This window comes from Liolophura sinensis, chromosome 8, assembly GCF_032854445.1.
Source record: "Liolophura sinensis isolate JHLJ2023 chromosome 8, CUHK_Ljap_v2, whole genome shotgun sequence".
Taxonomy (NCBI): Eukaryota; Metazoa; Mollusca; class Polyplacophora; order Chitonida; family Chitonidae; genus Liolophura; species Liolophura sinensis.
Genome location: NC_088302.1, coordinates 46,803,518 through 47,014,746, shown reverse-complemented (window position 1 = coordinate 47,014,746; position 211,229 = coordinate 46,803,518). Strand labels below are relative to the sequence as shown.

Sequence of the window (211,229 nt, the reverse complement as noted above, 5' to 3'; positions counted from 1 at the left end):
CAAATGTGATACCATCGCCTTTGTATTAAACTTCCATACATCACCTGGGAGTTCTCATTCTCTGCATTTCTGTACATGTCATAAAGGATTTTTACTATGATAGAAAAGCTGGTAGATAAAAAAATCATAAAACATTGTGATTTGCATTTCACATTGGGGACCATATTTATGCACACTTTATTTGATTAGAAGGGGAGACAACAGAGTCCACGCCTGTAAGAGTTAAGTGCCCTTGTAATACTAACTGCAGTCAGCTTTTGCATATTGAAATGAGTGCTAGACTTGCTGGACCTTAGATAAAAGGGCTGAAGTACATCATATGTGTATATCACACTGAAATATAACAACATGTAGAATACTTGTAGCCATCAGTCTATACAATGAATATTGTATACATGTACATGTATAATTGCTTTGTAACATGAATATTGTATATGTATACATGTATAATTGCTTTGTAACATGAATATTGTATACGTATACATGTATAATTACATAAACTACAGATGGACCATAATAAGCAATCTGTGTGCTTGCTAAATAGGAAGTAGGGCAAGGGGGGTTTTGTACGCAAAGGTGGCATAATGGCCCTGTAGCCTCTCACCAGTGCAGTCCAGCTCTTCAGTGATACGTGGCAAGGTCTGGCAGCAGCCTGCATATGGTTGTGGATTTTGCCTGGTTTGTGCCCACTATAATGCTGGCCGCTGTCGTATAAGTGAAATATTCTTGAGTACAGTGTAAAACACCAATCAAACAAATAAATAAACAAAATGGAAACTTCTGATTATGCCATGTAAAATAGCAAAATTTGTATAAGCCTACTTTGCTGCAGGACCACAGTTAAAATTAGCAGACTCTTGTTTCCAGGGATAAATGTATGAACTAGCATATCAAAACTTCATTGCAGTCAGTCATTATTTGAATGTGGCATTTTTTTTTACTCATACCGTGGCTATGGATTGAAAACAAAACAGTATTAGAGAGTAGAGGTTATTGGAGCCTCCTGAAGTTTGTGCGAGGGTACAAGTCCTGTGTACAGTATCAGTACTTGAGGATAGTTCAGGCTTATCAATCTCACACTGCAATCATTATTATAAGCCAGTTTGTCTTGAACAAGCAGTGCTGGTGCGTGCAGAATTATCAGTCTTCTCCTATTTTAAGAAAAGAAGTTCTTTTTATGAAAATCTACCTGCACAAACTATCTACCTACATAGCATTTAGTTTTGGGGCTTTACAAGTAGATTTAGTGTACACCACAGTCTTGATAGAATAGGTATTTACAGCTGTTGAGAACACTATTTTGAGCAAGATAACGTTCTCATGAACAGACTTTTTACTCTTCCCTTTGCTTCACAAGGGAAGCAAGGTAATTTTTTTCACCAAGTTAATTGTGAAATGTTTTGTGTGGGGCGTGTTTCATAGATCTATTTGGTTATGACATAGCATCACAACAACCCTGTCCTGCCTGAGTTTAACGTCAGATTTTCAGGCACACATTAGATGAGTATAGTTCACAAGAATTTCATTCAGAACTGAACATAAGGGTGTATATAAATGCGATGTCAGAGACAATATGGTCCATAAGTCCACCCATAAAATCAAAACATTTAACAGTGTTTAACTCGGTGAAAGAAGATTTCAGTTGCCTTTCTACTGATGTTTACTTCATTTTTCAGTTATCTTTGCCTTTGAATTTATAGCTGACCAGTTTCTTCTAGCGATTCTATCTATGTGTGATATTGAGTGCTCTCTTGAAATGACTGAATTGCCTCACTCACATGGCTTCTCCAACACATGTGAGTGAAAATGTAAGCTATGCGAATGTTGGAGCTTGACATGAGAAATGATATCAAGGGCTGAGTGATCTAAAGTTATCCAAAAACTTCTCCAGGGACACGCAGATTTAACTGAACATTGTAATTTACTGTTTACTGATCTCTATTGCCAAAATGACATGACACTGCTGACTACAAAAGAATTTTATACGTCGTTTTGTATGCAAATACATTATTCTAAATGTGTTCTTAAGTTCATAGACTGATAATGGTTCAATCCCACATGTTGTGTGCTTTTTTCTGTGTAAGCCTGTTACCATAACTTGCATTTCTGTGCAAACATTTGTGTTGTCCAAGAGTGTTGAGAGGAAATCTATGTGATGTGTAATTCTTTCGTTTATATGCCGATTGGACGTGAATTTGCTAAAATACTTGGATTTGCACATATACTGAATGGCTGACAATTTTTAGGATAGATAGCCAGCGAAAACATTATTAGCCTAAGTTTGCATGTACATGTATTGTTCATGGTGTAGCTTCTGTCTTCTGAGCGTGTATAGGACATATACTGTGTGTAGAACACTGTAAGTTTTTATGTAAATTTTAATTATCATAAATAGAATGGGGCCAGTGGGAATCTGTGGGCCATGTTATCACAAAGCCCTCAGCACCTTAATTCTTATTAAAAGTTAAACAAAAGTTTTGTCATTTCTTTTCATCATGATTTGGTGCAAAGATCTCGGACAGACATTTGAATTAACTCTCAAATGTGGGACAAGCCTTTAGAAAAGCATTTTAGGACAGGTATATACCACAAGAGCTAAGATCATTTTTTCCACTTTGTAAACTTTGGAATCTCTGGATGTGGTTGTAATCATTAGCACAAAGCTCTTAAGGTCATCCCATGGGCAAGTTGTGCAGGTGATCCAGGAACTAGCACTCAGAAGGGAGACGTGCTTGTGACTGCCAACTTATCTGTCATTAAGAATATGGTATTCCACCATCCCCCAACCCCCAAGCTGCTGTGTACCAAGCATATACACTGTAGGTAGCAAGCTGGTGTAAATATATCAAAGTGTGGGATTGAAATCCTTGTTAAGATACCATAGGTGCTTTCAGACAGGCTTGTTGATGTGGGGCCAATGCAGAAGTAATCTGTATGAAAACAACCAACCATTGATGAGCGTAAAATACTCCTTGAGCAAATAAATGTTTCCCAAAGTTAATTGTATGAAAATTACCGGCCTGGTGATGGGAAAATAATGTGTACACCAAATGAAAATCTTGCACTTTTGTGATGAAATTGCATCTTTCCGATGGACTGTCTCATGAACAGTAAGATGTCCATAAACAGTACTTAAGCTCCCTTTGTACAGTCATGTGCATTGTTTCTGTTACAATTGTAAGGACATTGTCTTACATTTCAGTACTCTTTGGGGGATATTTTAGTGTACGACCGGCTACATCTTTTATATCCCAATGGGGCTAATTTGGGGGATATTTGTCACATATTTATTGTATGGGAAAATAGTTGCATTTTTTAGTGAAGAAAGGAAAATGTAAAGTGATGTACGCACGACTGTTTTTGCACTACTTAGACAAGATGTATATGTATATATTACTTAGTACCAGAGAAACTGGTTCATGATATCACTGGGACCATGTATATTCCAGAGTCTATTGTCCACATAGAAACCAGTGGTTGTACAGCGTTGCTTATTCTACAACTCAAGTTTGTACAATTTCTGCTTATATTTTCCCTATTTCAGTAAATACATACCACTATACTACATTGATATCCTGCTTTTGTTGTCTGTCCTGTGATTTACGTTTTCTAGATGGTGTATCTTAGAACTGAAATTATCCTTTTTCTGAAGACGGCATGGCAAGAAACTGTCTTAGTAGGCCTACAGATACAAATCTAACTGACATTTCTCATTATTCTTACTTGGATAGCAATCTACTGATAGGTTCTGTGTATGACGTATACATCTTGTCTAGTAACATTTGATAGATGACGTGGATTGTGTTGAAAAGGATTCATTGTTACTACCAAACGTAGTGTGTGAAAGATATTCCATCAATGGGCGCTTCACTCCAAGGTTCTTAAACAATGAGTATAATTCTCGCGAATGAAATCGAATACGGATAAAGTGTCCAGAATCTGTGTGTTTCGCACGTGTGTCTATTTCCGCGTAACTTCGTGTCTAGGAAGTTGTACATATTAAATATTCATTTATTTATTTAATTGGCTGCATGAACAGTTGCAATCCATGCGCAACGACTTTGCATAATTTTGACTAACGACAACTTATTAACTAGCCTTGGACACTGATTAAAGTAAAGGGCCAGGTAAATTTCTTATGTCTTTCGGGCATCATTGAAATTCTGACTGCTTCTGTTTTATGATCGCGCCCTAATGTTTTTTTACATAATCTTTCTTGATAACAGTTCGTTAATGGTTTGTGTTGCACGTTGTTTTGGAAATTGGTTCCACCTCAGTGATTGACATGTAACGTCATGGACGGTAAGGATTGGTGTCTTGTGATGATGCCTAAACGTCCGGCATGCATCCAATAGGGGCACGGTAGCCTAATGTTTAGAGCACCTGCCTCGAAGTCAGAAGACCCGCGATCAAACCCAGGTCGGCTCATACCAAAGACTTTTAAAATGGTACTTGTTGCTGCCTCGCTTGGTGCTAAACACTGAGAGGTTAGAGCAAGGAAGCAGGTTGGAAATTTCAATAAACCCCTGGCTTGAGATCTTTATAACAATCAACCCAGTTTGTCTAAGGATTCAAGACCGCAAGGTTTACAGGACATTCTTAAGCTGCTGTTTGTTCAGACCTACCCATAAACAAGATCCCTGTAATAAAAGTCAGTAATCACAACTTCAAATTAGCACTGGTAGCCATTGCGAGTGTAGTCTCGCTGAGGTAAATTGACATGGGGCCGTATTACACCCGTTACGTGTGACCATTTGCCAAACATCACACTGTCGTCGCTGCTCTGGTTTTACTCTCTATGCTGTAAGTCTTATTAATTAGTGTTTCTTTGAATCTGTATTCTATAATGAGGGTTGTGGAAAATTGCAAAATGGTGCAACATTGATTGTCATTGTTTCTTTGTCTCACTCTGACAGTCCCTGCCTGTATCACTTCTAAGCAACTGACGAAGCCTATATAATAGTTCTCTCTTTATCTTACATTACAAAAGGACTAAACAGTCATTTCGCCGCGTTACTGAAGGTAAACATACGGTGAATTAATTGACGCATTGAGATTTTCACAATAGCTGTCTGTAGCGTGGAATTTCAGCGTATGACAGCTAAACGTGTACTTTAGTCAACCACTAATGGCGTTCCGCAAGTCGATAAAATCCATACCCATTTACAAAACCACCACTGACACTCACATGTTTACATGAATAAAGAAATATATACGTATAAAATTAAGTTCCTTGCTAAAATGAAGAGCCATCATCTGTCTTTAGTAACGAAGCCCATGTTTCCGACCCATACGTTTAAATCAGGCACATGCTCACTGTCTTTCTAAAATGCAAAATGGATATAACTTAGTTGCGCTTTCACAGAAACTTCTCACTTTTTCGGTGTGTCGTTGTTAACATAACGCTAAACTGTGAATTAAGCAGAGTAAGCCTGTGAAACTGCTTCCGAAACACCATCCGTATCTCGCCTACACCATTAAAGTTTCTTGAACGTCGAAAGTGTTTCGCCGGAAGCTACGAATGATAATTCGTAGCAGTCTTTTGTCAGTTCCTGATGGCCTTGAACTAGCTTTATTATTATGTTTTTAATAAAACATAATTATTATTATGCGATTATTTGTTTTTGGATTAATTTTCACGAATAGTGAAGAAATGGATAAGATGTGCAAGGATATATCTGGACATGACAACATGTGCGCACATATGTACGTGTAGGTTAGTGCATTTTACTCATGCGCAATAATGACCAAGCTTTCCAGGAATTTATCAGGAATAATTGTATTGACAACAAGGCAGTAAGACATAGATATTAAGTGAGCACGATTTGTTTATTTATTTGTTCGAATTTCACGTCGGACTCAAGGATATTTCACCTGTACGAAGGTGATCAGCATTATGGAAGGAAGAAACAGGGTAGGTCCCGGGGAATCCCGCGACAATCCGCAGGTTGCTGGGGGACCTTCCCACGTACGAGAGAAAACCAGCAAGAACTGGACTTGAACTCACAGCGATTGCATGAAGGATGACCAGCAACCCTTCACAGTGATTACAGGCAGGTCGTTGGTCGTTGACCTTGACAGACTGTACACCTCTTATGGCGCTGCAACATTGTAGCACGTTTACCTCCTTCGCTTTTCCTAAAGCAGTTTATTTTTAGCCACGCCCATCATGTATGAAAAGAAGAATTCATACTTAGATTTCACCCCATGAAAAACAGGTTTATGTCAGTATGGTATCTCGTAAATACATCGTCATAAACATTGGCGGTCAAACCGATCAAGTAAACAAATAAATCATAAATCTTACTTCATCGTAGTAATTCTTGATAAAATCCTAGTCCATGGCATTAATGTCTTGACACATTGCACGGTTGTCTTGGCTATTGTTAGTGGACACAGACCCCCATTACAACTTCCGTTTTTCGGTAGGGACGATTGTAGTTCTGTGAATTTTAGGGTATAAAGTCTTTTTTTGCTCCCAGGCGTCCATTTTTGGTGCACAGGTGCATGCTTGGTATTAAAATGCTGGAAACTGTCTAAACTTTGAGGAGGTATGAGCTTTATTGATGAAAGTTTGAAATTCTGGGCGAGAGGACACAAGGTGTGAGGTAGTGGTGAGGCTGCGAGTGACGTCCCCTTGGCGTTGCTAGGCACGCCTCCCAGCTACCGGCATGGAAAGGTCCAGATTTTGACGGTCAACCTATGTCAAGATTTTTATGGCTTCTTTCTCACAGGCTGGGCCAGGTATGCACCAAAGCTTATTGGCCACGGAATGTTTGGGACTGAGCTACAACGCTAGACGTTAACATTGTCGCTTATGGAAAATTAATGGGGGTCCGAGGCCAAGTATATCCTTCGAATGTCATGGCATATTCTTGGTGACATGACAACATTTCGGGCTTCTGCGGGGAGGTCAAGGATTTTCCTTCAAATGCCCTAAATCAGTGAGGATAATTCCGTCGTGAGTAAATATGGACAGAGTGTCTAGAATCTCTGGAGGAGAAAAGGGGAGATGAATTTATATAAAAGTGCAATGTTAACATCTTGGCTTAGTTAAAGCAAACGTTGCTTTATTTTCACTAACAAAACTTAACAAATAGTTGTAGGTGTACTTAGAGGCATTATTTAAAACATTGACACACTTAACTGAAAAGCAATTTACACTAGAACAAAACACAATAAAAAAGTGTTTGAACTGCCAGCTCTGAAATATGGACAGAGGCGTTATTGTTGAAGCAAAACATTACTGTGTCTATAAACTCTGGTTAACGAGACAAGAGGCTGTTCATGCATCTTGCTTTATATACTTTTGTAATGAACGTGTGTTGGAAATTGCTTTTGCGATTATTGACGTGGAACACCCATTACTGTTGAAGGTACTACATCTATAGAATATGTAATTACACCTGACATTCTGGCACGTTGAACCTTTCCGAGAAAGAATCTTCCTTAGGACTGGATTTTATTTACAGATGTGATGGTGTGGTAAGCCTACATGTACTTCTGAACGTGACAAACTTTATATGTGACTATTGTATGCAGATTGCCCAAGTTCACCCCCAGTCAGAATTGTCTGAATAGCGAGATGCCTTGTTTAGTTTTGAGCTTTACGCTTCTAATAAAGTGAGACATATTGTGCCTTGCTGGGCGCCACGTATGCATAGTCACTAGTAGTCTGAATAAGATTACAACTCATTATGTCAAGTTGCTGTTGTGCACTATAGTGCTCACTCCATCCTGGTGAAGGTTCTGAGTGGAACTCGCAATAAACTCCCCTTATTCACATATTAACAATGTGTTCAGCCTGGGAAAGGTTTTACCACATTTTTCTTCAGGTGTTCGCTCCAGCCTGTCCATTATCATTACTACGAATCATTAATGAACACTAATAAGGCCTTGTAATAAAAAGTACTGGTAAGTAACGTTGCTATGGGGTTTCCTTTGGTTCTGTATTCCATAACGAAAGCTTTTACATGACATGTACATAAGACACACACTGCATGTACAAACCACAAAGGGTGCAACATTTTGCCATTGCCTCTTTTCGATATATAGCTCTGTCTGTATCACTTAAAACAGAATTACTCGAAACATTTAACGTATATAAGGCGTCTTTCTTAATCTTGCATTGTAAATGGACTAGACAACCAATTCGCCACATTACTGAAAGTAAGCATAAGGTCAATTAAAGCGTCTCATATTTGTCAAAAAAAATATTTGTTGCAGAAGATTTCAGGGACAACTAAGTACATATGTACTATAATGGCCAACAACAATGGACGTTCCAAAAAATCGTTAAATCCAATACTCGTTTAAAAACCCACCACTGAATAAAGTGACATAACATATAGCAGAATAAGGATGTCTTACATGTTGAAGACAACAGCATTGATCTGCTTTCAGTGACATGTTTTTGACCCATAAATTCAAATCAAATCCTTGCTTAATATATTTTGGCTATAAGTGCAAAATTGATGATATCTTATAGTTCCGCTTCAATAATATTACAACGTGTTTAGATTTAAGCAGAATACGACTGTCTAACATCTTATCAATAAACACAATTCTGTGTGTCTTCTGTGTGGGTGGGTGTGACAACATCTCAACGTGTTAAAAAAAAACCTCCACGAAATATAGAATGTCGTACAACGTCATAATTACGTGGTAGCCATTGTGGTTATTCGTCACATCATTCATTGTCACGAACAGATAAGCAATGGACAAAGTTTGAACATTATGACATGTGTGCAGATATATGTAGCATAGTACATTTCTACAAGATGTCCCCAGAATTAACATAATTTAACGGATGTGCCAACGACACCTTGGATAATCTTGTGAGCGAATATGGTATAAAAACCTACATCTTGTCAATTTAACTTAAGGTTTTATTATAACTGCTTATCTAAATTCATAAACTGTAGCAAGTTACACCCTACCCCACCCTCAGGACTATGGTTTAAGCAGAATTCGATAAAAAGTATGCCTTGGTGTTAATTCCGATATTTTAGACGTCACTGCATGGTGCAGAATTACTAAAAATGCAGCGTTGTCATCACATTAAATAACATTTTCTAGCACTCAGCGTTCCCATGACGATCTGTTGTTAAAGATTGTCTTGTTTTGTCTGCAGTCGGGGATTGCGGGTTGGGGTAGTGGGCTGGGGTGATTTTTATGGTTCCATTGCCAAAGAACAATTGTAAATGGTATTTCGCAGTCATCATTTGGAAGTGTTTGTGGATCAACGAGGCGAGAAGTGCCTGCTTCTAAAGCTTTCTAAGTCTGTATGGTGTAACTGTCATTGGCACCAACATACGTAGCCCCCATTAAAGCCAGCGGTAGACCTACAAAATAATGAAACCCTTTATGGTTGTTATATAATGATCTACCCGTATAGGACAAGTCAAGGTCCCCCAGAGTGCTATGGAAGCTCCACTGAGTTGTAAAGGTTTCAGCCACTGCTTCCCAATTCTCTGGGATGATTGAGCTGGAAAGTTTCTCATCGCAGTATTCTGCAATGGTTTTCCCACACGTCTTCATGACCTAAAATTTGAGCATAAATGGGTGACATTTTCTTTTAGGCACCACCTAATAGCCTTTGCCAATCATATATGATGCGAAGATAAGCGATCAATTCAGATCCAGCCTGTATTTATTCCCATGTTTCAGATCATGAAAAGCAGGCTCATGTTGTCATAGCAATTCTTAATGAAATCGGAGTAGATTGTTTTCATTCATGTCACATCGTGCAAATATCTGGTCACTTCATAGCCTCATTTCAGGTGGAATCTTCGTGCGTCGATATACTGATAGGGCATCAATTCGTAGCTCTGTGGTTTCATGGCATCATAGTCAGTATTGCCATTTCATGCTATACGATGCACAGACCTACGAGAACCTTGACGTCGCAACACTTCTACATTTAAAAGGTCTCGTTCACGTGGACAGAGGATTTCCAGAATTTATGTGCACACGGCTAGTACATTCGGTATGACATTTTCTGCTTTTCGTTCCTAGCTGTGTGATTTATGTGTTAAAGGCAGCAAAGCCTTCTTCAGTTCCACTACATACAAGGGTTACCAGTCATGGGATATTTTGTTGTTCATCGAGTTGCTTGAATTTCCCATTAATAACATTTATGTGCAATTCGAGTCCACCAACATTTTATTATCAACAACTTACAACTTTTCAACATCAGCGAAAACTGTTGACTGCTTCTCTTTGCATGATTCCGGTATAATTTCGCACTTAACTTGGTGGTTTAACGTCGTTTTGGAAATTGGCTGTGCCATTATTGATCTGGAACGTCTATACTGGTTGACAGCTGGTGTACGAATGTCTGTTTCGACGCATAGATTTATACCTCTCGGCATTTGTGTATCAGATTAAACCTCCGCGATTAATAAGGCTGATAATATGATGACTTAATTTCATATCATGAGCCAGTCATGTACATAAAATAAACATATATAATTCTCAATACTTTCTGGTATGCCACTGTGGCAAAAGATTATTTTCTGAGATTCACAATTCATCTGTTAGACCTACATTAGATTACTTAGAGCTAATAGACTAGCCCTCTTGAAACACATTTTTAATTCGCAATTCAACACTGTGGGGCGAGAACTTGAGTGGAAGAGCAGCTATATTGCTCTAAAATCAGATAGACTTTGGAAAAGAGAGGGAAAATGTAAATTACGCATGAAACGCTTTCATTCAATATCATATCTTCGTTATAAATGCATACTGTTATAAGAACGTTGTAGGGAAAATAACGGTCCTCGTTGGTTTGCTGCGCTTGTTGACCAATGGGCTCGCATGTTCGAATCGAGCTCTTGTCGCTTCGACTACGGCTTTATGTCGGGGACCTCACGCAGCGCGGTAATTTCTGTCCAGCAAAGTCAGCTTTCCCTTAACGCCCTTGTTGACAGCTATGGATAAAACGTGCAGGACCTATGGCGATCTACACCATAGTTGTATCTAAATTCCGCTTAACCCTTGACAAGGGGTTAGATAAGCATCCATGTTTATTACATCAACACGGTGCTTTTCTTAACAGTTGCGATCAGAAGGCGTCAAGTACACCTATATTTGTGTCCAACCTGAAAATTAGGAATCGTTATTAAAATAACGGTTGTTTTCTATGCATTATTGAAAGCTGATGCATCTCTCTTACAGGTTACAAGCTTTATTTACTGTTATATTATATATTGTTGTTACATATTCCTTTGAGAACTGTTTTGGAAATGGGTCTTGCGATTACCAGCTTTGAAGGTTCCTTCATGGCTTACCAATGGTATATGAATGTCGGACTTGGCACCTAGATTCACACCGCACTAACGTTTTTCGACGTTTAGGCGTACAAGTTGCCGTCACATCTCAACTTTTATGTGAGATTTAGCGCTTCACCAAAAACAAATGAGAAATTGTACATGTTTATAAATTTACTGCCGTTTATCCTTGTTTTGTAACTACGCAATTTCCCCTGGTTTTACTTTCTTTGCCTCTGTTTAGTCTGAACTTAAAATTGGACAGCACGCCATTTGCAGCATTTTTGCAGTCAAAATAATTGTTTGTTCTTTGAACAAAGAGATGTTCTGAATGCAGATGAACTATCCGTGATAGTGAATGGGTCTTAATGTTGTGGCTTGATCTATACTTAAAGTATTCATAATTGGAAGATATGACAATATTTGAACGTGGTGAAGGGTGGTCCTACCTTAACGCTTATCTGTCAGAAATGACAGATTTTCAAACGATTTTGTTTATTTAACTTTAGATTACTTTGTTATAGTTTTCCACGCATTAAAAATATTCAGTCACCCTCATGAATCAAACAATACCAGTGTGTTCGTACAATACATAACCAACAAGATACATTCACAACCGACAACAATACAGCCTGTTTTATTCTCGAACAATCTATAATTCTGATCCAATTTGCTGATGTTATACTTAATGATCGCATGGTATACAACCGCTTTATCTTCATCTTATTTCATATCCACATGTTATTTATCACCCTTTCAAATGATGCCCATAGTAAATCACACACAATTGATCTTGTTATTTGCCTGTATTTGTAAGGAAACTGCGATTTGATAAACATCACGGAATAAACATAAGGCATTATTCAAGCCGAAATAATGTTCTTTTCCCCACGACTGACCTTTTCCCCCACGACTAACCTTTTTCCCCACGACTGACCTCGTCGTCCATGAATCTTCATTCGATTCGCAATACACTCGTTCGCACCCAGCAAATATCGTTGGACAGAATATCCGCTTGAGACTTTTAATATTAAAAGTTCTATTTAATGGCGTCATTGATATCTTACAGAAATCACAGTAACATGACAAATGGCGTAATATAATCGACGTACAGCCGACAGAGTAAAACGACAGTTGTGACGACAGCATGATGGTTATGGTCGCACGTTCCCGGGGAAATATGATCTCTTTGCAATTTCCCCCAGTTAGGGTTTCACTCCAGCTGCTCATGTATATGCTCGAAGGTTCACTAACTTCAGTTCAATCAATGATACATAGTATCAGATCTTTCAGCACATAATTTGATAGCAGCAGCACTATAAAGTATATACAAATTGCCTGTGAGTTTAGCCAAAAAATGCGTCTACTCGAAAGGAGGGTAAACTGTACCAATCAGTTTTTGGTCTCTCTCGTCCTTGAGCTGAGCTAAGTGTTTAGAAGTTACAGTTGTAACAATATTATCTATTTATTTACTCGGTTGATGTTTACGCCGTTATCAAAAACATTTCACTTATCCATGGCCACGTGGTCAGGCTTGCAGATGATCCAATGGTAAGAATATTCATTAGCACGTGACGGCGCTGGAAAAAGCACCCCATTTGAACCTGATCCTGTATGGGCGATATAGGGATATAAAAAACTACAATACAGAGAGTAAAACAAGATCAGCGACGACAACGTGATAGCTGGCAAAGGGTCACACGTAATCGGTATAAATGCCGAAATAGTAGCAGATTACGCGCCCCAAGACTTAAGCAGAATTAGGTAAAAAAATATAAAGTACAGTGAAGTTAATTTCTATATTTTAGACGTCACTGGTCCAGAATTGCTAAAAATCCTGTGTTCTCATCTCATTTAACATATAAAAACATTAAAACAATGCAAAGGGACCAGGTCTCATGGATGCCTGTTCAATGGATCAGTGTGACACTGGAAACTGGTGCATCGTCAGTTGTATTCCTCGATGACCTTGTATATGAGACTTGTATATGAGACTCATTCGGATTTCATGTCGATAGAGAATATGAACGCCCACTTCAATTGTCTTTCAAAACTAATGTGTTTGGTCATATTTGTCATGGTAGAGTTATTATTTATTATTCTTTTACATTTTGTTTCATTATTTTCCCAGTGTGTATGTTGTGTTAAATCTGATGTTTTGGAAATAATTCCTGGACTTTTTGTATCTCGAGCATGGTTTCACTCTAAATCGCAACTTCTCATATCATTGTACTGAGGTAAAAGATTTTCACCAATACTGCTTAAAGTTTTTGTAACGGGAAATTACCAAATGTGGCCCCAGATGCAACTTGTGATAGTCAATCCAGATTCATGTTTTCTTCACTTCTCAGTGTAACCCTGATAACCCAGCCCTCAGCTTACAGAGTTTGTTCAGAATGCGACGTCAGATGTGACCATGCATATTTCATTATATTATCATTGAACTTTATTAAGCATACTCGTTTTACTAAATGTTGTTCCTGCCAGTGTGTACGATGAGAGGCTTCCGGGAAGCTGTATGAATGACACAACCAAACCAGCCATTTTTTGAAGGTTGTTTGCGTGATGAAAGGCTTCCAAATGCAGCAGGCGAAGGGCACGGCCAGGCCATTCCAGGATCAGCTTGAATTTGTACAAAATCTGCATCATGCGGACCACGTGACTAGGGCACGGGATTCATACAGATCCTATAGGCCTACATAAAAGGTGTCATCACTCACGATGACAAACGTACATGTTAAAAACATATTCGATATCGAAAAGCATTATAGTGCTATCACATATTCAAAATTACACTGTCTGATTCAGTCCGGTAGAGAGTCCGATTTCATTTCTTTGGGGGCAACCCTCTTGCTGGAAAAGCAAAGTTTCTTCAAACCAAGTAGACGGATAAAGTTTATTTGGAACTGATTGCTGGTGAAGGCGTACAGAAATGGGTTCAGGGTAGAGTTACCCCATAGCAGCCAGTTGAAGGCCTCGTAGAGGTCAGCCGGGACACAGCCGTCACAGAAAGCTACGATAACTGTGCAGACGGTGTATGGCATCCAGCACACAGTAAACACACTGACCAGGATAGCCAAAGAACGAGCCGCCTTCCTCTCCCGTTTTATCATGTTACGTTTGTCTTTGTCCCCATCAAGTTTACCTAGTTTGTCCGCCATTTTGTTCCCAGGGGCTTCCCGAGCACGCTTCAGTATGAGAGTATAAAGGAAAATGTTCAGAGACGTGATAGTGGCAAGCGGTATGAGAAACTCAACGACCGAAGTGGCCATGATAAATATAAAGTCGTCGTAGAATTCCACGTCACAATCCTCTTCTTCCACGACACTGTATCCTCGGACCACATCCCAAAACACAATGGCCGGTACGTACATGAGGAAGGCGATGAACCAGGAAATCATAATCCGGATTTTCGCAGCTCTTGATGTCTGTTTGATTGAATAGGATGCTCCTTGTAAGAGCAGCATACAACGATCATAGCTCACCAACATTATGGTGAACACGGAATCCAGACAAGCCAGAAAATCTATACACATGAAAATCTTGCAAAATTCAACTCCAAACGGCCAAGTGTCGTCCATTAGAGTGTAGACGGCGTAAAACGGCATGCTTATACAGCCAATCAAGAGATCCGATACGGCCAAGCTCATCAGATATGTGTTGTGGACTGTCTGTAGTTTTCGATCTTGGACAAAGGACAATATCGTAAGAATGTTTCCAATGATACAGACCACAGCCATCGCAGGGATAACTACTCCGTAGACCACTTTGCTGGTCAATGGGAGCTCTTCACTCTCTTCTTCCATGTCCTCTTCCGTTTCAGTGGGCGAGACATTGTAAACTCTTTCCCCATTGGTTGATGCATTCAGCCGGGTCTTTGCGTCGACCAACATGGAGGTGCTACAAATCTCCTTCGCTAGAAAGGCAAGAAGAAGTTCACCGAAAAATCTGTGGATCATCTCGATAGGCAGCCTTTTACTGCAGTCTGAAAATGTATTAAAAAGACACAATCATGCAGGGAACACTTAGTCTAACTGCTGAAAGAAGAACCATACCGTGTTCTCTTGGGACAAGCACAAAAACTCTCAGTTTGCCGATGGAATTCACATGAAAGTCGACTATAACACTATAACAACTATAAAGCATGCACTGGGTTACAAAATTTTCGTATTGGAACACAAAGTTTTGATCCTGGCTGAGAAAGTGAAAAATAAAGATATTAAGTATATACTACATGCACGTATTCTGTGGAAATGGTACTTTTAATAGTAATTAACGTTGAACCAAATGTTGGGATGGATCTTACTGATTTCCTTTCAAATGATACGTAGCGACAGGCACGCGTAAATGCCATGCATGGTAGCCAGTACTGTAGATAATGTGACGCCATAGTAGATAAACTAGCATTATGTAGAAGTAAATATGTAAGACAGCTACATGTAGCATTGCAGGTAACGCGATGGTAGTTACTTTTACACGTAACATCTTGTATACGGTTGGTAGAGCTGGCGCTGGGAACAAACACTATAGAAGACTACAGCATGGAGAGTTAAACCAGAGCAGCGACGACAGTGTAAAATAGTTGTCAAATGATCACAGTTAAGCCATGAAATCCGGTCTCTTGTTAATTTTCCTCAGATAGTGATTCATTCTCACGCACTTTGCACCAACCAATGATATATAGATTACCACTCGTATAAAATATTTAATAACGAATTCAGCCAGACGATAACACTTTATTTATTTATTTGATTGGTGTTTTACGCCGTTCTCAAGAATATTTCACTTATACAATGGTGGTCAGCATTATGGTGGGAGGAATTATGGTGGTAGAGCCCGGGGAAAGCCCACGACCATCCACAGGTTGCTATCAGACCTTCCTACGTACGGCCCGAGAGGAAGCCAGCATGAGTTGGACTTGAACTCACAACAACCGCATTGATGAGAGGCTTCTCGGTCATTGCGCCACGCTGACGTTCTACAGACCACAAGGAATCCTTAACAGTGTGAAGTTAAGCGCGGCCTCTTGTCAGTTATTCCAGTTGTTCATGTAAATGCGTAAATAGTCACGACTTCCACGCTTCTCAGTCACGTTGCGATGAAGGCTTTTCATGTTAATGTCAGTATGATATAAATGAGCGAGGCGACAGTGAATTATGAGCCGACTCCAGGATGAGAAAGTAAGAGTTATCATCTGTCACATAGCAGTAATTTATGGATGTCTTTAGGCCACGGGTTTCCATGAACATCAAAGAAGCTTATAAATTATGCTGAAAATATCAATGTGGAGCAATTGTGTATAGGTTAGAGCGAGGTCACAGCATTGTAGTGAGGCACAATACAGAACTTATCTCAAAGATGGGTTGTGCGAATCCATCATGGGCTAACCGCACATTTCGTCGTTTTCGAGGCACAAGGTATCAAAATTATTACAAAGAAGAGAACGTTTATACACTATGGTTACGACAGTAATTTGCTGCGGATTGATCGACTAGATAAATGAGAAAACCCCCGGCGTGATAAAGCAAAATCGTACTTGACCCCTACAGATAATCCAACCATATAGTATACATTTAACTTAGATGTGATTCTTTTTGTTCTTGCTCAACCCTTACTCAAGGAATGTAGACTTGAACTTAAAAATTACTAGTATCGCTTTATTTTTGTCATGGAAGTATAAAGACAGTGTTATTTAAATAAAAATTCTAAAGGTAAATCACAAGTTTGGAACAGTAAACTATTGTGGGACAAGTTCGTTACCCTGCGGCTAATATTGCTAACCCGCAGTAAAACTGGCGACATAAAATACTGGCGACATATAAACTGCCTTGTGTCTACATGCACGGCACACAAGGGCAAGTTATGGAATGCTCGCCTTGGACTTCCACTGTATTTTCCATGTCACAGAACAGTAGGCCTTCAGCTTTTCCCTGATTTCATACATGCCTTCACATCTCCTTGCATCACTGCACTACAAATATACTGACCTGCTTTAAAAACGCACCATCATAAATCTATGACAATATCATAATAGTCTGAGAATAACAACGGAAGTATTCATGGTAAAGGAAGCTCCAAAGATGTTGTCAGGTTTGATTGCCTTTGTGTGGGTTGTCACCAACGCAAAAGGGAACAGGACTGAAAAACACGTTTTTACCTCTGAAAAGTACGAAAAGTTCAAAGTGTCAAGTGTACTTCAAGAAATGGGGGTATAAAGGGAAAGCATTCAAAGGCTGTCTGCATAATCGCTGTAGCAGCGGAACTGCACTGAGGACGCAGTACCGCGACTGACACCTGAGGAACGGGTGCGCGCCATTGCCCTGATTGAAGTTGGCCTGACTACAAGGGCCATAACAGCAAGGTTTGGATGTCACCACAGTACCATCACAACACTGAACCGGTGATTTCAGCAGATGGGACGTACCATAGACCGGCAACGACCAGGGTAACCACGTGTGACAACAGCAAGGGAAGACCGACAGATTGCGAGAGCTCATCTGCGTGATGGAACACTTCCGGCGTCCAGGACAGCACCTACCATCGTAGTTCGACCAGGAGATTTCAGCCCAGATACTGTAATCCGGCAACTTAGCGCAATTGGTTTACGTGCCCGTCGTGTAAACAGGGATGGTCCTATCCGGTTTTGACTGTGTCTTTGGGCCTCTTGTGTGTTCCACTTCCTCTAGATTCAAAATTTGTACTTTCCCATGACACTTGTGATTACTAAAGCGTAACTGACTTATCTGAGTATGAACGTAATACACAACCAACACCAAATACAATTTGGTTTAGCGTCAATTCACTTTTTACCTTTGGTGCGTTTTCAGTGTGTTTCAGTATATAATTGGCAACTCGTGGGCCCAAGGTTAATTGTCTTTGGGTTTTTTTTTTCAATGAATGAGCAATGTGTTGCCAGTTTGCTTACAAAACGCCCTCGCAGAGGCAACTACACAGTGAATTTCTTTAGGCGGGAAAGTTTTCCCCATTTGTATATTGATAATCGTTGACATTTCCATGGAAAGGTCTGCCAGCAACCCTGCGGATGGTCGAGGATTTTCCCGGGCTCTGCATGCCGGTGCCCACCCACCGTAATGCTGGCCGCCGTCGTATAAGATAAATATTTTTGAATGCAGCGTAAAACCCCAATCAAATAAATCTAATATAGTGTCGGTACTGTCTAAAAAGCCAGTTCATGTCAGTGATTAATTTTCGTCAGAGTAGGATAATCTAACCAAGAAACTATATTTAGATCAGCCTCTGTCCAGGCAAACAGTTTCAAACCTTATGTTTCCAATATCACCGTACTTCTAAATAATGTAGTATAAAGTAAAACTACATGTATTACTAGCGTCTGTTACTTAATACTTTATCAAGGATAAAAACCAGACCTCCTCTAGAGTTTTACCACAAACTACGTTGCACATGAGGACAAAAAAAAAAAAATAAATAGCAGGTGTTTCGTTTTGGGTGAATCTAATTAGATTTGTATCATGTAATTTCATTTGTACCTGCATGCCTTGTTGAAATTGTAATATATTTTTGCTGACGACAAGAATACCTTCTTAACAATAGTTCACGAAGAAAAGTGCAACAGGAGTCTTTAAGTTGCCATTTTGCCCAAAGGGAATTCACGTAGGTTATACTGGTTGGATTGTTTGTCTGTCCTGCTCCGTTTCATTTGTTCGCTCGTCCGTCGCGCAAGTAGTAATATATTGCGCGGATAATTTTATTTTTATTTTTAAGTTTAACATAATGACTCATAAGGCCTATCGCCTACTCGGTCGCTGTGAGTTCAAGTCCAGTTGATACTGGCTTCCTTTCAGCAATCTGTGGATGGTCGTAGGTTTCCCCGGGCTCTGCCTGGTTTCCTCTCGCCATAATGCTGGCACCGTCGCATAAGTGAAATATTCTTGAGTAGTGCTTAAAACACGAATCAAATAAACAAATCCAAGTTAATCACAGTCAAAGGTTTCTATGACTGATGCCTATCACCTATGCGGTCGCTGTGAGTTCAAGTCCAGCTGATGCTGGCTTCCTTTCAGCAATCTGTGGATAATCGCAGGTTTCCCCCTGGATCTGCCTGGTTTCGCCATAACGCTGGCCACCGTCGCATAAGTGAAATATTCTTGATATTCTTAAAACACCAATCAAATAAACAAATCCAAGTTTATCATAGTCATTGGTTTCTTTGACTGAGAAAAGGTATTTGGTATATAACGTTATGGAGGGACTTAAAAGCACATAAAATATTTAAGTTAGAAGGCAAAGTAGCAGATCACCTTGGTCTTCATTGCGCAGGAACATTTACAGCTATTACAATTCACTCATGTTGCTTATTAGGCTTGCATTCACTTAACCCTATAATCACCGCCTTTTTTGCCTTGTTATTTTCATAACATTTTAGTGAATTACCTTTTTAAGAGCCTGTATAAATTGACTACAATTTCTTTAGTGCATGAGGCTATCTTGCACAGCTTTGGATTTTACCAAAGGCCTTTCCAAGAGAAACATATGTCAATATGAAAATAAAAGTCGTCATTGTTCGCTACAGTACTCTAATCAGTGTCAAGGTTTTACGACCTGTTTTATGATTTGTTAACTATTTGAAGATATCCCTAAATGTCATCTTATGAAAGCTCCTGTTAAACAGGTAGTGAGGTTTATTGGCACAGGTGAAACAAGAGTAGGAGCAGTAAAATGTGCGTGTATGTTCAAGTCTGATGCCTAATAGTTACGGCGGTTTTGTCTGTGCAGAGAGATGAGAAGATCTCGAAGGGTGGAAACACTCGTTTAACACTAAGCAAGTCCATACCTCGGTGGTATAGCCTTCATGGACAGATTTCAAGCCAATACATAACTGCTCTTTTAATATGCAAAGTTTAAAATATGACATTTATAACGCGAGGCACAACACCTAAAAATGTTAATTTAGCACAAAATAGGATTACATTATAACCTTTTCTAAGCATTTTGTAAAGTGCCAAATTTCTAACAATATGCGTTAAGCTGGCATTATGAATGCTTTCCCTTCTTTCACCACTACCAAAATGTTGGGTTTACCATTATTAAAATTATACATAAGCGTCGATGGAGTTGTGCTGTACAATAGCAGGCATTGGTGTACAACGAGTATTGCTATAGTGGGGTACAATTTTTTACTGAAAACCCTTTGCACCTTAAACATTTTGACAGTTGTAACATAGTACAACTTTATATGCATTTATCTGACAATGGATATAAAAGCTCAGCGTACACGCAGACACAAGCCACTTACCTCATTCACTGTTGTATACGTTGGCCTTTGAACTCCACTACACAATCCCTTGAATTCCCGCAAGTTCGCCAGTGAGTTACGTCTTATGAACATGCGTGATGCGGAATGGTCCTCATTGCTTAGCGTTGGCTTATATTGATGGTATTTGAAGAAACAGCACATGTCTTAACCAAACACAGTTTGTTTTAGTGCAGCAGCAGTCATAATCCCTTTTGTTTCTGACTCCTGAAAAGTAACCAACGCAACCCACAATCATTTGTTGATACACAATACTTGGCCTTCCTTCCTTTATCAATAATTCTAACTAACTAAAGCAACTTGCCATCATCAGTCTACACTCACGCCAGGAATGCTGTGGTATAATCCCGTGTGTACTGACGGCTATCTTTATGCTGTCAGTTAAGGGGGGGGGGGGGGGGCTTTCATAGGCACAGGGCCTACAATGTTCCATAGAGTACCGTTAAAGGAAATTAATCATTTCTAAAGACCATACTCAAAAAACCATAGCTCAAAATGACAGGCCCAAAATTAATTTATTCATAAAAAATTAAAACGTACATTTCTCATATAATAAAGTAAAATCCCACAAAACGTATTGTGTATTGTATAAATATATAGTTTGGAACCGGTTCCCGAGTTTCGGAAACCAGAGAATGGAGGAAATAAAAAGGCCACTCCGTGTGTCAGAGACATTTAAATCTCACCAAAGTATTGTATTTATGTTTTAAACTACGTGTAATGAAATTCTAGTCTTCCTCCGACTCTCTTGATGATCTTACTGAAATTTGAAATTAGGCCTACAGGATCATGCTTTGTTGTTTATGTGCAGAATATTAAACTTCCCTGAGTTTATATCGTATTTTATCATTCATACTTTGATTTTGCATTTTTTTAGTGAAGTAATTTATCTGACAGGAATTATTAAGCCGTAGTCAATAATGAATGTTTCACTTACAGGACTGCCCTGTGGTCATACCAATAGTTTACTGGACAGAGTTGGACAGAGCCGGGCAGAGCCTGGCTGGAAAAAATCACAAAACCTCGTCAAGCAGGCCGTAAATTTCAAGCCTCCTAAGTTAAAAGCACATACTCGTGCAACTGGCTATAGCTGGGTTCTGATCTGCAGCCTTAATGGTCAGCCGGCGAATGCCAATGATCCTCGCGGCCAGCAAGGGTCCTAGGTGATCGATCAAAGCGTTTGTGTCGTATTGCCGAAGTGGCGTTAATTAATATTGATTCATAAGGTGAATTACTCTCCCAGTGTGGTTATTTTCTATACAACATATTATGAAAATGGCGAAGATGGCTCCCAATCTCTGCTTGTTGTACATGTATTTGTAGTTTCTCTTTAACTGGAGACATCCTCTCAGCATATATGGATCTAATCGTCAAACCCGGCAATCATATACAACTGATAAACTATAAAGTGCCGCTCCAAGCTCAAAATCGTAAGATCAATTAACAAAACACCCTAACACTAGTTCTCAATGGAATATATTAAAAATAGCCTATGAATAAAGATGGTAGCCTGTCATGGAGAAACAGTCAAAAGTTTTCAATACTACAGGGAAGATATATATTCGATATTCTAGAAATGACATCCAACACAAATGTTAACTTTTATTCCCCACATCAGATGAACAATATCATAACCTTACCTTCTCGCATACACGTCCATCGCTTTCGTGGACGTTGTTGTGGAGCAGGTCCCTTAGTTACATTAATTAGTCTTGCAACCAGCCACACTGATATAATCCATACACCAGAGCAATAACGCAAGAACCATTGCTCTGTAAACATTTCACTACGATGTCAGTAAAGCATAATTTGGCTGTGTTGAGCCTAGTTGTCACGGTCTGGACATCAATAATTTTTTTAATTTTGTAATCAAGAGCCGGGGGGGAGGAGGGGTCAAAGTCACGGACTTCGCCCAGAGACGGAGGAGAACCTAACAACGATTAGCCGAGTTAATCATCACAGTAACGAACGTCGCCCAAAGACGGGGGGCAACCTAACAACGATTGGCCGAGTTAATCATCACAGTAACGAACGTCGCCCAAAGACGGGAGACAACCTGATAAATATAAGCGTCATGTCCGACATTCATATACCATTCGCAGTCCGTAAAGAGCGTTCCAAGTCGATAATCGCAAGATCCATTTCAAAAACAACGTTTAACACCAGCTCCCAAAGGCAAAGGTATGTAAGAAATTATACAAATAGGAAATAAAGCCGGTAACACACAAGAGAGAAGCGGTTATCAGTTTCCAGTGATGCCGAGCAGACAGTGGATATTCAAGGCATGAATTCCATATCAAAGTTCAAATTCGTAGTCCATGAATGAGTTCCAGGTCAAATAACAATTAAAACAAGGTATCTCAGTCGAGCTTTGATTGCAACTGTTCATAAAGGCATCATGCAGATGTAATGAGCATGGCTGCCTTTACGGCCGGTTAAGCCGTATTAGATACAGTTCGAAAATGACGAGCGTTACAACAGACCTTAACCGAACAGATTGTGATTCAAAAGTAACGGAGGCTTACGTCTTTCCCGTTAATATGATCTCATACTACAAGAGGCGCCATCTGTGATGTTACACATTTCATGCTGTTCTGTATAAAAGCTGTCTACAAGATAGACGGTTACACTTGGCAACCAGCGCCATCTGTAGTAACACCGATTGGCTGAGTTAATCATCCAAGTCACGGACTTCGTCAAAAGGCGAGAGAGAACCCAGCAGCGATTGGTTGAGTTAATAACCTAAGACACAGACTTTAGCCAAGGACAGGAGACAAGCGACTGGCTGAGCTCACATCTAAGTCACGGACTGACAGATCCTGACAGCGACTGACTGAATTACTTTCTATTCTCATACAGAAACGCATTTTCATTCGTCCAAATTTTATTGCAAAGTTGCTTGTTTTTGAAACGTTTGTAACACTCATGGCCACAACTAATGTTTTGAATGGACACGGAAGACATATCGCAACATTGGGAACGTGGTGTCCATGCAGCCTTTGCTCACTATCTTATTGTCATTGTCAATTTCATCCATCTTCTAACTGGTTGTCATGGAAAACTCCACGCGTTCAAAAATTTACATGTTGACATTTTCACATTTGGGATCAAATATATAGACGATATTGCAATGTAAAGGTTGAATATCATAATTATTTTTCAAGTGGGAGACGAAAATTATAACCCACAAGACGGAAAGCATCACTTGGTTTATCATTTCCACCTTTCACAAGAAAAATATTTGATATTCAATCTTCACTGGGAAATATTGTATTTATTATTTATATTTTGACAGTATCGTGGTTTTATGTATTTGAACAAGTTTCAGCAATGTTTTTGGCTGTAGTCCTTCACAGGCTTGTGACGTCGCAGATGACGTCTTGTATGACATCGTGTCTTGTTGCGTGACGTAAGAGATGTTAAAATTGACTGTACTGGTATAATGTCGTCATTCTGCTGAGCACGGATTGGAACGTCATAAAGCAAAATGTTTCTTTGTGACGTCATGGAATCAGGGTGTGTAATAACAAAAGTGACATCTAACTCTAGCCAGTGAGATATCACTTTTATCAGTGAAGGAAATCCTGATATTTCATCTTTATATAAATAATAAATAGAGGATATTGCACAGTGAAGGTTGAATACCATAAATATTGTTCGAGTGAGAGGTGGAAATAATAACCCACGCGAATATTTATATCCTAACATTTTCTCTACATGTATGTAAATGTGTATCAGTTTATCTGTTGCATCCGTGAAAAAATATGCAATGTGCCATCTTCGTCGTATATCTGATTCTGTTCATACGCGCGACAACACCTTTTTACAGTTTTAAACGCTGTCTGTAAGTAATTATACATTCTACAATAGTGCTTAATGCTAATGCACATTAAGCACATGAAGAATTTCTACCTCTTTTTTTATTTGGCGAACTAAATATTGCTCGGACGTGCATTGCCATGTGATGCGGTCCACGAAGATTTCACGTCGGACGTGAAATCCAGATGTGAATGTAGCAGACGGCATGTACAAAAGTAGTTCCGGCAAGGTCAATTGTCTAACTAGTGAAGATATCATTTTTTATCAGTGAAGGAAATACTGGGATTTCACTGATGTATAAATAATAAATACCGTATACTCAGGCTCAAGATTATAAATGTTCGTACCTTCACATTCAAGATAGGACATGTTCATATCTTCAGGCTGTATATTCAGTTCGTGTCTTCACATTCAAGATCGCACATGTTCACATCTTCATGCTATGTATTCAGTTCATGTCTTCGCATTCAAGATCGCATATATCCATATCTTCATGCTATGTTTTCAGTTAGTATCTTCACATTCAAGACCGCACATGTTCATATCTTCACACTGTGTATTCAGTTCGTATCTTCACATTCAAGATCCCCATGTTCATATCTTCACACTGTGTATTTAATTCGTATCTTCACCCCAAAGATCACGCATGTTCATAAGTTCGTATCTTCACAGTCAGTGTCACACACGATCGTATTTTTACGGTGGGTATTCGTTCCGTATCTTCACATTCAAGATCACAAATGTTCCTGTCTTTAGGCTTGTGTGTTTCTTCCATATGTTCCAGTCACAAAATCATAGTACGATATTTCTTTGCATTCTAACAAACAAGTTCACCCGACTTTTGGGTTCTTGCATCAGATGACGATTCTATGTATCTGTATTATATGCACTCTGTTGTTTATATTCCCCAGGCATATCACTTCCACTTGCTTTTGCAAAATTGCGTATTTTGTACAAATAACTGCGTTGTAAAGGAACAGAATCCCATTTTATTGTATTTGTTAGTTGTATTTAACCAGTAATACCCTGTCTTACAGTGGTAATTGCTGCTGTAGTATGAACTATTGTGTGTTCATCAATTAACGGAACCCAGCGTTATCGATTTGGAAAACAAATTTATGGGCATTGACATCATTAGTGTAGGTATAGAAATTATGGATCTTACACAAGGGAAAATTTTAAAAAAGGGGTTAAAGCGAGGATTTCCGCTTCGCCGATACCACCAGCCTTCACCATTTTCCTACTTCAATAAAAATTGCTCATGGATAATTATTAAGCTTTCCGTTAGTAGCAAAATACATGATGCATGTAACTCCATTTTGCGCCGGTTGGTGTACTCTGTCTGTTAGCAGGCGTTAACGAATGTGTTTGCTTTCCAACACAAAAATACTATATTAGGAAAAATATTTATGATTCATAATGGAGTACCTATTAAACGAACAGTTACAAAAAATTATTTATTTGTTCAATTACGAATAGCTGGCTGCAATCATCATGAATTGTAGTCATTCAATGCTGAAATTTTTGTTTGGTAAACGCCCATTTACTATAGTCATATTCTTAATTCCTATATATATTAATGAATGTTATATCAATTCCACGTTTTCGTTCACAGCAAGATAAGGCTTTATCCTTTAACCATTTCCTGAGCATGCATATGTAAATGTGTAAATATGGAATTTTTTTTTTTACTGTCTCTGAAAAGTAATTCGCTTTATTCGACATCACGTAAGATCCTTTGCATTAGTATAAGCACACACCCCTTCTTTCCATCTTTATACCTTATGTCACATTAATAATTTATCGTAATGTCTAGAAGTGTCTAGTGGCGAGTTGAGCAGTACAGGCCTGTGTAATCGCCCCAACAATTCCAGTTAGCATAATAGCGGAAGTATTAACAATTAATACTGATTCCTAGCAGGATGTTTACTTGTTTAATGCCAGCACTTTTCCCATGATCACGTCCATATCATCTAATTTTCAACACTTTTGTCCTTGCATCCTCAGTTGTGATATTGATTCAGTTTATAGTCTATTACAATGAACTATTTATAACAAATGAACGGGATGAAGTACGGGCTATGCAAACGTCTCGGATCGTATAAAGTACACGATGTGAACCGGGTAATAGGCCTATAGTTGAATCGGATCGGATAAAGCACACGATGTTGAATCGGATCGTAAAAAGTACACGATGAGAACTGGATGACGTAGTTGAATCATACCGAATAAAATACACGATGAGAATCGGATGATCTAGACGAATCGGATAGGATGATGTATGTGAAATGGATCGAGTAAAGTAAGCGAAGTAAATCGGACGAGGCACGCAATGTGATCCGGATGGTATGGATGAATCAGATAATGCACGCGTTGTTAACCGGGTGATGTGTGGACGAAATGGGTCGAGATGTGAACCGGCTGATGTAGACGAATCGTCTTGGATGAAGAACGCAATGTTATCTGGATGATGATATGAACGAATCGGACTTACGAAGTATACGTAGTACATGTAGACTAATCGGTTGAGATGATGTATGTGAAATGGATCGGGTGAAGCAGGCAAAATAGATCGGATTATACAGACAAAACGGATAGGGTAAAGTAAGCGAATTGGGTTGGATGATGTAGGCGAATGGTTCGGGTAGGCGGAATGGGTTCAGTGATGTGGGCGAAGAAGACTGAGTGCTGTGAACGAGATGGTTTGGATGAACCAGACGATGCTGAATCGGATGAGTCATACGATTTTATCGATGCTGACATCATGACGTATATTCGATTAAAATCAGGCCATGTACAGGGTACCATGTATGCCTTCATCAAGAATATGCATGCATTCGTCTTTGAGAATTACGCATAACGCGTCATCTATTTCTTGCTTATAAGTTATACTCTGTTCTTTTAATCGCATCACAGTTTTTGTAACTATATATAGGCAGGGTGCTTGTCCTGTGGGGAAGCGTACTGTGTCCTGTGTCGGCAACCCAGATCCCAATCGCCATGAGGTGGAAAAAGACGTTTGTGCCGGAAGAAATGTTACAACAACAACACGGTTCAAAAACTTACCTGATACAGTCACAGGATATAATGTATTCAACAAAATTAAAGATTTAATCACCCCAGTGATCGCCAGGCCATTAGAATGACAACTTCGAAACCAAAGCTACACGCACGTCATTAAGTAGGGGGTTTACTATATGTGTTACCTTAAAGGAGAAGAAAATTTAAATATCTTTCAAATGCCATTGAAAAGAGTGTGCATTTCCTCGTAGGTGCATGCCATAAAAAACTTCTAATATGTTCCTCAAGTTGATAAATTATAAATAATGTCAGCGCCAAAATCCGCTGTGGGCGACTCCATTTTGCCTAAGAACTAGTCCTGAAGTCTTTTGTGTTAGGCGGAGAATTGCTGTCGGAAACCGCCGAAGTGCAGTTCGTACATTTCCGGTAGAACTCTTCTTCCTAGAAGTTAGCGAACAGTACAGTTCGTTTTCCGCTTGACGATCGGGAAACCGGAATGTTTGATGTTGGTTCCGAGTTAACACGAACAAGCCGGCAGTTTTAACCACTATCACTGGCTGAGAGGCAACACACCCCTAGCATAAATTACAGGGTGTTAAAGATGGAGGACGCGATGGACTCAGCGATTTATGCCATCTTTGCCGTTTTCAGGCTTTACGTGTATGGCGAGGAAAAATCGCAAAATTATGCAACAGGCACCAACAGATATAAAAAAAAATGTGCTCTTTTCAGCCTATGGTGTCATGTTTTAAAGTTTTCTTCTCCTTTAAAAAGATTCCACCCTTGGAACACCAGGAGATAAGGGGAATTGCGACAAGGTACAGGTTATTGATCCAGAACATCTTAACAGTCTGCTGATCAGCTTTGAGATTACAAAAGGGCATTTTACGCACATATCTCGTTGTACAATCATCATTGTGTAGGCCTACTTTTTTCGTCGAAAGGCGCCCAACAGTTTCCAAATACATCAACCGAGTATTTACCCTGTGACGGCAAACTGTATGCTGCACTGAACTGGATTCTGCGATAGGTTGGGCTGCAACTTTTAGTCAGGGGGTTTTAACCATTTGTGCTGTTCATATCCAGAACTGTACATCCATTAACCCGAAAAGATACTGGTCTTTTCAATGCCGTTATGAAAAGAGTGTAGCACAGATGTATACTCAGGACACATATTAATTGCACGGCCAGTTAAGAAAGACTTCTCATGCAATTAAATGTGTATTGTTATTACTTTTATTTGAAAATATTCGCGATATTTAATGAACTATTCACAATTACAGGCTTACAAAAATAACAGGAAACATGTGTTATTGATTTTAGGTACAGCAATTACAGAAAAATAGGTTACATATTGGATGTTCTACGATTAATCTGAGCAGCGCATTGTAATTTAAAAGACTTCCAATAATTTTATACCATTGGCAAAATGTGCATGTAAATGAACCATAGGCAGCTTTTCACTGGCTGTCACATTCTGAAGGCTCTGCATAACTGCTGACTCAAGTCGGTTGGCTCAGATACTTTTATTAGTGGGTATCTGGGGTCAATCCTGGGTCGAGTCACGCTTAAGACCTTAAAAGAGGAAGTGTAACTTCCTCGCTTGGCGTTCAGCATGAAGGGGATAGTGCAGGGACTGGTTGACCCGTATCAGTATAATGGCACGGCCGGGGCAGCTTACTTGCTTTCGGTAGGGCGTCTCAGTGAAGCAGCACTAGATAAAAGAGCGGTGGAAATCCGCTTGCATCAAGGAGGCACATTACATGCACTCTGAGGATTCCTTCGTCGTCATATGACTGAAAAATTGTTAAGTACGACGTTAAACCTCACTCACTCACTCACTCACTCAGTGGGTATCTGTTCACAACAAGACGATTCCACAAGGACATCTAATAGCACACGTCATCTAACAATGACGAATCCAGTATAAAGTTCATGTTGATAGCCAACAGCGTTGCCGCGGTCTATGCTATTACCGTGTTAATATTTTTGATATAATACTGCTAATAGCTTAGTTGCTGATAGAAAGGATAAATGTTCTGAATCAGATGCGTGTACACCTGCTCCACTACAGTGAAGACTCCAAGTTAAATAAACGGGAGCGATAATATGTGTTTAACCCTCCCTACAGATCCCTCTTCATTAAAAAGTCTTTAAACAGCTGTTGATCGGAGCTCAAACCTGTTCACATTCGTGTTCATATATATGAAAGGCAATATCATCATTGCAATTTGGCTCAGATTCCATTATTCCAGCATTTAAGGCTTTCATATTAAAGGATAAATTTGTGATTTCTTTAAAATGGCGAATATCTTGAAATAGACTAAAGGCGATGCATTTTACTTCATTGGGACATGCACCACTGAACTAAGCCTTTCAAGGTATATGAAAAGTATCTTCTGTCTAAGAGTTTACGTATTTTTTTGTTTCATTTGGGGTAAAATGTTGAAACTTCAGGTAAAAAGTGTTGCAAAATTTGGATTCAGCGCACAAAGTTCAGAAAAAGAGGTCAAACTTGCATCATTGTATAATAAAATTAGCGAGAATATTGAGGAAAACTGAAAAGTGAGTATCGTGACCAAGTGACTACAGGCTCCAAATTTGCGAATGGAAATAAACCTTTTTTACGATTTATGTAGGCTGCTCACTGTGTAACAGCATATCAATCTTCAACGCAATTTTTGAGAAGAAGATTTTTAAAGATTTTCCGAAAAATTCAAAATGTCCGCCGCTTATCAAAAACTGGTTGTGCCGACAACACTTGATTTGTGTAATCTATGCATCGAGACAGACATTCGTATTTTCGTATATAAATCCGAAACAACACTCATGATGATCCTGTGTGACAATACTGTAAAATAAACCTTATATATACCTATATTTCCTTTATATAATTTCAATCAGGCAAATTTCTTTATGTGTTCATGTGTTTATGGAGGGTGGGAGTGGGGGGTGTGACGGTGTTCAGCAATGTATGATGCCTGTCGCCAAAACACAAGTCTCTTAAACGCTAACAATCATATTGTCATTGCCACAATATGGCTAAAATATTGCCGATGTTGCGTTAAGCCATAATCATTCATTCATTCATTTGTCAATATATTAGCAACTTTCTTGAACTAATCCCAAATCACCTATTTAGTTATTCTTAGCCAAAGGCGCATGCGTGTTCCAATCAAACACTTTCGTGAACTCTATTGTCGATTAGGTCCGAACGATTGCCAGTTACCGGGCGCAGAAATAAATATGATTAAGGAGCAGAGACTACATTGAACGATCTGCTCAAAAAGTTCTAGAACCTTCAGTTTTCTCGCGAGTTTTTTTACCTCACAATGTAGTTATGACCGGACTGATGTTTAGAACACAGATGTTTTAGATAGTAAATCTCCTGACGTCTTCAGTCCAAAGATTATTTGCCGAATACAGCTAAAATATATACATATCTACAGAAAAGAAATTTATTAAGTGAGTAGTGAACAAGGGTAAGATGAAAGAAGTGCTCCAGGAGAGCAATGAATCGAGAAAGCCTTGCTGAAGACAACAAAATATTGAACAAATGTCAACGCTATTATGCTGTTGTCTGTCGTTCCTGACTGAAACTGACATCTTTCTTCCATGAACCGGTTCGGAGCGGATAACTGACACTATCTTATATCTTACACAAACTAACAATAAACCGAATTTATATCAGGTGAATTGTTCTGCTAATAACATTGAATAGGTATTAGTGGTAAGAATAAAACGTTAGCTTGTGGGAATAACAAGCTAGGCTAAAAGCATGATTACACAGTTATGAAGTGTATACTATCTTTCCTGAAAGTATAGTTTTAGTTTTTATGAGAAAAAGGAACCTAATCTATCTGATTAAACAAGAAGCCTTCTCTAAATAATGAAAAAAGTACACTCCAAATGTTCTACTTGGAACTGTAGATTATAATGTCTCGGCCACTGGTATATCTGAAATTTGGTTGGACTCTTCTGCGTCTAATGTGTTTAATATTCATGGCTAAGTCTTCTTTTTCACCTATTTGAAGGGGCGGACAGTTGGGTGTCTCGGTAAATGTATTTTACGGGCTGGCTTGTCTCCTTTTGGTGAAAATAGTGACACTGAATCATTATTTTTGGAATGCTCTACAGATGGCTAAGAGTCACACATTTAGTATTTTTATACACCACCGGCAAATTAAGGCAGCGTATGTTTTTACGTAGGAGACACTAAATGAAAGACTAAAGCATGAATAGAGATAATCATTGACAATTGGTTGCACTTACCGATGAATTTCGGACTCTTGTTACTTTATCTCAGCCAAGATGTTGCTCTAAGTGACCATATAAATGCTTTAAAAGTAGCAACATTTTCACCCCCAAGCACCATGACTGAAGCAGGATAAGGAAGCAGGATCCTGCGTAGGCGATGTGAAGATCTACGTAGGATAGAGTTACGTCCTACATAGAACATAGTCATGCCCTGGTGATAAGTATTCCAGTTTTGTTATTTACCTCGTGCCACCAATAGGCTTCCGTAGAAAATTGGACCTGATATTTATTTAATGATACTTTGGAAGCCTCCGTGGCTCAGTTGGTTAGCGCGCTAGCGCAGCGTAATGACCCAGGAGTCTCTCACCGATGCGGTCGCTGTGAGTTCAAGTTCAGCTCATGCTGGCTTCCTCTCCGGCCGTACGTGGGAAGGTCTTTCAGCAACCTGCGGATGGGCGTGAGTTTCCCCCGGGATGTGCCCGGTTTCCACCCACCATAATGCTGTCCGCCGTCGTATAAATGAAATATTCTTGAGTACGGCGTAAAACACCAATCAAATAAATAAATAAATAAATTTAATGATACTTTGTGTCATGAGAGCACTTTCTCATGGCACAACTATGAACACGACAGGTCTTTGTCATGGTACAACTGTGTACATGAGAGGTTTTTGTCATGGTACAACTGTGAACATGAGGGGCTTTTGTCATGGTACAACTGTGAACATGAGGGGTTTTTGTCATGGTATAGCTGTAAACTTGAGAGGGATCATGTAATCGTAACATAATCGTTTTATTCGTGCAATAACTTTTGTCATGTTCAAGATACACGGTTTTGCTCATTGTACAAGTGTTGTTGTGTGCTTATAACCCTACCTCATTTTTGTTCCCTAAAGCAAAGCGTTCTCGCCAGGAGTGACGTCATTAGTCTTGTGGTACCTGATCCCCTTTATCTAAATTGTGCCAGGTGCTACCAGACTACATATCACGTGATATGCTCAATAATTCATTTGGTAGATCAGATTCGGACGCCACACAACATGACCAATGAAATGGACATAGTGTATTTTTTATTATCGTCGATTTACCTGGTTCTGCATCATGTTTAAACAAAATCTTCATCAGAACGCTGTTTTGTGTATACCTGTATGAATAACTTTAAAGGCCTCAAAGTTCCTATCACCAAAAGAAGTGTGGAAAATTTGATGAGAACCAAAATAGCACAAGCCTGGATGTATGTTGTTTGTTCGATTGAGGGTTAAAGTCGCTTTAAACATTATTTCGGTCACATCACGAAGTCTGATTCGGTCTTCTTGTAGCAAATCTGACCCAGTCCTGACATATTTATAGTGCTGCCCCACTGGAACGCCATGCCAAAGACACCAGACAAGGCGCTTTATAGTGCTGTCTCATTGGAACGCCATGCCGAAGACACCAGACAAGGCGCTTAACCCAGTCACATTATACTGACACTGAGCCGACTAGAGGCTGTTCCTCTTAAGCTGCGTGCCATCCGAGGTAGTGCCAAGACTACAGATTATAAAGTATGACTCGATTTGGGATTGAACCCCTGATGTAACGTTTTGGATCTATGCGTGGAAACAGCCTTATACCAGCCGTCAACCAAGATGGGCGTTTCAAGGCCAATTCCCAAAACTACGTTTAACACAAATTATATCTAAGAACTACATGTCTGATATTAGGATGGAATCCTAAGCGGAGCAGTCAGCAGTCTTCAAAGATACTGGACAGACGCAAGGTATGAGAGAAATCAGCATTTAAACCACGTACCCTGCTTATATATAAGTTGTCGATGATTAAAGATATATCCAGTATTGCAATCTAATTCAACACGTAGAATCTACGGCTCTTAGCGTCGGGTTTAGCACACTTTTACACTATCATGGAAGAGATCGCCAGGGATTCTAGATGATCTGTCCATATTTACATACAAGAGAATTACTGTCATTGAAATAGTTAAGAAACTTGGAACGAAGGCGTTTCATCAAATAACCTTGACACACGAGGTTTTGCAGTAACAACTTGTGACGTTGATTGAAATCGTCACATAAAACACAAGATCTAACAAATGCTACAAGGCGAGATAGGACCTTTCGGTATATTACTGTCCAAGGAAGGATAATTTATAATGCCAGAAGTGAAACTAATACTCTTGTCATAAAGTCTGCAACACACTGGATCTAACAAATGCTACAAGGCGAGATATGTCCGTGTCATATACGTATTATTAATTAATTAATTTTTTAAAAAATTAATAATCTGCATAACAAAACTTAGAATAAAAAATTAATTCCCTCACAAAGGATTCATTGTGATGAAATAGCTTTCATTTGTGTTAGGTCCTTAAGCTATCTTAAGAAAATATCTTTCTCCTGAAGGAAGGACCGTCTTTTATCATATCTTTAACCTTGACACAGAAAACTATACGCAAAAAACTGAACATCAGTGTACATGCAAGGCTAATGCAATGCGCACATTTAAACATAAGTGTATCTGCATGGACATCAAACTCACACTGCAGCCTAAACATGCTCATACTGTTGAATTCCAGTGAATCTGAACATTGCATGCTAGAACTACAAAAACAGTTAAATCTCAATGAGGCACGACACTGCAGAGTAAAATTACGCAGAAAATTGAAACTTATTGAAGCGTATCTGCTCATTCAAAACTAAAGTAACACAAACAACAGAATCTCAGTACATCTGACATAGCAACCTACATCTATGCGTGGAAACAGACATTCAACCGCCACCAAAGATGGACATTCCAGGCCAAAAATCGTAAGGCCATTTCCCAAAATAACCTTAACACAAACTATCAAAGAACTAAGAAAGTATATAAAGCACGAAAATAGGATGGAATCGTGGAAAGAGAAGCAGTCAACAGTTTTCAATGATGTTGGAAAAGCGCACGATGTATGCTAGGCGAATGAGTAAATTCAATATTGAAACTGTTTACCATGCTAGTATAATGTTGTCGATAATAAATATGTATCTTAGTTGCCCTTTGATTGCAACTGTTTATGTATCCAACGTGGCGATCTAATACTGTTAAGGTTACGCAGACGAATCTCATTGTAACTGGACAACTGTTTTATTTATTTATTTATTTATTTATTTACTATCTACTATGACGGTCAGTTTTACTGGTGGAGGAGCCCGGTGTACTTCCGGTAAAGCCATTGACCTCTGGACATTGAAGGCCAAAAGTATGCACACAAATGAATCTCAGTGTATCTGGACATTAAAAGCTCAATTTACGCACGAGACTGAAAGACCCAGCTTTACAATGTCCACAATGATTCAAACACAGCAATCATATATGTATTGATCGGTTATAGTTCCATACATATTTAACACAAACGTGATGGCATGTACATCGATTTGTTTGTCTTAGCCCCCTGTGTGCTTTATCTATATACATAAAACCGTTCATCTCCATCTGACCGTTTAATCCTTTGAAAGCAATGCACAAGAAACGTTGACTATAGCAAGTTAAGCGAAAGCTGTGATGACAGCGTGATTCCTGCCAGAAACAAGATTCTACAGAATGTGTAAATAAACTTATCGTACTCTAAATAAAATTCTACATGGGATCGACATGTTTCCACTATAGAACTAAACTAAATCAATAAAGAACAAAAGTTGTTCTATTGTGAACAAGATTTTTTTTTTAGGTCATGGTTGCGTGCTATCCAGAAGAGCATTGCTTTTCAGTCTATAGAATAAAGAATGCCACTGTACAGAAAAGATGATTTAGTTATTGGATTACAGAAAACACTTGACTTGGGACAATGAGGGAGAGGACGCTACATGGCAATGTCTTCGATATTGTTGACTCATATGTAGTTATAACCCTTGACCTGTTTTGTCCTGTCTCTTTCCTAACCCATTTGTAGTTATAACCCTTGGCTGATTGGCCCTGTCCGTCGTTAATCCATTTGTAGTTATAATATTTGACCTGATTTGTCCTATCCGTTGTTAACCCATTTGTAATTATAACCCTGACCTGATATGTCCGTTGTTGCCCCATTTGTAGTTATAATACTTGACCTGATTTACCCTATCCGCTGTCAACCCATCTATAGTTCTGACTCTTGACCTCATTTGTCCTGTCCGTTTTTGACCCATTTGTAGTTACAGTCCTTGACCTGATTTGTCATGTTAGTTGTTGTCATGTTAGGGGTATAATGATACATAATATTGATTATCCCAGATACTTTGCTGTCAGCTCCATGCACCATGCTTCAAACGTCGCTAAGAGTGTGAGGATTCTGTACATGACAATGACATTACCTGTTGATTTACCTTTTGCATTCTACTACGCGATCAACCATGATGATACTTAGAAATGATCCCATAGTTTTCAGGAAACACAGCCCAGCCTGTCGCTTCCGCCTGCTGCAAACTTTTGGCCTTTTTGTTCGATTTTATCCAGCAGAGTGCCTTTAATTATAGCATAAACATACAATATCTCGTTGTGCGATCAAAGTGTGTATTTTTATCCCTATCAGTTATGTTATGTGATAATTTCTATGCATACTAGTTTCTGGTTCCTTTTTATTCTGCACATTAAATTTAAGACCAACATCACAACTTATGTACACACAGTTGTGTATAATTCAATTTTATCCGCTCCATCGCCACATTCCATTACCCTTTCTGTGTGTATGTTCAATTCACCTCAAAAAGTTTTCGAAACACTGACAAACCTTTGGTCGCAACTGAGCCAGCGGGAGCTGTATTCGAACTTCAGGCCTCGTTGGTCAGAGGCCAGTCGCCAACATCTACCTGGACATCCCATTAGACGACCGGAGAGCACACTCCTACTGGAAATGGGAAATATACTGAACTGTGTTCAAAACGCACAAGGATATGATTTACATTTGAAAACGACATCTACTTCAAGATTATCAAACAATAAGCTCTCCACGACATGGATGAAATATTGTCGAGGTGGCGTTAAGCCATGCCCATTCAAAGAATAAGTATCTATGAAACAGCTTTTACATGATTTGATTTCTTCTATGGATTCGTCAGCTTTGACAAGTAGAATGGAAATAAGACAAACTTTTCATAAACTACTTTCAAACGATGTAATCTGACGAATGCTAAAATTGCATGAAATAGCGCATGCCATACTTTCAATCTACTGATGAAATGTATATAAAAACAATTCAGACAAAGTAACTGATCATTTTTCTTTTGTTTTGTTCACATAATATTTTAATAATCGGACATTTACGTGCATGCACTATAAGTTAATTCATTAGAGCTGATGTTCAGCTCTAATGTTTGTAACCAAGTCGCTCTTATTTAATGAGGTAGATTCAAGCGAGTTGTTTTTCCGGGGTGTAATTTTACCTTCACTTGATCTGCGCAGTCTGTCAAGTCTTAAAATACAGAAATAGTTTAGGCGGAACTGCTTGTTGGTGAAGGCGTAAAGGAAAGGGTTCAGGGAAGCGTTCGCCCACAGCAGCCAGTTGAAGGCCTCGTAAACGTCTTTGTGAACACACTGATCACAGAAGGCTATGATCACAGTACAAATAGTATACGGCATCCAACATGCCGTGAACGCGCCCACCAAAACTGCCAAAGAACGCGCAGCTTTTCTCTCGCGTTTGATAACATTGATGTACTTTGCATTGTCCTTGGATCCGTGACGAGATGGTATCTCATGTGCTACGACGTTGTCCGAGACCCACGCCTGTAACTGATCCTTCTTGTACCGCACGTTGAAGCTCTGTGGTAACTTTTGACCAGTTGTTCTCCGAGAGCGCTTCAGTATAAGGCTGTACAGGTAAATGTTAAGACAAGCAATGATGATGAGTGGCATAAAAAATTCTATTGCGGAAGTGACCATGATGAAACTAAAGTCTTCGTAAAATTCCACGTCACAATCTCCCTCTTCCACGACGCTAAAACCACGGACCACATCCCAGAAAGCAATAGCTGGTACATACGCCAGGAAAGATACGGTCCAAGACAGAAATATGCGAACTTTTGCAGCTCTCATTGTCTGCTTAGAAGTGTACGAGGCTCCTTGCACTAGCAGCATACAGCGATCGTAGCTCACTAGCATTATGACAAACACAGATTCCAAACACGCCAGAAAGTCTATGGACATGAAAACTTTGCAGAAAGTCACCCCAAACGGCCAGCTGTAGCTCATGAGTGTGTAGACAGCATAAAAGGGCATACTGACACAGCCAACGAGCAGGTCAGAGGCAGCCAGGCTTATAAGATAAGTGTTGTGCACTGTACGTAGTTTACGGTCTTGAGCATACGACAGCAAAGTCAAGATATTTCCTGTTATACAGACTATGATCATTATGGAGATAATTATTCCATAAAAAACCTTGCTGACCAATGATAACTCCTCTTTCATGTCTTCGTCCACTTCATTGACTGTTGTGTTGTTACAATCCATCTGATAGGTTGACAAGTTGTGAAACGGTCCTTTATCGGCCGAGTTAAAATTAGAAAATACATGTGCCATGCTTAGAGCAAACATCCACCTCAGGCGAACTCGAAACATCTTTGTTGGTTTGTTGTTATCTAGAGAACTTTTTGTCTGAAAAAAAAGAAGAGTTAAAAAACGTACTACAAACGTTCTGAACTGCAATGGTTTATTTCGTTTGTTTGCAAAACGACACAGAACTTATTGCAATCGACGTAAACACCCTTTTCGTCGACCAGGTTGCTCTACATTTGCCATGTTTACAGTACTATCCGTTTAGTGTTTGTAATCTGGGAATCCATTTAACTTTTGGCAACTTCCCACAATACTTAATGAATAAGGTGGAACAAAATGTCTCTAGATTTACGAGGAATATTGCCTCTCTTATAGCTTACTGTGAAACTATTCACTGTTACCATGGAAATGAAGCGCGGAGAGCTTAGATAGCCCATTAAGGTGAACGCTCTAGCTTCGTTCTAGGGTAAATTGGACGTTTCTAAGCCATTAATGAGAAACATGGGAGACATTCCCATGTAAAGTTATTTCAGGCACAGCTCTTAGAAAACTAGCGATTTATAGAAATAAAATAAATTTGAAGTATTCCAGACACATATTGATTCCATATAATAAAAGACTTGGATCATAGAAAGCAAAACCAGAACCGCGAAGACAGTGTGATAATTATAAAATGTTCACATATATATATATATATATATATATATATATATATATATATATATATATATATATATATATATATATATATATGTTCATATATATATGTTCACTGTTACCATGGAAATGAAGCGCGGAGAGCTTAGATAGCCCATTAAGGTGAACGCTCTAGCTTCGTTCTAGGGTAAATTGGACGTTTCTAAGCCATTAATGAGAAACATGGGAGACATTCCCATGTAAAGTTATTTCAGGCACAGCTCTTAGAAAACTAGCGATTTATAGAAATAAAATAAATTTGAAGTATTCCAGACACATATTGATTCCATATAATAAAAGACTTGGATCATAGAAAGCAAAACCAGAACCGCGAAGACAGTGTGATAATTATAAAATGTTCACATATATATATATATATATATATATATATATATATATATATATATATATATATATATATATATATATATATATATATATATATAAACGGTGAAATACGGCCTCTTGTCAAGCAAAGTCAATAGCAAAGTTTCTGTCCTAAGGTTTGTATATGCACAACAACTTCTGATTTATTGGTTTGCAAAGTACATGTTAACATCGTTGTCAAAATGATAGAATGTAAGGGTGCAATAAATCAGAAGTTGTTATATATGCACAAACCCTGTAATGTTACTCTGTCAATTTCTAAATTATCCTAGAAGATTTTTTCTCCACATCACTAGATATACAATCGTTCCTATATCACGATCTCAGCTTCACACTGTGTTATTACAGCACAGAAATTAATACACAGGCACAGATGTTCTTTTCCCCCATCTCTCTGATCCCGTAAGCGTAATGTCAAAATCAAGCTTTCCGATGCAGGACACGCCTGTTGCATTGTACTCCTTTCAATCAATTGTGATGATACTGAATTCAACCGACACGTACATATGCACTGCTATCACGTTCCATATGAATGAAATCTCTCATACCTGGTATACTGAATGACTTCTGTGTCCTGATTAATCAGCCTCTCATTATGGTAGCATCCTCCAAGGAAGTATATAGGACAACCTGTACCATACGGTGATCCTCCACGCCACTGCCTATAAACAAGCACTGGTAATCATAAAGCACTGGAGTTCATCTATACAGTTCTGTACGTGTTTAAATCATACGTAGACTATACACAACAGCAGCGAAATCATATCTATCGACTTAATGTCCTGGTTATATAATAAATATAGTCAGAGTTGTAAAATTGCTATTTTGATTACAGTTAAAAAAACTACATAAAACATAATCTTGTCAGCTAAAGCGATAATGCTAACCTGCACTATCCGGCTAGTGCACTTATAGACTCATTGTCGCCCACTGTTTCCGCTTTGATTTAGTACTTGATCGATATATTGTGTTTGTACTAAACAGACACGTATTTGCTACAGCTTTGGTTTTATGCATTTGTTTATCTAATAATTTGATCCATACTCAAAAGGTTGTCCAAAAGTGGTTCAGAGAAGCAAAGAGTATGGAAGGCGACTATGGCCTTCATCCGAGAGATGTTACTGGGAAAGGTGTGATATTGTGACGATGGAGTTGTCTGGCTTCCATAAGATTGTCAACACTGATGGAACAGGTTGGGTGAACTTCTGACCTCATCACTGGAAAACAATTTTTTTTCTTTCTCTTTTTTTTTGGGCCAAATTTGGATTTTATGTGACAAATTCTAAAACACTAATTAGACACGACAGGTACAGACAGTGTCTGGCATTTGTTATGTATACGTAAATATGATTCATTTCCCACGTGTGTTCCCCCGCGCTCTGTCCGTCTTTTCCCCACAATAATGCAGGCCGCTGCCGTATAAGCGAAATATTCTTGAGTACGGCGTAAAGCTCCAGTCAAATAAATAAATCTCATTCGCATACTGGAGAAGGCGGGAATGTACTTTGTTTTTGCAGCCATATCATGTGGATATAAACCATTGTCACGGTCCGCCAGTCTATCTGTTTGGCTGTTTTCTTAAAGCCTATGCGGTCGGATTTATAGGTGGAGTGCCCGGTGGCAAATTACTGATGGACTTTCCCATGTGTACCGTACATTTATGAACGACATATTCGTGGAAGACAAGCGAAAGGGTTGAAAATTCCAGGTTTCAAGTCCAATGTCGTTTTGTGGATACCGTATAAATATTCAGGAGGACTGAATATAACATTACCACGTGACATAACATTCAGGGGAATTGAGAGCATCTGGTGGTCTAAATCACCTTGCTATAAAATTGTCTTTACATATTACCAACTAGATAACGATGCTATTTGATTGATCTATTTATTTGATTCGTGTTTCACGTCGCACTCAGGAATATTTCATTTATACAACGACGGTCAGCATTATGTTGGGAGGAAAAGGTGAGGATAACGATGCTAGTATTGGCATCGAAACGCAGTGTGTAACAGATAAAAAATTGTTATCTACAAACAATTGTTCAGTTACCTACCTTAGAAAGTCAATTTCTAAGTGCCACCCCAAAATGTTTTCAGTTTATTGTTTTATCGCTAAGCGTATTGAATGTGTATGTCCAGATAGTTATATTTGCATTTCAATACAATTTTAAACTGAAACATCTGACGGTGTTGTAATGTTTTGATTGGTTATCTTAAAATCCACCTAATGTTGAATCGTTTGAAAACACAGCTTACCTTGAGGTCGAATGATGAGCTGTCTATTTTAGTGTAACGGTATCGTATCCGATTTCTTGGAATTTCACTGTATATATAACCTGATATCTATCAATGTCCACTCCATCTGACTGTACTTTGTTAGTCACAAACCAGGTAGGAGACTTCTAACAACGGGTCCCATCGGCCAAACACCTATGTGAAGCCTTCTGTGTAGTCCAACAAGATTAATCTAGCTAAACAGTCTACTGACAACATCTTGAAAATAGGCCCTTCGGCGAAAGTATAAAGCTTATGGATAGTTACTGCCTAAACCATTTCGCACACATAAGCCATTAATGCTATATCGTATTACAAGAAGAGGAAACTTTGACTAGCTCTACGTTGAGTGCGAAATTTTTGATGCGAAGTGAAAATACTATAAATAAGCTGTAGACTGTCGGACGTGTTGGAAATCAGGAACTGACAGTCTCTGATACAAAAGCCGCTGAGAACACCGCGACAAACTTATCCCGAAGGGGTAACACAAAACTATGGAGGAAGAATGTATGTATTGTGAACCTACCACTTTATCTTATTACGGTACGTACTTAGTCAACAGGTAATTTTCAGATACACTGCCCACCTCAGGTCCAACTGGTGCTGTAAATCGATTCTAGAGTACTGGGTAAATACGATCTGAGAGATATCTGTCAAACGTTCCACAGCAAACAACACAGATTTATTAGCGCCCCTATATTTAGTACCGTGGAGACACGTCCAGTCATGAAGCAAGATTGTGATGTTTGCTGACCAACAGCTGCAGTCAAACCACACATCACGTTTGTCAGTCAATATATGAAAATAACCCCCTTTTTGCATTATATTAAACTTGTTTTGTTTGCCAACGGCATGTGCATGTGCTATGATAATGTGATCTTTAGTTCGTCTTGTCTTATGAAACAAATGACAACCAGGATTTTCCTTGTGGAATTCACGTCTTTGGATATGTAATATTTGAACAGTGTCCGATGTTCTCTGAGAATCTGTGATAATGACTGTAGTGGCCATTATTTGGCGATTAGTACATGAGAGTGGTTAAGAAGAAATTCATGTGTACCGTTGTTGATGTACAGCCGATATATGTTGCTTTTACAAAACCCTTTTTAGTTCTCTTTCCCTAAGTCACAAGCCTATTATTATGAAAAATCTCTGCTAAAATAGTGGCATTGCATCTGAACATCAGTTTTAAACACATTCTGACACATGTGTCAGATTCTATTGACACATTTTACTTCAAAGCTCAAGCATAGCAACACCGCCCACTGTGAAGTACTGACAATCTTACAAGGTAAGGTCCTCTGAAGGACATGAGCAATTTCTACCGCAAAATATACCGGCTATTTTAATGCAAAGAACAGTAAATCTACTCAAGCGTTCAGCGTGAATTATTTGATCTGTACAGAGAAAACGGCTCTATAATTTTGTAATAGGCAAATGTCAAACATGTTTAATGAAAGGTAGATATCTGAAAGGGTGATTAGATGCCAAAGTAAAGAGATACACATCGTACCTGAAGATCCATGTTATTGTCCTTGTTCCATGACCTTGAGCGTGCGCTAACCTTGCAACATCCATGGTCTTGGCTGACTAACACTGCCCTCAAGTGTCTAACGGCTTGGGCCACAGTATCACCACAGTAAAGCATTTCTCCTGGTTGTCGAGGGAATATTTATGCTGTCACTTTTGCTCTGCATAAGTCACCGTTTTGGCATAACTACACTGACAAGCAAAAGCCTTCACTCTCAAAAGTACTACTTTGTCGGCTAGCGTAAAGCGGTTTACCGTCCTTGTCCGCTGATTTCTTGGCTTGATATTGATCAATTAATCACGATTAATGGGTTTCAAGCAGACTTGAAGTAGCAGTTCAGTTATAGTTTTGTTCCGTACGCCAGGATTGACCGAGTGTCTCGGTGGACCCCTTGTCGGACTAAGAGAACGTTATTGTAATAAGGAACGTTGTCTTCTGTTCTGCCGAGTAAACCCCTTAGACGATCTATTCTCCAATGTTAATCCCGTGACCGAATCAAATCAAGAATTGACCTATATAGAGAAGTGCTGCAGTGAACACAGCTAGAACAGGTGATTTCCGTATTTCTCATACAAAGCTGCTTATCATTTCTATTATGAGACATTTGTTGCTACAAATGCCGTCATCAGGCCTGACAGCAAAAATGTTTTATCAAGAATGTATTTACATGAACAGTTAGAATAAAACCTTGATTGAAGTAAATTGACAAAAGGCCGTATTTCACAGGTTACGCGTGCCCAACTGCCAGTTATCACACTATCCCCGCTGCTCTGAATTTGCTCCCTGTGTTGTGGTCTTTCAGTATTTAAATTCCCCCATGATGAGTAGTTAAGCTGTTCCCTCAAAGCCTGCACTCTGTCCGTGCGAAGAAATGCGGTCCCTGAGAGCGGAGATGAAGCCGAACAATTTAACACTGAAAAACGTTAGAAATAATAATCAGTTGTCTCGACGATCAGTAGCAGATATGAGGACGGAGAGGAAAATTACTGCCGATTGCTTTTCTCGTGGTATAACAATATGATCAGGTATATTCCATGACAAAAAATGTCATTTGCACCTGTCAGACTCCATTTGAGAGAGAAACGGGGCATGACTCACACAGTAGGCCTAAGATACGAGACTCTTCACCACGTCTGGGATCGTATATGGTCAGTAGATTGCTAATTAGGTATTTTACCCCGGCGATCACCTCTCTTCGAAAATTAAACAAAATCAAGGAATCCATCAACCATTATTTAGTAATAAATAACCACATAAAAAATAAAATAAAAAATAAAATAAAAATAGATGCAATATACTGATTCACACACGCATTGTGAGTAAGAAAGAACAGGGCATATTGCCTCGCGCAGTCCTGAACTCGGTGGCATCAGAATGGCTAATATTTAAGCTGCGTTCTCACGGTCCTGTCAACTCGTTCACTGACACCAATGGACAGGCTCTATTCCTTAAGAGTTGTATCTTTGTTTGGACATTAACATCGCATACAAACTCCTACAGCCTATTTCTTTTGGCGAGTCGGCCATATTTTTTTTTCTCCCAGATTAAAGTGTCTGTAAAATCAGTCATTCTCGCTACCAAAATGGCCTTTAGTCAGTGACACGTAACAACACAAGCTCAACACATGGATATGTTGGAAGTTCATATTCTTGCAAGGAAAATGAAATTAGAAGGCTTATTAAAATTCATAGTGTGAGTCCATAAGCTCGGTTTCGAAGGCAAGAACGCATTTACTCGGGTGACGTTAGAATTATTATTAGTACATTAAACACCTGTGGCATGCAGGATATTAAGCTGAGTTCAACATGCGACAGCAGTTGCCTAAACTGTAAACTCTGTTGCGGACACAGGTCATATTTGGAATTGCTTACACGTTTTAGTATAATATAACCGTCATAAATGAAGTTTATCTCTTGTAGCATGTGATCTCACGACAGTATAGAATTAGAGGTTGATGTTAGGAAATTAAAGCGATGTTGTCTATTAGCAGGCTGTGTTACTGTGTGGAGTTTGTTCTAACCCTGTGTTGGCGCAGCCATTGTAAAACAAATTACACTCCACGCCCATTGTCAGGCATGCAACTTGCTTTTGAATAATTATGACGACACCCGAGGAAATGCGTTCTTGGAGTCGAAAGTAAGCTTATGAAGTTTAAAATTATGAATTAGAGAAAGCCTTCCAAATGCGTTTTCTTTGTAATAATATGGACGTTCAACATATCAATGTGTACAGCTTTGGTTGTTGCGTGTCCCTGGCTAAATGCAATTTGGGTGGCGAGTATAACTGATTTTACAGACAGCTGAATAAAGGTGACTCGCCAAAAAAATAAAGAAAAAAAAAAAGAAAAAAAAGGGCTACAGTAGCTGTCCGCCGACGTAAACTTATAGCGCTACCTCACTGGAACACCTAGCCGAGGACACCAAACACAACACTCCGCCCAATCATATTATGCTGACACCAGATCGTACTTGATCGATTCCTGTGCAATATACTGAGCGTCAAGCGATGTAGTGCCATCATTGCCGATATTAGTCTTAAATATGACTCGATTTGGGATTGAAACCCGCATTAACCCAGTAAAGAGACAGACACTTTAGCCAATATATCACTGCAGCCGGCCATAAGAGTGGTACCGTAGCTTGCAACAACGTTTCCATTCTGATAGGCCAAGTAGGCCTATACTGAATCATTCACTGTTGGCAGTCTTCCTTAATTTAGGTTCACTGATATAATTCTTCAACATTCACGCCGACACAAATAGAGCTTTTACTGAAAGGTTTGCAGTTTAATAACTAGAACATCACAGTTAACATCTCAGCCAAAAGTGTTATTGATGATATCCGCCTGGTGAGGGTACGCGCTAAGAATCGATATTTACTATGCTAGCTGCAGCGGCTATTTTCTGAGGTTCAAGGAAGAGTCACTAGATTTTGCCATCATGTCAAATTTGAGAGGGTATTGCTACTCGTAAAATCAAGTAAATGTTCGTCATGAATATTAAGTATTAGCCTGAAGAACTATTTGAGATAGCGCGGATTTACAATAGGACACCATACGTCTTGTTATTGATTTTTTTCATGTTAAGCATGTAATTGCAACATGCAGCCGGTATGACATCCTTCAACAGTACATTTCTGTTGGGGAAAATAACCTTCAAAATAATTAAGACAAATAACACTTTAGGTTAAACCGGCGATTTCTAGCACAAATTCCACATTCCCAAATCAGATCGAATTTCCTGTATTTACCAAGAAACTAAACAGCTCAACTTGTTGCCTTTTAGTAAATATCAGACTCGTGCTATTTATAATGTCATAAAGATTCTGAAGTTAAACAGCAAGGGCCAGTCTCTTTCGGCCACGTAAATTGACAATATATTCAGCAGCTCTCGAAACGAACATCCTTATCCCTGGAATCTTACATTTGCGGATATAACGTAAATCATTTTCGCATCTTTCAAATCACCACAAAGAGATCGGGACATGGATAATCAAAACATAGGACTATAAAAATTCACCGACAATAACAAACAAAATTTTATTTTAAACTAAACATCAGCTGCCAATATTTCAGTGGATCTCCTTGTTGGAAAAAACTGATCTTTTTCTAGTTCTGTAGCCCCATCGTCCAATCGTCCAATCTTCGTATTTCCAAATTTTGGTAATATATATGATTAAATGATATGTAAGCGAATGCATAACTACATTCCCTTAGAATCAAATTGCCTTTTACAAAAACAAGTGATGATTTAGAGCAAATCACTCTGTTTCATTTGATACACATACTATTTACAATAAGTCAATAACCATTAAGGCTCAGTTGGTTAGTGCGCTAGCGCAGCGTAATGACCCAGGAGTCTCTCACCAATGCGGTCGCTTTGAGTTCAAGTCCAGCTCATGCTGGCTTCCTCTCCGGCCGTACGTGCGAAGGTCTGCCAGCAACCTGCGGATGGTCGTGGGTTTCCCCTCGGGCTATGCCCGGTTTCCACCCACCATAATGCTGACCGCCGTCGTATAAGTGAAATATTCTTGAGAACGGCGTAAAACACCAATCAAAAAAAAAAAAAAAAATAGCCATTAAGGAAAATAATAGGCTATGTATAGTGCTGTCGCTTTTTTGGATTTATGCGTGGTCTTTGAGACTGTAAACTAATGCATATGGTTATTTAAAACTTGAACATTTTGGATTACGTGAGCGTTAAAAAACAATTGTTAATTTCTTGGATTTATTCAAGACCGTTGAGGTTTCAAACCAATAGAGTATTGTTACCAAAACTAAAACATTATGGACTGTGAAAGGGTTAAAATCAGTAGTTAAAAATCTGACAATTAAACACAACTTAGCAACAACAGGTTTCCCTCATCTGGAATTTGTTTTGTTGTACGCCGCAAGGATATACCGAGGTTCTCTTTTCTTCCTTATATAAATGAATGAATGAATGCTTGGGCTTTAACGTCGAACTTGACAATTTTTCAGTCATATGGTGTGTGTGTATATGTACTGTGTCTCTTTTTTATATAGGTCTATACCTAACTAATATATCTTATGTTGCTAATCTTCTTCGCTTATTCATATTCACTAATCACACTGAAAATGTATTAGATAAATTCAATACACTGTCCGATGAATTAGAAAATATCTAAGCTTACTTAGTGATTTATTTATTTGACTGGTGTCAGGCATTCCCACGTACGAGCAGAGGGCAAAATATTTGTGCCTACACCATTGGCTGAAACTGTACTATTACAGCACAGAATCAGGGATTGAAATGTTATCGAATTCAGAAACTTTTGAGAAGCAGATGATATGCACTAGACGACCATGAGATGGCGTCTGTAAGTGATGAGTTTTTTAGGCACCTGGAGATGGTCGGTTGTTTACTCTCTGTACACACCTGACACGTGTAAAATTTTTCAGTACAGTGTTAAACCAAAATCAAATACGTAAATTAAAATTACAGACGTATCAAATGGATTCAAATTCTTTTACATCGCCTTTAATTTCACCAGCCAAAGTGGCCACTGACGAAACAAATGCGGTTTAGAAATGCTATTTTCCACGTCGTAGCCATACACAAGAGTACCACGTAATCCATGAGGAGGAATACAAAATGTAGATACGGTATAAATGTGAACAGAGAGCATAGCTTGAACCAGACTGACCTTACTTAGTTCATCTGCGTTACATGACTAAACAATATTTGGGATTTCTCGTAGCGGAATGGTCTAGCTGTTATGGCAGCATACACCTTGCCTAGTGAATTGATGTATATATACATGTAATATAACGAGACTTACGGCATAAAGGGTAAAACCAGAGCAGCGACGACAGTGAGATAGTTGGCAAATGGTCACCTGGTGAAATAAGACCTCAATTACAGTTTTATTCTGTTCATGTAAATCCTTAGCTATAGGGGCCTCCGTGGCTCAGTCGGTTAGCGCGCTAGCGCAGCGTAATGACCCAGGAGCCTCTCACCAATGCGGTCGCTGTGAGTTCAAGTCCAGCTCATGCTGGCTTCCTCTCCGGCCCTAAGTGGGAAGGTCTGCCAGCAACCTGCGGATGGTCGTGGGTTTCCCCTCGGGCTGTGCCCGGTTTCCACCCACCATAATGCTGGCCGCCGTCGTATAAGTGAAATATTCTTGATTACGGCGTAAAACACCAATCAAAAAAAAGAAAAGAGTCGGACAACAAACAATTTTACATGCTATACACACACTCAAAACTTTATTTGAGGCAAAACACTGATAACAAAACTAAGACAAAAACAAAAATATCACAAGGCACCTGGAGATGATATAAAACAACACTTGCACCAATGTAGTCACCAAAAAAGCATGATTCCATGTGTGAAGTATAACACTCCGGTGAGCCAAATCAGCCCTGTGAATAGTTACTGCTATTAGGTAAGAACGCCTTTCGTATGTAGGGTCTTATTGTGGAGATCTGTCTTTGACATGAGTGAAAGGGAAGAAGAGCTTCTTGCAACACTCCTCTATTGTATCATCAAAGACAAAAGAGTTTCTGGCGTCACTGCCCTATTTTAGTGTAGACTGTCTTCAGGTGGAATGGGTCACATGGACATGTTTCTAGAGTCACTTTCCTATTATTGTGTAGACGGTCTCCTCGGGGCACTGCGGAATGGGTGGTTGGGACAGAAGTATCTGGTGTCACTATCTTACTTTAGCGTAGAGTGCCTTCTTGGGTTACTGTTGGATGGATTACAGGGACAGAAGAGTTTCTGGCGTCGCAGTCATATTGTGGTGTAGATTGTGCGCATGGGGTGCTGTGGAATGGGGGGTGAGTTTCTGGTGTCACAGTCCTTTTAAGGTGTAGACTGTGTTCACGGGGTACTGTAGAATGGGTGGCTGCGACAGACGAGTGTTTGGTGTCAAAGTCCCATTAAGGTGTAGACTGTGTTCACGGGGTACTGTGGAATGGTGGGTAAGGACAGGCGAGTTTCTGGTGTCACAGTCCTTTTAAGGTGTAGACTATGTTCACGGGGTACTGTGGAATGTGTGGCAGGGACAAAAGAGCTTCTGGTGTCACTGTCCTATTGTGGTGCAGACTGCAGACTGTCTCCTCAGGGCTCTGTGGAATGGGTGGTTGGGACAGAGGTTTCTGGTGTCACTGTCTTACTGTAGTGTAGAGTGTTTTCTTCGGGTACTGTGGCAGGGACAGAAGTGTTTCTAGTGTCAATGTCCTATTGTGGTGCAGACTGTTTTCTCGGTGACCTGTGGAATGGGTGGCAGAGACAGAAGAGTTTCTCAATCTGGTGTCAGTGTCCTATTGTGGTGTTGACTGTCTTCTTGGGGGATGGAAGGCTTTCCTCACTGTCTTTGGTATGGGTGTGTTGAGTGGTGACAGAGGTGGGGCATCGCCATAACGGGCCAGTTTAGCACTTTTGGACTGGAGCATGGATTTCCTGGGGTCTGTGCTGGAGGACTCGAGTGTCTGAGGGGTGGAGAGGTAACTGGTTCTGTTCATCACATTGGTTCTTGGGGTAACAGGACTGGCAACCGTCAGAGACTCGTTCTACAAACCAGAAAACAGGGACACATCTGAAGTTAATTTTTTAGCATTTACAACAGTATAAAGCTGGTGAAAATTGATGTGACTTAATGCCATAATTACCTCACACAAGACATAATGATGCCAAGGAAAGGCCAGAATTTTGCAACTGTCTCAGAGGGATTGCTGCCTAATGGTTTGGCCATTTAGCAACTGTGTTTATGGTTCAATGGTCATAACCTGGTTGGCCACACATTACACAAGTCAAAGATATATGTCTTGGCAAGCTGTGAAAATGTTATTGTACTTGTCAAAACATGCGACTGAGTTACCTTTTCAGAACCATGTGGTTAAAAGTGACCTTCAGTTGTCTTAACTTCAGCTGACTTACACATATCTCAGTGCTTCTTGGTTGGAACATTCCTAAAATACTGTCCAGGGATTCACGGGCTTGTTTAATAAAGACTTCGTCCTAAAATGTAAAAGTGATAGCTCAACTTACAGATATGGAGACATAACAGTTATATGATAAAACACAGCAGTGTCCACCCCGGCCCAATGCTTTTAGCATATAAAGTTACCTCCCTTTGCTACCATACAATATGAAAAAAATACTTCTCTCCGGGATCCAATATCGCTCCAAGTACAAGACAGTCACATGGTACCATCTAACTGATTTCACTGGACCACAGTTATAACTATATAATAATGTACAATACTAACCTTGGCTTTAGTCTGAGCCAGACTAAGCCTGCTCTGAAAAAGTCTGTTGCTTGGACTCTGTGTAAAGAAGGTAATCTCTGTCGAGAGGTCAAAGGTGACTAGTTGTTTCAGTTTCTTCCCTCGATACAGCAGGTTACCGCCCACAAAACACTTCCCTGATACTAGCACATCCTCCAGATCAAGAGACTGTCAAACATATAACAGATATGCCATGACTAGTATAGGGCTATACTGTGAGTGAATATTAAAAATTACATCAAAGTTTTCTAAAATTGAACAAGATGTATAATTTACACTTGAATGGAAAACAAATTTCATTACTTTGATAGAACAGGTTACAAACTGTATAATGTATCACATTTATAACATAATTTGTTTTTGAACATTTTAATATACTGCTTCCCTAACATGTAATTTAAACAGAAACACTGATCACAGTTTGTACAGCAATATACTGTAGATTTTACAAATTCATTTTACCTGTAAACTTTTTAATTTTAAAAGCTAAAAGTCTGACATCAAGTGCAGAATGTAAGATATATACATATTTGTTTTCAAGCAGAAGGAAGTATTATTCTTATAATAATTTAGATTATAATTTATGTTACAGTGTACCTGTAAACCACCCCAGACCCTGATAACAGCCAGGCCACCCTGGGGATCCACCACATAAACATTCTGACAACCTCTGAAATGTTACAAAATATCAGAATAATTAATCTTATCAATAATGAGATTTTTTTTTTTTTTAAATTTATTTGATTGGTGTCTTATAAAAGAATATTTTATTTACAGGACAAAGGTCAACATCATGGTGGGAGGAAACACATGACAATCTGCAGGTTGCTGGAAGATTTTCCAACATAGGACCGCAGAGGAAACCAGCTTAGGTGCACTTGAATTCACAGTGACTGCATTGGTGGGAGGCTCCTGGGTCATTGACATGCTATAACCACTTCAGCCGTGACCCCCCCCCCCCCTCCACCCAATCCCCAGGACATCAAACACTTTATACATCTTGGTATCTTCACACAGCAGGACGTAGCCTAACATTCCTTGTTCCAGTACAAAGTAAAAATACTGTGCAATGGACTTAAAACCCCCCGGCCTTGAGCACATGTACATTGTAAAGAATAAGTATGGTGTAAGTCCGGTGAACTTGAGCTAAACTGCTCTAGTGACAACATGTTTACAAGCCTTTTATAAAATTTCACACAAAAAGGTCAAGGTAGGTGAAAATGAATAGGGTTCTTCCCCATGCCAAGGTGTAAGTTTGGTAAACCTCTGTTAAACCACTCTAGAGAGAGCGTTTACAAGGATATGCATAGACAGATGGACAGACATCGCCCGATACGACAACAGCCCTTGGCCAATATTGGCTGAGGGGTGAAAACTGATTACTCACCCACAAAACTCACATCCAAATACACATAGGGTTTAGAGAATTTTCAGAATACGATGCCTGGGGCAATATTCAGTGCTTAAAACATCTGCAATCTATAATTCCATCTACAAAGTAAGCCTTTAAGTGGTTTGCTAAATGTTGATCTTCTCATAATCTTATTTTTTAAGCCTCTGATTCCAAATGGCTTCATCAGTTACTGACAAATAAAGTACGACTGATTGCTGAGAAATACATATGTCGAAGGACAAGCTTGTTGCCGCATACATGTACCTGTCCGATGGCAGATCTGAAGTTTCAATTTTCAGTACCACACCCACAAAATCCAACTCTCCATAGGCTGGTGTCTGTGACAGGAGGTCTTGAACCAGCTGTACCTAAAACAGATAGACAGCTGATGTGCACATTTTCATTCATTTCACAATTCATTTAATTCAACACATATGTATGAATAGGCTGCACCTTATCCAGCCCTACATGTACCTTCATCTTCAGGATACATGCTCTATTGGAAATACACTGTTGACCTTAGGTACATTAAATAGGCTTTATAACAATAAAATCTTCTGTTAATAGAGTGATACGGTCTTTGGATTAATTGGCTTAATAAATTCTTTATCCAGATATGGTACTGAAAACAGGAGTTACCTCTCTTAGCTGATACATGTGCAACTGTCAATACTATTTCAGCTTTGAATGATGGTTTGAACTGTTTATTTTATTTATTTATTTGATTGGTGTTTTATGCCCGTACTCAAGAATATTTAACTTTTACGACGGCAGCCAGCATTATGGTGGGTGGAAACTGGGCATAGCCTGTGGGAAACCCACCACCATCCACAGTTGAACTGCTTACTGTGACACACTGTATGTACAGTGTTGCCTTTCTTGGCCTATTCAAGATATTAACAAAAATAGTTAACTGAAGGAAACATCAGTTTGAGCTGACAAACTATGGAAGGCAGTAGCTACATGTACCTCTCTTGGCTCATACACCTGGTCCAAGAAGTTCTCCTCTACCGTCATCTCCTGATAGCGAGTAGAGCGAGTGCCTGTCAGCTGTACAGTACTGCTCCTCAAGCGCGACCTGCAATTTACAGCTGTGCATCAATTGTGCATCTTGGCTTCCTATATCCTGTACTCTTTTTTGAGGAATCAGGGTATGTATGTATGTATGTATGCTTGGAGGTTTATGTTGTAGGTAGAAAACATTAAAGTCATATGACCAGGAGTCATTCAGTGTGTGTGTATATATATATATATATATATATATATATATATGTTTATATATACACACACACACGCACACACACAAGTAAACATATACTGTGCCTTTTTGTGGCAGGGCAAGTCCATGCCACCAAAGTGCTGCCACTAAATTTTCATGCCAAAGACATCAGACATGACATCCCAGCCCAGTCACATTATACTGACAGTGGGCCAACCAGTCCTGTTTATTTGCTCTAACCTCTCAGTGCTGAGTGCCAAGTAAGGCAGCAGACAAGTACCCTTTTGAATGTCTTTAGGATGGATAACTCAAACGCAGGTTTGATCCAAAACTTCTTCAATTTCGAGATTTGCTGAGGGTAAGTTGAGCAACAGTTTACCTGGCAGCACCGACTGTGAGGTTATAGATCCGAAGTCTCTTCCCTTCCATCAACAGATTCTGTACATCTTCAGACGGTCTCCATATTGTAAGCAAGCAGGCTGAAAAGTACCAGGGAAGATTACAGATTGTTCTTAAATAGTGTAGTTATTTATTTAGATAATGACTTGTTGAGTGACAGTGACTGCCAGAACAAAGATACTGTTCAGCTGCTTTAGGTACAAGTGAACTTATAACCTTACATACACAAAGCTGTGGTTTCTGCTCAAGTTTAACAGTACTAAAAAAAACAGCAAATCTGAAAATAGGGCTTGATATTTTTGAAAACATGCCTGGAGTATTTGGAGAAAGGGGATTATGACTCATACTGTACGTAATACATAGCAACAGTCCAAGGCTACTTAGGTCAAGTGGCTCTGATATGATATTATATTTACATGGACTTGAACAATACTGGTTTTTCCGTTTTCAAGAATGTCAGGCCCCTCTTAAAGACCTGCATAGTATTTTGTGTCAATAACTACAAATGGACAAGTATCGAAGATATCAAGTTGTACACAAGATGCTGTGAGAGCTCTGAGAAACTGCCCCCTCCCATCCCACTCAATTTAATCCAGGTACCATTAACCCCAGGAATCTTACTGAGCTTAGCATCCACATCCAGCAGATGACAGCCAGCAACTCTGACCTTGAGGAGAGGTACCACACTTCTCACAGGTTGACTCTGAGGGCAAAGAAATGATCCAATGATCGACTGATTAATTGAAGTTTGCTTTCACCATACATTGTTACAGAAATTAAAACAATAACTTGGAAGGTTCTGTTACACTCAAGGATATAAGAAGTTAAGTCTTATCACTTCGGTGATCGTCTCCAATGAGGTTGTATGTTTTAATCTATTAATGTGTCATTTATACAGGTTATAGGTTTTTGAGCCCTACATCAAACACTAATCAAATAAATAACTTTCACTCGTTTCACTTGGTGTACAAAATGTGATCAGGACTTGGATACCTACCTCCTGTTTTTCTTTCAGAGCCTTCTGGAAATCAGCCTGAAGCTGCTGTCGTTTTTGGTCCATCAGTTCCTGGCGGTGTTTCTGAAGCAGTGCCACCTGGTGTTTGCTCAGGGCCATCTGAAAAACCACAAATTTGTATTTACTCTCTGAAGTTCAGCCCTGTTCCACATAATCTAGGCAATCACAGCAGCCCACTATTCGCTTATGAACAAAAGGATACAATGATTATCAAACCATCATCAAAAGAGTCTCAAATGCCACGTTCACACTGGCAAATTTAAGACAGTTTTGATGAGAAAGTGGCTTTGAGCCAGTTTAAGCCAGCCGGTTTATTTGCCTCTGCTAGTGAGGTGGCTTTAAGCCAGTTTGAGCCAGCCGGTTTATTTGCCTCTGCTAGTGAGGTGGCTTTAAGCCAGTTTGAGCCAGCCGGTTTATTTGCCTCTGCTAGTGAGATGGCTTTAAGCCAGTTTAAGCCAGCCGGTTTATTTGCCTCTGCTAGTGAGGTGGCTTTAAGCCAGTTTAAGCCAGCCGGTTTATTTGCCTCTGCTAGTGAGGTGGCTTTAAGCCAGTTTGAGCCAGCCGGTTTATTTGCCTCTGCTAGTGAGGTGGCTTTAAGCCAGCTGGTTTATTTGCCTCTGCTAGTGAGGTGGCTTTAAGCCAGTTTGAGCCAGCCGGTTTATTTGCCTCTGCTAGTGAGGTGGCTTTAAGCCAGCTTAAGCCAGCCGGTTTATTTGCCTCTGCTAGTGAGGTGGCTTTAAGCCAGTTTCAGGTCTTGAGCTGGTTTATCTGTGTCCTGTGAATGGTAACTGGATTAAATTCTCCGGATACGTGGAGGTCAGGATGACATTGCAATTCCTAAATCGGTCTAAATGTGACCGTGTGCATGGCAAATTCCTGAACTGGCTAAAAACTGTCTTTGCCACATGGTTGTGTGAACACATGCATTTTTACAACTGGCTTCAATTTAAACCGGCTCAGATTTGACCCTTACTACAACAGTTCTTTATTTCTGATGTGTTAGGTTCCAAAGAACTATTCATAGTCTCATGCATCGTCTGGTCTGTACACAGTTTTTATCCTCACTACAGTAGTTCTTTACCTCACTGAATGGGGTTCCAGAGAACTACTGACAACCTCATATCTTGCGGCCTGTACACAGTTTTTACCCTCACTACAGTAGGGACCACTTTCACAAAACTTTACAAGTCTTGTATCTTTTTTCGTAACAGACGTTGTCTGGGTTATAAAGCCATAGGGCGAAGTCACTTCCGTTAGTAGAAAAGTTTTGAAAAATTGATTTACTAAGTTTTGTGAAAGACTGGCCAGGGCCCAGTTTCACAGAGCTGTGTACGACATTTTTTTATCGTCCATATCGTACGATATTTTGCATGTACTACCGTACTATTGTCCTATATGTGCGATTATCGTACATGTACACCATCTTTGTGAAACTAGGCCCAGTTCTTTACCTCTGATGTATGGTTTTCCACAGATCTACTGACTTGGTTCATACACAGTTTTCACACTCACTAAAGTAGCTCTTTACCTCACTGAATGGAGGTTGCAGAGAACTACTGACAACCTAATATATCTCTTGGCTTGAACACATTTTTATCCTCACTACAGTAATTCTTTACCTCTATAGTATGGGGTTCCAGAGAACTACTGATAACCTCATATATCTCTTGACCTGTACATAAGGACTCTATTTCAGACACCTTCAGTTGCTTCTTCTGTTTACCTCGCCTTGGCTTATCTGAAATCATCCCATATATTAAAATACAAAAAAAATTATTTTCATACATTTCAATATTTCACATACTACATGGCCAGCATTATGGTGTCCGGAAACCAGGGAGAGCCTGTTAGAAATCCAATGACCATTTGCAAGTTGTTGAAGACTTTCCCACATGCGACCAGAGAAGAAGTCAGCTTGAACTGGACTTGAACTCACTGTGACCTAATAGGGGAGTGGCTCCTGGATAATTATCCTGTGTATTGGGGTTTAAGAACAATTTGTATCCATGCCCTTTGAGCACAACAAATCAATGGAGTGACAAAATACCATGTGTAATGCAAATCTACCATTGTTCTCTTCCTGGAGCTCCAGTTCCTGCTGTAGCTTGTTGTACAGCTGTTCCATGACCATCTCAGCCTTCCTCCTGTAAGCTGTGTCAGCCTTCTGCTCCGCTCTGACATTTCGGAACACAGACCTTCCATCAGATAGCTTTTCAAAAAACTACAAAACAGGATAAAATGTTTTCCATTTCTTTTTTGCTCTCCCATAATACTCCCTATCCTTTGTTTTCTGTTTTCATTTCGTTATTTGCAAAAAGAAAATCACTGAACATTAAAAAAGATGCAGAGGTTCTTGTATGCCTTTACAAAACCCAATCACATGTGTACAATTCTGACCATAAGTGCCACATCAAAGACGCATTTAAGTGATTTTCCAGTCCTCTTCTGAACAACTACCATTACTATTATCAAACAAAGTTAATCCTTTTTCAAGTGAAACCTTTGGCTCAATCTTCTGATTTATTTATTCATCCACATTATAGGGCCAATTAAGAGATTTTTGGAGAAGTTTGATTTTCTTATCAGAAAACTTAAGCACTGGCATAAAAGCATCAATCTAAATCATTTATCTGAATCTTAAAGTTCTTCATTATCAAAATTTTCTAATTTTCACCATGCAACAAATACACTGAACAGATGATCACCAATGTAAAACCATTTCTGACTGGAGTCTAAATTTAACACCTTGTCACAATGCTAAGTTTTTGGCTCTGGAAGTTAAAATTTTTTAAAAATCTATCTTAAGACAAAATTTATGTAGGGGTCAAAATTTTAGTTTTCAAAGACAAAAAACAACAAATAAGTTAGGAAAGGCTTTGTGGAACTGGTCACAAACTATTACTAAAATATACATGTTTTACCATCTTTGGGTAGACCCTTGCAACCACCACATCTACTGCAGGGACAGTGCCCCCTTCCGCTAACAGACCGGACAGGGCCAGGGAGAAGGGGCGGGGATCTGGCTGGTACCCAAGCTTACTGTCCCAGCGGGCCTTCCTCGTGGAGTTAGCACACAGTTTCAGTCTGGCAGTAGATGGAGCCTGTAATCAAAACAAATACAATAACTGACACAAGATCATCATAACATTTGTTGTGCTGCATGACTGGAATGCCATGTTGAAGATACCAGGTTGAAGTTATTTATTTATCTATTTATTTATTTGATTGGTGTTTTATGCCACACAATATTTCACTTATACAACAGTGGCAAGCATTATGGTGGGAGGAAACCAGGCAGAGCTCAGGGAAAACCCACGACCATCCGCAGGTTGCTGGTAGACCTTCCCACGTACGGCCATGAGCTGGACTTGAACGCACAGCGACCACATTGGTGAGAGGCTCCTGGGTCATTCAGGATCAAGTATCTGACGACATCACAAATAGCCTTTGATACTGGCACACTTTCCTTGGTTGTCGACTGAATGCTATATAAAGTAGAGGCATGCCATCTACACCATGTGGCAGATATAATCATTTCAATTGCTACTGCACTAGTGTTAATTATCAATACTGGCCAGACATACAATTATATTGTGCATGTAAGTCCTCAGTGTGTCTTCATCTTATACCTTGTTTATCTAACACGATAATCTTACTTATTTAATCCTGATGAAAAAAAAATGTATATAAAAGAGTAAACGAGTATAAACCCTCCTTTTTATGTCCAGAATTGTTAGAAACAGCTAAATCAGATGGTACTTTAAAGTAACAAAAATCAGAGCAAACAAGGTGAAATCAAAATTAACCATTTGCAATGAAATGGTAGCCAATTTGCCCTCTTAATAACTAATGCAGTTCAATAATGCATATGTGAACAATCAAGTTTTACAGTACCCATGATAAAACATGGGAACTGCTAATGCTCATGTCTGTCTGATGTTGTCTGGTAAATAATAAATGCCCTTATCAGCTCACCTGAAGCGGGTTGGCTGGCTCCTCACTACCTGTCAGTTCTGTACCACACACACAGAGCTTATCCCCACGCTCCAGTCTACCTGTTTTAATTAGTTCTTGCAAAGGTGTGTCAACCACAGCTCGGATGCAGTACCAGCCATCTGTCAATTCTAACTCCACCTGAAGAACCATATAGATAACTACATTGTGGGATTCAGAAACCCTCCATGGTTTGTCTCACTATACAGGTGAGTGCTTTATTATACATGTAGGATAGTATACACGAGAAACTCACAAAAATGGTATATCTCCGTTTCAAAGGGAAACATATGAGATACATGTACATGCATATAATTATTCAAAGTGTGACACTCTTATATGATAATCAGTACCATTAAAAGCTAATAAAATTAATATAAATGACACTGTTTGTAACAGAATTGTCATGGAAGCAGCATGTACATGTATATGTCAATACTTTAACAGAGCATAAGGACAAGTAAGAAGCACATGGGTACAGTGTCCAGCTGACAACATATTTAAGGAAGTATAGTGACGACGACATATGAATGGACTTCCACACATAAAGGTAAGTAACAGTGATTATTCCCTTACCTGGGAGAGTTTACCAGGTTTACCAGGTGTATCAGTCCCCTGGGTGGCTGAGCTGTCCCTTCCCCCACAGAAAATGACATCACTAATACACAGCACCATGCGTTTACCAGGTGTATCATCATGCTCCAGGATTTTCCTTAATGCTGGCCTACAAAAAGTTTGTATACTGATAGAAAGCCAAATCTCATCCAAACAATGCTTTACAACTTTCGAGCCATTACATGTAAAACCTGTACAAACCTTGTTGTGTCTGTATAATATCTGTTTAAACTTCATCCAGAAAACTGATCACAGGTCTAATCAGACAGGAAGCGTAATCCCACAGGATTAGGAGCCTACGTTGTTGGATACATGGTAAAAGATCAATATGTTCATTTTCATGTTCAGAAGTTATGGAACTCTTTTTGAGTACACCTGCATGTAATGTTGCATGTACAGGTATTGTGTAAGATAGCTTCCATGGATTGGAGTGGAAATGTACTTATATTAAGGCTCCATTCTATGGGGCTGTAACATTAAACTAATACACCATAAATACTGCAGAATAAACATCACATTGTTTTTAACATCAAAGCATCTTGAAGTCATAGCATTTAATTAGCACACTTATTTGGATGGCATCATTCCATCCTCTGATGTCTGATCCACTACATACAGTTGTGTTTACACATGTTGATATTTTATAAAGTAAAAGCTTGTCTTTTTTCAGATGCACCTTAATTTGGTGTTGCTTTATACCACTATCATGGTAAATCAGGGTATCCAGGTACCTTGTCTAAGCATCTACATTAGACATCGGAAAGATATCTTATTTTTTTATCACGTCTTACAAGCGTTTAATGGAAAAGACAATAATTATGCACACGCTAGTAACGAACATTTTCCCCAGGAAATAAGGATGATGTTGCAATCATACTCGTTACAGGCGATAACTCAAGTCTTTGAAATTTGTGGAACCATCCACTGTGTGAGCGAGTTATTACTGACTGACTGACATAAACTTTCTAATGCTACAGATAAATCAAACTGGAAACATACCCCTGGCTGAGGTGCACATGACATCAGCAACCTGATTACATTGCAGTTCAGCCAATAATGGCTCCATACAAATATGTGCCCTCCTATACCTAAACTGGAAAGAGGGTGAGGTCTTGACGGTTAAAAAGACCCCAGACCACCCATCCAGCAACTACCTCTACACCATTAAAATAATATATTCAAAACTGTAGTATAGATCAGCTGTGATGTCCATGTAGATGTATATAGACTAGTAGACAGACAGACAGACAATCAAACAGGCAGAAAATCAAACAGGCAGACAGACATCAACCAAGGTGTAAAAAGTATTTGCAATAAACCTTCATTTATTTATAATGATTTTACTGGTGTTTAACCTCATGCTAATGGAATGTTTCACACCTAACAAGGCAGTCAGGTCTATGGATAAAGGAAACCAGACCCAATACTGGTGTTTAACCCCATGCTAATTGAATGTTTCACATCTAACAAGGCAGTCAGGTCTATGGATAGAGGAAACCAGACCCAATACTGGTGTTTAACCCCATGCTAATGGAATGCTTCACATCTAACAAGGCAGTCAGGTCTATAAATAGAGGAAACCAGACCCAATACTGGTGTTTAACCCCATGCTAATGGAATGCTTCACATCTAACACGGCAGTCAGGTCTATGGATAGAGGAAACCAGACACAATACTCGTGTTTAACCCCATGCTAATTGAATGTTTCACATCTAGCAAGGCAGTCAGGTCTATGGATAGAGGAAACCAGACCCAATATCTACTGCAATAACAAATCTTTATTCTGCCACTCTGGTGAACTTTCGTTGTAATGAACATGCAACTTAAGACTCCGGTGAAGCAGATCAAATGTAGCCATGTATTTCATCAGGAAATAACGTAATTTTGGAGAGTACGTATAAAGTTTCACTTGGCTGCTCGAGAAAAGCTTCAAGTGTTCACACCTGGCCTGTCAATCTCATCAAATGGGCGGGGACAATGGGCAATGATAGATGTATTGTAATGCTGAGAAAAGTTAAAGGTCTTCCCAGACTAAGACCTGAGTGGGGGGTGGTCTGTTGACCTAACAACCGTTGAGCCCACCTGACTATAAAGCTAGTCACCCACCTGTAAACAAACACACGCTGTCAACTGAACAAGGTAAGGATCCGTGAACAGTGGATCTATTGTGAGTGTGAACAGACACTGTTACTTACATGAATGAGTAAACTCCCTAAATATCTGGGAACAACTGTTATAAATCAGAAGAGGGTACAACCAAAATATGGTTTGGAGAATTTGGGATTACAGATTTTTAAGATTTGAAAAAAAAAAAAAAAAAAAAAAAATTGTAAACAATAACAGAGGCCTGTGAAAACATTAATTTTAATAATAATGAAAAGGGGATTTTTTGACCTATAATATCTAATATTATACTTAATATTCACTTAATAGTCACCTCAAAACTTTTTACTTACATGTAGTGAATATTTTTCCAGGTGTGGGTATGTCCATATAATGCTGCTTATCAATATGACCATGTACATTGAAACGTCTAAGCTGCCAGGAGAGGGCAGTTAATGATAAAAAATAAATAAATTAAAATAAAAAACAAAATAACAAAATAAAAAGAGAGAGAAAGAGACTAGAACATGGACCCCATCTACATTTGTTAAAAACATATAAATGTACACTTAGTGTTTCCCTTATAAGCTCTCCAGGCGTTTTGCTTATCTCTGATGTGTGTATAGATCATATTTTGGGTGCATTATTGTGCCCAAAGGTACATGTACATGTAGGGTTATTACAACACTATTAAAGTCTGTTTTCGCGGCATTTTCTATGCAAACTTCACACATAAAGACGCATAAATTGTACTGAAATATGCACAAATAAATAAGGAAAAGGGTGATAAAACCAGCTCTATGCTTTATAGTTATAAAAATTTCAAATCTATATGTCCAATCTACATTTATACCTTTAATAACCACAATCCAGTGTTTTCAGCACATTTCTTCATACACTCAATCACTAAGTACTTTTTCTTCTTCATTAATAATGAAAGATTTTCTTTCATCTTGTTTGATTGAACAGTAAGGAAAGCTTTCTGCTGCTAAATGACACATATTAGTGTGGTAGGAATGACCTTCAAAGAGAGACCACTGTCTCAGCTGGAAGCCAGCCAAAATCTGTTCATATCTGTCAAACATGATTTAATTTGGAGAGTCCACAAAGTTCACTCCTATACCTACACACACATAAGTATATGCTACATATGTCTACATGTATACGGGCAAACATTTGTTCACAGTGCCCTGTTGAGAATTCAGTCAAAAGTTGCTCTGCTCAGAGGTCACTAGTGTAAACCCTGATCCCTTTTGCATTCCAGTCCAATAAAACTTCAATCTCCCAGTATGATAGACGCACTTGTTTGGACAACAGAATGGTGGAGGACCTTTTACCAGCAGGTTTCCAAAGGCCAAATTTGAATAATTCATACTGGCTAGTGCCTCGTTCCAAATTTGTTTCATGTTTACAGGACTCTCCTTCGATACAGCCTTTCCACTGAAGGGTGCTCTTGCAATAACGGTAAGTTTTTCCACACTTTTATATCAATTAATGAACAACTTGTTTCCATTACAAACGTAAAGTGTCTTTTAACATATTAACTTGTCTTAATTGTCTTAAAACTATCCATAAATATCAAGCTAACTAGATCAGAACCCAGTGTTCTTCTGAACCTTTGTATGGGTCAGTGATGTCTCCAGAAATTTTTATTGGTTTATTGCCTGTATTTACTTCTTTGCCATTGCTTTCAAACACATCACCAAAAATGTTCTGTAAACTAGCTGTTCACGTATAATCTGTTGTTGGAAATCTCCACTGCAATTAAGACTTAATTTGGGATTATAATTTTAATTACAGTACGCTAAAGGACAAACAAGTCATATGATATGAAAAAAAATTGTTTAACTTGATGCAGGTAGTATTCACTCTTGCAGAAAACATGACGGCCACAGGTCGTGAGCGCTTGGCGCGGCTTTGCTGGCTCGTGGGGGATGCTGGAACCACTGCTCTGAGGGTTACATTTGACTGCTTTTATTCACCAATGAACCTAAAGAAAAACATCAACAGACTAGAAATGCGCAACACTGTGGGGAAACTTTTGAGTCAAGGGCGGATAACCAAGGCAGAGTGGGAACAGATGTACCCTTCGGAGCAGCGGAACATCTCGTCAAACAAATTCGACTTTGACATGCTGGTTGTACTGCTGCAGAATATCTGTCATATGAGCTCCCCTTACCCTGGAGGCTGGTGTAAAGAGCCTCTACCAGAAGATGAGAGCCTCAGTGCTGACATCACGCGATTAAAAGTAGCCAAGGATAACTTGTGCACTGCTGATTCTTTAAGCGAAGAGACATATAAAAAATTATGGGAGCTTACTACAGGTGCAATTTTTCGCCTCGGAGGTGCGGAAGGGAAGAGGAAAATCCATCGTGTGGAGAGCGAAATTTTGACAACAGAATTCATGCAGAACCAGTTCATTCAACAGCTTCAGAAGAAAAAAGAGCAACTGGTGGAAAGGACTGAGGTGGACAACAAAAGCAAGCTGCTGAAGCAGAGGAGCTCCATGTCGCCATTTAAAGACATCCCTCATGAAGAACATTCAGGTATAGATTTTAACTAATACCCCTGTTGAGTATGGATCAAAACCAACCTTTAATTAGATGTCACTTTTAATCATAATATATCTTAATCACAGTAATCTGTCTCAATTAAAGACAAATCTAGATATCCACTTTTTAACATGTTTGAACATTCTAGTAATTTCTGATTATTTGTGGTTTTAAATTCGGATGAGCATGAATCAATCAACATGTGAGTAACGGCTGGAAAAATTATGATATGAAATATCAACTTTCTAATAATGATAGGTGATCTAAAACAATTCATTTATTTATTTGATTGATGTTTTACGTTGCACTCAAGAATATTTTACTTAAGCGACAGAAGAGAGCATTAACTACGACCATCTGCATGTTGCTGACAAACCTTCCCATGTATGACAGGGGAGAGGGAGCCAGCATGAGCTGGACTTGAACTCATAGCAGCTACATTGATGAGAGGCTCCTGGGTCATCGCACTGCACTGGTACTTCAACCACATTGGCCACCTGAAGTGATACATTGGATTTAATATTTGCCGAAAGACCATGTTGTAAACAGATCTCTAGTAGGGTAAATCACAGCATCGCTTGCATTTTGGAATCTATCAATGTTGGACAGAGTTACAAGTGAAGGTAACCAGGTTGTGACAAACCATGCAATTACCTACTTTAACAAATACATTAAGCAACCACACACATATATGGAAACATGTAAGTCTGTAGAACAATCAAAAAAGTTCAGTACTCTCAAAACTGTACTCATTCAATGTCCTTGAAAATACTGTCTTATCTAATCTTTAAGACCAGAAACCAACCTTTTGATCAAAGCTATAGTCAATGATGCAGAATGGGACACTGCAGAATGGAAGTCTGGAATAAACCTGATTTTTTAGCCCTTTCCTTATTCCCGGCAGAAATAGCTGAATTCAAACAATATCTCATTGTCATGGCTACGGAGCTATAAAACAAAGGTTTGGTCTACTGAGTCATTGATTTCTTTCTTTCTTTGTTTGATTGGTGTTTTACACTGTACTCAATATTTCACTGACGTATATAAGGGCGGCCAGCATTGGGGTGGGAGCAATGAGCAGAGCCAGGGGAAAACCCATGAGAGCCATTTGATAATAAGCATTTAAGATAAAGTTCTCAGGTACATTTTATCATCAGTTCATTAGGCCTAGACTTGTGTAATTCTCACTTCCAGGAGAAGGTATCCCTCAGGAAGACATCATAGTGCTGAATAAGACCTTCAAGTTCCTGATAGAGTCTATCCAGGTCGAGGACACTCTGGACTTCCTCCAGAACAGCTCTGTGATAGATGAAGCTCAGAGAAAGAGAATCCTCTCCATCCATAAAAATGCTCCCAAAATGAGATTCCTGATTAACATTATTCAGAAGTCAACCAACAAGCAAGCCTTCAAGGTAACTCATGCGCAGTGTTAGAAGGCATAGTTTGAATACCGAAATATTCATTCTTTTAAAATTAAGAACATTAAGAACACTGGGAGACTGAATATTTATTGTTTTTGCTTTAAAGATGGGTAGAGAGTAAACCTAGAGCAAAGACAACAGTGTCAATGTTGGCAAATGGTCACACGTAACCAATGAAATAAGGCCTCGTCAATATACCTCAGTTAGGATTTTATTCTGTTTATATAAATGCTTAAATAGTAACAAACTACATGCTCAAAAGCACCATGACTACATAAAGCAGAACTAGATGCAAAAAATGTGATGTTAAGTGCAATTTATTAGACGTCACTGGTCTAGAATCATTCCAAATTGCTCAAATTACTTTAACACAGTCATCAACTGAGATTTGACTCCCACGAAAGATTGTTCAATTTGTCATCCTGTATTCAACAAAGAACACAAAAGTAGTCATGCTGATAGCTCTTCAAGCAACTTTCGATTGAATTTTCTCCAATCAAAGCACTAACTGTACGGACGTGAAGAAACAAACCATATTAACTTCTGTATGTGTCAGAAACAAACCATACTAACTTGTGTATGTGTCAGAAACAAACCATACTAACTTCTGTATGTGTCAGAAACAAACCATACTAACTTCTGTATGTGTTAAAAACAAACCATACTAACTTGTGTATGTGTCAGAAACAAACCATACTAACTTCTGTATGTGTTAAAAACAAACCATACTATCTTGTGTATGTGTCAGAAACAAACCATATTAATTTCTGTACGTGTCAGAAACAAACCATATTAACTTCTGTATGTGTCAGAAACAAAGCATATTAACTTCTGTATGTGTCAGAAACAAACCATACTAACTTCTGTATGTGTCAGAAACAAACCACACTAACTTCTGTATGTGTCAGAAACAAACCATACTAACTTCTGTATGTGTCAGAAACAAACCATACTAACTTCTGTATATGTCAGAAACAAACCATACCAACTTCTGTATGTGTCAGATACAAGCCATACTAACATCTGTATGTGTCAGAAACAAACCATACTAACTTGTGTATGTGTCAGAAACAAACCACACTAACTTCTGTATGTGTCAGAAACAAACCATACTAACTTCTGTATGTGTTAGAAACAAGCCATACTAACTTCTGTATGTGCCAGAAACAAACCATACTAACTTCTGTATGTGCCAGAAACAAACCATACTAACTTCTGTATGTGTCAGAAACAAACCATACTAACTTCTGTATGTGTCAGAAACAAACCATACTAACTCCTGTATGTGATTTCATGTTTGTTTGCAGTTGTTTTGTGAAAGCATCAAGGACAAATATACCACAGTGTACAGCATCATTGTCAAGGCTAGAGACCAAATATACCAGCAGGGGTTGGCCAACAAATCAGGTACAGGACTAATTCAGTTAGGCAACAATCCTCTTGTAATTTGCTGAATTGCTGATGTGCATTTAACTATCCCAAATTGACTTTTACTGGCCACATCTAAAGTGTAACATAAAGCCCACCTTAAACTTCTGGTTAATTTTATCATTATCTAGTAAAAAAAAAAAAATGAACATGAAGAAAAAAAAAACCATTGTTTTGGATGTATTTTTTTTTAATTCACTCAAATCATCCTGCTACCTCTTTTAATATACTAAAGTCCATCATATTTGCAGATATTCTTGGTTACTGCAAAAGGATCATCACCACAAGATACAAAACCTTGTACAGTCACATGACACCCCTACTCTGGGAGGAATGGACCAAACCAAGAGATAAATGTTATGTGCCACTCCAGATTGTCAACAGCCATGGGTACTGTAATATTTCCTTGCTTTTGTTAAGACTAACAAAATAGATGTACATTTAGACTATTTGCTGAGATAAGACGTTACAGCAATTGTTAAATGTTGATGCAGAACCCAACACATAGCTCATTTTACCACACAGATGTAACCTGGAAAGCTCTGTTTTTTCTTCTACTTTTTGTTTACCTGACTTGTCAAAGTGTTATAAGCCATGATGAGATTAATTTCACATATGTGATGGTGAAAGAAAACCAGTGGCAAACTGATTGTGACAAGCTCAGCACTTTACCCAAAGGCCAGGGATATGAACCTGGTGAAATAAGTGTGATATAATGCGCTATAAGCTGCTCCTGGTAGCCTGGAGTTAAAAAGCTTGATCATCTGTTCACTCATTGTTTCCCTCTGAATTCCTTTGAGTTGTGATCATTAGTTCAACATTCTTGACATTCTTGTATTACAAGGTTAACTCTGATTCATTTTATAGCTTGATGATCAATCTCATTACAGACAAGAGCTGTCACTGGATGAATGTTTCCCCAAACGCTCTACAATTAAGGTGATGTTTGGGAGCCCAGGCTATGGGAAGACAACACTGGGTGGAATGTTGGCCAAGAGCTGGGCACAATCTCCAGATGACTGTCCATCAACCTGTGACCTACTCCTCTATCTGGACATAGCAAACACGCAAGGAAAAAGTATTCTGGATTTAATCTACGGCCAAATTTTCCCTGATGGATTTCGCGTCAGTAAGACAAATTTTCAGTTGGCCATAGAGAATAATGCAGAAAAGATCCTATTTGTTCTTGATGGTTTCACAGATGGATTTACCAACAGCAGTGTGGAGGAGATCTTAAGAGGTTCACTGTACAAAGGTTGTTCAGTGCTGTTGATGGCTGATCCATCTTGCAAAAAGGTCAACGGATTCAGCCCACATAGCTATGTATACTGTCAAGGGTTGCATGAGGTAAGCATTGCTCGCTGCATCAGGACGTATACAAACTTGGTGGATATTGAAGACAAGCCGCTAAATAAATTCATATCGAGTCTGCGTGGCAATATGGCCACAATACAAACGCTAAGGAATCCTCTTCTGTGCATGTCAGTGGCAGCATACAATGAAGACACGCTTCCCTCCCTTGACACACTCTCCCGAACAACTTCTGCCCTAAAAAGCTTCTTCCAGATACTTCTTGCACACTTCTGCACTGACAACGGCCTTTTGACTACTACAGGTAAAATGCAAGAGGTCATGAAACAAACACTGAACAAACTACAAGAGAGGGCATACAGCAACATGCTGGCCAGCTGCTCATGCATAAGCTCAGAGGAAATGGAAGCATTTGAAGTAGAGTCACTTCATAAACTTGGCATCTTCGTCCAGGTCCATCATGTGTGGACATATCAGAGCTCTATGTGGAGAGATTTCCTGGCAGCCCTTCATCTGGCAGAAATGGAAGACGAAGAATTCACAAAAGATATTTTCTACCACAAGCTACTAAAGCTGTCCAAGTATGAACAATGTATACAGTTTCTCTGTGGGATATTATCTTTGGGTCAAAACTCAGAAAAACTCAGCCAAATATTTACTGAGTTTGTCTCACATAACAGAAGAAGCATTCGGGGGATTAACTTTGTTACAGAGAAGAATGACAAAGAGGAAAACCCTCAGAACAAACGTTCTGGTCAGTTCAGAGATTTTGCCCCAAGCCTCCGTGCTCTGTACGAAACCAGAAATGACAAGATGAGCCAGATGATGTCAGGGTCCATGCCACCATGCATGGTGATAAAGAGCAACCATCTCTTCTCGGAAAATGCCCTTTTAGGGCTGTCAAGCGTCCTTAGACTACAGACTACAATGTTATTTGAACTGGATATCAGTTTGGGTAAGCTGCATGAGTTCCAGACGTACAGTTTGTTGGAGATGGCACGAGCTCTGGGTCAAAACCAGCATGTGAGAATACTAAGAGTGACATGGTTGTCTATGAACATTGCAGCCTGTTTCCTTGGTGCGGTTCTCGAAAACAACACATCTCTTCGTCAAGTTCATGTTGACCGGGGAAAGGGTCGACACACTATGCCCTCCCGTGACAGCGCTGCTTTATGGGCAGGGCTGCAGACTGCCAGTTCTAACCTAGGACACTTGGAATCCTTCAGCTTCCTGAACTGCCCCTATCCAGGAGTAGTTGGCCATGTTCTTCGGCACCTTCCGTCAACCCTTCCTCATCTGAATATCAGTGGCTCAGCATTTGACATGGTTTGTGGGCATCGTCTTGCGTCTTTCCTTGGTCGTACAAAACGACTGACCTTCCTAGATATCAGTGGGGTCCAAATTGGAAACACAGAGTTCTTTACCCTTGTCCAAGGGCTTAAGGTCTGTCCATCTCTACAGGTTATGAAGGTTGCTCAAATCAAACTGGGAAGATTAGCGTTCCTAGGTCTATGTGATTCTTTGATCATGACAAGGAACATCGAGAAACTGGACCTGAGTGGCTGTCAGCTGACTGATGAGATGGGGACAAGATTAGCACAAATTACAGAGAAGGTAGCCTCTCTGAAGACACTGAATCTGCAAAACTCCGAAATTTCTCAGGAAGGGAGGTCACTCATACAGCTTTCCAGTCCTCGCTCTCTCAAAGTCCTTGGCATACACAAGGGGAATGGCCTGCCACCAATAATTGGTGGACGATAATAATCATGCATAACCCATTACAACAGCATCACCAGTGCATCGTTATGAACTTGTATGACAGGTGGGATATGTAAAAATGTGCTGCTATGCAGATAAAGCGAATCTATAAGAAATGACATCATCAACTGCCTGAAACTGAAAAGCAACCAGCATAGCGGAAACGAATAAGGTGATTAGCTAATGAAAGTATTTAATAACTTCCTTTAGTGTTGGTATATAACAACTAAAGTCTTACAACTTGATATTTCTATTTATTTACGCATACATAAAGACGTATACAAAATTTAAACTATGTAATTTACAAAGAATGCTGTGATATTATAATTTTGAGAACCAACGTGAACAAACACTGTGATAAAAAGAGTAATAATTTCTACATGTAATAAAGTTAACGTACCTCTGACAGTTGTCAATTTCCCTGTCATACCTGTACTTCAGCTGTAACATCACCATGTCTGGAGTCAAACATCTGTAAAACACATGGAAAACATACAGCCACCAATAACAGTTCTAACCAATGTCCTTGAAGGAAATAGAATTGTCAATGTATCAACTAAAAAAGTTTCCATATACAAAGTAAAGAAAAGTTTAAGAATTCCAAACATCATCACCCTAATTCCTCAACCTTTTCACATATGAAAGAAATTTAAGATCCATGTCAATGTACAAGATGAAAGCATGACACATGTACAACAATTCTGAGAGGCCAAAAACATGGTGAACCCACCTCCCTGCCCACAGATGAGGACAGTAGACTTCATAAGCTGCCAGTTTCCAGACAATCCAGCGATAATGATTGTACAGCCAGTCCTCTGAGATCAGCTTGGGGTCTACATTCTCATGGGTTATAAATGCCCTGCAAGATACGAAATATTGACAAATGTCTTTAATAGAAACCCCCTACCGACAATAACATTACCGTATTTCATCCAAATTTCTGTATTTTTCAAGTGACACACATTGCTTGATTCTGACTGATTCCTCCGCCTTCTTGGACAACTGAAGCTGTATTTGTGAAGTCTGATTAATTTCTAATCTGAAAAAGTTAAGAATACTAAAACCCCTCAAGGATAAAAATTGGCTGGGGGCTCACTGGCCTCAAAGGCTTAAAAATTCAGGGGCCAACGAAACAATCTAGAAGAAAATTTAATTTTATGAGATCATAGGCCAATGGTGGGGCAATTATTTTCATGATAACCATCGTAAGTGCCAGCATTTTGGTGGGAGGAAATTCTGCGGGAAACGGGGGAAACCCACTTCCATCCGCAGAGGAAGCCAACAAGAGCTGAACTTGAACACACAGCTAGTGAGATGTTCCTGGGTAGTAGATTAAATAAGATAAAGCCCAAACATGTTATTTACTGAGCTACAATCCTGACAGAAGAGTCTTTATTTATGTATTTTGTTAGTATATATTTGCAGTTCCCACAGACTATTCAACAAAATACAAGGCAAACACTGATTGGATATATATTCATGTTACAAGGACAACCTTCATGCGTAGACCTAGAGGTAAGCTTACAACACTGACATGTACGTGTTCCAGACAATAGTTTAAGAACCTCAAAATGGTGAGTCAATGCCTTCTGATTTGGTGACTGAAATACACAGGGTTATCTTATTACTAGCTCCCAAGGGAAACAGTTCTTCAAATATAGTGCTGACATGAAAAAACAAATAGATCACAAAAAGGGGCATATTTAAAGAGTGATGTGAATCGTTTTCAAAAGGCTTCTTTTCTGGTTGTAGGAACAGCTAACAAATTTTACAACCAAGTGAAGATGTTCACTGTGTAAATATAGTCACATTTTTATGATTTTTTTCCCTTATGAGGGCGACAAACAGACTCGTTCAAGACTCTGCTGGTGCAGAAGTACTGGCTTGTGCTCATGCTCACCTGCATCTTGCATATACATGAGTACCTTGTTATATATACATCTACTGTACACCCATCAGTTCAATCGAAATCTTAATAACTTCTGTTTAAGACTGAGCTTGAATCCAGCGACATTTGCTACAATCATTGCCACAGTATAATCCAATGTCAGCAATAACTTACCCAGAATTTACGCTGTCAAGCAATATTTTGACCTTGTTACAAAAGAAATAACAGTTTTGAAGTTTTGACTTCCACATAAGATTAAGTGTAATAGCTGACCATATCTGCTTGCAGAACAGGGATTTTCTCAATCGGCAAATCCCACTTTCAAGAATTTTTCTCAAGTTAAAATGTTTACCTGTAAAACTCTGCTTTGCCTGCCAAGCCATCATCCGTTGGGAGAAGCTTTATGCCATCACCCAGTATCATACCACTGCCCTGTTTCAATAGCTCTGAACCAAAGTGAGCAGCAAGGTCAAAACTAAAGTCTTCCGCTGTATTAGAGCTTACAGAGAACACTGATGAAGGGATAATCTGAAATAATGATAGGAAAAGGAATAATTATGAAATAAACTATTTGCTGTAGTAATCACAATGAATTACCACAAGTCATCTTATTTAAGAAATTATGGCCATCTTAAGGCTTTGAATGCCACAAATTTTACTGAAAAATAATGCACCTAGTTTTCTACCAAAGTTTGAATGCAAGCTGTGCAATTAAATAACCTAATTTAGTTCTTTGATAACACCACATTTAAAATTATACTACTATAATATTGGCGATCTGGTCTATTGCTTTTAATACCTAAACAGAACTTTACACAGTACCAAACCAAATGTCTGATCTCAAGTCACAGCTTATGAAACTGGAGAATTCAAAATGCAACCATGGTTCAGGCACTCAAAAGGACTAATTCAAATGAGATAAGTCAAGCACACAGGATGACTCGGGTACTCTCAGGTTGGCTCAGACACAAGGTGGTTCAGGCCCTCAACATTGCTTAGGCACTCCAAATGAGTCTAGCACTCAGGATGGCTCCAGCCCTTCAACTACGTCAAGTATGCGGGATGGTCCAGGCATTCAGGATGGCTCCAGCCCTTCAACTACGTCAAGTATGCGGGATGGTCCATTCATTCAGGATGGCTCCAGCCCTTCAACTACGTCAAGTATGCGGGATGGTCCAGGCATTCAGGATGGCTCAGATACTCAAGACTTACATGTAGGATGGCTCAGACACTCAAGATGACTCAAAACTTGCATTGTACATGTACGATGGCTCAGGCCTGGATTACCAGTAAAATTCATTACATACATCAAATACTCACAAAGCTGGATGCAACAATATTAATGCGTTCGCCAAAGAGCTTTATTTTTAAGCGCTTCAATTTTGATCACTCTGCCTGCAGGGCTCTAAACTGTGAAATTAAACGATTCAATGAAAGGATGTCCCTTACTTTAATTACTGAAACCTCTTTTGAGCAGAGAAAATGGAGGTGTTATACTCTATAAAAACCCATCATTGTTGCCAGCTTTTCTCCCTCACTGACATTATAACATTAGTTACAGATTATCTGTGTGTGCTTACAATGTGAAACCCTTTGTGATTGGTCATGTTTGGTTAGCAAAACTAGTACTTCTGCATAGTCATAAAGTAAAGTGTCTTAAGTATTCATGAAGTGGTTTAAACATTGAATCCTGGTAGGTGTTGCCCCCTTGATACTGAAGCTGTACACTGTGCATAACGGTGCCACCGTAAGTGAGAACAGCAGAAAATATTACCTGCACTTTCCTTGATCTAGCAGCCATCTGCACTGCTCTGCTTCCCATAACATCCGATAACTTCAGCCTCTGCTGTGAGGGTATGTTCTTCTTCAAGGTCATCAGTTTTCCAGCACATGGTCGAACAGTTGTTCGTTTCTTCCAAGAAATTATCCTGTCCTGTTGGAGTCTGGCCATTTGCAGACAGGCAATGGCATCTTCAGGTAGCTCACATCTTGAGACTGCAAGATCATGGCTGCCATCACCACTGTTCAGCTTTGCACTTACACAACTCTGCAACAATTCAGTTTTAACACTGTTATTTTCAGTCAAATTGTCTCCAGAACAACTTGGGAAATGTTTGGGTGAAGCTGCCATGAAATCTGCCCTTGTAGAGGTTAGCTGAGGAGACTCGCAGGTAACACAGGCCCTTTCAGCTCCACTGATGAAGGGACTGAATCCAGAGATTGTATCGCCGGTTTTCACAGAGTTCAGATCTGTACGGCAGTTCTCAGGTGTTTTGGCTGCTTTATAAGGGGTCTTGAAGGAAGATACAGTCTGTGTAGGGGACAAAGGTGTCCTGTCGGTACCACTTGTTATACCTGTGAAATTGTCTGCAGGCCTGAAGATGTAGCAATAGGATTATCATACATATATTATCCATACCTTTACATATCCATATCAACACTCAACAAGTTTTTATTCAATTTTCTGCAGTTACAGGTTTTGTTTATGTTATATGAGCTTAACTGTTTGAAAAATTACATTTACTACCAGTAATGGCAAAACAAAATAAACAAAAAAAAAACTCTCACTTTATACAAGTACACAACTTTGCATAGCTCAAATTATTCCTGTATTTGAATGTAAAATGCCAGGACTAAGACACACTTTGTATACAAATACAAGACAAAATCATCAGAATTAAGTGCAAGTTAGTTTGTAAGTGATGTTATGACAGATTCACACTACATATTCTTAATGCTGCAGTAAATAAAACCAGCACATACAAATGATAGCCATAGAAAAACTTTACCTTAAATCCTGTTCTGAACAGTGGCGAGGGTGAAACTCATGGCCCTTGCGGTAGGGGTTGTCTCTAAAAGAGGCTGTAGGAAAGACAAGATTTACCTTCAGTTATCTGACAAGTGATCATGGAGTTGGTTCAGTGTCTGAGGTGTTTCTGATATACAAACTGCATGACCAGTGAATCAGGAGATGGTTCAGTGTCTGAGGTGTTTCTGATATACAAACTGCATGACCAGTGAATCATGAGTTGGTTCAGTGTCTGAGGTGTTTCTGATATACAAACTGCATGACCAGTGAATCAGGAGATGGTTCAGTGTCTGAGGTGTTTCTGATATACAAACTGCATGACTAGTGAATCAGGAGATGGTTCAGTGTCTGAGGTGTTTCTGATATACAAACTGCATGACTAGTGAATCAGGAGGTGGTTCAGTGTCTGAGGTGTTTCTGATATACAAAATGCACGACTAGTGAATAAAATAAAAACCAAAAAAAAATCCCCACAAAAAAGTTTTGAGCCGTAGCACATGTATATTTTTCACATCAATGTAACATAATTCTTTTTGTACCATCAAGAAACAGACTGAAGACCTTCTATCTAGAATATACTTCATGACATACAACATTGAGAGTAAAACCAGAGCAGCGACGACAGTGTAATAGCTGGCAAACGGTCACACATAACCGGTGAAATATAGCCTCATCAAGTTACCTCAGTCAGGGCTTTATTCAAACTGTTTATGTAATGCAGACACAATAGCAATTTAACACTCTCGCTAGCATCATGGTTTAGGCAGAATTTGATAAAAAAAAAAAAAAAACTATGCTGTGATGTTAGTTGCAAGTTACTAGACATCACTGGTCTAGAATCACTCAAAATGTGTTGTTATCACATTTAAAAAAGATATACAGCATAGCGAGTAAAACCAGAGCAGCAGCACAGGTGCAATATTTTGCAAATGGCAATTAAAGCACAAAGTTTTAGAGACTGAACATCAGCCAAACCTGAGAATGCTAGATCAGATTCAAACATCTGAACTTTCAAGCAATACAGAAATGATGCTGACTGGCTGAAAGAAACATTTTACAATAACTTCTGCTGACAAATTCTACTGATGCCTTGCACAAGATCTGAAATGCACTGACCTTCTGGGGTAGAGAATTTGGGATTGCACCTGTATATGGAGTTCCCAGCTTTTCTGGTGACAATGTTGACATCTACAAAATCATTACAATGATAAGCATGGTCACCCAGTATTTTACAATCCTTGTTATCAGTGATGTGAGGGACAGAAAGCACTTGGCTGAGTAAGCTCCAAAATACTGTATTTCACCTGAAAATTAGCATTTTGATTGATTCTAACTGATTCATTCACCTTGAAGGCCACTTAATATTTTTTGTGCCGTTTGATTAATTTCTTATCAGAAAAAATGAATTGTTGGCATCAAAAGTATCATTTTAAGGTCTTTCATGAGCCTCTGAAAGTGTTCTTCTACCGACAAAACGAATATAGTAGGTACTCATTTCTTTGTCTAATTAGTGTTTTATGTCATACTTGAGAGTATTTCACTGATGCCTTCTGTATTGCACACAAAGTGTTGTGTAAAGAATTACTCAAAAGTTTTTGATTCGAATAATGACAGCCATATTATGTCAGGAGGAAAGCCGAGTACCCTGAGGAAACCGAAGTACGTGGCATTAACATTTGGCGAGTTACTGATGGACTCTCCTACATGTGACATGTCATACTGGTGGTAGGTATTAAATAAAGTCTTGTCCGGGTCTATGCAAGACAGGCTGCAACCAGAGAGAGCACCATACCACACCAGACCAGAGAACATGGAAACCAGGGGAATCTAGAAAATCTTCCCGTCCGAGAATGGGGCTGAACATGTTCATCAGTGGACAAAACAGCTGTGATAGAAATAGCTGAGCCAGTGGAAGCTCAATAGGGGGAGCCTTGAATTAGGACTGTTTTCATCACTATTCCTACTGTTTCATGTGACCTGTCAAAAATGTTAGGCAACTATTACTGATCGCATTTACCATAACATTGTCATCTGATAGCGAGTTTCACAAAGCATTATTTAGATGAACAATGAAGAAAACTGATGAGCTGATCATTTGTGAGATTGAGAAGTTTCTTAATTTGTACCTCTAGAACATAGTGAGATAAGTGATCGGTAAATTAATGTCACGAAAGGTTGCCTAACATTTTTCAAATGTCACATGGGACTGTCTTTACCTTTAACGACAAAAGAGTTCAAACTCGCAACTCCCTTATTCCAACTCCAATTTGGTTGATCAAAATGTTTTGTCTACAGCCTTTGATAACTAGTATGTTTAATGTCCTATTCAAGAATATTTCACACTGTTAATGGCTCCCAAACTATACAATGGCAGTCAGACAATTTTAGTATTCAAACAGAATAAATTATACTTTGATGGCCACATACCATTGCCGAATTGCCTCTGAATATCACAGTTCTCTGACAACCCTGCACTGGAAATGCTGGTGTTTATGCTTGTGGGAACTGATGCTTGAAACTCTGATGCTGACATGACTTTAGAGGATGGTGGCCTATATAGGACCCCAGCACGCTTTGCTTTGAAAACCACAGATGGTTTTGAGTGACGAGTACCATTTGAGTTCACGGCTCTATCTACTAACAAATCAGCAGGTAAGCTCTCGGTTGCAGCTGTAATTGCAGGTGTAGCTTTCTGCTCATGTTTGTCACTTTCTATCGACTTTCTGGCGTCAATTAAAGCCTGCTTTGATACACTGACAGGTTTGCCAGAACAGGTCTGAAAAATACAGCCTCCTGTTTGCTTTTTAATTTGCGCATTCTTCAATTGGTTGAAAAGCTTTACATTTTGAACATATGTCTCATTATGGTCAAGCTGATATTTCGCTTCCTTCAGAGCTTTCACAGACACTAACACAGAATTTCCAGAAGCAGTCTGAAACAAGCCACTGTTCTGTACTAGACCAAACTGATCCTTGTTGGTATTGGCAGTTGAGTGTGCCGCCATAGACTTAGCTGCTTGACCTTCAATGATGCTGTCACATTCAGACAGGTGACACTTTGTCTCTTGTAGAGCTTTTCCAGAAACACAGACGCATTTTTCTGAAGCTTTCTGGAAAAAACTGAAACTTTGTGCTTCAGTGGATTCCAAAGTGTCTGGTGTCTGGTTTTCCAGTGCTTTGTTAGTGTCATCTGCACTATCAGACAGATGTGCTTTGGCTTCCAATAAGACTTTCTCTGAAATGTTGACATCTTTTCCTGAAGCCGTCTGAAACAAACTACCACCTTGGTTCGGTGACTGAGCCTTCTCAAAGTTGGAAAACATTTTTTGTGATGTAGTTGACAATACTGTACATGTATTTATATCACCTTCACTCTCGGAGAGATGAGCTCTTGCTTCCAACCATGCTTTCTCTGAAATGCTGATCTTTTGGCCTGATGCTGTTTGAAACAAGCTACTACCTAGAACTTCCTTTGATGCAATTCTGTTTGTACAAAACCTTGAAGGTAATAATGATTTGGCTACTGTTATGTTTTCCATTCTATCTACCCCTTCAGACAGATGTGCTTTTACTTCAAACAATGCTTTCTCAGAAATACTAATATTCTTGCCTGATGCTGTTTGGAACAAGTCACTGCCCTGAAGTTCACTACATGCATCTCTGTTTGTACCATGTACTTTTTCTACGTGGTTATTTTCTATTCCACAAAGATGGGATTTTGCTTGCAAAAATGCCGTCTCAGAAATTGTAACATTTTGTCCAGATGCTGTTTGGAACAAGCTAGTGCCTTGGATTTCACCAGAATGATTTATACCTTTCAGACTCTTCAGCTGATCCCCTGATGCAATGTTGTCAAACTTTTCAGTTATACCCTTTTCAGTGTTAGACAGATGAGCCCTAGCGGCCTCCAATGATTTTTCAGATATTTCAACACCTTTCCCAGAAGCAGTTTGAAACATACTGCCACCTGGTAATTTGCACTCTAAAGCGTCTACATTTGTTCTGGCTTCTCGCAGAGCCTTTTCGGAGATACCAACAGTCTTCTGAGAAGCTGTATGGAATAGACTACTGAAATCATGATTTGCATGGAGTTTGGCAACATCTTTAGTCCTGTTACATCCCATGGTTTCATCATTTACCAAGCCCTCATTCCATGACATCCTTGCCAAATGTAGTGCCTTATCAGATACTGACACAGTCTTCCCTGAAGCAGTCTGGAACAAACTGTTTGGAATCGCGCCTGCGCCATGAATAAGTGGTACACTCTCCAACTCACAGACCTGATGCACACTTGATTCCTCAGGTGCTGTATTTAGATCATTACTTTCTATAATACCCTCCACCTGCTTCAATGCCTTCTCTGATATGGTAACTGTTTTTCCTGTACCAGTCTTAAATAAACATTCTCCAGCAGTCACTGTTTTACTGTTACTGGAACAAGTCCCCTTTGTCTCAGGTTTGGTACTTTCTGCATTAGCAGTCACAGAGGAACTGTTCTGATCAGACACATTTTCCAATCTTTCTGTACTAGTATTGTTATCCCTCTTGGTCGGTGATCCATGACCACCATCGAAAAGATTCCCTTCACCTTTACCGGCGCTTTGGGTACAATAACTTTTTGAAGATGAGATTGTCATCTTCATTTCCTTTGGCAGTCTTTCTAAATCCAACTGGAATGCTTCATCGTCACTAAACGACAAGGGTCTTGACCCTTTCAAAGATCTATCACCTACAGGACTCCAGGAGTTTCCAGGACTCGTCACCATGCTAACTGTGGTTGTCATGTCAACCATCATGGCTTCCAGAAGTGTATCATCCATTTCAGAATCAACAGTTTCAAACTCTTTACAAGGAGTGACCTGGTCCCCTGGAACTGGACAAGTCTTCTTGGACTGTCTCTGAGCTTTACTAGATATGGTGATCCCTTTATCGTTTTTTTGTAGTGGTGGAAATCCATCATGCATTTCTTCTACCATGTCTTCTGCAAAAACTGCATCTAAACAATCATGATTAGCAAAGTTGTTCATGCTTGTAAAATCTTTGTCTAGGAGTTGGACATTCCTACTATCAGAGATGACACGGATTTGCTTGGACTTCATTACATCAGTTCCATCATCAAATGTTGATAAATGAGCACACAAATCCTCATCGGCTATACTGTCATCGAAACTTCTGTTGTATGGGCCAGCTGTCTCATATTCATTTACTTTATCACATGATGATTCAGTTTTTAAACTTGAATTCACAGTTTCCCTCTTTGGTGTTGGTCGGGGTGGTTTAAAAGGTCGATAGCCCTTTGGAACTTTTGGCTTAATATTGGGTGATCCTGTAGCAATTGATTGCCTCTTGTGATTATTGACCACTGATAAATTTGGACTACCTACAGTCTGGGAATGCATAAAGCCTAAATTTCTATCATCATTCATACTTTCTAAACCTTTCAGACTAGGGAAACTTTGAGCTTCACTGCTTTCAAACACCTTCTTGCTTTGTTCTACTGTTTGGCCACCAGCATCACCACTGTCCTCAACAAGAGCTCTTGCTTTGTCTAAGCTCACTTTACTTATTTTGACACCTTTCCCTGCTGCAGTAGTGAATCCAAGAGGAGGAACTGCATCCGCTGCATTGAACGACTTAATAGTATTGCCTGCCTGTCCCGCACTATCACCTTGTAACAAATTTACCAAGGATTCGTGAGTATTCTGGTGATAATCCAACCTTATTTCACTTTTATAAGTCTCATTATTTCTGCTTACTTCGTTGTCCTCCAGAAGTGCCTTGGCTTTCGCAACGCTTTCTTCTGTAATCCTAACATCATTCCCTCCAGCTGTAGTGAACCCATTAGTTCTGTTCAAAACCAGTACATTTTCCTTTTCACAGTTCTCTTCTGCTATTCCAAACTTTGAATTTTTGGAAATTAAGTTTTTGTCAAGATATATTTCGTCTGTATTCTCAACAAGGGATTTTGCCATCTCCAGGCTTTCTTCGCTTATTTGAACATCTTTGCCACCTGCTGTTTGAAAACCTGAAAGAGCACCATTCTTAGCTCTAGTGTCACTCAAGATTTTACAGTCTTTCAAAGATTTTACAATACCAACACTTTTACCCAAATCTTCCTCAACTAGTGTCTTTGCCTTTTCAAGGCTTTCTTTGCTAATCTGAAGATCCTTACCACCTGCTGTTCTAAATCCACCACAAAGGATTTCCCTGTTGCTGTCTGACAAATAATCTGTGGTAATTTTTGAGCCCTCAGGTTTTGTCACCAAAGGCTGAGACACTTTTCTTTGATCAACGTGTCTGTGTTGTTCAGCAGATTGCCTCTTTCTCATTTCCTTCTTTGCATCTTCTGTTTCACATTCTTCACAAAAGGACTGAGCTTTGATCATGCTTTCTTCTGACACTTTCACATCTTTTCCGCCAGCTGTTGTAAAGCCATTAAAGGACTTACTCGTATAATCTTTGATGAAGGAATTCTTTCCATTCAGTACGCTACCTTCTCCTTCCGTTTTGATGGTTTCATCAGAACCGGCGCCTGCAGAAGAGGCCATTTCTTCGTCTATACATTCAGAAACTAAGAACTTGGCTTTCTCTAGACTAGTGCTGCTCAATCTGAATCCTTTCCCACTGGCTGTTTTAAACCCCATCGAAGCTCCATTTCTGTCTAGAACCAAGCCAAATGGAAGATCCTTGGTATCCTTGCCACTTTGATTTTCATTTGTGCTAGACACATGATCAACCTTTTCACTGGTTCCATTTGTTTGTGAGTTTGTTGTGAATTTAACATGGGAGGAGGTCGCTGTTTTGCCATCACTGGCTTGCTTTTCTGATTGTCTAAGAATGACAGATTCAGGATCTTGTAAATTGTCTTCCTTGGGTATATCGACTTTTTCTAGAGGCATTGGACTTTCTGTCATGTTTGAACAGGCCTCAGTTGGGAAATCTTTGGGGTCTTCAAAACAAGAATCTAAATCACAGTCTTTTAGCAGCTCTGAGAAGCTCTTGAAATCTGTCAAAAAAAACAAAACAAAAAACAAAACAGAAATGATAGGTGAAGTTACCATTTAAACGAGAGAGGAACCAAGCAAGGCAGAGGAAATCATGGCACATTTTTTCAGCAATGGTTGGTAGCTAAAATGAAGACTGAGTGTGTTATAAAACATGACTCTTTATGTATTAAATTGGGCCTGTAGGTTACCTGTATGTCATTATAAAATATAAATAACATGGAAAGAAAGCTTTTGTATTGGAATGCAAGACTACAGCGTGGAGAGCACTGACGGCTATGTGATACATTGTAGTTTGCAAATAGTCTCGCTTAACCAGGGAAATGCAACCTCAGTTAGGGCTTTACTCTAACCATTCATTTAAATGATCAAAAAGTAACAAGCCAATGTACACCCCTCTGCCCCATGACTTTGAAAAGAGAATTAGTAAGAAAAATAAGATGTGCATTAATGCTCAGTGCGATTTATTAGACATTGGTGGTCTAAAATGACTCAAAAAATGCATTGCCTTTAATAAGCTTATTAACATAAAAACAACGCAAATGGACCAAACCCTTCAGAATAATGTATAATATATAAAATAATGTACAATTAAACAAATTATGTAAAGAAGGGTTCTGGTCTTCAACCTATGGCTGGTCTTCAATGTATGGCTGGTCTTCAATGTATAGCTGGTTTTCAACCTATGGCTGGTCTTCAATGTATGCCTACTCTGGAGGTTCAACATGCTTAGAAACAGTAACAAAAAAAGTTTTTACATGGTTCCATTAAATACATGTAAAACATGTACTTTACCTGCAGAGCTGACTTGTTTCCTTCCCTTCCTGGTTGGAGCAGCTGTGTCTGTTGTAAACAGCTGGACTTTGGCAGTCTTTCCACGAAGAGCTTCAGAATGGGTAGCCCCAGACATTTTACCTGGTAAGTTTTTCTCGGTTACATCAGTTTGAGATGTTGGAGTGCATACTGTGAGAGGTACAACCGAGTCACTAGCCTGAGTCTTTGGTACAAAAACCACTGGAGATCCATCATGATTTCCAGTTTTGAAATTGAAGACGTTCTTTGGACAGGAGGAGTTGATCTGTTGAGCAGATGGATACAGGAAGTGTCTGGATTTATTTCTACGGACTCGGCAAGCCTTGGGCGTACTGGATTCTGAGGAGCTTTGGATGCTATCACAGGGAAACTGTTCTGACATACCTGAAGACACTTTGCAGTTTCCAGTGCTGAGGTTGTCAACATTTGGAAATGTCTTAAGTAGTGAATAACAATTCTGCTGTTTGGAAGAAGATGGAGTTGCTTTGTTACCACCTTGATCTGAATTTTCTTCCACCACCTTGGCGCTGTCGAGAATACTGTGCATGAAACCTGGGGAAATCTGTGTGAACAATTCCTCATCTTTACATCTCTCTGACTTACTGGGTGGAGATGAAAAACTTACTGTTTCCTGGCCACAGATCTGCTGTTTTGGGTCTCCAACATGTACAGAACTACTTGTAGGTAAATGAACATCTTTCCATTCAACTTGAATGTTAGCTTTCTTGACACTTTCCAAGACCTCAACTCCTGTGACCCTTGCCCTGATTTTGCCAGGGTCAAACTGTGTCTGTTCTTCTGGTTCATCCATAATGTGTTCACACATGTCTGCCAAGGTTTCAGCAGATATCTGAGATAACATGTCATCATCTGTCATATGTTTCTTAGCTGGATAACATGGGTTGCTTGTCACAATGAAGGTTTTGTTACTTACACCACATGTTTCCGCCAGACCAGTTTTCCCATGATGTGATGGCTCTTCAGTCAGGTGGTCAGGTCTCGTTGACAAAGTGGCTGAATCCTTCAGTGACTCTAATTCTACCTGATCTTTAGATGCAGAAATCAACGTCTCTACCGCTAGTGAAGTAACAACACAAACAGTCCTTGAAGGATGTTCATGATCTTCTGGGGTCGTTACAGCCTGGTCCACAGCACACAAAGTTGCTCTATCCTCCTCACCCGCTAACTTTACATTTCCTTTGGCTTCCTCTTCCACATTACTCACACCACAGTGGTCAGAAATACTTTGAATATCATTATCTGTAGATGTGACCAGTCCTTTACTTTCTTTACTGTTAACAAGCTTGCTTTCTGAATTGCTAGCACAGATATTTTCAGAAATTTTGGCAAGTTTCGATCTTGAAGAATTGCAAAATTCACCTACAAATCTTACTCGCTTCACACTTGCAGGTGTTCTAGGTTTCTTATCAGACAGGATGGAATGAAGAGGGCTTTCACATGGAGTATTTGGTCCTGTAATGGGGCTTGGAATTCCTACAGAGTTTCTCTTAGCTCTCTTTCCTGGAGCTTGTCTGCGTCTTGATCGCATGTTATTCACAGGTGTATCAAAGAAATCTGACAAAGTGCTCTCTATGACACAAGTTTTCCCTGGGCTGCAAGGGACGGGGGATTCCCAGGGGCTTAGACTGGCGACAGCAGCACCTAAAAAAGGGCTGGATGAGAAGGGGAGACAATTGGACACAGCTCCTTCATCTAAAATGGTTCTATCATCTTCTTCCTCATCAAAAGTGGTACATAATCCAACCCCAAGTACGTCAGAATCAGCTGTCTTATTGGGTGAGAACAATGCTCGGGGTAGGCGCTGAAAATTATTAAAGTATGCTTTCAAACTGAAACTCCATATAAATCTTTTGCATCACATTTTAAACATTTCTCTAGAAAATTCATATTAAAGTGAAAGCGAAAAATTGAAAAATCAAAATGGAATCACTGAAATACTCAGGTCTTTTTTTGCGAAGTGCAGTACATTTGGACGATTGCCCGTCTAGTCCTCTATGAGAACCATCTTAAAAGCAAACTTAGGGACTGTAATGTTTGAAGAGGGGTTTCGTTGGGGACTACACTACTGTTTAGATGTGTATTACATTCCAACATTTTAACACTTACCTTGGGATTGGAAAGTGAACTTACAGATGTAGCTAGCATTAGTAATGACTCCTCTCCTATAAAAAATGAAAAAACACACAAAATATACAAGTTTGAAGGTAGGTAAGATTGATTTTTGAAAAAAAAAGTATGAATTCACAAATTCCATATCTTCCAAGCAAAGCCCTGCAATATACTTAATGTAGTGATTATTTTTATAATCCTTTATCTTTCCTTAGAGTGAACATAAAGTCTGCCACTATATATACATAGAAACAATGATATAGGACACAGTTATCACAGAAAAATATTCTATAAAGTTTTGAAAGTCAAGAAGATGATGTTCAGTACTGGGGATATGGCAGTGATAGACAATTCACTCTGAATAGCCATGTTGCAGAAGCCTGTATGAACTTGGCCAATCACAAGCACTGAAAGCTTCACGTGATAATTAGTTGTCACGTCAAAAAACCTATGAACTGTCGATTGTCAATGTGGTTTCTTATAGTGGATTGACAGATATTGATGCAATAAACTGGATTTGCGGTTAAACTGATGCATTTTGAACCACCCATTTATGAGCAGGGAAGTGAGAACGGCTGCCCATGTCACAAGGCGTAAATGTAGGGCAGGATACTATAGTAACTTGTCAGGTTGAGCTAGCAAGAAAACTGCCTTACGAGAGTAATTGCTTGAAGAGTGAGTGGGTGAGTGCTTGGGGTTTAACATGGTACTTAACAATTTTTCAGTGTTTTGACGACGAAGGAATCCTTGGAGTGCATGTAATGTGCCTCCTTGTACATGTAGCAGGACAGATTCCAACACTCTTTTATCTAGTGCTGCTTCACTGAGATGCCTTACTGAAGGCAAGTAAGCTGTCCCGCCCGAGCCATTATACTGATACGGGTCAACCAGTCATTGCACTATCCCCTTCATGCTGAACGCCAAGTGAGTTACAACTTCCTCTGTTAAGGCCTTAGGTGTGACTCCACGACTGACCCTGGATCTACCGCTCCTGAAGAGGGCGCTCTACCAACTATGCTATTGGGGCTGGCCATTTCTTGAAGAAAAATATTGTGACTTTGCATTATTTTTCCTTAGCAAGTCAGATTTATAATGAAAATATCTTCTCAAAATCTGAATGAAAGCGTCTGTTATCAACTAGAAGGCCCTACTATGTTTGGTAAATTCGGTACAGCCAGCTAGGCCAAATGCTTGCACCCACGCAAGAGGAGGGTGAGCAGGGCCATAAAACATGATGTCTGTGTCCACGAACATCGCCTTGACTGAGCACCAAAGTAACAGAAACATCGGCCTTATGATCAGATGTCAGAGCGGATACACTGTCACATTGTTTAATACCGATGGTACGAGAAAGCTCCTAGGTTTTGACGTCACTAGATAGCTATAGCATGGCAAAACCAAATGCGTGGCTACCTACTGACGATAGTTTGCTATTTACCCTGCTGATAAGCGGTGTCAAATATTTTTAGAACATTTCTGGAACACAACTTTATTAACTAATTCAGCTTTAGTGGCTGACTTTATGTTCACTTTAAGCAGTTGATCACATACACAACTAACTCAGAATTTGGCTTTAGTGGCTGACTTTATGTTCACTTTAAGCAGTTGATCACATACACAACTAACTCAGAATTCAGCTTTAGTGGTTGACTTTATGTTCACTTTAAGCAGTTGATCACACACACACTAACTCAGAATTCAGCTTTAGTGGTTGACTTTATGTTCACTTTAAGCAGTTGATCACATACAAACTAACTCAGAGTTCAGTTTTAGAGACTGACTTTATGTTCACTTCAAGCAGTTGATCACATACACATTAACTCTGTTTATGTTCCAGAAATCAATCTGCTATCTCATGCTACTCTGCTGGAAATCATTTAATATTTCAATGATCAACCATCTAGGAAGATTTTTTTCTTCAGAATTGACCTGCCTTCAGTGTCTTTTTCAATATTCATGTTTAGGCTAGGGTGACACCAATTTTATTTTGTGTTTTATGGCCAAAACCGACACTAAAATAATCCAAAAATGAAATAAACATGGAATAGAAAAACCACCAATTTATTTTGTTTGTTCTTAATGTTTTGTGTGATTTTCTAGTTTTCAACGATACGTTAATAAGTCTTTAACAAAAAACAATTTCTGCGACATTTCCAACAAATTAGGTGATTTTTCAGTTTATTTTTTATTTTTTGCCCTCCTCAGAAATTGAGGAATGCACTCGTTCTGCATGTAAAACAAGAATTCAAACTGATGTGGCCTAAGCACTGCTCTACCAGACACATTCTAAATAAACATGAATTGAATATGAAATAAGCAAATACATAAATGTTAATACCTGGGGCATGGTTATCCCTGACAGGTGTCTGACAAGGTGGAGTTTCCAGAGAACTTGTCCAGGACAAAGCTGATCCCTCAAGATTAACCCCCAGGCTGGCAGCCAGGGCTGAGGGGCTGCTGGATTTGCTGTTACCTCGCGATGCCACATCTACAGCAGCCGGGCTGAAACCAGGACATTAATTAAGTCACCGCAGTGTACATGAATTTCAGCCTTCAAACCTTTTCATACGCACAAAAATACATCAGATGCAATTTGTGTAGAAAAATATGGTTTTCAGTATTTGACTATTTCTCTCGTCTGTTCTAATTTCAGATTTTATTAGTATCATGCCGAAAGCCATAACTGCTTCGTAATTTTGAACATGATAATAGTGGAAATAATGCCAAAGTTGAGTTCAACCCTAATGATAAATCATTCAATCATTTGTTCATTCCAAGACAGGCCATAGTAAATAATATGAGCTTTCCCCTCTTTCCTCAGCTCTAAATTCCCTGGCTACTTGTATTTATATCTCGGAGATGTCCAGGCCCAGCCCCTAGGTGTGATAAATGCAGAATTGTTAAAAAGGCTGAGAGGTTATGGTGGAACATCCAAATTCAATTACCCTATTTCCTCAACCTTTTCACATAGAAAAGAGCAATGGTCAGTGCCATTTATGCACATTTCAAGATTCTGGAGACAGTAGTTGGATTGGCCAATTTCAAGGCTTCACCAAAAGTATAATACTATCAACCTACAAAAATTAATGCTTTCAGAACATGCTTGAATAAACACCTTACAAACATGTGAAAAGCTTTAAGAATTAAAGTATATACCTTAATGCTTCACTAGATGTTGGAGTCCATGTGTACGGTAATCTAGGACTGTCCCATTCATCTGACAGGATCAGATGACTCTGTGAGGGAGTCTGGTGGACACAACCATTGTCTTCTTTAGTTTGGATGTCATCTTCATCCACACGTTCTGATAACACAGAAAATAGAATATAAATTTGAACTGTTTTTACCAAGATACATTGGTTTATTTACCTACCAATCAAATGTCATGGGGTGCAGAAACTCTGCCTCTTCTCTGATACTTCACAGCAGTATGGTCTTCAAATCTGACACATTGCACAACTGCTTGCTCATATATGCACAGTAGTAAAAATGAAATATGACAATCTATGATCAAATTCAGCTCACCTGAAGACTGGGTCTTGTTGGCAGATCTTACTCTATCCTCAGTAAGATCAGTAAACCAGTTGTCATTAACTTCACCCAAACAAGCCACTGGAAATTGTGGAAGAGTAAAGTGATAAGGATGATAATGACAGTGAGGTCTAAATTATACAAGGTCTACTATATGCATATATCTAATTGTAAATGACTTTGTGTCAATCTAAAATTTAAGTTTTGGTTTGGATATCTCAAAGGAAAGTACAAAATGAGTTGACTTATCTAAAACATTTGAGAAATCACGATCATCACAATACTGGTGCTGATATTTTTATACCCGTTTAAATAAAGAGGGATGTTTTATCTTACCATCTGAACTGTTTAGGCCATCAAAGCTTTTGAAATCCTTGGAACTAAAACTTCTCTTGAATGTGAAGTACTTCAGTGATTTAATAGATGGATGTGTTTCATGTTTCCTCATTTCCTAAACCTGAAAACAACAACACATAATATTAATGTAATTCATGTGAACCAAATCGATGATGAGCAATGTTGTGAGCAATAACAGAAGCAGAGAAATCTCAAGCCTGCTACAAGCCTGGTAAACTTTGTGTGAGTGAATCTATATTGGGGGTTATCCATGCTTTCACTTTCATTTAATGTATGCTTCCTTTCATAATTCAATCAAGCCAGACCAAATCAAACTGTGTTGATCATTTCTTAAAACAATACACATTACTGTACTACATGTATAAACTTCAACATGGCCCATTAGGCTTTGCCGAGTTTAGACCCTTAAAGTACACACTAAAACTACAGTAAATTAAACTTGTTATCATTCAAATATTTTAACTTTTTTGACATTTTTTTAAGTGCTTATGGAGAGGGAAACAAATATGGAAAGTTAATTGCACTTTATTACCAATAATAACCATGTCACTTTGGTCCAGACACTCTGATTCATTTGAAAATTATGAAAAATGAGTTCAACTGTTCAAAATCAATGACAATGTTCCACATTCCTCACAACTACTACATGAAGTTTGGTATGTTAAAACGCTTTTGATGAATTAATCCAACTTCACAAAATACCTCACCAAAAAAAAAAAAAAAAAAAAAAAAAAACTTAACATAAATAATTCTTTGGCACCGATTCAAAGGACCGATATAATTATATTTATAATGTAAAATAAATCAATCAGAATCAAGCAAACTGTATCACTTAAAAATGGGAAGGTTTAGGTGAAATACGATAATTCTGTTTCAGGAAATGTGTCCACATTACTATTTCTACTTGAATCAATGGTGCGACATTTGACAAGAAACAATGCCATGTGCTATTATGCCACAAAAATCCAATGAATACCGTACAGCTCAACTACATGTGCCGTGCGCTAAACGACAACAGCATCAACATTTCATTTCAGTACCTGTTTTCCCACGAATCCAGTGTGTGGCAATATTATCCACGGGACAGTTGAAAACACACTACCAAAGTCAAGGAAAGGCGAAATGTCTTATCTGAATATTTCAGATGTTATAAACATTCTAATGTAAAATAGATCTATCTTGACAGCCCCTAGTGCAAAATGTCGAAAATTGCGCCAGTTCGTGTTGGGGTTAGTGCTAACATCCAAAACTGGGGAAAATACGTCAGCAAACAAATCCAGATAGACTTTTGAAGTTAATGTATGCATTACATCTCGCTTTCTTCGTCCGTAAATTTTAAACAGTAGTGCATCATTATCTTCTAAGCATAAACGACAAAGGTCTATTACACATAACAACGAAATAGAGACTCGAACGTTTCACCGGTTAAGAATTTCGTGCGGACCAGGACAAAAACGTGTAAAATTTGCAGACGACATATATAGTTTAAACGTCGGGGTTAAACGGGTAGAAAGGCTTATTCATAATTAAGTCGATGGCGACTAAATGATTTATTTATTTCTACTGTCACACTAGTACTATTGCAGTGTCTCACCATAAACAGGATAGTGATAGGATGCCTCTGTAGTACCATGCTAGTACATGTAACTAGTAGGTACTGGTTTGAGCGACTTTGGCATTCACAACTGCAGTTCCGTCGTTCTGTCTACTGGGACGTGTACAGGCATATTTAAAACCAATAGAATACTTTTTATGACTTAAACACGCTGTTTTGAAGTATACGTGTATAGCTGTTTCATTATCGTGAAATTCTGATATTTTATCTGTCCATTGAAGTCATTATTTAATAATGATGTAGTACTGTAAACGCACCAAAAGTCATATATAGATGAAGATGGGCAATATGTTAAGTACACTGTAGCATGCCATTTACTAAAAGTAGTCATACCATATGTGAAACAATATGCAAAACTTCTGCTAGTAAATATCACATAATTTCTGAAGTAATCTGCATGAATGCACCTAAGGCTATCTTATTTATGTATTTATTAGTTATTTTAGATATATAGTTATATTTATTTGGTTTCTATTCTGGAGCTATTTCTAAATGTATCAATAATTTCAGTGGGAGGTTTTATAATTAATTTCTCACAAAACTTGACCAAAAAATCTACCCTGTGGAGGTACCTTGAGAGTTTGTTAATTCCAGCAGCTAGAAGGGGAGGAAGAGGGGAGGGTTGTTGCATGTATATCCATGTAAATCCTCTCTAATTGATCACATGTGGATTTACTCTATCACTTGACTTGCCTGGGGTCATTGTTCACCAAAGCAGAAAAGATTTCCTTTAAAACTGACATTTCATGAGGTAAATGTAACAAAAGCTATTTAAAGTGACAGCAATTGGGTGAGATGAAGATAAATCATGTGGCCTCCTAGCCTTTGTTCATATAAAAAGTCATGCAGCTTAAAAGTTAATACTAGCTGCTAGAAAGTAAAAATCACACTGGTCTTTTGTCCTATATCTCCACCTATGGCTAGTATAGCAATTGATTTTTAATAGATGTAGGGATCTGAAGACGTCATTGGAGCCACGAAGTGAGCCCAGATGTTCTTTATATGTACAGTTATTAACAGAAACCTTCAAAGGTTGCATTTACATGCGAGGGGAAAGTCTACTCTAAGGTAAGGAATTTTAAGTGTTTTAATAAGAATCAGTATGATATAAACACTGTGCACAGAATGTTTAATATAAAATTGCACATCAACTGAAAGAAAATTATAAACTTCTAAAAAATATTACCCTAATTCTTCAAATTTTTCAGCTGCCTTTGCAGCCAGTATTTTGAAACATTCTGTTAGAACTATGGGGTGTGGAGAAATAATTTGCACAGTTCTATAAAGCTTGCGTCTGTAGCAACACAAACAAATCAGTTTAACATAATTTTCAACAAGAATTCTATTTCAAAAACGTTGAAAATGTACAGTAATACGTTTTATTTTGGTTTCTTTCTATGAAATGATTGGCATTAATTTTTATTACCTTGCTTTCCTCTCATTCTTAATGCATACTTAAGCCTTGTGCAAAAAGAAATGAACTCAGTTAATTATGCTTATCTTTATGGAAAATTTTAAGATGCTTTCCTTCAGTATGTGATAAACGTAACTTACAGCATGCACTGATCACTAACTAATATGACTGAGGATCAGCTGCTTTTGGTAGATGTAAGGAGGAGTTCCTTAGACCTTTTCAAACTCAAATTTTTTTAACTCATTGAATGTTGAATAATAGAGAAAGTAATGTCAAACAAAATGTCAGGGGTGGCATCCTAAGAAGGACTGCAGGTATTGAGCTCAGGGTTTGCACACAGGTAGAGCACAATAGCACGAGGGGATATTCTATTGTTGATTGGATGTGTGCGTATTAAGTACCGTACATTACTTAATTCCTCACTTAGTGCATTTTCTCTAGGAATGTTAAACAAAGTGTTAGGGGTGGTTTCTCAAAAAGTACTGCATGTATTGAGCTCAGGGTTTGCGCACATGGAGAGTACAATTGCATGATGGGGTTATTCCATCATTGATTCTGTATGTACACGTTAAAGGAGAAGAAAATTTTACAAAAATGACTCTATAGGCTGAAAAGAGCACATTTCTTTCTATCTGATGGTGTCTGCTGCATAATTTTGCGATTTTTCCTCGCAATACACGTAAAGCCTGAAAACGGCACAGCAGGCATAAATTGCTGAGTCCATTGCGTCCTCCATCTTTAACACCCTGTAATTTATGCTGGGGGTGTGTTGCCTCTCAGCCAAAGAGAGTCGTTAAAACTGCCAGCTTGTGTAAACTTGGAAAATATGTCCAACATTCCAGTTTCCCGATCGTCAAGGAGAAAATGAACCGAACTATTTGCTACCTTCTGGGAAGAAGGGTTCTCCCAGAAATGTAGCAATTCTCCTCCTAACACAGACTTCAGGACTAGTTCTTAGGCAAAATGGATTTGCCCACAGCGGATGTTGGCGCTGACTTAATTCATAATTTATCGACTTGAGGAACATATTAGTATTTTTTTTATGGTGTGCACCTGCAAGGAAATGCATACTCTTTTCAATGGTATTTGATTGATCTTTAAATTTTCTTCTCCTTTAAATACCATAAATTACTGAATTCCTGACTTAGTGTGTCTTAAAAAGTATTGTATGTATTGACCTACTATATTAATTTGTTACATCAACAGTTAGAGTGCATGTAACTTGAAATTCATCCCTAACTAAAACTTTTTTCAAGTTAATTTCCAGTATAGGCTGTGACATTCCATTTTTTACACTGCTGTTGACATCAAACCAACTACGCTTAAATTTATTACTTTAATGAGAGATAACATGCCTTTGGGATATAACTGATGTCCTCTATTCTAATTATAAAAGAAGTCAGACAGACTGTTCTGTTCAAGGTAAAATGTGTGATATCTATGGCAGTGTGTCAGTGGTGAAGAACTACCTTAATTAGCCACAGTTAAACATGTCTGTATCATTCCCCGGTCATTCAATAGTTAATCTTCACATTTCATGTTTAATTGTGTTGATAAGTTAAAAAGCTATGAAAATTGATCAATAACAATGTTTGAACATAATTAGACTTTCTCATGTATTTTAGAGGAAACAGATACAAGGGAAATTCTTAGCAGTTTATTTACGTTGAAAAAGTTTTCTGTTCAGACCACACAGAATTGAAAATATATTTATTATTTTGTGATAGAGAAAGGTTATGTTTTGAAAACTTAAAAAAGAAACAGATGGAGACAGTTGAATTATTATGTAATTTAATGTAATCAAGCAACACTTACTTAATATACATGTACATGTCAGCACTGTATCAAGTTCAGGCTCAAGTTTTCTGCACAAACCCAGGATATTTGTTGGCAGTAGGGAGCTGGTGAAAAGGGTGACTTGACCTTGGCTAGATGAACTGAACCCATTAACCAGGTTAACTGTGTTAGACCTGTCAACTTCAAGGTTTTAAATCAGGTCAGGTGACACTGTTTCTTTAGTGACTTTTCTTCTCCATGTTGTGTTTGAAGAGACTTCTATGAAGAGAAGTGGCAGATCTGTCCTTGTTTGTTACTCATGAAAGGTAGAAGACTGAAGTAATGTAGCCAATTTGGGATGTCCTTTTCTCGCTTAATTAGAACTGTGCGCTTCATGGCATGTACTCTAATTCCTCAAGCCTTTCATACATGAAAGAGCAACTCTTGGTGCAGTTTGTGCACATTCTTAATTGGAGACAAAAGTAAATGTTCATTGGTTGGGTTGGTCAACTTTCAGGGCTTCACAAAAGTATAATTTTATCAGTCAACACAGAATGATGCCTTCAGACATTGAATGAACACATTGCAAAGATGTGAAAAGGTTGAAGAATTACATCTGGAAAACTTATATACATGCATATACCAGTCTATATAGATATGGTAAGACTGTGGGCAGGTAATTCTGTGAAAACGTTTGGTGTCATCCACTTCGACCTACATGTCGAAACTAATACTTTGTTAGCGTATCCAGTCCTGTGTATATTTGTACAGCAAGACTGGATCTTCTATGAACTTGAGGTGACCTCAGCGTCAGTCTGTATTATGTAACCAGCTGTTCACTTTTATCCCTGCAGATAATATCCGAAGGTTAACATGGAGGCAAAAGCTAAGAAGTGTCCGGTGGAAAACAAACCAAAGTCTTACAGTCAGTACTTACAGGTAAGGGCAAACTTTGTAATGTTTGTGTTAACATGATAGGGACAAAATTCATAAGTTAACTGTTTTCACAGTGGTGTAGTGGAAGGTATTTTGGCAATGTAACTTAATTCTTAATTTTCTTTAATATTTGTAACTCATGACACTTTTACATGCATGCACACTTGTACACTGTATATTTCAAATTTATATGACTGCTAATAATGTACATAAATAATTTGTAAGTTTAATGTAGACTTACTTTTATGGAGCATGTATTTTACCATTTTACCATTTTCAAAAGTGCAAGACTTAAAACAAATGGAAGTAAACAATTGAAAACAAATCTGGAAAATAAAAAATATTTCTTTTTAACCACGTAGGTTCCAGATTTGCTAGGTTGTATCCAGCCACTAAGTGATGTTCATGATGAGCATCTCTTCATTGTTACCCATCAAGGTATGTAGATAGATATAAGACAAAGTATGTAGATAGTTTCATTAAGACTGGAATACACAAATATCATATCAGAAATGTGAAGTTAAATTGTCACAGTTTATGTGGCAAGCCTGCTGACTCTCTGATTATTTGTGGGATAGCTTAAAGTAGAACCCCAGTGCTGGACCTTACAAGCTGCAAATAGATGCTTTCATGTTCCCTGAATAGATTCCGATCGTTTAAAACGGAAGAAAAATGGTAGAATTTGGTGGTCAAACATGAGAAAATCTACACCACTAATTGATCGAGCCACAGTTGACGTTGTGATGTCACGGCGGTACATTCACTGCATTCATGTGAGGCTTCTCTGTGTACAACACAAACCACAGGAGACAACCGCTATACTTATACAACTAATTTCAAGCCCATGTTTGGCTTTGCGACTGTAGTTACACAATGCAGGGTACTGTAATGTTACATACATGGCCTAAAAAGCCACAATCTGAGAAAATATGTGCCAGATCTCATCAAAACGACCCTTTGATTATGGAAGACTCAGTCATAGTCGAATGAGACTTGCTAATTCAGCCATGCATACGAAAATAAAAGGCCGATGGACCAGAGCAGCACCATGGTTATTACACCATAATTATAAGGATGTCGATTTTGTGTCAGACAAACCAGATGTTTGTGTAATTTATGGTGGCGGGTATGTGAGCAAAAATCGGCCATTGTATCACTCAGTTGCTATGCTGTATCCGGTATCTTTCTGAATGTTTGTCGTAAAACTGTTTTACCTATATGTATATGGTTTTCAGGGTGCTAATTAAGAGGTGTACACGTAGGGGTAATTACAGATTTAGTCATACGACAGCCTCAGGAAAAGCACACAATGGATAGGCCTAATGCATGGATTTGTCAATGATTTGCAGGGCTTCTCAATACATAATCCCATCAGGTCTTCACGGCATGATTTCACCTGACCAGCACTCTGCGGCCAACAAGATAGGCTGACAGTTCCACTTTAATGGGGTTTTTTTAGTCGAACTAGTTATTATAATATTTTTTAAAAATGCAGTTTACATACTAACATAGCAAAAATATTTTGTCTAGGGAACATCAGTATAAAAATAAAGGTGTTGGAGATCTTGGTTAATGTTGAGAAAACATGCCAGACATGCCAGACCAGGTAGGCAAGCTAGTGCATGTACATGAAGTTAAAAGAGAAGACTTCAGAAGACTAAATGAACGTATGCATCATCAAAGTATTTCACACAAAGTTTTGCTCACAGTGCAAAGTGAGCAATATTCCACACATTGAGACAAAATTGAAAAGATGGCCATGTTATCAGTTATAACTGATCAGATGCAAGTTATATCCAGAACCCAAGAACGTAGCTGTTTCCCCCGGAGCCCTACTTTTTAATGAACTATATGTCTGAGGCGTAGGAGTGATGCATTATTGTGTTTTCAGTTGCTCTAACACTGAACTTGCCATGGCCTCATAGGAATTCCAGATTAAAAGTTTATTTACCAAGCATGTCAGAAGAAAATGGCTGTGACTGGTTAGGTATACTTGTGTTTTCAGCCCTCTTCCTAAATAGCCTTGGTTGTATTATTTGTTGTCTTTTCTTTTAATGAAAGTATCATGAGAATATTGTAATGCAAGAAAAAAGTGTAATAAATCTGTTCATTTTTAAAAATATGTTTATTTCACATATCCCTTTCTTCCAACCCAAAAAGGCCCCACCCAAATGTTTTATTGAGTTTTTCTCTAGAAAAACTGTCCATTTTCATATTTCCAGTGTAATTTCTCTTGAAATGCAAAATGTTATTGAACTGTAAGTCAAAAATCAAAATCGAAAAGAAAAACTAATTTTTCACTGCAGACGTGGTCAGGTTATGCGGAGCGAACATTTTTTTAAGGGTGGCCTAAAAGTACAGAAAAACAGAAAAGTTGTGAAATATTCTTGACAACCAGTTCAAAACATGTCACTCACAGCATGAAGGACTCTTCGGGTTAACGGTTCAACCGTTTAAATGAACTTGTGGCATCGTAGCATTGTGCTCAAGATAGGTTAAGAACAGGTCAGCTCAGTGTCATGATGATGGGATTGGGTGTCATGCTGAGTGTCTGCTGCATGGTGCTTCACTGAAGCAGTGATGTAAATATGATAGTTTCTGCATTGGAACAATCTTGCCGTAAGGAGGGACTTCAGTTAAATGATGAAACAATGTATAAAGAAATGTTTAATCCCCAAAGACAATTAGCAAACAAACAAAGCATTAATTACCATTGTGATGGGTTTGTTAGGCAAGTGAAATATTCTTAAGTACAGCATAAGACACCAATCAGATAAATAAACATTCATGTATAAATAAATGAACCATAATGACGAATTAGCTAGAGTTGACAAGAACTTCAACGATTAATTGGCTCTTTAATAGATTGGATAAAACATGTACCAAAATACTTAAGGTTTATAAACGTCACTGTCTATCAGCAACTTACATATGGTTTTGGTTTTGCCCGGGCTCTGGTCATGTTTCCTTCCAACGTAATGTTGGCCACCAATCAAATAAATAAATAAATCTTTTTGTAATTATTTGTCATCATTTAATGAACAAACTTTTCATTCAGACTCTGTTTTGTTTCTGTTGTAAATTTGTCATGTATGAGTTACTTGGAAAAGCTCTTTGCAAAAGTATATCAGTGGTGATAGTACATATTTCAAGCTTGTATTGCTTGTACAAAATGCACCCAGTGATCATAATAAGTCTTTAGTCCATGTATTTTCACTTTTTTAGCCTATGAGCTTTGGTTCAAGCAAATTCTGTACGAGATTGACTCTGTAAGAGAGATCTTCATGACAGCTGTAAGTACAGTAACATGGAAAAAACATTCCATATTATCAGTTATTGAAAACTTTTCCTAAGGGATGGCCTGGTTGTACATCAACATGTACGTGTGTATTAATCCTGTAGAAAAATCTTCCCTTGTGATGTCATGTTAATTCTTTACTAAATTTTTCTCTACAGTAATGATATGATTTCGACTACAATTTGTGTTATAAATTAACTATATTTTTCACCGTGGTGAATATTATCCTAGTTTTGGAAATCACAAGAGTATTGGCAAATTGAATTTTTTGCATGTATTGAGCTATTGTGGATAGTGTTTCCCTTTTTTGCCTTAGATATTAAAAATTTATTATATGAGTGCTAATTTGAGAGTGGGAAAAGGAGCACTAAAAAGCACTCCTGATACAAATCCCACCTCCCATATCAAGAATTCTGAATGGTTAAAAAACAGAGTGGCATTTTGCTTCAACATTCTTCAAAGCTGTATTATTAATCATTTGGATATAAGGCAAAGAAACTTGACAGATTTACCTTTTTGTAATGAAATATTGCATTTAAATATTTTTGGATTCTTAACACACAGAGAAAGAGCATTGTGATTGCCATTCACAAAGGTTGTCATAGAATTTATGGGCGTTGTAATAACCTAACATGTTCTTTTGTTGTCTTGCAGAATTTAGATGAGTCCAAAACTTTGCTGATGATCAATAGATTGGGACGCGTGGTTTTAATCATGAAGGTAATTGCCTTAGAAATAAAATTCTTGTTAGCATGATTCATCGGAGGCCTCCTTGGTTTACACAATGCACACCATCTGTGTCACACACTGAATATTCAGTACATTGCTAAACACATCAGGTGCAAGTTCAAACCCAACTTTATACAGAGAGTTTGTAAATTCTTCTGCTCTCACTGCTTGTCCAGCCTAGGTGACAAAACTGTCGGTGACAAAAACGGCTTACAGTCTCTCTGTCTGTACCTGTATCTGTCCATCAGTAACTTGCCAAAGACTGGTGGTTTACCCAGGACATTCCAGTTTCCACCACCAATAAAGCTGATTGCCATCATATTGATGTGAAGAAGTCTGGTGTATGGTGTTAAGCAACACTCAAATAAATAAAGAAATAAATAAAAATAAAATAAAAGATGTTAGAAAATTCTGGGTACCAGCATATGTGTTTGTTGTTGGGAGACAATGAGTAGTACGATATTATGGTGTAGTTGTTTGATTGCCTTTTTATGCTATACGAAAAATATTATGGTGGTCAAGTGTTAGGGTGGAGGAAACTGGGAGGAGCTCAAGGAAAATCACCGGACCTCCATAGCTAACTGACACACCTCATCCATAACTGATAGCTACATCTGGCATGTCTAGTATGGTCAGGGGCTAGCAGGAATGCTTGAGCTGGCCACATTGTTTGCACGTACGCCACATTCTCATGTTTAAATTCTGTATATTTTCAGTTGCTGGTTGATCAGTTTCACATACTGGAAAGCATGACACCACTAGATTTTATTGACTTCAGGTAACAGTGGTTCCTTGCATATTAGTTATTGCTGGGTTATGGGTTTATGTTGAGATAGTTTTATATATCACACCTGCATGTAAGGGGAAATAATTATTCATATGTTTGGTATGCATCATCAGTGAACATCAAAGCATTCAATTTCATTGGGGAAGAAGACTACTGCACCCCCACCCTTGAGTGCCTAACCTTACAAACCTTTTTTTACCTGCAATATTACAGCTGTCTGATCCAGGTGGGTTGTAACATGTACATGAACCCAGAGACCGAAGGTTGAGCAGTTAAAATACACATGTATCCCATTATTGAAATCAATGTGTACACTGTGTTTAATATAATAGCTGTAAGACAGTGTCAAAATTGAAGTCACAATACCATCAGTAAACCTTTCATCCCCTTTGTAGGGCAAATCTCTCCAGTGCCTCTGGATTTCAGAGTCTACAGTTTAGATTGCTGGAGAATAAATTTGGAGTCATACCGGTGAGTGACTTTATGATCTGTCATTTATACCATGATTGCCCCTTTTTATGTATTACAACTTGTGTCCATGAAAACTTTTATGTGTATGTATCTGACTGTAAATCCATCTATCTTTCTCCTATGCGTTTGTATTTTTTGGTTGATGTGTTAAAAGCAGTGATTTAATTTATTTATTTATTTGATTGGTGTTTTACACCATGCTCAAGAATATTTCACGTATTCGACGGCAGCCAGCATTATGGGGGGAGGAAACCAGGCACAGCCCAGGGTGACCAGGGAGGCTCCTGGGTCATTACGCTGCGCTAACATGCTAACCAACCAAGCCCTAGCGATTTCAGAAATGATATAAAATCAACTTGCAAAGTTTGTCTGCTGAGTGTTTGTCTTCTCTTTCCCATGGAAACTGTGATTTAGAAAATGAAGACAACAACATGTTACACATGAAATGTGTTGTTTAGGATCTATTGACTTTTTAGTGTATGTCGATGTGTATCTTGATCTCCTCTTTCATCCTATGATTTAGGGTCTAGATGTTCACGGTAATCTGTCCTCTCTTTCCCTCCTTTCGTTTATAAGAGAACTAAATGATTTAGGATCTAATGACACTTCATTGTCTGTCATTGTTGATCTGTCTCCTCTTTCCCAAGGAGAATTATGTGCTTTAGGATCTAATGACACTTCATTGTCTGTCATTGTTGATCTGTCTCCTCTTTCCCAAGGAGAATTGTGTGCTTTAGGATCTAATGACACTTCATTGTCTGTCATTGTTGATCTGTCTCCTCTTTCCCAAGGAGAATTGTGTGCTTTAGGATCTAATGACACTTCATTGTCTGTCATTGTTGATCTGTCTCCTCTTTCCCAAGGAGAATTATGTGCTTTAGGATCTAATGACACTTCATTGTCTGTCATTGTTGATCTGTCTCCTCTTTCCCAAGGAGAATTATGTGCTTTAGGATCTAATGACACTTCATTGTCTGTCATTGTTGATCTGTCTCCTCTTTCCCAAGGAGAATTGTGTGCTTTAGGATCTAATGACACTTCATTGTCTGTCATTGTTGATCTGTCTCCTCTTTCCCAAGGAGAATTGTGTGCTTTAGGATCTAATGACACTTCATTGTCTGTCATTGTTGATCTGTCTCCTCTTTCCCAAGGAGAATTGTGTGCTTTAGGATCTAATGACACTTCCTTGTCTGTCATTGTTGATCTGTCTCCTCTTTCCCAAGGAGAATTGTGTGCTTTAGGATCTAATGACACTTCATTGTCTGTCATTGTTGATCTGTCTCCTCTTTCCCAAGGAGAATTGTGTGCTTTAGGATCTAATGACACTTCATTGTCTGTCATTGTTGATCTGTCTCCTCTTTCCCAAGGAGAATTGTGTGCTTTAGGATCTAATGACACTTCATTGTCTGTCATTGTTGATCTGTCTCCTCTTTCCCAAGGAGAATCGTGTGCTTTAGGATCTAATGACACTTCATTGTCTGTCATTGTTGATCTGTCTCCTCTTTCCCAAGGAGAATTGTGTGCTTTAGGATCTAATGACACTTCATTGTCTGTCATTGTTGATCTGTCTCCTCTTTCCCAAGGAGAATTGTGTGCTTTAGGATCTAATGCCACTTCATTGTCTGTCATTGTTGATCTGTCTCCTCTTTCCCAAGGAGAATCATGTGCTTTAGGATCTAATGACACTTCATTGTCTGTCATTGTTGATCTGTCTCCTCTTTCCCAAGGAGAATTATGTGCTTTAGGATCTAATGACACTTCATTGTCTGTCATTGTTGATCTGTCTCCTCTTTCCCAAGGAGAATTGTGTGCTTTAGGATCTAATGACACTTCATTGTCTGTCATTGTTGATCTGTCTCCTCTTTCCCAAGGAGAATTGTGTGCTTTAGGATCTAATGACACTTCATTGTCTGTCATTGTTGATCTGTCTCCTCTTTCCCAAGGAGAATTGTGTGCTTTAGGATCTAATGACACTTCATTGTCTGTCATTGTTGATCTGTCTCCTCTTTCCCAAGGAGAATTGTGTGCTTTAGGATCTAATGACACTTCATTATCTGTCATTGTTGATCTGTCTCCTCTTTCCCAAGGAGAATTGTGTGCTTTAGGATCTAATGACTCTTCAGAGTCTCTTTATCTTTCTCCTCTTTCCCCAGTAGAACTGTAGGATATGCTGACACTTGTTTCCTTTTGTTCCTCAGGAGAACTGTTGACATTTTGTTGATGTTTATCTTGATCTGTCATCTCTTTCCCCTTTTTCTCCCAGGAGAACCGTGTGAAGTACAATCAGGAGCACTACTGTCAGGTGTTCAGAGACTCAGACTCAATCTCCAAACTAGAAGACTCCATTAAGTCCCCATCTCTGCTAGACTTAGTACAGGTAAGTCTTGGTCATAGCCTGCAGCTAAAATGATTTTATAATCGACCCATTGCCATTGTCAATCAAAATAATCTGACTGACTGCAACTGCCAGTCAAAATACAACATCAGTCAATAAAAAAACTGGTTATTTGTTAACCTCAACATTTTGCCTGTGAATTGTAGAAAAGAGAACAAGTTTGAATTGGAATGTCTGTGGTGGGTGTGATTATTATTGGTGTCAGCTAAATTATAGAAGGAATAGTTTGTTTGTAAACTAAAGTCATTGAAAGGATTGTTGAAAGAATTTAGGTTTTAGTCAATTTTTATCATTTGGATGTTTTCTGTTTTGTGTGGTTTCTTTGTCGAATCAAAACATTGGCTTGGCTGTAAGATTTCAACTGAAGGAGATCCATGCTTATTTCTTGAAGGCATTTTTTTTGGAAGATTCACCTACATTGCTGTTCATTTTTACATTTGTAGCATACTGTCATTGTAATTTAAAATTCTGCTTCAGTTGCACAGTTGTCAAAGAGCAATTGTCTAGATACTCATTTATACTATTTATTACATATTTTTACATGATTTGGTATGAAATCCTTAACATTTGGAGGTGCACATTGCTTTTATAAATCATAATGGTATAGCTCACTTCATTAACGTCACCCTACCTTTCACCTTTAATTTATAATGGTATGCCTGACTTCATTAACGTCACCCTATGTTTAACCTATAATGATAATGGTATCCCAGACTTAATTAACATCACCCATTCTCGCACCTATAATGATAATGGTATACCTGACTTCATTAACATCACTCATTGTTGCACCTGTAATGATAATGGTATGCTTGACTTATTATCATCACCCATTGTTTCACCTATAATGATAATGGCATGCCTGACTTTATTATCATCACTCATTGTTTCACCTGTAATGATAATGGTATACCTGACTTATTATCGTCAGTCATTGTTTCACCTGTAATGATAATGGTATACCTGACTTACTAACATGGCCCTATGTTTCACCTGTATTAGCGTTGGTTGGAGAGAACACCCGGCCTGGAATCTGGAGGCTACAATTTCTGGGGAAAGTTTGCTGATGCTTCTGACAGGTGGTTAAGGGATACCTTACTGGAACCTGCTGAGGTAAGATATACTTGTGAGATATACTTCTGGACAAGGCATTCTTATGGATGTACAACTTCTTGGTTTATTTAACACAACGTTTCGATGCAGATACTAGCATCGTTATCAAGTGAATGACATCAAAATTACTACTGCGCTTATATATAGCAAGAGAAGCAAATGTCAACAGATAAAACAAAAAGAGGGTAAACAGTCTTCCTGGGGTGGGTGTTGGGGTACTGACTAGGCTCGGTGGGATTCCTGAGCGGTTTGGAGGATTAGCAGATCATAAGCTGAGGGGAGGTAGATGCCGTGATCTCTGTTCAAGCTGGGCTTTAATCTCTTAATCTGGATGGCTTCCTGTAGTTTTCGTTTCTTCCAATGGGGCTGATTCATGTTCAGTGTCCTGACTGTATTCCAGTTGATGTTGTGGGATGGGTTTTCATGTATGTGGTCAGATATGGCAGATTTGGAGTCAAGTTTCTGTACTGATGATTGGTGTTCTTTAATTCTGGTTTGAAGCGGTCTGCCTGTTTCACCTATGTAGGAGTTGTTGCAACTGCATTTTAATTGGTAGACAACTCCTTTGGGTGGTTGGGGTTTGGTTGGTGTCTTCTTTCCTGTGGCATGTAGGTGGGTCTTTAGTGTGGTCAGGCTTCTGAAGACTGTTTCTATTCCAGTTGACTGTTTTATTAGGCGGGCTATTTTGTGGCTGGTTGGACCAATGTAGGGGAGGTTGATTCGTATACCGGGGCCTTCCACGTGGACTCTAGGCTGTGGATTGAGTTCACGTTGCGAGTACTGAATGGATACCCAGCAGACCAAGTAAATAAAACCATCCAGAAGTACTCGCAACGTGAACTCAATCAACAGCCTAGAGTCCACGTGGAAGGCCCCGGTATACGAATCAACCTCCCCTACATTGGTCCAACCAGCCACAAAATAGCCCGCCTAATAAAACAGTCAACTGGAATAGAAACAGTCTTCAGAAGCCTGACCACACTAAAGACCCACCTACATGCCACAGGAAAGAAGACACCAACCAAACCCCAACCACCCAAAGGAGTTGTCTACCAATTAAAATGCAGTTGCAACAACTCCTACATAGGTGAAACAGGCAGACCGCTTCAAACCAGAATTAAAGAACACCAATCATCAGTACAGAAACTTGACTCCAAATCTGCCATATCTGACCACATACATGAAAACCCATCCCACAACATCAACTGGAATACAGTCAGGACACTGAACATGAATCAGCCCCATTGGAAGAAACGAAAACTACAGGAAGCCATCCAGATTAAGAGATTAAAGCCCAGCTTGAACAGAGATCACGGCATCTACCTCCCCTCAGCTTATGATCTGCTAATCCTCCAAACCGCTCAGGAATCCCACCGAGCCTAGTCAGTACCCCAACACCCACCCCAGGAGGACTGTTTACCCTCTTTTTGTTTTATCTGTTGACATTTGCTTCTCTTGCTATATATAAGCGCAGTAGTAATTTTGATGTCATTCACTTGATAACGATGCTAGTATCTGCATTGAAACGTTGTGTTAAATAAACCAAGAAGTTGTACATCCATAAGAATGCCTTGTCCAGTGTATCTCCTCACCGACTTCTAAATGCCACTTAAGCAAGAGATATACTTCTGTTGAGGAAGGAATGATCTGGGGCCCTTGTCATAAAGTGGCCATTTTGGACTCAAGTCCAAAAATTCAATCTGTTTTACAAAACAGAACATTTGTAGCTGAATTCTGTAATTTGTAGTACATGTACAACAGCTGTGAATCAATGATAGAAATGTTATCGATTTCATTTAGATGTATAAGACTTCGATTTGGAATACAATTTAAGGCTTAAAACTCCTGAAATTATTTAAAGTGAAAGAAAGCTAATAAGAATTAAGGTTCAGCATAGAGACTATTGAAAACTATGCGTAAAAAAACTTTAATGATTTTTTACATATTTGTAAGAGTATTGAAAGACATTCAAATATTTGAATAGTATGGAGGGCTTTATGAGCCATGCAAACCGTATCTAGGAACTCTGATGTTACATCACATTTTTTCCTGATGTTCACCAGAATGAAGGAATTTTTGGGAACATTTTTTCAATAATCCTTTACTCATAGGTGAAAAAAGTTATTCCAACAACTCATGATTAGAGTAGTATACACTTCCTGGGATGTCAGAGTTCCTAACCTCTGATGGTATGGTCCATAAATCCCACCTTACAATTCAAATGTTTGAGCGCCTTTAACTCTTTTCACAAAAATCTAAAAAAATAAATGAAAGTATATTTGTGCATAGTTTTAAGCAGTCTATTTAGTGATGCCTATTTCGATCTGTAGAGGTCTTTTCCTTTCATGAAATTGCTCCCTTGGGATGGAGAGTGGAAAATGAATATTATGGTTTGGAGTTTCTTAGCTTTGTATTTACATGTATTAGTGCAAAACTGTCAAGTGGTTCAGTTAATCTGTGATGTTTTCAGTTCACTCCCATTGAAATTTCATCATTCAGTTTTGACTTGGATATATTCAATTCATACACAACAGCTACATAAACTGCAACCTATAGCTGCTATGCTGATAACAGTAATGGCTTAACCACATACCTAAGATTACATAAAGTGGTTATATTTAGGGTGATAGTAAAGGTTTGCCCAGCAGTTGGAATTCTAGGGGCACAAATCCTCCAGAACCATTTATATTGAATTGTGAAAGGCCTGACATCATTAAAGTACTGACTCGCAGTCTGAACTAACCTGTATCATGCCGGTATAAGGCCAAAACAGATACTCAATTTTTTTTGTCTTTGTTGTTAAAAGGATCTTCCTGATGGAAAGGAGAAAGACACTTGTATGGCTGAGTACAAGAAACAGAGGGTATGTACATGTACATATACATGGTGTAAATACAGGCACAAATCTCAACTCAGGTTTGAACCATGAGGTGCTGAATTTAGACACATGAAATTCACGTTGGAAACCGACCTAGGACAGGGAATTTGTATATTCCTTCACTCTTATTGCGTGTGTGGCCTTGGTGACAGTAAGTGGTTGATGATGTGGTTGATGACGTCCTTGTGGCCGATGGCACAGTCTAGTCTTGGGTGAAGGCCAGATTTCTTCACCATGTATGGTGTGCCTACATGGATGTGTATGTCACATGTGAACTTTTGGTGGTTTTTGTTGGGCGCTCTGGCTTCTTCCACCCATAAGAATGACCGCCATCATGTAAGTGAAAAATTCTTCAGTCTGGCATTAACAACAATCTAACAAATAAATTCATAAATGTCTTTAAATAGAATGGTAGCTAAAATTGTAGAATTCAGTCATTCAAAGTAATAAATGAATATTGTCAGCGTTAAAATTTTTATAGGTACAGTTTGAATGTTATTGGTTTGCCATTCCGCTTTTCTTGTCCTTGTATTTTACAGGAGTCATTTGATTCAATCTTTGATGAGCAGATATACCAGGTGTATGTGGGCCGAGGTAAGAATGAAAATTATTTTGGTGTCACCTCAAAGTGGAGAGATGATGAATCTTCAGTTTGGGTCCTCTCATATCTGGTTAATCTACCTGGTACCCCCACTTCGGAGAGAAACTGGAGTGAATTATTAGACTTATTATTAGAATAAGATGCCTTATGAAACAGAATTGATGCAAAGGTGATGTAATGGGTTTAATTGAACTGTCCTCGAAAACAATTAATCTTTAGAAGGTTTCGTATAATTAGTCTGATGTGTAAATATTCCTGATGTGACAATTGAATAGGAAGATATGCTGTCCTGTAAGGCAATTCATATTAACTTTCTGCATGGCTAATAACAATATTTGAAAATGACTGATGTACGAATAGAAATCATTTTATCAGAAGTTATTGTACAGTTTCACCTTGCCAGTGGTACATGTGCATGGCAGGCTTGAAAATAGGTGCTTGACAATTCTGAAATTGTCCCAGTGGAAAACGTGGTCAGACCCATATTGCCTTTATTTTATAACATTAGAATAATTTTTCTTCTCTAAGGACCCAAGTAACTTTGATATTATATAAGCTGGATGATACAGGATCTGGACACATTCTGCAGAGGGTTCTTTTCAAAATTGTCAGGTGCTCTGTCACGTACCATTGTCATTGGCAGCAAAATGTTGGCATATATGTGAAGAGTACATGGTGATGGCTCACATATTTCAGGAGAGAGGCGGTTCACTTACCGAGCATTCCAGGGAGCAATGATGATCTCTCTGTATCGTCAGGAGCCTCGCTTCAATCAGCCATTCCAACTTCTTACTCTCCTCATGGATATAGACTCACTGCTCACCAAATGGAGATGTGAGTATAAACTTGTTAATCCCGTCTACCTGGATATGGGTGAACCAAGATTCTCAAGCAGTCTTCAAGTTCTTGTCCACTTAAAATAAACATCTGCCTGCTACAGTGTATCTTACCATATTAGCATACACAATTATTGTGGAATTTTAGATCGCTTCAGTGACCTAGTGGTTAGAGTGCCCATGTTGAAGTTGGGATAGCAGGGATCAAACCCCAGGTTGAGTTATACCAAAGGCTTTAAAAATGGTACTTGCTGCTGCCTTGCTTGGCTCTCAGTGTGGAGAGGTTAGAGCAAACAGGACTGGTTGGCCTGGAGTCTATGTAATGTGATGGGTGTCATGCCTGGTGTCTTGAGCAGAGTACATAAATGGCACCAGCACTATGGCGATATGGACTCCCCCTACTACAAGAAGATACAGTATATGTACACACAACTTATGACTTCATGACACATGAATAAAAAATTAAGTATGACGTTAAACCCCAAGCTTATGTCATAATCTTATATCACACTTGAGGGGCCAATGCTTAGGTTTTATTTCTTAATACGAAATGTGTGATGTTGCCCAACATACCAGAGTACAAAAAAAACTTCTCCGCTTTCTTGTTAGGGTGTACAAATGGCTTTAAGCTACAGTTTTCCAAAGGCTCTTTTCTGCAGTTCTTGTCACATAAAGATGTGTTCAGCGCTTTATGAGCTCTTTAATAAGAAGTTAACTGGAGGTCACTTGCTCTCCACCATTAAGACCTTCACATTGAACTCAGTAGGCATGTGAATGTCTGTTTGTCACATGTGGAAAATATTATTGGTTAAATGTGCAATACCTGTGATATACTCCAGTTTTTTTTTGCCACTATAAGTACTGAATGTTGTCATATATAAAAATCCAATATTATGAGTATAGCATTATAAACACCAGTCAACTAAATTAAATACTCAGATTATGTGTAATTGAACATGGAAATGACTTTTTTATCTACCTCACCAAGGTTTTCATTCACCTTTCAAACCAGCTGTGACCAATTTGAAAGTCTGTTCAGTTGGAAGCAGTTCTGAAAATCTGATCTAATTATTATTCTTATGAAGAAGCTGTTTTAAATCTGTGGACTTGAAACTGATCCTCCTTTGTTACCTAGACAACCACGTGCTGATGGTACAGAGGATGCTTGGAAGCAAGGTTGGGACAGGAGGCTCATCTGGTTATCAATATCTCAGGTCAACCATCAGGTAAGAAATAACAAAGGGGTGTGTATTTGAGATTTGTAATAGTTATACCTTGAGGCCAGAGAAAAAGGGGGTTACACTTGGGTTACAGCAAACAGCTAGAGACGACGTTTATTTATTTCTTTGATTGGTGTTTTACGCCGAATTCAAGAATATTTGACTTATATGACGACTACCAGGATTGTGGTGAGAGGAAACGAAGCAGAGTTCGGGGAAATCCACGACCATCCACAGGTTGCAGGCAGACCTTTTCACGTACGGTCGGAGAGAAAGCCAGCATGAGCTGGACTTGAACTCAAAGCGACCACATTGGTGGGGGGCTTCTGGGTTATTGTGCCGTGCTGGCATGCTAACCTCCTCAACCGCGGAGGCCCTGGATGAGGTTTATAGTTAGTTCTATAGTCTGTCAGCTGGATATCTTAGCGTGGTAGGCCTGGGCTACCGAAATGTACTGTTTTTCACCTGATTTAGTTTAACATGTAAAAATGCACTTTCAGAAGTGCATAAAGGCCTTAAAATGATACTTTTTAAGTTTTTTCTTCACTCAAACTTAACAAAAAAGTGGCTGTGTAAGGTGGATGCATTACGTAAGTAGTGGCTGGCATGGGTTAGTTTGTCAGTCCCTCCACAAGTCCATGGTTTTGTAAACACTACCAAACCTGGATCATTTCAGTCATTCTCTGACAAGCCTGTGAGCACAATAACGCTTCATTCAAAACCTTTGAGCAATTCTTGTAAAACTTACATGTATGTTGCATTACATGAGCACCATGTTATGTAAAAGAGCGTTACCCTATTGTTGAACATTGACCATGGCCAATTTTGTCAAGGTGGTTGGGCCTGTACCTGTTATAATCACTCCATCTCTTGCAGATGTGGCCACAGGATATTTGTATTTTTTAAAATTATTCTCACGAATATGATATGTAAACTTTATACCTTTCCCTTAGTGACCGCTACAAAGTGTTCCTAGACTTGTTCAATCTCTCCACCTTCCTCATTCCGCGGAGTTACATCCCTGATCTGTCCAGTGATATGAAACGTCGCCTCAGCATGTTCACCAAGGATGGGAAGATTAACTTCGGGCTGTTGCCACACCTAGATGGTATGAACATCTCCGAGTCAAGCACAGACAGCCACAGCGATGAGGTCGAGGAAGAGGATGGTGGACTTTCAGAGTTGGTGGAAAAAAACGTCAACTTTTATTAAATGGAATTCAGGTTGTTCAAGCTTGCTCATTATTATTGGTTTAACACATAAGGATTGATCTGAGATCTGTTTCATTCTTCTCAGCTTAGCCTTCAGAAATACAGATCTGTACTCTTCCATTCACTAACCTGGAACTCTTTTCGATTGTGCTGTCCTCAAGGTCAAAGCTGTACGCTACATGTTTTTTAAAATCCTGCAGTCTTCATATCACCTAGTTATTCCTCAATGGTACAGCTCATAATGTCACGATTATCACAAATGTACCTGGCACATCAGCAGTAAACCAGACTTTGCCACCATTTTTGGTTTGAGTTGGCCACACTTGTTCAATAGTCTTCGTCTGGAAAAATTCTTCTAAAATTTGGGACAGATTAGCAGTGTTGAAAGTAGAGTGATACATTTCTTTATCAGCCTTTTGGAAAAGTAAAGATAAGAGTATGTTGTTCATTCTAGCAGAAATATTGAGTTCCCTTTTTCTCGTATATATATATATATATATATATATATATATATATATATATATATATATATATATATATATATACACTAGTATGTATTGGCTAAAATGAGCAGAGCAGGTGTCTGAAAAATTAGAAGACATAGGGTAAATTTGTGGAAGTTTTGGATTGAGACCAAGAATATGTACACAATCATGACCATTAAAAGGGTGACTGATAACTTGTTTGGAACTTTAATCGGTGTGCTAATGAAGAACAGAAAGAACTGTAATCAACTATTGTGTAAAAAGGAGATGATCTACTTTTTTAAAAAGCAGCCAAGCCGCCATAGCCAATGAAGTAATTTGAAAAAGAGGTTTGGGAAGTTCTTGTGTTATTTGAGATATTATGGTCATTATTGTTCCCGCATGAGTGATATGTGTTCAGAATTACTTTAAGATCACGGGACACCTCTTTTTGTGGCGTACCGTGTTGGGACTTTGAAAGACAGCACAGGCGACAGGACCGAGTTCCTAGTTAGTTAATATAAGGATTCAGAGCAGTTAATGTGGAAGCTAAGCTGGGAACATGGCCTACTGATTTCAGAGCTGACATATGGAGAACATGTCATTGAGTAGTTGGATCTTTTTTGTCATCATAAGCAAGGCAAATTTTGATATGTATTTTCTGTATTTACATGTATGAATGGGAGAGTGTAACCATTTAGTGTCAACAAGGTGTTCATTTAGGTCTATTTTGAAGGCATTATTCTTTAATCACCTGCAGTTTTATGGACCCGGTGTCTTTAGTATGTGTACTGTATCATATGTTTGAAGTCATAAATGCAATGGTTTGAACTGGTTAGATCTGAAACACTGGCATTGTTACCATCCCATTTTTAATTTTATGTTTTCATCAAGTTTATACATTTTGTGCTTTTTTCAGTTTTTAATGCACAAGTGTTAAATATTAACACATAGTTTCCTTTTGTAATTAAGTTTGGCAACAATCTGACCTGTGGACATGACATTTCAATTTATTTTTTTTTTTTTGAAAATTAAGGTATTATTCAAAGTTTTGTTTACTTGTGTATAGTTTCCCCAAAAAGTTGTGAATGACATTTACATTTGGTCAAGTATCCTTCTATATAAACATAATTTTGTTTTAAGTATTGAACAGAATATGGCATAAGTTGTGTATCATTTGAGGTAAATTTGGGGTAGAATTTAAGAATGTTTCATATGCTGAAAGCTTGAGGGCATAATCATACATGTACTATTGGGCTATTCAGCCTAGGTGTGAAGTTCTTCTTTAATATATTTGTAAAAGATATAGAACCTTTAACTTTGTCAAACTGGTGCTCACATTTGTAGTATGGTCATGTTTAAAAAAAAGACTTCTTTTGCATTGAAACTCTTGTTGCATTTTATGCATAAATTGCATAGACAAAGTGTTTTGATTAAATCACGAGTACTTTGCGAGAAAGAGTTTTGATATGTGCAAAGCAAAAGTTTCAATCCAAGGATAGATAACTAACAAGCCTTAATCCAACTTGATCTTTTTCACCCAGAATCCCTTTGTATCAATCAAGGAGCCATTCTGTTTTAGCAGCTTCAGCAGGCAGGAGGCCTTCAATGTCCTTGGATCTTTTCAGATGCTCCAGACAAGAATAACCACATTATCAGTCATGTGGTATGACCATATGCATATAAGTGTATTAAAATGTAGAAAAAAAGTGGTTACATGTACTATTCTTGCACTTTTATTATGAACATATCCTCTCAGCTTTAAAGACTATAAGGGAAAAGGCAGCTTTGAACCAGTGCAACTTCAGCCAGTTCACTGTTGCATGTGTACAGAAGTTAAACTTGTTATTTGCGCAGCGTAATCATGTACACTTTATCATTTCAAAACATTTTTGAATTTTTTTTTTATAACTTGCTTTATCTGATATACAGTAAACTGTTTCATTAATATACTTAATCTCATGTAAAAATGTACGTTAAGGATAATCAAAAGTGTCTGTAACAATATGTGACAGCATCTGACATCCTGGTAACACCTGGTAACTCTATTGAAACATTATTTGGATAACGATTTTTAGTCCTTAGATACACACAAGTATATGTATGTAATCTCAGCAGTGCAAAATATTTTTTATATTTGATATAAACTGTTTCAATAATGTACTTAATTTCATTTATAAATGTAAAAAACAGCAAATAATTCCTGTAACAATGTTATGTGCGTGACTTCTGACTATTCGGTAACCCTATACTTTAGGAACAGATGTTTGTTTCCCAGTAACCCGATACTTTTGCAAAATTATTTTGATGACTATATTTTTACTGAATGCAAAGAGCAGATGTGGTTCACAGTGCTTAGTATTGACACAATAGATGTGTTCTTTCACATGCATTACATTGTATAATGTCTCTGGTAGAAAACTGAAGTTTTTGGTTTATTGCTCACCAAGTATTACCATAACATGACATATCAAGTGCTCATAATATCTTTTGCTGTCTACTGAGAATTGTAATAAACTTTAATGTGATTTGATTTGATTTTTTAGTACAATTCCTGTATAAGAGCAGAATCTCCACATTTTTTACCTCCAAAAGCAATGTTTTTTCTGAGACTGAAGAGAAAAAGGCAGAGAAAAAAACAAGGTATTGTTGAGTCTGGACTGTAGCCTGGGTACTAGAGAATAAACAAGTAACTGTCATCTATTTAGCAGGGCACGGAGCAGGTCGTAGTCAAATGGTTAACGGTGCTTGTCTGTCAATGGCTAAGACAGATAAGGTATGGGTTTAATTCTGGCCTTGGATAGTGAATTTGTTCATACCACTGCTCTCACCGTTTGTGGGGCCTTGGGGAAAATAATTGATTGTCTACACATGTATAATCAATTCAGATGTCCAATCTTTCTTGAAGGCCATTTGTCTTCTACCAGTATTGTGTGCATACATGTACATCACACAAGGGAAAGTTCATCTGTTAATTGTCAAAGGTCAGTGGTGTACTCTGGGTTTGCATTTGGTTTTCTCCAACTGTAAAACTGATGGTCATCATGTTTTTTTTTAATTCATGTTTTACACCGTACTCAAGAATTTTTCACTTATACAACAGTGGACTGCATTATTGTGGGGAAACCCACAACCACACCCAGGTTGCTGGCAGACCTTACCACTTATGGCTGGAGAGGAAGCCAGCATGAGCTGGACTTGAACTCACATCAACTGCATCGAAGGGAGGTTCTGTGGTCATTGTGCCCAGCTGGCGTGTGGTCATCCCTTAGGTGAGAAATTCTTAAATATTGGATTAAACAACAATCCAATACACAAATTAGCAGAGGGAATTAAGAAGCAGAGGGAAGATTAATTTATTTATTGAAGGTTTTCCTGTTTTACAACATACTCTGACAACACCATCCGTGTACAGGCAGAGCTATGTCAGTAGTGTTGACTGACACTGCTTTCGATGTTATTTCCAAGTAAGCCAAATCATGACAGTGTCTCCATTGCAATTCAGTGCTATTATACATGTATTTATAGCATTTTTAATAGAAGATACTGACAGAAACTGGGCCAAAGTGATTCTTGTAAAAGAAATAATGCTCAGGGAGTTCTCAAACATAAAACTATTTTTAATCAAAGACTATAGTAAATATATAAACTGTATAAATACTTACATGTAATTATACATACAACATTCTGCAATGCATACAACTGATTGAATTCATTCCATTAAATTTATTTAACGTATAACAATTAACCAATTTATAACAAAATATTTAATTTTAAATACATACACAAGGATTTCAACAACATCACTCACATCATATTGGTACACGTAATAATTTAACATTTGTCTTCAATTTTCCAGAAACATTTACAGAAATATTGTATTTTTTTGAAATGAAGTACACATCATCCAGAAGGTCATTTTATGTAGGTTCCAAATATAGTTACATATGCTACATTTGTTTTACAGTGAATAATAATGAAAAAAAAGATGGAGGACATAACTGGGCCATACTTAAGATGCTGAAGCACAGTAATGTCCAAAATTCTTTTTAGCTGCTCAATAGGCTCTCTCACATATCCATCTTAAATATGTATCAATATTACATACAATTCAATATTTATGCTAAATGTAGAAATATAGAAAGTAAAGCATGTTCACCTAATGTCTAAAATGATACAGTGACATTAGCTTGTTCAGTATGGTTCAAAAAGTTCACTGTAAATCTTCCTTTGCATTTTCTTCACTGAAATACATTTTAAAAAAAAAACATGAAAACCTAATCTGTAATCAATAAGAAAAGGTCTTTTAGGTGATCCATACTCTCTTTAAAGGTTGGTCTATTCTACTGGAACAACCAATGTTCTAAAACACACCTTCAAAAAAGCATAACCTAAAAGATAAAGAGTATTGTATGAAAAGGAGTTCAGTTGGAATGGTTCATTTGAATGAATGTTCTCTTACCCTGGCAGACATACTGTAAATCACATAAAAATGAAAACAACAAACAGCTTTGGTTCATTTGAGTGAATTTTCTGTTAACCTGCCAAACAAGCATATGTCAGATAAAAATGAAAACATAAATTTGTTTGATCCCAAAATTCTTCTCAAGACACATTAACATAACAATCTTTTGACACAAAAACAAGTTATCTCCCTTGTTCCGCTCACAAATGGGCATGAACAATGTAGATGAGAAAGTATATACAATGTATTTCATGTTTTTTCCGACCTACACATTCTACAGGTGCAAACTGTACATTCAGTTTATAGCATATTCATTGGCAGAAAACTGGAATTGGAGTTTATGGCCAGAATCTGGCTGTTGAAATTGTTGAGCACAAAAATAAACTCACCAAGCCAATAATTAAACTACTATGGCAACACAGCAGTTTCAATCACAAACAACATACTAAAGATGATATTTTTAGGATATAGTGGATAGATGGTTTAAGGGCACTCAAATTTATATCACTGAAAGATTGATTATTGCTATGGAGTGTTCACTGATGATCTTCATATTTATCATCTTGATAGCACCATGTAATGAATATATTAAAAAATTGTCCAAACAATACCAAAATTACAGAGGGACACATTTATTTTTATTTAAGATACCAACATGTTGTTTTCACAGTTTCAGTCTCCATTTGTATTCCTGACACCATAGCTAAGACAAGGCACTCCAATTTGCTGTCTACCTGTTCACCTGTTCAGGATGTCTGATGTCAAACTGTCACTGTTGACACTTCCCGGCTGATTCCTGCTCAAACAAAAACATCAACATGCAGTTTATGGATATTTCTATAAGGATGAATTATTTATATATTTAATTATGGATGGTATCAAACAGCCCTTACTAAGAAATTGCGCAAGTATTTATGAGCAAGAAGTTCACAAGACCTGGGGCCGAGTCCACAAAGCCGCTTCTGACTTAAATTACAATTTAAGACCTTGCCAGAATGCTTAATATTTGATACTGGAAGTTGAATTTTGGCAAGTTTGTCTTAAGATAAAATTCTTGTGGTGCTGAAACTTGAATTTCTGCAACCTAAAAATAAACTACAAAATCATACTTTAAATTCTGACTTAAGTCAAAAATGGCTTTGGGGGGCTTTCGGCCCCAGTACTTCAAACAATATTAACGGGTACATCAGATTTCAGTCTTTATAATACTAGGGTTAAATCAAAATCATACAGTTTTTAAGCAGTAAGGCCACTCCTCTTATAGCAACTCTATTAAGTGCAAAACTGGTGGCATCTTCTGACACAATATAAATACACTGAGTGGTGCCACATTAAACTTTGAAACGCTGATAACATGTGTCGCACTCCAAAATCTTACTCATTAAGGCCTGCTCTACTTGGTTCTCACTGATTAGTCTACAGAAAAAGATTGATCAGCACAAAGACTTTGACCTTTGGGTTACTAGACAGTCTGGGAGTGGGGTTTCTTGAGATCTGGGTCCGATTCAACAAAGCCCATTCTGACTTATGTCAAAATTTAAAAACTCTGTATGAAGCTTACTTTTGGGTTTTCTCATTTTCAAAATTTTGTAACCTTTATCAATGTTATCTTAAGACAAAACAGTGAGATTGGTCAAATTATACATGGTTACATTGTCTGCAATAGGAACAAATTCTGCGTGATTAACTTACCACAAACATTTCCTCCATATTTCACATATAAGTAGCCAGCATTGCCAAAATCTGTGCCCCATGAATTGCGAACAATATAGTACGGAATTTCACCTGGAATATAAAACAAACACACCTTAGTAGTTGACTATGGTTTGCTCAGTGGTCAAGAATATTTCACTCTCCACTCTCTGATAGGGGCCGTGCACCTGGACCTGAGAAAACTTACAGAATTTACTTATAGTGACTTCGGACATCTGAAAATAAAGGATCCCACAACCACAAAAGGGAACTTGGTAAAAATCGAGCAAGATTTTCAGCTGCTCATATTTTGTTGTTACTAGGCTGTTGGAGTTAGTGCTCAATCAATCTGATAAATTTTACTGGTTCTTTACTTTAACAAGCTAAGTGGTTGAATGAAAATACAAATTAAAGATTCCAGAATGTCTAAATTTCAGTTTGAGTTCATTTATTACCTGTCAAGTCGTAACCCACAATTTGGACGGCATGGTTATTGGTGGCACCTCGACAGTGGTACTGAATTATCCCCCCTTGGTAGTCATTCCACGTGGTGGCATCAACTGACACGGTGACTGGTCCGACATTAGCCAGCAACAATAGCACCTTCGTTTCATTACGATAAAGACTGAAAAATATGCAAAACACTCAGATTATGCAAACTTTCAAATGTTTTGTTGCAACAAAATGATTCACACCACCCAGCAAAACCACAAAATTTAGCTTAGCCCAGACTTCAACCCAATACTCATATGTTAACATACCTTTAAACAAATGGCCCATTTGGCTTATACAGATGAAAATACCTTTTATTCTATACCTTTCATGGAACACAGCTAACAGTTTTTTCCGAACTGTTGGAATCATACAAGAGACCGTATTATGATGCAATTACTCACATCATGTAGTAACACAATAACCTGTAGATGTTCTGTTGACAACCTGTAGATGTTCTGTTGATAGCCTGTGAACATTTTAATCCATACAAGAATCACTCACTCTCTTAAGCAGGTGTAATCCTTCACAAACACGCCGGATGTTCCATTCAAGATGATTTTACAAAACTGTGACTTGTCCGTCAGAGGATACTCTGTGTCTGGCACTAGAGGTGTAGCACTCTGCAAACAGTACCAAAACAAATGGTGGAGTGTGGGAGATGTGACAGAAGCAGTATTTGAGCAAGCCCTACATGTATTTCCACTGTCCATAATGGGGAAAAGAACACCGATAATCAATAGGTGAGTTTTATCGCTGAAAGTAAAAAAGGTCCTACAGTACCATGTGACCTATCAAAAATGTTAGGCAACTGTTTTTGACTATATTTTACTATAACATGGGTGCCTGGGTGTCATGGGTCTCATTTATTTAGATTAGATAAACGACGTAGAAGACTGAGACTTCCTGAAGGAAAGAGGTGCTATTTTTGCCTCCAGCTGCTAAATTTGCCTAACATTTTCACAAATCACATGACATGGCTATCATTACCTTTACTGTTGACTTCCAACATAAAACTCCCCAATTGCTGCGTAATTTTAACCTTTTCATTGGAAAGCAGAAGAATACAGCAAATACAGCGGAGCAGTGTCAGATGGCCCGGCACAATTCAGGACCAATGGGTGGGCCCATTAATGTGATACTATGACAATACGTTTGTATGCCCATGCCTAGCAGAATTAAGGTGCAACATCTAATTCCTGTACAGATAAAATCAGAAATAATCTTCTTAACCTCACACACATAGAGCTGACTGTCCTGTCCAAAACTTTTACGCGTGAGCATGGAAATCTTTCACAATGCATTTGCATCAAGTCATACTAACTTCAAAGCTGAAAACCACTTGGACTAAACCACTTCTTTTTCCAACATTTACCATGATTATCCAGTAAACAGTACCAGTTTACTCTCTATCAGATCCTAAGCTGACACATGACTGGTTCTAGTTTTACCTTGATCATCCAGTCCAGAGCACTACAGGTGTCTCCGCCATCACATCCTAAATTCCCTGCAGCACAGTCAATCACCTCCTGGACACTCAGCTGGGGCACCTTTTCACCTGTGCTCAAGGCATACATGCTCTCAACTGTCTCTACAGAACTGAAGGCCCTGGCAGACGAAAAGTTAATTCCATGTCATTTCAATGGGTGAAATGGGGAATGACCAACTTGCTGGTAAAATTTTCAGGTGGACAGGTTAAGAAAGCCACACATTAATTAAACATCGTGCTAAATAGGTATACTCTTAATATCTCTTAATGACAGCAACTACAATATGACATTTATACTTACTTACCAGCATGCTCCACAATGTAACTGGTTCTTGACAGGGGAGATAATATGCTTGTCTCGCCTGAAAGAGATAGTTTATTAATTCATGCCACATTCTGTAAAATACTCGGTCCATGGACTGTGTATAAATGAGCAAAAATTCTCTTCAATTTTGTCAAATCTTTAAAAACGTACCATGAGAAATTGTTTATTTATTTTGTCTGATTGACATTAACATGGCATATTTAGAGTGCTGCCACAATGGAACACCATGTTGATGAAACTAGACATGATGAACCACTTTATCCCATACATGTACATGTGTCAGGGTTCGCACAGTCCTGGAATGTCCTGGAAAGTCCTGGAAAATTAAAAATGTATTTTCCAGTACTTGAATGTCCTGGATAATCAGCCATTGTCCTGGAATGTCCTAGAATTTCGTTATTCTTGGTGCTAAAAAAATTTCTAATGCTTTGTCCACGAGCCAATGGAAGGAATAGGCTGTTGTTTGTGTCAACACTCGCAGTATATAGGTCACTTCATTCATAAAATCAGTGGAGTAAAAGCGTAGTAAAACACCCACCAATCAAATCTCTACACAAGCCGCATCCGTCAGGCGGAAATTGACGGAAACTATCGACCTAGAAGGAAGCTGACTTTTGTATGCGCACGCGCAGCCCTCATGTGGCATGTTTTGTGAATTTGGCGGGAGGCGAAAGAATGTCACGTCTTTGTTATTTTAATCTATCCTGGCTCAGCCAACCAGGTTATCAGGATTGGCTGGAGAAAGACTCCGCTCACAGAGCACGGTGTTCGCTTTGCAAGAAAAGCTTTGACATTGGAAATATGGGTGAAAGTGCGGTTAAGAGCCACTCAAAGGGAACCAAGCACATGCAGTTGCTCCAAGCGCTGAAGGAACGTCACCGTTCGAACACCAATATTACCGAGTATTTTGGAAGGTCTTCGTCATCGACGACAGGTAGGCTATTTCACTCCCTATGAACCCCACGTATGCGTGTATTAATGTGACTGTGTACTTTCTATTTAGTGATAGCACATGGGCAGTGTTACCGCAGTGTTTTTTAGAGAAACAAATTACAAATCAAATCAAATCAAATACATGTACTTTTATTGCATAACTATGCCAGTATTGGCTAAAGGTCCCTATGACTTATTAACCGTCCGATAGGGACCTGCGGTGTAGGCTTATTATTATTAATTTTTTTTTGGATTCACTGAAATCATGAAAAGGTGAATTTCAGAATATAGTAGTGTGTGAAAACGGACCATGGCCGTTTTGGAATGTCCTGGAATGTTTTAAGTGTAGACCCTACTGCCGTAATACCGGAGGCTGATTGTAAGGGGAGATAACTTTGACAATTCTGCTCTATAGGCCTAAGCATAGTGTGAAAATTATCTTGAAAAGACAGTAAGTTTTTGCGCACACTTAACATTTTGAAAGACTTCTATTATTCATAGGTCTACCTATAGCATATAAATATTAAGATATTTTTTTTTTTTGATTTAATTATTTATTTGATTTTGACGAGTATTGTTAATACCGGGATCTGTTTTTGATTTTAGAACTGGTGCTATTTTCCAGGGGAAAAAATAAGGGATTCAGTTCCAGGAGCCATTTGTCCTTAAAACATACAATATAGGCCTAGTATAAAAATCAAGGGGTAAAATGTGATTATTTTAGGCGCCAGTGGCAGAAATAGGGTAGCCATTGGCCCCTAATATACACTTATTTTTACCCCTGAATTCTCAATGTGAAAGCATTTATGATGAATTTACATGCATACATTGTGATCCATCATTCATGGTCAAGAAAAGAATCCATAGCCAACCACATTCTTTTGGGAGTTTGATTGTTATGGTAGAAATCTGAGCAGTTGATAAGTAATTTTTATTGTTGTTGTGTATTTCAGACACACTTGATCTTGGGCAAAGGGCTGCACCTACAGCGACTGTATCTAGACCATCAACCATTCCCGAGTTTGTCACAAAGGAGGAAGTTTTGAAAGCTGAGATACTGTGGGCGTTAAACATCATAGAATGTCACCATTCCTATAAGTCCTGTGAGGGAATTGGGGGACTTTTCTGTAAAATGTTTCCTGACAGCAGCATCGCAGCGCAATTCATGTGTGGAGAGAAAAAATCAGCATATCTTACTGTGTTTGGACTAGCTCCGCATTTCCGGACTCTCTTGAAGCAGAAGATTGATAGCAAGTTTGTTCTCCTCTTCGATGAATCCCTGAACAAAAAGAACCAAAAGAAACAAATGGATTTCTATGCGCGTGTGTGGGAAAACGATGAAGTGAAGTCCAGGTACCTTGATTCCAAATTTGTTGGGCACTGTACAGCTACAGACATGATGGCAGAATTTCAGTCAGTTTTTGGAGACTTGAACCCTCATAATCTGATACAAGTCAGTATGGATGGCCCCAGCGTAAACTGGAAGTTTTACCACAGCTTACAAGTAGATTTAGAAACTAAGTATGGGAGGACACTTTTAGATGTGGGCTGCACATCTGCCATGGTGCATTCCAAACTGGAGTGGAGAAGTCTGAAATGGGTGTAGCTAACATTTTACGTTCTCTTTACTCATTGTTCCGGGACTCTCCTGCTAGACGAGAAGATTACACAAAAGTAACTGATGGGGCTAAAATCCCTCTCAAATTCTGTAAGACTAGGTGGCTGGACAATGCCCCATGTGCCTCAAGGGCCATTGAAATATGGGACAGTATTTGTAAATATGTGTCAGCTGTGAAAAGGAAAACTGTCACTAAACCAGACAATCAGTCTTACTTGACAGTCCAAAAAGCTGTGGAGGATCCATTGACACTGGCACGACTTAAGTTTTTCTTGGCAGTTGCACAAGAAATTACACCATTCTTGACCAAGTATCAAAGTGACCAACCACTACTGCCCTATATCACTCATGATCTATTGGTCCTGATACAAGGTTTGCTGGAGAGATTTGTTGACCACAAGGTAACAGACTCATTAACGGCTGCAAAGATAGCTTTGTTTGATGTCAGAGACAAGAAAAACTTTGTTGAAATTTCAAAGATTGATGTTGGGTTAGCTACAGACAAGACATTGAAGGAGGCTTATCGATCAAAGAAGATATCGGATAGAGCCGTGTTACAGTTTAGAATGGAGTGCAGAACGCTTTTAATTGAACTTGTAGCTAAACTTATTGAAAAGTGCCCTGTTAAATACCCTCTAGCCAGAAGTGTTGCATGTCTGGATCCTAGGCATTTTAACCAGAAAGAGGTGGCCATAAAGTTCATGAGGAAGACTCTATTAATATTGACAGATGCTCATTGGATTACACCTGAATTTGGTGATGAGGCTCTTCGTCAGTTTTCTAGGTACTTGGATGATGCAGCAATAAAGCATATGCACTTTGATCCCAAAGTCACCCGATTAGACAGACTTTGGCACATGGATATTTCGAACAAAGTCGAATTCCGTGAGCTCTGGGGAGTGGTGAGCCTACTGCTGCTGATGTCCCATGGTCAGGCCACTGTAGAGCGTGGCTTTTCCATTAATAAAGAGGTCGAGGTTGAGAACTTGAGGGAGGATTCAATTATTGCCCAGAGGATTATATGTGATCATTTACACAACATTGGTGGTGTTCAGAATGTTGTATTGGACAAAAAACTTCTGATGTCTGCCAGTGCTGCTCGTCGAAGATATCAGGACTATTTAGATGAACAGAAACGGTTGAAGGAGAAGTTGCCAGCCATGGCCCGAAAGCGGAAAATGGAAGAGGAAGTGGCGGAGTTAAAAACACAACAGAAGAGATTGAGGGGTGACATTGATTCTCTAAGATTGTCTGCTGATGAATTTTCAGTCAGAGCAGAAAAGGAAAGAGACTTGTCTCACATAAGCAAATCGAACAGCTTGCGCGAATCAGCACAGCGCAAAGAAATGGACCTGAAACAGTTAGAAGAGACACTTGCTCAGAAATCACAACAGTTGAAGAACATGTGAAAATCTCATTTGAAAATCATGTCTGTGTATATCTCATGACATTTGAAAAAAAAAAAAACATGTGAATTAGTATCTCATTAAAGTTCATTATATGTATGAGAGAAAAGTTTTATATTGTGTTTAAATTTGTCCTGGAAAATAATGTATTTGTCCTGGAAAAGTCCTGGAAAAGTCCTGGAATTTTACAAGTCACAGACTGTACGAACCCTGTGTGTATGGTAAATGACCTAAAGTTTCGCACATGAGTAACTGTCATTTAATTTAGCACAATATGAGTTGGCGGCAAGATGACAGAAGAGAGCAATTAACAACCACAACCAAAGCAATGAATCCTGGGATATACTTTCCCAGTGTTAGGTCATTTGCTGTATTAACTACATGTAGCTAATACGAATCCTACTGGTGCTTGTCCTCTTCTGCTTAGGCTGAGTGCCAAGCAAAGTAGTCACCAATGGTAGATGAGTTTTAAGGTCTGGAATAGATTGAGCTCTGGTGTCAGTACTTAAAGAGGCAGATGCTCTAGCCACTGACCTAAGCCTTTTGCAGTTGATACCTTTTGAGAAACCAAACAAAAGAGAATGTCACTTCTTATTTGCCTGATGGGTGTTCAATATCATGTTCAAATATTTTTCCCTTGTATGGTCAGCGGTCAGCCTTATGGACAGAGAAAAAAAGAGAATGCAGTGATGAACAACACATACATATTTACTGAAATTTGTGTCTCATAACAATTAGATTGTGTCTCAGCCATTGTGGAATGGAATGAAACACCACAGGCCATTGTTCTTCATCTTTAAAAAAAAAATGTAACTCACCAATCCACTTTCTTGGGTAGATCCTTGAAATCTAATTTTGTTACATCTGGTTCATACCCATTTGCACTTTTGTAGCCACGCTTGTCATTTCCTCTGATTCCATTTAAATATGCAGCTGAAAGAGTACACATAAAACAAATGACTTTTCTGACATAGAAGCTGAGACCAGATGTAGAACATGTAGGTTAACACGGGTGGACAACTCTTCATGACAGCTGTGCACATCAAGGGAGATAACTGCTAACCCAAGTTTTGCAGATCAACATTAAAAACCGTATTTGACATTAACAAATGCTATTAGTAAATATGTGTATATTTATATAATTAAAACCAGTGTGTTAAAGATTAGGTATAATTATTTAGGTTGAACCAAGTTGATTATACTAATATTGAATGTAAACAACTGTCACTAGGTTATGACCCCTTGGCTGCTGGGTACCAACCTTTGAATTCTTCAGGAGTGAGATCTGAAAATTTTGTAATTCCATAAACAGCACCTGTTGATGAGGTATTTCTGTTCAGCTCTTTATGTCTGCGCAAACTTCCCTGAAAATTAAACAAGACCATGGGACAAGTTACAAATAAGAGAATAACTTTAGATGTATTGAAATTAGATACAAGTGAATAGATTATTTTTAATTTAGTTATAAATTTTTTTTTTTATGCAAGTATTTTTTTGTTCACAAACTGAAATGCCATATATTATTATATAAGACTTTCAGTATGTTGATTTATTAAAGAGCACTTATTATTCAAAAACAGTAAATATTAGAATCATATACACAATATTCTGAATAATGCCCTGAATACAGGTAAGTATTACTTACAGAGTATTTTCTATTAAACCAAGTTAACAGTTACACTTTGTTCCAACAATGCACCAGCATTCTGAAATTTATTTTCAGTACACAGAACAATCAGATTAAGATAGCAAAACAATTACACATTATATAAAATATATTTCGTTAAAAAAAAAATAACTACATAAAGGTACATGTACTGACCTTGAAAACCTCAAATCTGTGTTTGTATTCATCAGTGTCAAATTTGTATGGTTTGTCATATTTATCAACAAACTCCACAAACATCTGAATAGCCTTTTCTTCCTCTGAGCTTTGCTTGTTGACTAACTCTGCAACTGCAAGGCCTTCCCTTCCACAGTATGTGTACAGCAACAGAGAGGCACATAACCACATAAGCCTTCCCATCATTAATTTTATCCTGGAGTCAACCATATTAAAAAAAAGATGATTAGTAATAAATTATCACATTTTCTGGTATAGGTAAACTGTCTACCAAGTTTGAAAATGATCAAAACGAGTGTTGCTTTTTACTCACAGACATATTTACAAGATTAATAAGTCATAACATAACTTTTTGAACTATGTCAGAGCATAAAAATTACAGGATGCCTCACAAAAATCTTCATGCTCCTACATTTCAGGTACCGGACCTTTTATCACAGAAGAGTGACCCAATTACTGCCACAAGGTCAAAAACAATTAGCCATAACACATCTGATTTATTTATTTACTTGATTGGTGTTTTATGTCAAACTCAAGAATACTTCACTTATACGACGGTGGCCAGCCATAATACTTCAAATACATGTAGCATGAGAGAAGTTATGAAATTCAAACAAATTATTAAAAGTTACATATTCTGGTCAAGAAAAGCTTGACAACTTTCAAGATGGGCTGTTAAATGTTTCAGAATCTGAATACTTTTATCATAGACAATAATATGAGACCTATTCCCTAATTTAGGCATGTATATCAAATGATGCGCACTTCACACCTTACAAAAACTCTGTTAAAATAACATGTGCACCAACTAATATAAACCATTCCAAAGAAAATTTGCCCCACTCCTTTACATACATGTGCCTTAAATGGCGACTGGAGCCGGAATTTATCCATTTTCCTACTATACTTTCATGCTTGTGTGGATCTACTAGTGATGGCACGTCGGAGCTCCTACCTGGAATTGATAGCTCAGACGACTGTGACTACAGACAGCCAAATTATTTGATGCCCAGCAGTAGTATACTGAAGCCAGCAAGTGAACTACACAGGTGTTCAAGGTAAGCTTATGGAACAGAACAGGGCTGTGACAGTATACGTTATCACAGCCCTACAGAGCTAAGGAGGTCTATGTGCTGCAGTACAGGAAAAACTTCAAACCTGACTAGATGTTTGTACCATATGCACTCCCAAAATATAACATTGATTGTTAAATGACGACATACACCAGTGAGTATGTGGCCCTCACTTTGTGCTGTCACCAAATGTTAGAAATGTTTTCCCAACTTCTTCCTCCAAATCAAACGTTGGGTTTCTTTTGCGATATGTCTCAACTCCCCCATGTTGAACTTACCAAACTCCACACAGCGCACGTTTTATTCACTTTTCTGAAAGATTTCCCATAATGCCTCAGTATACCCAAATCACTTCCTTTCAATGCGACCATCAAAGATGGCGACACAAGTATCAAAGAAACGGAAGGTATACTGGCCCCATTTTTAACTTTTAGTCAAGAAAATGTAAATAAAACATAGCTGGGGGACAAGCTTTAAACAACAGTTACTTGAAAAGCACAAGAAAACGATTGTACGGGTATTGATGGATATGATGATGGTGGATGGAAATATGCATCCAGCATGTCTGAATGTCAGTAGTTTGGAATGCTGTTAAACAGTTGGCTGAACATTAAACCTTTGGCTTCTGGTCTGAGTGCTAATTTTATCATGTGTTCGGTCTGGACATATTTAAATACTGTAGGACGTTTCAAGTGCACTTGTAATAAATCCACATGTGAAACAAAACATTCAGGGTAACGAAATTTGGACCCTGTATACGGCTGTCGTTGTCAACTTGTCAGTTTATTGAATGCTAGGTTTTTCTCTGCTGTTTCGTCCGGCGATAATACGCTATTTTCTTTTAAGGCATGCCTTCATCCAGGCAGTCACCACTTCTGATTCTTGGTTAAAGAGGGAAAAGCCTAGTAAATTAGATGTTGGGGACAGCGCAATGACCCAGTAATCTCGTATCTACGTTAGTTCAAACTTCAAGCCCAGTTCATGTTGGCTTCCTCTCCGGCCATACGAGGGAAGGTCTGCCAGCAACCTGTAGATGGTTGTGGGTTTCTTCTGGGCGCTGTCACGATTCCTCCCACCATAATGCTGGCCCTAGTCTTTTCAACTGCCAACTATTCTTGAGAACAGGGTAAAACACCAATAAAATAAATATCAAGTCCAGCTCATACTGGCTTCCTCTCCGGCCTGTACGTGGGATGGTCTGGCGGAGGGCTCTGCCCGGTTTCCTCCCATCATAATGCTGGCTGCCGTCGCATAAATGAAATATTTTTGAGTACGGCGTAAACCATCAATCAAGTAAATAAATGAATAAATAAAATAAATACAAAAAAAATAGATGCTAGGATGGTTATGGAAGAGAGAAGTTGCCAATAGCCTAAATAATTGGTCCTTGTAACTGTAAGCAAGCAATGCAACATCTAACAGAAGTCAGAATGTTTGTATTATTGCTTAGTTTGTTGCCAATGTCTTCATAGCCAAACTGAGCGAGTTTTGACTCTCAAACAGAAGTGTCATTTTGAAGGCCTTTTTGTGCTTCTGAAAGTGTACTTTTACAGAGTAAACTTGTGGGCAAACTTGCCATGAAGTTATTTTTTTTTTGTACAAATTTTTCATGATGTTCATATTTTTCAGTTTGTTGCCGATGGTGTCTTCAAAGCTGAGCTGAACGAGTTTTTGACTCGTGAACTGGCTGAAGATGGCTACAGTGGTGTTGAGGTCCGGGTAACTCCCACCAGGACGGAGATCATCATCCTGGCCACCAAAACTCAGAATGTTTTGGGAGAGAAGGGTCGGCGAATTCGGGAACTCACTGCTGTGGTGCAGAAGAGATTCAGCTTCCCTGAGGGTTCAGTAGAGGTAAACACATAGCCAGTCACCGAGTCACAAAATTTCATAATTTTGGCACTGTTACTTAAAATGATAAGTTGCATATTGTATTAAAATTATTGAAACAAGAACATCAAATGTTTATTTATATTTTTACAATACACAAATAATACATCTGTTGAGAGCTTGTATTTTTTTTAAGTTCAGTGGTACATTAACATTCTAATTTTCAAGATTGAACCTTTATTTTGCTCTAAGTAAAGATCTCTGTTCATATGTAATGTGTCTTTATGATCTTCGGTTTTTGTCAGTATTGAAACAAACAAGAACTGATCTATGTTTTTTTTCTATGTGGGTGTGCAACTTTTGGCTTGTAGCTGTATGCTGAGAAGGTAGCCACTAGAGGTCTGTGTGCTATTGCCCAGTGTGAGTCTTTGAGATATAAGCTGATTGGAGGATTAGCTGTCAGAAGGTAGGCCTTCAGACTGATCACTTCTCTATCAAAGAGCACGCCTGTAGGAGACGCATGAATGCAAACTTCAGCTCAATGCATAAAGTACAAAGTACAGGCGTGCTAATAATGACAAAAAAAAAATGAGTTCTTAACAGATTTGCAATTCATTGAAATGATTTTTCTGCTGAAACAGTTATAGCTTTGGCCTCCTATCAAAATAGTGTCCAACCAGTGTTCAGAAAATTGAGGAATCTTGGATTTAACTTAATTTGGATTTTGATAAAAGTTTTTTGTATTTTTTTTTTCTCCTCACAGGGTTAAATTCTTTAAAATCCCTACCTTTTCCATTAACTAGAGTTTGAAAAATAAATGGAATTCCTGACCAACCAGCCCTATTTGTTCTGAAGAGATAGGGTTAAGGATGGCATTAGCTGTATAACTAAAATAATTTGTTCATCAGGAATGTATCAATATCATAACTCATCAAAATAATGAAGTAAGCTGAAACTGTAGTCATATAGCTTTTTTTAAACTGAAGTCTGATGACAATTTTCACATTTCGATTTTGCTGAGTATATTATATCGAACAATAAAATTAAGGCTTCAAAAAGGCAAAATGAATGACGTTGAAATCATTTAGAGATCAGAATGATTTATGTGCCAACTCGCCCTAACGATCAACATGTCTCCTTGTCCAGGGCTTGCTATGGTGTGCTGCGGTTCATCATGGAGTCTGGCGCTAAAGGCTGTGAAGTGGTAGTATCTGGGAAATTGAGAGGTCAGAGGGCAAAGTCAATGAAGTTCGTGGACGGACTGATGATCCATAGTGGTGACCCTATCAATGATTACGTGGACACAGCTGTCAGACACGTACTCCTCAGGCAGGGTAAGCTGTAATATTAAAACAACAATACTGTCCATCTTTTTATGATATTTCCTGGAAGTAATGAATAAAGGGAATGTGATAAAATTGTGATAGAATAAGACTGAGATTACCTGTCTCCCCAAAGGATTTTTTTCAATGGTCGAATTTCACATCCTTTTTGGTATGAGACCCAGATGCAAAAATTTCATGAAAAAGGAAAATGTTAAAACCGGCCACATTTGTCATCTTGACATTGTCTCTTAGGGCTACACATGTTCATATGTGTGTCTCGAACAGAGTTGTTAAATGGCACCCTTCTGTAAATGTGCTCTCCTGATCTACATTGATCATATGCAGCGTTGTTTATTTTCATTGATCATATGCTATGTTTGATCATATGCTGTGTTTGTTTATTTGAATGGTGTTTTACTCCATAAACAAAAATATTCCACTTGGACTGCTACCAGCGTTAAGGTGGGAGGACAGTGGGCTCTGCCCGGTGGGGACCCACAACCATCCGCAGGTTACTGACATATTTTCCCAAAGTCATTAACATTGAGTTAACTGTGGATAAGTTTTGTACATAGCGTTTGTTTCCATCTTCATCCCCCACCCCCACAAATGTTATTTTCACATAAATCGGAGGCCATGGTTTTTCATCCAAAGCTTTAAATTCATAAATTAGTGATAGTGGATTGCCAAATTAGAGATATTTGACTGATACGATATGTGCCTGAATTGCAACAGGTGTACTTGGCATCAAAGTAAAGATCATGTTGCCCTGGGACAGTTCAGGAAAAATTGGCCCCAAGAAGCCATTGCCTGACCACGTCAGCATCGTAGAACCCAAAGACGAGGCTTCTCCGGCACACCCATACAGTGAGCAGAAGGGACCCAAAGCCACGGACGCTCCCCCGGTCATGCCACCACAGTAAAGGTATTGCACTAATTTAACATACCATACAAATAAGTACGTATGAACCGTTAATCTAGATACAAAAAGCAGTGTTCACATAAGCTGTTAAATATTCTTCCATACAATTTGGAAAGTTCAGTGTCCTTGAAAAGTCTAGAATTTTTATTTTGGGGGTTCAGGAACAGTAGGGAATTTAATCAAAATGGCAGTTTGTTCTGGGAACTAGACAGCATATGCTTGTACATAATTTGTGTATGTATCAGTTTATGAGAAAATACTGCTCATATATCAAAATTTGGCATATCAAACATGAAATGAAATTGACTTGGGAGTCCGGACTTTATACATGTAATAGTTTAAAGGGTACTTAGGACTTGTACCATAGGGGTGCTGGAAATCAAATGTCATGTAAGCCATGCAGACCATGTAGTCCCATAACCAATCAGCAGTCTCCACTTCAAAAATTTTCTTTGTTGAAGCAGTTTTCAGTTTAAACATGAAACTAAACATGTTTAATTTACTTACAAGTGTTTTTTTGTTTTTTCAATTGCAGATTTTCCGATATGGTGGCTTGAGGTTGATTTCTTGTACAAGACAAAGCTCATTAAACGTGTCATCAAGGATCAGTGTGGTTTTGTTTTTTTTGTTTTTATTATTATTATTATTAGCTAATAATAATTTTTATTATCAGACTATGTCTTACCCTGAACATCAGCATAACAGGGAAAGCAATGTTAAACAAAATGTAAGGGGTGTTATCTTAAAAAGCATGGTATTGAGCTCAGGGTTTACACACATGTAGGGCACCATAGCATGAGGGGGATGTTCCATCATTCATTCCATGTGTGCATGTTAAATACTACAGGTATTGAGCTCATGTAGAGCACCATAGCATGAGGGGGATGTTCCATAGTTGATTCAATGTTTGTATATTAAATACCGTAAATTACAAAATTCCAGACTTAATGTATTGTGTATTGGAATCAGTGTTAAATAAAATGTTAGGGGTGGTATCTCAACAAGGACAGCATGTTTAGACCTGAAATTTTACGTGCACATTAGGCAGAATGACACAAGGGTGATGTCCCATTGCTGATGCTCGGGCTGCATGTTAATTATTGTAAATTATGAAATTCATGACTTCAGGAATTGAGCTGAAGTTTTGCATTTGTGTCTCTACAGGCAAGTTCTTTGGTAACCTTGCTACCAAATTTTTTGTTTCACGTCTGAGGTCAATTCCAATTCAGTTCATTGGAAGAATGCACTAGACTTTGTTGACAGTAGTTATTGCAGTTTTTTCAGTTCTAGTTATTAAATTTAGGAAATTCAAATCCTTGAATAATTATGGTAAATATTTTAAGAATGTCAAATACTGGCAAGATGTTCAGCTGCAGTACAGTTTAAAACTTGCCACGCTGTTATGAATCAACTGTCTGACCAATGAGGGAGAGCGATTGAACTCCCCTTTTGCAGCTTGGGCTGTGGGTTTTAAGTCAGGAAGTTTACTGCTTAGCAGAAGTCTGTGGTTTATTCAGGGAACTCCAGTTTTCTCCACCTATTAACCTGATGGCCGAGTTTAAATGAAAAATTCCTCAGCAGCATATCAACCACATAAACAAAGATTTTTAAACTTTAGTAGAAAGTATAAAGCAGAAAAGTGAAAATGAACCGACTCTTATGGTTAATTAAACCCCTTGTATTTCAAGTGGACAATCAGTGATCAATCTCTAAGTGGAGTAGATGATAGAACAAATAATGGTTGACTGGCATTAAAAGGGAATTTGGAATTGTCCTGTTCTCATTTTTGGTGGGGACTAGGCTGCAAGAAGTGGTTGACAGCACTTGAACTGTATGTGTTAATTGAAGACCACTGATCTGAAGTATGGAATGCCTCGGGGGTATAAGGGGTAATTTGCCAAAGGTTGCTTTACCTCAGACTGTGAAGTTTCCTCCACCCATAAAAATTGGTGGCGATCATATATACACTAGGAGCTTTAATTAAGCAACTCCCTGGTTTTCACCGTGCCAATTTTGTACACATGTACACTTGTTGTGTATCAAGAGTGTAAAATGTGATTGGTTGTGAACTGTGTGACCCTTTCAGGAATGAAAAATGGCAAAACGATTGGAATCCATGTGTTTTTGATGATAACACTTGCATTTCTATCATCACTGGTGTTGATGTGAAGCAATGTCTTTACAAGTATGGTTCTGGGGTGAGCAGTTTTGAAGCAATGGTTGAAATTACTCAATAAAAGCATCATTTTGGTATCTCTTAAAGCATCTTAAGTCAATATCTGGTGTATTTGCCACGGGCCTGGATGACAGCCTGAACCCTTCTCTTACCACCTGTCAGCTTCCTGGTACTGTGAAGGGGAAATAGATGCCATTTCTCATGCAAGGCATCTCCTAATTGGGCCAGATGGTTGTTGTGTGCAAGCAAGGGATCCACCATACTGCTACAAGCTAGCACTTCAAACCAGCACTTTGGAATTTGTGCCTTCCAGCATTGGCTGTAGATTCAGTAAGTTTGGTGCTTTTGTCAAATACCTGGCCAGCGGTGGTAGTTAAATCCATCCTCCACCTGACTACAGGTGAAAAATTCTTGAATACCTTTTAGTGAACACCAATTAATGGAGGAAATATTGCAATCTCATCGTCTGCAGAAGGAAGTGTTTACTCCAGTGCACCATTAGTGCTAAGCCTTAAGATTACATTTGAAAGGTTGATCTGGAGGGCTGGATAAACTGCTGGTAGAACCAAATCTTGCCATCTTTATGATGTTTCTGGAGGACAATGTGATGTCATTAAAACCACACTCACAAGGACACCCCAATTAAGACACTGATCCCGCGAACTCAATAATAACCATGGCATTAAGCCATCCTGCCACAAGGATAAACCAGTTCACGGGATATTAAGTCATACTGTCACAAGGACACCAATTAACACGGCACTAAGCCATACCGCCACAATGGCAAGCCAGTTAACATTTTAAATCCTCCATCAAAACCAAACTTAATTAGCGTGTTATTAAACCACCCTGTCACAAGGGCAAACCAATTAACACATCTGATTTACTTCTTTGATTGTTGTTTTAAGCCATACCCAATCAACACATTTGATTTACTTCTTTGTTGTTTTAAGCCATACACAAGAATATTTTCCTTCTTCTATGGCCACCACCAATATGGTGGAAGGAAACGGAAAATTAACCCAATTAACATGACATTAAGCCATCCTGCTACAAGGATACTCAATTAATAGGACAAAGCCTTCCTGCCAGAAGGACACATCAACTAACATGACATTAAGCCACTGTAACAAAGACACACCTGGACATTAAGCTTTCCTGCCAGAAGGACACTCCAATTCATGATGGCATTATGAACTCATCCTGCCACAAAGACAGACAAATTGACAGGACATTAAGCTATACTGTAACAAGGTGGTACCAAACATTGGGACAACCTTAAACTATCTTGGTACAACTACACAAGTAACAGGACAACATTAGGCAAATCCTAACTAAATCTGAATTCGTTAATAAAGTAGTATTTCAGAAATTTTATAAAAATATTTAAAAAATTCTACACTGCTTATCAAAAAACCTAAATAGCAAACAATCATCAGTACCTAGCCACTCATTTGGTCACTTAGAAGGATGCACCAATTAACAAGACATTAAGCCACTCTGAAACAAGCGCAGGCCTATAAACTGGACATTAAGCCTTCCTGTCAGAAGGACACACCAATTAACAGGACACTAAGCTATTCTGTAACAAAAGCGCCTGGTACCCAACAAAGTATCAGCTCTGTTCCACGTTCAAAGGGCTGATGTTACTTTCAGTTTGGGGCTCGGGCAGGGCAATGTTCGTGGACACAAATGTTGTGTTTTAGCAGTTGTGTAGTAGGCCTAGCTGGCTGGGCTGTCATCAGGGAATTTATTGAAATAGCAGGACCTTTTGATTTATAACAGACCCTTTCATTCAGACTTTGGGAAGATATTTTCATAATAAATCTGACTTTGCTGAGGAAATATAATGCAAAGCCAAAATATTTTTCTTCATACAATGACTCGTGAGGCAGTTTTCTTGCTAGAACACACTGACAAGTTACTGCAGTCTCCTGTCCAACATGTACACTGCAGCCATTTTAAGTTCTCTGTTCACAAATACGTGGTACAAAATGCACTAGTTTAACAACTTAAACTAACTGCACAATCCAATTTATTGCAATTTTTTGGATATCTGTCTACCCACTAAAAGAAATCACACTGATAATTGAGAGTAATTAGGTTTTTGTGATGTGACATCTAATTATCACCCTCACCAATGTGATTGCTGTGAGTTCAAGTCCAGCTCATGCTGACCAATCAAATAAATAAATCAAATTATCACGTGACCCTTTCAGTGTTAGTGATTGGTCAAGTTCACAGAGAGCTTCTACAACATGGCTACTCGGAGTGAATTGTCCGTCAGTGGCATATCCCCAATACTAAACTTCATCTTCTCGCCTTCAAAACTTTACAGAATTTTTTACATATTTTTCTGTGATAACTGTGTCCTACATCCTTTTTTCTATGTATATATAGTAGCAGGCTTTATGTTCACTTTAATTTTCTGAAATGATTACAATATTGACTTTAAATCTTCAAATCCACTGTCTGAGATCTGAGTCATTAGGATGTACAGATTGCTATGTTGTGTAACCATCTAAAAGATTCACTGATTGATGTGCGTACTGAACATTTAACATAATTTAACTCATGATTGGCTGAATTATCTCGATTTTCAGAAATGCACAAACTCTCCACAAGTGAAATGTAAATCATTCAGAAACTCATTCTAAAAGTATACAATGTATGTTTATTACAGATGAATAAATAGTGATTTCATTACACAATTTTACATACACATTCTGATATACTAATTTTAATATACAACCATAAATGAATACTTTTCATATTATCTAAGATTACAAATTAAAAATACAGATGGCAATATAACATCTCTTGACCTGAATGTGTTGAAGTAGACAGCTTATGCCCATCGAACTGTGAAGACTTGGGCGGAATTCTGTCGAGCTGCACAGGATCACCTGTTTTTTCTTTCACCAGTCAAAATCCGGAATGGAATCATTATCACTAAAACAAAACAAAACAATGCAAACACACACTGTAATAACTGTACATCCATGTTGTATATTTGTAAGCCCACACAGGTAATAAACATTATAACTAAATCCTGAGAGTACTGAGATGAAGAACACAAGATCACTGGTATCGCTCAATCACAGGAAGAGGATTGAATAGTGCAATAAATAACGGACGTCAATTCCATGGAGTGACATTACAAGAGGATTCTGTTGCACTATCCTTTTTCCACAGGTTTTTACATTATTTTATTGCTATCCTGCTCATAATCTGATCAACAGTAGTTTTATTTATTTGTTTAACTGGTGTTTTACGTCACACTTAAAAATGTTTAACTTATACCATGGCGGCCAGCATTATGGTAAGAGGAAACCCATGATCCGCAGGTTGCTGGAAGAACTTCCCCACATACGACCCGAGGCGGCCTGTCTCACGAAGTGTCCAGGAAAAACCTGTTTTTCATAGTTCCCTGAAATCAAACTGATGCTACATACCTTTTCAAACCCACATCATCTGCAAATGAGATGTCATTCTCAGACTGCGTTGGAGTCTTATCCTGCAAGAAGCACAGCATCACTCACTTTGAAAAATGTGAAGTACGCTAACTGTACATAAGCCCGCTTTAACTGATGAAGACTAAAAAACTACATCATGGCTACTCAACACACCACACATGGAATCACAAAAGGTGATTTTATATAAACGATATATAGCAAATCATAAGAATACAAAAATTACTGAGCTCTATAAAGCCTTTATCACTATGACCATTAATGAAAAATTAATTAACACCGGTAATCCATTTTGTACAAACAGATCACATTAATATATTATATCACCATTGCTACAGAATTTTTTTTTCTCACCTTGAAAATATCTTGAACAGCTTTCTCCTTCTGTAAGCAGAGAAGTTATGTGTAACAAGAAAGAATCAAGTACAACTATTTCAATGGTAACCTTCCTACCTGGGTATACAACGGCATTATTTCATGGCAGGATTTTACTAATATCTGGAGGAAGCATACAAGCAGATGGTAGAGGAGTGTTAACTCATTATATGTAAATATGTACAGTGTAGCTGAGAGGAACAGAGAGCACAGGAACATCACAGTGACTGGGCATGATAGCTCCAGCTATAACAAGTTCAATGCGCCATTAAGGAAAAGCTGAAATTCACCTTTTGTTCTGCTTCCTTTTGCTGCTGAACCATGGCCATATACTGCTTCATGACTGGGTCTATGCCATCCCCATCCTCATCTTTAGCTGGCTGGTCATCTACAACTTCTTCCTGCTTAATGGAGGAGTCCTTACCGGGGGACTTGGGATAAAGGAAAGTGACAGGATTTAATATCTCTGACTGCACTTGTTGCCGAAAACCTTACTGTTTACTTTTTGTTTGTTTGGAAGGCTTTAATCTCCTATTAAATGCATTATTTACAATACTATGCTAAGATGTGTTAGCGGAAACTGTACATGCCCTTTATTACATGCAGTTTAAAAACTAGAGCATTAAATAGACATTAAACACTTGAACTTCACACTGCATAACTACATGTATTTTCCATTTAAAAAGAAACAAGTTAAACATGTTGAATTCAGCTGTATTTCCTGCTTCATGTATTTTCAGGACTACAACGTCACGTCCACAGCAATGCTAAGTGCATCCTATACTGCCCACCGATATACTGTAACTATGTGGACTATATCCTCATGAACTTTGACCTTTACCCCTTGAACTCTCTCAAGCTCCTGCTGTTCTCTCTCCCACTCGTCCTGTTCTCGCCTCTTCCTCTCATCCTCTTTCCGTTTCCTCTCCTCCTCCCATAGCCTATCCTCCTCCTCTTCTTTTCTCCTTCGTTCTTCATCCTCAGCTTTCTTCCTCTCGTCTTCCTCCTGGATTCTTTTATCTTCATCTGAGTTCACTTTTGATCCTGAAATGTTAAAAAAACCCAGAAAAGTTATTAAAAAAAAAGAGAGAGGCATTTTTTTCTGACGTTGGTAACTCTATAGATCAACTTTTAATTAAGAATTCTTACGTGACCATGGGAGGTGGCATGCTACAGCAACCAGATACATGATATCCTGTCATTTATACCCCACAAACATAGGGTTAAAAGGAAAAACTGGGTTTGGGTGAAATAAGCCGACACAACATTGTTCTGGAGTTAGAGAAATAACTCACGCCTGAGAGAAATAACTCACACCTGATTGATCAAAACTGATGACATGAAGTCCCTTTCAACTATCTCAGTGTGCTCCAATTTCGCTGACTGAGATATCTCACTTAGGCACCATCACAGAAATAACACGAGTTCAAATGTGCACAACATACACCACAACAAATGCATTTGTTTGAAATGTATAATGTATAAACTAGAACACCAGCAGCATTGTGGCGAGTACAACCTCTGAGGGGAATCTTCATGGGTGTTGATAATAGGTACATTGTTAACGTGATAACAGGGCATATTGACAAATGTGTCCACTAAAAATGAAAACTCTGTGCGAAAATAGTTGGAGTTATAGCCGGGACATGAAATCATATCTATTTATATAGTATATATAAAAGGGAAATTGCTTTCTGGTCACATGACAACTGGGGAAATGGACAAATCTGACTAGCGACACATCATCATCTGTGTATCTATGTATTCACCAAATATTAAAACTCTACATGGAAAAGATCTGGAGTTGTAGCCCGGACACGATATCATATCTATTCATATAGTATAGTATATGGTAACTATGACAATGCGGTAAATGGACAAATGTGAATCGTGATATGTCGTCATCTGTGTATGTATCCACCAAAAATGAAAACTGTGGAAAACAGTTAGAGTTATAACCCTGACACGAAATCATGTCTAGTTATATAGTATATATAGGGAAACTGATGATATGGTAACCATGGCAACTGTGTAAATGAACAAATGTGAGTAGCTACACATTGTCATGTTTGTATTAAGATACCCACCAAAAAGTAAAACTCTATGCAGAAAACAGAAGGAGTTATAGCCTGGAAACGAAATCATATTTATTTATATAGAATACATAAGGAAAATGACTGTGATTACCATGACAACCATGGTAATGAACACATGTGAGTCGCGACACTTCGTCATCTGTGCATCTATGTATCCACCAAAAATTAAAACTCTGCATGGAGATATAGCCCGGACACAAATACGGATGGACAGATGGACAAAATTGCTATAACACAATACACTCCGCCTAATGGCCTGGGTTTATGAAGAGTTATGCATTCTGAACTCCATGCTGGATAATTTACTTATTTTTTTATTTATTTGAATGCTGCTTTACGCCGTACTCAAGAATATTTTACTTATATGACAAAAGGCAGCATTATAGAGGGAGGAAACCGGGCAGAGCCTGGGGGAAACCCACGGCCATCCGCAGGTTGCTGGTAGACCTTCCCACTTAGGGCCGGAGAAGAAGCCAGCATGAGCTGGACTCAAACTCACAGCGACCGCATTGGTGAGAGGCTTCTGGGTCATTACTCTGCGCTAGCACGCTAACAAAGTGAGCCACAGGGGCCCACAGGGATACTTTACCGATGCATATATACATTTGGTGTGGGGTTTTCTTTTAACCTCTATCACTGAAAAAATAATTTGTATAGGTCACTTAGGGAGTATAGGAATTCATATTCTATTCAAGTAATTGATTATATGTGATAAACAAAGTGGAGGCTTACCCATCTTCCAGGCTTGATCAAGGGAGATTACTGGGTTTGTAAAATCCACATTTGTTTCTACTGGTTTCTTGTCATTATTGTCATCAGGTATGTGAAGTTTAGATGGGAGTTCTAGAAAATAAAATATCAGTATAACACAATATTTTATGCATCACTGGATCAACTACACCATATCCCAAGTCATTCAATTTCCAACAAATATACTTACATTGATATTTCAAGTGTCAGAGGAAAAATGAAGTTTTCAATATAAGTATACATAAAATATATACACATATATATAAACTTATGGTATCACAGCTTTATGTGAAAGCAGTACAGGTATACAGTCAGCGGATTTCATGTTCTTAAAGTGTTGAATCTCTTTTTTTTCTTTCATCGCTTCAGTTTCAATGTTAAATAATGAGCCTTGAATAAAATCTGTTGAAGTTTGATGGCATTGCAATACATCTCTCATTTTGCAAATATATTGCTATAAATATATTGCAAACAACAACAATCTTTCTATAAAGATTCCACCAGCTTACATATTTACCTCTAGAATCAAATTAATACAGGGTCACACCTACTTTGAATTCCAGAATCAAATTATTTTCACTCCAATACTGAATTTACTTTCACTAAAAAATACAAACCAACCAGCATAAAACGTCAGAGTACATTGAAAACCTTAACCTACAGTACAATATACAAGCCTTACCGGACCATCGATGCATCACCTTACCGGACCACGACCCTTCATGGTCAAAAACAAAATAAATACCATACTACTAATAAATACTACAATATACGTGCTTTTCACATAAGTTTTATCCTATAAGCATAAATATTGAATAATATCAGTAGTTACCTTGTTTGGAGCCTGAGGAATCTGAGCCTGGTACAACAACAACGCTGGGTGAGCCAGGCCTGGCCTCCAGATCTGCCATAGTTATCACGTCTGATCTGTCGCGTGCAATTTCAGCCTTACTGTAAGCACAATAATTGTAATACATATAAATTGTAATAGGTATGAATTGAATAGGCCCATGAATTAACTGCACAAAGACACTTTAACCACAGGTGCAAATAAGGCACGTGGTAGACCACCATAAAAATCCAGAAAAAAAACATGCATTCATAGGAAAAAGAGGGAGAAGTACATCTAGAGTGACCAAAGTAAGCAATGCACAAGAAGCTGTTATGACTGCCATTCATCTGCTAAGGCGGCTTTTGTTATGGACACATCCTAATTTCATGCCACTGTAGAAGGGTGGAGAATTTGCAATGCAAATATGTGCAAAATGGTTGGATATTTATCTACCAACAGCTGAACCGATGAACTAAGTCTTTGAAATGGCATCAAATTAAGGGAAAAAAATTTGAAAATCCATTCATCGTTGGTCTGCCTTGCCACTGTATTCGAACGCTTTTCACTTGGTTATTCTCTCTATGAAGCAATGACTGCTCACCTCAAATGATCACGTGACAGATCCAAGACATGAACTGATGAATGGCCCACAATCTCATCCCTCATTTTGTCTGTCCCTGCTTTAAACCTTGGTGCATTCAGCTCTGATAAACTGTCTGTAACACAAACACAGGCAACATGTGTAAAATCTGACATGAACACATACAAGTATGTACCAACTAGTAATCAACAAAGAATAACTATGACTTATGGATATTATTGTGAAAGTGAAACTCTGTGTACAGTCAAATTTACCAAGGCATGTCAATAGCTTGTCTGGATCACCTGTTTTGAGAACCCAACACACTTTACACACACAATTGGGGATAGCAAAGCCTTTCTCAGTATCACAAAATTCTGCTGAACAATTGTGTCACCAACAGATGATGGAATATAGGCAGCATCCATCAATCTTTACCATTAGAATCGCGTCTCTGTCTGGTCTGTCTGCAGGGGGTGGAGGAGACAAGGCTCTGGTCCTCCCTCACAGTGAGGATAGGGGAGGCTGTCACCTGACCATATATGGGCCTTTGTATACCTGAAATTATACAAAAACTGAAATCATAGTCACACACACAACTGCACCTGATATCATACAGTCACACCATCAATCACACACACAACTGACCATTCAGGCGACTCCGTATACCTGATATCAAACAGTCGCACCATCAATCACACACACAACTACAGAGATACAGTAACTGTGGGGATAGAGGAGGCTGTCACCTGACCATACATGGGACTCTGTATACCTGATATCATACAGTCACACCATCAATCACACACACAACTACACAGAGATACAGTAACTGTGGGGATAGGGGAGGCTGTCACCTGACCATACATGGGACTCTGTATACCTGATATCATACAGTCACACCATCAATCACACACACAACTACACAGAGATACAGTAACTGTGGGGATAGGGGAGGCTGTCACCTAACCATACATGGGACTCTGTATACCTGATATCATACAGTCACACCATCAATTACACACACAACTACACAGAGATACAGTAACTGTGGGGATAGGGGAGGCTGTCACCTGACCATACATGGGACTCTGTATGCCTGATATCATACAGTCACACCATCAATCACACACACAACTACACAGAGATACAGTAACTGTGGGCATAGGGGAGGCTGTCACCTGACCATACATGGGACTCAGTATACCTGATATCATACAGTCACACCATCAATCACACACACAACTACACAGAGATACAGTAACTGTGGGGATAGGGGAGGCTGTCACCTGACCATACATGGGACTCTGTATACCTGATATCATACAGTCACACACACACACATCCAAACAGGGATACCACAACTGAGGGAATAGTCGACAACAGCAAACATTTAGGTAAATATTAATACTGCAAACATAATGTTTGGTCCCATATTTAAAACAGAACATACCAGCCTGTTTACTTAGCTCCTCTGCAAATGTAGGTAATGACTTTTTGGCTGGTGACCTGCCGATTCCTCCAGACACAGCATGGACGTTTGTTAACCTGTACTGAAAGTCTCGGTACGTCTGCTCCAAATTCTAAGGAAAAAATACAACAACATGAAGATCAGTGACATAAGACCAAAAACTGAAAACTGAATGTGGCAATTATCAAACTGAAACAGGAAAACAAAAACAGAATAGCACCAAGAGGGAAGAGAACTCTTAAACCTGCTCAATTTATACCCATTCTGGTGTTACAGAAAATCTGCATAAAAATACTGACATGTGCAAACAGACCTGCACCAAAATCTTTTTCATTTATCTATACATTTGAGTACGTTTCATTATTATGGAATCAAAAATAATTTGTTTAAATACTGTGGTAACAAAACCATCAGAGATAAAACCACAAGCTCCTATACAGAAAAAAACAACAACAAAATCTGCAAAAACTAATGTGGCAATTTACAATTGATGATCATTCTTTAAATATATGCTTTGTGTAAAATCATCCTGATTTTTTTTTATTACCAGAAGTTTTTGTGTACCTCTGCTTCTCTTTCTAAACTCCTCAGCCTGTACTTTGCTTCTGCCACCACGTCTCCAGAGACAGGGTCTGATTGACAGCCATCATCCTCTGACAGCTCCTCATAGTTCAGTCTTCTGGGTGGAGCCATCATCTCTCCTTCAATGTTCACATCATTGTACACCTCATTATCGTCATATCGAGGCAACATTTCACTCCTTTTGATTCTACTTTCCTCCCTCTCCTTCAGTTCTGACCAATCATCAGAGAGGAGGGAGGGACCACTGTCATTTCCTTCCCTGTGATTACAAGAAGAAAAGGTGAGCATAGAGTGATGCTATATGCATAACACATGGATAATGAGTCAAAGAGACAGGATGTAATAACACGGTCCACCAGACCAGAAATGTCCACACCACCAAGTCTTCCAAAGGGTATATCTAAAACGAAGCAAGAAAATGCTTCGGCAACTAAAGAATAATTTGTGTATCAAAGTAAAATATTTCTGTACAAGGTACATTGAAGTCTACTTACACTGGCTTGTTAGATCTTGGTTTCCTGTAGACTTCATTATTTAAAGCTGAAATATTGAAAAGAAATATTAGTTTTAACAACAAAAGAGATAAATGTGCTGCAGTTTCTCTTCAAACAACAAATCATATCTTGTAAATGTACATGCTACATGAAATGTGCTCAAATAAGCCAATACTACTCACAGACAATCCTTTGTACAGCTACTGTATCTCACTCTGCATTTATTTACTTATGCACTGGCGATCTGAGACCCGTTCTACTAAGCTACTGCAGCACTACGCCAAGCTCAATTACCGCTTGGTGTACTTTCCACGGCAACATGTAGCATTCTGCGACTGCTTCATAAAACAGGACTCAGTTGAGTGGAGTGGAGTGGAGTGGAGGCAACAGCACTGCCCAGCATAAACCATCTGACCTTTGGCAAATCACAGATAAACCTTTCCACACCTGACATACTGATAAATGAATGCACACCGTATTGGTGGAAGACAAGCAGTCCATTAGTCACTGATGTCTGCACACACAATCACATGAGCGTTGTCGACCGCTGAAGCTCCCCAAGCCCAGCAGTGAGAGCCCAACAATGCACAAATTCCATATTCCAAGGTGGAGATTAAGTCTGTTCCCTAGCGATTGAAAGACAAGTGCATCTGACCATCTTTTGTTATAGTAAGCACAGTTTAAGATGTTCCGGGATCATAACAAGGTATGCCTTTGAAAAGTGTTACATCAAAATAATTGATCACAGTTAATGCAAGTAGATACGTGTAAGGAAGCATATAACCACAACAACGATTCACTAATTCATTAACTGGTGTTCAAATGCTGTGCTCAAGAACTGTTCACTTATTTTACAGTGTTTATAGTGTGAACAGAGTAAACCAGAGTGCATAGAGTAGACCATAGAGCCTAGAATAAACCACAGTGCCCAGAGTAAACCATAGTGCCCAGAGTAATCCAGTGTGCCCAAAGTAAACCAGGGCACCCAGAGTAAACCACAGTGCCCAGAGTAAACCACAGTGACCAGAGAAAACCAGTGTGCCCAAAGTAAACACCCAGAGTAAACCAAAGTTCCCAGAATAAACCAGTGTGCCCAGAAAAAATGAGTGTGCCCAGAGGAAACCTAGAATTCCCAGAGAAAACCAGAATGCCCAGAGGAAACCACACTTTTGCCAAATAAATGGCAAATCTCCTGACTTCAAAATGTTGCAAAAACAGTGTAGCTGGATTTGAACATGCCACCCCATTGGACTCCACCTGAGCCAAAGGGGTCCCCATACTGACAATTCATCTGTGTCCATGTTTGTGGTAGTCTGTGTCCCATCCTTCCCACAGCATCTCCCATCTTCATGAATTCTAGATTGTCTTCAAAATTGGGATTTATGACACAATCCATTTACCACAAAAGATTGCATGTTCCTGCACATTCGCTCAGGCCTTACCTTACATTCTGCAACAAAAGAGTTATGACTGGAAAATTTTCATTTTGAAAAAATCGTATGTCACTGCGATCATTACTTTAACAAGTCATATATGAAAGCAGGGCTTCCTTGACCAAGGTTTACTGCACCTTGTTGTGTGAGGTGCAGCTGCTGCCTGAGATCCAGCATTTCATTGTACATCTCCTTCTGCTGCTGGGTGGACTGCTCAAACTGTCGCAGGAGCTCTCTGTTACGCTCAACCTGAGTGAAAACCAACAAAACAAATATGAATAGATGACATCAAAATGATTTTTGAATTTTTTTCTTTTTTTCAAAAGATAGGTCTATAACAAATATACAAAGAAGATATATAAAAAGGTCTGTGTTATGTGTTATGTTTTTCTCAACCACTAACATTGGGTAGTAACTTTAATCCTAAAATGTACACTAAAGAATATGTGATGACACCAAATTCCAGATGTAGCTGGGGTCACTCAGTGCATCCACCAAACAACAGAAACAATTATAAATGCATTATAATCACAGATATTCTTAACATCTGCATTAATTTTGACTCCAGCATTTTGTCACCACACTAACTGTCTACACAAAGAATGCACTTTAATTTGTCTTAAAATTTGCCAACCACAGTTTGTAATCAGGACTATTTTATCATGTTGATCAAGGTATCAAACAAGGAGAGAGTGTGTGAATGTTAGATGTTAAGAGTAGTCACTTACTTCTCTATTTATTGTAATATCAGCCTGGTTTCTGTGTGGACTAGACTCAATCCTCGTGTCCCTGAGTATGCCTCTCAGGGAGGTATCCTGTGCCCGGGTCTGAGCGCTACCCATGCCCATCTCACCTAGCACTGGGAGAAATAAAATCATGCATCAGGCATCTATAACACACAGAATCTGTGAACAAAAGATGATAAGCAATGTACTAAACATAAATAAAATTTGAGAATAGAAAATTATTCATTTATATCATTAGTGGAGAAAACAAGTGAACTTTGTCAGGTACAAGACGATACATAAAGAATACATCATTATGTCAAGTGTCATTTATATGTGACGTACACAGTTACCATAAATGCATAAGACCTAAATTAACAGCTTACCCGTTTGAGACTTGGTATATAATTGTGTCATTTCATTCAAACGCCTCGAGAAAAGAAAATAATAGATATAAATCAAATTAATGAGTATATTTTATATTATCATATAATATTTATATACATTTATATTATCACTGGAGTTACAGTGTATGTCCAACATACAATTTTTATTTGTACAAAAAGAGAAAATGTATTTTTCATGCTATAAATACAGCCATATGTAACTGTAAAAGCATGCAGCACTCTCACATTACTAAAGTACTTATTTATTTACTTATTGCACTGATGTTATACGATGCACTCAAGAATATTTTACTTATATGATGGTGACCAGTATTATGGTGGAAGGAAACTGGGCATAACCCAGGGGAAATTCATCACCATGTGCAGCTTGCTGGTACCAAATGACACATACTGTATTGATTTCTGCTCTATGAGCAGAATGCATGTTTACTTTAACATGCATCAAAACACTGTTCACTGGTTAGGACATAATATTTTGTGGCATAGAGCAAGCTGACTAACCTTCACAGATTGTCAGTATTTTAACATTTTTCAGAAGACAATTATCCTCCACACGTCCATATACTTACATTTTCAGGGTTTCTATTTCTGCTTTCATCCTGAAGTTTTCCTCTCTTAATACACCGTAATCAGACATCTGTAAAGAAGTGAAGTAACACATCAGGTGTAACAGACCCCCCAAACAGTGGGCAAAGGGGTAATCATAAAATGGCTGAAGAACAAATGGTACTTGTATTACGTCAACACACACACTAACTAGCATTCTCATCTGTGAATAATGCGTTCACAGTTTGTGCCGTCAAAATAAAAGCTGTATCGAAGTCCACAACAAAACAAAACCGAACATGACTTGAAAACAGATGAAATGGGCCTAAACTCCATTTCAGCTTGTAACTCTTAGTTAAGCCATGTACAAGTACAAAGTCTCCACTGAAACTAACTAACCATTTAAAAAAAATAAAAATACAAAAGAAGTCCAGAAAACCGATTTGTGGCGGACCAAAAACTGAGGAACAATGTGTAAACCTATGGCTCCCTCCACTGCCGAAGGATATTCTAAAAGTCTTTCTCTCAAACCTTGACAAGCTCACAAGTGAACTCCACAGCACTTCATCCAATCCTCTGCAAAATTCTGTTGAAAAGGCTAAAAAAAAAAAAGCTTGCAAAGGATGCAAATGATGCACATGCCTACTTTTTTTTTTTTTTTTTTTTTTTGCCTGTAAGCCCAGAAGATCTTCAGAAGAATAGTTCTGTGAGATAAACTATCTGAATAAATGTATCTTTCTGATCAGGTACATACAAATTTGTGTCAGTGTGTTGATTACATAATCATACTTACCTCCCTTATCCTGGCATTCAGGGTCTCGTTTGAGCAAGTTGCTGCCACTTCTCTACTCTTGGTCTCTTGTAACAGCATCTGCCAGAAATGTACAATCATAAATGTACACACATGTAGCAGTACTAAAATATATAAATTTTACAAACATAATTCATACATACAATATTTGATTATATGCCCACGCCTTCATTTACATTTTCCATATGCTCATCAAGAAAAACAAAATGACAAATGCCTTGTGTAAAGGAATCGCTTGCAGACACAGCTTAATTTTTATTATGCATATCTTATTTCATAACACAGCTTCCTGTACATTAGAATAGGAATAATGCTGTTTTATGCTGGAACACCAATACAGGGCCACACATAAAAACAAATTCAGGGAGGGGGACAACAATCTGCAGAAGAAAATTTAAATGCCATTTTGGTAAAGATTTACTGTCTTCTACAGTAAATTACAAGTAATAACATCTAACCACCCACCTCTAGTCTATTTACAGAAGAAGTTTTATCTCGCAAGTCATCTTTCAGTGTCTGTATTTGTTCTTTCTCTTCACGAACAACTTTTTCCTCTTCTGCAAAATAAACAAGAAAATTAATTGGTGTTTTACATCATACTCAAAAATATTTTACTTATCAACAGCAGCCAGCATTAGGCAGGGAGGAAACCGGCTAAAGCCTGGGGGAAACCCAGGACCATCTGCATGTTGCTGTCAGATCTTACCACATTCGACCAGAGAGGTAGCCATCATGAGCTGGACTTGAACTCACAGCAACTGCATGGGTGAGTGGTTCCTGAGTCATTGTGCCGCACTGGTTTGCTAACCACGATGACCACTGTGAAAAGAATAATTAACCCCTACACACAATCCTCCTTATGAATAAGTAGCCTCCATGGCCAAGGGGGTTAGCACTCCAGCACCAGGGAGCCCACGAGCCTCCCACTAATGTGGTCGCTGTGAGTTCAAGTCCAGCTCATGCAGGCTTCCTTTCTGGCTACATGTGGGAAGGTCTGCCAGCAAACCTGTGGATGGCTCTGCCTGGTTTCCTCCCACCATAATGCTGGCAGCAGTTGTATAAGTGAAACATTCTTGAGTGAAACACCAATCAAATCAAATCAAATTTTTGAATGATATGTGTAATCAAATGTTCCATATCAATATAAATTTGGGGACAACTGGTGGAATTCAGAGCTGTACCTTCTGTCTGAACAATGTGTCACAATTTGGTAGGGAAATATAAACACTTCAAATTGCCTTTTTTTCTCTTACTTTTAAATTATTCATATGAATTCACTCTTAAAAATGTTTGATTAAATTTTGGTATTTATAATACCCACAGATTCCATTAGTGTGAAAGGCTTAAGACACCAACCTCTCAGTCTTGCTTCTCTTTTTTCTAAATTTTGTGTGCGTTTCAGAAACTTTGTCTGCTCTTCCATTTTAAATCTGAAAAGAGAAAGTGTTACATTTGTTACGTAATGTTACATTTACTATGTGATGAATGCATGTATATCAAAACTATAATAATTAAATTATGAAAATATCAGGAACACATTCAAAAGATAAAGGCAAAAATCCAAGTGTTGTTTACAACGTCTGCTCATCAGGAACCTGTTTCATGAAGCAGTCATAATTTGCGCCTGCCATAACTTCTGTGACAATATATGGTGATAAGATATATCACCATTGTAATTGTGCTTGGTGTGGGGCTGGGACAGCTTTGTAAAATGGGCCCCAGATGATTTATGAACAAAGCTCTGTGGTTTTACTTTCCTCCCTGTCAGGGAATCTAGTACTTCTAAGCCAATTGCAGATATCAATAAAATCAGAGGCTATCCTACTGAAGACATTTATAAGCAAAACTTGACACTGCACTTGTGTTTCAAATACCTGACTTTGGCCAATTTATTCATGAACAAACTCCAGGCCAATCTCAATGATAACCTAAGGCTTCAGTTATCCTACCCGTACACCTTTATATACAGGTAATCTCTATATACCTATTTTCCCACCTGGTATTAAATATCATTCATAAAGAAACTTGAACATTTATGTGGGACATTTATACATGATATTCACTTACAGTGCCATATCATTCTCTAGCCTATGGTCATACTCTTGCTGAGCCTTACTGAGCTCTGCCTCCCACCGTCTCACCGACTCCTCTCGACTCTTTACCCTCTCCTCTGACAGCTGCTTCTCCCTGTCAATCAGTCACAAAGGTGTAAGAAAATATATCAACAATTCTTCTCTTACAAATCACCATTAGATTATTTATGCTGAAAAAGAAAAAAATTCAAACATTACAGTTTAACTTTATTTTAACCAAGGGTGCTTGATCAATTCAGAAATTCAGTGCATAAACATATTAAACTACAGGTCTGAATCTTCTTTAAGACACAATTGTATATTTGAACAATAACTCGTTTTGGCTTTAGCTGGAGTATGGTGTCAGTGCCAGCCACACACTATCATTATCAACGCATTTATTTACATATCTGAATGCTGATTAATGATTAATGCCATTCTCAAGAATGTTTCACTTATACAACTGTTGTCAGCATTATTATTAGAGGAAGCCAGAGTGCCTGTAAAATACCACAAACTTTTGGCAAGTTCCTGGCAAACTTTCCCACATTTGATGAACAGATATGGCACACCATATTTGTGAAGACAAGTTGTCTTCAACAAACGTTGATGGGCAACGTGTCACCAAGGCCCCAAAAGCAGTGAGGGTGAAACACCTCCGACGTACCTCTGTAATGCCTCTGCCTCTCTCTTGACCTGTGCCTCTCGCTGCCTCACCGCCTCGATCTCCTGTAATACTGTTTGCCTCTGGCTGTAAACCTCCCGGGACTGGATCTGCACACAAATGGGATGATATGCTACTTGAAGGCAATACACATATGTTCGTAAAATTTTATTAAAGCCCTTATTTTGTTCAAGATAGTGGCTTCTAATGTATAACACACATTTATTGCAATGACTTTCAATGAATATTCGACGACAAAAGTATAAGTTTATTTATTTGATTGGTGTTTAATGTTGTATTGATATTATTTTACTTATACGCCGGTGACCAGCATTATGGTTGGAGGAAACCAAACAGAGCCTGGGGGAAGCCCACAACCATCTGCATGTTGCTGGCAGGCCTCCTCACTTACGGCCGGAAAGGAGGAACAGTATAAAACATGCAAGGCAACCATTCAGTGGAAAGATAAGGATTAATACCTCCTGATCTTTCTCCATTCTTTTCAGAGCATTTCTTTCCCTTTCAGCCAGCGCATCTGCTCTTGCACGATAGGTTTTCTCCATCTGCAAATATAACATATTTAATACTGATCATGATGTATATCGGTTTCCATGGCACCCAAGCCAAAAAAATGTATGAAGTCAATCCTTGTACTGTCACTGGGTGGACAAAAACATGAGGTATCATAATCTCTAATTTTCACTGTAACCCCCAAACTATGGCTTCTGTATATTTCTGGATATCTAATTTTACCACCACCGATGCTCCAGCAGCCATGATATGGCTGAAATACCCCTGATGTGGCATTACACCATAATCATTCATTCATTCTAAAAACTAATATCTAATGTTTTTAATGTTGTAATCCATTAACCTGTCAATATGGCTTGTTTCAGGCTCATTTTGACTGTAGTATTCCACAAATAACGATAGTTTTTCACAGTCAACAAATAAATCGTAGTTTTTCCACTACAAAATAAGTTATCATGTTTATTTATTAAAACATTTCTACATATATAAATATATATTTTTATAGATATATAGATTCATAATTTCAGTATTATAAATATACATAGCCAAATGCTTTGAAAAATGTCTTATGAAAGAAGCATTCCTGATGGTGCCTACGCAACATTTGTACTTTCAACCAAGATGACTACATACCTCCAACCTTGCCCGCTCAATCTCTTGCCTACAATTTTCTTTCTCCTCCAGCCTCATTCTGCAAAGGTCATTCTCCTTGAATCTTGCAAGCTGGAAAAAAAAAATGATGAGTTTGTTAGCAAAATTTAGTACACCATATCAAAATCTTGTTCAGTGATAATTACATACTCACACAGATAGCAGCTTGACATGTGTTACAAATAATCAACATGTTAAACAACTTTCAACACATCATGTGAAACGACAGTCTATTGAAAAGATGCATTTGTTATCTAAGATTATATTCTTATATATGAATGCGTGTAGTAACTGTTTGCAAAAACAGTCTGAAAAATGCGGAAACATTCTGAAGCCAGCATTCAGGTCTATTGCTTAACTGAGGTCTTTAAACTTTAACCTTCACCACACACCCACTTCTAAAAATACTTATGAATGATGGAACATGACAAACACTGACCACATTATTAAAACAAGTATTCGCACCTCCAATTTGAGCTGTTGTCTTGACTCCTCCTCCAACTGTCGCTGATACAACAAGAGCCTCTCCTCCACACCCACGGCTGATGAACGGAAGTTTTCATCACGACGATAGGAGTAATACTCATCCAACCCCATCAGTTTGTCATCTGTCAAAGATGGACATAAATGTCTTATTTCACTTACATTCAGTAAAACAGCAGCATAATAACAGAAATTTACACTGCATGGATGCACAAGTACTTAGAATATTCATTAATTTGTAATAAATTGCAAAAGAAAAAAAAAACACTTAATAACTCTGGGAGGCAACACAAAAAGTTAAAAAATGAAGATTTCAGGAACGAAAAATATTATAGCTGCAATATTTCACAGAAAAATCCACAAATGTTAAAAGTGTCATGTTTTCTTTGATACTTAATGACTACCTTAAAAAGACCACCTGACTTTAGTGTCAAGACTTGTACGTCTTAATAGCAAGTCAGATAATAAGGACCGAGAAAGACAGACCTACTTTTTCTACATTGAAAAAAAAAAAAAGGACGTTATTCCAGCATGACTCCCTTATTTAACATATCTGCCTGAATGATCATCACAAAAGGAATATTTTGATGTCACATCCTGAAAATTTTACAGAAAAGATTTTGTTTTTGAGGACTTAACACTTACAGGGTTTAAATACAGTTAGTCATCATATTTTTTTTTTAAAACTGAATTATGCACATTAGAAGAGTAAATATGCCCAATGCGTCAGGGCAGTTCTCAATTAGGCCTTGGTGTTTAGCTCATCTCCCCCATAGGGTATCAATAATGCAGTTACACTCTATCTATATTATTACCTAGACTTGAGAATGCCACCAGGTGAACTCCCTCAGTCTGGGTGGAGTCATCAACAACAGGCGCAGAATTTAGTGAAGATAACTCACAAAGGAACTGCCACAAAAACCCTGGAATTACACGTGTAACAAAAAAATATACATTCGAGCAAAGCATTTTCACTTTCATTGTGTTTTTCCTTAATAATATTAAAAGGTAAAAGTTTCAGATAACAATTAAAAATAATAATAATTAATAAAAAACTATATGCATTCTTAGTACCAATATTACGGAGGTTAAATATTTTGCCGGTAATATAAAAGAAATCCACTGTATCCAAATACCTATCAAATTTTATTCATATTTGATGCTTGACATCATGTGTAGGACTTAAAATTAACAACAACGTTAACTCCATAAGAGTTTAGCTAGTGAGGTGGTACATTAGCCATTATTCAAGCTAAATGTCAAAGTGAGCATAAGAATCGGGGGATAACTAAAGTAACAACTCTTGAAAGTTTGTAATAACTACTTTAAACATATGATTCAGGTTACAATCATTTAATAAACTGAAGGACAGAGGCTAAATATTTAGCATAACTTTATAAACCAAGAAGAAATTTCTCCCTGCACTTTACATAGCGTATGAGATAGCATACCATCTGTGGCTTGATCTTGAACATTTGAAGCCTAAAAATAAAATAAAACAGATATATTATTATATAAAATATTTTATTTACAGCCAGGAAAATATACAGACCATAATCTGGCACAAAGCAGGTTAAACAGAATTAACTGTTTCTAACATCATAAGATGAAATTCAATGTTCATTTCACAAATAAATTTGATGTAAATATAAATAAAAATCTGAACTCTTTCTATAATTGATGTTTGAAATGAAGTAATAATGACACTTTGACTTCAACAAACAAATCCTATTTGCATTTTTATTGATGTTCTAATACATCCAAATTCTCTTTTTTGATGAGAACTAGGTTTATAAATGTGTCAGGAGAAAATAAGTAAAGGTGAGCCTGGTTGAAATATAAAACATGGCTCATAAATCAGAATATTTATATAAGGTGTAAATGACAAGATAGTGCAGTTCCTCCCAAAAAACAGAAACCGAAAATCAGTTATACACTCACAATTTTTCTGAAGAGCTTGGATTGAGGATTAACCTGAAGAAGCTGTAAAATATCTTTGTAAGTGAGCACCTGTATAAAAAAAAAAAAGCCATATGGGTTACCAAAAGCCATTCGAAAGCAAAACACAATAGTTCTTTATATATAAACATAATGATCAATAAGAGCTAATCAGTTCAGTTCTATGGACATTTTACACCTTTCAAACATTTTTTATTTACTGTTTGAATACCTGCTTGTAACCGAAGATTATTATTATATTTCTACATCAGATTTCCGTAGTTCTCCTTGTAAGTCACACAGGTGAGATAGTCAAAATGTTGTCTTTTGAGAATAGTTACACATAGGAGGATTTGCATCGTTCCGCTAAAATAATCACTGGCCATACTACCACAAAACAGACAGCACATGAATTAAGTTCGGGATACATCCTACTTTTTAGGGCCTAAAAATGATTTCAATAGTAACGTTACATCACTGACTTCAGCTTTCAGCATTTAACCCTACAGTCAAAGACATACATGTACCCCATATTTGAGCTCAGTCAAAACAAATACTAGGGGGAGAACTCTTGAGGGGATGAATAAGTTTACACTTACGTGCCTTCATGAAAATCACACTTGACATCAATTTCAGATAATGTATTCCAGAAAAATATATGCATAAACGGGCATCATAATTACAAGATAGTATATACGCCACAATAATGATCAATACATGAGTTTAACATTTGTTTTAATATCAATTAAAGTTTTTCTTAGCTTAAATACTGAGCCTTTTCAATCATCACATTTATATTTAAGTTTCATTTCATACATAGATCCTTTGCCAACCAATCATCGTTTCATAATTTAGTTTAATAAATTGACACTTCATCAATTAAGCATGTATCCATTTCTAGCCAACGATCGATCTTTAATCTGTCACCTTTTCTGTTGTTGTCCCACTTTCAGGGAGGAAGACACTGAGGGTGTAGTCAAACTTCATCCTGCGTAAGTAATCCAAAACCAAGCTGTTGACAGCCCTGTGGAACATTGACTCCTGTTTCCCATGTCTAGCTGATTGACCAGGCTTGTGTCCACACTGTTGAAGTTCTGTCAATAGGCTATTCCGTAATTGAGTCTACAGAGGAACACCGAAAAATAAAAAATACTTGCGTCATTACTGCGAGAAAAAGAAAATATAAACATCTGAAATTCAGCAACAATTATTTATTAGATTATTTATACATTTACACAGCACCTTTAGCAGATTCAAAAACAATATACCGAGTAATACAAAAATATATTCACTCCTTTAGAAAGCAATACATATGTTATCAGAAATTAGCTCCATTAAGTTTGTCTTCAATCTATTCCATATCATATAATATATGATATGATCTACAAAACTCGCATAAGCCTTGTCATTTGATATGACAAGGAGTGACACTGGCATTTCTAATTTGACAATGACATGCATGGGCATGCTAGTCAACAAAATATATGTTAAAATCATCATCGTCGTCGAGATTATGGTTTTTGAGGACATTTGGTGCTTGATGCAGATGCTTTTAAAATTATCTACGAAAAGAAACAAATAATACAGCATGTGCTCAACAATTTTGAAGGGAGATACCTTTATTGAGTTCACCATTCCACGGCCGCGCAAACTGTGATAGAGGCGATCGCGTAACTCCTCAGCCGACAAATACTCGTCTGCTTTTGACTCCATTTTCTCGCAATAAATATTGTAGCCGTGACCTTAGCGTCAGATCGTTAGGAAAGCTATCATGTAAGACAATGCTCAATGCATGCTAAGTAAATATGAAGCTGAACTAATGGACAACATCATGAGTTTCTTGTCCATAACTTTGCATCTCGCGGCCCCATCACCATGTACACAAAACTGAAGAATGACTGAAGATTTCTGAACAGGGGACGTTACTCTGAAACACACTCCTTCCACATGCCTGTCTTGTCTCAGCCTGCTGTGGTGTCTTGGTTGGTAAATTTCAACATTAGCATGTCTAACATGTCGAAGGCTACATTATTTTTCCGGAAATTAAAACAATTAAAAAGGAAGAAGAATTAAAAAGAAGGAGGAGGGGGATAACTTTCTGCTGCATCACGATCTGATCATGATCGAGCGCGGTATAATGACTGATACCATGGAGGTATATGTGGAATATATACCTCCATGCTGACACCAAATGTATTAATTTGTGCCCAGAAAAGAAACTGAAAATCGATGCAGTCAGCATTCAGAAAGCTTTACTGGTAAAATTCTCAATGAGGCTTTATTTTAATCCAAACTAAAAACTTTATTGAATGGATTATTGTAGCTAAAGGCTGTTGCTACCGGATTTTATTTACCAATCAGTTGATTATTTTTTGTTTGCAAAATAGAGATAATGGATATTCTGTGATATGAGGTGTGCACCCTGGGTGTTTGTCACCGAATGTACACCAACAAGAAGCGTAAACTGTACACAGAGGAAATTGATGTCTATATGACGTATTCTCGACGAAACACGGCACGGTAGCTGTCATCGTCAAACTCACAGGATTATCCCCCCTTGTTTTAAGTGGTTCTCCAACACCACGAAAGGGCGTGCGGAAGGAAGTCCCCGAAAGACGAAAACAGACAGATAATGGAAGCCGCATCCTATAGGAAGGAATGAGTTGGTTTGGGGACGATATCTGATGAAGGTCAAACATGTCAAAAGGAGGGGGATTCAAGTCTTATTTAAATGTGTTTCAAGCTGACCGTGATAAAGCTGTAAGTATATTTGCTCTCAAATTTAAGCGGCTTATTTATATTTGACACACAAGTTATTTAGGGGCCTACTTTCGGTACATGTCGTTGTACGGTTGTAAGCCCATAGCTGGTTTGGATAAATTTCCGCCCCCTCCCGTCATAAACCACAACACTTATGTTGACTTTGACCTGGTGTATTCGTTTACTTGACCTCTCATTTCTTTACCGATGTCAGTATTGTTTGGTGAACTGAGTGGTTGTGAGTCGAAAGCCAGGGCGGGTAGCAGTGGAACCACATGGGATACAGATGTCCGCTTTCACTTTGACTGATTAAGTGTTTAATCAAAGCACACCGTACCTAATAGGGTGTACACATTGTCAGTCCGATCTTAGTTGCTAGGGGCGTTGTGTGAAGGTGCTGTTTTTAAAACCTGATAGAATATCGGCTGATTGAAGTAGCAATGATGGACGGTTGGCTAAGTGGATGGATTCACTCCGGGACTCATAGCCATACACTTCAGCACGTGACACACGTAAGCTTCATCCATGTGTCCTTCTACTTCACCATACATGGTTTTATACAAGCCAGGGTATATATGTTTTTGTCAAAACAGAATTCAACACAAGTTTCCCAAAATCAAATGTATACATGTATATTTAAAGCATTGTACTGGTACTCGTTTTTAGAATCCATTAAATCTGTTGATACTGGTTGAAACAGTTCATCCACATTCATTACCAGTGTATTTATTTAGGAGTGTTTTTACCTATACAGGTATATGATGCAAACTGTTTACCAGTCAGTTAATGCATAATCAGATCAGTGTTATAAATATGACATATTTTTGTGTGCACATGAATCAGAAGTAAAAATGAAACAATTTTACACATTTAACTTAAGCAGAGTTCTCTAATTGAGGCAGAGTTTAGAGTTTGTTTCATACAGCTGTGTGGTTAAATGTTATCATTCCAGGCCATTATCATTCAGTATAAACAGGTGATGCTGTGATAGGTACATGTATATACATGGACGAGTCTTACATGCCAGTCAGCTTCATTCTGTAATGCATCTGGATGTTTGTAGATGATCAGACATACTATGTCATAGTGGAGTTTTGTTGTTTGATCAAATGGGTGTATGCCATATACTTATATGTGGTATGCCTAAAAAAATTCAACTCACTTTATGAGTTGCATAAGTGATAGTGTACTGTACATATAGTAGACATGTCATGGTGAATGGTAAAGATGTTTTATGGTGTCATACAGCTGAAAGGTATTTCTTATTATTTATGGTGTGCAAGTTTCTACATTTTGAGATAGATTTACTCTTATGTCGGTTTAAACATAAACTTGCTTTTACCTCGGTAATATATATTAAATAACATGCTATAAAACAGTGTTGAGGGTTATAAGGTGTGTTCCGTTTGTTTCAGTGATAAAAGTCAGTGGAGAGAATTCATTTCACTGAGAATATTTAACATGTATGGAAGGCATAACAACTAATTTTGTTCTACATGTAGTCTTAAAATTTGTGAATATTACATGTATGGAATACCTTTAATGGTAATAAGGAATCAGCAGTTACATGTAAATGTTACAGTCCATGTAACTGTTGGCAATGTTTGATGTACTTTCAGCAAGTAAATCTGAAAGTTACATATATGTATAAACCCATTAAAATCCATATATATTAGAGCTGTGCTAAATAGAGTTCAAGGAATAAATCTAGTGCATACATATATTGTTTTATCTAAAACTAACATATTTTTCCAACAAGTACATGGACTTGATGATTTTGGGACAGATAACTTTCATGTGGCCCAGCTGCCTTATATCCACTTTACACACGGTTAAGTGTCCTCTTAAATTGTTTAAATGTTGTTTTTGTTTCTCTGTACTTAAATTCCAAAGACTTTCAAGTCTTATGTGGATATAGACGCTGAAGATGAGGAAGAAGAACCTGTAAGTATTGTGATTGCTTATCTTTTCACTAATCTGAGCAAGTGGTGTCTTATTCTATACCTGCGTGGCCTGTATTCTTACTCTTAAGCCAACATCTTATCCACTGCTTTCATGGCTTTAGCATACATGTATGTTCCTGGTACTTGGTACATGGCTATTATATACATTTTTAACTGTCTTCTCTGGGTTGATGTTAGATGGGATTCTATGATGCATCTTGATCATTAACCTTAGTAGATGAACTTTATTTAGGTTAAGGGTTTATTTCATAACATTCTTCTGAGGAAATGCTGTGAGCATCTGTATTGTTGATCACATCTTTGTTGTAGAACTTTAAAATTAAGGAATAGTTTATCAGGATTTTTTGCTAATCTTATAGTTGTTTTTTGTCTAAGCTTCTATTTATGCCACCTTATGCCACAAATGTAAACAGTCAGTATTTTTGACTTTCACCTGTACAACGTTGTTAAGGGTTATAGGTGACTGAAGCAAACATCTGCACTTCACGACATGACCCTCATGAAATCCATGAATAAATGGTTTCTAAAACACAGTTTCAATGCTTAAGCGGTATTCACCTTCAGCAATGACTCTTTATGTCACTCTACCAGTAAGAACTGTGAATTGTTACATGTATTTCTTTATGATTGGTTACTTTTATTTTTAATTATTCTGATGTGTACTTAGAAATATCTCTCTCTGTGCTTACCTGATGCCTCTATTTACACTCTGCTTGTAGATTTGCAGTCTGCTTTTGTAGTTGGCCTCACAAAAAAATTGTATTCCAAAATAATCAGTTATGATTAATTTCAAATTAGCCTATCACCGATGCGGTCGCACAGGCATGAGTTACACTGTGAAAATGGCGACCACCCCGAGTGGGCCGATAAGACAGGAAATAAGCTCATCCATGTATGGAAACTTAGCCCCTCCTTGCTCAGCATCTCTTGTAAGGCACAGACAAAACATATATGACGTACTGGGTAGTGCAACTAGAGAGAGGGCTATAATTTGAACAGATTAGTAAATTTGTCTATTTTTTCACTAAATGGGGGTATAAAGTGAAAAGTTGGAATAAAAAGAAAAGAAAATTTTCCAAGAAATGTTAAAGTTTGAAAGAAAAGACATGTTAAAGGTATATTAGACATTATATCCATTACATCCATGCATCGTGTACAAGGACCCCACCATCATGAACAGGTCACATGACAGTTATGTTGCCAGGTATTTGCCCGCAGTTGCCACCAGTCGTAGTCGACCTACATGTATGTGTACAGAAACTGAATCTGATCAGATGCCGTCAGTTGCTCAGGATCGTAAGGCTTTGTCAAACTTTTCAACAAAAGCACTACACGTAGGCTGACTGCCGTGAGCCGTAGGCCTACCTAGTTACTTACGATCGCTAGCCCACCTATGCCCTACTTTACATGTATGTGTAACTGAGGTAATATCCATAGGGGGGAAGAGGTCATGTCTTGTGAGGCTGAGTTACACAATACTATGCATTTGATTGCTTGAACATTTACATTAGGTAACATTTAAATATAAAAAATTATTGATATCTACCATACATGTATATGTATTTTATGTAGAGGACACTTCAGTACACTATAGTTCTTAGTGTAGAATTTTCTATATGCTTTCTATACACACATGTTTGTCCTGCCTGGCAACTTACTGTAATGAGTTTATATTTGGTTTCTGCTATCACATTATCAGCCTGTGTACATTACATGTTATGGTACAAGTACATCTAAGCACCTTAGATGCAGTCAATTTGCTTGTGTAAAACTGTATAAATAGATGATATCAAAGTGAACAGTGTGTACAATGGGGAACTTGTAAAACTCCTTCCAGCCTGCATCAGACTGTCTAAAGCTGTGAATTCATTTGCTCTTTCCTTTATTACATCAGTGTGGGAAACTCGTAAAACTCCTTCCAGCCTGCATCAAGACTGTCCAAAGCTATGAATTCATTTGTTCTTTCCTTTATTACATCACTATGGGAAACTCATAAAACTCCTTCCACCCTGTATCAAGACTGTCCAAACTCATGTGTTCTTTCCTTTATTACATCACTATGGGGAACTCATAAAACTTCTTCCAGCCTGCATCAAGACTGTCCAAAGCTGTGAATTCATTTGTTCTTTCTTTTATTACATCACTGTGGGAAACTCATAAAACTCCTTCCAGCCTGTATCAAGACTGTCCAAACTCATGTGTTCTTTCCTTTATTACATCATAATTAGAGGTGTAAGTGTGCTCATAAAACATATGTGCAGTAAACTCGGCAATGTCACAGAAGAAAACAAAGCATTCTATTGTTATTTGGACCACCTGCGTAGCTTTTCCTGCAGTCTCCCATTATCTGTGTATGTGTGTTCATAAAACATATATGAAATACACAGGCACTGCAACGTCACTGAGGAAAACGTTGCATTCTACTGTCATTTGTACACCTTATTTAATGCTATAGTGTATTCCTTAATGCATGTATGGACGCATGTTTATGTACGTGACATTATGATGCTTTCCATGTACATACATAGATTATGTCTTTACATGGATAACATATCAGGAAGTTATACCTGTGTAGATTTGAACTTTCACTGTGAGCAAGGTGGGATGTTAAAGCTTCCTCATGATTCACACTGTCTGAACAAGGATATAAAAGTTACGTGATGTAGCCTCTTAGTCTTCGTCATGTAGATATACCTAAATAAGGGAGGTATGAAATGACAGGATAAACCACATTTATCTAATACTGTACATTAAATGGCCTAAAATTTCACTCAAAAAGTTTAAAAAAAAATGTAATAGGCAGATAAATGTCAAAAATAAGTATTACTTCTAGTGCTGAAACTTACATTTTTTTCATTAGGGTATCATTCCACATTCCATACAAACTTCAAGACACATTTCTCAGATAACTGGAACTGTCAGAATCAGGCCAATGTCCCTTTTTGTCATGGAGAAAATTTTATTTATTTATTTATTTGATTGGTGTTTTATGCCGTACTCAAGAATATTTCACTTATACGATGCCAGCCAGTATTATGGTGGGGGGAAACCGGGCAGAGCCCGGCGAAAACCCACGACCATCCGCAGTTTGATGACAGACCTTTGCACGTACGGCCAGAGAGGAAGCCAGCATGAGCTGGACCTGAACTCATAGCGACCACATGAGTGAGAGGCTCCTGGGTCATTACGCTGCGCTAGTGTGCTAACCAACTGAGCCACGAAGGCCTCATGAAAATTTTAGGTTATTTACATATATTGGACGGTATATCATAACATTATTGGCTACTGTACTGTTTTTACATATGTACATAAGGGTAGATCTGCTACCTCGTTAATGCCTTCAGATTTCAGCTTCTTGCGTGTAAATCTGTCGGGGAAATCTGCATACTACACAGGTGTGAGTCTAAAGTTAAAAGCAGTATTCATTATTTACATCTAAGCTATGGTGGTCTACTGCATACAGTATCGCTATGGTAATAAACATCTTATTCCAGTTTTAATTTGTGGAGTTTTATTATTCAAAATGTACATGTATGGTTGGTGAAAGGTGTTCCTGTTAACACAGTGGGAAGTTTGTAACATTTTTTAATGTGGAGATCCTGTTGGAATGGTGCATACGGTTGTGTGTAAGCTGAATTACATTTATGTTGGTACATTGCAATAATTGAGTTTGTCACGTTAAAAAGATGCTTGCTCATGTATACATAATTTAAGTACATCAGGTATGTGCACTTAACAATAAACGCATTCAGCTTTTAAATGTGTATGTTATATGTAGGGCTCATTTTTATTGCTAGAAATTCATTTACACATATGTAGGTCTGCCAAAATGTTATGAGGCAAATCAATAGACTGGTTACTACTACTTTTCATTTAACATAGCTATTGAGCAGCATTTTTTTGGACATGTGACAAGTTCAGTCTGGTTGAAGCAGCTTAATCATCACCTTTGCATCAAGGATACTTGTGAAAGAACAATTATCTTTGAACATGTTTATAAATTGATATGATGTCATAAGTCAGAATAGAATGTTGATTTTACCAGCTAATCTGGTATAGATGTTCTTGGTTGGATAGAATTAAGATACCAGTATATACTGTGTCTTTCTATCTGGCTGACTAGACGTTTCTTCAGTTTTTCCATCACATTCATTCTTGTCAAAACTAAAGAAATTAAATCAAACTGTGATAAAGTAGGCCTATAAATGAATTTAAAGAATCTTTTTATACATATAGTTTTGTCCCGTAAGTCGATGACACTATATGATCAGAGTTCAAAAGAACTCAAAGGTTATCATGTGACACTGACTGGGGAGGTGTTCATCCGTACTCTAACCTAATCAGCTACATTATCCATAAAATCAGGACAGAATGTACATTCAGCAGGTGCAAGTACTTAACTTCTTTCACTACTGAAAAAAAACTTCAGGTGGAAAAGCATCTCTTAAATTTTAGCTGTGTATCTGTTGTAGATATTCATATAATTTCTTGATTACAAAAGAAAACAAATAGACTCAAAATACTGGTGTACAGTTTCTTTGTTTTCTGTCCATTCATTTTCATTGGATAGACAGGGAGTCAAAGATGTATGTGCAGGCTGCTAATTATTTCAGAGTACAGGTTTTGTTTTATGCCAGCATGGCACACATAAACCAGTTTTATTTGACCTTTAACATGGCAGAAGAGCATGTTTAAAATCTAAGGTTTTCAGTTTTTTTGACAAATCTTGTTTCTCTCTCTTTCTCTTTTTGATGCAAAATCTTAAGAGGAGGTTAACTGTAATTTACTTACTTTTTAAAATGTCGTATTTTTAGTACACACTGTTAAAAATGTGTGCTTTACAGGCATGTTATTCTTTTTTGCTTTCAAACTTTTGTATAGGTAACTTACAGATGTAGCTCAGAAGAACCAAAAGTTTATGAAACATTTTAGGTAGTTTCCTCAATTTCATCTCTGTGTCTGTAGCATCACTGGTTTCAGGATAAAAATAATTTTATGGTAAAATGATATTTTACAATCTTTTTTGTTGCACGTCAAACTTTAAGTTACAGCTTATTGAGAAGAAACTAAGTTGGGACATTAGCAGGAAATCAGTGATATGTTAGTACTTCACATTCAAACTACTGGATGACCCATTTAAATCCAGTGAGGGCTTTCTCCATTCATCCAGTATTCATTTAAACTAATTATAGAACTTGTGAAAGAAACCATCTACAGTCATTGTTGTGAAAGTATGTGTCTGTCATAAATGAACTTGTCATATCTGTTACAAGGAAGCAGTATTGTTTGCATTTTGATAAAACTTCCTTGTTGTCAACAAAACTCGTCTTTTTTGCAAATCTGAATTCTTCTGATTGACAATGTTCCAAGTATCCAGCTTGTCACACTTGGTTAACAGCCTCATGCAAGTAAATTTCTGTTTTTTTTTATTGAGATGTTGGTTTTTAAATACTGTTATTTTATCTAGCAGTTAACATCAGTTATGTTGAAGCAGGTATTGGGCTCAGCTTTCGTTAAATGACATAGAATTTTGCTTGTGACTGTTGCGTATATTTCCTGTTTCCGAGAGCTCTGTTAATTGTAGAAAGGTGATTTGAGGTTTGTTTGGAAGGTTTTCTTAATGGAAAATGAAAGTTTTGGCACCTCAGTAATATTTTATCATGACAGTATCTTGCCTCTAAAAAGTTTACATTTAGGGTTGAAATTCAAGGTCATTAACCAAATCTGATTTAACATAAAGGCACTAGTATTGGTAAAGAGGCTGGCGATTTTTGGGAAAGATACCCACATTCACTAATAATATAAAATATTCTGTATTTATCAAGAATAGAACAAATTATTGTCTTGAAGTACTATACTATTTATAGTGTTAAAATGATTCTAAAGTTTAATAAAGTTATAATGTGACCTGGCCGCTTTACATGCTTAAATTTTACGAACTTAATTGCTGAGTTTGAATTCATAGTTGCTCGTTTATGTGCAAAAAATTGGAGGAGTTAGGTTACATTGACATGTTTAAATTTTGCTGAATTGAGGATGTCTTATCGCTTATTCCTCCGTCATTTTTATTCTGACGAATCTCTTGACATGAAGTAATCATGGTTGATCGTTTGCTGCTTAGCTGCACCCTCAATATTTTCTCTTCAAATAGTAAACTTGAGCGTGGTATTGTTGTGATATGATAATGCTATTGTTTCAGTAAAACTTCTCCTCCTTGTTTTGCCTAATAACATTATAGGGAGAGTCAGAACCATTCTTGAGAATACCTATGTTGTCATTGGGTATCAGATGTTGGTCACAGTATCTTATTTCATCACACAAGTACCTCAGAGAGTAATGAACATAGCAGGTCAGCCTATAACTGTTATACAAGTAACATGTGTGTCAGAGACTGTCTGGAATGAAGTCTGCTTTAATGACTTGACATATAAGATTAACACAGATATTAATAATGCATGTATAGACCATTACATTGAGCTTTAATAGTGTAGCCAGATAAATCAGTATTAGCTGTCTTACCTGAGTGTAAGTTCTGTAGACATCTTAGTATACATGTGTATGTGTGTTACAAATAATATATTTAGGTAAACCCACAGTTCAGCTGTACAATGAAAGGTCTGACTGAGGTGAGACAGTCTATGTCTAAAACATTTTTGTCCACATAATAGTTGGATTTTCACATCTTTCTTCGCTGTAAACTGTAAATTTTGGAGAAATTAGAAGAGCTACTATACAAAGACAGTGAACTTCTTGTGGCTTGCGTACACTTTACTGCTGGTAAGGTAAATTATTCATACCTAAGTGCACAGGTGCACCTTGTTCATGTTAATTATTTTAAAATAATTTTTGCCTCTGGCCTGTATAATTGTTTGGAATTTCATGAAAATGTTAAATGATTTACAACTTAGTATTAACACATATGCATAGATAACAGTGTTCAAGCTTTAAGGCTGAACACTGAACTGTACACCACTTGTCATCTTTTCTTGTATAGGAGGAGGTTATCTCGAATGCCAAGGCTTTCTTTGATGCCAGCGTAATGCCTCCACTACTCCCAGGTATAGTATCAGTGGCGAAGCAAACCAGAGAGTTTGGGGTAATTTAGTTGTTTATGTAAGTAAAGGGATGGAATAGAATTACATATTAGTTTGTTAAGGCTTAGTTCAAAGATCAAGCTGTATAGAAGTGCAGTCCCTCCTCTTTTTGTTGGATGTGGTCTCAAATTGCGATCCGTTTTACCCTACATATAGATACATGTATACACATAAATAACCCAGATACATAATGCTGATCTAAACATGTTGTCCTCCTGGAGCATGTTGATGTTTATTAACACAGAGAACCTGTCCCTGTGTTGTAACATGTACCAAGCAGTGATGACAGTCATGCACTGTATAGGCCTCTACAGGCTTCTGCTACAATACCACGAACATGACAACAGGACATGCTTACACTTATTATAATTAGCTGTACAGTTACATAAGTACAATACCTCTCTTAATATGCTGTATATGTTGACTTCAGGTACAAGTAAAATGTGTGTACAGTGTATGTTTTCAATGTGCTCAAGCTGAGCTCGCCAACAGAATTGTTTAAATTATTTTATCTCATCACTAGCAATTCATTTGCTTTTATGAATTTATCACAGGATCTACTTTTACAATGTAATTTGATAAAACACAAAGTAGAAGCATTGTTAATTAACTGTTACAATAATAATTCAGAACTTATTTTTGCAAGTGTAGATATATTATTTTCTTTACAACATAATGTTCAACTGATTAAATAGGTTTAATATTTCAAAAGTAATACAAATCATTGTGCAAAAATGCTTAAATCTTTTCTTCAGAATTTAAAAGTGCTTGATTTAGACATGTAAAAATGATATGTACAAGGTTGACATTACTGAATTAAGGCTGTCTTTATTACAGGTGAGTGGCTGGTAGCCAAAGGCCACAATGTTCTCAAGTATTCACCATTCACAGAGAAAAAGCAGGGAATTTCAGGGATGCTCTTTGTGACAAACTTTAGGATAACTTTTTTAACGGGAGACAGATCATCATACGACCAGGTGAGTTGGGTTTGGTGACACATGTGCATGCATTCAAAGGAAAGAAAACGTAAAGACAAACTAAGCACCAAAAGAAAACCCATTGAAAAATAAAACTACCTTTTCCTCACTGAATTCACTGAGGAAATACATGATGCATTGTCTGACTTCATGTCTCATTATTGCATGACGCAGGTTTGTAAAAGCTGACAAAAATTGGTGTCTGGATGTTCAACAGTAACAGACAGGCGAAACTTTACATATACCGTAGTGAAGAAAATCGTGACATTTCACCTGTATATAAATAAGTTTACAAGTATGATATGTTTTCTTTACAGCCTGGTCAGATACAGAAAAATCTACTGGTTTCAGAAGACGACATTCCTCTTATCAGCATTGATTCAGCTTTTCAAGGTAGGCAGTTTACAGGCATGTGAGTGATGATTGTCGTAAATGGAAGGGAATTGTTTGAGTCATCTGTTTTAACAAAATGATATTGATCTACCAGTTTCAGTTGCCTCCTCAAGTTTATCCACTACCAGACGGAAGAAACTGGTGCACGGTATGACCATATCTGGACAGACAAAATACCTCGAGTTGCATTGTAAGGTAGGAAACTTAACTGTTATGTCTGTTGAATCCCAGCATCAAACAGGGAAATTCTAGATTCAGCAATCTCATTATTCATGGGGTCATGGTGACACTAAGTAGTTAACGGCACCCATGGGGTTGTTTGCTTAGTATTACTTTTGGTGAAGACCACGTGTCTTCCACAGGTATGACCTGGATGACATTCAAACCTGTTTATCACACATAGGAAGGGTTCTCTTCCCAGAAAGCCAGGTATCCTTCTTTCGTAAAAATAGACTGTGTTATGAGTGAAAATTGATATCGCATGGGGTAAACAATCAAATTATCTACTGCTATAGACTCACAATTGTACATGGGTTTTGGGAGTCTATTCATCACGCGCTTTGCCAGCAACCAGCGGATGATCGTGGGTTTCTCACTAGCTCTGTCCACTTTCCTCCCACCAAGTGAAATATAAGTGAAATATTCTAGAGTACGGTGTAAAACACCAATCAAATAGATAAGTAAATATTCATCACCACATAAATGTAAAAGCTACGGTTTTAACCCTCTTGATGCCAAGTGACTAATACACTAATTATTAAATGTGACTAATATTTTGACGTTAATCTTGAAATGTTAAACATTTCAGGCTCATGCTTTCTTTCATTCTTATCTCTCTTTTTTTTTTCTCTGCAGGACTTTAGGCTTCACAGATTTGGGTTAGTACGTACCCCTGCTGGAGAAGATAAAAAGGTAACATTTAGCATTGCATGACTAATTTAGTTCTTCATATGTCATCTTTAATGCTGGTTAAAAATAAAATGAAAAAAATTCTTATAGCGTCCTGGCAGTCAGACTTATGAGTGGAGGAAACCTCACTGGCCAGTGTAAATCACAACCCTCCCATCATTGTGTGATTTATTACTAGTGCTTACTTACATGTATATCTGTTATGCCCTACATGCAGTATTTGTCAACAAGCCCTGAGGTATCGGCACCAAGGTTTAATTACATGTACATTTAGATTAAAATATTTTCTGCGATCTGTGCCTGCAATAGTTCGGTACAATGGACACACCTGAGCAGGTTTATTTGAAGGATTGTGAAAATAATGTGCCTGATACTTGATAAAAAATTTCAGCACTAAGTTTAATAATAACTTATCACTCTGTGCATTTGACAAATCCTACAACTTCCTCAGTGACTATAATGTTTGTCATCTTTATAAAAGCAAGGCTTTTTCTAAAGAAGACAAGCCTATCAAAACAAGTGTGTGAGTGTGCTTTTCCTCTGGTTGAAATGCACCACTGATGGATCTGATGTATCATACTTTATAATGGTACTTCATTTGTATACAGATGCTTTCATTTTATGTTGTGTTTCTGTCAGATTCTCAATGCTATTACAGCATTTGGATTCCCCAACCGGCCCCAGTTACTCTTTGCTATGGAGTATGGAAGGAATTCTAATTTTAAAAGTGAGTATATGATCTCTGGAAGCAGTTTTGTGAATGTAATTAACATTGGACATCTCTCAGAACTGTGTCATTTTTGTTTAGTCAGTACATTTGCATAAAAATGGTACAAGGTGAAAACATGATGTAGGCAGTTTTACATGTAGGAAAACTATGGTAAAAAAAATCCATTGTCCTTCTTCTATCCTTCTTCTTCCGTCCTTCTTCGTCCTTGATTCAAGTCACGGCAGCCCGCAGATGTTGATGGGTTTCCAGTGCGCTCTGCCTGATTTCCTCCCATCATAGTGCTGGTCGCTGTTGCCTAAGTGAAATATTCTTTAATACGGTGTAACACTCCAATCAGATAGGTAATTAGAATGTCAACGAAAGTTAAATTTTACATTTGGAGTATAGCAGCAGAACACCAGACCATTCCACAGATCATTGTGTTTTACTTACATATTAGCTTAGTTGATTGTTGCTGTTGATGCAAACATTGTCTTTGATATAGAGCTGTTTGTGATATTAACGCTGCCCGTGTTTGTTGTTGTAGACTCTGATGGCAGAAATCACCTGTACATGGCACCATCTGACTGGGAGTGGGAGCTAGACAGACTGGGAGGTATCACAGGCTGGGAAGTCACACAGGTCAACGAACGATTCAACCTCTGTGACTGGTCAGTTCAACCTTTCAATGAAAACCTGTTTACGTTATGATGACCCACCCACACCTGGAGTGGAATATATAACAATGACCCTTTTGATTCCATGTTGTGTCCTATAAATAAGCAGTTGTAGATATCTTGAACTTGGCTAACAGCTGTGAGATGGATTTAATATACATGTACAGTATTGTACCATCATATTTATGTGTTTGTCCATCATTCATAGCAAGATAATAATGCTGTTCAGACAATATATCTGTACTGATGACTAGTAAGAATTTTACACCTATATGAAGAGTTTTGATTTATGTACTATTTTCTGCTATACCATTTGAGGATTGGCTGTTGGCATGCATAATTCTTGAGATATTAAGTCACAAACATGTACTTGATCTTCTGACATTGACATTCTAGTACATATTTCCAGATGTGTGAATTTTCATCCTATTTTTAAATTGTTTTGTCTTTTGATTTGATCATGCTTTAAAACCATACCCCAAAATATTTTGTTATATGACAGTCGCCAGATTTATGGGTTGACAAAATTGGGCAGAGCTTTGAACACCCACCATCCTTGCCCTCACCCACATCCCTTCCTCACCCTCTCCCACCATCCCTCCTCACACTCACACACCACCCCTCCTCGCCCTCTCCCACCACCCCACCTTGCCCTCACCCACCACCCTTCCTCGTCCTCACCCGCCACCCCACCTTGCCCTCACCCACCACCCCGCATTGCCCTCACCCACCACCCCTCATTGCCCTCACCTGCCACCCCTCCTTGCCCTCTCCTGCGACCACTCCTCGCCCTTACCCGCCACTCCTCCTCGCTATCGCCTACCGCCCCTCCTTGCCCTCTCCCACCACCCCTCCTTGCCCTCATTCGCCACCCCTCCTCGCCCTTGCCCGCCACTACTCCTCGCCCTCAACTCCACTACACCTCGCCCTCACCCGTCACCACTTCTCGCCCTCTCCCACCACCACTCCTCGACCTCACCCACCAACCCTCCTCAACCTCACCCACCACCCTCCTCACCCTCTCCCACCACCCCTCCTCACCCTCACCCACCACCCCTCTTCACCCTCACCCACCATCCCTCCTCGCCCTCTCCCACCACCAGTCCTGACCTCACCCACCACCCCTCCTTGCCCTCTCCTGCCATCCTCGCCCTCACCCACCACCCCTCCTCACCCTCACCCACCACCCCTCCTCGCCCTGTCCCACCACCACCCCTCCTCGCCCTCTCCCACCATCCCTCCTCGCCCTCACCCATCACCCCACCTCACACTAACCCACCACCCTTGCCCTCACCCACCACCCCTCCTCACCCTCACCCACCATCCCTCCTTGGCCTCTCCCACCACCCCTCCTTACACTCACCGACCACCCCTCCTCACACTCACACACCACCAATAATTGCCCTCACCCACCACCCCTCCTCAACCGCACCTACCACCTCTCCTCAGCCTCTCCCACCACCCCTCCTCACACTCACCGACTACCCCTCCTTACACTCACCCACCACCCCTCCTCGCCCTCCCCCACCACCCCTCCTCGCCCTCTACCACCACCACTCCTCGCCCTCTCCAAACACTTCCAACCTCGTGACTTAAAGTCTCAACTTGTATTTCTTCTATCGTTATACTTACTATATATACATCTGCATGTTACTATAACGGGATAGAACAAGTCCACCCAGACTTTATTACCACCTTGCAGTCATTTAAACACTTGTTTATAATAAATGTTTATACTAATATCTTCTTTATTATATGTGTGTATACATCTGTATTCTGACTGTAAACAAACAAACACACAAGCAAACTGAACCGTGTTCATTCGTGCTCCCTCAGTCTTCCTGAACTTTTTAGCCTTATAACCATTGTAGAACTGATGTGTATTCTTGAGTACAGCTTAAACCTTTCCTTGTATTTTGCAGTTTACCTGAAAGTTTTACCATGCCGGCAAAATTACCTGTGTCTGTCATGAAGAGTGACACATTACATTTTGTGGATAACAGACCACCAGTAAGTGAAGTCAGTATGAGTGATACGTTTTGTCAGTGATGTCACAAAATCTTCTTTCATTTCAAACAACTTATTTAATACTGGAGTAGCTTGCTTGTTATGCATGAGTAGTGTTTAGACTCGTAAACATTACAAACACTTTTTCTCTAGGTGAAAATTAAGGTGGATAATCTTGGTTTCACATCGCTATCTTGCAACATTGTAAGGATGGACCATAAGGACAAGTACACCATAGAATTTTATTAAGTAACTAAAATAAATCGAAAACTGAAGTGTGAACAAAACACAAAGAAACAAAAACAAAACAAAAATGATATTCAAGGTGCCTGAGATTAATTCTTTGTTAATCATGAGCACTGAGTTTGTTACAGACTAACAGTTGTGCATCTTGGTGTGAGTAGTCCCATGATTTAAATGTTTGCTTGCTTGTTATTTTTGCACTATTGATGTTCTTTGCTAATAACACTCATTTGTTCCCTTTGCAGACATGGTCATACACGTTTGTGAACGGTGCATCGCTGGTGAGGATGTCGTGCTTGAGGAGTGATACCACAATGACAGAAGTAGAGTCTAGGTAACCTTTGTGTTGTACATATACATATGCTTTTCAATGATTTCCCCAAATACCTGTATGATATGAAGTCACAATCAGTCAGTTTGTATATTATTACCACTGTTAGCAAAAGCAGTGAAGAATTTGCAGCTTTGCAATTTCAAATACTTGTAATGAGTGAAGTCAGTCCCGTTTACTCTTTCTCAGTGGCTGTCTCAAAAAAGGTGCTAGACACCAATCAGTCAGTCCGTCAATCATTCAGTTCTTCTTGCTTCACCATTTGAGATCTGGTTTATAATAGAGCTGTGGAGGCAGTCCGGCTGACCCATTCCCGGGGCCGCACACCCACTGTGTTTGATCTGAGTAAGGAATGCCCTACCTTGAGAGATCTGCAGTGGAGTTATGAGAAGTTAAAAGAACTGGTCGTCATAGGTAGGTTCAAGACATTATAGTATGTGCACTTTGTACCTCAAACAGTTGGTTGTGTAGTGCTCATATTAAGGAAGTGAGGTGGGTTTTCATTTTACATGCATTTACGAGGAAAAAAAGAAATCAGATAGTATTGCAGACCTTATGCCATGGTTGAAGCTAAATTCACTTTATGCTGTGATTGTTTTCTAAACCTGTCCTCAGATTTATGGCTTTAAAATCCTAGAATGTTTGTTTGCTTTGAATAGTTTTATATTTTACCAATCAAACTTAATGCTTATAAGCTTCTTATTTTAAATCTTATTTTAAAAAGTTAAAGATACATTTATCATTTATTTCAAATGTTCTTTGATTTTAAAATGCAATAAATTATCCTGCAGATTCTGAAAAAGACTTCTGGAGCACAGACCTGACCTGGTTTAGCTCCCTTGAGAACACCAAGTGGTTACAGAGCGTCCAGTCCTGTCTGCTGTTAGCTGTCAGTGCAACAAAAGAAATGGAGGAAAATGAGAGAACTGTGATATTGAAGGGTAATGCAACTGGAGTTAATCTCTCCATCACTGATAATAACAAGAGTCTCTCTTTTTTAATCTCTCATGCACATTTTACTGTAACCTGCATAACCTTTGAAGGAGAAGAAAACATAAAAATGATGCCGAAATCAGATGAAAGAGCAGGAAAACTTGTTTGCGAATATGGTCTTTAATATTTTTTTAGATTTTTTCTTTCAGGATTAAAGGGTATTGGAAAATATTTCTGTATGGTGGGTATTTTGAACAACCTTTTGGTATTTATTGTCTTTGAATAACAATTTTCAATATAAGGATGTGATAAATGTCTAATAAATTTATTGTTCATAGCCAGACACCTGCATTTAATCTGAATTATGGTAATATTTGTGAATATATTAAAAATGTAAATATGATAAAAATTCAGGTTGAACACATTTTTGAGCTGAAAAGGCCAAATTCTAGTGCAAATACATATATACCATGTATTTAACATGTGTTACATCCTCATTTAATACACTGTTACGCAAAGACGATATATACCAAGAGGTGGTTCTAAATACCCACCATGAAAACATTATTTTCAAGTTTCTTTTCTCCTTAAAACAAAGTTGAAAAATATTTTAAACTATAATTACAACTAACTTTTCACCCTTTTTCATTTGAACTTTATGTAATTTTTATATTTTCTTGGAATCTGGCCTATTGGTTATAAGATGATCACAATGCAGTATTTCTAGATTATAATTTTCAGAGTAATGCTGACTTCTTCCGTCAATGGTATGGCCCATCATCATGGAGTGATTACATTTTCAGTTTTTCAAACTCATAATTTATTCTAATTCTATCCACCATTCCCGACTCCTACCACTTTCCACACACACAAATGCAAATTTTAGATCAAAGTGTATTTTCATTTTGAAATATTAACCAGAAACTTTGGATTTTGCTCAGCAGTTAAATTGCAGTGTGCAGGAATTCCCACTGTGCAGATGAGATCAGAGCAGTTAGGAACTGCTTCGTGTAGTACACCTCAGACACAACTTGACCTTGACAATGACTCTTGCTGTCCCTACACCTCACCTTGACGATGACTCTTATTGTCCCTACACCTTACACACAACTTGACCCTGACCTTGATGACTCGTGTTGTCCCTACATTTCAGACACAACTTGACCTGGACTATGACTTGTTGTTCCGACAAGCCAGACACAGCTTGACCTTGACGGTGACTCTTGTTGTTTCAGAGGCGGGTGGTCGAGACTTCAGCTGTGTGGTGTCCTCCCTGGTACAGCTGATGTTAGACCCTAATTCTCGTACCCTGGAGGGCTTCCAGCTCCTCATACAAAAGGAGTGGGTGGCGATGGCTCATCCCTTCCAGCAGCGCTGTGGGCTCATAAGATCAGCTGATAGCCTGGAGGTGAGAAACATGGAGTAACAGTGCAGGGCTGCACCTCATTAAATAGTTTATGGTATCTTATTGATATGGTGTTCAGCAAATGCATCTGGCACTCTGTTTTCACTTCTTTTCCAAGCCCTAGAAATAAGTAATTCCTATAATATTTATTGCAAATTTTTTTTTTTTTCTTGTTATTTCATTTTGGGCTGTGTTTGTGACGGACCATATTTTGGAAAACAAAATGGTGCAAAAGTGCTGATAAAGACAATGATCCAGAAATCCAGATAATTTGTCAACAGAAAACATTCAGAACCATTTGCAGTATTGCATCACTAAGTGTGCGAGGTACATGTACTCAAGACAGTTCCATGTAAGCCTGACTCTCTTTGTGTGACTAGAATCGTTTTGTGAACACATAGCAAAACTTCAATCAAACCACTATGTAATCATGGTTGCCCTGTTGTGTTGTAGTCTCCAGTGTTCCTCCTTTTCCTGGACTGTGTCTGGCAGATGCTGCAGCAATTCCCATCCTCATTCGCCTTCACAGAGACATATCTGACCACTGTCTGGGACAGCATCTACATGGGACTGTTTGAAACCTTCCTCTTTAACAGCCCCCATCAACAGAAGAGCCTTCTTGTGGGCATGACCAAGACTACTGTTCCACCCATATACCTGCCCTCTGTATGGAAGTGGGACTTCCAATTTGGCAAAGAATACAGGTCTTTCTTCAACAACCCCCTGTACCTGAACAAAGCCGATGTTTACTCCCAACTGAAACAGTACCAAGCCTCGGTTTGGAAAAGGTGGTGGCAAAGTAATAGTAAATGGAGACGGACACTCAAGTGGGGCAAATCTAAGCCAGATTTACTCTCGTAAGTTGCACAAACTGTATGAAAATGTGCCAAATTTGCATTATAAACATGTAGTCTTGAAACCTGACTGTTCAACACCTCTGATTCGCCTGTGGTCACAGTGCTATCTGCGCTGGCTTGAGCCAGCAGAGATAATTGGAGGTGGGTCTCCAGCACGTTACATGCAGCAGTGTCTGCTGGTGGAAGAAATTCTGTGTCTACAGCACAAGATGCAGACACTGCTGAAGGACAAGGAAAAGCGTGGTCGACTAACCCGACCCCGAAGTGACCTCATCTTCAGTTTTGATCATGTTGACAATGCTAACACAGCTTCGCTTCTCAACTCCAGTGTGATGACCTCCTCATTCCCATTCAGTCCAACCAGCCCAACCAGCAAGGCGCACCACACTCGGGTGTTTACACCTCTCAGCTCATACCTAGAGAACAGCTCACTGGACTTTGAAATCTACCCAGATGAATAATCGAGTGGTTTGTGCTTGTTTATCTAAATGTTCACCTTGCAATATACATTATTATCAGAGGTCTGTTATCAGCTCATGATATATCCATCAGTTCTACATTGAATTTAATGTAATTAAAATATGGTGTAGATGTAGGAATCCTTTTGAGATGTACATGTAGGCACCACACAATGCTTAAACTTATCAACTGCAGACAAATAGGCCTTGCTTAACAATCAAGGTACAAGTCAAACATAGTTACAAAGAAGATGATATAGTCCAGACAACAACGGTATAACATACATTTAAAACGCAGTGCTGTAAAGTGCATGATATGGGTGTACTACAGTATTTACTGTTATTTACAGGAAAACTACATCTTTGCTGAGAAATGTAAACGTGTATTCCTGTTCTTTCACTGCCTGACAACACTTCAGACCCTATCACATATCACAGCATCTTCTTACAGACTTATTCTGTCTTACCATTGAAATATAACTTCTTGAGATTCCAACCATGCCAAAGCAAATGTTGCATTTGAACAATACATTTATATAAGAGGATAGAAATTATGGAATTGTTTTACATACTTACATGATAATGTAGAAACAGACCAGACATGCCGGTGATGAAGTAAGCTTTGCCATGGAATGTTTAAATGTAAACAATGTCACAGGATATATTGCGTGGTGTTTGTCTTGTTATGTATTGCAATACGTGCAAATGTGTGTTTTAGGGAAGAGTTCTTTCTTGTTATAGCTTACACCTTGGCTACCATCATTTTATCATTATTATCATTATTTAAAGTTACAAGGAGTAGTTTTTGTTTTCAATTAAGCACCAGATAAAGGTTAAAACATATGTGTATGCATATTGCTATTCTAAATTTAACAGAATTTTAAAATATAATTTTTTTCGCCCTTATTTTTATTTAACACAAAGATGTTAAGCAATTCATGCTTTTTATTCCAGTCTAGTTCAGTTTAAACTGGATTTTCATTTGAATTTTACTTAAACTGCTCTAGAAAGTCAGAGGTGGGATCTTATATTTTCAGGGTTGGTGTGGTAACTAAATTTAGAAAAGAGTGTCTGATTTAAATTTTTTAAATTTACTTTAGTATAAAAGGCTGTGTGTCAAATTTAAGATATTCAGGTATTCTTGAACTCAGTGTTGGTACGTCAGTAGAGATGACTAAGGCAGACACATTAATTATGTTGATTAAATGAATTATAAGACAGACAGCATAATTGGAGACTGTGCACGTGTTACTGAACAGAAGAGGTTTGCACAGCAATTATTCTGACTACATTTAGGCCCTACAGTATATGACTGAATGCAATCGAGTTGTACAGCTATCACTGACACTGTGTGTACATGTTTGACTGAATGCTAGAGGTTGTGCAGATATCACTGAGACTGTATGTACATGTTTGACTGAATGCTAGAGGTTGTGCAGATATCACTGAGACTGTGTGTACATGTTTGACTGAATGCTAGAGGTTGTGCAGATATCACTGAGACTGTATGTACATGTTTGACTGAATGCTAGAGGTTGTGCAGATATCACTGAGACTGTATGTACATGTTTGACTGAATGCTAGAGGTTGTGCAGATATCACTGACACTGTGTGTACATGTTTGACTGAATGCTAGAGGTTGTGCAGATATCACTGAGACTGTATGTATATGTTTGGCTGAATGCTTGAGGTTGTGCAGTTATCACTGAGACTGTGTGTACATGTTTGACTGAATGCTAGAGGTTGTGCAGATAACACTGAGACTGTGTGTACATGTTTGGCTGAATGCTAGAGGTTGTGTGGATAACACTGAGTTTATGTACATGTTTGGCTGAATGCTAGAGATTGTGCTGATATCACTGAGACTGTATGTACATGTTTGGCTGAATGCTAGAGGTTGTGCTGATATCACTGAGACTGTGTGTACATGTTTGGCTGAATGCTAGAGGTTGTGCTGATATCACTGAGACTGTATGTACATGTTTGACTGAATGCTAAAGGTTGTGCATGTATGTAGGTATTTATGTGGCTGCGTTATACATGTATGTAGGTATGTAAGTGGCTGCCTTGTACATAATGTAGGTGTTTATGTGGCTGCCTTATACATGTATGTAGGTATTTAAGTGGCTGCGTTATGAATGTATGTAGGTATTTATGTGGCTGCCTTATGCATGTATGTAGGTATTTATGTGGCTGCCTTATACATGTATGTAGGTATTTATATTTCTACCTTATACATGTATGTACATGTAGGTATTTAAGTGGCTGCCTTATACATGTATGTAGGTATTTATGTGGCTGCCTTATACATGTACGTAGGTATTTATATGGCTACTTTATACATGTATGTAGGTATTTAAGTGGCTGCCTTATACATGTATGTAGGTATTTATATGGCTACCTTTTGCATGTACATAGGTAGCAGGTGTTGAGGTTACAGGAACATGTAGTTGCTAGTTGCTTTAGTTACACAGTAATAGTCTTTCAGGTTAGCTTATATTTGCTTGGGGTCCGGCGGGGAGGGGGGGGGGTGAGGGGAGGAGGGTTTGCTTTAACACAAGGTGTACAGAAAATATCAGGGACAGATTGCATATAGAGATTATGTCACTCACAGTTTTTTCTGGCCAGATTTAATTGAAATTATGTTCAAGAAATATCCACTGTTTATATTACACGTTTAACTTCTTGGGCCATTGAAATAAAGCAAGTTTGACCTTCATAGTGCTTGGTTGAAAACACTTGAAAGCACCACTAAGATCTTCATTTTGAAGTCTCAGTTGTGTCATTGAAGTTCAGATGACACTATTTTCATCAGTTGTTTGTTCCTGTTAAGGCTAGGGTAAGAGCAGACTCTGAGACGGGTGAACCAAGGAACATTTTTAAAAACGGAGTAAGTCTCTATTTGTTTGTGTAAATTTTCACTGATGATTACATGGTATAGTCTTTTTGTTGTCATCCTTCTGTTTGGTATATGTATTCTGACTCCATCTTTTGGCACTTTAAGATAAATTAATTCTCTAGTGCCTACAAGAATTCTTACTGAGGTTGAGAAGTACATTAAGAGCTGTTCTACAAAAGAATTGCTTTCAATTTCATCATACATATTTCATGCTTTTAAAAATAAGACTCGTAAAAGTCTGAACAAGTGAATGATAACCTATTCATAGAATTATATCTGCTGTTTTAAGCAGAAAGGGAGATAATCTAGGGCAGAAAGGCAGTGCTAAGACATGATATTCTGTGCGAGGGCATTTCATCTGAAATTATCTTAATGCCAAATAGCCTTTATCATCTCATTACAGGACAGGTAAGAATAGAGTTGTATGCAAGTAAATAGGTGCTGTTTGATCTTATCAGCCTTGAAAGGCTGCATTTTTGTGTATATTTAGCTGACAATGTACATATAGTTAACATATTTAAGCCAGAGTTCTATTTTAGATTGCACAGATTTTATTTAATCTTTAAAATTGCACCATTCCCTTAAAGATATAAGACTAGAAACATACATGTATGATGGATTAACTCATTTATAATCAGCGGGTAAGTACTTCTATATGTATGTGTATTATAGCTAATCTAAGCTTGTAACAGTGTGACAAAGTTTACATCTCTACTTTATTTTCAAAATATAGGTTTTTACCTATTTTGTTGTTTTCATTTTAATTTTTAATAAGTTATTAATGTGTGTTTTGCAGCTGAGATAATTTTAGGTAAATTAATGATTCTCCAGACAGGTGAATTCAAACATAATGTGTAATTTATAATGGTGAAAATCGCTATGATCATGTTTCTGAAGATGTGCAGAATGTTGTATTGCATTAGCCTTTCCTGTGTTCACAAGTTATCGTGCATGTTCTGGTATATATGTGGTAAGGCATCCTTATTAATAATTCAAATGACTTTGAGTTTAATTGCTCTGTATAGGAGGCTGCACATCTGTCATACTTGTGACTTTTAGCGATGTGATCTTGATTTTGATTTAGAAAACTCCTGAATACTTGCTCTTGCACAAAAGTGTTGCTATTATCAAGTGCTAGTATATTTCAGATTTTTTGCAAATTATTAGTTTGGGGAATTGCTCTAATTTTTTTTATTTCTGTGATAATTTCTGCATAATTTTACATGATGTGACTGCCCTGATGAACTGTATTGATATTTATAATAATCTAATTGTGTAAATAAAACTATTTTCCATGAAATCAGATTTATGGTATCAAAATATATATATATATATATATATATATATATATATATATATATATATTTGTGCATTGGATCAACATGTAAATGTAAATATCAGTATCTTCATTGTTGTTGGTTATTTTAATCCAGCTTTGGCATGTAGAATTCTAACATGAGCAGGGGCCTCTTTGGCAGAGGGGGTTAGCAAGCAAGTGCAGCACGGCCCAGCAGTCTCCTACCAATCCGATAGCTATTAATTCAAGTCCAGTTTTATGGCTTTTTCTCCGGCCATACATGGGAAGGTCTTTCAGCAACCTGTGGAGATTGTGGGTTTCCCCCGGGCTCTACCCGGTTTGCTCCCACCATAATGCTGGCCACCATTGTATAAGTGAAATATTCTTGAGTACGGCGTAAAATACCAATCAAATAAATAACATAAGCAAAAAGATTCATGTAGAAAACAAGTGCTGACTATTAAAATTTGGACAATGTGGTTGGTTGTTTAAATCTAGTTTTATTCTAACGTGCAGAAACATACATGAAGCAATCAAGCCACCAATCCCATCTTATCCCGGGTCAAGTGCTTTCAAAACTTTCGTAAGCCACATCCAAGCTAGTGAAGCTTAACCATCTAACAGAGGTCACTTCCTGTCTGAACAAGATTAATGCAGCACGTCTTTTTGAACAATTTTCAGGCTACCAGAAATTCAGGCCTTTGTGAATCTGTACTTCTAGTCTGTGTTCAAGTCATATTATGATGTCTTGTGTATTGTTGAAGGGTCATCCCCAATGTAAATGTTGACAGGCCATCTCTAATATAGTTGCTGATGTGGTTAGTCCCCTATGTGGTTGCTGGGGGGCTATAAGCGGTGTTTGTACTGAGAGGCCATCCCCTACGTGGTTGCTGGGGGACATCCCCAACGTGGTTGTTGAGGGGCTATCATCAGTGTTGTGCCGAGAGGCCATCCCCAACGTGGTTGCTGGGGGACATCCCCAATGTGGTTGCTGAGGGGCTATCATCAGTGTTGTGCCGAGAGGCCATCCCCAACGTGGTTGCTGGGGGACATCCCCAACGTGGTTGCTGAGGGGCTATCATCAGTGTTGTGCCGAGAGGCCATCCCCAACATGGTTGCTGGGGGGCTATCAGCGGTGATGTACTGAGAGGCCATCCCCAACGTGGTTGCTGAGGGGCCAGGAGCAATTTGGCCCATTCCAGATGTGCAGGAAAAACAATGTTTGATGCTTAAATGTATACAGAAGCCACATTCACTGGCTGAAAATGGAGACCTAAGATTTTCAAGGCTAACTCCTGTGATTTTAGTCAAGCTTGAATAAATCTGCTCTACCTAAAATTAAGCTTAGCCTAGCCTGTCACTCACGACACCCAATTACCCTCGATTTTATACCTCTTTATTGTGATTGTCCATCCTCATGAACCAATATTTAGTTCCTGTTTTGATGTCCAATCTATAATGGCCTTTATTTAACTTTAAGTAAGTTGACAGATTAATTACATGATGTTAAGGGCTGTATTCTGACATGTATCAGTGTTATAATCGATGTCTATATGTTAAAATAAAACACTGAGTCCATGGAGTACATGGAATGCCCAGACTTTTCTAATGCCCATTAACAAGTATACCGTTACTGACATACTTTTCCAGGCAAGAATTTGTGGATCACGTGTAACTAATTCCAAGATCTGGAACTCTGTACATACGTCATATGTATTTCCTGCAAATGGCTGCCATTATACATTTTGTTTATTTATTTGATCAGTGTTTTTTACACCATACTCAAGTACATTTCACTCATACAACAGCAGCCAGCATAATGGTGGGTAGAAATCAGGCAGACCCTGAGGGAAACCGACAACCATAAGCAGTTTGCAGGGAGACCTTGCCATGTACTACCAGAGAGGAAGCCAGCATGAGCTGGACTTGAACTCACAGCGATGACATTGGTGAGAGGGTCCTGGGTCATTTCGCAGCGCTGGCACCATAACCACCACCATCGTATAAGTGAAAACTTTAAGAGCATAGCATGAAATAACGATCATATAGCTACCACTGTGGTAGATGATTAATTGGATTGGCTGATTGACTGATTTATGTATAATGTTGTTACATTTATCCTGTTTGGCGGTGGTGAGAGTCTTGGGTAGAGGAAACCAGAGTGCCCAAATTAAACTAATGACTTTCAGCAAGTAACAGACAAACCTTCTCATAGAGCTGTTTGTGGATCACTTGTATCTCATCCCAGGATTTACAATCTGTCCACAAGCAACGTATTTACAGTCAATGGTTTGAAATTAAATGCGTTCACATGTTGATCATTTGACATTGCAACATAACAAATACAGCCAACTTTTTCAGTTCCAACACAGTTGTGTCAAAGAGTGTGTTTCCAAAATTATCTTACAATCAGAAAAGATCAGAACAGTAATGTAAATAACCAAGTCTTTTTCTATGTCCAAAAATAGATGTCAGCATATGGGCGGCATATCAGAAAAGCTGGTCATCAGGACCTGGTTGTACAAAACTGATTTTAGACTTCATACCAGATTTAACAGTAAGCCAAGTCTTCAAGTTCGCACTCAGCCCAAAAATACTTGTGTTACCCTATAATAAATGTGAACTAAATGTGCTGCTGTTATACTTTGATTCTGGACCAGAAAACTGTATTAACTGCTGAATTTGGGTGGAATCTTAAATATAAAATATGACTTAATATCAGTGCAGTGTATTAGCTAATCCACTTTCAAATAACTCAGCCCAGGAGCTGGATTCAAATCACTTCTGCTAACTGTCAAGGAATAGCAGATCAGAGATCCCTCAACTGTTTAGCCAACTATAACTCTAGCAAACATATGGAACTTCAGCAACAAGAAATAAAGAGCAAATATTCATTAATGACTGATGATGCAGGCAGTTGTATTCAGTGTAAATAGCACACACACATTTACATGACATACTATGACAGCAAATCTCAAAAGCACAAGAAAATCATGTCCAAAAGGCATTTGACATCTTCATCTTCCCATAAACATGGTTTGTCATCTTTATGAAAAGAGAATTCATCACTTTCTCCCATATATGTGAGGAAAATATGAGTGAACAATTTACCTCTGATAAACGATGCATAATTTTTAATCAGCAAAAAATATGGGCGAACAAAATCTTTATAAACTAAGGGGTATAACTCAAATGCTAAAGGTAGACACAGAATAAAATTAAACTAACAAAATAAAATCATGATGATGGTACAGTGTATCTACAGTTTCAAAAAATTAAGTTACAGAATGATTTCAGTTTAATCCATACGGCAGTTATGACTGTGATATAAGCACATTGCATTTTATATAAGCAAATTTGTATTTGTGGGATTCATCCATCTTGCCATCAGCAACTTTCTGTTTGACCAAATTGGTACATGAATGACACTGGAAATCCCAAAGTACAGCAATTTTTTTTCAGTCAGTGGGTTTTGATTTCATCATCTATTTCCTCCGTCAATTCTTTCAGCTTGTTCCACTGTTCCAGAGATAATGATATACCTGAAACATAGTGAGATTTAACTGAAAATCTGTCAAAAACATCAATCTGAAACATCATTTTGTAATTTGCATGCATCTATCCATGAAGATATAACTGTCATGTACACTCGGTCAATAACCCCAATGACAATGTAGTCAATGCCAATAGTAGTGCTAAAAACTTACAAAAAACAATTGGTAGAAATACATTTCTATAAAATAATAATAAACCTATTCAAGGAAAACAAAATATTTGATGTCAAATGTCTAAATTTAAAAATTTCTTCACTGCATAGCATAATGGTAACAATATCCTGGTTCTTTGATGTTTATGCCCATCAAAACACTCCACAAAATTCTGTTTTTTTCATGTTTATGCCCAGAAAAGTTAAAACACCAGAAAAAAACATTCTGCAAAATCCTGGCTCTTTGATGTTTATGCCCAGAATAGTTATGGTCTCTTGTAAAAACAGCAGAACAGAATTTGGCACAGATCCTGGTTCTTTAATGTTTATGCCCAAAAAAGTTATGGTTCCTTGCTAAAACAGCAGAACAGAAAGGTTCTTTGATGTTTATGCCCCCAAAAGTCATGGTCTCAAAATGCATTTACAAATCTACACAAAGTATGTTACTTGATAGTTATATCTGGATCCACTTTCAAGTTGTTACTTTGTAGTTATATCTGGACCCACTTTCAAGTTGTTACTTTGTAGTCATATCTGGATCCACTTTCAAGTTGTTACTTTGTAGTTATATCTGGATCCACTTTCAAGTTGTTACTTTGTAGTTATATCTGGATCCACTTTCAAGTTTTTGTGAACCCCTTTCGCTCTTGTAGTGAAACCTTTTCACTTCTACCATTCTTCTGTTATCCATTCCACAGATATATCGCACATTTTCTTCCCTGTTGTTAAGAGTTTCATCTTAACAAATTTTTGCTTGGAACTATATCTAATGGGCGATTAACAAATTATTGGGGAGTCTTAATTTGTGTGTTAATAACACACAGAAACTATGTATTCAATTATGGTCAAAAAAGGCGGTGATCTTAATTATGGGAAGAGCAGCCGAGTCCACCATAGCAACACGTAATTCGAAAATGGCAGTTTCTGAAGTTGTCAACCTGTCCGAGTAGATGTGTGTGTCGATTACATTTCAGTTATTTGCGATGTTATGGTCTTAAGATCACCGGACACCTCTTTTTGTGGTGTACAACATTGGGACCATTGAGGACAGCGCAGGCGACAGGATTGAGTTCCTAATTAGATAATATAACAATTCAGAGAGGTTAATGTGAAAGGTAAGCTGGGAACAAGGCTCACCGATCTCAGGACTACGTATTATAAGACCTTACAGCCTAGTCTTTGCTTACCTTTTTTACCAGGTCTGAGTTCTCCCTCTGCTTCATAATACTCCCTAATGCTCACCATGACTTTACCCCTGAACTCACTGACAGTGGCATAGCGCATACGTGACAGCTGAAAACATAGGTCAAAGCAAAGTTTACATTTATAAACATAATTCCAAGTACTTTAAATCACTAATATTGAACCAGTGAAATACTGACCAGAGCAAGTTGTACCAAACAGGATGGAAACCTCAGATGGTTGCTAAGTCCAGCTCATGCTAGCTTCCTCTCCAGCCATACATGTTAAGGCCTGCCAGCAACATGCGAATGGTCATGAGTTTCGCCCGGTTTCCTCCCATCATAATGCTGGCAGTTGCCTTATAAGTAAAATATTCCTGAATACCGTGTAAACAACCAATCAAATAAATAAATAAATCTTGGGTTGTTAAGTCCGAATCACACTTCAGTTAGCATTTATTTATTCGTTTATTTGTTCGTTTGTTATTTGATACTACACCTCAAGGCTGTCCACACGAGATGTCACTTTTACGTAAGGTAGAAAGGTGAGTGGCAGGTAGAACATTACAGAAGAACCTTCCCATTTGTGACGTGTATATGTATACCATATCAGTGGAAGACAAGTGGTTTAAGACTGAGCAAACTTCCTCATGAACGCTGTCAACTGCTCACTGGCCCTAAGGTCACATGAACAATGATTTATTTATTTGATTGCTGTTTTTTGCTGTACCCAAGAGTACCCAAAATGACCATAAATTTCACTGACAACTAACTTGCCCATTTTTCCTTATTCTGAGAGTTCTATTGATTTTAGAAAGGTGATTTGAGGTGAGATTTTGGGATGACATTCTGCTGGAAAATCAAATATGTTACTGAATAAATTAATAAACAAATGAAAACAATGAGCAGAGGCTGAGAATCCATGTACACCTACCTTCCTAAGAAATCTGAACCATACACTGCACTTGTGCTAAACTGTGCATTTTTCTATTAGAAAAACGCTAAATGATCAATTAAAGTCAACAGCATATATAAGTGCAGTGACATCTATAAAGCTGCCAGGGCAGGACCCCACTGTGTTAGTAACACAGATTCCTTGACCTAAGCTTAACAGACTCCGCAAGCTTGAACCTGGGTGTAATTTAGCATTAATATTTAACTTTTTTTCAGACACATGGCTCATAAATACTAGTAACATAATACATAACAGAGAAGAATAGAAAAGAAATTTGCAAAAGTTGCTGAATAGTCTTTTCCTTACATAATTCAGTATAACAGTTCATTCCATATGAAATGCATTGAAGAGACAAACATAACATCTGATGAGCAAATGGTCCTCAATAAATGGTTACTGCTAGAATAGATCCTCTCCTTGAATCTAAAGATAGCTTTATGCAAAACGTCCTCAAATGATGGAAAATTATTGATAGGGGAAACACAGACCATAAGTGACAACTGTACAGCAGTATGCCTTAAAAAAGACTTTTTGACAGAGGTGGAACGCATAGAAAATTTCCACAGAAGCATGTCATCATGAATACACAATTTCTTTCTCTGGTATTCAATATAACAATTGTCGGTAAACTCGCTGGAGAGAATATGACCCAAATATATGTACGAGTGCACAGTCTAATGTGATGACACATAACTTAGCACAAGGTGGTTTAAAAATGTAACGAGGCGGGGTAACAAACATACACTGACTTTTTTTAGTGTTTTGAATTATATCATGATGCCCTGCATACAGAACAGTGACCAAGGAGTATTTGCAGAGAAGTAGCCGAAGGACACACACATCATTTCTCCATGTTTTATTTACCAGAGTCTATAGAATACTCACCTGGAACCTCATTTCTCCATGTTTTATTTACCAGAGTCTATAGAATACTCACCTGAAACCTCATTTCTCCATTTTTTATTTACCAGAGCCTATAGAACACTCACCTGAAACATCATTTCTCCATGTTTTATTTACCACAGTCTATAGAATACTCACCTGGAACATCATTTCTCCATGTTTTATTTACCACAGTCTATAGAATACTCACCTGGAACATCATTTCTCCATTGTTCATTTACCACAGTCTATAGAATACTCACCTGGAACATCATTTCTCCATGTTTTATTTACCAGAGTCTATAGAATACTCACCTGGAACATCATTTCTCCATTTTTCATTTACCACAGTCTATAGAATACTCACCTGGAACATCATTTCTCCATTTTTCATTTACCACAGTCTATAGAATACTCACCTGGAACATCATTTCTCCATGTTTTATTTACCAGAGTCTATAGAATACTCACCTGGAACATCATCTCTCCATGTTTTATTTACCACAGTCTATAGAACACTCACCTGGAACATCATTTCTCCATTGTTCATTTACCAGAGTCTATAGAATACTCACCTGGAACATCATTTCTCCATTTTTCATTTACCACAGTCTATAGAATACTCACCTGGAACATCATTTCTCCATGTTTTATTTACCAGAGCCTATAGAATACTCACCTGGAACATCATTTCTCCATTTTTCATTTACCACAGTCTATAGAATACTCACCTGGAACATCATTTCTCCATGTTTTATTTACCAATGTCTATAGAATACTCACCTGGAACATCATCTCTCCATGTTTTATTTACCAGAGTCTATAGAATACTCACCTGGAACATCATTTCTCCATGTTTTATTTACCAGAGTCTATAGAATACTCACCTGGAACATCATTTCTCCATTGTTCATTTACCAGAATCTATACAATACTCATCTGAAACATGATTTCTCCATTTTTCATTTACCACAGTCTATAGAATACTAACCTGAAACCTCATTTCTCCATTGTTCATTTACCACAGTCTATAGAATACTCACCTGGAACATCATTTCTCCATTTTTCATTTACCACAGTCTATAGAATACTCACCTGGAACCTCATTTCTCCATGTTTTATTTACCAGAGCCAATAGAATACTCACCTGGAACATCATTTCTCCATGTTTTATTTACCACAGTCTATAGAACACTCACCTGGAACATCATTTCTCCATTGTTCATTTACCAGAGTCTATAAAATATTCACCTGGAACATCATTTCTCCATTGTTCATTTACCAGAGTCTATAGAATACTCACCTGGAACATCATTTCTCCATTTTTCATTTACCACAGTCTATAGAATACTCACCTGGAACATCATTTCTCCATGTTTTATTTACCAGAGCCTATAGAATACTCACCTGGAACATCATTTCTCCATTTTTCATTTACCACAGTCTATAGAATACTCATCTGGAACATCATTTCTCCATGTTTTATTTACCAATGTCTATAGAATACTCAACTGGAACATCATCTCTCCATGTTTTATTTACCAGAGTCTATAGAATACTCACCTGGAACATCATCTCTCCATGTTTTATTTACCAGAGTCTATAGAATACTCACCTGGAACATCATTTCTCCATTTTTCATTTACCAGAGTCCATAGAAGACTAACCTGAAACCTCATTTATCCATTTTTCATTTACCAGAGACTATAGAATACTCATATGAAACACCATTTATCCATTTTTCATTTACCACAGTCTACAGAATACTCACCTGAAACATCATTTCTCCATTTTTCATTTACCACAGTCTATAGAACACTCATCTGAAACATGATTTCCCTATTTTTCATTTATCAGAGTCTATAGAAGACTCACCTGAAACCTCATTTCTCCCTTTTTCATTTACCAGAGTCTATAGAATACTCGCCTGAAACATCATTTCTTCATTTTTCATTACCAGAGTTCATAGAATACTCACCTGGAACATCATTTCTCCATTTTTCATTTACCAGAGTTCATAGAATACTCACCTGGAACATCATTTCTCCATTTTTCATTTACCAGAGTCTATAGAATACTCGCCTGAAACATCATTTCTTCATTTTTCATTTACCAGAGTCTATATAATACTAACCTGAAACCTCATTTCTCCCTTTTTCATTTACCAGAGCCTATAGAACACTCACCTGAAACATCATTTCTCCATTTTTAATTTACCAGAGTCTATAGAATACTCACCTGAAACATCATTTCTCCATTTTTCCCTCTAACACCAGAGCTATCTTTAACTTCCTCTTCCTTCTTTTCTTTTTTCGGCTTTTCAACTTTCTTCTTTTTAGGTTTTGGTTGCTGAAAACAGGACTGAAACTTGAATTACTGCATAATAAAGTAAAACTGCTAACAAATACCCGTACTTGGTTTTAAAGTGGCAGAACCTTAACTATGAAGCAATGGTATGCTACAAGGTTTTAATCTGTGACCAAAAAAAAAAAAAAAAAAAAAAAAAAAAAGACATCATTTCATAGCAGTTTATCATTGGTGCTATATATATATAGCAGACCAGTTGGTCAGGCAGCTGAAATATTACACGTCAAAAGAGCTGGCTGGGGCAACTGGTGATTGGCAGGTGGATTAGTTGTTCAATTAATTAGCTATTTACTGACCAACGAATAAGCTCATACAGATAGATGTTGACTGACAAAAAAAGTTCATTCAGACAGATGGTAAATGACAGCTGAAAAAGTTGGTTCAGACAGCGGGTAATTCACAACTGAACGAACTCAGGAGTACATCTGATAGCTCAATAAAGTGCAAATTGGCTCAGCCAGCTTGTATTATCACAAGAGGGAGCTAGTTCTCACAGCTAGTAACTAACCACGAAAGCACCAATCAATCAAATACATAAATCAAAGCATGGCTGATAGCTATTTAGTTCATTGTCGTTAAATTTCATACTTGTACAAATATACAATGGCTGGCAGATTTATGGGTGGAAGAAACCACAAATTACCCATGATCTTTCCCATGTGTGATAGATACAGATATACACATCATAGTTACCCATGACCTTTCCCACGTGTGATTCATACTGATATACAGTACATATAGTTACCCGTGACCTTTCTCATATGTGATATATAGATATACACATAACAGTTACCCATGACCTTTCCCATGTGTGATTCATACTGATATACATGTAGATATCATAGTTACTCATGACCTTTCCCACGTGTGATTCATACTGATATACATGTAGATATCATAGTTACTCATGACCTTTCCCATGTGTGATTCATACTGATATACATGTAGATATCATAGTTACTCATGACCTTTCCCACGTGTGATTCATACTGATATACATGTAGATATCATAGTTACTCATGACCTTTCCCACGTATGATATATACAGTTATACACATAACAGTTACCCATGACCTTCCTTATGTGTGATACATACAGATATAGACATCACAGTGGTGCAAGACACATGGCCTTCAATGTTTTATTTATTTGTTTATTTGATTTTTACACTGTACACAAGAATATTTCACCTACATGACGACAGCTAGCAACCTGCGGGTGGTTGTGGGTTTCATGTAGGCTTTGTCCAGGTCCTCCCACCATAATACTGGCACCCTTCATGTAAGTGAAATATTCTTGATTATTGCGTAAAACACCAATCAAATAAATACATTTGTAAATGGAACCGGTCGGCAGACTGATCAATAGATGAACAACGGCAAAACAAGTTGACATACCTCCTCATCAGAGTCAGATTCACTGGAAGATAAAAACTCCTTTGACTTTGGCATCCTGATAGATGATTCTGTTATCAGGGTACTTCAAGACTAATCTGAAATAAACAAAACAGATCAACAACTAGGTACATGGAATTTGACAGCTAAAAATCCTGCCTGATTGTGAAACAGCTATAGGGCCTGTCGCTTGTTTAATAGACACATGAGTCCATACGCTTATGTGATGACAGTATAAAGCATCATATGGTTGGGCCCTGAGAAATAAACCACACATTATCAGATACCAGACAAATGCTCTGGTCCAGGTGGGAGAAAACCAGGTATTAGAGGTGGATACTATTTGGATAAGCGGCTAACACACCATGGAACCAAGTTGTCAGATTATATGTATGTACTGGTCAGTCATAGTCATGCAATTACAACTTATACCTAAATGTATTCAAGCCCTTAAATTCTTTGGTGAGCTTTTATAAATAAAGTAAGATTAATAGTATACAGACATTTTTGTAAGTTTGTAATCGTAAATGTAGTACTGGAAAATTAAGAAGCAGAAATTCTATTACAACCCAAGGCCTTGTTCAGCTTTCATGTATCAATTTGCCTTTCCAGGTTCAAAGGTTTGATTTTCTAATGGATAGCTTTTACGCACAAAGAATTTATAGACAAACTGGAGAGCATCAACACAGACTATCCACAAACTGGTAAAATAGGGCAATTTCTGCTAGTTATTTGTATTATTGTTCTGTCTGTGGGATAACATATTCTTTTTGTTCTTCACAACTGCCTGTGTCTGCAGTCTCAGGTACATGCAGAATCACAACTGACTTTAAGAGAAGGTCTACCGATACAACACAGCATGGTAAACTGCTCTTGCATTGTGACTGCCACATTGCCACATACATGTACAATTGCTGGAGACAAGAAACATAAAAACTGAATATGCCCAAACATTTAATCTTCTTGCATATTTCCATTCATACTTTTCACTTTTTTACTCAAAATTATATGGCCTTAGTTTGAAAACAGTCAGGTTAATGTGGTGAACAATTTTAACTCAGCATAATTAGTGTTATACTAATTGCAATGCCTCATCAGATACTTGCAAAAGCTATGAAGCTGCTAACAAGCCGGGACATGCATGAATACACCATCTTTCTTCACTCATATCTGTCCTTTTTTCTATTTATCAGTTAACTTCTGTGTAATTAACGACAGGCCGCAATGATTCACTTGGTAGAGTGTCTGCTTTGGGGACCCGAGATCCAGGGTTAACCCTGGTTCGAGTAAAGACTTTAAAAGAGGAAGTTATAGATTCCTTGCTTGGTGTTCAGCATTATGGGGGCAGTGCAACGACTGGTTGACCCGTATCAGTATAATGGATTGGGTAGGGCGGCTTACTTGTCATAAATAAAAGAGCTGTGGAAATCCGTCCTGCAACAACGAAGCACATTACATGCACTTTATGGACTCCTTTGTAGTCATATGACAGAAAAATTGATAAGTATTATTTTAAACCGCAAGCACTCAGTCACTATAATTAGTGAAATTACTGTGAAGATCTGGTAAAACAAAAAAAGTATAAATGTACTCATCTTTTGGCCAGATTTAGTACCTTACACACAGTACCCTTCCAAACTCTATGCACTTTAACTATTTTGGTAAATTTAAAACCATTAGCAGGGTCTAAATTAATGAGAATATGCTAGCTACATCACATTGCATTAACTGTCTACGTGCCATGTCTCACTAATGTCGCATGAATGAGATTTGAACTCTTGGTCTTTCCCCAGGTAAGCATTTCTTAATTTTCTTTCATATGAACCCTGAAAAGGTGCATCACTACTCAACACTGAGGCACTAGTTAATTCAGCTATGCTTCTTAATCGAACAGGCTTTCACATCTTTCTTTTCGATTCATACATATCATTGCTAATGATGCAGTCAGTCACAAAATAAAGTAAATAACTAAATGACAAATTCACAAGATTGCAAAACTTGTTGCAATCTCGAATTAGTTTCTTTCCATTTTACTCTGGTCTCGGCGATTTACTAGCTTTTTCAAATGAGTTTTCATCATCATAGTAAAGTTGCTATAAATAACAACAGAATATGGAAATAAACCTTTTATTTAACACTCAAAATAAACACCAAAACCATGCGCTTCCTTCTTCCAAAATCTTACCGGAAGTTTCGCTGTTCTCTACAACTTCGCCAAATGCCTGTGGTGATTGGTAGAAAATACTCCCACGCATGCGTAGTCGAAGCATACGTGGAAGGCGAAAATTAAATTTTACGAAGGTCAGCAGTCGAGAAGTTTTTCTTGTAGTAGCACAGCTACGCTTTCTTTTCGTTGAATTAACCTCAGCAAAATGACTCGTAAGTATATTTTTAACTGTTTCTTTCCAAGCTATGTTGAGGAAATGCATTGTTTTCTTCGGAGCACCATTTGAACTTTTCGACTAATACTCAGCAGTGGACAGCTGAATGAGCCATCTAGTTCGACTGTCTTACACTTTGTGTTTTTAGAAAATTAAAGGCTAATAACCCACACATGTAAAATTAAGTGTGTGTTTGTAAGGGGGGGAGGGGGTGAGTAGTGGAAGAGCTTTCTTAGTCTGTGTTGAACTATGGAGAATGGGGGCATTCAGACCCTACGTGACAACAACAACAACACGGTATTTTGACAGTTCAGATATGTAGCTTTTGATCCTTAAATATTCAGCGTTGCCACAATTATGAAAAAAGTGAATAGTCATGAATAAATTTGCAGTCAAAAAGTCATGAATTTTGAATTTAAGAGAAAGGCTCAATTGCTACTACTTATTCTAATTGTGAAAGAATTACATTATTGAAAAGGGTAATAAATGCACAGTGTATGTACAATCAGGGGATGGATCAAGTGGCTAATAGGAGATGTGCCAATATGCATTAAAAAATAATACTCAAAACTGGTGTTCAGAACAGGTTTAAAAGAAAAGACCCATACTGTTCATAGCTTTGGGCATTCAGAGTTCCTGAAAGGACCTGAAAATGATAAATAACATGGAGCTAAATGGGTGTAATTCTGATTTTTGCTGATATCTACAGTTTGAAGTATTACAGACTCGAGTTTTACATCACTTCAAGTAAATCAAGCAATCTCCTCGCAGTGAAGTGAGAAGCAGCATACCCTTGTCAACCAATATAAGTATTGCTGACAATTATGGTAAATGACCTTAAGTTTTTAACCTCAGACTTGGAATGTGTATCCGATAATTTGTGCGATGATTTTGGTTCTTACTGACTGGGTGCTCCTACCACCATCAGTTTATGTTTTCTTCAGTTTTAATCATGACGAATTTGATACAAACAGGTTTACTTCACAACAGGTGCACCTGAATTGTTTTATGATCCCCATTTTATGATGAATGGGAATCGGGAGAATCTAACTCCCTGGAGATTGAACCTGACTACCCAGTACCTTTATACATGTAGAGTGGCAAGTCAAATATCCGTTAAAGTGCAGAACTCTTCATGTACAAAGCTATAGCAGAACTTAGCACCCTCTGAATCATTACTTGCAAACTACCAACAGATGTCAAACTGCGTTTAAAGCGACAACTTACAATCAACAGGGCTTAAAATTATTATACGTGTGCTTTGCGGGATTTTGCCAACGAAAGGCAAATAATCTCACTTGTCGCAGGCAAAGAGGAGAAAGTTAGTTGTGGTATTTTCAGAAAGCTTGCTTTGAGTATGTGTTTTGTGTATGATAGGAGGATTCTGATTTCAAAATGCTGGAAAGGTAACTCTACAGCAATAGGACAGTTCCCATTTGAATGAAACAAAATGTGCACGTTGAGTGAGATACTTAATTCAAATTATACAGCAGGTTGGTGACAGAAATTTCTTAGTGAAAGTCCTTTTCCAGTTAGTTTTGATCCCTTGATCTGGGACTAGACCAGTGGAACTGAAAGTAGCTGATTAAAACTTTGAATCTGGAAACCAACTGCAAACCAGGGGCAAGAACACTTACCTTGATTTAGGATAAAATGAAATTGACGTATCTTGAGGATGTGGATTTAGTGGAGGGTTGACATGTAAATATTGATTAGATATAAATGTTATTTGCTTTTCAATGCCATGATGAGTCCACCTGACAGCATTTCCAGACCCTAAGCTCCATTTAGTAAGAGACTACTTGTGAGATGTCATTTAATGTGCTTATTTTATTGTTTTTACTTACATGTATATGTGCACATGTAAGCTTACAATGTATGTTGATGTTTCTAGGTGGGAATCAGAGGGAATTGGCACGAGCCAAGAACTTGAAAAAACAGCAAGATCAAAAAAAGAAAACTAAAGAAAGTGGTACATCCCTGGAAGAAAGGAAACACAGGTAAAGTGAATGGTAGTAACTTGGATGATTGTTTTATTGTCTGTGGGATTCTAGTTCATTCATAATCTCAGGTGACTTATGTTTTACTCCTTTGCATACATTTTATTTAGGCAAATTGGTGTAAGGTCTAATTTTTAGTATCATGATATGGTCAGTCATTGATAAAAGTCACTTTTTATTTCATTTTTATTGTATTTTTATTTGTGACAGGGATGCTGAGATAATGAGGCAGAAGCAGGCAAAGAAAGAGGCTGATAAGGCGGCAGGGGGAGCTGGGAAATAACCCAGGAGAGTGGGCCTGTTCTGGTCCCTGATTTCTCCCAGTTTAAAAACAATGCTTGTTGAGGTATAGCAGTGAGGAAGCTATCAGCAGAAACTTTTGATAAACTTCCTCGGCGTAGAATGCTGTGAACATACTGGACATTGAATTAGGAACTCTGCTGACTGGTCAAGCAAGAAGGGATCATGTTGCAAGCGTATGGAGAAATCAGACTTCTGTATACTGATGCCTGTTAATCAAACAATACATAGATATATACATTTATATATAAATATCATGTGCTCTGTATCATGGTAGACTACTTTATGATTTGGTTTTTGTTTAGTTTTATGTTCTTCATAGCTGCTCGGTGTTATTTCTTGTAAACTCTTTAGTTGTTTCTTCTTTCTGCTGTGTAATGAGATAATTTTGAAATGAAGCACGCTCATTTCTTGCATGTGGAAATTTGAGTACTGACTTGTGCGGAATTGGTTCTCTTTTATTTTGTGTTTGTGTATTTGTTCTGTAGTTTTGTTTACTTGATTTACTAAAGCACCCTTGGATGTTCATATAGGAATAGTCACCATTAAATTTCCACCACCTGTACATATGTGGATGATTTTTTGTCATGTTCAGAACTGATGCTGAGATTTCGGACAGACATGCTCATCAGCACTGTATAGCTCCACTTGTAAATTCTACTGCAATAAATGTTAACAAATATTTGGTGTTTTGTACTTGTCATGAAACTGTAGATATCAATCTGTAGCGACTTAGGGTACAGTCTTAACAATATTAGATGCAAATGTTAACAGCATTCTCTCACTTGGCACTCAGTGTATGAGGATGGACCAAGCACTTCTCAGTCCAGGGTCTGTGGCCTGGTAGGACATCATATCCACTGTCTCTTGCGTATCATTCCAGTTAGGGAGCAAAGATGGCAGCATTAGGACTGGCGTGTACCTTGCAAAGTTTCCTCTGGGCTCTCTTAGTTTTCCTTTCAGGTAATGCTGATAGCAGTCCTATTAGTGAAATGTTCTCCAGTATTTCGTAAAATATCAATCACGTAAATACAATTGATTCCATCGTCATATGTCTGCAATAATGTGGAAAGTTACTTTCACATTAATGAAAACAATTAGTCCATCAAACATAAATGTGAGCCTAGTGTTGGACATCAAGAAAATTGATAATGTTTCCCTGAAGAACTCGTGCCAAGAAGCATTGCTTTGTGTTGTCAAGCATGGTCTGTAGGACGGGATGGTGAAAACAGCACCCTAAATATAATTTCCATGTGACCGACCGCCCAGTACGACTTACAACTGGACACAATATTGAAAAGGAAAGTAACGAGACACATTAAAACTAAATATCTCTATAAATTCGGCATTGTCGCGGCATGCAAGCGATCTGCAGTTATAACCGACGATATTACTCAAATACCACCTATTCCTGGTTCGGATACGGCAGTAGATTTGTCATGATACACCTGGCGAGTGAAGTCGGTGGTTTCTCTGGGGCGTGCTAGAAAGGTTTCCTCAAGGCACCTCTGAAAACTCATGAAACCGGCAGTGAATATTCCTGAGAATGTTGTTGAACAAAAATCAAGTAAAATGGACGAAATTCCTCCTTGTAAACATCAACCGATTTTGAATTTGCTTGAGTTTTATCAACAATTGCTGAGCCTACTTCAACTCTCTTGTCAGTTATCTCTCAAGAGGATTCATCTTCGCCGGTCAATTCAGGATAATCTTCATATGTAGTTGCCGTGCAAAAAGCGGTAACATACAATACAACACGTGGATGACTACATAGCCAATAATGCTGGGCTCACTTTATCCTACATACATGGCGAAACAAGGCTCGGAGCACTAATGCTGTTTAGATTATTTGTCGTTTTTAATCTCTTTCGATTTAAAATTCACTGATTTCTCTGGCAATGATCGTTGACGGCTGCAGGTGCACGAATGTCTCTTTCCATAGGAGATGAACTACTTTAAAAGTTGCAGATTTGAAATGTGAAATAGATATAAAAGGTGCAGTCGCTTGCATTTTTTTTGTTTTGTTTTGTTTTGTTCTTCCTTTTGTTTAAAACAAAATCTTAGACTAAATCATAGGTAGCCGTAAAGCTGCCTTGATGAACCAACCGCAAAATTTTGTTGTCGCAGCATGTGTGACATAAATTTTATATGAATCCAAGCAATTTATACCCGAGACTTGTATTTTGATATATTTGTGAGGCATACTTATGCAGTAGGCCCGGCGTAAAAAGGGCAGTTGTGCCATATAATGTTGGAATGAATTCGGGTATCTACTTACAGATATGCTGGCCTCTCCGCACAGTTACATGTGGCATGCCTTCATTTCAAGTTAAATCTGCCTGGTTTATTACACAATTATTAAATCATTGTCCGAACGATAACTTATGTAGGAATAACTGTGTTTGTATAGATTTTACACAACATCAGCTATACCGGCCACTTAGATCTGCATGTATTGTATATAGCTGGCGGTTTGGGATTGGCTTTTCTACAGCGTGAAGTCCTTGATTATACATTATAATGAGAGAATAAAACTGTATTATGTTCACTTGGTTATTTGTTGATTTTTTTTTATTTCTTTGAATAGTGTTTGGCGGATACATGTACCTGCATGACAACCTATGTAGCCTATAGGCCTACTGACTTAAAACCACAACCAAACAAGCGCGGCCACATTTGTATAGGGTACGATTCGATCATGTGTGTGAGCCAGCATAGCGCTTTAGGGTGAATATTGACAAAACTGAAAATTTTGTTTAAACTGTCATACCGGTACCTATGAATAGTAAAATATAATAAAAATACAGGATGATAAAACACAGCTGTATAATTCATCGATCGATCGGACACAGGCATATGTTACTTGATAAACACTGTCCATGTGGCGACCAAAGGCTGCATGGACCTAAATATCATATGCAAATCAATACACACCCCCACAAAAATAATGAATAAATAAGTCTATCACTCTGTATATGGCGTGGAACCCGTTTATCATTGTGCGCGTTGCTTTGTGCCCGGTCAAATCGAAGAATTTGAAACGACGGAGTCAAGGCCCGGAGGGGTTGGGGGTGGTATTTATTTATTGTTGATCAGAGTTTCACGTCGTCCTCGAATATTTCACGTATTCAACGGTGGCCAGCATAACGGTACAGGAAGAAACTGGGCAGAGCTCGGAGAAACCTCACGACCATCCACAGGCTGCTAACAGGCCTCACCACGTCGAGAGGATAGGGTAGAATGTTATTATAGCTCTGGCAGGTAATTTCATCAGGTGATGATCCGTGATCCTCTGCGAGCAAGTTTTTTAGCCACAATTTGGACAGCCTACTTCAATTACAAACGAAGATAGGCCTACCCGAAATTTAGACAAAGTGTTGATTTGCTTGGTTGATTAAATGGATTTTTGGTGTCTTCAAACTGAACAAAAAAAAATGATACACTTGATATGTAAATCTCCATACGTCTGCGGCCTGTTTGACGTAAAAGTTAGTGACATCACCAAGCTGAATTTGCACACGGCCTTCCAGTCGGTCCGATGCCCAGAAGTCGCTATAATACATGTGACCTGCTTTCTGCTGCTCTAGTGAATAGTTGAGAAGCGATGCGATGGGGCCCACTAAAAACCTCTCCGCTGTTTTGATGAAAAAGGGCGATTTGCAACTGGTAATTATGTTCTGTGTGCTCTCTCATAGTGTGACTGTTTGTCCAGCATGTTGATTACATGTATAAAAGCCGCAAAGCCGTTCTTCGTATGCGTGTGCGTATGGGAATATATAGGTCAGATGATTTCGGTAGAAGTGCGTTTAGAGTAACCTCCCCTCCAGCATTGAAAATCACATGTACAGTAGCCTGTGTGGCAATTCATCGCCAGCTGCTCCTAAATCATTGAAGCTGTTAATAATTGTTTGTTCCAGAAAAGTAAGGGGCATTCTATACATAGGAGACCTAGCTATCAATATTCAATAGAATTCCTTAAATAAAGGAAAGTATATATAGATACAACTTACAATCTAGCACAATTCTACGCCTAGCCGTAACACATCCCTATGCTTTAACCTGGCGGTAGTCATGGTGGAAGAGGAAAACGTCGAGCCGGAGTTTTGATGTTTATCGTCAGATTTCGATGACCAAACAATAAGTGACTTTTACTAACAATACGGGTACATGTAGGAACATTCAGAGCATAAGTTTGATGGATCCCTCCAAGCGCTTCAGTGCGCTATCGTCTATAGCCAGGTTAAAGCATAGCGATGTGATAGGGCTAGACTGTTGTAAGGCTAATCCTAGAATTTCGCTACTTACAGTCGAGATTTAATAAGTCAGTGTATAGAAACAGACAAGTTTATTTGAAAACAAATTTGGAAATGCACTACACCTGATTCACGTGCCTGCACTGCATGGTTGTGTTTTGACGATTGTCATGACAAATGAACAGCTTGTTCACATTTATACAATCGCACTTCCAACAAATATCAACATGAACAATAGTATAAGCTTCTTTTTGAAAATATTATGTAATTATTGTCCACATATTTTTGTTCAGACCAATATAATGGCCACCTGTTCGAATCTCGGCTACAAATAGACAAATACATTGCTACGTTGGCCCAAAACTGGATAGGTTCATGCAGGCCTACCGTTACCTGCATGGCAGAGTTGGTTGTATACATGCATTTTCCTCCAAGCTCGAAAACTGAATTTGTCAACTTCCATACTATGTTTATTTATTCATTCGACTGCATGGTGATCAAGAGACACGCAGGATGTAGAACACTTAGCCAGTGGCGGAACAAAAGTTCTACACCGGTTAGAAACATCGTTTCCTATTCATTTAATCTGGTTTGGCGCATTGTCCAAAAAGCTTTCAGCAAAACTAATTATATTCATACGGTGTATTGCTTTCTTTAGGTTGACCGCCCAATTCCAGAGCCAGGGAATGGAGGTAGGTGTTGCAGACTGGCGAGTAAACTGTGGTTTGGTGGCAGTGTTAAAATTAAGGGACAATGTCTTAACAACAATACTTATAATCAAGTTGAAAGCTTTTCCGAAGTGAAGAGTGATCGATTTAGTTCAGGTATATACGCCATAGTGAATCCATCTCAAAACGATGGCCTCGAAAACATCATGATTTACAGTATTCAGCCCACTACAGACTAAATCCTTTGCTCCATTTATTTATCTCTACCTGGTTCTGTCTATTTTGCGAGACTTGAGTCAATTTTCAAACGCATTATCTGTTGATAAAACACTGACCCACATATGGTATAGACCTAGTGCTCTACATATGCAGCGTCCTCGAATGAAGCTCGGAGCATAGAGCCTAGGCCTGTATACATGTATATCTATATCCTATATAAAGAGAGACCACGTGAACGTGCTTGTATGTAGATATATACATATGGAGAATAAATAGTAATGGTTTGATATGAATCCAAATTTTTTTTCGCGGAGAATTAATGACATGAGTACACAGTTATATACAGCGATTTGTTTGTATATAGGTCACATAATGATCCTGACTGGCTAAGTCGTCTTATACGTCTCTCTCGCTGCAGTCACGTGTGCGAACACAGCATCGGAGTATATTATTACATCCTGTGCAGTAAAGTGAATGAATCTATCCGTCTAAATGCCATGACAGTATATTCTGACGGCGTGCGTTATATATGCCATATGGTTTTCCAGCCAGACTTGAAGAAACGTCCATTCAGTGTGGCTTTTCAACGTATTGTTTATTCCAGTATACCCATTCAGCGGTGCAAGAATCTACGGGCATGCCCATTTGGACGTGGTATTGTTGACATATTATGTTGTTGAGCTCCAGTCTTCAGAACGTATAATATACACAACACAGAGCAATCTCAAATAAACCATGGGGCTTTGGTGGGAATAGGCGACCGACGACGCTTGTATGGTCGTCTTATTGGCGCAATCTTCCACCAATACAGTGCGTATATCAGTACGTCACATTTTGTGAAAGTTCGTCAGTAATTTATCAAAGGTCGGTAGTTTACCCCAGGCATTCCGGTTTCATTCACCCACAAAACTGGCCGCCATCGTACAAATGAAAAAATCTTAATATGGCGTGGAACAACAAATTATATTGCTAAAACAACATGACATTCAGTATGATACCAAATTACCCTTCCGTTTCTAGAGGTACAAATCAAGATTCACTCGGTGGGTATCTGTGGTTCTGATGTTCACTACTGGACCAACGGTGAAATCGGGGACTTTGTGGTCAAAGCCCCTATGGTGTTGGGCCACGAATCCTGTGGGACCGTCTCCAAGGTCGGAGAAGGGGTCGACCATCTGAAAGTCGGTAAGTCCGCAAGTACCTGAAAAATGAAATTTTTATAGGATCTGAAGATGTTTTTGACACTGTTTTGAGATCAAATCATTCAAGACTGCTCAACATCACATGTAGGGAAGTCCGTCAGTGACTTGTCAAAGGACAGTGGTTTACACCGGGCATAATGAAATAAATAAATAAATTTAAGACTGCTTAATGCCGATTAAGGCGAGACTAAGGATATTCCAATTGCTATATGCCTGCTGTTTATTAGCTTCACCACACCATTGGTGTCTCTGATGGCCTTCGAGGATGTATAATATGAATATGTTATTTGAATGTTTTGTTCCAGGCGACCGCGTGGCCATCGAGCCGGCTGTTCCTTGTAGACGGTGTAAGTACTGTAAGGGAGGGAGATACAACCTGTGTAAGGACATTGCTTGTTGTGCCACGCCTCCTTATGACGGCTCTCTCGCACGGTATTACGTCCATGCGGCAGACTTCTGCTACAAGTAAGTGATTCACTGAAATTCGGCAAAGTGCATTGCTAAAGTTGTTTTGTGTAATTAAGTGCTTCACTGGTGAAAGGTAAAGTCATTTTGTTACAAATAAGCACTTCACTGATGTTAGGTGAAGTTTTCTGTTACAGCTAAGCGCGTCACTGGGGTTAGGTAAAGTTTTCTGTTACAGGTAAGCACTTCACTGGCGTTAGGTCAATTTTACATGTTCACTGAAGCCCCCCAAGGACGTAAGATTAGAATTAAGCGCTTCACTGACGTTAAGCACAGTTTTCTATGAGAATTAAGCCCTTCGCCGAGGTAAGGTAAAGTTTTCTCTCACCAGTAAGCGTATTACTGGCGTACATATCGACCCAGTGATGTGTTTAAGTTCATGCCATCACTAAAATCTGATCAAGTTTTCTATCACTAGCTCTGCCAGTTTGGTTGAGACTTGTAAAATATTGACATACATGTGTAGGGAATCATCTGAATGGCAAACGTTAATGTTTCAGACTTCCTGATAACGTGAGCGAGGAGGAGGGAGCCCTTCTGGAACCGTTATCTGTGGGTATTCACGCCTGCAGGAGAGCAGGTGTTTCCCTAGGCAGCGTGGTGTTAATCTGTGGAGCAGGTAAGGACATGCTGAGCATCAGGCGACTGTGATTAGGTGAGCAAGTATTATCCTGGATAGCCAGGTGTTAATCTGTGGAGCAGGTAAGGACATGCCCACCATCAGGCGGCTGTGATTAGGTGAGCAGGTATTACCCTAGATAGCCAGGTGTTAATCTGTGGAACAGGTAAAGATTTGCTCACCCGGCATCAGTGGGTTGTGATTAGGCTGTTATTAAAGTGCGAAGGTATATGACATTTCAGTTTCGGCCAGACGCTAAAGCGCTGGCTACTTCACATTCAATGTTAAACCCTTGGCCAACGAGGCTGCGTGTTCGAATCCAGATGTCGCTACTTTAACTGTGGCTTTAAGTCAGGGGGTAGAAAGGAATTTGGAGAAAGGTGGTGTTAATTCTGTTTCTTACTCTCATAAACCTCATCGCTGTAATATAAATGGAAAGCTCCTTTAAATGGCGTTATGTATCAACCACACAAATTAACAGATAAATCCTGTTGTAGGACCTATCGGACTGGTCAACTTACTGACAGCCAAATCCATGGGTGCGTCAAAGGTTCTGATGACTGGTAAGTTAAGTTGTTACAGTGTCTTTTTGAACGGTTTGGGGATTAAGGGTGAGCAAGGGTGAGCATTTGGGAGTCCAAAACAGTTCTGGGAATTATAAAGTTTCTGAGTCATATATATGTTTTAAGTAACATCATGCCTTCATAGCAGTTTAAGTCGTCTATTACCTGTGCCATGCGCGTAGTCAATCAGTAAATTTATGTTCCAGACATTGACGCTGGTCGTTTGGCTGTGGCCAAAACTCTAGGAGCCGATCATACCGTTTTAGTGGACACCAAAGATGCTAAGACTCTGGCTGAGAAAATTGAGAACTTACTGGGAGATGCGCCAAATATTACCATCGAGTGCAGTGGAGCGCCACCTAGTATCGCCTTGGCCATAACGGTTGGAGTCGATTCAAGAAAACTAGATCCCATTCCACAAAGTCATTTTTATTTTTACATAGATCATAATTTTACGGAGCCGTAAAAGTGACATGGTGAAAACAAATTTGGGAAGAGAAAAGAAAATTACATGGTGAAAATTTTTTTTTGGAAGAGAAATTTTCGATTAACCCCCGTCTTTAAAAGTCGGAGCCCCGAGTTTACAAGTCAGAGCCCCGAATTTACAAGTCAGGGCCCCGAGTTTAAAAGTCGGGGTGCCGACGTGATTGACCATTTATAATTAGGGTGACACTATAATCTCATCTATATTTAGGTTGCTTCTGCCCGATCGCCAGTGCCATTATGCTTTTGCAAATTAAGTTTTGCCGCTTGCGAATTATACTGCCTCAGTCCCAAAGTGTTCATTTAGACGACGAGGAACGCCAACACTATTTATAGTATAACCTCCAACAATGTGGGATTATTATTAATAAAGTAAACACTCAACCAAATAATACCATAAGTTTTAAACCTATCACAGCCCTCCTCAGACATGTCTGTGACATAAAGATAAGGCCTTTGGCCCTAACGTATAGCTTGGCTTAGTTCCACCCTGGCTGGATCAAGTACATGTAGGCGAATAGTGTCTCACATATAGCTGTTGCAGTTGAGATTGAAAAAAATCAGATATACTATTTAAGGCCGGGGCTGCACTCTGTGTTTTTTTATTTTATTTTTATTTAGTCCATATATGTCTCTTTGAAATATATTTACGAATAACCTGCCTTGTTGATATACATAAATGCATTGCCCGCCGCATTAAAAAGTCGGTCTAAATCGGTGTACTCTTTTATTCTTTCAGTACGTCACTGTTGCTGCGTAGAGCTATAGTCGTGGCCGTGAAGCAATTTCGTACATGCACAAATGTACATGAAGTTCATAAGAACTGTAACGGGGCAGCTGAGAATATGTGTTTTAAACAGACTGGAATTGACTTGTGTAGGCGATCATGCCCATTGTCATCCTTGTTCTTGATATAAAATACAAGCTATTTATCTCATGTGAGACCCTAGTCAAAACATGTAGTTATTAGTGAGAGATGCTCGTCTGTGGCTGCCAAATTGGCTGTTTGATGGCAAACGAACTGTGATTGGCCCATTACGCCGGTGCCCCGACTTCTAAACTCGGGGCAACGACTTTCAAAGTCTGGGGTTAAAAAAATGTTTTCTCTTCCCCCAAATTTTTTTTCACCTGGTAGGTTTTTTTTTTTAATCTTCAAATTTTTTTTTCTTCCAAAAATTTTATTTTCAACATGTCACTTTTGCGGCTCCGTAAAATTTAGAACTGCATTATGGTGTTTACATTCCACGGGTTCCGAAAATTTGTTTTAACGTCAACGTTATTAGATTCTCACGATTATAATTTTTAAAAAAAGACTTGCCATAAGTGATAAAATAATGTTATCGCGGACGCTAGGTTATTGACTTAACTCAAAATTGCAAAGGTTATCAATACAACTGAACCAGTACTAAGGAACCCCTCGCTAAATTGGCCTATATGCGAAAGCTCTATGGACAGAAATTTAACTATATTATGCCTATAAAGAAATAGGCGTGTACTGTTAAATTTCGGCCTGTATGTATCTTGTGTTACATTACTTATTAGGCGACGTCGTCGGGTGGTTGTGTCGTGCTCGTCGGATTGGGACCGTCAGTGGTGGAACTGCCAGTGGTGGATGCGGCTGTACGAGAGGTGGACATCCGGGGTATCTTCCGCTACGTCAACTGGTTAGCATTACCTCACTTCCCTGTCCATCACCATTCCTCACTCTCTTGTCATGAATTCAAACAAAATAACTGCATGAGAGAAACAAGAGATCTTATACAAGAAATATTTCACTTATACCGCCAGTATTGTGGTAGAGCCCGGGGGGAGCCTACGACCATCCCCAGGTCGGCATGAGCTGAAGGAACTCACAGTGACCGCATTGCTGGGAGGCTTCTGGGTCATTGCGCCGCGATGGCGTGCTAATGCCCTCGGCCACGGAGCGCCCCCCCCCCCCTCTCCCCAAAAAACAATAACAATAATGTGTTTTATTTTTGTTAAGTCGGAATCAGGTGAAATAATGAATCATTGACGTAAACGTCACTAATTGGGAAATAATGCGACTGAATCAAGTAATGTAAATTAAGTCATTAATTCAAGTGTTGTGGGATAAATTAATGTTGTTCATAATAATGATCAAAAATCATAATCGTGAATGATCACAACCTTGATCAAATTCACGACAAATCTGAATTAAGCCTATAGGGACGACGATTTTAAATTAATCAGTGTTTTGTCCGTCTTTTTAAAAGTTAATTAAAATTTTATTCCTCTGTTTCCCGTTAGCTACCCCACAGCTTTAGCCATGGTGGCGTCTGGCACGGTCAACGTGAAGCCGTTAGTTACGCACAGGTTCACGCTGGAACAGGCTCTACAGGCCTTCGAGACAACCAGGACTGGGGCTGATGGTGCCATTAAGGTCATGATTAAATGTGAGGAAAACTGAGAGGACAGCCATGATTGAAGCTGATGGTGTCATTAATTTCTAGATGAAACGTAGAACTGAGAAACCACGAAGGCCTTGTTTAAATATGCAGCAAACTGAGAAGACTACGGATGAGAATTATAACTGTACATGTAGCAGTAAAACTTTGGTACGACAGTAAACTTCTGATTCTTGACTAGCGTATTCAGAACTTTAGAAGTGGGGTTATGCTGAAAATCGTGATCGCTCTTTACTCCCTCGCAATTAACGGTAGGCCTATAACTTCATTTAATAGCGTCTCGTACTATTACATCGATTTTGTGTACACAAATTCTACATAATCAGGGTAATGATCGTCAGGAAGACCATATTTAGTGTATGATTATTTTGTTTTCCTGTCAAACTATAAGTGAACATTAGCAGAGATTTGGGCTGTATGCCTAGCTGTGTACACTTTCCATCGTTATCCATCTTCATGTTCGTGGGTGGAGGTTGTGTGCTTTATTTAGGTTCTTTGATGTTAGGTAAATTGGAATTGACGGTACAGTTGCATGTACATATCAGTAAATCGTCAGTCGCATACTATGTTTGAACTATTGTTCGAAGCTTTCATTCTAGCTGTGCTACATATCAGAACTGAATATCCAAGACGTACATTCGCAGAAAGAAAGACATGATTTAAAGATATCAGAAACTGTAATCTACGTTTTTCGTTCTCTTTGTATTATCTTTGGCATAACTTTGTTTTTATGAAGAAACATTGTATGTGTTATTGTATGCTGCAGCACACCTGACTCAGACTGAAGCCAAATATCTACACCATGATGTATCAGTATTAATAATCATTAAACAGTCATGATTTATGTAAATCTGAAAACTCGTTTCATGTTTATAATTGTATTTGTGGCGGTTATACAAGGATTACCAACAATCATTGTTTACTCATATAAAGTTATATATTTTATTTGCAAACCGGAGTATGTTTATATAAAACCATACTCACCTGATGAACATCCGCCTTTAAGTCTGGTTTCTAACAGAGTAGAGCATATTATGATTGGGTTAGTTGGAGTTTCACCCCAAAATGAATTTGACAGGAAATGGCATTTGAGCCCGATGCCGAGGAGGGTGGCTTTTATTTTGTTAACATGAATGGACCCTGGCGCATTGTTAAAACAAACCACCACACCGTATGCATTTGACTTGTGGCGTACGCGGAACAAGTGCCCTTCAGATGTCTGGTCATAGCTGATGTCTACTGCTATCTAAGCCGATTTTAATCTAAAATGACAAATATTACATTACATGTACGAAAATTTGTAAATACCTAACTGGTACACGAATGCCACTCCAACACGCAGGCAGTCGGTTGTGTCCCTTAAACCTGGAGCAGCATGAGTGATTTTATCAGCTCAATTTGGAGACAGCCGGGAGGGAAAGTTAGCAGGACGTAAGTGCTGGGGGTCAATCTGTGGTTTAGCTCCTGTCAAACTGTCATCAGACCTCACACTGGTGGGCGCCTTACCCCTGCCTTGATTTACCCACCCTCATTGGCGTATATACGAGGTGTGGAAATTACCCATACCTGTAGGACTAATATCAAGTAGCATCCCCGTGGGCCTACATCACCCGCCTTTCTTAAACCCATTAGACATGCAGGTGCTAATGAGTAACTATGCACTGTGAAAACCAATGGTTGGAGGTTTCCTGTTAGGCCATTTATGAATCCACGGGTTCAAAATTGTGTATATACTTCAAAAGCCTTAATACATTAATAAGGGACCGGCCACATTACTGAAAAGTTCATAATGCAGAGTAAGACACTATTAAACATTTAGTGTGAGATGGCATAGTGAACTCTCAGAAACGCCAGCTATTTGGAAAAGCGTCGTCACTATTGGTCGTATCAGACAGTTAATCCGTTCTACCGACCCAAGTTTGGAAGTACCAAAACTTGTCGGTTTTTAACCATCGGTGTAACAAAAGAGCGACAATCTATTTCATTCACAATTTAATTACAACCGAGATCTGTTTTGCATTGCGCATAATTGTTCAATAAGTATAAAGTCTTGGTGAAGGCAGTAATGGGTATATCTTTGTGCAATGCATATGTGTATTGCAACCAACGTGAAATACCCCGGCTTTTTCAGGTGGTATGGGTTCAGATATGCATTGTTTGGGGAATTTCTGATGTAATATCATCAGATAGTGGACTCTTCTATAACCAGATATGTAATTACGTGTAGATTTATTGTCGTGACAAAATTTGCTTCCCAAAACGATTTCAGTAGTAGAGAATAAGTACAGTACAACAAGCGTTGCAAATTTGCGTTTTTATTTTTCATAAATAGGCACCGTTCCCCACAACAGAAGACACAAAGCGCGCTTCCTTTGTTGTATAATACAATATAACTTTTGGATCATATAAAAATGAAAGAGGCAAATGAACGGAAAATATTTTTATAAATGTATCTTTTGTCCTATAAGTTGATGTATTGAAACGTTTACTGTGTTACTACACACAGCACGCCTTCCCATTGAGCTGCAAGGAGCTGTGATAAGGATGTCAGAAATAGGTTCTAAATATGCTGGGGAGGAGTGGAGGTATTTGTTTCAACCCCTCACAGGGGCGTAAGGTGTGAGGCACGCTGTGAGACGGCAGGGTAGAAAAACCTGTCCCCTCAGCTGGAGCAGATATCAGCAGGAAATAATCCCATACTCACCTATATAAAATGGAACCGACAGTTTAGCATTGTCGGTTACAAGGGTTTTAAAATCAGGTCGAAACCTGACTTACCAAAACGTTAGGCAACGTAGCCCTTATAAATCGCCGGATTGCTGCACATATATATTAAGGCATTTATATCGAAATATTCCTCAGCCTGTAGCTCGCACATATTACATCAAGCTGAAGAGAAACAATCAAGCTACCAGGTATGTGACTGTATGTTGTGACCTGTAAATATGGACTAGGGCATTGAAATGTGTCGTATTTCTGTACACGTTTTTCTTGATTCTTGTCTTAATTCTAAAACACGGAATGTAATACAATATTGTAACCCAAAAGATCGACGCCAAAAGGCTGAAATATTGCCGATATTAAGCCATGATCATTCACGTTTTACTCAATGTTCTTTAATCGGTGAGTTATGCTGTTTATGTGGGCTAATTCAGAATAGACTAGTCATAATAAATCCACATCTGTAGAAAGTATGTAGGCTATTCTGTGACATTAACTACCGGGTATGTTACTGAATTTTAACTGCCATCTGTTACGTTTTTGCTACTTTTCACATGATATTCATGTTCAGATGTTTACTAAATCGTTGTTTTCCTCAATGTTACTTGCCCTATGAGGAAAGGTCTTCCAGAAACCTGCGGATGCTCCTGGGTTTCGTCTCTCCCCACCATAATGTTGGCCGCAGTGGTATAAGTGAAATATCCTTAAGTACGGCGTAAAAAACCAATCAAATAAATAAATCAATGATATACATGCCTGTACATATTCACGTTCATGTTATCAACTCAGAGTGAACGATTTAATGTCTCGATTTAGATCCACGCCAGCTTACACGAAGTACATCACATGTTACACTTCTTTCACGTGACATGTGGGTGATATCTTAGCGCGAGACTAGGCGAGATTACCATAGCATTGTTGAGTTTGCCATAGGCTGGTGACAGGGGAGGGATTTTTTTTAAATACACAACACCAGGTAACTAACAAACAATTTGCGTACTGACATTCACCGTACATTTTTTTTTCACGTTTGATATTTATGTATGATTGTACTCAAATAGAAGGGGTTAAATTTCCCAGATTTGGAGCCGAATCATCGGATTTTATAACCCCCGCTCACCGCAAGGATGTCTGAAGCCGTGAAGAAGACTTAATAGTACTACACTGAGTTTTGCAGGAGTGAACTGTTTATGTTACTTCAAACACTCTTGAGGGTAGCGAAAATTGTGGCAATGTGATTTAATGAGGTATAATTCTGTGTATAATCTCACTTTTTGTCAGCTTTAACTTTTGAGATGAATGTGGATTTGATAAGCGCGTGGAACTGAAACGAGATCGGCGTTTTGACAATATACGAAGTCCAGATAGTTAGAGCCTTACAATAATACTGCCTTACAATTATTCCATTGGAACACACATTGGGTAACCCACCAGACTGTAAACCGGTTTTACACCGTCTATTGTGTCTCGGACTCCTTAACAGTACAAGATAATCCCCGTGGGCTGACCACTGTAGCTGTATAGCATTACTGCTGGACACGACAGACACGGGCACGCAACCAGGGGAGTGCCAGGTTTACAAGTTACAGGTGAGAAAGCTGCAATTCCTGAGTGCAAATGTTTCTATGACCGCTTTAATATGCATCCAAATTTGATCGGAGATCAGGACCCAAATAACACGTAAACATACGGTAGGAATTTGACAAAAAGTCAGAACGGAAATGTCATTCTAGAGGGGGATTTCTTTGGGTTCAGTGAAGCTGATCAGCGTGAGTGTAATTGAGCTGCAAGTGCAACCACCATATGTACGGTTTTGTTTTTATTCCTCGTGTGAGAAATATGTCGTACACTTTGTAAAGATATAAACTACCCTAAGCTTACACTCAGTAATATCCGAGTTTTTTTCAAATCCATTGGCTTGCATGCAGATCTTGGTAAGTCGTGAAAGGAAGCTCGTGAATGTGAAAGTACTACCAGTAATTAAGAACACAGGCCCTATAGCCTATCCTCGTGCATGTTAAGGGAATTGAATGGAAGAGAGGCGTATCAATGCATTTCATTTCGCATCTGTGTATCCGTGTAATGTTACAGTGAAACGTAATACCAGAATATCTACTGGCGGATCAATTTTGTGAGCGGCGTCTAACACAATGTGGTAATTTCAGCATGAGCTTTGAAATCGTGGAGGCAGAGTACTCTACTCTAATGGGTTGTTAGCGTCACCTCAATTTGGGGATGATTTGTAGAAACTATTGTACTTTTGCACGTTTCATACCATGTATCCATTCGACATCTATTTTTGTGATAATCTTCGAGGTGTTTCCCCACTCCACTCCCTCCACACGTTTGGTACTTACCTTGCCCGTCCCTACCATGCCCCTTTCACTGACCACACCTTGAACCAGCTTTTACACTGTTGTAGCCTCCACACTGTTGTAGCCCTCGGTGTTGTTGGTACTTTATCCGGATAATCTGAAAGCAGAAGATTAAGAATACTTCTATACGCGGCTTGTTTGTGTAATTGTGTACGATGATAGATCTTAATTTCAGCGGTTATGAATTAAACATTTGAACACCTCATAATTGTCATCCAAAGATAAGTGTTCAACTGTCAACTTCTAGTATCAAAATCTAAACAATGTCTCAACATTTTTTATTTTGGGTTCGTGTAATCGGCTCTTGGTCAAGCTGGGTATTGATTTTTGCCACGGTCAAGCGATACTTTATCTGTAGTTTTCCATCGACAGGGTACACGGTTCAAATCTCACTCTAACCGGATTTGTATTCGCGTGCTTCACAATGCCTCTGGATCTAATGGGATTTACTTTGAATCCTCCATTTGTCGCGTAGTGGATTTTACTTTCCTCTGGGCACTTAAAAACAGCTGTCTAATCACAGTGAGACTAAGGCTGATTGTGGATACTACTTGAAATTGCAGAAAATACAGAAAAGATCCGTTAGTAGTGCGAATAAAACCCGTATAGTAGTGACAGTGGGATAACTAGTCATTCCTTACTCATTGGTCATTCATAGCTCATTGGTCATTCATAACTCATTGGTCATTCATAACTCATTGGTCATTCATAGCTCATTGGTCATTCATAGCTCATTGGTCATTCATAACTCATTGGTCATTCATAACTCATTGGTCATTCATAGCTCATTGGTCATTCATAACTCATTGGTCATTCATAACTCATTGGTCATTCATAGCTCATTGGTCATTCATAGCTCATTGGTCATTCATAACTCATTGGTCATTCATAGCTCATTGGTCATTCATAGCTCATTGGTCATTCGTAACTCATTGGTAATTCGTAACTCGTTAGTCATTCGTAACTCGCTGGTCATTCCTTAACTTGCTTGTCATTCGTAACTCATTGGCCAGAAGTAACTTACTGGTCATTCGTAACTCGCTGGTCATTCCTTAAATCACCGGTCATTCCTTTACTCGCTGGTCATTCCTTTGCTCACTGGACATTCCTTTATTCGCTGGTCATTTCTTAATTCGCTGGTCATTTCTTAACTCGCTGCTCATTCCTTAACTCGCTGGTCACGCCTTAACTCATTGGTCATTCGTAACTCGTTGGTCATGCCTCAACTCGTTGGTTATTCCTTAACTCGCTGGTTATTCTTTAACTCGCTGGTCATTCGTAACTCATTGGCCATAAGTAACTTAATGGTTATTCGTAACTCATAGGCCATGAAGTAACTCACTGGTCACGAAGTAACTCGCTGGCCATTCCTAAAC

General features: G+C 38.4%; 11 protein-coding genes and 1 long non-coding RNA gene across 18 annotated transcripts; 5 read left to right on the top strand and 7 right to left on the bottom strand.

Annotated features, from left to right (window-relative positions):
• Positions 1–14,074: 14,074 nt before the first annotated feature.
• On the bottom strand, positions 14,075–15,229 carry LOC135473610 (histamine H3 receptor-like). The gene has a single exon (XM_064753469.1). The coding sequence runs from the start codon at positions 15,227–15,229 to the stop codon at positions 14,075–14,077; it is 1,155 nt and encodes a 384-aa protein (XP_064609539.1).
• A 21,690-nt stretch (positions 15,230–36,919) lies between these two features.
• On the bottom strand, positions 36,920–43,442 carry LOC135473948 (histamine H3 receptor-like). The gene is made up of 3 exons (XM_064753908.1): positions 43,029–43,442; positions 39,788–39,901; positions 36,920–38,255 (listed from the first exon to the last, which is right to left on the bottom strand). Exon 3 carries the CDS (start codon positions 38,217–38,219, stop codon positions 36,951–36,953), a length of 1,269 nt encoding a protein of 422 aa, XP_064609978.1. The 5' UTR covers positions 38,220–38,255; positions 39,788–39,901; positions 43,029–43,442; the 3' UTR covers positions 36,920–36,950.
• Positions 43,443–49,348: 5,906 nt separating this feature from the next.
• Positions 49,349–88,116, bottom strand: LOC135473609 (uncharacterized). The gene is made up of 26 exons (XM_064753468.1): positions 88,113–88,116; positions 87,802–87,949; positions 86,984–87,147; positions 84,643–84,698; positions 82,498–84,337; positions 77,127–81,704; positions 75,816–75,887; positions 74,680–74,752; positions 73,665–74,265; positions 72,243–72,418; positions 70,733–70,861; positions 70,403–70,474; positions 59,391–59,538; positions 58,797–58,955; positions 57,743–57,922; positions 56,889–57,042; positions 56,441–56,559; positions 54,804–54,947; positions 54,428–54,509; positions 53,787–53,886; positions 53,158–53,266; positions 52,447–52,556; positions 51,393–51,465; positions 50,778–50,963; positions 50,446–50,526; positions 49,349–50,078 (listed from the first exon to the last, which is right to left on the bottom strand). The coding sequence occupies exons 1-26, from the start codon at positions 88,114–88,116 to the stop codon at positions 49,830–49,832; spliced, it is 9,807 nt and encodes a 3,268-aa protein (XP_064609538.1). The 3' UTR covers positions 49,349–49,829.
• LOC135472326 (uncharacterized) lies at positions 63,415–70,239 on the top strand. Its single transcript, XM_064751786.1, has 5 exons — positions 63,415–64,078; positions 65,279–65,496; positions 66,813–66,912; positions 67,185–67,323; positions 67,824–70,239. Exons 1-5 carry the CDS (start codon positions 63,415–63,417, stop codon positions 70,003–70,005), a joined length of 3,303 nt encoding a protein of 1,100 aa, XP_064607856.1. The 3' UTR covers positions 70,006–70,239.
• A 54-nt stretch (positions 88,117–88,170) lies between the features above and the next one.
• LOC135472724 (uncharacterized) lies at positions 88,171–89,705 on the bottom strand. The gene is made up of 3 exons (XR_010444552.1): positions 89,574–89,705; positions 88,513–88,633; positions 88,171–88,257 (listed from the first exon to the last, which is right to left on the bottom strand). It is a non-coding gene; the product is annotated as an uncharacterized LOC135472724 (long non-coding RNA).
• A 1,111-nt stretch (positions 89,706–90,816) lies between these two features.
• On the top strand, positions 90,817–109,945 carry LOC135472526 (tryptophan 2,3-dioxygenase-like). Its single transcript, XM_064752070.1, has 14 exons — positions 90,817–91,216; positions 94,193–94,277; positions 94,637–94,712; positions 97,500–97,567; positions 98,227–98,292; positions 99,018–99,079; positions 99,484–99,559; positions 101,823–101,936; positions 102,957–103,067; positions 105,874–105,930; positions 106,485–106,539; positions 107,243–107,380; positions 108,518–108,608; positions 109,556–109,945. Exons 2-14 carry the CDS (start codon positions 94,212–94,214, stop codon positions 109,812–109,814), a joined length of 1,239 nt encoding a protein of 412 aa, XP_064608140.1. The 5' UTR covers positions 90,817–91,216; positions 94,193–94,211; the 3' UTR covers positions 109,815–109,945.
• A 4,424-nt stretch (positions 109,946–114,369) lies between these two features.
• Positions 114,370–125,896, bottom strand: LOC135472524 (cathepsin O-like). 2 transcript variants are annotated; one of them, XM_064752067.1, is made up of 10 exons: positions 125,787–125,896; positions 124,520–124,736; positions 123,959–124,061; positions 123,516–123,630; positions 118,721–118,777; positions 118,378–118,534; positions 117,431–117,549; positions 116,890–117,059; positions 116,435–116,527; positions 114,370–115,538 (listed from the first exon to the last, which is right to left on the bottom strand). In XM_064752067.1, exons 2-10 carry the CDS (start codon positions 124,724–124,726, stop codon positions 115,504–115,506), a joined length of 1,056 nt encoding a protein of 351 aa, XP_064608137.1. In that variant the 5' UTR covers positions 124,727–124,736; positions 125,787–125,896; the 3' UTR covers positions 114,370–115,503. The 2 variants fall into 2 exon arrangements, with proteins under 2 accessions (XP_064608137.1, XP_064608139.1); XM_064752069.1 differs by having other exon boundaries at positions 125,764–125,823.
• Positions 125,897–125,970: 74 nt separating this feature from the next.
• On the top strand, positions 125,971–130,376 carry LOC135472427 (small ribosomal subunit protein uS3). The gene is made up of 6 exons (XM_064751926.1): positions 125,971–126,019; positions 127,243–127,467; positions 127,815–127,909; positions 128,590–128,777; positions 129,504–129,693; positions 130,226–130,376. Exons 1-5 carry the CDS (start codon positions 125,975–125,977, stop codon positions 129,689–129,691), a joined length of 741 nt encoding a protein of 246 aa, XP_064607996.1. The 5' UTR covers positions 125,971–125,974; the 3' UTR covers positions 129,692–129,693; positions 130,226–130,376.
• Positions 130,377–134,685: 4,309 nt separating this feature from the next.
• Positions 134,686–154,625, bottom strand: LOC135473607 (centriole and centriolar satellite protein OFD1-like). The gene is made up of 28 exons (XM_064753467.1): positions 154,398–154,625; positions 153,708–153,902; positions 152,784–152,852; positions 152,294–152,324; positions 151,658–151,765; positions 150,825–150,967; positions 150,342–150,431; positions 149,657–149,740; positions 149,181–149,287; positions 148,509–148,628; positions 147,798–147,871; positions 146,907–146,998; positions 146,424–146,501; positions 145,654–145,721; positions 145,064–145,107; positions 144,681–144,811; positions 144,085–144,201; positions 142,008–142,322; positions 141,426–141,555; positions 140,411–140,530; positions 139,994–140,108; positions 139,393–139,511; positions 138,543–138,653; positions 136,556–136,758; positions 136,005–136,145; positions 135,694–135,723; positions 135,322–135,383; positions 134,686–134,818 (listed from the first exon to the last, which is right to left on the bottom strand). The coding sequence occupies exons 1-28, from the start codon at positions 154,491–154,493 to the stop codon at positions 134,785–134,787; spliced, it is 3,027 nt and encodes a 1,008-aa protein (XP_064609537.1). The 5' UTR covers positions 154,494–154,625; the 3' UTR covers positions 134,686–134,784.
• A 777-nt stretch (positions 154,626–155,402) lies between these two features.
• LOC135472932 (myotubularin-related protein 10-B-like) lies at positions 155,403–174,168 on the top strand. 4 transcript variants are annotated; one of them, XM_064752666.1, is made up of 15 exons: positions 155,420–155,540; positions 157,434–157,484; positions 164,499–164,562; positions 165,436–165,575; positions 165,893–165,968; positions 166,063–166,163; positions 166,824–166,880; positions 167,517–167,604; positions 168,134–168,257; positions 170,186–170,273; positions 170,759–170,847; positions 171,128–171,258; positions 171,636–171,785; positions 173,013–173,185; positions 173,636–174,168. In XM_064752666.1, exons 1-15 carry the CDS (start codon positions 155,478–155,480, stop codon positions 174,041–174,043), a joined length of 1,803 nt encoding a protein of 600 aa, XP_064608736.1. In that variant the 5' UTR covers positions 155,420–155,477; the 3' UTR covers positions 174,044–174,168. The 4 variants fall into 4 exon arrangements, with proteins under 4 accessions (XP_064608737.1, XP_064608736.1, XP_064608735.1 ...); XM_064752665.1 differs by lacking the exon at positions 155,420–155,540 and adding an exon at positions 155,773–156,052; XM_064752667.1 differs by lacking the exon at positions 157,434–157,484 and having other exon boundaries at positions 155,403–155,540.
• A 7,435-nt stretch (positions 174,169–181,603) lies between these two features.
• LOC135473807 (activated RNA polymerase II transcriptional coactivator p15-like) lies at positions 181,604–191,392 on the bottom strand. Of its 3 annotated transcripts, none has more exons than XM_064753709.1 (5): positions 191,364–191,392; positions 189,182–189,276; positions 187,656–187,766; positions 183,587–183,692; positions 181,604–182,235 (listed from the first exon to the last, which is right to left on the bottom strand). In XM_064753709.1, exons 2-5 carry the CDS (start codon positions 189,233–189,235, stop codon positions 182,156–182,158), a joined length of 351 nt encoding a protein of 116 aa, XP_064609779.1. In that variant the 5' UTR covers positions 189,236–189,276; positions 191,364–191,392; the 3' UTR covers positions 181,604–182,155. The 3 variants fall into 3 exon arrangements, with proteins under 3 accessions (XP_064609779.1, XP_064609778.1, XP_064609780.1); XM_064753708.1 differs by lacking the exon at positions 191,364–191,392 and adding an exon at positions 191,303–191,360; XM_064753710.1 differs by lacking the exon at positions 191,364–191,392 and adding an exon at positions 191,178–191,301 and having other exon boundaries at positions 189,182–189,278.
• A 6,011-nt stretch (positions 191,393–197,403) lies between these two features.
• On the top strand, positions 197,404–205,587 carry LOC135472838 (sorbitol dehydrogenase-like). Its single transcript, XM_064752535.1, has 9 exons — positions 197,404–197,525; positions 198,771–198,804; positions 200,020–200,184; positions 200,507–200,666; positions 201,167–201,285; positions 201,783–201,848; positions 202,055–202,230; positions 203,874–203,995; positions 204,600–205,587. The coding sequence occupies exons 1-9, from the start codon at positions 197,469–197,471 to the stop codon at positions 204,757–204,759; spliced, it is 1,059 nt and encodes a 352-aa protein (XP_064608605.1). The 5' UTR covers positions 197,404–197,468; the 3' UTR covers positions 204,760–205,587.
• The last annotated feature ends 5,642 nt before the right edge of the window (positions 205,588–211,229 follow it).

Bases quoted from the DNA above. Each gene is read 5' to 3' on its own strand.
- LOC135473610 (XM_064753469.1), bottom strand. From the start codon at position 15,229: ATGATCCACAGATTTTTCGGTGAACTTCTTCTTGCCTTTCTAGCGAAG.
- LOC135473948 (XM_064753908.1), bottom strand. From the start codon at position 38,219: ATGTTTCGAGTTCGCCTGAGGTGGATGTTTGCTCTAAGCATGGCACAT.
- LOC135472326 (XM_064751786.1), top strand. From the start codon at position 63,415: ATGACGGCCACAGGTCGTGAGCGCTTGGCGCGGCTTTGCTGGCTCGTG. The intron at 64,079-65,278 runs GTATAGATTTTA...TCTCACTTCCAG, and splicing joins CCCTCATGAAGAACATTCAG to GAGAAGGTATCCCTCAGGAA. The intron at 65,497-66,812 runs GTAACTCATGCG...GTTTGTTTGCAG, and splicing joins CCAACAAGCAAGCCTTCAAG to TTGTTTTGTGAAAGCATCAA.
- LOC135473609 (XM_064753468.1), bottom strand. The intron at 70,475-70,732 runs GTGGGTTCACCA...TGTGTTTTACAG, and splicing joins CCTCATCTGTGGGCAGGGAG to ATGTTTGACTCCAGACATGG. The intron at 57,923-58,796 runs GTGAGCTGATAA...TTTTGATTACAG, and splicing joins AGCCAGCCAACCCGCTTCAG to GCTCCATCTACTGCCAGACT.
- LOC135472526 (XM_064752070.1), top strand. From the start codon at position 94,212: ATGGAGGCAAAAGCTAAGAAGTGTCCGGTGGAAAACAAACCAAAGTCT. The intron at 94,278-94,636 runs GTAAGGGCAAAC...TTAACCACGTAG, and splicing joins CTTACAGTCAGTACTTACAG to GTTCCAGATTTGCTAGGTTG. The intron at 108,609-109,555 runs GTAAGAAATAAC...CCTTTCCCTTAG, and splicing joins TATCTCAGGTCAACCATCAG to TGACCGCTACAAAGTGTTCC.
- LOC135472524 (XM_064752067.1), bottom strand. From the start codon at position 124,726: ATGATGGGAAGGCTTATGTGGTTATGTGCCTCTCTGTTGCTGTACACA. The intron at 118,778-123,515 runs GTGAGTTACATT...TATCTCTTTCAG, and splicing joins CTACCCAAGAAAGTGGATTG to GCGAGACAAGCATATTATCT. The intron at 117,060-117,430 runs GTGAGTGATTCT...CATATTTTTCAG, and splicing joins GATTACACCTGCTTAAGAGA to TCTTTATCGTAATGAAACGA.
- LOC135472427 (XM_064751926.1), top strand. From the start codon at position 125,975: ATGCGACCATCAAAGATGGCGACACAAGTATCAAAGAAACGGAAG. The intron at 126,020-127,242 runs GTATACTGGCCC...CATATTTTTCAG, and splicing joins AAGTATCAAAGAAACGGAAG to TTTGTTGCCGATGGTGTCTT. The intron at 127,468-127,814 runs GTAAACACATAG...TTTGGCTTGTAG, and splicing joins TCCCTGAGGGTTCAGTAGAG to CTGTATGCTGAGAAGGTAGC.
- LOC135473607 (XM_064753467.1), bottom strand. From the start codon at position 154,493: ATGGAGTCAAAAGCAGACGAGTATTTGTCGGCTGAGGAGTTACGCGAT. The intron at 136,759-138,542 runs GTAAGCCTCCAC...TTAACATTTCAG, and splicing joins TGATCAAGCCTGGAAGATGG to GATCAAAAGTGAACTCAGAT. The intron at 134,819-135,321 runs GTATGTAGCATC...GTTTTGTTTTAG, and splicing joins GATGATGTGGGTTTGAAAAG to TGATAATGATTCCATTCCGG.
- LOC135472932 (XM_064752665.1), top strand. From the start codon at position 155,981: ATGATGGACGGTTGGCTAAGTGGATGGATTCACTCCGGGACTCATAGC. The intron at 166,881-167,516 runs GTAACATTTAGC...TGTTTCTGTCAG, and splicing joins CTGCTGGAGAAGATAAAAAG to ATTCTCAATGCTATTACAGC. The intron at 168,258-170,185 runs GTCAGTTCAACC...TGTATTTTGCAG, and splicing joins CGATTCAACCTCTGTGACTG to TTTACCTGAAAGTTTTACCA.
- LOC135473807 (XM_064753709.1), bottom strand. From the start codon at position 189,235: ATGCCAAAGTCAAAGGAGTTTTTATCTTCCAGTGAATCTGACTCTGAT. The intron at 183,693-187,655 runs GTGAGTATTCTA...CTATGTTTTCAG, and splicing joins ATGGAGAAATGATGTTTCAG to CTGTCACGTATGCGCTATGC. The intron at 182,236-183,586 runs GTAAGCAAAGAC...ACTATGTTTCAG, and splicing joins ACTCAGACCTGGTAAAAAAG to GTATATCATTATCTCTGGAA.
- LOC135472838 (XM_064752535.1), top strand. From the start codon at position 197,469: ATGGGGCCCACTAAAAACCTCTCCGCTGTTTTGATGAAAAAGGGCGAT. The intron at 200,185-200,506 runs GTAAGTCCGCAA...GTTTTGTTCCAG, and splicing joins GGTCGACCATCTGAAAGTCG to GCGACCGCGTGGCCATCGAG. The intron at 203,996-204,599 runs GTTAGCATTACC...GTTTCCCGTTAG, and splicing joins ATCTTCCGCTACGTCAACTG to CTACCCCACAGCTTTAGCCA.